The following is a 288,358-nucleotide window of genomic DNA, read 5'->3' as shown; positions in this document are numbered from 1 at the left end:
CCACCACCTGGCCCGGCTAGTTTTTTGTATTTTTTAGTAGAAACAGGGTTTCACCGTGTTAGCCAGGATGGTCTCGATCTCCTGACCTCGTGATCCGCCCGTCTCGGCCTCCCAAAGTGCTGGGATTACAGGCTTGAGTCACCGTGCCCGGCTAAACCTCTTTTCTTTATAAATTACACAGCCTAAGGTATTTCTTTAAAATTAAAAAAAATTTTTTTTAGTTTCCATAGGTTATTGGTGAAGAGGTGGTGTCTGGTTACATGAGTAAGTTCTTTAGTGGTGATTTGTGAGATTTTTGTGCACCCATCACCCAACCAGTATATACTGCATCCAATTTGTAGTCTTTTATCCCTCACCCCCTTCTCACCCTTTCCCCTAAGTCCCCAAAGTCCATTGTATCATTCTTATGCCTTTGCATCCTCATAGCTTAGCTTCCACTTATCAGTGAGAACATACGATATTTGGTTTTCCATTCCTGAGTTACTTAACTTAGAATAAAGTCAAATTGTCTATTTGCAGACGACATGATTGTATATTTAGAAAACTCAATCATCGCAGCCCCAAAACTCCTTAAGCTGATAAGCAACTTCAGCAAAATCTCAGGATACAAAATCAATGCGCAAAAATCGCAAGCATGCCTATACACCAACAATAGACAAACAAAGAGCCAAATCCTGAGTGAACTCCCATTCACAATTGCTACAAAGAGAATAAAATACCTAGGAATACAGCTTACAAGGGATGTGAAGGACCTCTTCAAGGAGAACTACAAACCACTGCTCAAGGAAATAAGAGAGGACACAAACAAATGGAAAAACATTCCATGCTCATGGATAGGAATAATCAATATCATGAACATGGCCATACTGCCCAAAGTAATTTCTAGATTCAGTGCTATTCCCATCAAGCTAACAGTGACTTTCTTTGCAGAATTAGAAAAAAACTACTTTAAATTTCATATGGAACGAAAAAAGAGCCCGTAGAGCCAAGACAATCCTAAGCAAAAAGAACAAAGCTGGAGGCATCCTACCTGACTTCAAACTATACTATAAGGCTTCAGTAACCAAAACAGCATGGTACTGGAACCAAAACAGATATATAAACCAATGGAACAGAATAGAGACCTCAGAAATAACACCACACATCTACAACCATCTGATCTTCAATAAACCTGACAAAAACAAGTAATGGAGAAAGGATTTCCTATTTAATGAACGGTGATGGGAAAACTGGCTAGCCAGATGCAGAAAACAGAAACTGGACCCCTTCCTTATACCTTATACAAAAATTAACTCAAGATGGATTAAAGACTTAAGTGTAAGACCCAAAACCACAAAACTCTGGAAGGAAACCTAGCCAATACCATTCAGAACATAGGCATGGGCAAAGACTTCATGACTAAAACACCAAAAGCAATTGCAACAAAAACCAAAATTGACAAATGGGATCTAATCAAAATAAAGAGCTTCTGTACAACAAAAGAAACTATCATCAGAATGAACAGGAAACCTAAAGAATGGCAGAAATTTTTTGCAATCTATCCATCTGACAAAGGGCTAATATCCAGAATCTACAAGGAACTTAAACAAATTTACAAGAAAAAAAAAAACAACCCAATCAAATAGTGGGCACAGGATATGAACAGACACTTCTCAAAAGAAGACATTTATGCGACCAACAAAGATGAAAAAAAGCTCATCATCACTGGTCATTAGAGAACTGCAAATCAAAACCACAATGAGATACCATCTTATGCCAGTTAAAATGGTGATTATTAACAAGTCAGGAAACAACAGATACTGGCGAGGCTGTGGAGAAATAGGAACGCTTTTACACTGTTAGTGGGAGTATAAATTAGTTCAACCATTGTGGATGACACTGAGGCGATTCCTCAAGGATCTAGAACTAGAAATACCACTTGACCCAGCAATCCCATTATTGGGTATATGCCCAAAGGATTATAAATCATTCTGCTATAAAGACACATGCACACATATGTTTATTTCAGTACTATTCACAATAGCAAAGACTTGGAATCAACCCAAATGCCCATCAACGGTAGACTGGATAAAGAAAATGTGGCACATATACACCAGGGAATACTATGCAGCCATAAAAAAGAATAAACTCGTGTCCTTTGCAGGAACATGGATGATGCTGGAAGCCATAATTCTCAGCAAACTAACACAGGAACAGAAAACCATACATCGCATGTTCTCACTCGTAAGGGGGAGTTGAACAATGAGAACACATGGATACAGGGAGGAGAACATCGCACACTGGGGCCTGTCAGGGGATGGGGAGCAAGGAGAGGGAGACCTTTTGGACGAATACCTAATGCATGCAGGACTTAAACCCTAGATGATGGGTTGATAGGTGCAGCAAACCACCATGGAACATGTGTACCTATGTAACAAACTTGCACATTCTGCACATGTATTCCAGACTTTAAAGTAAAAAAAACAATAATAATAATAATAATAGTTTTCAATCTCATCCAGGTGACTGCAAATGTCATTAGGTCATTTCTTTTTATGCTTGAGTTGTATTCCATTGTAGATATATACCACAGTTTCTTTATCCACTCATTGATTGGGTTAGTTTCACATTTGTATTTTTACAAATACAAGTAGTTTCACATTTTTGCCATTGTGAATTGTCTGCTGTAAACATGCGTGTACAAGTTTCTTTTTTGAATAATGGCTTATTTTCCTCTGGGCAGATACACAGTAGTGGGACTGCTGAATCAAATGGTAGTTCTATTTTTAGTTTTTTAAGGAATCTCCACACTGTTTTCCATAGTGGTTTTACTAGTTTACATTCCTATCAGCAGAAGTGTTCCCTGTTCACCACATCCATGCCAACATCTACTATTTTTCGATTTTTTAAATTATGGCCATTCTTGTAGGACTAAGGTGGTTTTGATTTGCATTTCCCTGATCATTAGTGATGTTGAGCATTTTTTCATATGTTTGTTGGCCATTTGTATGTCTTCTTTTGAGAATTGTCTATTCATGTCGTTAGCCTACTTTTTGATGGGATTGTTTGTTTTTTCTTACTAACTTGTTTGAGTTCATTGTAGATTCTGGATATTAGTCCTTCAGACGTATAGATTGTGAAGATTTTCTCCCACTCTGTGGGTTGTCTGTTTACTCTGCTGACTGTAACTTCTGCCATGCAAAAGCTCTTTAGTTTAATTAAGTCCCAGCTATTCATCTTTGTTTTTACTACATTTACTTTTGTGTTCTTGGTCAAGAAATCCTTGCCTAAGCCAATGTCAAGAAGGGTTTTTCCGATGTTATCTTCTAGAATTTTTATAGTTTCAAGTCTTAGATTTAAGTCCTTGATCCATATTGTGTTGATTTTTGTGTAAGGTGAAAGATGAGGATCCAGTTTCATTATCCTACATGTGGCTAGCCAATTAACCCAGCACTATTTGTTGAATAGGGTGCTCTTTCCCCACTTTATGTTTTTGTTTGCTTTGTCAAAGATCATTTGGCTGTACTTGGATTTATTTCTGGGTTCTCTATTCTGTTCCATTGGTCTATGTGCCTATTTTTATACCAGTACCATGCTGTTTTGGTGAGTATGGCCTTATAGTGTAGTTTGAAATCACCTAATGTGATGCTTCCAGATTTGTTCTTTTTGCTTAGTCTTGCTTCAGCTCTGTGGGCTCTTTTTTGGTTCCATATGAATTTTAGGATTTTTTTTCTGGTACTGTGAAGAATGATGATGATATTTTGATGGGGATTGCATTGAATTTGTAGATTGCTTTTGGCAGAATGGCCATTTTCACAATATTGATTCTACCCATCCATGAGCATGGAATGTGTTTCCATTTGTTTGTGTCATCTATGATTTCTTTCAGCAGTGTTTTGTAGTTTTCCTTGTAGAAGTCTTTCACCTCCTTGATTATCTATATTCCTAAGTATTTTTTTTTCCAGCTATTGTAAAAGGGGTTGAGTTCTTGATTTGATTCTCAGCTTGGTCACTGTTGGTGTATAAGGGAGCTACTGAATTGTGTACATTAATTTTGTATCTGGAAACTTTGCTGAATTCTTCTATCAGTTCTAGGAGCTTTTTGGAGGAGTCTTTAGGGTTTTCTAGGTATACATTCATATCATCAGCAAAGAGTAGCAGTTTGACTTCCTTTTCACTGATTTGGATGCCTTTTATTTCCCTCTCTTGTCTGACTGCTTTTCAGCCTCAGGTATTTCTTTATAGTAAGCAAGAACTAACACTGAAAATTGGTACCAGGAGTGGGGTATTATTATAAAGATACCTGAAAATGTGGAAGTGGTTTTGGAACTGGGTAACAGGCAGAAGTTGGAAGAGTCTGGAGGTCTGAGAAGAAGACAGGAAGATGAAGGAAAGTTTCCAGTTTCTTAGAAGCTAGTTAAATGGTTACGACCAGAATGTTGATAGAGATATGGACAGTGAAGTCCAAGCTGAAGAGCTCTCAGATGGAAACAAAGAAGTTATTGGGAACTGGAGTAAAGGTTACCCATTATGCTGTTGCAAAGAACTTGGCTGCATTGTGTTCATGTCCTCGGAATCTCTGGAAGTTTGAAGTTAAGAGTGATGACCTAGGGTATCTGGCAGAAGAAATTTCTAAGCAACAAAGTGTTCAAGATGTGGCCTGGCTTCTTCTAACAGCCTATCGTCAGATACAAGAGCAAATAAATGACTTAAAGTTGGAATTCATATTTAAAAGGGAAACAGAGCATAAAAGTTTGACAAATTTGCAGCCTGGCACATGGTAGAAAAGGAATACAAGCAGAGTGTGGAGCAGCCACTTGCTAAAGAGACTAGCATGACCAAAAAGGAACCAAATGTTAATATCTGAGACAATGGAAAAAGAGGCCTTGAAGGTACTTCAGAAATCTCTGAGGCAGCCCCTCCTATCACAGGCCCAGAAGCCTCGGATGAAAGAATGATTTCAGGGACCAGGCCAAGGACACCACTGCCCTGCTCAGCCTTGGGAGGCTATTCCTTGCAACCAGGCTGCTCCAGCTCCAGATGTGGCTCAAAGGCCCCAGGTACAGCTCTGGCTGCCACTTTGGAGACTGCAAGCCATAATCCTTGGTGGCTTCCATGTGGCAGTAAGCCTGTGGCTGCACAGAATGCAAGAGTGAAGGAGACTTGGCAGCTTCTCTCTAGATTTCAGATAATGTATGGGAAAGCCTAGGTGCCTGGGCAGAAGCCTGATGCAGGGGTAGAGCCCCCACAGAGAGGCTCTACTAGTAGGGCAGCACCAAGGGGATGTGTGAAGTTGGAGACCCTATACAGAGTCCCCACTAGGGCACTGCCTGGTGGAGCTGTAAGAAGGAGGCCACTGCTCTCCAGGCCAAAGAATGGTAGAGGCAGCAGCAGCTTGATCCTCAGCCTGGAGAAGCCATAGGCACTGAACTCTAACCCATCAGAGCAGCCCTGTGGGCTGCATCCAGCAAAGCTATAGGGTTCAGTTGCCTAAGGCCTTGGGAGTCCACCCCTTCCATCTTTGCACCCTGAATGCAGGACATTAAGTCAAAGGAGATTATTTTGGGCCAGGCGCAGTGGCTCACGCCCATAATCCCAGCACTTTGGGAGGCCAAGGCAGGTGAATCACGAGGTCAGAAAATCGAGATCATCCTGGCTAATGCGGTGAAACCCAGTCTCTACTAAAAATACAAAAAATTACCCAGGCGTGGTGGCACATGCCTGTAGTCCCAGGTACTCAGGAGGCTGAGGCAAGAGAATTGCTTGAACCCAGGAGGTGGAGGTTGCAGTGAACCGAGATCGCGCCACTGCAATCCTGCCTCGGTGACAGAGTGAGACTCCGTCTCAAAAAAAAAAAAAAAAAAAAGAAAAAAAATATATTATATTTTGGAGCTTTAAGATTTAATGACTGTTCTACTGGGTTTCAGACTTGTGTGGGGCCTATTGCCCCTTTTTTTGGGCTGAGTTCTCCATTTTGGAATGGCAATGTCTATCCAATAACTGTACCACCATTGTATCTTGGGAGTAAATAACTTTTTTCAGTCTTACAGGCTCATAGGAAAAAACTAATCTCCAGATGAGACTTTGGACTTGGGACTTTTTGGTTAATGCTGGAATAAGTTAAGGCTTTGCAGGACTATTGAGATGGGATGATTGTATTTTGCATGTAAAGACATGAGATTTGAGGAACCAGGGGCAGAAGGATATGGTTTGGGAAGTTTGTTCCCTCCAAATCTCAGGTTGAAATGTAATCTCCAGTGTTACAGGAGGGGCCTGGTGGGAGGTGTTCAGGTCATGAGGTCAGATCCCTAATTAATAGCTTGGTGCTGTCCTCCCCATAAGTGAGCTCCCACTCTGAGTTAATGCAAGACCTGGTTTAAAAGAGTGTGGCACCTCCTCCACCCCTTGCTTCCTCTCTCACCATAGGATGCACCTGCTCCCCTTTGCCTTTCATCATGATTGTAAGCTTTCTGAGGCCTTACCAGAAGCCAAGCAGATGCCAGCACCATGCTTCCTGTACAGCCTGAGAACTGTGAGCCAATTAAACCTCTTTTCTTTATAAATTACCCAGCTTCAGTTACTTCTTCATAGTATTGCAAGAACTAACTCCTCACCCCCCAAATTCATATGTTGAAGCCCTAACCCTCAATGTGACTGTATTTGGAGACAGCTTTTAAAAAGAAATTAAGGTTAAGTGAAGTCATAAAATCAGCTAATCCAATAGGACTGACGACCTTATATGAAGAGAAAGGGAGTAATCTCTTTCCCTACACACATTTACCAGGGAAAGGCCATATGAGGACACAGTGAGAAGACAGAGCCCTCATCAGAAACCAAATTGGCTGGCACCTTGATCTTAAGACTTCCCAGCCTCCAGAACTGTGAGAAATAAATTTCTGTTGTTTGAGTCACCCAGTCTATAGTATTTTGTAATGGCAGCCCAAGCAGACTAACACAATAACATAAATCTTTGATATCATTATTATTCTGATTTTGGTTCCTGGGTCTAGTTCTAATTCATAGTAGCCTTCTGAGGGCTAGACAGTTTCTACTTTGACATTCTGAAACATAGCACAGCATCGCAATAATACATTTCCTACTGTTGACTTAAAGAGCATTAGTAGGCTTCTGCAAATGATAACCAAAGAGTCTTAAGCAATAAATAATATTGGAGGTTAGGGTAAAGAAAAATCACTTGTAGCTCATGACTGGGATGAAAGTATCATGGAAGAGAAGTGATTTCAGCTAGAATTTATAAAACGGTTAGCCTTTTAAAAGGTAGAGAGAGAGAATATACTGATAACTGAGATAAGAGCATAGAATTATTCATATTGTGCACATGCCAACACTACACATCAGCGTGAAATTTGGATTACTCCATGTTAGGTTTTTATAGCTATAGAGAACACTATTTACCAATTTATCTAAAACATATTAAAGGTGCAAATTTCAAACTTAAATTTCTAGAAGCTTTACTAAAACCTAATATATTATTAAGTAGGTAAGGTAAAAAAAATTTTCTCTCTTATGTTCATTGAGGATGAAAATCTTATGAATTCTCTCAATTTTATTCATTGTTCTAATAACAAAGAATCAGCTTTCAAAAGTTCAAGTTTTTGAGATATTACAGCAAATGCATTAGCTCATCTAGATCTTTGTTGGACAGACAATTGACTTACTTTTCTATGCTTTCTAATGGTGAATGCTTCAAATATGATATTAAAATAGGCAAATAATTGTCTATCTATCTGTCCTTCACTACCACTTCACATAGGATTCTGAGTGAACTGTCTTGTAAAAATCAAAAGGTCATGTAAGTCTTGCTCCCTCAAGCAAACTCTTATCTTTAGGAGACCTCACAGGCAAATTTTATGACTGCTTCCTTTTAAAACTATAAACATAATGAAACCATTCTAAAAATAATTATGGTATATCACCCAAATAGCTCACAAAATCAAAGACCTGAGAGAAACACTGCCTGAAAACTTTAAAACATTGTTATTTAAATATGTATTGACATATTTTGATGCAAAGTAATTTTTTTAATTCAGAAAACATAAGCTAATAATAATTTTTTTTCATGAAAAAAAAATGACCAAAAGGAGACATGACTTTTGACCTAAGCGGGAGGCTGGAAGCCAGACAACTCATTTTCTTTTTTATAGCTTTTAACAAAGTCATGACTTCTTAAAATCTGTTATTCTATCTAAAACATTGGTCTACTCTTCAGGTATCATCTCTTTCACCAAGATATTCATGGATTCCCAGGCTGGGGAGAAAAAGGCTCCAGTCATACATTCATTCCTAAAATGTTTATTGACTATCATGTATGAGTCAGGCAATGAATCTCTGAGGGCCAGTACAGCTTAAGGAAGAATATGTTTGGAGTGACACATCTAATAAAGATATCTACTGTAGATACCTCAGGTAGCCTACAGTAGCCTTTCATTGTCCCCTGGTCAAGACATTCTCCCATGCAACAAATTGTTTGATTTTTTTGTTTGTTTGCTTATTTTCACTTAAATCTACTTCCTTGTACATTGCCTTCAGTTAGTAATAGAACAACTACAGCATTATTGTCACCAAGATGCTTCATAGAATTTAGACAACATAGTATTCAAGAATATAATATTATTCAACTCATTTTATTAGCTATTGCTTCTCCAAGCGTATCCCCAACTCTTCCATTCTCTTTTTATACAAAACTAATTTTCTAGTTCATTATTTGTTTTTGTGACTCCTCCTACATGATTCAGCTTCTGCAAATAGTTTTTCTTTTTGTTTTCAAATGATCCTGGGTTTTGCTCTGTCGCCCAGGCTGAAGTGCAGCCGTATGATCATAGCTCACTGCATCCTGGAACTCCTGGGCCCAAGCAATCCTCCTGCCTCAGCCTCCCAAGCAGGTGGGACTACAGGTGTGTGCTGCCACACCTGGCTAATTTTTTAAATTTTTACTTTTCTGTAGAGACAAGGTCTCACTATGCTGCTCAGGCTGGTCTTGAACTCCTGGCCTCAAGTGATCCTTCCACCTCGGCCTCTGAAAGCACTGGGATTATAGGTGTGAGCCACCACACCCAGCAGTTTTCACAAATAGTTTTTGAAGAAGCTCAGTCTTGGCAGACTGTGCTGGGTTGTCACGCTGCCGCTGCCACTGTGCCAACCCTTCAGGTCTCAAAGAGGCTGGGTGATGCTCCAGAATGGGAGATGAGCCAATCTGGGAGCAGATTTGATCCAGCTTCATTCAGCATTACTACCAGTTATTTCATAATGAGAAAACCCAACTAGGTGCAATTTACATTGATGTGCCATGCCTCATGTGGGAAGGATGGCAATTCCAGGGGAAAGCTGCCACTGTGGAGAAGTTGTCTAGTCATCCCTTCCAAAAAATCCAGCACAGCATCACAGCACAGGACCATCAGCCCACGCCAGCTGCATCATCAGCATGGTTGTGGGCCAGCTTACGGTGGATGAAGACTCCATCATGGGGTTCCATCAGACAGATGTTCCTGTTGAAGAACATCAACAATGCTTGGGTTTGCGCCAATGACACGTTCAGGCTTGGCCTGCACATCCCAGGCTGATCTCTTCCCAGCCAGGCAGTCATGCTGTTTCCTCCTCCCTCCTCTTTCCAGTACCATTCACACTCCAGATGCTCCACATCTCATGCCAAAGGAGCGGGTCCATGGTGGCAGTGGGCCTAGTGCAGTGCTGCCACCCAGGTGTTGTGCATGATGTTTGGATGTTAGACTAGTTGCATCTGAAGGAAGAAGTTTGGGTTATACCATTCATGCCTTGAAAGGCTTAAGTAAGGCAGAAGGGAAGGAGAAAGCAGCTGCCTCACCACCCAGACACTGATTTGTTCAGATGTTTCAATGCCTCATGATACAATAAAACCACAAACATTTTCTTAAAAGCAAAAAAAAAAAAAAAAAAAAAAAAAAAAAAAAAAAGCAGCTCAGTCTTTACGTATTGGGTCCCTTCTTTCCCAAATTTGAATAATACTGTATGATAAAAACATAGGTTTGAAGTCAAATACAGTTGAGGTTAACAGCCTTACTCCACCAGTTACTAGCTATGTAATTCTGGACAAGTTACACAACCTCTCTGAAGTTCAGTTTCCATACTTGAAAATGGAATAATAATATTCATTTAAAAGCACAGCTGTAAGGATTAAATAATAAGCTGCTTAGCATAGCATGAGTTACATACTGAGTTTCTGTGGATTTGAACCTGGTCCCTGATCAGTTTCTTTAGTTAAGTCTACAAAAACCTGTGATTAAGAACAGTCCCACTATTTAGTGGAATCACGCTTCTTCACTTATTTCTCTCATTTCTATTCTGGGTTTTCTCTCACAGTAGTCATACGGCCTTGGAGGGAAATACCATCTTTTTCTGGCCCTTGATTCTATCACATTACCTCCCTTTCCTGGTCAGAAGCAAGCTTTATGTGTCTTTTGTTACCAGCTCTCCTCACTTCTCTTGGTGCTCCTGAATAACAACTTCTTCTTCTTCTTTTTTTTTGAGTCGGAGTCTTGCTCTGTTGCCCAGGCTGGAGTGTAATGGTGCAATCTCGGCTCACTGCAACCTCTGCCTCTCAGGTTCAAGCAATTCTCCTGCCTCAGGCTCCTGAGCAGCTGGGACCACAGGTGCCCGCCTCCACGCCTGGCTAATTTTTTATATTTTTAGCAGAGACGGGGTTTTACCATAATGGCCAGGCTGGTCTCGAACTCCCATCCTCGTGATCCACTGCCTCAGCCTCCCAAAGTGCTGGGACCACAGGTATGAGCCATTACGCCCGGCCCCTGAATAACTTCTTATATGGTTCTTCCCACCCCACCAAACCCAGGGAAGAGTCCTCTAGAATCCTATCACCAATACCAAAATATGTTCAACCTAAAGTAAAAACAATGGCCACCATTTCTAGCTAGAAAGATGGTTTACTTTTTTCACTGGGCACAGATAGTACACACACACACACACACACACACACACACACACACACACACAGTCTTAAACAACTTCTGAATGCCCTGGAAAATGACTTTTGACATCCAATATATAAGATAAAAGCCATAGCAATGTAAATTGATGGTGGCGGGAAATGGTTCTCCAAAAATTACCTAGTGATTCTTCTGGCTGTCTTTATCTTTATCTTTGCTGTAGTAATTTCAGATGTTTTATTCTTTCATTAAGCATAAATTTTAAAATCCATTACTTTTAATTCAGTTCAGAGGGGCCGACAGGACAGAAGAACACTATTTCTTTTCAGGACACAGTTCTGTTCTAGTAGCAGGGAAGCTTTCCATTTCAAGCGTGATCTGATCATCTCCCACAGTCAAACTATTGACTTTTCTCTTTTGTCATCTATCCTCACTCATCAGCTGCCATGCACTTTTAGAAACTTTGAGAGCTTGATGACATCCCAATCTAATAAGTGTACAGTATTACAATATAATCTTATCACATATTTACAAATAATGTCTTTTCCATATAATATATACAAGAAGAAACCCTTCTAAATCATCCACGAGGAATAAACTTCACATGTGTGCAGGGGAAATTAAGTGCTGCTTTTTTTCCCCCTAAGGTAAAATGTGTTATTTGGCTAAATTTTTATCCTGAAATACTCCTTGGAGACATGTCTACATCATGGACTAATAGATTGCAAAAATTTTCTGGACAATAAAAATGGTGATTTAAATATTAATGAAAAGAAAAAAAGTGAGAGCACTTACTGTTTTATTTATTTACTTTATAACTTCAGAAATATTTTACAATATAAACTATACATATAATAAAAATTATTTTGTAACAGCCAATAGATCTATATTTTGGGGCAGTGGTGAGCTTGGAAAAATGAATGAAAGAAGAAATACCTCCTTTCCCTACTGACCTAGTAAAAGGACTTCAGGTGTTGCATGGCAAGTTTGAGCCAGAAACAAGTATGATGACTTTTGTATTAAAAAAAGCAAACCTATGACAGATATAAAAGGAAAATTCATGGGTGAAGTCTCTAAAATGTATGTACTTTTCTTTTTTTCTTTCTTCTTTCTTTTTTTTTTTTTAAGAGACAAGGCCTCATTCGGTCCTCCAGGCTGGAATGCAGTGGTGCAATTACAGCCCACTGCAGCCTTGAACTCCTGGGCTCAAGCAATCTTCCTGCCTCAGCCTCCCAAGTAGCTACGACTATAGGTGCACACATGCGCAGCTAATTTTTTCATTTTTTTGTAGAGATGAGGTCTTGCTATGTTACTCACGGTGGTCTCCAACTCCTGGGCTCCAGTGATCCTCCCACTTTCGTCCCCCAAACTGTGAGGACTACAGGTGTGAGCCACCATGCCTGGCTCACACCATATACATTGAGAAGCATTAGAGATATCTCCCTGGTCAGGAGAAAAAAAAAACTGCATCTAAAATAAGTATGTTTTATTCCTAGCCTTGATATCTTCCTGTTTTCCAGTACCAATAACTTTTCAAAGAACTTATATAGCCATTTGATATGTTTGGCTGTGTCCCCACCCAAATCTCACCTTGAATTGTTGCTCCCACAATTCCCACGTGTCATGGGAGGGACCTAGTGGGAGGTAATGGAATCATGGGGACTGGTCTTTCTTGTGCTGTTCCCATGATAGTGAATAAGTCTCACTAGATCTGATGGTTTTATAAAGAGGAGTTCCTTTGCACAAGCTCTCTCTCTTTGCCTGCCGCCATCCACATAAGATGTGACTTGCTCGTCCTTGCCTTCTGCCATGATTGTGGGGTCTCCCCAGCCATGTGTAACTGTAAGTAAATGACAGTTTCTTTCTTTTGTAAATTGCTCAGTCTTGGGTATGTCTTTATGAGCAGTGTGAAAATGGAATAATATACCATTTTTCTTTAAAGAAGTCCTTTTCAAATTAAAATTTTCAATGAAAATTAAGTAATTACTTAATCTATTTCTTTTACATTTAGAAACAAATAGTATCAAGCTAAGTGGAAATTTGTTTAGCTAACATTCTTGTTTACTTGAGGAAGTTACCTGTATGTCCAGAAATATCTAGACTAGATTTCTCTGACACATTCTTCCTGATGAGATTCTGGACTGACTCAATTATCATTTTGAGGTTTTTTTTTTTTTACCTGAGACTATTTGTTCACTATAAAGAACCCTAAAGAAATAACTCTGAAATGATAATAAGAGTTCATACAGGCAGCTATTGAAGCTGGAGCAAAATAGAAAAATCATTCAAATGGTATTAATAATCTGTGAGGCAATGAATTTATTAAAGACAAGCTAGTGAAAGCAGAATGGAAGACAAATATAGTTTGTTTCATGAATTCACCTGTCCTGGGTAAAAAACATCACTTTATTGTCAAATAAATATTTGAGTTTCATCACAGACTAGGTAGACTAAAATAAACAAACTAGTTACCCTTCCATTAATATGAGAATTGCCAGGTATTACAATACTGTAGCAGCAATGAATTTTCCAGACAAACACCAAGAACTGGATCTAGTCCAGATGTAATGATAGCACATTAATAAGCTAATTCCTTTAGCTACCTCTTCATTTTCTGAGACTCATTCGCAGAGTGGCAATGCCATTAACTCTGGATGAGGTGCTTTGCCCAATGAATACCTCTTGATTAAATTGTTGATCGGGCCTTCTCTACTCACTTCACTCTCCATCCCTATGGGAAAAAAACTCTTGCACAGCATCCTTCAAAGGACACAGAATAGGCACCATAAGCAGTAGGAGCATATACTGACTAGATGAACAAATGACTCAATAAATAGTTCGTAAGACATTGAGAGTTAAACTAGCATTGCTAGGTTAGTGGTCATTATCTAGAGTAAAACAATTGTAAAGTCTAAGGACAATATAAAAATTGATCTATCCAGTACATTATCTTGTTGATTGAATTTAGAAAACTTTGTCTGAAAAGGTGGAATTTAAATCCTTAGTTTATTAAAATTTTGGGGAGAGGACTGGCGAGATGTACACTTATTTGAAAAAGTTTTTATTTTTAAAATTATTTATCATAATTTTCTGCTAAGAGAACGAAGAGGTATTTTTGTTCTCCCCTGAAGATTATCTGAGAGTATTATGGCTTTGCTATTTAGGAGAAAATGCTAGAAAACTTCTAACCAAGGCAAATTATCTGTCACTGCAAGCACATTTCCTCTGAGGAAAGGAATTTCACGGGAGAAGCAACAGGTGCCTTTTTTTTTTTGACGCAGTAGTATACAGCAAAAAGAAGACAATAGAAAAAAGTTGTTAAAATGTGACCCAAGATTGAAGTCTACAGTACCAACTCTCAGTGAAATAAATATTGTACAGAATATCCACAATGCTGAAATTGGGCTGAAATGTTACAACTCAGTAAACAGGGTTTATTTTTTAAAAATCACCTTATGAGTCCAGAGATGATATATTAGAAAAATAATGTCCACAAAAAATCTAGTTTTTAACAGTTGGCACCACAAAGCACTTATTATCTCTGATTAGTAAAACTGTTTGTTTGAAAGCAGTCAGTTATGAAGATTACAGACAGGAGGGCGAGTTTAAAAACATATGAGGTTTACATAGAGGGCTATTATTTTACAAATAACAAATGATTTAAAATAGTCTGAACTAACATTATTTGGAGTCACTTTCATCCTACAGAACTCAATAAATAATGTTTTTTAAAAACTTCGCACAGTTCTTCTTGATCTACTTGTAATTGTAGGGCATTATTAGTTTCATGTGTATCATGTTTCCAGATCTGGGTGTTGAAAGATTTATTCATATTGAGCTGTGCCCTAGGGTAATTTTAGTTTTCATAAAACCTAATTCTACAATTATAACCATCTGAGAAAATGAGTATTCTTCCTACAACAGTGTAGTAAGAAGATACATTTTTATTATAAGCCTGATTTTCACAAGTGCTTATTTTTTTCATTTTCCTTAAACTCCTCACTTAAATTTTTTTTCTTATTAGACCCTCAACCCACAAATGTTCAACTGTCATAAAAGATCAGTGTTACCGAACTGCCAGCATTAATCTTTTGTTTGAAATGTATAAAGACAAATAAAGGAGACATTGCAAAATGTCTTTGTGCAGTAGAAGCAGATACTGAAATGATAAATAACATAATCTGCAAACACTAGCTATAATGTTCTTGGATAGAAGAAATTTCTAAATATTAAAGACAGTGGCATCTCTGTCAGGTACTACATAAATAAACCATGGACAATACCTGACACCGGACCTTTCATTCTTGCAATGCTATGCTAAATAAGCACGCTCCCCTTGCCTGTCTGAATTCTATATGTCCATTTCCAGAAATGCTGCTGTAGATAAGTAACAGTGTCATGTTCGTTTTGTCAACTACATACTGATTATCCTTTCCTATCTGTAGTTTGGGAACATTATCAAGGTCAGACGCAAACTCTCAGAAAGCTTCTCTAATGTAGCTGTATTTGATAATTTCTATAACGGGCTTTCATAAACAAACTTTGCAGAAACACACATGTATTTTCCAAGATTTTACCTTCAGGAAAAAGGAAAGACTTACCAGTAAGATTTTACTTTTAGGAAAGATTTTACTTTTAGAAAAAAGGAAATACTTAACAGTAAGGTTTTGGAAATTTAAAACCAAAAGGAGAGTAAGCCTAGTCATTCATTATATTTTCATTTAATCACTAACAATGTGATATTTGAGGATGACATATCTAATTTTTTTGGAGATACTTTTACAATGACCCTACTTTCTCTACCTTCCTAACCACTTTCTATTCATTTTATTCTGACAAATTACTTATGAAGCATTTGCAACTGATGCACATATCACAAAATTATTTCTGCCAAGCTTCCTCTGTGACCTGCCCGTGGGACATGACATGCTCCAAGATGCATCGTTCTATCAACCCGCATTTTTCCAGGACAATGCAAATTATGACAAATCCCATCACCCTGCATTATGTGCTTCATGCTAATCTCACTAATTCTAAAGAATCAGGAGGGCTTGTTGTTCTGCTGAAGGGCATACTGTCTGATTGAATGATAGAAAAACATTTGCCATCTCCTTCTTACAATCCCAGCTGTGGCCACCACTGTCCCACTTCTGCCAGGCAACCGCTCTTGCTGTGTAACTTCCATACCAGAATTAGCTTTATATCAGCTGAGCTTTTTAGCAGGAAACTACACACCACCAAAAAAAGACAGTTCTAAAGTCCAGAAAATAAAAAGCTTTTGGGGGTAAAATGAAAAGAGGAAATAGAATTTTTACTGACTGTTGGATACCTGCATTCATTTCTACTTATTTTACATGAAGAGTTAAAATCAAACTTATCATTCCCATGATAAAAGTCAGATGATTTCTAGACTTGGAAGTTTCTGGCTGCTGGATCACTACAAATGGCCACCTGAGAAGTCTCTTAAAACAGCTAACCTTGAGGACAATTCCTCTGGGCTTCAGAAGGTGGCAGTATTACTACATGAAACAAGCTTAAGGTTTCCGTGCTATTCCATGGCCACATTGCTGAAATAAACATGTTTAATTCCCAAAGAAACATATATTTTATCCGCTGGCATAATTTACTTATAACATTAAAACTCAAACATGGAGCAATTTGTAGCAATAACCATGATTATGCTGTTAGTGGCCCAAATGTCACTGTCTAGATTAGGCTAAATGATACCTAGCACCGAAGAGCTTCTGTGATTTATTTTTTATGATCACGGGTAGAACTTGCATGCTTAAAAGGCTCACCAGAAAACTGCCTTCAATAAATAAAAAAGGATGAAAAGATTGAAAGAATCTCGTATTATTGTTCAGAGATGTGATTGTAAAAAACTGTCATAGGAATGAGGCAAATTTTAAATCTCAGAGACATTTTCAGAAAAAGAGGTAAATATCTTGAGCGTTTCTAATGTTATATTTTAGATTCTAAAGTATTTTGCTGTAAGCAAATAACTCATCTTATAAATTAAAATGCATCTAAACTGTTTTGTCCTTTATGAATGTTTCCTGAAATGTCAGAACAAAATTAAGGTTTTAAATACATGTAATGCACTAAAATTGATTATTTTAGCTACTTTTAGAAAATGTAGTAAATATAAATCTGCTAATAGATGTTAAGACTAAAATATCCTATTCAAACCTTCAATAATTTACTTTTGGGAGTTCTGGTCTAATGTGTACGTCTACCTGGAAACTATATTGTAGGCTCTTTTGGCCATTATCATACATCAAATTGAAATTGTTATGCATAATAAAAGTAAAAGTAACCCACACTAAAGTTGAAAAAGGAATGTAAGCCATACTAACTAAAGTTGAAAAGGTTTTGCAATGAACACACATTTTGCCACTTACTAAAACAAGGGCAAATTTAAGTCAGCATCTGTGCCTTAATGGAATGTTGCATAATTGGTTTAATGTTTTAGTGAGTCCTTAGATGAGCTTCATATGTACACAGCACAAATCAACATTAAGATATTACAAAGAAGAGACAGGAAGATCTTTCGCTTTCTACTTTACTCCCAGTGAGACTCAATCCCCTCAGAGGAATATGACGATGTGAACATCATTTCTGCAAAGGCACTGGGCACACCCTGCACATGTTGTGGCTTGTTGACATGAACCAGGGCAGGCAGACACCAATAATACATGAAGTGCGGTTCAGAGGCAATTAGGATCAGTTGTCAAGGCCAGGCCATTAATGAAAGAACATGTCAGAGGAGCTGGAGACTTCAATGGTTGAGGGCAAGAAGGCGATTTAGTGTGACAGATCAAGTCCTTCCAATGTCCTCAGTGGTACATGCTAATACCAGCCTTAACAACCTTTTGTGGCAGTGTATAATGCGACTAACATGGACTTTGATTCAGCAAAATGACTGCTGCCACTGTTAGTCTGTCTCATTTCGAACAACAGTAAAAGCATTGCTACAAATAATTACCCACTTCCGTCCCTCCCTCTGCCACTTAAAGCATCCGCCCTTTGTGCATGCATGTCTTAGTTGTTTGTTGCTAGAAGGTTAGGATTTTATCACTTTTGGTTTGTGTGATACTTTTTTTTTGTCAGCACATATAATCCCAAGTAACTAATTATATTTTAGACGGCAAAAATAAATAATTAAAACTATCACATTCTCATGTAGTTAATATTAACAACTTCCAACACAAGTAAAATACGTCTAAAAGAAACAATATCCACCATGTAACTTACAGACAGTAAGGGAAGTTCGTTACCTAGGCTCCAAAACCATTAGCCAAAAATTAAACTAACACTCAAATAAGTGAATGCAGGAGCATTACAGAAAAATCACACACTGCCATTTTTTGTTAAGTTTCACAATTTGATAGTGATTTAAAATAAAAATCTACATGCCTACAAGCTGAAAATCAACAATAAGTAGGAAAAATACATTACACATTGGTTAGCAATCCAGGTAAATTACAACAAGGGATGGCTAATGGTTTTGGAGCCTAGGTAAGCAATTTCCCTTACTGTGTGTAAGTAACTTACACCGTGGATATTGTTTCTTTTAGACACATTTGACTTGTGTTGGGAATCCTTAGAAACTACGTGAGAATGGGACAGGTTAAATTATTTATGTTACCTTCTAAATATCTATTATAATAAATTACTTGGGATTATACATGCTGACAAAAAAAAAGCATCACATAAACCAAAAGTTGCAAACATCCTCACCTTCTACAGATTTTTATGTTATGACAAAACTCCATAGCATCACACTCTTGTCTTTATGGAGGCCTGTTATTTGTTACTTTTTGGCTTTTTTTTCATATTTTATGCTCATTTGGATAAGATATTCTTATGAAGACAAAAATTAAGTTAGAAGAAAAATGGCTTAAATTTTCTTATAAACTCTTAATGTTCTCACCTCCTCCCAATTTTCCAGAATTTATTTCCAGCATCTCAGCTACAAAAGATGATGTGATATTTTAGGCTTAAGGTGGTAGTTCAGCCTTGTCTGCCTATGAATGACTAAACAGATATGTAGAAGGGTATGTGGATAGAGATTAATGGAAATTATACTGTGAGGTAGTATACCTTGAGATATAGACATGTTTTTTTCTGGGTCTTATTTTTCTTCTCTTCTGAGATAGTCCTCACTTCTTTGTTTCCTATTTCATACACCACTGCTCTCTTCTTTTGCTATTTTGTTCAGTTCTCTTTGCTCACTTAGCTTTTTTCTGACCTTAGTCACTGCCACTCCACTCCTCTAACACTTAATTCATTTTCAGTCTTCTCGCTTCCTCATATAAATGCTTTTTCCTCCTTTCTCAGGAGAGCTTTCAAAACTGAGCCCGAAAAGGAGAAGTAGCGTAAAAACATTATCAATACAAATATCTAAATGCTCATGTAATCTCTAAAAGCGTTCTCATAAATAATTTTTTTGATGAAAAGAATTTAGGAAAAAAACTACCATGCTAAAAATGTACTCTTTTTAGTTGTACTCAAAGCAAACACGCTCCAGACACCTGATAGTGTTATTAAGTTATTATTACATTAACCACATACCACAAATGTAAATTGTCTACCTGGTCCTAACCAATAATAAATATATCTTCCTTCTAAAGAGAGGTTCAATAGATCAGTGATCTACTCTTGGTTAGTCTGCAAGATATCTAGCTTAACATCAGCCCTCCAAGTCTGGGTCTGCCATGAGACTGATATTTCTGTACCTTGATATGAGAATATTTGATATTATTTCCCCTGCTAAATGTTCAGGACTAATACGGTAACAGAATTTGTTCAACTGGTGACTAGAATAAGTCTTCATTATTTTTTTCAAGCTGCTGGCCTTCATGACACGGAAGTAGGTCTACAGAGCTAAAAGTCAATACTGCAAAGTTAGTGATGATTTTACCTATTGGTAGGATCAGGACTTTAGAAAGTGCCAAAATGAAAATAATTTTATATTTATTCATTTGAATAACAGAAAATGCATATTTTAAGAAAAGAAATGCTGGGAAACTTGCTACTTTTTAGAAAAATGTCCTTTTTCTTTTTAAAGTGAGCAACTTCTTTGAGATGGCTTTTGAAACTCAGTTCAGTTTCTCGCCCTTTGCCTGAAAATCTGGGATTTCTCATCTGTCGTAATATGTTTATTTTGAGTATAACATTTTAAAGGTATTATTTTGCCTTCTAAAAACTTACTCCTAGATGGTCTGTTTTCCTTTACAAGCATAATTATATCTAGTTTATTCAATCATTATCTCATATTTTAATAATATGCTGCCATTTGGGTACAGCTATAACCATAATAATGAACATAAGGTTCAAAGATCACTAGATATATAGATGGCATGAACCATTAGCAAGAAATATTCTACAGCATAGAGATCACACATTTTAAAAACTCTGAAATTCACTATAGAATTTGCTATTCTGACTAAGGCAGCTTTCTGTGTAATTAACATAAATCTCTTTATAAAACATGCTAGTTTTAATAACAAATAGGGACATTTTCCAGGAAAAATAAGGAATAGAGCACAAATAAAATTATAATATGAATAATTTAGTTATCTCTTTCTCATATCTCATAATGACATTGTGCAGCTATAATGGACCTAAACCGGAACTATTTTCTTTAAAAAATAGGCTTATCTCTTTTTCCTGTATGCCATTGAAATTCATATCATCACTTCCACACAAAAACACATAATTAATCCTAATTATTTCCAACACTCTGAGCAGAAGAAGTGGAGTCTGTGGTTTCTCCTTTTATGTGTGTTGAGTCTTTCTGGCCACAAGGGCACCATTTAGTAAATTACTTCCTCCAAAACGCTGACCAGTGCCCTCTTGGCCTGAAAGAGTTAGTGTAGTTGCAAGGGGTGAGTCACTGAATTCCTTTGTGACGGAAAGATGAAACTCAGTGATTGCTCAGGGGTGTCCTATTCTGCTACTGAATGATGATCTGGCAAGGGGGAAAAATTGCTTCTGAAACGCAGGTCTTAACAAGACAAAGGAAGAGGATGCACTGTAAACGCACAGAGGTGGTGGATGTGAAAGGAATGTAATGATGTCCCTGACTGGTGCAGAATTAAAATGGAAACAGAACAAAATCTTCCTAGTGGTGATTCTCCAACTTTGTTAGAACTTTTGTCCAAGATTAGCTAACTCTGTATCATTGTCTTACTTATCTTGGGTGACACTTGTTAGCATAAGGGGCACAGTAACCATAAAACCATTGGCATTCCAACCTCTAGGCTCTAAGTCCTACTCAGTAGGGAGAGAGCTTCACATCTCAGCCAGTCCAGTTGTTTGCTCCAACTTTGACTAACTCAGCCCTTTCTCAGTGAACTGTCTTTGGCACGCTGCACTCCTCAAAATGCCCTAGTTCCTGAATTGACTCCGTATATAGCCAGTTGTTTCCCTGCTTTGAAAATGCTGTAATGCCACTCCTATCCCCTTCTCCTCCTACTCCATACCCAACCCAAATGCACCTCTTGTCTCCTGGATCTATCCTACTCCCTCAGTCCTTGAAGTATAACAATTCTTTCCGAGCAAGATGGCCGAATAGGAGCAGCTCCAGTCTTCAACTCCCAGCGCCAGCGACACAGAAGACCGGTGATTTCGGCATTGTCAACTGAGGTACTGGGTTCATCTCACTGGGGAGTGCCGGAAGATCGGTACTGGTCAGCTGCTGCAGCCCGACCAGCGAGAGCTGAAGCAGGGCGAGGCATTGCCTCACCTGGGAAGCGCAAGGGGGAAGGGAATCCCTTTTCCTAGCCAGGGGAACTGAGACACACAACACCTGGAGAATCGGGTAACTCCCACCCCAATACTGCGCTTTGAGCAAACAGGAACACCAGGAGATCATATCCCACACCTGGCTGGGAGGGTCCCACACCCACGGAGCCTCCCTCATTGCTATCACAGCAGTCTGTGATCTACCGGCAAGGCAGCAGCGAGGCTGGGGGAGGGGCGCCCGCCATTGCTCAGGCTTAAGTAGGTAAACAAAGCTGCTGGGAAGCTCGAACTGGGTGGAGCTCACAGCAGCTCCAGGAAACCTGCCTGTCTCTGTAGACTCCACCTCTGGGGGCAGGGCACAGTAAACAATAACAAAGCAGCAGATACCTCTGCAGACCCAAACGACTCTGTCTGACAGCTTTGAAGAGAGCAGTGGATCTCCCAACACGGAGGTTGAGATCTGAGAAGGGACAGACTCCCTGCTCAAGCGGGTCCCTGACCCCTGAGTAGCCTAACTGGGAGACATCCCCCACTAGGGGCAGTCTGACACCCCACACCTCACAGGGTGGAGTACACCCCTGAGAGGAAGCTTCCAAAGCAAGAATCAGACAGGTACACTTGCTGTTCAGAAATATTCTATCTTCTGCAGTCTCTGCTGCTGATACCCAGGCAAACAGGGTCTGGAGTGGACCTCAAGCAATCTCCAACAGACCTACAGCTGGGGGTCCTGACTGTTAGAAGGAAAACTATCAAACAGGAAGGACACCTACACCAAAACCCCATCAGTACATCACCATCATCAAAGACCAGAGGCAGATAAAACCACAAAGATGGGGAAAAAGCAGGGCAGAAAAGCTGGAAATTCAAAAAATAAGAGCACATCTCCCCCGGCAAAGGAGCGCAGCTCATCGCCAGCAACGGATCAAAGCTGGACGGAGAATGACTTTGACGAGATGAGAGAAGAAGGCTTCAGTCCATCAAATTTCTCAGAGCTAAAGGAGGAATTACGTACCCAGCGCAAAGAAACTAAAAATCTTGAAAAAAAAGTGGAAGAATTGACGGCTAGACTAATTAATGCAGAGAAGGTCATAAACGAAATGAAAGAGATGAAAAGCATGACACGAGAAATACGTGACAAATGCACAAGCTTCAGTAACCGACTCGATCAACTGGAAGAAAGAGTATCAGCGATTGAGGATCAAATGAATGAAATGAAGCGAGAAGAGAAACCAAAAGAAAAAAGAAGAAAAAGAAATGAACAAAGCCTGCAAGAAGTATGGGATTATGTAAAAAGACCAAATCTACGTCTGATTGGGGTGCCTGAAAGTGAGGGGGAAAATGGAACCAAGTTGGAAAACACTCTTCAGGATATCATCCAGGAGAACTTCCCCAACCTAGTAGGGCAGGCCAACATTCAAATCCAGGAAATACAGAGAACGCCACAAAGATACTCCTCGAGAAGAGCAACTCCAAGACACATAATTGCCAGATTCACCAAAGTTGAAATGAAGGAAAAAATCTTAAGGGCAGCCAGAGAGAAAGGTCGGGTTACCCACAAAGGGAAGCCCATCAGACTCACAGCAGATCTCTCGGCAGAAACTCTCCAAGCCAGAAGAGAGTGGGGGCCAATATTCAACATTCTTAAAGAAAAGAATTTTAAACCCAGAATTTCATATCCAGCCAAACTAAGTTTCATAAGTGAAGGAGAAATAAAATCCTTTACAGATAAGCAAATGCTTAGAGATTTTGTCACCACTAGGCCTGCCTTACAAGAGACCCTGAAGGAAGCACTAAACATGGAAAGGAACAACCGGTACCAGCCATCTCAAAAACATGCCAAAATGTAAAGACCATCGAGGCTAGGAAGAAACTATATCAACTAATGAGCAAAATAACCAGTTAATATCATAATGGCAGGATCAAGTTCACACATAACAATCTTAACCTTAAATGTAAATGGACTAAATGCTCCAATTAAGAGACACAGACTGGCAAACTGGATAAAGAGTCAAGACCCATCAGTCTGCTGTATTCAGGAGACCCATCTCACACGCAGAGACATACATAGGCTCAAAATAAAGGGATGGAGGAAGATTTACCAAGCAAATGGAGAACAAAAAAAAAGCGGGGGTTGCAATACTAGTCTCTGATAAAACAGACTTTAAACCATCAAAAATCAAAAGAGACAAAGAAGGCCATTACATAATGGTAAAGGGATCAATTCAACAGGAAGAGCTAACTATCCTAAATATATATGCACCCAATACAGGAGCACCCAGATTCATAAAGCAAGTCCTTAGAGACTTACAAAGAGACTTAGACTCCCATACAATAATAATGGGAGACTTCAACACTCCACTGTCAACATTAGACAGATCAACGAGACAGAAAGTTAACAAGGATATCCAGGAATTGAACTCATCTCTGCAGCAAGCAGACCTAATAGACATCTATAGAACTCTCCACCCCAAATCAACAGAATATACATTCTTCTCAGCACCACATCGTACTTATTCCAAAATTGACCACGTAATTGGAAGTAAAGCACTCCTCAGCAAATGTACAAGAACAGAAATTATTACAAACTGTCTCTCAGACCACAGTGCAATCAAACTAGAACTCAGGACTAAGAAACTCAATCAAAACCGCTCAACTACATGGAAACTGAACAACCTGCTCCTGAATGACTACTGGGTACATAACGAAATGAAGGCAGAAATAAAGATGTTCTTTGAAACCAATGAGAACAAAGATACAACATACCAGAATCTCTGGGACACATTTAAAGCAGTGTGTAGAGGGAAATTTATAGCACTAAATGCCCACAAGAGAAAGCAGGAAAGATCTAAAATTGACACTCTAACATCGCAATTAAAAGAATTAGAGAAGCAAGAGCAAACACATTCGAAAGCTAGCAGAAGGCTAGAAATAACTAAGATCAGAGCAGAACTGAAGGAGATAGAGACACAAAAAACCCTCCAAAAAATCAATGAATCCAGGAGTTGGTTTTTTGAAAAGATCAACAAAATTGACAGACCACTAGCAAGACTAATAAAGAAGAGAGAAGAATCAAATTGACGCAATTAAAAATGATAAAGGGGATATCACCACCGACCCCACAGAAATACAAACTACCATCAGAGAATACTATAAACACCTCTACGCAAATAAACTGGAAAATCTAGAAGAAATGGATAATTTCCTGGACACTTACACTCTTCCAAGACTAAACCAGGAAGAAGTTGAATCCCTGAATAGACCAATAGCAGGCTCTGAAATTGAGGCAACAATTAATAGCCTACCAACCAAAAAAAGTCCAGGACCAGATGGATTCACAGCTGAATTCTACCAGAGGTACAAGGAGGAGTTGGTACCATTCCTTCTGAAACTATTCCAATCAATAGAAAAAGAGGGAATCCTCCCTAACTCATTTTATGAAGCCAACATCATCCTGATACCAAAGCCTGGCAGAGATACAACAAAAAAAGAGAATTTTAGACCAATATCCCTGATAAACATCGATGCAAAAATCCTCAATAAAATACTGGCAAACCGGATTCAGCAACACATCAAAAAGCTTATCCACCATGATCAAGTGGGCTTCATCCCTGGGATGCAAGGCTGGTTCAACATTCGCAAATCAATAAACATAATCCAGCATATAAACAGAACCAAAGACAAGAACCACATGGTTATCTCAATAGATGCAGAAAAGGCTTTTGACAAAATTCAACAGCCCTTCATGCTAAAAACGCTCAATAAATTCGGTATTGATGGAACGTACCTCAAAATAATAAGAGCTATTTATGACAAACCCACAGCCAATATCATACTGAATGGGCAAAAACTGGAAAAATTCCCTTTGAACACTGGCACAAGACAGGGATGCCCTCTCTCACCACTCCTATTCAACATAGTGTTGGAAGTTCTGGCTAGGGCAATTAGGCAAGAGAAAGAAATCAGGGGTATTCAGTTAGGAAAAGAAGAAGTCAAATTGTCCCTGTTTGCAGATGACATGATTGTATATTTAGAAAACCCCATTGTCTCAGCCCAAAATCTCCTTAAGCTGATAAGCAACTTCAGCAAAGTCTCAGGATACAAAATTAATGTGCAAAAATCACAAGCATTCTTATACACCAGTAACAGACAAACAGAGAGCCAAATCATGAATGAACTTCCATTCACAATTGCTTCAAAGAGAATAAAATACCTAGGAATCCAACTTACAAGGGATGTAAAGGACCTCTTCAAGGAGAACTACAAACCACTGCTCACTGAAATAAAAGAGGACACAAACAAATGGAAGAACATACCATGCTCATGGATAGGAAGAATCAATATCGTGAAAATGGCCATACTGCCCAAGGTAATCTATAGATTCAATGCCATCCCCATCAAGCTACCAATGAGTTTCTTCACAGAATTGGAAAAAACTGCTTTAAAGTTCATATGGAACCAAAAAAGAGCCCGCATCTCCAAGACAATCCTAAGTCAAAAGAACAAAGCTGGAGGCATCACGCTACCTGACTTCAAACTATACTACAAGGCTACAGTAACCAAAACAGCATGGTACTGGTACCAAAACAGAGATATAGACCAATGGAACAGAACAGAGTCCTCAGAAATAATACCACACATCTACAGCCATCTGATCTTTGACAAACCTGAGAGAAACAAGAAATGGGGAAAGGATTCCCTATTTAATAAATGGTGCTGGGAAAATTGGCTAGCCATAAGTAGAAAGCTGAAAATGGATCCTTTCCTTACTCCTTATACGAAAATTAATTCAAGATGGATTAGAGACTTAAATGTTAGACCTAATACCATAAAAATCCTAGAGGAAAACCTAGGTAGTACCATTCAGGACATAGGCATGGGCAAAGACTTCATGTCTAAAACACCAAAAGCAACGGCAGCAAAAGCCAAAATTGACAAATGGGATCTCATTAAACTAAAGAGCTTCTGCACAGCAAAAGAAACTACCATCAGAGTGAACAGGCAACCTACAGAATGGGAGAAAATTTTTGCAATCTACTCATCTGACAAAGGGCTAATATCCAGAACCTACAAAGAACTCAAACAAATTTACAAGAAAAAAAACAAACAACCCCATCAAAAAGTGGGCAAAGGATATGAACAGACATTTCTCAAAAGAAGACATTCATACAGCCAACAGACACATGAAAAAATGCTCATCATCACTGGCCATCAGAGAAATGCAAATCAAAACCACAATGAGATACCATCTCACACCAGTTAGAATGGCAATCATTAAAAAGTCAGGAAACAACAGGTGCTGGAGAGGATGTGGAGAAATAGGAACACTTTTACACTGTTGGTGGGATTGTAAACTAGTTCAACCATTATGGAAAACAGTATGGCGATTCCTCAAGGATCTAGAACTAGATGTACCATATGACCCAGCCATCCCATTACTGGGTATATACCCAAAGGATTATAAATTATGCTGCTATAAAGACACATGCACACGTATGTTTATTGCAGCACTATTCACAATAGCAAAGACTTGGAATCAACCCAAATGTCCATCAGTGACAGATTGGATTAAGAAAATGTGGCACATATACACCATGGAATACTATGCAGCCATCAAAAAGGATGAGTTTGTGTCCTTTGTAGGGACATGGATGCAGCTGGAAACCATCATTCTTAGCAAACTATCACAAGAACAGAAAACCAAACACCGCATGTTCTCACTCATAGGTGGGAACTGAACAATGAGATCACTTGGACTCGGGAAGGGGAACATCACACACCGGGGCCTATCATGGGGAGGGGGGAGGGGGAAGGGATTGCATTGGGAGTTATACCTGATGTAAATGACGAGTTGATGGGTGCAGCACACCAACAAGGCACAAGTATACATATGTAACAAACCTGCACGTTATGCACATGTACCCTACAACTTACAGTATAATAATAATAAATAAATTTAAAAAAAAAAAAAAACAAAAAAAAAAACAAAAAAAAACCAATTCTTTCCTTAGTTAGGACAAGATTCTTGAAGGAGTTGCCTTTGGAGCTGCCTTAGACTTGTTGTTCCCCTAAATTTCCATCTCATATCCCTGTGGCGATTACTGTTGCTATTAATATAGTCTTTAAATAGTTCTTTGCTTTCAGACAGTAGGTTTGTAGCATTGTCCTTTCAAGATCAGTTGGGTCATGTCCATGAGGATTGAGCTGTAGACCTTACTAGTTGCAACAAGAAATGTTCCTTGCAACTTCAACTTCAATAGTACCTCCTGTTGGTTCTCTTTAGTTTCCTTTGCCGTTTTTTTGTCTTTAATGTCTGCTAACTCTGATTTCATTAATTCATTAAATTTATCTTTGTGTGTACCTATTACACATTATATACTGTGCTTGAGATACAATAGTGAACAAAAACAGGTATAGTCCCTTTTGCACAGAGCCTAGTCTAGCAAAGGAGTCAAACTTAATAAAACAATCCCACAGATAGATATAAAACTGCAGCTGTGACATATGAGATAAAGATGAGGTGCAAAGCGCCATAAGAACTGGATCAGGGAGGCCAGTGGAGTCAGGGAAGGTTTTCCTAAAGCTATGAGACTTGTACAGAAATCAAAGAGAAGATAAACAGCTAGTTAGTTACCAGGAACAGGATGAGATATGTGCAAAGGTCCTGTTGCATGGTGAGTTCACGGGGCTCAGCGGCCTTCCCTCACAGTCCCAATCCTCTCTCCTAGTGCCATGTCGGCTACTCAGAGTTGAAGGGCAGTTGCTGCAACTACCTTGCTCCCAGGGAGGCTGCTCTTCCTTAACCCACACACCACCATCTTACCTCTACAAACTAGCTAAGAAACCAAGCCTGTGAACAAGGCTAATATGGGACACTACCCACTTTTCCTTGTGTTACCATCAAAACTGACCAGGCCCACATTTAATTTCAGTCCAAGTCTCCCAAGTCGTTTTCATTAAACCCATCTCCAATGCATCTCTGACCTCCCAAAGCCTTTCCCTGGACCCTATGGAAATCAGAATCTCTCAGTAACAAAATCTCCCCAAGTCCACAATTCTTTCTGTTGACTTTTTCTTCACCTTTTTGCTCACAGTGAAGACAGGACTCTAAGTCTGCATCTTTTCCTGAGTACTTCAAAATGAAAGTTGCTTTTTATTTCCCACCCACATTCTAGGACCTGGAGGTAATGTGTCTTCTCTAGCTCTTTAAAATCTCCAGTCTCTTAGAAGCACAGACCACTACCAGACTACACCACCACTTTCATTGTCTTCCTCCATGCCATTACTCCTGTCATCATCCCTGATGGCTTCTACATCTAGGTAGATAATCCATCTGACACTGTGGACTCTCAGGTGTCTGAATTCTATAATACCAACAATCCTTTCCTCCACCCCACACCAGTCACTCATTGCCATGATCACTAGAGCTGTTTTCAGAATGCAAAGTCTGATCCATTAGTAATAATAAAAATCAATTTAATGAGTTATAACCAGTATTTTTCATTTTAAGTAACATAGAATAGATTTTTAAATATCAGAGTTGATTGAATGAAGTCAGGTAAATATTGTTTCATAATTTCTTCAATTACATATCATGTACGTATTGTACAAGTTGACTTGTCTTCTTGAACATTATATTACTTACTACATTCATTTTAAAAAGCTTCCGAAACACTGGTTGGCCTTGTCATCACCAATAACTACATTAATTCTAAAATTCTTATTTTTAAGTGCAGATTTGCTAACTACCATCTTCTAATTTTAAAGCCTACTTATTCTAGCTCCCTTCCTCTAAAATTTTTATATCTCATTCAGACCTCCAATTTATTGACCCTACCACTTTTTACTATACCACTCTCACTCCCAATATGCTCACATCCTTCTTTATCTGGCTCAGATTCCAGGCTCTATCACTTTAATCATACCCATATTCCTTTGCTCCTTGCTACTCCGTTGTATTATCTTGTCAAAATCCCAAAAGTTACACCCAACTCTCCAGCTACTTTGTGCCACTAGAGAAAAACACATAACTGGAGACAGATTTCACATTACATTTATGATGATAAATTTCAAGCAGGCATTTAATGCTGCCCAATCTTACTATATTTTCCTAGTATTTTAACTTTCTCTTTCCCCTGACAACCATTTTTTTATCTCATATTCTCTAACCTGATGGCCTGGCTTCTTATTCCACCTTCCCAATACCAAGTCTACAGCCTGATGAGCCCATATGCTGCACCTTCCCTAGGATCACAATAGAATTATCCCTGCTCTGATCTAGGACTAATCACTCCACTTCAAGTTCCAACCCATCTTGCCAACGCAAAGATTTAGATACTGAAATTATGATTTCACTGTCCTGTGTCTTCAGTTTTATCCTTTTTCATGGTTATACCCATTAACATAAAAAATATGCTATCATGACTCCAAACTTGAAACCAATTTTTTTTTAGCCCCTTGTCCTCAATTTTCTCTGTCAACTGCCTTTTTTTCTGTTCCTCTTTATAGCAAAGTTCCTTGAGAGTGAAATCTATATCCACTCTTTTCCCTTCCTCAGTTTTTTTTTAAACCTATTAGGTTTTTATCTCTACCAATCTGTTGAATCCGGTCATGTCTAAATTCTCAACAATTTTCATTTTGACAAATCCTGAGGCCAGTTCCTGTCTTTTTCTTATTGTATTCAGAGCAGCATTTGTCCCATGACTTAATTCTTTATTTTTTCCCCCCCAGTCTCTCATTTCTTCTTCTGAGAGACCACATATTTTTGGTAAGGACATTGCCTGATCTTATTAAAAGTGCTATAGGACTTGATCTCTCTCCTCTTCACTTCTCTATCTTTTCTCTATAGGTGACTTTATTCGGTTCCTAGACTTTAATCTCTATCTATATGCTGTGATTTTTTCCATTTTATATCTACAGCCCTGACCTTGAGTTCTAGATTCACAATCTTCTACCTGCTTGATACAGCCACTTGGTGGTCTACTAGATACAGTCAATTTAACCTGCTCCAGCCACCCCGTCAAAAAAACTTGATTTCTCTCTACTAACAAACTCGCTCCTTCCCTACTTTTCTCCATCTCAGTTTATAAGACTACCATTTATTTGGTGGTCAAGGCAAAAACCTAGGTTTCATCCTTAATTTCTACCTTTCCATCACCAATCATCAGCAACCTCTGTTAGTTCTGCCTCCAGATTATGTGCCAAATCCACTACTCTTTATCTCTTAATACTGCCTCCCATCTCTCCAACCTTGTCTCTAACATTTTCTTTTTGTTTGGTTTTTAAATGGATTTTTATACTATATTAAAAAAACCACAAAATAAAAAAGGGATCAATCAACATATATCTTAGAAGTCCCTCCAAGAGTCTCAGTATGCAACAGCCATGGAAGCTGTGACCTTTTTCCTTCTTTTCTCAGCTTGTAGTTCATTTAAGGATCACTGGAGATGACTTGTATAATAGTTCTTAAAATCAAACTTGTTCTGCCAAATCCAAGACCCTGAATTTTTCCAAACTGTAGAAACATGTATTTGCCACCCATCCACCCAAATACCTCCCATTCGAGTCAATAACCGCTTGAATTGCTGATTTAAGTCTCTCAAATTCTAAAAATATCCGTACTGCTTCATCATCAAGGGCACCAGAATTTCACACAACACACTTTTCCCGACTTTGCCATATTTTTCACATTCTTCCCTGGTTTCAACTTCCTGCACCAACCATGTTCCTTAGTAGGAGCACTTTAGTAGGACACTTACATATTTCAGTCAGGGATTTGAATCTGACTTCTTGGATGCATCTTTCTCTGTGGCGTCACTCACGATGATCTTGCCACCCAGCTTGCTGGTCTTCTCTACTGACAGGGTGGTGCTCAGCCCCTGCTCGTGCTTCCCCAGACCCTGGCCCTCCTGGAAGCCGTACTTCCGTAGGCTCTTGTGCGCCACCGTGCCCCTCCAAGTTAGCGAGGAAGGAGTTGTGCTGGGCAGGGTTGGAGATCTCGGTCTGTCTTGTTCCTCGTACACTGGGGGAGGACTGGCAGTTCTGGAAGACTGTGATCGAGGTCTTGAGTCCTCTTCATAAGGAAAATCTCGGGGTAACTCTGTCTTTTTCTACCAGAGTAGTGGGTGGGGCAATGGCAGCTCCGCTCATAATTGTTTTCCTCCTCTCTCGCTCCTAATCTTCATCCTCATCACAATCTGGATCTGATCTCCTTGAAAACTCACTTGCATCATGTCTGTGTTTATGCCTTTTTTCTCTTTCTTCTATTTCCTTTGGTCTTTCCAGCTCCCGCTGTCTTTGTCATTCCTCTCTGGCGTTTCACTACTTTCTCACAATCGTTGGGAAACATGGGATCATATTCGTCAGCTAAGGGAATCAGAACTTCCCCTGCAGAAAACCCAGTGGGAACAAGATCAGTCGGCGCAGCTGGTACATGCGGTGGTGTGTCCACAATTTGCCGGTCATCTGAGGATCCACCTCGTTTTAGGTCAATGACTGGGGCAAGAACTGTACTTTGTTTCGTCCTTTGGCCTTTGAGTGAGAGCTGCCTTCTTCACCTGAAGCTGACTGCAGAAGTTTGGGTTTTTTGGACCTGCCTTCTGTTTTTGAGTCACTGGTTTCCTCTCCCCAGTCATTGCACAGGGACATCTTTTCTTCAGTTTAATGCCTGCCCGCCTGCCGACTCTGCCCATGGGCCGAGGTGGTGGCAGCGTGGAGCTGGGGAGGCAGGAGCCCAAGGCGGCGCCACCCACCGCTGAGTCCGCGGGGCGCTCGGCGGCACGGGGTCAGGGAGTGCGGGCTGCGGGGAGAGCGCGCCCCATCTCTAACATGCTCTTTCTCACTCACTATGTTTCCCCAATCCTAACTCCGTCCTGCCTCTCCCCAGCTCTTCACATAGATACACCTTGGGAAAAGACTTCCCTGACTCCCTAATCTAAAAATGGATCTCGCCTCAATTATTCTCTATCACTGAGTCTCGACTTATTTTCTTCATAGTATTTAGCAGAATCTGAAATTATTCGTTTTTGTGTGTGCTTGGCATCTGCTTCTCCAATAAAATATAAACTCTATCAGGCCAGGGCAGTATGTTCAGCTCCTAGAATATAGTTCTAGGGCTCAACACAATCAAACATGCACTTACCAAAATACCACTCTGGTTGGATAGCCGATTTAACACGCAGAGACCAGTTAGGAAGTTGTGGGTGAGTGAGGCAGGGAAGTTTGGGTGAGTGACGATGGGAGCTTGTACTAGGACTGTGAGCACAGAAGTGGTGAGAAGTGAATGGATTTCACAAATATCTGGGAAGAAAATCATTTGTCCTAGGCCACCCATGCAGGGACAACAGCAAGCAAGAACAAGCCTGGCATGCTGAATGAACAAAAATGGGAGATGGAGCACAGTGAAAAATGAAAAAATGGTAGGAGATGGGGCAGACAAGGGTATAATCATGTAGTACTCACAGGCCACAGTGAGAAGCTTGGGTTTTGTTTTAAATGTAATGGAAGCTATTGAATTGTGTAATCAGATTTACATTCTTAAAAGATCATTTTGAGTGCTACACTGAGAATAAATCATGGAGGAGGCAGCCAGGGTAGAAGCAGGGCAGAGCAGGTAACATGGCAATTGTAAAACCATAGAGAAGAATGAAGGTAGCTCGGGTTATGATTGTAAGAATGGAGATGAAAAGCAGTAGGTAGATTCCGAATGGTTTCGGGACTAAAGTAGCAGCATTTGTTTATGGATGTAATGGGCAAAAGAGAACATGAAACATGTCTAGATTTTTGGCCTGAGCAACTGGGCTTATTTTTATGCTGTTTCCTGACATGGGAAAAGACAAATGGGAGAGAAGTGGGAATTAAGCCAAGTTAATAAACTATTATGTTGGGTATTATCTTTCACCCCATACGGCAAGTCTGGATATTTCCCACATAATTTTGTTGACTGTTTCTGTAAGTTATGTGCCAAGGACTGGGAGTTTCAAATATTCTTTGCAACACTTGAGAACTAAAGAATGCCCCTTGATCATGATCTTCTGTGTCCCTGTAAGCTTACAGGCACACATGGCATCATCATTATGCTGAGTCCTGTACTTTACTCCATGACATAACCTGTTTTATAGAGTGCCACTAGGACAATTCAGCAATATATTCTATCACCATCTATCAAGGCATGAGAAAAATCATCTTCTTTTCAAGCTATTAGAATTGAATGATCACAATCCAGTTATTCGAGATTATTTCTTTATCTGAGCAACAAGAAAATGGTCTCATTTCCAAGTTTAAAAAAGGAATTATATAAATCAAGAACCAAAGACCTTTCTCAACACTAAATCACAATTATTTTAGGTAGTACTATGTAGGTTTAGAGAAATTAAAAACCGTATGTATTACTCAAACATTTCTTCTAATATTCATTTGATCACATATTTAATAGGTAAACATGACTTTGTTATCCAAGCCAGGACACTTATGAGTGACAGAAGGAGCTATTGATAATTACAGGATAACACCAGGACTGTGCAGACATACTGAGGTCTAAGGTCACTCTGTTTATAACATGATGCCTTAAGAATGAAAGCTCAGACAATATCTGGCTTCATTTAGCTAAGTCAGGTGGTAAAATATGAAGAATAAAATGAAAGAAAAATCAGAAATTCTGCAACTTGCTTAGTAACTTTTCTCCTCTTTGCTTTTCATTTAGTTGATTTAAATACATAATTACCAAATAAGTTTTGAAAAGTCAGTTTATTCAATTAAATTTGTGGTACAAATCCAAACAAAGATTCTTATTATATTAGGTCTTATATTAGGGCTTAAGAAATCTAAAGAGGATGCTATAGACATATCATCTATACATCAAAAGAAAAATTAACTTCAAAAACTAGAATACAAAAATTAGGCCAGGCATGTTGGCTAATGCCTGTAATCCCAGCACTTTGGGAGGCCAAGGTGGGTGGATCACTTGAGGTCAGGAGTTTGAGACCAGCCTGGCTAACATGGTGAAACCCTAACTCTACCAAAAATATAAAAAATTAGCTGGGTGTGGTGGTATGTGCCTGTAATCCCAGTTACTTGGGAGGTTGAGGCAGGATAACTGCTTGAACCTGGGAGGTGGAGTTTGCACTGAGCTGAGACAGTGCCACCGCACGCTAGCCTGGGGGGCAGAGCAAGACTCCATCTCAAAATAATAATAATAATAATTAAAAAGATTAAAAAAACAAATTCCCACATTTATTGTAGTCAGCACATAAAATACATATATAGGTTTGGTACAAATATATGCATACAAAGGAAATATTTATATATAGAATAAGAATATCATATCTAGAACTAAGACAAATCAAACTGAATACCAAATCTTTGGTAACAAAAGGGAAAAGGTTTCCACTAATGTAAATATATACTTGGGGACATTTATTTTCTCATTTCAGTTATCATTTTTAAACTATGCTGTATTTTCTGTATAACCCATTTTTCATCTGCCCAATTACTAGCAATCTTTTTTCTACTATCAAAAATGATCATTTGTTTCTTTATTGTAGTAGATAAAACATCCTTTCATTGTTTCAGCTCACAAGCTGTGCAGATCCTACTCACTGTTCTTGCCTCCAGCACTTCACATTATTGGTGTATTATTTCATGCATGCCCTACTCTTTTATCAATTGCTTTTGAAGTAATGTTAATAGACTAGAAAATTGAGACATTTATGAAGTATAGGCAGTGTTTATGAAAAAATCCATAAAATATGACACAGGCAAGACAAGATAAAAGCAGCATTTTAATAGATTATGGCAAAGAGATCCTGTCAGAGTTGACAACTGACTCCTTCGAGATCACTAATTTTTATGGGATTAATTCTGTGGTATAAAAAATGAAGTTAAATGTCCTAATTAATCTGTAAATAGCACACCCACAATTAAACCTTGTGGCCCCTTCTTGGATTGGGGCTGCAGTGATTTTTGAAAGTAATTATCTCAAATTCACAATGAAGATGATTTTTCTTTTTTCTTTTTTTCTCATGGCATTTCAGCTAAATATTCACCGGGATTCAGACTTGAATATAGTCTTCTGATATATAAATCAGTTTGCAGATTTGTGTGGAACCACATTGATTACACTTGTAAACTATAAACTTACAATGGTTTATATATTAAAAAATAAAATTTGGAGAAATGGTGCGGAAAGGAAGTGGTAAAGAAAAACTAGAGTTTCTCCATATTGGGGCAACTCTTCCTTGTTCTTGAAGAACCCCAAAAGGTTGAGTTTCCTTCTCTTACACAGGTGATAATGTGGCGGTGCGTTGTCTCTTACACAGCAGTTAGAAAGTACATTACACTGGAGTTAGAAAATAAAGCACTCCCTGACTTTTCCATCATGATGCTGTGGCAGGGTGCTCCAGAAGTATTAGTTCCATTCCTCTTCCTTGCTTCCATCTTTAATATTTGAACTTAATAATACTTTCTAATAATAATAATAATAATAAACCAAGATTCAAAGGTGTTAAAGAAATTACTCAAATTATATATATAGGAGGTAACAGAACAGATTCTTGAAGCTAGATCTCCTGACTCCAAATCCTATGCATTTTTCAGTATAAGTATACGGTTCAGGTTGCAGGTTTGCAATCAAAAATAATCTGATGATAAAGTAAAATATTCTACCAGTTTTGAAGAGAAAATTATTCAAATCAGTAAGCTCTGAAGTTAAAAAAAAAAAAAAAGGAGGAGAGGTTAGTGTCTATTTACTCTTCATTTGAATATTCCATATTTTGGAGGAATGGGAATATGAGTCATCTTTTTTTCCCCCTTTTTTAAAGAAGCATACTAATTTTCTTTATTGAGTCCTAGGATAAAGTAGGATTGTAAAAGTTAGTCATTTTTTTTTTTTGTTTATGCTCTAAGGCCCTGGTAATAGGTAAGCTGTGATTATATTCCTGAAAATAATATTGTGGCAAAAATGGTATAATACTGCCAGGTTTGAGAGAAAGATCTTTTAAGTTGCCATTACTTGGCAAAGTAGTACTAATGTTAAGAAAACAAAAACTGAGGTTCTCAGATATAAAAATCTAGTTTTCTGATTTATTATAGTCTTTCTTATATAAATGACAAATATTTTGGCTGAACTGATACACTGATGTGGTTAATCTGATTAAATGATATATTTATCTGATTATCTAAGAAATTGAATCATATAGGCTAGCCCAAACCTTTCACATCTCACATAAGGAAATAGAAAATTGAGAGACACTAAGTGATTTGCTTAAGATCATGTACAAATTATATTACAGATTCCAGACTAGAACTTACTACTGCTGATTCTAAGCCCAAGTTCCTTTCCAATACATTACCTTACTTGATTTTATCAGAATATTATTCGGTCAGAACCTCTGGTACACATGATCTAAAATTTTAGCACATCCTCTGATGGAACATCCTTCAACAGGTGAAACATTTAAGAACAGACAGGCCCAGTATTATAAACATGATTGCAAAGAGAAGTCCTAAGCTGACAGAAAGAGAAAATAATAAATGGCACCTTTTTCATCTCTAAACTCTCTAATTCCGAGAAAACACCCTAAAGCCTTTGCCTTGGGTAAAAAATATTTGAAATGCCAAATCCGGTTATCAATTCATCTCTATGTGTGTCGGGAAGGATTACCACAGTTAAGTATATTCTAATCCTGTTTATACCTAGCGTTACTCCTGATGTTCCAGTAAGAGCGCCTATTTTTATTTTTATTTTTGAAGTGACACTAACCTGAGAAGAAAGAAAAAACAGTATGTTTAAGCCATTCTTCAAAGCTCATCTCTATGAAGCTATTTTGATGGTAAAAAAAAAAAAAAAAAAAAACAAAACCCCAGCAAGCTACAGCTAAATTACAGTCTCACCCTCACATTCTCTGAATACAAATAACAAACGAATGTGATATACTTACAGAGTTTGATAATCAAATTTGTAATTCTGCTTATTTTATGCTGTTCTGTCCTAGAATTGAAAATAAAGACAACTAGTCACAGAGGGACACTTTTAATATTATTGTTTTCACATCTTCATATGAGAGCAAATGGGGAAATCTCCTTGTACGGTCTGGTGAATACAACATGGAATTTTTACATAACCAACTCCTGTACTCATTAACACTACTGAGACATCCATAAAGGTTTGAAGTGTTTGATAATGTCTGTGGAGTAAGTAAACTTGTTGTCTCAAGTCAGGTAGTATGCTGTTAGTTGTACTATAGATGATGCTTCATTTTAAGTATCTTTAAAGGGCACACAGTAACTCTTTTCTAGGGTGTGTTTTGCCTCCAAATAATTATTAATAACACCCCTTACACTCACGAAATGTTCAACATCATTAAATGGAAAACAATGACTAAGGTCTTAAAGAATGTTGAGCTATTTTTCATGACTTTAACCACGTACCCACAGACACTGTGTAACAATAAAATTAACATTTTCCAAATCTCGTATGCTTTTAGTTCCTGATTATTCCTGTGATTCAAACCACTTTGGTTTTCAGTTTTAGATTATTCTGTTTTACATTCAATTAACACTTTAGGAAGTTCATAATTGACTTGAGATCTACCATCTCTTGACTTGCCACAAAACCACCTGTATTAAGTTTGAGGAAGTTTGAGATAATTATACAGGAAATTATAAAGTATTGGTTATTGTGCTTAGACCATTTAAAAAGCACGAAAGATCGTTCAGATCTCACATAGACAGAATTCTATACATATTTCCAACAAAGATCAGTTACAATTTAGTTTTCAACTTTTATAAGAAATTTTGTTTTTTTTATAGCCACCAACCAGAAGACACAAAATAAAATTACATTAAAGCAGGAAAAACTTAGCATGACATAAATACTCAGACCTCAAGGGTCAACAAGCTAAATCGAGTTTTATAATTTCGTAGTGGTTATTCTGTTATTCTTGTTTTGGGTAATTGTATTGCTGGAACACTAAGGTTTTCACATCTGTGCACTCTGGATCACCTTAAGCCAGCTGGTTCCTTTCAAAACTGCTCATCTTTTGTTCTTACTATGCTCTGACCTGGGCCCCTAGCCTTAAGACAGCAGTGTGCTTTCTGCAGCCAGGATATCCTCTTCAAGACTGTCAGACAATCTCAAATGATTGATGTGCTAGTCTGGTGCTCTGGTATTTTTCCCTTTCGTAAGACTCCAGTAAATCTACAGCTCATTCTATAAGAATGCTAATTAGATCACTTTTACTAACTTCACGCACGTTTTTTTTTGTTCTCCTGTATCTTTGGAGGTGAGCTTGAAGTTTATAATACAGCGTGTTTCTAAAATATATTTTATACTATTACATAGAAATAAAATACATTTCCCACCAAGGGAAATAATTCAAGTGATGAACTCAATTGGCTCTTTTCTTTCTAGAACTGCACCATACATCCTTACTATGCTTACTCTTATTGGGAGCCTGCTCTACCCTCTCTGAGGTCATGCCCCTTATTGAGTCATGGTGTTCTATCATTCAAAGCCAAAGCAGGGCAGAGTCAGATTCTGTTAGGCTATCAGGCTTGTGTCTTTGCTGCAGAGCTGTTTTCACATACAGACAGACCTCTATCAACCTCAGGACATTAATTCTAAGCCTCTTGCCTTAACACAAATTGTACCATGTCTCTCAACCTGTTGATTTTGGCTTTGAATTTCATGATTGATTGCCCTTTTGGGGCCTTACATAACCTCCCATTCTGAGGCTAAGAACTGACTTTCTGGCTTCAAACTTTTGCTTTCATTCTTGACCATATTTGGACTTTATCTCCAAATAGGTTACCTCCCTCAGTAAAGTTCAGGTCACTCTGGTTTCCAGAACCTGTAATTACCACAGCAGAGCTCCCTGCAGTGAACACACCCAGCATGTTCAGCCTGATTCCAGAAGTCAGGCTCAGACTGAGAAAAGTCAGGAACCAAAAAGACTGGGTGGATGTTGTCACGTGGCCCTTACGAACAAAGGTGGTTTCAGAGCGAGGTGGCTGAGAGGAAAAAGAACATGTCAGGGATAAAGAAAAGCAGATAGAAAAGTCCGGGCAACTTTAGGGCTTTTATAGTATGACTGTGCACAGTATAGTCATAAAAATATGTTTAGTTCAAATCATTTAAAAAACTGTAATCTAGTATATTTACATTAAATTGTTTCCCTACAGATTTATTAGTGGCAAGAGAAAAATGGATAACCACACAGTAGAGAAACTGGGCAGTACCCTGAATGGGTCATCAAATGAACATCTCCATTGAGGGCAGGTGGATATAGCGTGCCTCCTGATGTGGCACCCTGAGAAGAGCACATCATCTCTCACTCTGCATTCAGCACAGAACATGTAACCTCAGTCTACCCACCAAGAAACATCATGTAAAACCAAAACAAAGACTTCTCTGTTATTAAAAATGGAGTTACAGTTTTAAAAAATTTGAACACTATAAAAGCAAAACAAAGCTTTATAGAAATGCTCCAGATTAAAGATGACTGAAGAGCCGGGCGCAGTGGCTCACGCCTGTAATCCCAGCACTTTGGGAGGCCGAGACGGGCGGATCATGAGGTCAGGAGATCAAGACCATCCTGGCTAACACAGTGAAACCCCGTCTCTACTAAAATACAAAAAAAAAAAAAAAAAAAAAAAAAAAAAAATTAGCCGGGCGTGGTGGCAGGCGCCTGTAGTCCCAGCTACTCAGGAGGCTGAGGCAGGAGAATGGCGTGAACCCGGGAGGCGGAACTTGCAGTGAGCTGAGATCCGGCCACTGCACCCCAGCCTGGGATACACAGTAAGACTCCGTCTCAAAAAAAAAAAAAAAAAAAAAAGGTGACTGAAGAGTCTAAATCCTAGGTTGAGTCCTAAAAACAGTCCTGACCCTGTTTTTCCTGAGGAAAAACAATGGTATAAAGGATATCATTGGATTAATTAACAAAATTGGAATACAGACGAAGGATTAGAAAAATGCATCAATTTTAACTTTACTTGTTATAAGACAATATTTTTATTTTTAGGAAACAGGTACTGAAGTATATAGGAGTAAAGGGACATGCTACTACTTTTCAAAAGGTTCAGAAAAAATATGCTGTGCATATGTATACATATACATGCATATCTTATGTCTGTGTATATATATGCATATATACAAACACACAAACACACATATATATTCAGAGAGATAAAGGAGAATGAGTAAGCACAGTTATCTGGTAATGCAGATGGAGCAAATGTCAGCAACAGGTGAATGACAGTACAAAATAGATAGATATGTGAACATTCTAGTATCATTCTTATTCATGCTACTTTTCCGCACATCTGAAATAACTACACAATGAACCTGTGAGGAAATAAAAACTTCTGGCCAGGCATGGTGGCTCACACCTGTAATCCTGGCACTTTGGGAGGCTGAGGTGGGAGGATTGCTTGAGGCCAGGAGTTCAAGACTAGCCTGGGCAACATGGTGAAACCTCATCTCTACAAAAAATATAAAAATTAGCTGGATGTGGTGGTGTGCACCTGTAATTCCTGCTACTCAGGAGGGTGAGGAGGGAAAATCACCTGAACCCAGGAGGTTGAGGCTGCAGTCAGCTATGATCCTGCCACTACATAAATAAATAAATAAACAAATAAATAAATAAAACCTCTAGAATGTCAAAAGCTTCTATGATTTACCACAAAAAAGCATGTGAGGTGATAGATATGTTAATTGGCTTCATTTAATCATTCCACAATGTAAATGTATAGCAAAATAGCACATTGTATCTCATAAATGTATACAATTTTTATTTCCAACCAAAAATAAAATAAAGTAACCCTCCCAAAACAAGCAAAACAAAACAATCGTCAGGTATGGTGAGGGGTGGGGAAGAGCTGAGGAAGGCAGGGGAATTTTTACAGTAACAGAAATCTCTTAATTTAAGTTCCTGATGGCCAAAAAGAAAAAAAAAGTACTTGGATAACCCACAATTGGAAAGACAATTGCTACTGAAATGAGATTATACCTATACCCAGAGAAGATTCTTTCTTCTTTATATGCTATAAACATTTAGGAGCTGAGACAGTTTGTATTTTAAGGAGACATATGTAAAAATGATTTTAGGTCTTAGTGCTTCTGTTATTTGTACTTCTACACACTAAATATAATAAATGTAATTTGAATGTAACAATAAGAGAATCAACGCTATGGAGAGAACAAACATATGCTTATCTGAAAGTTAGCAGATAAAGAAGTACTGCCAAAATAAACAAGCTGAGAGTGAGAACGGACATTCAAAGTACATTATTGTGTTACTGGAACATCTGGTACTAACACTGTCAAGTTTACATATGTTCTCAAATGCTTATTTATGTAACAATCAAATGCTAAGCATTCCAGCTGCACTTGTAAACTTTTTATGAACTGAAGTCATATGCACAAGCTCAGCTAAATATACTTCACAGAGGGAGGAGCGTAAGGAAACTAAGAACTCTCACAACTGAAGTCTGATTGCGGTGCAGCCTTCTGGCAGTGTTCTGGACCAGTGTCTGGTGTGAGAACTAAGCTGCTGGCTCCTATAAGATTCATTCCATTCCAGCAGCTAGAATCAGAAATGCCCAACCAATGGGTCAAACATAATTTGGCAGTTACCGTTTTTAGACATAATTTTCTCAGAAAAGAAAATGGTATCAGGAAAAGAAAATAGAGCTAAGGACATGATGAAGTAGGTCACTAAGAAAAAGAATATTTAATATTCAAGTGAAAAAATATTTTCCTCAAGCGATCCTAGAGTTAGCACAAGTGGAATGACTGATTGTGGCAATGCATAAATTAGAAAAGACAGCATAAAAAGAGGAGGCATGTTTGTATGATAATTATCTCATATCACTCCTAATGAAAATTAGTTGTGTGAAACTTGCCTTCTTAGAGACAGAATTCATAGTAACTGCCTTAAACCCATTTTAAAGAGCAAAAAGGCACAGAGGGAAACAAGCATTTCATGCTGTTTTTCTCCTCTACTAACAAAAGGAAGTGAGATGAACCAATTTTCCTCAAAGTTTGCCAATCATTTCTTTGACGAAACTTCTAGAGTATGAAATGCTGCAAAATGGAACTAATTCATTAAGTTGCTTATTTTCTGAACAGCAGATCTTAAAAGTGATTCCTCTCAGGTTGAGGTTAAAAAGACATATTTTTTGGCGAAAATAAAATACCTTCCACTTTTAACCGACTGGCACATTTCTGAAAGTTACCTTTAGAATTAATCAGATGTTTCAGAGTGATGTGTTGATCTTGAAATGTGAGTATCTATCATCAGTGGGATCCTCCTGTGTGCACTTTTTGGCTGTCACTAGCACTTTTCTTATGCCAGCTCTTGAAATCACAAATTTTGGGCCTAGAAGAAAACTTTTTTTTTCTTTTTTCTTTTTTTTCCCCCCTGTGTCACAGCAGTTTTAGAGCAGTGACTCAAACTTAGGTGAACATTTGAATCACTTGGAAACCCAGAACCCATTCCAGACCTATTAAATCAGAGTGAAACTCATGCATCGGCACCACTTAACAATGGAGCTCAGATTGAGAACACCCCGTGGAACGAGAATGGATATTCTTTAGGGACAGTGGGATTCATTTCACAAAAATGGCATTTTCACAAAATAATTGAAGCACTAGGCGTTCCCCATGCTGTCCTCTAACCAGGCTCTGGAAATTTAAGGGTTATAATCACAACAGTTTTAACTCTTCAAACTCTGCCTTTTTGCACATCGTAAAAAGGGCCAATAAGGGACTGTTCTAGGGTAGGCAGTCCCACCTTGCATGCCCTATAGCTTCTCTCATTTTAGCTGAGGAACAGTGGGGCAAGAAAAGAGGATCTTTTTTCACTTTTGACAGGTTACAAAAAAAGTAGCAATTTTTGCCTACAAAACTACATTGCAATTATGAATGTGAAGAAGGGGTTAGGATGTAGGTGGAAGCTTAAATCATAAACAGGACAGGACATAATAACCTTATGTGAATGCCTTTTAGAGCTACTCAAAACAATATGTCACGTATATGTAAATTTCTGTGTAATAGTACTAGCTGATAGAATAACCTGAAGTTCAGCTTTAAAAGGAATGACTACTACTAATATTACCTTCTGATTACTAATAGTACCTTCTTTAATGCTCACTGTCCTGTTTAGATCATAAACTGGCAGGGTGTGGCGGCTCACACCTGTAATCCCAGCACTTTGGGAGGTCGAGGCGGGTGGATCACCTGAGGTTGGGAGTTTGAGACCAGCCTGACCAATATGGAGAAACCCCGTCTCTACTAAAAAAAAAAAAAAAAAAAAAAAAATTATCCAGGCGAGGGGGCACATGCCTGTAATCCCAGCTACTCCAGAGGCTGAGGCAGGAGAATCGCTTGAACCCAGGAGGTAGAGGTTGCAGTGAGCCGAGACTGCACCACTGCACTCCAGCCTGGGCAACAAGAGTGAAACGCTGTCTCAAAAACAACAACAACAAGAACAACAACAAAAAACCAAAAAAACTGTATCATAAATTATACTAAAAGAGATTGGAGAATTATTATTGAGCAGAGAATTCAGTCTAAAAGGAGAGGTAAGACACATGAATTACACATAGTACTTAATAAACATTAGGAGCCATATGATTATGGTAATTATTAATTTAAAAACAACAGGTTTTAAAGGCAATTTACAAGCACTGAAAACAAAAATGCACACCCTCAGATTTCAATCACATCTTGGCAACTGAAGACTGCTTTTTTTCCTCTACATCCCCACAAGTGGTTATACCATGTCATCTTTGAAAATAAATGGCAGTCTTACTCTTTTTTCTTTAGAAAAATACAATTCAAGACAATTACAAAAAAATTTCTGTCTTCAAATATGTGACAAATTTGTCTACAGTAAAGCTAATTTAAAAATTATTACCAAATATATGCCCTCCTTATGACTATTAATCCAAGTTTAGAAATTTATGTTCAATGCTTTGGAGCAAGAAAGGAAAAAAAAAGACATACACACAGAGAGCGAGAGAGACGGGAATGGCATTAAGATCTGCTTTAAGTACAGTTATCTGAAATGTTCTCTTGTTTTGACTTATTCCAGAAGGAAAACTTGAAACAATGATTAAATGAGTATAAGTTACAAAGAGGCATATTTTAGCTCAACATAAGGATTTTTAAAATAGAGTTGTCCAACAGAATGGATTGTTTCAGGAAATGATGAGCTCCTTTGCTGAAGATATCCAAATTGAGACCGGATGAGCATATGCCAAGGATGCTGCGAAAACATTTCTGCACTGTGTGGGAGGTTAGCCAACAGAAGATGATGTCTTAGGTTCCTTCCAACGCTAAGTTTTATAATCTTATGACTATCCAAACACGAATAACTACTTTAATGATACAGAGTCTGAAGCCTGGTTAAAAAAATGAAAAAAGAAGAAGAAGAAAAAAAAAAAAAGAACAGGAAAAACAAACAAACTTTACTTGGGTACCAGGGAAAACAGACTATATGAAGACGTTTCATCTTTTTTTAAATGCTGAGATAAGGAAAGCTACTATATTTTAAAAGCATATATTTTATGATGCATGCAATTATTTTATAAAATCTAGTACAAACAATAAAGCATGCATTTCCAAAAGATAAATGAGCTGAGGAATAAGAAATTATTTGCTGAATGATTTGTACAATTATTGAATTACAGAAGAGTATAAGAAGGTAGGCAGAAAGCCAGTGAAGGACTGAGCAAGGTTTTTACACAGTCTCACAGTCCTATGGAGACAAAAACTAGATTTTAGAAACTTCCAAGGGAGAGGGATCCTGGTTAAAAATCCCAGGATCTCAACTGGGAATTCAGGTGTCCACGTACTGGAAAAGCAGAGATAAACAAGAGGCAGGCTGAGCATTACAAAATCTGTAACTGAGTCCCAGAATTAAGATAATCTGCCAACACTCTAATGGCCAAACAGATTCATGGAGAGAAGTAACATTATCCAGAGTCACTATAGTTTAACAAATACAATATTTAGCATTAATAAAGAAAGGAATAACAGACATGTCACAAAACAGGACAGGAGGGGAAAAAACCCAGATCCACAGGTGACTCATTTATTGAAATTAATTTGCTAAAATTAAAAAGAAGTGTATTTCCTTCTTTTGCATATAGTTATCTGGTTTTCCCAGCATCATTCATTGGAGAGATTGTCCTTTCCTCATTGTATGCTATTGGTGCCTTTGTCAAAGGCAAGTGGCCTTTAAGTGTATGGATTCATATCTGGGTTCTCTAGCTTATTCCATTGGTCTATGTGTTTGTTTTTATGCCAGTACCATGTAGATTTGGTTATTATAGCTTTGTAGTAAATTTTGAAGTCAGGCTGGGTGCAATGGCTCACACCTGTAATCCCAGCACTTTGGGAGGCTGAGGCCGGTGGATCACTTGAGGTCAGGAGTTTGAGATCAGCTTGGCCAACATGGTGAAACTCCATCTCTACTAAAAATACAAAAAAAAAAAAATTATCTGGGTGTGGTGGCAGGTGCCTGTAATCCCAGCTACTTGGAAGGCTGAGGCAGGAGAATGGCTTGAACCCAGGAGGTGGAGGCTGCAGTGAGGTGAGATTGCACCACTGCACTCCAGTATGGTCTACAGAGTGAGACTCAGTTTAAATTTTTTTTTTTTTTTTTTTAAATCAAGTAGTGTAATGTCTCCAGCTTTGTTCTTTTGGCTCAGGATTGCTTCGGCCATTTGGAGTCTTTCATGGTTTTATACACATTTCAGGATTTTTTTTTCTATTTCTGTGAAGAACGTCCTTGGTATTTGGATAGGGACTACAATGAATCTGTAAATTGCTTTGGGGAGTACTGTCATTTTAACAATATTAATTCTTCCAATCCATGAGCATGGAATATCTTTTCTTTTTGTCTTCTCTTCAATTTCTTTCATCAGTGTTTTATACTTTTTATTGTACAGATCTTTCAGTTCTTTGGTTAAATTGATTCCTAGGTATTATGTATTATTCGTAGCTATTGCAAATGAGATTGTTTCCTTGATTTACTTCTCAGATTGTTTGTTGTTGGTGTATATAAACACTACTTATTTTTGTATCCTGTAATTATTGAATTCATTTATCAGTTCTAACATTTTTTTTTGGTGGCATCTTTAGGTTTTTCTAAAAAGAAAATCATGTTGTGTGTGTACAGGGCTATTCATACAGAAAAAGTGAATCAAAATTGACTTAAGACTTAAATCTAAGACCTGAAACAATGAAACTACTAGAAGAAAACATTGGAGAATGACTCCAGGGCATTTGTCTAGGCAAATATTTATTTTGTGTAAGGCATCAAAAGCACCGGTCACCAAAGCAGAAATGGACAAATGGGATCATGTCAAGTTAAAAAGCTTCTGCACAGCAAAGAAAATGATCAACAGAGTGAAGATACAACCCACAGAATGGGAGAAAATATTGCAATCTTGCATCATACAAGGGATTAATAGCCAGAATATATAAGGAGCTCAAAACAATTCAATAGCAAAAAACAAACAAACAAAAAAATCAAATTAAAAAAATGGTCAAGAGCTCTGAATAGACATTTCTCAAAAGAAGACATACAAATGGTCAACAAATATATGAAAAAATACTCAACATCAGTAATCAGAGAAATGTAAGTTGGTGCAAAAGTAATTGTGGTTTTAGCATTGTTGAAATTTGCCATTTGATATTGGAATACATTTTTAAATAAATGTGGTTATGTCATACATCATTTTAACGCATATTTTTCTTTTTTTTGCTAATGACTTATTACTTGGTATTTATTTTATGTTTATTTTAGGCTATGGAAATTATGTTAGACAAAAAGCAAATTCGAGCGATTTTTTTATTTGACTTCAAAATGGGTGGTAAAGCAGCGTAGACAACTGGCAACATCAACAATGCATTTGGTCTGGGAACTGCTAACAAACGTCCAGTGCACTGGTGGTTCGAGAAGTTTCACAAAGGAGGTAAGAGCCTTGAAGATGAGGAGTACAGTGGCCAGCTGTCGGAAGTTGACAACAACCAACTGAGAGCAATCATTGAAGCTGATCTTTTAACAACTACACGAGAAGTTGCCAAAGAACTCAATGTCAACCATTCTATGGTCATTTGGTATTTGAATCAAATTGGAAAGGTGAAAAAGCTAGATAAGTGGGTGCCTTATGAGCTTAGCAAAAATAAAAAAAAATCATTGTATTGAAGGGTCATCTTCTCTTATTCTATGCAACAGCAATGAACCATTTCTTGATGGGATTGTGACATGTGACAAAAAGTGGATTTTTATACCACAACTGGTGATAATCAGCTCAGTGGTTGGACCAAGAAGCAGCTCCAAAACACTTTCTACAGCCAAACTTGTACCAAAAAAAGATCACGGTCATTGTTTGGTGGTCTGCTGCTGGTCTGATCCATTACAGCTTTCTGAATCCTGGCGAAATTATATCTGAGATGTATGCTCAGCAAATTGATGAGATGAACCAAAAACTGCAACACCTGCAGCCGGCATCGGTCAACAGAAAGGGCCCAGTTCTTCACGACAACGCCTGACCACATGTTGCACAACCAACACTTCAAAAGTTGAACAAATCGGGCTACAAAGTTTTGCCTCATCCGCCGTATTCACCTGACCTCTCACCAACCAACACCCACTTCAAGCATCTTGACAACCTTTTGCAGGGAAAATGCTTCCACAACCAGCAGAATGCAGAAAATGCTTTCCAAGAGTTTGTTGAATCCTAAAGCACAAATTTTTACACTATAGGAATAAACAAACATTTCTTATTGGCAAAAATGTGTTGATTGTAATGGTTCCTATTTTGATTAATAAAGATGTGTTTGAGCGTAGTTATAATGGTTTAAAATTCAGAGTCAGCAACTGCAAATACTTTGCAACAATGACATATTATCTCTCCCCAGTCCAAATGGTTTATGTCAAAAAGACAGGCAGTAGCAGATGCTGGTGAGGATGTGGAAAAGGGGAACCCTCATACACTGTTGGTGGGAATGTAAATTAGCAGAGAAACTATGGAGAAGAGTATAGAGGTTTCTCAAAAAACTAAAAATATAACTACCATATGATCCAGTAACTCCACTACTGGGTATATATCCAAAATAAAGGAAATCAATATATTAAAGAGATATCTGCACTCCCATGTTTATTGCAGCATTATTCACAATAGTCAAAATATGGAATCAACCTAAGTGTGTAGGAACAGATGAATGGATGAAGAAAATGTGGTATAGATACACAATGAAACATTATTCAGCTGCAAAAAAGGCCAAAATTCTGTCATTTGCAGCAACATGGATGGAACTGGAAGTCATTAAATTAAGTGAAATAAGCCAAGCACAGAAAGACAAGTAATGGATGTTCATACTCAATGTGGGAACTAAAAAAGTTGATCTTGAGAAGACAGAGAGTAGGTTGGTGGTTACCAGATGCCAGGAAGGGTAGGGGGAAGGGAGATATGAAGATCAATTGATTAATAGATACAAATATATGGTTTAATAGAAGAAATAAGACCTAGTATTTGATAAATCATTAGGACGGCTACAGTTTACAATAATTTATTGTACATTTCAGAATAGTTAGAAAAGAATAATTCAAATGTTTCTAGAATTTTAAAAACAGTTAAGGTGATAGATATTCCAAGTATATCGATTTGATCTTTACAAATTATATGAATGTATTAAATTATTGACATGTACCCCAAAACTATGTACATCTGTTATGCATCAAGAAAAAATTGTTTCAAAAAAGAGCTGTGATTAATATGTCAAAAATAGATGATAGGATGAATAATTTATAGATTCCAGAGAGCTGGCTGGAATGTATAAAAAAGAACCGAAAAGCAACCTGAAACTTAAAAAAATGAAATCACTGAAACTAAGGACTTATTAAGTAGGTTAAATAGAATACTGGAAGCTGAAGAGAGGTTTAGTGATTTAGAAGAAATGCCAGAAAGTATTTAAGCTGAAACTTGGTGAATAAAAAGAATGGAAGTACTGAGAAGATTATAGCTATATAGGCCTGGTAAAAAGTTGTATCTAATAAGAGTCCCAGAGGGAGCAGAAGAGAAAAAAATAGGACAGAACAATTTAAGTAATAAAGGCAAAAATTTCCAAAGTGAAAGACATGTGGGCAAAGAAAACCACACCTAGGTATAGCACAGCAAAACTGATGAAAACCAAAGACAAAGGACAAAGGAAAAAACCAGAAAACAGATAAATGGCAAAAGTATACATTAGTTTCAAAGGTATAGCAGTAAGAATTATGGTTAACTTCTTAACGGAAATAATAAAAGATACACAATGGAAATATATCTTCAAGATGCCAAAAGAGAACTGTCTTTCTAGAATTTTATACCCAGCAAAAAACTCTCCAGGGCCGGGCACAATGGCTCAACCCTGTAATCCCAGCTCTTTGTAAGGCTGATGCAGGCAGATTGCTTGCACCAAGGAGTTTGAGACAAGCCTGGGCAACATGGTGAAACCCCATCTCTACAAAAAATACAAAAAATTAGCAGGCATGGCAGTGTGTGTCTGTAGTCTCAGCTACTTGGGAGGCTGAGACAGGAGGATCGCTTGAGCCCGGAAGGCGGAGGTTGCAGTGTTCTGAGATTGTGCCACTGCACCACTCCACCCTGGGTGACAGAGACAGACTTTGAAAAAAGAAAGAAAGAAAGTAAGTAGTAAGAAAGAAAGAAAGAAAAAGAAATAAAGAGAGAAAGAAAGAAAGAAAGAAAAGAAAGAAAGGAAGGGAAGAAAGAAAGAAAGAGAGAGAAAAAGGAAGAGGAAGGAAGGAAGGAAGGAAGGAAGGAAGGAAAATACTCCCCAAACAAGAAGGCAAAATAAAGACATTTCCAGACTAACAACAGCATGTAAAATTTTCACCAGCATATTCTCACTAAAATATATACTAACATGAGTTCTGCTGGACAAAAAAAAAAGGAAAAAAAAAGATTCCAAATGGATACATAGAAACTCAGAAAGGAATGAAATATGATAGAAAGAATAAAAATGTGGGTGAATATAAATGGTTATTGATCGTAAAAAACAGTGATTATAATGTCTTCTGGGAGCTCAAACATACGTAGGACTAACATGATTAATAATACAAAGGATGGTAATACATAAAGTTAAAATACTTTACAGACCTAGCATTGTCCAAGAAGTGAAAATATCTGAAAAGTTATATTAGGTTGTAATAAGTCCAGGCAATATATTGTATTCCTCAGCATATGCAGTAAAACACAGTAAATGAATATATAATTAATAAACCGATAAAGGGGGGAATAGAATAATGAAGAATGCCTAATTAACTTAAATATTGTAAAGAAGAAAAAAAAGGAGCATATAACAGGAGAGACATACAGAAAATAGAGGATAAGTATAAACACAAATATACCAGTAAGTATATTAAAAGCAATCACTCCAATTAAAAGCCAAATATTTTCAAACTGGATTAAAAGTACAACCAGATGTTGCTTAAAAGGCATATTCCTTAAATATAAGCATAGAGAAAGGTTAGAAATAAAAATGGTAGAAAAAGATACACTATGGAAATATTAACCAAAAGAAAGTTGGTATAGTTATTTTATTATTGAAGTAGAACGTGTAGCAAAATAAAATCCACCAGGAAAAGAAAATAATTCTAAATTTGATTTCACATATCTTCAAATAACTAAAGCAAAAACTAACAGAACTTAAAGGAGAAAACAAATCCATACAACCACCTCTCTCAGTTACTTATAAAGAAAAAATTAGCAAACATATAGAAGATCTAAAGAAAACTTTTAGTAAACGTTTCTAAATTTTCATGTATATAACAGTGCACACAATGATAAGAGAATACATATTCTTTATGAGTGCATATAAATCATTTACCAAACTTGGTTGTGTGCTAGGCCATAAAGCAAGCCTCAACGAATTTAAAGAAACTAAAATCATATGAAGTACATTCTTTGACCACTATTTAATTAAGCTAGGAATCAATAACTAAAAACAACAAGTATCTTTGCTTCATAGCCTAAACTAAGACTGCAACACATAAGAACTGCTGGAAGTCTTCCACTGCAGAAACTGATCCAGGAATCATTTTCACATTTAAAACTGTACCAAAAAAGACATTTTATTTTTAGTTAATTACCAAAAAATTTGTGTATAATGTATTTGGAATAGCTTTTCCTAGATGAAATCATATATAAATATATTTTATGGGATTTTTTCATAGGATTGTAATCAAGGTCTTGCATTTTAAAGCTGTCAATATACATACTTGCGATCACTAATGCGTTTTTATTTTTAAACTTTGTTATTGAAAAAGAGCCAGCTGGTCAACTTACTTCACCTACTTGGTTGCCACAAAAACAAAAAAACCTTAAGCAAGTCTACTAACCTTCATAGACTAACTATAGTGTCCAGTGCTAGCAGGTGCCTAGTGAGAAATACTCTGAATGTGCAGGATTGTTTTAGGTGGAGAGAGACCATCACCAATCTTCATGTCACTCTGGTGGACACGGCAGTCTACTGAGAAAAGTACTTCTGGGAACATGGTGTCTACGCACATTCTGAAAAATAAACCAAATGTGAAAGAAAATTAAAAAACCCCAAGGTAATGAATGTGAAAGGCTCTTCCCTCAAATCTTATGATTATATTGTTGTGGTTCAAGGTGACCAACTGAACTTAAGTATTTATGTCTCATCCCTTTCCAAATTCTCCTGAAGTGACAGTAGAAAGGCAAATCTAAAAATAAATTCTTAGAGGTTGAGCACCATGACTCACAACTGTAATCCCAGCACCTTTGCAGGCCGAGGCAGATGGGTCACCTGAGGCCTGGAGTTTAAGACCAGGCTGTCCAATATCTCAACCCTGTCTCCACTAAAAATACAAAAATTAGCCAGGCGTATTGGTGCATGCCTATAATCCCAATTACTCAGGAGGCTGAGGCTTGAGAGTTGCTTGACCATGAGAGATGGAGGTTGTAGTGAGCCAAGATCAGCCACTGCACTCCAGCCTGGGTGACAGAGCGAGACTATGTCTCAAGAAATATATGTGTTTATTATATATATTTATTTATATAGTGTATATTTATAATAATATATAATAAAAATATATTTTTAGAAATAGTGCAAAGTTAGAGGCATGCTACCAACATACAAGAAGAGTAAGAAATTTCTGGAAAATGTAAAGCAAGATTAGGAAAGAAAGACTGAAAAAGAATTACAAGGCTGAGAATTTGCAAAACCCAAAAAGGAAAAGAAATGACGTTAAGCCTAACAAATTCTTATACTCTTTTCCTGTTTGCCATTTTACATGGAGCTATGTGAAAAGTAGTTTGTCCAACCTTTCAGTTCATTAAACTGATCTTTAGTTTGTTCTTTCTACTTTTCAGTCCAACTACCGATTTTTAAAAAATAACTAATCATTTTCATGGCTTTTTTTTTCAGACATATTATCTGCTTGAATGTCACTAAAAAAATTAAGTAATTCTGAAATTTCATTTATCTCCCAAATTAATTTTGTTTTCCCAAAGGATATATTATTTTGTTTGTTAAGGTTGATGCCGCTTTGTCTGGTTCTTATGTTGTTAGCTGGAACATATTTCAAATGAAAATGTTCACCTGGCTCCAAGGGTGTAGATATTACATGGGTTCTGGACACACCGTCAGCTGGCTTGTATGCTTGGATATCTCTTGAGTGTATATACTTCCTTCTCTTTTGGGGTCCATAAGTCAGAGGAGACTCTACCCAATCAAAGGTTCCTTTGGGAATCTCCCGCATCAGATTTAGATTTTTGTATTTGTGGCTTTATCCTGTATGTAAGAAAGCCAACCGCTTTGCAAGCAGAGTGCTTGTGCAATTGTTTTACTACCCCATAATTAAATAGCTGGCTCTCCAGACATAGCCTTTTCCTTCTAGTTCCCTGCAGTTGTTAACCTTGGGCTTATTTTCACGGTTCCTTTTGTTTTGCAGAATTTTTTCCTTCTCTGTGGAGTTGCAGGGTCATCTTTGTTGTAATTGGCCATCCACCTTATTCTATTTCTTTTATACCTTCCAAAAACTCACACTGCTAATGGCACTCTTCCCTGCTGTCTAAAGTTGCTATAGATTTATTATTATTTTACATTTCTTCTGTCATTTCAATGTAATTTTGGGAGGGAGAAAAAAATAAAAGCTCTCAAAATATTCAGTCAGTTTTCTGAACCCTGACCTCTCTGAAGGGTCTCCCTAAATTCCATGGGTATGAGTGGAGTCAGCTGGTCATCAGAAATGGAAAAGTCTGAAAAAAACCCTCAAAAGGCCAATCTTAGGTTCTTCAATTGTGATGTTATCTACAGGAACAACTAGGGAAGTCACAAATCTTGTGACCTCTGATCCCATGATGACCTCTGAGCAGTAAGGGATTATAGAAACTATGCCTACATTTTAGCAGAGTTCAGTTTCCTTCTGTAATCCTAATCTTGTGGTCTTTCAATAGTTTTACAAAGGCAATTTAACTTTGGAGAGCGCTATCATCACCCTTGCTTTAAGGTTAAACTATAAACTAAATTCCTCCCATGGTTAGCTTGGCCTATGCCAAGGACAGAGTGAAGACAGCCAGCTTATAAGGCTCGAAGCAAGATGGAGTCAACTATGTCATATTTCTCCTACTGTCATAAGTTTGTAAAGGTGGTTTCAAAAGAGGCCAGGCGCAACAGAATACACAGGAGTAAATACCAAATACTTTCATCTATAGAGTTCAAAAACAAGCAAAACTAATCATCTATGTATTAATTGTGAGAACTGTGGTTACTTTCCGGAAAGAGGGGAGCAACAGTGACTGCGAAGGGCACAAAGAAGGGAGAACTTCTGTGGTTTTGATAACGTTTTATTTCTTGACTTGGGTAATAGTTATACAGGTGTGATCACTTTGTAAACATTCATTAAGTTGTATTCTTGATTTGTGCTCTTTTCTCTGTGGGAATACTTCAATAAGAAGGTAAGAAAAAAGGCAGTTTTATGGATTTTCTAAAAAAGGTCTTCCTAATACTATTTCACTCATCTAGAGGTGACTCTGAATAGACACGCTTCTTCCCACTTCTCAATTTGTACTGCCACTGTAATTTCCTGATGGGTTCATCCTGACCACTTCACAGACAAAATCAATTCACTGAGATTCTGGCATTGCAGTAGAGAAAGAGTTTAACTGACGGGAACCCGGCCCACACAGGAGAACTGAAGTTATCACTCAAATGTCTCTCCAAAGACTCAGGGGTTAGGGTTTTTATGGAGAATTTAGTGGGCAGGGGGCCAGGAAATGGGTGTTGCTGATTGGTTGGGGATAAAATCACAAGGGTGTGGAAAACAGCCCTCATGCACTGAGTCTACCTCCGGTGGGGCTGCAGGACCAGTTGAGTCATGAGTCATGGGTCCATGTGGGGACGTGGGGTCAGTCTGAAAAAATATCTTGAGAACCAATCTTAGCTTCTACATAGTGATGTTATCTACAGGAATAATTGGAAAAGTCACAAATCTTGTGACCTCTGGCCCCATGAATCTTGAGCAGTAAGGGATTATAGACACTATGCCTACATTTTAGCCACACTGAAGCCCTTCCCATAATCCTATTCTTACAAAGGAGGTTTTTGGTCTCTAAGCAAGGAGAGGGTTAGATTAGGGAGGGACTATTGTCATACTTGCCTTAAACTATAAAGTAAATTCCTCCCAAGGTTAGCTTGGCCTTCGCCTAGGAATGACCAAGGATGGCTTGGAGGTCAGAAGCAAAATGGAGTCAACTATGTCAGATTTCTTTTACTATCATAATTCTGCAAAGGCAGTTTCACAACCATTTTCTAATAATTTTTGGTCATGTCAAACCTATATGATTTAAAATTTCCTTTCCTTGTCTTTTCTGTATCGCTACATTTCTGTTTTGCTTTGGAGTTGGAGAGTAGAACCCTGAGAGCATCTACCAGGTGCTCTCTTTGGGTGGGAGCTTTAATCTGAATAATTATACGTTTTTAAAACTAAGGACAATTTTATTCTATTTTCAAAAATTATTTTTCTACCACTACCTATTTATTCCTATTTATTTGAAAGTGTGACCTCCTCAAATTCTCCTCTATATCTCTTAATTTTTCTCCCATATTTTCCAAACTGTTCTGTATTGTGGGACATTTCCTGGATTAGTAGGAAACTACTTGATTATCAGCTTGTTCTTATACTCTGAACTCTATTATATGCCTCTGAACATCATGTTTATCTCAGGTTGTACCTACTTGATTGAAGGAATAAAAAAAATAGGAAAATTCTCTTCAGTTTTCAGAAGGAGTTTAACAACGCCTTTGAACAGAATTTTTAACATTTTCATTCAAATATTATGTTATTTAAACAACAAATAAAAGAATAAAAGAAAAAATAATGAAGACAACGTTCACGGATGACTTCGAGATGGATTTTAATCCTTTTCTTCTCAAATCTTGTATTAGTGGTGACATAAAGTAATTAAATTGGATTTTTAAAAACAAGGTCAAATTCTGAACATGGCATTAAAAAATCTATTTAAGGATGATGTTATTAAGGTATAAGAGGCTTTAGATGTGTCACTTTTCTGTGAATGTCTTCAAGTCAGCTTTCTCATAGAGAATTTTGGTTTTATGTCTGGCTTTACACATTTTTGGTTTTGTTTCAATGAACATATTTATGGGACTACAGCCAAGAGAGTGTGCCATTTGGGGAAGGAGGGAAAACATTTTGTTTCCTTTTTTTTTCTTAAGGTATTTTTATTTACAGAGTGAACACAGGATGTCATCAGACTTCAAAATCTGAACAGTAGAGGTGACTCTGTCAACATCACTTTGCTCCCAAAGTCAGTAGCTTTCCAAAACAGTGCAGTTGCCAGCTGACCTCTTTAGTTACTGCCATATTTAGACATTTTAATAAAAGGCTATTGTTCACTTTATGCTGGATCACTTCATCTTTATGTATTGTTTGCCCAAGGAGAATTCACTTAAAAGTAAGGATTAATGCTCTAAAGTTATTCTATCATCAAATTGCTTTAACAGTACAGGGGAATTATTTTCACAATTACTAATAAAACAACTAAATGTAGCAGAAGAATTCATCCAATACGTATTTGCTAAGCATCAGTACTGAGGAACCATTGCTATCAGAATTCTGTGGGAAATAGTTTTATAACATATGACAAATTTCTACACTTAAATTTCTCATTTAAAATTTCATAGCTAAATACCTTGAGAAAAGTACCAAATATTCTTATATAATCCTTCAATAACAGAGTTATAATATAGGTATTTTGCTGACCTATGGAGAAGCCATATTGCAAAGAGGTTAAAGCAGAGGCGTCAAAGCCGGTGTGCTTGAGTGTATCCCACCACTGGCTTGCTATGTAAATTTGACCTCATGAACTTCTAGATGCCTCAGCTTCATCATCTGTAAAATGAGGATAATAACAGTACATAATTCAGGTTGTTGTGAGGATAAATGAGGTAATACAGTGCCCAGCATATGGTAAACATCAAATAAAATTTAGCTAACTCCTCACCCTTTATAGTAGGGGACAATAGAGCAATAGAGAATGTCTGAAGATGCCATATTAGTAGAGAGATAATGTGTTGCATAAAGTTATAAGGCATCTTTCAAAATAGTTAGAAATTGCTAACTGGAGAAGTAGGAGGAATGGGAGGGAAAAATAAACGCTATTTTTCTTTTTTTTTTTTTTGAGACGGAGTCTCGCTCTGTCGCCCAGGCTGGAGTGCAGTGGCCGGATCTCAGCTCACTGCAAGCTCCGCCTCCCGGGTTTATGCCATTCTCCTACCTCAGCCTCCCGAGTAGCTGGGACTACAGGCGCCCGCCATCTCGCCCGGCTAGTGTTTTTGTTTTTTTTTAGTAGAGACGGGGTTTCACCGTATTAGCCAGAACGCTATTTTTCTTAAACTCAACAAAAATAAGACGAAGAATATAATACAGATAAGTGCATCAGTTACGTAGATACAAAACTGTTCCTTCCTTCTACTGTGCCTTATAATGTTGTTACTTAAGTTGTTCTCAGTTCTTTCTAGCAGTTCCTTTTACAACTTCTAACATTTCCTCTCCTCTATCTCCCAAAGACAGCTCTTATATTTGAAACCTGCACTCAGGACCAGGAGATAAAAGATTGTCACTGAAACTGAGAACATGCATTGCAGATAGCAGTAATCAGGAATCAAGATGCTTGTCCATAAATATAAACTGATAGTCAATAATTACCAAAATTGAAGCAAAACCAATACGGGCACGAAAAAGAGGCATGAGGCATTGAACTCAACAAACAAAAGAATTTTACCTTTTAGGAAACTGAATAATATGGGAAACAAAATAAAATTATTATAATTAGTATCAGATAAATTAGGAAAGATGTGTCTGTCTTAACAAAACTGGCTGCTATGAAAGTGAAACAATGATAAGTTTAAATAAAACAAAATCTTAGTACTTGGGATGAATAGCAGAAAGAACAGACAGAATCATCAGCTTATTGAGCTGGAAGATTGAGCTAAGAATTTTTACATAGCCCAGTGCAAAAAATCACAAAAAGATGGAAAAAGTACAGGAGTTTGTTACATTTGGTGCCCTTGATTTCTCCTTTTTGGATTTGAAGGTTCCTTAGCATCACATGTGATTGCGCATTTGCTGTTCAGATTTTGAAGTTTGACATTTTCCCCGAATTAGTTTATATGTTTAATACGTTCCTAATCTGAATTCCAGCTGGGTTTTTGTTGTTGTTGTTGTTCAAATTGACAAACTGAATCTAAAATGTTCATGGAAATGCAAACGGTTAAAAAATACCAAGATAATTCTAACGAACAAAGCTGGAGGACTTATGCTATTAAATATCAAGACTTACTTAAAGGCTACTATAATTCAGACATTGTGGTATTAGAACAAAAGTAGACAATTAGACCAAGAGAACAGATAAAAGAGTTTGGAAAAAGGGACACAGTTGTATGAATACTTAATTTATGAGAAAGGTAACACTGCATAGCCCTGGAGAAAGAATTATCCTTTTCATCAATGGGGCTGATTCCATTGTATGCACATGTAGAAAACATAAAATCTAATACCTAACCTCACGCTATCCACAAAAATCAGCTGGGGGTGGAGGAGGGAGGATACTGTAGATCTAAATCTGGAAGGTAAACAATAAACTTTCTAGAAGATATCATAACATTTCTTCATGGCCTTGAACTTGTAAATGTTTTCTTAAAGAGGACACTGAAAGCACTAACCATAAGGGAAAAATAATAAACTGTACTGCACTAAATTGACAAATTCTGCTCATACAAGATACCATTAAAACACTGAAAAGTCAAACAACAGAATGGGAAAAGATATCTCCAACAAAAATATTTGTCAAATATTTTTATATATATCTAGAATATATAAAGAAATAATGTAAATCAATAAAAAGGACAGATAACACAATAGAAAAATAGACAAGACACAAAATGGCTGATAAATACATGGAGAGAAGTTCAATCTCAGTAGTAATTAGGTAAATGTAAACTAAAACCAACACAAGATACCACAATATACAAATCAGAATAGAAAAAATTTTAAAAACCCTGACAGTCCTAACTGTTGACAAAGATACGGAACAAAAACAATACATTGCTGATGGAAGTGGGAATTGGCACCATGAGTTTAGAAAATTGTCAGTGTTTTCTGAACTCGAACATGTGTAAACTTACTCTGTCTCACCTTTACTTTTATTGTATTCTCTCCTCCAACATTGAATTTTTTCACGTCCACAGATAAAAATAGCATAAACCTATTATCATTTTTCTTGAAAACAGTCAAAACTGATTTCGATTTGTCAAATACAAAATATAACTACCTATTAAAGCTCAATTGTATTTGCAAATTTTGTATATGGAAATACTAAGTTACATACATAATTAATAAATCAGTTTTTACTTTTAGTTTCTTTTAAAATTAGCCAAATAATCTTTTAAAATTTAAAAATAATTTTTTTTAAGAGAGAGGGTCTTTCCGTTGCCTGGGCTGGGTGCAGTGGTGCAAACGTGATTTACTGCAGCCTCAACCTCTTAGGTTCAAGCGATCCTCCTACCTCAGCCTCCTGAGTAGCAGGGACTACAGACATGCACCACCATGCCCAGCTAATTAAAAAAAAAAATTTTTTTAGAGATGGGGTCTTGCTATATTGCCCAAGCTGGTCTCAAACTCTTGGGTTCAAGCAACCTTCTCACCTCAGCCTCCCAAAGTTCTGTGATTACAGGCATAAGCCACCATGTCTGGCATGCAAGTAGTCTTATAAGTGACAGAATAATTGTGCTTTATGTAGTATTCAATAAATATTTACTAAGTTCCTTCAGGATGTCAGAATTTTTACCTCCCCATCCCTACCTCACTAAGAACCTACATTCTAGCTGAGGATCACAGACAGTATGAAAAACTGAAGAAGTAAAATATATCCCATGTTAGACAGGGATGAGTGTTAAACAGACATTTAAGGCAAGGAACCAGCAGAGGAAATATTAGAGTGGGAGTGTGGCATTCAGAGTAGCCAGGAAAGACCTTGCTGAGAAGGTGGCATGTAAGAGGCATGAAGAAGTGAGCCATGCCAGTATTTGGGAGAAGAACTACAAGTGCAAAGCCCCTATAAAATGTACAAATTTCAATATAAGGAAATTGCCTTAATCATTCAAATCTTGTATTCTGCAATCTACACTGGTTACATTATGTGTAATGCTGCAAGCTTTTGCAGCATATAAAACATTGTAGTTCTTGCTTAGCAGTTGTAGTCTAGTTTGTAAATGCTTCCTAAAATCAACTTACTGAAATCAAATATAATTTTTCTGTTCCAAAAGTACTGACAAAAATTTCTAGAAAAGGTTCTTTAAACAGTGGTGAGTGAGCGAAGTGAAAGTCAGGAGATGTGTTCCAGTGCCATCTTTGCTGCTCACTTGTTGTGAGACTTTGGTCTCTAACTTCCCTAGGCCTTGGTTTCCTCATCTAGGAAATAAGACGGCTGGGTTGATTCAGAGGTTTTAAGCCCGTGCTTTATTAGAAAAATAGAGTATTTTGAGTAACTTTAGACTGAGCAGCCCCTCTCTAGTTTGACTCTCTACCTTACCATATCAAACCTTACCAACTTATGCCATGACCACTTGGCTACTCAGTTATTTGCTTAACTCCTGATCAAATACATTGCAAACCCTCCAGCTACAACAGCATAATGCTATGACTACTGTATCTTGTTTATTTAAAATCCTCTACAACATGAGAGCTTCTCTGTTTAGTTCACTCATCTTCACTGCAACATGAACCATCAAGACCTCAATGCACTTGGACGAAGTTAGGCAAACTTATATGTGTATGTGTGTGTGTGTGTGTGTATATATATATATATATATATATATATAAATATAAAAATTAATGAGCTCCATATTTCCTCATTGTGAAAAGGTAGAGTCCATCATAGCCTCTACCACTATTTTCAGGTCCTCTGTGTCATCATACTCTCTCTTGCTCCTAGGCTTTAAAATGCTATTAATTATCCCTGACAGGCACCATTTTTCTCCTTCTTTCTGCATCTTCACCTGGTAACCCCTTTGACACCTGGAATGCAAAAATCTGATTTAGGTGCATTTCTTTCTCTTTCCCTTTTTTGTCTCTCTCTCTCTCCTCTACTTTGTATAATTACATGTATTTTCCCCACTAGACTCTAAACGTTGTGAGTACAGAAAATGTCTATTTTATTCTCTGTAATAAATCCAGCAACTAGCATAGTACTTGACACAGACTAGGTGCTTAAAAAGTATTGCTAAGTGAACCCAGGAGGCAGAGCTTGCAGTGAGCCGAGATCCCGCCACTGCACTCCAGCCTGGGTGACAGAGCAAGACTCTGTCTCAAAAAAAAAAAAAAAAAAAAAAAAAAAGGTATTGCTAAATGAATGTTATGGAAAGACTGGATATGACTGACCAAAAGAAGAAAAGGTGATAAGAGAACAAGGTACTAAGAGGAAATAAAGACTCAAATTATTTATCAAGGAAGATAATGTGAAGTTATGTAAAACTAAAGAAGAATCTTTGTCACAATTCTTAACATTGAGAATTTTTAAATGAATTGTTCCAAATAGGTAGGAAAATAATGTCATTAGTTCAAACAGACACTTCCTTGTGGGTCGGTGTATTAGTCCATTTTCATGCTGCTGATAAATTGCCCGAGACTGGGCAATTTGCTAAAGAAAGAGGTTTAATTGGACTTACAGTTCCACATGGCTGGGGAAGCCTCAACAATCATGGTGGAAGGCAAGGAGGAGTAACTCCCATCTTACGTGGATGGCAGCAGGCAGAGAGAGAATGAGGAAGATGCAAAAGCGGAAACCCCTGATAAAGCCATCAGATCTCATAAGACTTATTCACTACTGCAAGAACAGTATGGGGGAAACTGCCCCCATGATTCAATTACCTCCCACTGGGTCCCTCCCATATGGGAATTACGGGAGTACAATTCAAGATGAGATTTGGGTGGAGACACAGAGCCAAACCATATCAGTCAGTAGAAGATATTAGAAGATACAGACTCATGGTGATTGAGGTCCACATAAGCATGATAATCTATAATACCAGATAATTACAATGTGTATTAGCCATTATTAACACTCAGAATGTATTGATTTCTAAGATTATTATACACAAATGTATCTAGTAGTAGCAGATAGCATTTGTGTATATATAGAATGCAGGGAAATAGAGTTGTGATTGAGAGAGGTGTCAGTTTTCAATAAATAAAATAAAATAAAAGACAAGGATTCTCCATAAACTATTTGCATTGAGGCAACTTATTTTAATTTTACTATTATTTAGCTTAGTTGTGAAATTCTAAATACCTGAATTTCTAAATTTAGACTTCTAAATTCCTTTGACAAAATTTATCTTCCTCGTGGTTAACTAAATCAATTAACCTTGCAAAGGGAAGGTTAAAGGGACTTCTGTATGCTACATTCTCACAGCATGAAAGAGAACAGGCAGAGAAGCCTGAGTGAACTGCTGGTAGGGTTCAAGGAAAGGCTTGTACAAGCAGATGATCAGTTCTGTTCTTGCTAAAATTTGGCAAAGAAATACATTGTGGTTTCTTCAGATGACAGCATCATAATTCACTTAGCTCTCCCCTACCTTTTTCACAAAAAGGCCAAAACCCCACAGGAAATGTGAGCACTGACATTTTTTACTCAGGATCAAAAACTGACTATTTGCCAGAAATTGAAAACAATATAGCTAAAACAGTAAATACACAGTAATGTGTTGAAAGAAATAGGCTGTTGGACTGGTCAGTGACACAATCCATCATTTCTATTTTAACTTCTGATGGATAGAAAGGTTAAAAAAAATATATGTTTGGATTGGCAGATTTCCATGCAAATATAATGACAACCAAACAAATATTAGAGAACCTTTTTGCATTAATTTACAGATTATGCTCCAAAGATTTACACTAAACATGTGTTTTAACGACAAGTTTGATTATACATTTCTACTTGATTTCCAGGCAGTTAAAAGCTAGCTTAAGGGCCATCTAGAAGGCATGATTTCTTCGCTTTCTACAAAATGCTAAAGCTTCTTTATCATTCCGTATTCAGCCATGAACTCAGCTGCACAAGCCAAATGTAAAGATTTTATGGGCCAATCTATCATGCGAATACGTGAACAAGAATACAAGCCTACTCATGCAGACACTAAGGGTGATTTCCATTTTTATGAATGAAAAAGAACCCTGCATAAACATTCTTTATTTAAAGTTTTAAATGAAGAAAGATGCAAAACAAAATGGAAGCATTTTGTTTTATATGTCAATATCTTGTAAGAGGGGCAAAGTAAGGAATCTGTCTCACGTGATTCCCAAGACAGCAATATCTCCTTTGCATTAAGTACATAAATGAGATTTATGGCCACTGACCTAATCTTAGATGCCAAAATGTACAGCAGGAACAGCTTTCTGAAAAACTTAATTTAAAATTATGGTGTTAACAAAAGCACTTTAGGAAGCAGAAAACCTACCCAGCATACATACACATATGCATCTGAGACCTGACTATAGAAAGGAGGCTTGGTTATTTGCATAAAGCTTTAGAATACATTTCTGACACACTTCAAATCCACAGGTTTTACTTTTTCTCTCTACAACCTCGATGTTTTTGAATTTCTAAATAATTACATATCACCAGACAGTCAATGTTAATCATTAAACATCATTTAATACCAGACATGTATAGATTCAGGTTTTGGGAAGGATAAAAATAAAGAAAAATAAATAAACCTGTTAATTTATTTTCTGTTTTTAAAGGTAATTTTGTTACTCACTAAATACTAACTAAATTAGCACCTTGGAGAAAAGAAAAGGCTTAAGCAGCTGCATGTAACATGCTTTCTCCACTGAATGAGAGAAACGTGGCTCAGATGTTGCTAGTCCGCTGGTACCTGGTGGGAGGTTTTCTTGAATACACTGGTTTTTGACCTTCAAGAGTAAGATAAAATAAAGAAAACAGTAAATGAAACCTATCATGACAGATGTCAAATAAACACTTTCCTAATACAGTCCCATAAAACAGAATTCTTGGAAAAAATAACATCCTACAGAATGAAATGTCAAGTTAAGGAAATATGTCCCTTCCTTTATCACTGGGTTTTAACAAGTGAACTATGCATAGTTAGAGAAGGTAAACATACAGTAACAAATGCTCTTTAAATGATCTCAAAATTCAAGAGTTTTTACTTTAAAATATAGATTTGAAGCATTTAAATGTACATTTCAGGTATATATAAATCTATCATCTCCCTGAAACAGATAAATCATGCTACTACATAACATGTACATAGGGCTAAAAAGGTTTTTAGAGTACCATTGAAAATTTGAAATGAAAATGCAGGATTCAAAAGAACACTGGGTGCTATAAGTTATTGGAAGATTTAATCTTAAATGCCTATCTTTGTTTGGGTTGTCCCAAAAGAGAGTCTAACATTCGAACTTGGATGTTGGTAATTTTTTTGGAAGATGAATCCCAGAAAGCAGAGTGAGGAGAATGAGACAGGGAAGGAAAAGTCAATAATGCTATTGAGTTGTTTAATGATCTGGGCAGCCAAGGATCAATTCTACTGGGGATTTTCTGAGGAATTCTGTAGAATGTGCCCCAAAATTGTTCATCTGAAAGATGTCAGGTTGCTGCCTTTATTCTCAATATCCTTTCTTGTCTTCATTATTGAGGGTTGCTGCAGGTGGTGGCAAGTCCCTCACCCTTCCAGTCTTCCCTGCACAAGAGCTGAGGGAGAGCCTTTGGCTTCAGAGAAAGCTCTGAGGCAGAAGAATGGAGGAATGCATGCCCGGAGCTTTTGGTAGACCATTGTCACTGTGTCCAAAACTGTTTGACACCACTGTAGCTGCGACCATAGATAGGACAACGGCACATAATGGGAGTACCAAAATCCTGTGCTCCAGATGCCAAGTCAGCTACAAAAACTCCCTACGTTACTTCGAATCAGCTCCTAGGATGGAAATTGATAAGACTCTTCATAAACATAAAGTTTTTGTATTCTATTCCTAAATTTTAAAATATCAGAAAATAATTTATAAAAATAATTCACATGTTCATATAACCAATCCAATATCATTTCCAATTAACATATTTTTGGTGCGTGAGTATATGTGGGTTTTCCGAAGAAATTAATGAAAAAATTAGGCAAGAGGATAAATTTGAAAGTTAAAAGAAAAAAGGAGCCAATGACACTAAAAGAGAGAAAGAAAAAATATTTATGACAACCAATTTTCACATTGCATCTGCACTACAAAATGAATTAAAAGGAAAGTAATATAATTTGATCAGTTGTAATCCTTTTTATCTCAATAAAGAACAATCTGGCTTGGACTAGTTTCACCTTTTTCAACTGGTTGTTTTGGCATCATGAACACATTGTCTTAATCGTACTTTTTAAAAGGCCATATATTATTGCAGTTAAAATTGCTGAGGCCTTGGGGTGAGATGCCTATGTTTGAATTCCCACTCTACAACTTACCAGGTGTGCAAAATGGTGACAAGGATAGTACTTAGTAATATTCAATAATTGGTAATTTAGAATTAAATTATATAAGACATATGGAGCCCTCGAAAGAGTGTCTATCTCAATGTAGATGCTCAGTACTATTAGTGACGATAATTATTGTTAATGTTATTGTTAAATTAGGAAGTAAGAAGTCATAACATGTTTGTAATTGTATGTGCATGCATGCACGTACAATTAACACTACAAAGCAATAAAGGAGAAAAAGAAAATATAACTGATTCAAATATACACTATTTTGTAGAAGGGGAGTCAATGATTTTCAGACGGGAGGTGAAGTTTCATTTTGGTCCTCTTCCTTTGTTAAAGAAAGGATGTTATCCTCACACAGTTCACTTCAAATGTACAGTTATCCATACACAGCTTGTGTGAGGATGTCAAATAAGAAGGAAAAAGATTAGTGAGCAGAGTAAGAAATGGGGAATCAGGAAGCTAAAAAAAAAAAAAAAGCTGAAATTGAATAAGTTAAGTGCAATTTAAATTTAGTGAAACTAAAACATTAAAAAGTGAGCAGTGGCCGGGCGCGGTGGCTCAAGCCTGTAATCCCAGCACTTTGGGAGGCTGAGGCAGGCGGATCACGAGGTCAGGAGATCGAGACCATCCTGGCTAACACGGTGAAACCCCGTCTCTACTAAAAAAATACAAAAATCTAGCCGGGCGTGGTGGCGGGCGCCTGTAGTCCCAGCTACTTGGGAGGCTGAGGCAGGAGAATGGCATAAACCCGGGAGGCGGAGCTTGCAGTGAGCTGAGATCCGGCCACTGCACTTCAGCCTGGGCGACACAGTGACACTCCATCTCAAAAAAAAAAAAAAAAAAAAAAAAAAGTGAGCAGTTTATCTATTAATGAAAAAGACCAATATCTGAGAATGGCAAACAGATCAATATTGGTGATGCAATGTGGCCAATGACCATGTAAAATAACAGAAGTCACACAGCAATGATACGAATACTTGGTATCTTGCAATCATGCAAAGGAACAAAAGTATTATACTACAAAAGGCATAGAGTTAGGCTATGAATTGCTCAAAGAAAAGGGAAAAATATCAGATAGCTATTATAGGAAGAAAAGACAAAGTAAAAAAGCATCAATTAAAATACTCCAGTAGGAAAAAGGTTGATCATGCAATGTCAAGCCATCATTAGAAAGTAATAGGCTAGCACCATTAATAAATGATTCTAATTACATAAATTAGTTAATACATAAATTAATAACCTTGTCCAAAACTGGCCAAAGTAATACACATGAAACTTAAAGCACTGAGCATACCTGTAAGAAATTAAACTTATATTCATTCTGGGTAAAATTTGTATATTGCATATTACACTGTGGGTGAGAGTGTAAATTAGGTGAACCATTGTGGAATACAGTGTGGTGATTCCTGAAAGACCTAGAGGCAGAAATAGCATTTGACCCAGCAATCCCATTACTGAGTATATACCCAAAGGAATATAAATTATTCTATTATAAAGATATATGCACCCATAGGTTCACTGCAGCACTATTCACAATAGCAAAGACATGGATTCAGCCTAAATGCCCATCAATGATAGACTAGATAAAGAAACTGTGGTACATATACCCCCATGGAATACTATGCAGCCATAAAGAACAAGATCTTGTCCTTTGCAGGGACATGGATGGAGTTGGAAGCTATTATCCAGCAAACTAACATAGGAACAGAGAACCAAACATGGATCTAAGTACTATAGGGATCTAATGGGCATCAAACAGGCCATGGATGTCCATTTTTAATTTTTCAAAGTCTTCTAAATTTGTATTTAAAAATGGAATAGGGAAGGATACTTACACAAGATTCTGTAATTTCAGGTCAAAAAGAAACATTTTTTAAAAAAGGTAAAAATGATCTAAAGATAACATAGGTAAATGTGTGCCATGGTGGTTTGCTGCACAGATCATCCCATCACCTAGGTATTAAGTGCAGCATCCATTAAGGTATTCCTCCTAATGTTTTCCCTACCCCCACCCCATGCCCCCAATAGGCCCCTGTGTGTGTTGTTCCCCATCATGTGTCCATGCGTTCTCATCATCCAGCTCCCACTAACAAGTGAGAACATGCGGTGTTTGGTTTTCTGTTCCTACATTAGTTTGCTAAGGATAATGGCTTCCAACACCATCCATGTCCCTGCAAAGGACAAGATTTTGTTCTTTGTTTTATGGCTGCACAGTATTCCACGGTGTGTATGTACCAGATTTTCTTTATCCAGTCTATCACTGATGGGCATTTAGGCTCATTCTATGTCTTTGCTATTGTGAATAGTGCTGCAATGAACCTATGTGCACATGTATCTTTATAAAAGAATAATTTATATTCCTTTGGGCATATACTCAGTAATGAGATTGTTGGGTCAAATGGTATTTCTGCCTCTAGGTCTTTGAGAAATTGCCACACCGTATTCAACAATGGTTGAACTAATTTACACTCTCACCAACAGTGTAAAAGCATTCCTTTTACTCTGCAACCTTGCCAGTATCTCTTGTTTTTCGACTTTTAAGTAATAACCATTCTGAATGGCATGAGATGGTATTTCATTGTGGTTTTGATTTGCATTTCTCTAATGATCAATGATGTTGCATTTTTTTACATATATTTGTTGGCTGCATGTATGCCTTCTTTTGAGAAGTGTCTGTTCATGTCCTTTGCCCACTTTTTAATGGGGTTATTTCCTGTAAATTTGTTTAAGTTCCTTGTAGACTCTGGATATTAGACTTTTGTCAGATGAATAGATTGCAAAAATTTTCTCCCATTCTGTAGGTTGTCTGTTTACTTTGTTGATAGTTTTTTTTTTTTTTTTTTTTTCTGTGCTCTTTAGTTTAATTAGATCCCATTTGTCAATTTTTGCTTTTGGCATCTTTGTCATAAAATCTCTGCCCATGCCTATGTCCTGAATGATACTGCCTAGATTTTCTCCAAGGGCTTTTACAGTTTTGGGTTTTGCATTTAAGTTGTTAATCCATCTTTAGTTTTTGCACATGGTATAAGGAAAGGGTCCAGTTTCAATTTTCTGCATATGGCTAGCCAGTTCTCCCAGCATCATTTATTAAATAGGGAATGCTTTCCCCATTGTTTGTTTTTGCCAAAGATCAGATGGTTGTAGATGTACAGTCTTATTTCTGAGTTCTTTGTTCAATTCCTTTGGTCCATGTGTCTGTTCCTTTTTTTTTTTTTTTTTTTTTTTTTTGAGACGGAGTCTCGCTCTGCAGTGGCCAGATCCCAGCTCACTGCAAGCTCCGCCTCCCGTGTTTACGCCATTCTCCTGCCTCAGCCACCCGAGTTATGTGTCTGTTCTTGTACCAGTCCCATGCTGTTTTGGTTACTATAGTCTTGTAGTATAGTTGGAAGTTGTATAGCACAGTGCCTCCAGCTTTGTTCTTTTTGCTTATGATTGTCTTGGCTATTTATCCTATTTTTTTGGTTCCATATTAATTTTTAAATAGTTTCTTCTAATTCTGTGAAGAATGTCAGTGGTAGTTTAATGGGAATAGCATTGAATCTATAAATTAGTTTGGGTAGTATGACCAGTTCACGATATTGATTCTTCCTATCCATGAGCATTGAATGTTTATCCATTTGTGTCCTCTCTAATTTCTTCGAGCAGTAGTTTTAGTTCTTCTTGAAGAGATTCTTCACTTCCCTTGCTAGCTGTATTCCTAGGTATTTTATTCTTTTTGAAGCAATTGTGAATGGGAGTTCATTCATAATTTAGCTCTCTGCTTGCCTGCTGTTGGTGTATAGGAATGTCAGTAATTTTTGCACACTGATTTTATATTCTAAGACTTTGCTGAAGTTGCTTATCAGCTTAAGAAGCTTTTGGGCTGAGATGATGAGGTTTTCTAGAGATAGGATTATGTCATCTGCAAACAAAGATAATTTGACTTCTTCTCTTCCTATCTGAATACTCTATTTATTTCTCTTACCTGATTTCCCTGGCCAGAACTTTCAATACTATGTTGAACAGGAGTGGGGAGAGAGGGCATCCTTGTGTTATGCTGGGTTTTGTAGAGAATGTTTCCAGCTTTTGCCATTCAACATGATATTGGTTGTGAATTTATCATCTATGGCTCTTATTATTATTTCGAGGCATGTTCCTTCTATACCTAGTTTATTGAGTTTTTAACATGAAGAGATGTTGAATTTTATTGAAGGCCCTTTTTGCACCTATTGAGATAATCATGTGGTTTTGTCTTTAGTTGTGTTTATGTGATGAATCACATTTATTGATTTGTACATGTTGAATCAAACTTGCATCCTGGGATGAAGCCAACTTGATCATGGTGGATGAACTTTCGATGTGCTGCCGGATTTGGGTTGCCAGTATTTCACTGAGGATTTTTGCATTGATGTTCATCAAGGAAATTGGCCTGAGGTTTTTGTTGTTGTTGTTGTTGTTATCTCAGCCAGGTTTTGGTATCAGGATGATGCTGACCTCACAGAATGAGTTATAAAGGAGACCTCCTTTTCAATTTTTTGGAATAGTTTCAGCAGAAATGGTACCAGCTCTTCTTTGTGCCTCTGTGAATTCATCTGGACCTGGGTTTTTTTTGGTTGGTAGGCTAATTATTACTGCCTTAATTTCAAAACTCATTATTGGTCTATTCAGAGATTCAATTTTTTTCTGGTTCAGTTTTGGAAGGGTGTATGTGTCCAGGAATTTATCCATTTCTTCTAGATTTTCTAGTTTATGTTCATAGATGTATTTATATTATTCTCTGATGGCTGTTTGTATTTCTGTGGGGTGAGTGGCAGTATCTCCCTTATCATTTCTGATGTTGTTTATTTCATTCTTCTTTCTTTTCATCTTTATTAGTATAACTAGTGATCTATTTTATTAATTAAAAAAAACACACCTTCTAGATTCACTGATTTTTTTTTTTTTGAAGGGTTTTGTGTCTCTATCTCCTTCAGTTAAGGTCTGATTTTAGTTATTTCTTGTCTTCTGCTAGCTTTGGGGTTTGTTTGCACTTGATTCTCTTGTTCTTTCTGTTGTGATGTTAGGTTGTTAACTTGAGATCTTTCTAGCTTTCTGATGTAGGCATTTAGTGCTATAATATAAATTTCCCTCTTAACACTGTTTTAGCTGCATCCCAGAGATACTGACACATTATCTATCTGTTCTCATTAGTTTCAAAGAACTTCATTTCTGCCTTAATTTCATTATTATTATTATTGTTATTATTATTATTATTTGAGATGGAGTTTCACTCTGTCACCCAGGCTGGAGTGCAGTGGGATGATCTCTACTCACTGCAACCTCTGCCTCCTGGATTCAAGCAATTCTCCTGCCTAAGCCTTCTGAGTAGCTGGGATTATAGGCACGCGCCACCATGCCTGCCTAATTTTTGTATTTTTAGTAGAGATGGGGTTTCCTCATGTGGGCCAGGCTGGTCTCGGACTCCTAACCTCTGGTGATCTCCTGCCTTGACCTCCCAAAGTGCTAGGATTACAGGTGTGAGCCACCATGCCCAGCCTAATTTCATTACTTATCCAAGAGTCATTCAGGAGCGGGTTGTTCAATTTCCATGTAGTTGTGTGGTTCTGAGTACATTTCTTAATCCTAAGTTCTAATTTGATTGTGCTGTGGTCAGAGAGATTGTTCATTATGACTTCAGTTCTTTTGAATTTGCTGAGGAGTGTTTTACTTCCGATTATGTGATTAACTTTAGAGTAAGTGTTGTGTGGTGACAAGATGTATATTCTGTTGTTTTTAGGTGAAGAGTTCTGTGGATATCTATCAAGTCCACTTAGTCCAGAGCTGAGTTCAGGTCCTGAATATCATTGTTAATTTTCTCTCTCAATGATCTGTGTAATATTGTCAGTGGGGTGTTAAAGTCTCCCACTATTATTGTGTGGGAGTCTGTCTCTTTGAAGGTCTCTAATAACTTGCTTTATGAATCTGGATGCCCCTTTGTTGGGTGCATATATATTTAGGTCAGTTAGATTTTATTGTTGGATCAAACCCTTTACTATTATGTGATGCCCTTCTTTGTCTTTTTTGATCTTTGTTGGTTTAAAGTCTGTTTTGTTAGAAACTAGGATTGCAACCCCTGAGTTTTATGGTTTTCCATTTGCTTGGTAAATTTTCCTCCATTCCTTTATTTTGAGCCTATTTGTGTTTTTGTAGGTGAGCTGGATCTCTTGAAGACAGCATATTGATGGGTCTTGGCTGTTTGTACAGCTTGTCATTCTGTGTCTTTTACTTAGGGTATTTAGCCCATTTACATTTAAAGTTAGTGTTGTTATGTGTGAATTTGATCCTGTCATCATGATGCTAATTGGTTATTTTGCAGGCTTATGTGGTTGCTTCACAGTGTCACTAGTCTGTGTACTTCAGTGTGTTTTTGTAGCAGCTAGTAACAGTTTTTTCTTTGTGTATTTAGTGCATCCTTCAGGAGCTCTTGCAAGGCAAACCTGGTAGTGACAAATTCTCTCAGCATGTGGTTGTCTGAAAAGAATCTTATTTCTCCTTTGCTTAAGAAGCTTAGTTTGGCTGGATATAAAATTCTGGGTTAGAAGTTGTTTTCTTTAAGAATGTTGAATATTTACCCCAATCTCTTCTGGCTTGTAAGGTTTCCACTGAGAGGTCTGCTGTTAATTTGATGGGCTTCCCTTTGTGGGTGACCTGGCCTTTCTCTCCAGCTACCCTTGACATTTTTTCTTTCATTTTGACCTCGGAGAATCTGATGATTATGTGTCTTGGGATTGACCACTCATGGAGTATCTTACTGTGGTTCTCTGCATTTCCCGAATTTGAATGTTGGCTTGTCTTACTAGGTTGGGGAAGTTTTCCTGGAGGATATCCTGAAGTATATTTTCCAACTTGTTTCCATTCTCCCTGTCTTTTTTGGATACCCCTGATCAGTCGTAAGTTTGGTCTCTTAACATAATTCCATAATTCTTGGAGGTTTTTTCATTCCTTTTTATTCTTTTGTCTCTATTCTTGTCTGTGTGTGTCATTTCAGAAACATCATCTTCAAACTCTGAGATTCTTTCCTCCACTCAGTCTATCCTGCTATTGATACTTGTGATTTCATGGTGTAGTTCTCACATTGGTTTTCAGCTCCAACAGGTTGGCTGTGTTCCTCTCCAGAATGGCTATTCTGGCTATCAGCTCCTGTATTGTTTTTTCATTATTCTTAGAAATGAAAGAATATTTCATGCTCTTTTAGCTCAGTTAAGTTCATTATTACCCACTTTCTGAAGCCTACTTCTATTAAGTCAGCTATCTCAGCCTCAGCCCAGTTCTGTGCCCTTGCTGGAGAGGTGTTGCAGTCATTTGGAAAAGAGGCCCTCTGGCATTTTTAGTATTCAGTGTTTTTGCATTGATTCTTTCTCATCTTTGTGGGCTTATTTTCCTTTGATCTTTGAGGTTGCTGATGTTTGAATGGGGTTTTTGTTAGGTCTTTTTTCCTGATGTTGTTTTTTCTGTTTGTTTTTCTTTCAACAGTCAGGCTACTCTTCCAGAGGACTGCTGTGGTTTGCTGGGGGTCTGCTCCAGACCCTAGTTGCCTATTTTTTTTGTGCCTGGAGGCATCACCAGTAAAGGCTGAGAAACAGGAAAGATGACAGCCTGTTCCTTCCTCTGAAAGCTCCGTCCCAGGGGGTTACTGACATGTTGCTGTTCCAAACACGCCTGTAGGAGGTGGAGATCCCTGTTGGGAGGTCTCACCCAGTCAGTAGGAACAGGATCAGGGACCTGCTTAAAGAAGCAGTCTGGCTGCTTTTTGGTAGAGCAGGTGTGCTGCATTGTGGGGGACCCTTCCTCATCTGGACCATTTGTATTCTCTAAAGCCAGCAGGCTGGAATGGTTGAGTGGACCAAACTGCAGAGATGATAGTTGCCCCTCCCCCCGGGAACTCAGTCCCATCTCAGGCAGACTGCAGCCTGTTGCTGTTGACTGGATGGAATTCCAAGCAGTGAGTCTTAACTTGTGAGGTGCTGTGGAAGTGGGGCCCTCAGAATGATGCTGCTTGGCTCCCTGGATTCGCCCTCTTCCTAGGGATATGTATGGATGGATCTCTTGCCTTGCTGGAGATCCTGGGACCAGAATATGTATAACCCCTGGTTCTCTGTATGTGCCTGAGTGGCTGCTGTGCCAAGACTTCACACAGCTCTGTGTATCAGATCCAAGTCTCTTGTAGTGTGGGCTTGCAAGGGGATCTCCTGATCCATGAGTTGCAAAGATCCATGGGAGAAGTGTGGTTTCCTGGGCAGGGCCACACACTCACTCACCACTTCCCTTGGCTAGGGGTGGGGGTTTCTTTGGCTCCGTACTGCTCCTGGGTGGGCTCTTGTCCTACCTTGCTTTTTCTTCCTTCTCCATGGGTTGAGTTGTTTGCTTAGTCAGTCCCAGTGCAAGAACCTGGATATTTCAGTTGAAGGTGCTAAATTCACTCGAAGCTTTCATTCCTCTCTGATAGTGCCGTGGACCGGAGCTGCTTCTAACTGGCCATGTTGGCCCCTCCAAAGTGGTTTCTAAGTGGGGTTTTAAACTGGATTTTCATATCAAAACATAGTGTTGTTATTATATGAGTTTTCATAATATGAAGATTAGAAAAAATGTTCAGTATTTTCCTGTAAAACTAGCCAATAATTTAGAGAATTTAGAAAACTATGGTAATTAATTCATCTTCATCAGGTCTGTTTTTCTTTAGAATTTTAAGAGGAGGTTCATTAGTTCATGGGTTATCTAATTTTATTCTTTCAGATATAGTCAAATGAGAACTCAGCTCTCTGTAGTAGTCCTGACACCTAGCTTTAGCAATGATCAGTTCAAAGTTATTCTTTCTCGGCCGGGCGCAGTGGCTCAAGCCTGTAATCCCAGCCCTTTGGGAGGCCGAGACGGGCAGATCACGAGGTCAGGAGATAGAGACCATCCTGGCTAACACGGTGAAACCCTGTCTCTACTAAAAAATACAAAAAGTCAGCCGGGCGTGGTGGCGGGCGCCTGCAGTCCCAGTCACTTAGGAGGCTGAGGCAGGAGAATGGCGTAAACCCGGGAGGCAGAGGTTGCAGTGAGCTGAGATCCGGCCACAGCACTCCAGCCCGGGCGACAGAGCAAGACTCCGTCTCAAAAAAAAAAAAAAAAAAAAAAAAAGAAAAAAGCTATTCTTTCTCGTCTATACTTTCACCCACTTCTTCTTACCCTCACTGTGATTGTACTGAAGCAAATTCCAGATTTAATAGCATTTCATCCATATACATTTCAGTAAGTAAAGGTAGGGAACTCTTTTTCTTTTTGAATATACCTAGAATACCACTGTCACACTTAAAAATAATAATTCCTTAATATTATCAACTATCGAGTCTATGTTCACATCAGTATTAGATGAAATACAACAAAATATACCTTAACAAATAATACAATGTCAAGGCAAAACTCATATCTAATCTGTACTTGTGCCTTAATTCTTAAAATACATTTTGTAATGAAATGAATATTGTTTTCATTTAAATTAGTACCAGGTAAAGTTCTTAAATACCAATATTATTTAATTTAAAATCCTACTAAGCAATTCAGAATGGTTTTGACTTTATGATTCCATATTCACCAATGAGTTATCTCTAGTATGTTCATTTTATTTTTGAATAATCACCCTAATGTGTAGTTAGGGTGCATATTTACATATACACACAAAATAAAAAGATGCTGCTGCTTCTATGAATACCACACAAAAGTCCATGATGTCTTTCTAGGTATATCATTGTCTTATTTCCTATTATATATTGCCTCACGGTTCTGTAACTACTTTATCAATGTGGCAATGAATAGGTAAGACTCTAGACTACTTTAAAAGATGGTTCTTAGATAAATAATGTATTCTTTAACGAGTTTAAAGGCTAACTTTAATAAATATTTATTGAGTGCCTACTAAATGTTGGATTCTGTGACATTGTATATACTGTACTGTTAGCAGTCAGTAAGAGAAAAATAATTTCTCATCAACTTTATGCTGTAGTCTTATAGAAAGACAGTAAAAATATGCCAAACAAGGCCCAAGTAAATCTAATTAAAAAATCAGGAAATATAATATTTAAAGCACTATCTAACATTTGTTTCACATGTGAAAATATGATTTCACTAGGAAAATAATGAGGAAGGCAGGTAGCTTTGCACATAGAAGGCCACTCAACTAACATCAGTGGGACTAAGTGATTGACATAGGTTTTCTCTGGATAAGCATTCATTACTCTTCATGTTTAATAACAGTTATCTGTGTTTAAGGCAGGTTAAACAACTTGTAATTAAACCTGAAGTAGTCAATTAAGATAAGTTTGAAACATCCAGTCTATGTTTTATTATAAAATGTCTTTCTTTTCCAGAAGTTTATGATTACCACTGATGATAAAGAGAAGCCAGACTGGAAAGAAAAAGGATTGGCAGAACATACATTAAGTTCAAAGAGGAAATGTGAATTGCTGATCCTAAATCCATTTAAAAATGTTCTCTGTCTTTAGAAAAATATTTGTTCCATGCTGAAAGCCCCATTATACACAATAGAACTGACCCTTAGCTTATAATTAGGCTTGGGTCAAAAGTCTTAACCAAAAATTCAAAATATACATAAATATATGACCCGAATAAGGAAAGTCTCCAGTTAAGTGCAAGCTGTGTTTAAAAAGCTCTCAGGAAAGACTCAATTACCATCCCCCGTTCTTTTAGGAAACCATTCAGGAGAGGCTTAAAAGGATGTTACAAAAAATGCTAGATTCCAAAAGGATTTTATATTCTCTCATTAGATCTTCAGTTAAATGACCAAATGACAGATATAAAATTGAATAAAAAAATAAAGTAGCATATGATATAATACATTGTATTTCCATATTTGTGGACCACAGTCTAAATTATAAGTAAAATAAAAAGTAGGTAACTGGACTCCATACTCTGTCCAACTGAATAACTTTATTCAGTTACAATGAAGGTAGAATATTCTTCATTTATATATTAGGCCACAGTTAAAGAATGTGCAAAACTATAAGCAAATACTAGTTCCTATCTGAAACTGAAAGTGAACTACCTTTGGATCTAACCCTGGGGAATTACTTTTAAAACAGTGGGGAATCATATTTCTAAAATGACTTTAATCCTCTTTGCCTTTGGGAAACTATTAGAGAAGACAGCCATTTTGGGGAGGAAAATGATTTTTATGGTTGGCTGGGAAAAAATATGGCATATATGTTAAAATAAGGAATACAATTAATCAAAGATGTTAAAATATGGAAAAAATAAAATCAGTAGAATATAGTATTATCATCCATATTTTATAGATAAGTGAACGAAGACAACAGAAGTTAGAAGGTATGTCCAAAGTCACTTGACATGAAAGTGGAAGGCAGCCTCATTCACTTTCTATTTCTTGGTATACACAGATAAAATTAATTTGTAAATTAACCTTGTATCCAGAAACCTTATCAATCTCAGTATTAATTCTAAGAACATCTATGCAGATTTGTTTTGCACTATTTATAGAGTCATAACTGCAAATAATGATAGTTTTATTTCTTCCTTTCCCTAATTTATACATTTATTTATTTTTCTTGCCCATTCCACTGGTTGAATACAAGTGGTCATTTCCATCATCTTTATCTTGTCTCTAAACTCAAATGAAAAGCTTTAATCGTTTTCCACGAGAGCATGTTTGTTATCTATTGTCCACGATTACGTGTGGTTGTATTATTCTGTTAATATGGTAAGTTAAATTGACTAATTTTCATGTGTTAAGTTAATCTTGCATCCCTAGAATAACCTAATTTGGATTTGATGTATTATTCATGTTATATATCACCAGATACTGCTCGATAATTTTTTAAGGTTTTAAAATCTATGTTCATGAATGAGGCTAATTTATAATGTTCCCATTTTTCCTGGCATGATCAGGTTTTATTATTTCCAAGTATATTTTTAAAGCTAGAAACATGACTCTAATGCAAATACAGATTGAACATATATTCGATATCAGTAAAGATTGATCTCACCCACTGAGTAGAGCTGGTCCAAGACAATGTGAGAGAAGATATATATGTAATGAAATAACTCTAGAATAAGATTGATGAATTAATGGCCTACGGGTCAATAAAATTATAACTTTTGGGGTTACCTTTTTTACTTGACAGAAAATATTTACATCCCTACTTGACAAAATCTATATATTCATAAGTAACTTCACAGAGTGTAGGCTATAATCAGTAAATAGTAAGTGAAATGAAAGTGCATCTCCTAGAGAATTAAATATTCTTTGAGTGGCCCTGTTTGACAGTACTTTAGAATAACATTGAAAGGACAGGCAGTCATCTTGTTGGTTATACTTAACAGAATCTAGATTATATAGGGACCTCATGAAATGAGTCTCCCTTCTGTTTTCTGGGAAAATGTCCATAAAACCAGCAATTTGCCCCTTAAATGCTTGGTAAAATGCGTAAGTGAAGCCATCTACTCTTGGAAGTGTGTGAAGGTATTTAGTAATAGATTTAATTTCTTTAATAAATATAGGACTATTCAGATTTATCAGATTTTTTGATATTACTGTATTTTAGAAATTTTTCCATTTCACCTAAGTTTTCAAGTTTATTGGCAGACAGTAGTTGGCAGTATTACTATCAGATGGAATTACTTGATGTCTTTAGTATTTCTGGTGCTGATTATTTTTGCCTTCTCTCTTTATATCTCAATCAGTATTGCCAGAGATTGATGAAGTTTAGGTATTTTCAGGTACTGAATGTGGACTTCGATGACTTCTCTGTTGTGTGTTTATATTCGACTTAATTTCTTACTTTAACCTTTTAATTTCCTTATCAGTTTCTTATTGTTAAATTGTTATTGTTTATCTAGCTTCTTAAGAGGAATGCTCAGGTCATTGATATTCAGCCTTTCCCTTTATTCAATACATACATTTGAGGCTATAAATATCTAGTGTTTTAACATTACTTCACAATTTTGATACGTGAACTTTTTCATTAGCTTATGGTTCAAAAATTATTAATTTCTCTTTATATTTATTCCTTGTTCCATAGATTTAGACATTTATTGCTTTTAATTCCCACATATTTTAAGATTTTCTAGCTAGCTTTCTTATTGTGGTAAAAAACGCATAATAAAATTTACCCTTAAAAAATTTTTTTTTGTTACTTTCCCCTCTCAGGTATCTTGTTATAGCGTAAAATTGACAATCTTGACTATTTTTAAGTGTACAGTACAGTACTATTACTTACAGGCATCTCGTTGTGCAACAAATCTCTAAAACTTCCTTTTGCAAAAATGAAACTCTAAATCCATTAAACTCTCCTTTTCCCCTTCCACACAGCCCTGACAAACACTATTCTACTATATAGTTCTAAGATTTTGACTACTATAGATACCACATATAATTGGAATAATTCCATATTTGTCTTTTTGTAACTGGCTTTTCACTTAGCATAATGTCCTCAAGGTTTATTCATGTTGTCATACATGACAGAATTGCTTGTTTGTTTGTTTGTAGAGATGGGGTCTCACTTTGTTGCTCAGGCTGGCTCAAACTCCCAGGCTTAAGTGGTCCTCCTGTCTAGGCCTCCCAAAGTGCTGGAATTAGAAGTGTTAGCCAACACACCCAGCCTCCTCCTCCTCCTCCTCCTCCTCCTCCTTCTTCTTCTTCTTTTTTTTTTTTTTTTAGTAAAGACTGAATAACATTCCACTGTATAGATATATTATACTTTCTTTAACCATTCATCTGTTGATACACTTTTAGGTTGCTTCCACATCTTGGCTATTGTGAATAATACTGCAATAAACTTGGAGTCCAAAAGTCTTCAGTATCTGATTTCAATTCTTTTGGATACATACCCAGAAGTGGGATTGTGGTATAATGTGGTAGCTGTAATTTGTTGAGAAAGCTCCATACTATTTTTCATATTGGCTATACTATTTTACATTCTCACCAAAGTGCATGAGGGTTCCAATTTCTCCTCATCTTCAAGAACACTGTTATTTTTCTGTGTTTTTGTTCGTTACCATCCCAGTAGGTATGAGGTAATATCTCATTGTTGTTTTGATTTGCATTTCCCTGATGATTAGTGATGTTGAGCATCTTTTTATATATTTGTAAGCCATTGTATTTCATCTTTGGAAAAATGTCTGTTCAAGTCCTTTGACCATTTTAAAATTAATTATTATTTTCTTTGGTATTGAGTTATAGAAATTCTTGATATATTCTGGATATTAATCCCTTTACCAACACATAGTTTGCAAATACTTTCTGTATTTGGTTTCTCAAGCTTTTCATTCTGTTGATTATTGCATTTGCTGCACTAAAGTTTTAAAGTTGGATTTAGTCCCATTCATCTATGTTTGCTTTTGTTGTCTGTGCCTTTGTTGTCATGTCCAATAAATCACAGCCAAATCCAATGTAATGAACATTTCCTTCTATGTTTTCTACTAGGAGTTTTGTAGTTTAAGGTCTTACATTTAGGTATTTAATCCATTTTTAATTACTTTTTGTATATGGTATAAGAGTGGGTCCAACTTCATTCTTTTGCATATGGATATCCAGCTTTCCCAACATCTTTTGTTGAAGAGACTATTTCCAATTGTGTAGTTTTGACATCTTTGTTGAAAATCATTTGACCATATACATAACAATTTCTCTGAGCTCTAGTTCTGTTACATGAGTCTATAGGTCTGTTTTTATGTCAGTATCATACTGTTTTGACTATTGTATATTTGTAATATGTTTTGAAATCAGCAAGTGTGACATCTACAGCTTTGTTTTCTTTCTTGAAATAGAAAGTTGAGGTTTTTTGGCTATTCATGGTCTTTTGAAATACCATACGAACTTTAGGATAGTCTTTTTTATTTCTGAAAAAAATACTTTGGAATTTTAATAGAGATTTCAAGGAATCTGTAGATTATAGTACCAATATTTTAACACTATTAAGTCTTTCAATCCATGATCACGGGATGTCTTTCCCTTTATTGGTGTCTTGTTTAATTTTTTTTCAGCAATGTTTCAGAGTTCTCAGTGTATAAGTTTTTGCCTCCTGGGGTAACTTTATCTATAAGTACACTATTCTTTTTGATACCATAGTAAATTATATTTGTTTTCTTAATAATTTCCTTTTTGGGTATTTTGCTGTTAATGCACAGAAATGCAACTAATTTTTGTGTGTCAATTTTATATCCTGAAACTTTACTGAATTCATTTATTAGTTTTAACAGCTTTTGGGTTTTGTGTATTAAATCTCTAGGGTTTTTTATACATAAGATGATGTCAATTGTGAACAGAGATAATTTTACGTCTTCCTTTCTGATTTAGATCCCTTTTATTTCTTTTTCTTGCCTAATTAATGTGGAATTCCAATACTACGTTGAATAGAAGTGGTGAGAGAAGGCATCCTTCCCTTGTTACCAAACTTAGAGGAAAAGCTTACAGTTTTTCACTTGTTACTGAGAAAAATAATAGCTGTAAGCTTTTCATGTATGGCCTTTACCATATTGAGGTAATTTCCTACTATTTCTAGTTTGCTTAGTAGTTTCATCATGAAAAGGTATTAAATTTTGTCAAATGTCTTCCTTGGCATCAATTGACATGACTGTGTGTATTTTTTTGTCTGTTTGTTTTGTTTTTTTGAGAAAGGGTCTCCCTCTGTCACCCAGGCTGGAGTGCAGTAGAGTGATTTCGGCTTACTGCAACTTCTGCCTTCTGGGTTCAAGCAATTCTTGTGCCTCAGCCACTGGAGTAGCTGAGATTACTGGAGTGTGCCACCACACCTGGCTAATTTTTGTTATTTTCAAAATAACAAAATAACAGGATTTCAACAAGTTGGCCAAGCTGGTCTTGAATTCCTGACCTCAAGTGATCCACCCACCTCTGGCTCCCAAAGTACCGGGATTAAAGGTGTGAGCCACTGCCCCGATCTATGTGGCTTTTGTCCATCATTTTGTTAATACGATGTCTTAATTTGATTTTCATATATTGAACCATCTTCTTGCATTCTAAAAGTAATTTGTGTAACTCTTAATGTGTTGCTGAATTAAGTGTGCTAGTGTTTTGCTGAAGATTTTTGCATCGGCATTCATCGGGGATATTGGTTTGCAGTTTTTGTTTCTTAAAGTATCTGCCTGATTTTGGTATCAGGGTAATGTTGGACTTCTGAAATGAATTTGGAGGTTTGTTCTAAATTTTTTTCAAGAGTTTGAGAAGGATATTTGTTAGTTCTTCTTTAAATGGTTGGAAGAATTCTTCAGTGAAGCCATTGGTCCTAAGCTTTTCTTTGTTGGGAGCTTTTTGATTGCAGATTACGTTTCCTTACTAGTTATTGGTCTGCAAAGAATTTTTATTTTTTCACGAGTCAGGCTTGGTAAATTTCTAGGAATTTATCCATTGCTTTGAGGTTGTCAAATTTTATTACTACATAGTTGTTTCTAGAAATCTCTTGTGATCATTTGTATTTCTGTGTCATCAGTTGCAATGTCTTCTTTCATTTCTGATTTTTATTATTGGAGTCTGGTTTCTTTTTTTTCTTAGTCTAGCTAAGGGTTTGTTGCTTTTATTGATCTTTTCCAAAAACCAACTTAGTTTTGTTGATTTTTAAAATTGTTTTTATTCTCTGTTTCATTAATTTCTGCTCTAATATTTGTTATTTTCTTCCTTCTATTAACTTTGAGTTTAGTTTGTTCTTACTTTTGTAGTTCTTTGAGATGTAATGTCAGAATTTTTATTTGACATCTTTTCTCTTTCTAAAGGTAGGCATTTATTACTCCAAATTTCCCTCTTAGAACTGCTTTTGTTGCATCCAGTAAGTTTGTCTATGTTCTGTTTTCATTTTCACTCGACCTAAGATACTTTCTTACTTCTCTTGTGATTTCTTCTTTGACTCATTCATCATTCAAGAGTGTATTAATTTCCATATATTTAGAAATTTTCAAGTGTTCCTTTTGCTGTTGATTTACAGTTTCATTCCACCATGGTTAGAGAAGATAGATGGTATGATTTCAATTTTCTTAAATTTGCTAAGGCCTAACATGTAATCTTTAGAAACATTCTGTGGGCATTTTAGAAGAATGTGTATTCTGCTGTTGTTGGGTGGAATGCTCTGCATTTATCTATAAAGACCAATTTGTCCAGAGTGTTGTTCAAGTCTTCTGTTTCTTTACTTATCTTTTCTCTGGTTGTTCTATTTATTATTGAAATTGGAATATTAAAATCTCTATCATTATTGTGTTACTATATGCTTCTCCCTGCAATTCTTTCAATTCTTTATTCTTGCTGCATATATTCACCTAATATATATAAAATTACATCTTTCTGGGAACTGACTTTTTAAATCCTTATATGTCCTTCTTTGCCTCTTCTAACAGTTTTTGACTTAAAGTTTATTTTGACTGGTATAGCAACCCCTGCTCTTATTTGGTTACCATTAGTGTGACTTTTATTTCCTATCCTTTCACTTTCAGTCTATGTGTGTTGTTAAATTTAAAGTGAGTCTCTCATGGATAGCATATAGTTGGATATTGTTGTTTTTTTCATTTTTCCATTTAGCCGCTGTATATATTTGACTTGGGAAATTAGTCCAGTTATATTTAAAGTAATTACTGATAGGTTACTTATTCTTGCCATTTGGTTAATTTTTTCTTTCTGTTTTGTTCTCTTGCTCCTCTCTTCTTCTCATGTTGACTTTGTGATTTGATGATTTTTCGTGGTGATGTGCTTTTATCATTTCTATCTTTTGTGTATCTACTGTACATTATTTTTGTGGTTACCATGGAGATCACATAAAATATTTTATGGTTATATCAGTCTATTTTAAGCTAATAACCACTTATCTTAGATTACACAAGTTACTCTATACGTTACTCCTCCCCAACACACATTTTATGTAATTGATGTCAGATTTTACTTTTTTTGTTTTTTTTTTTGAGAGACAGGGTGTCACTCTGTCACCCAGGTTGGAGTGCAGTGGTGCAATTATGGCTCACTGCAGCCCTGAACTCCTGGGATCAAGGGATCCTCTCAACTTAGCCTCCTGAATAGCTAGGACCACTGGTGCTCACCACCACACTTGGCTAATTAAAAAAAAATTAATAGAGATGAACTTTCCCTATGTTGCCCATACTGGTCTCAAACTCCTGGGCTCAAGCAATCCTCCCATCTCAGCCTCCCAAAGTGCTGGTATTATAGCTGTGAGTCACCTCACCCAGCCAGATACAGCTTCTTTCTATATTATGTTTAAATTGACGAATATTTGTGGATACAGTTATTCTGACTACTTCTGTTCTCTAATTTATATATAAGTATTAAATATTAAGGCGCACCATTACAGTATTACAATTTTCTGAGTTTGTCTTTACATTTAGCTTTCATACTACAATTTATACTTTCATATGCATTTGTGTTATTGCTTAGCTTTTCTTTTGTTTCAACTTTAAAACTCTTGTAAAGCAGTCCTAGTGGTAATGAACTCCTTCAAGTTTTGTCTGAGCAAGTTTTATCTTTCCTTCATTCTTAAAGAATAGTTTTGCTGGGTAAAGTATTCTTGGTTGACAGTTTTCTTTTAGTATTTAGTTTACTTTTTTCTTTTCAACCTTTATTTTAGGTTCAAGGAGTACATGCGAAGGTTTGTTACATGTGTAAAGTGTATGTGGTGAGGGTTTGGTATACAGATAATTTTGTTACTCAGGTAATCAGCATAATAGCTGACAGTTTTTCAATCCTCACCTTCCTCCCACCTTCCACCCTCAAGCAGGTCTTGGTATCTATTGTTTCCTTTTTTATGTACATGTGTACTCAATGGTTAGCTGCCATTTATACAGGAGAAAATGTGGTTTTTTGTTTTCCTGCATTAATTTCTGCTTAGGATTTCCTGCTTAGGATTATGGCCTCCAGCTTCATCCATGTTGCGGTGAAGGACATGATTTCATTCTTTCATTTGGCGGCACAGTATTCCATGGTGTATATGTACCACATTTTCTTAATACAGTCCCCCATCCAGGTTGATTCTGTATCTTTGCCATTATGAATAGTACTGTATTGAAGATACACATGCATGTGTATTTATGGTAGAATGATTTATATTCCTTTGGGTATATACCCAGTAAGGGGATCGTTAGGTTGAATGGTAGTTATATTTTAAGGTCTTTGAGAAATCTTCAGATTGCTTTTCACAGTGGTTGGATTATTTTACATTCTCATCAATAGTGTAGAACCATTCCCTTTTCTCTATCATCTCACCAGCATCTGTTATTTTTATTTCCTTGTAATAATACTCATTCTGATTGGTGTGAGATAATATCTCATTGTGGTTTTGATATGCATTTCCCTAATGATTAGTGATATTGACCATTTTTTCATATGCTTGTTGGCAGCATGTATGTCTTCTTTTGAAAAATGTCTGTTCATGTATTTATCCCATTTTTTTAATGAGGTTTTTTGTTTTTTGCTTGTAAATTTGTTGTAATTCCTTATAGATTCTGGATATTAAAGTTTTCTCCCATTCTGTAGGTTGTCTATTTACTCTGTTGATAGTTTCTTTTTCTGTGCAGAAGCTCTTTAGTTTAATTAGGTCCTACTTATCAATTTTTGTTTTTGTTGCTTTTGGAGCCTTTTTCATGAAGTCTTTGCCAGGGCCAATGTCTAGAAGGGTATTTCTTAGGTTTTCTTAAGGGACTTTTGTAGTTTTAAGTTTGAATGCTCTGAATTTCTGAATGCTGAATTGCCTGAATGCTCTGGCTATAATTTTTAGTAATATGTTGAATAGGAGTGGTGAAAGTGGGCATCTTTGTCTTGTTTTGGTTTTCAAAGGGAATACTTGCAGCTTTTGCCCATTCAGGATGATGTTGTGTGTGTGTTTGTCATAGATGGCTCTTATTATTTTCAGCTATGTACATTCAATAGCTGGTTTCTTGATGGTTTTTAATATGAAAGGATACTAAATATTGTGGAAAGATTTTTCTGTCTCTTGAGATGATCATGTGGTTTTTGTTTTTAGTTCTGCTTATATGATAAATCACATTTGTTGATTTGTGTATGTTGAACCAACCTTGCGTCTCAGAAATAAAGCCTACTTGATCATGGTGGATTAGCTTCCTGATAAACTGCTGGATTTGGTTTGCTAGTATTTTGTTGAATATTTTTGCATCTATGTTCATCTGGGATATTGGCCTCAAGTTTGCTTTGTTTGTTGTGTCTCTGGCAGGATTTGGTATCAGAATGATGATGGCCTCATGGAATTAGTTAGGGAGGAGTCCTTCCTCCTTGATTTTTTGGAATAGTTCCAGGAGGATTGGTATCAGCTCTTCCTTATACATCTGGTAGAATGTAGCTATGAATCCATTTGGCCCAGGGTTTTTTCCAGTTGGTAGATTTTAAAATCACTGCTTCAATTTCAGAACTTATTATTGGTCTGTCAGGGGTTACATTCCTTTGAGTTCAATCTTGGGAGGTTTTGTTTCCAGGAATATATCCATTTTATCTAGGTTTTCTAGTTTGTGTGCATAGATGTGTTTGTAAGTCTCTGAGGGTTTTTTGTATTTCTGTAGGGTCAGTGGTAATGTCCCCCTTTTGTCATTTCTGATTGTGTTTATTTGGATTGTCTCTCTTTTTTCCTTTATTAGTTTAGCTAGCAGTATATCAATCACATTTAAACAAATTGTTGGTTTTATTGTTCTTTTGTACAGTTTTTCTCATCTCTATTTTATTCAGTTCAGCTCTGATTTCTTATCTTCTGCTAGCTTTGGGGTTGGTTTACGTTTGTTTTTCTAGTTCCTCTATGTATGAAGTTAGGTTGCTAAATTGAGATCTAACTTTTTAATGAGGGCGTTTAGCTCTATAAACTTTCCTCTTAACATTATTGTAGCAGTGTCCCAGAGAATCTGGTATGTTGCATCTGTGTTTTTATTAGTTTCACAGAATTCCTTGATTTCTGCCTTAATTTGATTGTTTACCCAAAAGTCATTCAGGAGTAGGTTGTACAATTTCCACGTAATTGTAGTTTTGAGTGATTTTCTTAGTACTGATTTCTATTTTTATTGCACTGTGGTCCAACAGTGTGGTGGCATGAATTCAGTATTTTGGAATTTATTGAGAATGGCTTTATGGCTGAGTGTGTGGTTGGCACTTTGGCCTCTTCTTTGTAGGGTGGCTTCTGTGTGCTGGAGATGCAAGTAAAGCCCTCAGGCTCTTTATTCCTTCTCCAGCATGGTGTCAGCAAGGGCAGGTGAAACTTCACAGCAGTGGCAGTACGGTTCTCAGGTGCCTCTGGGAGCTCCACCCCAAAGAAACACAGATCCATTGCCAATAAGAAAGCTCAGCTGGGGGTGGGGAAACTATGTTGTTGGCCCAAACCTGGGGCTGCCTGGTGAACAGAAGGAGATGGGGCTCACAGGAAAGAGACTAGGCTCCTGTCTGTATGGTGGCTGTGGTATGCTGGAGGGGAGTAAAGCACTCAGGTTCTTTTATTCCTTCCTCAGCCCAAGGGCAGCAAGAGCTGTACAGCTGCAGCAGCAGTGGAAAGTGGCTGTCAGTTGCCTCTGAGAACTCCACCCCAGAGAGACACAGATCTGCTGCCAGTGGGAAAGTTCTGCTGGGGGTGGGGTGGCTGAACTGTGGGCCCAAGACAGGGACACTGCCTGGTGAAGAGCAGGGAGTTGAGGGCTTACAGAAAAGAGAGACTGAATTCTTCTCTATATGGTAGTTATGGCATGCTGGAAGTACCAGCAATACAATCAGGGTCTTTATTCTTTTTCCAGCTTGAGAGCAGCAAGGGTGGTACTACTGCAGTGGCAATGGATTGTGTCTGGAATTTCCTCCCCAGAGAAATGCAGAGCTGTCACCAATTGAAGTAATCAGGCAAGGGCAAAGCAGTTGTGCTGGGGGCCCAGGTTGGACCCTGCCCAGTGAAAAGTAGCAGGAGTAGGGACTTGTGTGGAAAAATAGTCTGGCTGCTTTCCCGTAAGTTGGCTGCAGTGTACTGAATACCTACAGTAGTTCTTGGGCTCTGCTCCCTCCCCAGCATGAGGGCAGTAGGCGCAGAGGCTGAAGTAGTGGCAAAAGGGGCAGGCCTTTCAGCTAACTCTGAGAGCTCTCTCCCAGAGAAATGCAGATCTGCTACTGGCCTGAGTGCTCAGGCAGGGGTGGGCTGGCTGCACTGCAGCCCCAGGCCAGTGGACTTTGCCATGGAAGGTGTAGTGGAAGGGAGGCCTACAGTCCATCTGTTCCTCAGCACTGCTGATGTGGCCCCTATCTTGGGGCTGTGCAAGATAGCCTGATCTCTCTTGGTGGAATTACAGCAACTGGCACCATGGTGCTCAGGGATTCAAGACCCTTGGGGCTCCATGTGTGACTGGGCAGTAGCTCTGCCCAGACGCTATGCAACTCTCCATGTTAGTCTGGAGGCTCCCGAGGGAGGTGGTTGGAAGAATCTCCTGTGCTTAGGATTGCAAAGGTCTGTGACAAAAGTGTGAGTCCCTGGGGGCTCTGGTTCACTCACAATTTCCCTGCAGTGGGGACTCTCCCTTGGCACTCTGCAACAATCCTAGGTGGGTCATTGTCCTGCCTTGCTCCTCTCTGCTCTCTATGGGAGGTGTTGCTTCCTTGATGAATTCCAACATATCCTCCTAGATGATCCAGTCAACAGTTAGTGTTTATTGGTCACTTTATCTCAGTAGCTGCTTCTAATCAGTCATCTTGACATCTAGTCTATTTTAGTACTTTGAATATTGTCTTCCCCTTGCTTGCAAGGTTTCTGCTGAGAAATCCACTGGGATTCTTATAGAGATACCCTTATATGTGGCAATTTGCTTTTATCTTGCTGCTTTAAAAATTCACTTTGACTTTTAACAATTTAATTATAATTTGTCTCAGGGTAGACTCTTTGGATTCAATCTATTTGGGAACCATTGGGCTTTATGAACGATGTCATTTCTGATACGGTTTGGTTGTGTAGCCACCCAAATCTCGTCTTTAATTGTAGTTCCCATAATCCCCATGTCGTGGGAGGGACCTGGTTGGGAGGTAAGTGAATTGCAGGGGCAGTGACCCCCACAAAGATTTTCTCATGATAGTGAGTTCTCATGAGATCAGAATATTTTATAAGGGGGTTTCCCCCCTTTGGCTCGGCACTTCTCTTTCCTGACATCATGTGAAGAAGGACATATTTGTTTCCTCTTCCACCATGATTGTATGTTTCCTGAGGCCTCCCCAGCCATGTAGAACTGTGAGTCAGTTAAACCTCTTTCCTTTATAAATTACCTACTCTCAGGCAGTCCTTTATAACAGCATGAGAATAGACTAATACAGTACATTGGTACTGGGTAGTAGGGTCCTACTGTAAAGATATGTGAAAATGTGGAAGTGACTTTGGAACTGGGTAACAAGCAGAGGGAGGAACAGTTTGGAGGGCTCAGAAGACAGGAAAAGTACTTACAATGTGGGAAAGTTTGGAACTTCCTAGAGACTTGTTGAATGGCTTTGGCCAAAATGCTGACAGTGATATTAACAATGAAGTCCAGTCTGAAGTGGTGTCAGATGGAGATGAGGAACTTGTTGGGAACTGGAAGAAAAGTGACTCTTGCCATGTTTTAGCAAAGAGAATGGCAGCATTTTGCCCCTGCCCTAGAGATCTACGGAATTTTGAACTTGAGAGTGATAACTTAGGCTTTCTGATGGAAGAAATGTCTAAGCAGCAAAGTATTCAAGAGGAGACTTGGGCGCTGTTAGACACATTCAGTTTTATGTATTCACAAAGATGTGGTTTGGAATTGGAATATGTTGAAAAGGGAAGCAGAGCATAAAAGTTTGAAAAACTTGCAGGCTGACAATGTGACAGAAAAGAAAAAAACCCATTTTCTGAGGAGAAATTCAAGCCTGCTGCAGAAGTTTGCATAAGTAATGAGGAGCTAAATTTTAATCAGCAAGATGATAGGGAAAATGTCTCCAGGGGATGTCAGAAACCTTCATGGCAGCCCTCCCATCATAAGCCTAGAGGCATAGGAGGGAAAAAATGGTTTCATGGGCCAAGTCCAGGGCCCCCCTGCTGTTTGCAGCCTAGGGTCTTGGTGCCCTGTGTCCCAGCTGCTCCAGCTGTGGCTAAAACAGGACATGGTACAGCTGGGGCTGTGGCTTCAGAGGTTGCAAGCCCCGAGCTTTGGCAGCTTCCACATGGTGTTGAGCCTACGCGTGTGCAGTAGTCAAGAACTGAGGTTTGGAAACCTCTACCTAGATTTCAGAGGACAGATGGAAATGCCTGGATGTCCAGGCAGAAGTTTTCTGCAGGGGAAGGTCCTCATGGAGAACCTCTGCTAGGGCAGTGTGGAAGGGGAATGTGGGCTTAGGGCCCCCACACAGAGTTCCCACTTGGGAACTGCCTAGTGAAGCTGTGAAAAGAGGGCCACTTTCCTCCAGACCCCAGAATGGTAGGTCCACCCACAGCTTGCACAGTGCACCTGGAAAAGTCACAGATACTCAACATTTGCCTGTGAAGCCAGTCTGCAGGGGGGTGTACATTGCAAAGTCACAGAGGCATAACTCCCCAGTGGCCTGGGAGCCCACCTCTTGCATCAGTGTGGTCTGAATGTGAGACATGGAGTCAGAGGAGATCATTTTGGACCTTTAAGATTTGACTGCCCCACTGGATTTTGGACTTGTATGGGGCCTGTATCCCCTTTGTATTGGTCAATTTCTTCCACTGGGAATGGGTGTATTTACCCAATGCCTGTACCTCCATTGTATCTAGGAAGTAACTAATTTGCTTTTGGTTTTACTCGCTTGTAGGCAGAAGGGAATTGCCTTGCCTCAGATGAGACTTTGGACTTGGACTTTTGGGTTGATGCTGGAATGAGTTAAGGCTTTGGGGGACTGTTGGTAAGGCATGATTGTGTTTTGAAATGTGAGTTCATGAAAGGGGCCAGGGGTGGTTTGGCTGTATCCTCACCCAAATCTAATTTTGAATTGTGGTTCCTATAATCCTCACGTGTCATGGGCGGGACTCAGTGGGAGGTAAGTAAATTGTGGGGGCAGTACCCTGATGATGCTGTTCTAGTGATAGTGAGTGAGTTCTCATGAGATCTGATGATTTTATAAGAGGGCTTTCCCCCTGCTTGGCACTTCTTCCTGCTATCATGTGAAGAATCATGTGTTTGCTTCCCCTTCTGCCATGATTGTAAGTTTCTTGAGGCCTCATCGGCCATGCAGAACTGAGTTAATTGAACTTCTTTCCTTTATAAATGACCCAATCTTGGGTAGTCCTTTATAGCAACATGAGAACAGACTAATACAAATTCCCTACCTAGATTTGGCAAGCTTACAGCCATTATGTCTTTTTTTTTGACATAGGGTCTCACTCTTGTCACCCAGGCTGGAGTGCAGTGGTGTGATCTCAACTCACTGGAACTTCCGCCTCCTGGGTTACAGTGATCTTCATGCCTCAGCCTCCCGAGTAGCTGGGATTACAGGTGCCCACCACCATGCCCAGCTAATTTTTGTATCTTTAGTATGGATAGTTTTTCGCCATGTTGGTCAGGCTGATCTCAAACTCCTGACCTCAAGTGATCCGTCGACCCTGGTCTCCCAAAGTGCTGGGATTACAGGAGTTAGCCACTACTATGTCTTATTATAAATAAGATTTCTGACATTTCTCTCTTCTCCTTCTGTTACTCCATAGGTTGTACAGATTTATAAGTTGTACATGCTGTTTTAACCCTTTTCATTCTTTCATTTGTTCATCTAACTGGCTAAATTCAAAGGAGTTTAAAAAAATTTTTACTGATTGTTTGATCTGCATAATTGTGTCTTTTTTTTTCCAATAAGTTATTCGGGTACAGGTGGTATTTGGTTACATGAGTAAATTCTTTTATTTTATTTTTTTTGAGATGGAGTTTCACTCTTGTTGCCCAGGCTGTAGTACAATGGCGTGATCTGGGCTCACCGCAACCTCCCGTCTTCCGGGTTCAAGTGATTCTCCTGCCTCAGTCTCTTGAGTAGCTGGGATTACAGGCATGTGCCACTACACCCAGTTAATTTTAGTATTTTTAGCAGAGACAGGATTTCTCCACGTTGGTCAGGCTGGTCTCGAACTCCCAACCTCAGGTGATCCACCTGCCATGACCTCCCAAAGTGCTGGGGTTACAGGCGTGAGCCACATGAGTATGTTCTTTAGTGGTGATTTGTGAGGTTTTGGTGCAACCATCACCCAAGCAGTATACATGCACCCAATTTGTATTCTTCTATCTCTTGCCTCCTTCCCACTCTTCCCCTGAAGTCCCCAAAGTCCACTGCATCATTCTTATTGCTTTGCATGCTCATAGCTTAACTCTCACTTATCAGTGAAAACATACAATGTTTGATATTTATCAGTTTCTTTATCCACTCATTGATTGATGGGCATTTGGGTTGGTTCCACGATTTTGCAATTGTGAATTGTGCTGCTATTACCATGCATGTGCACGTATCTTTTTCGAATAACGATTTCTTTTCCTCTGGGTAGATACCCAGTAGTGGGATTGCTGTATCAAATGGTAGCTCTACTTTTAGTTTGTTAAGGAATCTCCACAGTTTTCCACAGTAGCTGTCCTAGTTTACAATGCCACCAGCAGTGTAGAAGTGTTTCCTGTTCACTAAATCCATGCCAGCATCTACTGTTTTTCGATTTTTTAAATTATGGCCATTCTTGCAGGAGTGAGGTGGTATTGCATTGTGGTTTTGATTTGCATTTCCTTGATCATTAGTGATGTTGAGCATTTTTTCATGTTTGTTGGCCATTTGTATATCTTCTTTTGAGAATTATCTATTCATGTCCTTAGCCCACTTTTTCATGAGATTTTTTTTTTTTTTTTTTAACTGACTTGTTTGAGTTCGTTGTAAATTCTGGATATTAATCCTTGTCAGATGTATAGATTGTGAAGATTTTCTCCCACTCTGTGGATTGTCTGTTTATTCTGCTGACTGTTCCTTTTGCTGTGCAAAAGTTCTTTAATTAGGTCCCAGCCATTTATGTCTGACTTTATTGCATTTGCTTTCTTGGTCAAGAAATCCTTGCCTAAGTCAACGTCTAGAAGGGTTTTTCCAAGGTTATCTTCTAGAATTTTTATAGTTTCAGTTCTTAGGTTTAAGTCCATAATCCATCTGGAGTTGATTTTTGCATAAGGTGAAAGATGAGGATCCAGTTTCATTCTCCTACATGTGCCTCGCCAATTATCCCAGCACCATTTGCTGAATAGGATGTCCTTTCCCCACTTTGTTTTTGTTTGCTCTGTCAAAGATCAATTGGCTGTTAAGTATTTGGGTTTATTTCTGGGTGCTCTTTTCTGTTCTATTGGTCTATGTGTCTATTTTTATACCAGTACCATGCTATTTTGGTGACTATGGCCTTATAGTATAGTTTGAAATCAGGTAGAGTGATTCCTCCAGATTTGTTCTTTTTGCTTAGCCTCGCTTTGATGATGTGGGCTCTTTTTTGGTTTCATACGAATTTTAGAATTGTTTTTCTAATTCTGTGAAGAATGATGGTGGTATTTTGATGGGGATTGCATTGAATTTGTAGATTGCTTTTGGCAGTATGGTCATCTTCACAATATTGATTCTACCATCCACGAGCACGGGACTTGTTTCCATGTGTTCATGTTATCTATGATTTATTTCAGTAGCGTTTGGTAGTTTTCCTTGTAGAGGTCTTTCGACTCTTCGGTTAGGTGTACTCTACCTTTTTTTTTTTTTTTTTTTTTTTTTTTTTTTTGCAGCTATTGTAAAAGAGGTTGAGTTCTTGATTTGATTCTCCACTTGGTTGCTGTTGGTGTATACAATTGCACTGGTTTGTGTACATAAATCTTGTATTCAGAAACTTCACTGAATTCTTTTATCAGTTCTAGGAGTTTTATGGAGGAGTCCTTAAAATTTTCAAGGTAAACAATCATATCATCAGGAAACAGTGACAGTTTGACTTCCTCTTTACTGATTTGGATGCCCTTTATTTCTTTCTCTTGTCTGATTGCTCTGGCTAGGACTTCCAATACTATGTTGAAGAAGAATAGTGATAGTGGGCATCCTTGTCATGTTCCAGTTCTCAGAGGGAATGCTTTCAATTTTTCCCCATTCAATATTATGTCTGCTGTGTGTTTGTCATAGATGGCTTTTATTACATTAAGATATGCCCCTTGTATGCTGATTTTGCTGAAAATTTTAATCATAAAGTGATGCTGGATTTTGTTGAATGCTTTTTCTACATCTATTGAAATGATCATGTGATTTTTGTTTTTAATTCTGTTTATGTGGCCTATCACACTTACTGACTTGCATATGTTAAACCATCCCAGCATTGCTGGTGTGAAACCCACTTGATAATGATGGATTAACTTTTTGACATGTTGTTGGATTCAGTTAGCAAGTACTTTGTTAAGGATTTTAGCATCTATGTTCATCAAGGATATCGGTCTGTAGTTTTCTTTTTTGGTTATGTCTTTCCCTGGTTTTGGTATTAGGGTGATGCTGGCTTCACAGAATGAATTAAGGAGGGCTTCTTCTTTCTCCATCTTGTGGGATAGTGTGAAAAGGATTGGTACCAATTCTTCTTTGAACATCTGGTAGAATTCTGCTGTGAATCCATCTGGTCCTGGACATTTTTTTGTTGGTAATTTAAAAATAATCATTTCCGTCTCACAGCTTGTTACTGGTCTGTCAGGGTATCAAATTCTTCTTGATTTAAGCTACGAGGGTGGTATTTTCCCATGAATTTTCCATCTCTTCTAGGTTTTCTAATTTATGTGCATAAAGGTGTTCATAGCTGCCTTGAATGATCTTTTGTATTTTAGTGGTGTCAGTTGTAATATCTCCTGTTTCATTTCTTAGTGAGGTTATCTGGATTTTCTCTCTTCTTTTCTTGGTTGACCTTGTCAATGGTCTATCAATTTTATTTATCTTTTTCAAATAACTATCTTTTTGTTTCACTTATCTTTTTTTGTTGTTTGTTTAAATTTCATTTAGTTCTGCTCTGATCTTGTTTTCCTTTCTTCTGCTGGGTTTGGGTTTGTTCTTGTTTCTCTAGTTCCTTGAGGTGTGACCTTAGAATGTCAGTTTGTGCTCTTTCAGTCTTAGGGCTATGACCTTTCCTCTGAGCATCACCTTTTGCTGTATCCCAGAGGTTTTGATAGGTTGTGTCATTATTGTTGTTCAGTTCAAAGAATTTTTAAATTTCCATCTTGATTTCATGTTTGACCTAATGCTCATTCAGGAGCAGGTTTTTAAATTTCCATGTATTTGCATGATTTTGAAGGTTCTTTTTGGAGTTGATTTCTAGTTTTATTCCACTGTGGTCTGAGAGACTGCTTGATATAATTTCAGTTTTCTTAAATTTACTGAGGCTCGTTTTATGGCCTATCATATGGTCTATCCTGGGGAAGTTCCATGCACTATTGAATAGAATGTGTATTCTGTAGTTTCTGGATGAAATGTTCTGTATATATCTGTTAAGTCCATTTGTTGCAAGGTATAGTTTAAATCCATTGTTTCTTTGTTGACTTTCTGTCTTGATGACCTGTCTAGTGCTGTCAGTGGAGTATTGAAGTCCCTCACAATTATTGTGTTGCTGTCTGTCTCATTCCTTAGGTCTATTAGTAATTGTTTTATAAATTTGGGAGCTCCAGTGTTAGGTGCATACATGTTTAGGATTGTGATCTTTTCCTGTTGGACAAGGAATTTGACCATTATATAATGTCCCTCTTTGTCTCTTTTAACTGCTGTTGCTTTAACATTTATTTTGTCTGATATAGGAATAGCTACCCCTGCTTGCTTTGGTGACTATTTGCATAAAATGCCCTTTTCCACCACTGTACTTTAAGTTTATGTGAGTATGTGCTAGGTGAGTCTCCTGAAGAGAGCAGATAGTTGGTTGTTGAGTTCTTATCCACTCTGTGGTTCTGTATTTTTAAGTGGAGCATTTAGGCCATTTACATTCAATGTTAGTATAGAAATGTGAGGTACCATTGCATTCATTGTGCTCTCTGTTGCTTGTGTATTTTATTTTGTTTGTTTTTGTTTTTGCTTTTTAACATGTATTTTTTTTGTGCATTTATGCATTAAAGAGATTCTGTCTTGATGTATTTTCAGGATTTATTTCAAGATTGAAAGCACCTTTTGGTTCTTGTAGTGGTGGCTTGGTAATGGTGAATTCTCTCAGCATTTGTTTGTCTGAAAACGACTGTATCTTTCCTTGATATATGATGCTTAGTTTTGCTGGATACAAAATTCTTGGCTGATAATTGTTTTGTTTGAGGAGACTAAAGATAGGGCCCCAATCCCTTCTAGCTTGTAGAGTTTCTGCTGAGATATCTGCTGTTAATCTGATAGGTTTATAGATTTATACGTTACCTGGTGCTTCTGTCTCACAGTTCTTAAGATTCTTTCCTTTGTCTTAACTTTGGATGACCTGATGACAATGTGCATAGGTGAAGATCTCTTTGTGATGGATGTCCTAGGTGTTCTTTGTGCTTCTTGTATTTGGATGTCTGGGTCTCTAGCAAGGTTGGGGAAGCTTTCCTTGATTGTTCCCCCAAATGTTTTCCAAGCTTTTAGAATTCTCTTCTGCCTCAGGAACACGAATTATTCTTAGGTTTGGTTGTTTAACAGAATCCCAGGCTTCCTGGAGGCTTTGTTCATATTTTCTTATTCTTTTTGCTTTGTCTTTGTTGGATTGGTTTAATTTGAAGACCTTGTCTTTGAGCTCTGAATTTCTTTCTTCTACTTGTTCAATTCTATTGCTGAGACTTTCCAGAGTATTTCACATTTCTAACAGTGTGTCCAATGTTTTCAGAAGTTTTGATTTTTTTTTAAGCTATCTATTTCCTTGAATATTTCTCCTTTCACTTCTTGTATCATATTTTGGATTTCCTTGCATTGGGCTTTGCCTTTCTCTGGTCCCTCTCTGATTAGCTTAGTAGCTAACCTCCTGAATTCTTTTTCAGGTAAATCAGGGATTTCTTCTTCGTTTGGAGCCATTACTGGTGACCTAGTATGATTTTTTTGGAGGCACTGAAGAGCCTTGTTTTGTCATATTACCAGGGTTGGTTTTCTGGTTGCTTCTCATTTGGGTAAGCTCTGTCAGAGGGAAAGTCTAGGGCTGAAGGCTGTTGTTCAGATTCTTTTGTCCCATGGAATGTTCCTTTGATGTAGTACTCTTCCCCTTTTCTTATGGATGTGGATTCCTGTGAGCCAAACTGCAATGATTGTTATCTGTCTTCTGGGTCTAGCCACACAGCAAGTCTACCTGGCTCTGGGCTGGTATTGGGAGTTGTCTGCACAGAGTCCTGTGATGTGAACCATCTATGGGTCTCTCAGCCAGGGATACCAACACCTATTCTGGTGGAGGTGGTGGGGGGTGCAATGGACTCCATGAGATTCTTAGCTTTGGTGGTTTAACGTTCTATTTTTGTGTTGGTTGGCCTCCTGCCAGTAGGTGGCACTTTCCAGAGAGCATCAGCTGTGTTATTATGAGGAGGAAGTGATGGTGGGCGGGGCCCTAGAACTCCCAAGATTATATACCCTTTGTCTTCTGCTACCAGGTTGGGTAGGGAAGGACCATCAGGTGGGGGTGGGGCTAGGCATGTATGAGCTCAGACTCTCCTTGGGCGGGTCTTGCTGTGGCTGCTGTGGTGGATGGGGGTGAGATTCTCAGGTCATTGGAGTTGTGTGCCTAGGAGGATTATGGCTGCCTCTGCTGAGTCATGCAGGTCATTAGACAGTTGGGGGAAAGCTGGCAGTCACAGGCCTCACCCAGCTCCTAGCAAACCCAAGGGCAGGTCTCACTCCCACCGTGCCCCCCTGAACACCCCCCAAAGCGTTTCCAGGCAGAGAGCAATACAGGCTTGAAAATCTACTTCAGGCTGTCTGCCTCCCAGCTGTGAAAGAAAAGGGCTTGGTTCTTCTCCTGCTTGTGGAGTCTGCACACCAGATTGGGGCCATTCCCCATGTTCTGTCCAGAAGGTTTCTCACCCTGTTCAAATTGTTACAAAGTTCAGCTAGAAATTTGCTTCTCCCTGTGTAGTTTTACTCCTTGCTCCTCTCCCATTGGATCCCTGTGGTGCCAGGCAGGAATGGCCTGCTAGGGGACCCATTGAGCTCCCAGGGGCTTTCTGCTGCTTCCTCCACCCCTGTATTTCACTTGGCTCTCCAAATTGACTCAGCTCCAGCTAAAGTCAGAAACTTCTCCCATAAACAGACCTTCAGTTTATCCAGTGGAGGTGCATGTTTGGGAGAGGAAGCTCTCCCTTTGTTACTTCTGCAGTTGGGGCACTCACAGTTGTTTTTTTTTTCTTCGGCGGGGAGGGGGGACTCCTGGGTCCTGCAGGAGCAGTCCGCTTCCTTCAGAGAGTCTCATTGTGTCTGTTTTTGAAGTCATCTTCTAAGTTTTTCAGTTCAGTCATTGTATTCTTCAGTTCCAGGATTTCCATCTGGTTCTTTTTTTAAAGTTTCTATATTTTTTTCAAAATTAAACTTCCCATTTTATTCATGTATTGTTTTCCTGGCTTCATTTAGTTGTCTATCTTTGTTCTCTTATAGCTTATTAAACTTCTTTAAAATGGTTATTCTGAATCCTTTGTCAAGCAGTTCATGCATTTCCATGTCTTTAGGGCTGGTTATTGGAGCTTTATTCATTTCCTTTGGTTATGTTTGCTTGATTTTTTGCAATCCATGTAGCTTTGCATTGTTGTCTATGCGTCCGAAAGAGCAAACACCTTTACCAGTCTTTACAGACTGGTTTTTGCAGGTAAAAAACTCCTCCTGCTGGGTCCCCAGATTGATAGGGTTGCCTCCAAGATCATGATTAACTGGGGCTAGAGCTGGGTCACATGGATGCTGCTGGGTCAGCAGTCAGGTACACAGTTGGAGGGCCTGTTACTGCAGGCACAGGTGGGCACAATTCCTGCCTGGTACGCATCAGATGGGACTACTTCTGGAACCATGGTCAAGCAAGGTTGGAGCTGGGTCACAAGAAGACTTCTGGGTCTGCAGATGGCAGGTCCATTAGCAGGGTCTTAATAGGCTTGGCTCCTACTAGACTGCCTATTAACCACAATAGATGGCAGATAGAGTCAAGTCACAGGGCTGCTTCAGCATTGCAGTAGGGTACGAGTTCAGCAGGCCTGTTACCAGGGTTCTAAATAGACGTCTTTTAAAGGTAACATATGTGGGTAGCACTGCCCCCAGGCCATAGCAGAGTGGAAATGGAAATAAGTCACAGGACCAGTTTAAGGTCTATAGCCAGATACCTCAATAGTGTGCCTGTTACTGGGGGCATATATGGGTGTGTCTCCCAGAGGGTCCCTGGGTTGGCAGGACTGTCTCTGGGCTATGGTAGATTGGGGCTAGAGCCCAGTTAAGGGCCACTTTATTGTACACAATTGGGTGTGAGGTCAGCAGGCCTGCCACTGGAGGAATGAACAGGCATATCTCCTACCAGGTCCTTGGGTAGGCAGGACTTCTCCCTACAGCAAAGCAGGGATGCAGCTGAGTCACAAGTCTCAGGATCCACAGCCAGGACTAAGTTTGTGGGCCTTCTAATGAAGGTATAAGCCAACCTGATTCCTCCCATGTCCCCTGGCAAATGGGATCATGGGCAGGACAGAGACCAAGTGCATCTGGAACTGAGACTACGGGAGAATAGGGCTGTTACTGACATGCAGCTGAGGCCACTGTCAGCTAGCCTGTCACTGGGGCATAGGCTAGTCTTCTCAAAGTGGCCCTCCAAAGACTTGGGCATCACTGGGGTTCTGCATCATCCTACCTGGATCCCAATGCTCCCACAAGGGCATTTTTGTCTGTGAATGTTTGCCACCTTATTGTTAGTATTGAGGGATATGAGCTGGGAAACCTCATTTTCCACCCTCTTGCCTATGTCAATCTCTAACTTTCAACAGTTTGATTGTAATGTATCTCAGCGCAGGCCTTTTTAGGTTTGTCTTTTTTTTTTTTTTTTTGAGACGGAGTCTTGCTGTGTCACCCAGGCTGGAGTGCAGTGGCCGGATCTCAGCTCACTGCAAGCTCTGCCTCCCGGGTTCACACCATTCTCCTGCCTCAGTCTCCCATGTAGCTGGGACCACAGGCGCCCGCCACCACGCCCGGCTAATTTTTTTTTTTTGTATTTTTAGTAGAGACGGGGTTTCACCGTGTTAGCCAGGATGGTCTTGATCTCCCGACCTCGTGATCTGCCTGTCTCGGCCTCCCAAAGTGCTGGGATTACAGGTGTGAGCCACCGCGCCTGGCCAGTTTGTCTTATATTGAGTCCTTTGATCTTGAATTTGGATATCTACATCATTTCTCAGATTTGGGAAATTTTCAGCCATTCTTTAAATAACATCTCTTTTTTTTCCCTCTCTTATCCTTCTTGTACTCTCATACTGTATAGCTTGGTCTGCTTGATCATGTCCCATAAGTTCTTTAGGCGTTCTTCACTGTTCTTTCTTTTTTACTCCCTTTTTTATACTCTGACTCAAAAAATTCAAATGACCTGACTTCAAATTTCCTGATTCCTTCTTCTGCTTGATCAAGTCTGCTGTTGAACCTCTCCAGTAAATTTTTTGGTTCAGTTATTAAATTCTTTGGTTCCAGATTTTCTATTTTTTTCAGTTTCTATTCCTTTGTTGATTTTCTCATTTTGTTAATGCATCATTTTCCTGATTTCATTTAGTTGTTTATCTATGCTTTCTTATAGCACATTGAGCTTTGAAATGATTACTTTGAATCTTTGTCAAGTAATTCATATTAATAGGTTTTCATTTTAGGGCCAGTTTCTGAAGATCTATTTTGGGCCTCTGATTGGGTCATGTTTCCCTGTTTCTTTATGAGTCTTATTGTTACATTTTTTGCATTTGAAAAAGCAAATGTCTCCTCCAGTCTTTATTAAGTGGCTTAACACAGGGGAAGACCTTCACCAGTCAACCCAGTTAGAAATTTTGGGTCCTCTTGAATCTTTTCTGGGGATATTTCTTCCCTGGGTTTGTGCATGTAATTTCACAAGGAGAGAGGTTTGCCAGTTTCCTTTTCAGAAGCTTGTAATCTCTTACTCTGCAGAGTGTCTGTCTGCAGTGCTACAGACTCTCTGGAACCATTCAAAGCCACTGAGCTCTCTTTGCAGCTTTCTCTTCTGTTCTCTGTGGCCCTCAGGAATCCAAAACATGTCAGTTCTGTCAGCACTCCAAGTCAGGAGAGACAGTAACCACACATTTGGGAAGCTCTCTGAAAATCTGGAATACTGGACACACGTTCTGCCCTTCTCCTTCCCTCCTGTGGGAGAAACCATGAGTTGGTCACTTTCCTCTAAATCGGCAAGCTCTGCTGGCCTCCATCTTTATTATTGCCAGTTTTCTGGCATTGTAATATGCTTCTAAACTCTCTTTTTTGCTTTGTAAATTGTAGGTATCCAAAGTATGCCAGGACCCTGTCTGCACTCCAAATCTGATGAGACAGAAACCAGTCGCTTTAGTCATTGCCCCAAAGAGTTGGAATGTACCTTTAACATTCCACGGGTCTCCCAAGGGAGAATCCATGATCTTTCTGATCACACCGAGTTGTGCTGTTTTTGGGGAGGGGGCATCACAGTTGACACAGGATGGCTTTTCTTACCCAATGTGGTTGTTTTTCACTCTGAGCTTGTCTGGGGTAGTGTGACTTAACTAGCTTCTAGAGTTCTCATAAAGGCTCTTTGAAGGATATACTGTTGTCCCCATGGGGAAATACAGTCGGTGACTTCCCACTCTGCTATCTTACTAGTGTATTTCTTTCTAGCCATTTTTTTATTACTGATTTTTAGCATAATCTTATTGTAAGATAACATTCCCTGTATAATTTCATTCCTATGACATTTGTAGACTTGCATTATGGCCCTGGGTATAACTTTTGTATAATTTCTAGTTTCCTTGAAAATAATATGTGTACTGCAGTTGTTGGGTATTGTGTTTCTATGTTTGTAGGGTCAAGTTTGCTAATTGCGCTATTTTAATTTTCTATATCCTTGATGATTTTGTCTGTTTTTAAAATCAATACTTGAAAGAAGCATGCAAAAATCTCGAATTATGACTACAAATTTGTCATAAGGAGATCCCCTACTGTCAATTTCTGTTACACATTTTGAGGTGGTAATTATATATATACAAATTAAGAATTGTTATATCTTCCTGAAGACTTGAGCCTTTTAACATATTGCAGTGTACTTTACAATAATGCTTTTCATTCATTTTGTCTTCTGTTAAAAGACATCTATATAAACTCTCTTTTGCCTAGCTTCCGCATGGCACATGTTTTCGCACTCTTACTTTCATTCTTTCTGTGCCATTATTTTTAGTAGTGTCTCTTTCAAAGAGCATAGATTTGGGGTTTGCCTTCTAGGCAATCTATTATTTTTTGTCTTTAAGTGAAACAGTGGTGCATTTATATTTATTGTAATTATTGATATATTTGCACTTAAATATATAATCTTACCCTTGATTTGCTTCTGCTAGTTGCTCTATGCTTATTTTACTTTATTGTTTTGCCTTTTAAAAATTATTTTTCATTATTCTATTTTTTCCTTCTTCATTAGATTACATTATATTCATTTATATTATTTTAGTGGTTATCCTAGTTTATGACATGTTATCTACATCTATGAGGTTTATTATTAATCTCAACATTTGCCTTTTTTTATATACAATGCAAAAACTTTAACCATTTAACTCCACTTCCCTAACACCCTCAGTTATGTGCACTGCTTTTTATTTAATTCTATGTAGATTTTAAACTCAGACATCATGTTATTGTTACATATAGTTAATATCTGCTTATATTTTCTCATGTTTACTCTTTTCATTTCTCATTGATCTTTCCTGCATCTCTGATATTCTATCTGGAATAATTTCCTTCTTCCTTAACAGCCTTTACTGTCCTTTGGTGTGGATATTTTCTGGAAACAAATTTTCTTAGTTTTTGTTCAAAAAATTTTTAGCTTCATGTTTTTTCCCAACATTTTTTGAGGATAAAATGTATATATATGGAAAAGCCTAAAGGATTTTACAAGACCACGTATATATCCACTACCTACACTCTACAATTAGCACTTTGTTGTATTTATCACATACCTATCATTTGCCATCAATCCATCTTATATTTTTAATGCATTTCCCAGTAAGCTGCAGACATTACTCTTTATTTAGACTGTGTCATGCGTGTTACTAACTAGAGTTAAGTATTTATATCTTGAGAGAAAAATTACATACAGCAAAATGGATAAACCACAAGTGAACTATGAAATAAAGTTTTACAAACAGATTACCGTCATCCTGGAAATTCCTCCACTCTTATTCTTGAAGGATATTATTGCTGGGTACAGAATTCTAGGATGGCAATTATTTTCATTTAGCACTATCAAAATTTGATTTCATTGACTACTGTCTTCACTATTTCTATTCTAATTGTTGCTTCTTTGAAAGTAGCCTGTTTTTAACCCACTTTGGCTGTTTTCAATTTTTTTTCTTCTTTTGTTTCCAGCAGTTTTACCATTATGTGTCTAAATATCTATTTTTATTTTGTTTGAGGTTCATAAGGCTTCTTGAATCTATACTTTTGTGTGTTTTGTTAATTTTGGAAGGCTCTTAGCTACTATGTTTTTGAACATTGCACCTTCCCCATTCTCCCTCTAGTCTTTCTGACACTTTAATTACATATATTTTTGACCTTCTATTTCCATGCCTCTTCTTTTATGTGTATTTTCTATCTTTGTTTCTCTTCATGTTTCATTCTGAATATTTTCTTCTGATCTCTTTTCCAGTTCACTGAATTGCTCTTTGGCTATATCTACAGGCGACTGGAAAGACCTTAACCCCTTTTCTCAAACACAACTCAAACACAACTCACAACTAACATCTGCCAATGTGACCAAAAAGACTAGTAATATGACCCTCAACCTGGGCTTAAATCTGTCATTATAAATACTTCAGGATTCCTAGATTATGCTTATTCCCTAAAACCCAATCACCAAATCTATGGGCAGTGAGGCAACTTTCTCACCAACACCTCTAATGTATTTTATTTACTTTTCTATCTGTCTCACTCCAAAGAATACAAGCTCCATGAAAGCAGTATTTTTTAGCTGTTCAGTTCACTACTGTACACCAAATGTCTAAACAGTGCCATGCATATAAGAATAAGCACTCAATAAATATGTTCTGAATGAATAAATCATATGAGGATTATATTTTATAAGAAATCACCAAACTGGAACTTTATGAAAACAGCAATCAGAAATTTTATTTCTTAACAACAGCAACAGTAAAAAGCTGAATTGGTTAGCATAACAACTAAGTAAATATAAAAGCTAAAAAAGAGACTCAATTGGAGTTTGGAAGCATTGATTGTTACTTTTATTATTATCCTCTCCCAAACTGATAAGTCTTCCATAGATTTAGGCTTCAAAAACCGAAACCATACTTGCGTCGCCCAGTTTGATTCCCGACACAAATGATATCATCACGGTATGGTGTTGCTACTACCAAAGTCCATTTACTAGAGACAGAAATGAGTCAAGTAGTCCTCTATGGGTGAAACTGATTAATAAACCTTGATTTATTAATCTGCTCCAGTGACCATTTATAACAACAGTGACCCAGTAGTACCTACAGCCCAGCACCCATTCAAGCCCCAAGTTGTATCATTTAGTTTTATAGCATTAGGTTTCAGACTGGTAAATACCTTGCTCCATCTTGCCAAATCACTTTTCTGCTCCTCAGCCTAAGGGCAAGGGTGGGGAGAGACAGGGTAGGAAAGTTGTGCTGAACCAAATGTTGGCAAATAAAAGTCATCCTTTATCTTCTTACTTTCTTTGTCCTATCTGTAAGGAAATATTTTGTAGGTTGTAGAGAGGCAGTTGCAGCATACCTCCACGGATGGGATCCTTGAGTTTATACACGTTGCTATGAGTGATGAAAGCAAATTTCCATGCACAACATACTCAAGAGGTCTACCATACCAACACTTTTAATCATCTTGCGTGCATGTGTGTGTGTGTGTGTGTGTATAATTTTCTGAAGGGGTCTTTTTTTACACTTTAGATTTCAATCCTCCATTGTGAGTAATGTTCTTACCTGAGTTCAACGGAAAGTTTTAAAGGGCCCTACTGTCTTTCTACCAAGACCAGTGAAATGTTGAAGAATAACATTTAAGTGTTTATTTAACACTGGAACTCACTATACTGCTCTCTCTTAATTTTCTTAATCAGATATTAAAAAAATTAAAAACATATGCTCTTTGTAAGAAGTCACAGATTACAGATATATAAAGAATTAAGCTTCTCTGTTTACTCCCTTCCTGCTCACTTCCTCAACGAATCCAATACTATCAGTCTGGTGATTATATGCCCATCTCTTACTATGCTCATTCATACATAAATAAACATATAAGCTCCTGGCCTCCACCAACATTTTTAGAAAAACAGGATCATAACTCACACATCACTGTTTACCATGAATCAACATATTATGGCCACAATGTCAGTTTAGATTAGCAAAACTAGTGTTATCTGTCACTGTAATCATAACATTGGGAATAATGATTACCGTGGTAACTTCATTTTAATGTTAAGACTAGAATTACTATGTAATTTACCTACATTTATAGTAGATTCCATGTAGACCTAGTAGTTTTTTTAAACAGAGTAGGTATTCAAGATATATGCTGGATTGAAGAGAAGAATAAAAATACAGAGATGGCTAAACATTATAAAGTTTTTCAAGACCTTTGATGATATATCTCAAATAAAGCAAAATAAAATGAAAGAGCCAAGAATGGGCTGTAAGACTGATGATGTTTTTAAAAGTTACAACTTTTAAAAGTGTGTGCTTTTATTATTATATAAAATACGTAATTGTCCCATGAAATTATTTCAACAAAAAACGAACTTAAGTGCTGATTATAGGATACATTAGTACTTAGGAAATTATTTCAACAAAAGCACAATTAAATACTAAGTGAAAGTAGGGAACATTAATAAAATTGAGGTTAAATTCCTGTGAACTTTGTCTTTCTATATACACAATTGCTTTGCCAATAATTAATTTAAAATACTATTTTCCACAAAGCTGTCTGAAAATCTAAAACAACCTCATAAGGAAGAAAAAGCCTTCTGGGTAGTTGCAAGTAAAAGTCTGATTTTTCTGTTAAAGGTTATACGTTTTAATATGATATTCTGATTGATTTATGTAAAGCTTTGGATTTTTCATTTTCTCAAGCCTGTCACTGCAGTGATGTACGGTACATTTTACTACCAAGTTTGCCATAAGCAATAAAGTCGGGGCCCCAAAGAAATTTTAATATATTTCTCCATTTTTATCCCACAGCTTTCTATTATTCAGTTATTTTGTTTAGAATCCCAGTTTAGTTGATATCATTTTTACATTCATATAAATAATTTAAGATTTTAACTTAAAGGTAAAATTTAAGTAGATTAATTATTTAATAGAAAAGTTGAAGGGTCATCATATGTAAAGTGAAAGTCTAAATGATAAATCAAAATTTACACTAACAATATTTTAAATGTTTTATTTTACATTCTAGTTTGCTTAAAGCATTTTTCTCTAACAAGATAAATGAAAAAAAAGGAACTAATTAAATGTCATATAATGTGAAATGGAGACACACCTGTAAGATTCTTTATGAATAAAAAAATAAAGTATGAAAATAACAACCAAATAAATTAAAAAGTTCTTATTGTAGAACTAATAGCTGTTACAGAGGTTATGAAGATGAAAATGGAACAGTAGTCAAGACATCTGTATGTGACCTAGTAGAAAGAATAAGTCCTTAAACAACTATAACTAACATAAAGCAGAATAAATAAGGTTATTTGCAACAAGAAAGGAAGAGAAACAAATTGACAGGGCAGTTCATCTCTTGTGACTAAAGGTATAAGAGTATTTGAGTTCAATCTTGCATAGTCTGTAGGATTAAGTAGTTAAGGAGAGAAGAAGAAAGGAAAGCTGGTAGGACAGAATAAAGCAAGGAAGGAGAAAGGAAAGCTGGTAGGACAGAATAAAGCAAGGAAGGAGAGAAGCAAAGGCATAATCAGGGAGTGGCCATTGGTTCAGTATTACTAGAGCAAAGTGGACATGTAGGGGAAATCTGGGAGCAGGACTGAAAAAGGATGCTATGGCCATATGTCAGATAGCCTTCCATTCATGGCTAATCATCTTATTCACTTAGAAAATAATGAAGCACTATTGTGGAATTTTGCGCAGGGAGTCATACACTAAAAAGAAAACCTGTATGGCAGTGAAACTGAATATAGAGACTATGAAAGCAAGGATTTGAATTAGTTGTATCTTGTCCAAGAGTTGGGCAACACACAAATTTAATGAGCGATAAGCATGGGGATAGAAATATGTAAGATACATATTAGGACTAGAATATAAAAGATTAGATAATCTGTTGAATATTCACAGTAAATGAGAGGATAGCTTAAGAGATGATTCCAACATTCTGTGCTTGAGTTACTGTGAGGAGAAGAGTTGTGTTAAATAACAAAAATAGGGAATAAAGACACTTAGAGGGGAAAATGAGTTCAAGTTTTGTATATAATGAGAATGACATGTATTGGTAGCCATGTGCAGCAGCCAGTCAGAAATAAGAACCTTGAGTTAAGGAGAAAGTAGATATTAGTAGAAAGACTAGAAAGAGAGTGACTTGAGAATCATCTGGAAAAAGAGGTGAAAATTAAACTTGTAAAAAATACATAATTCCAGAAAAAGAAAATATTGAAAAAGAAAAGAATGGACCTATAAAAAGAACTTGCAGCATATGTGCATGCTGGTGGTAAAAAGAAGAGAAGCTACTGAAGAAGACAGGAGAAATCTCAAGACAGGCAGAAAAAAAGTCAGACTAGTACAGAGGCATATGACCATTATAGGGGAAATTTTCAAAGAGATGGTGGCCCATATTATCAAGCAAAGGCATTAAGGATTATGAAGAATGAAAAAAGGCCAATAGCAGTTCATCAAAGTAATTAAGGTCAAGCTAGATTGCAAATGTGTTACAAAGCGAATGAAAACTGATGCAATTTAGAAAACAGACTGATTTTCAGAGTGGTATTCAGGGTACTGCATTTTAGATATTACTAATATTTAGGGTGGAATGTTAAATTTAAGATGTGTCTGAAATACAATGTGATTTTGATAAAACATGTAGAAGAGTACCTGACACTTTTGTTCTCCAGCATTTATTCATCTTTCTTTCGGTAATCATACTTCATTTTCTGTCTAAAGAATTCCTTCTCTACCACGTGGGTTAGTTTAGGAGTAAAGCTGGTGACTTGTGAAAGTTTAGCCCTGGACCCTGTGACTGAGAGATAGGCATATCAACTAACTCTGAATTCACACCAAGAATACCACCTTCAAGCCTGTTATATGAAAAAAAAAATTAGAAAAATTCCAAATAGTCCTAATTGAGCCAACCTGTAACATATTAAGCTGTAACAATGAAGAGAAAAAAGGTGCAGAAACAAAATTCCAATGAATGAAATCAAAGAACTAAACAAAGTGATATTCCATGTTCATGGATAAAGACTCAATATTGTTGTGAGGTCAATTCTTCCCAAATTGATCTTCAATTTCAGTCAAAATCCAAGCAAGTTTTTTTTTGCGGATATGGAAAAACTGACTGTAAAGTTTTTATGAAGAGACAAAAAATCCAGAATGGTCAATACAATATGGAAGAAGAAAAAAGTTGGAAGATTAACACTATCTGACTTGAATATTTACTGCAAAGCTACAGTTATCAAGACTGTGGTATTTGCAAAAGAGACAAATCCATCAGTGGAACAGACTAGAGAGCTCAGAAATAGACCACACAAATATACAAAAGAACAAGGCAAAAAGGAGAAAAGATAGTCTTTTCTAGAAATGGTGCTGGAACAATTGAATAACTATGTTTTAAAAAATGAATCTATACATAGACGTTATGTCCTTTACAAAAATGAATTCAGAATGTATCGCAAACATAAACGTAAAGCACAAAGCTATCAAACTTCAACAAGGAAATTTAGGAGAAAATCCAGATGACTTTGGATTTTGCAATGATTTTTTAGATATAATATTAAAAGTGTAATACTAGAAAAAAAGAATTGATAAGCTGGAGTTCCTTAAAATTAAAAACTTGTGCTTTGTAAAAGACACTGCTAAGAGAATGAAAAGACACACAACATAGAATGGCAGAACATATTTGCAAATACATATTTGATAAAGAACTGTTATCCAAAATATACAAAGAACTCTTAAAACTCAATAATAAGAAAAAAACCCCAATTAAAAATAGTAAAAAGATTTGAAGAGACACTTCACCAAAGGAGATACACAGATGGCAAATAAACATGACAAGATGCTCAACATTATATATCTTTAGGGAGTTGCAAACTAAAACAACAACGACAGAACACTTCAGACCTACCAGAATGGCAAAAGTCCAAAATACCTACAATGCTCAATGCTGGTTGGGAGGTGGAACAGCAGAATCTCTTATTCATTGTTGGTGGGAATACAAAATAGTACAACTACTTTGGAAAACAGTGTGGCAGTTTTTTACAAAGCTAAACATAATCTTACCATATGATCCAGTAATTGTGCTCCTTGGTATTTACACACCTGAAAACTTAAAAACCTATCTTCACACAAAAACCTGTTCATGGATGTTTATAGTCGCTTTATTCATAATCGCCAAAACATGGAAGCGACTCAGATGTTCTTCAGTAGGTGCATGGACAAATGAAATGTGGTAGAACCAGACAATAAAATTTTATTCTACACTAAAAAAAAAAAAAAAAAAGAGCTACATATACATGACAAGATATAGAGAAACCTAAATGCATCTTAATACATGAAAGAAGCCAATCTAAAAAGCTATATACTGTATGATTTCAACTACATAACATTCTGGTAAAAGCAAAACTATGTACACAGTAAAAAGATCAGTTGCTAAGGGTTAAAGGAGAGGGAGGGATGAATAAGTAAAACACAGAGGACTTTTTAAGGCAGTGAAATTATTCTGTATAATACTACACTGGTTGACAAATGTCATCACACATTTGTCAAAACCCATATTATGTACAACACCAAGAATGAACCCTCATGTAAACTATGGACTTTGGGTGATAATAACGTGTCAATGTAGGTTCATCAGCTGTAACAAATGTACCACTCTATTATAGGACATTGACAGTAGGGGAGGCTGTGAATGTGTGGAGGTAGAGGGTATATAGGAAATCTCCACATCTTCTGCTCTGTTTTCGCTGTGAACTTAAAACTGTTCTAAAACATAAATTTTATTTTTTAGTAAAAGTTTCCTAAGGTCAACATAGGCAATACAGAAAAACAGCATTTTAAAAATCAGTTATAAAATAACTTGTAAGAGTTAAGGACACGCCTCATAATTGTCCAATAATGTTGAAACCCTTCAATCATGAATACATTTAAAACAAAAATGATAAATCACTTTGGCGACACCCAGTAGAATAAGCTTGACTGGCTAAATAAAGTGACCATCTTTTCATCATTTTCAAATGCCTCTCCATCATGACATTATTGGTAGGGAATGCAGCAAGAAAGAGAGGAGGGAAAGAAACTAGTGTGATAAAAAAAGAAATGCTACAGAAATGGGGTTTATAGATGAAATAAAAGAAAAAAAAGGTCATAGGGAAGATGTGTTAACAAGAGAGAGTGAACCCCAAAAAAGTTGGCACTATTAATGAACACGCCATTGACATTTTCCCAATTAATAAATGGTTCCATTAACTTCTTCTAATGAAAGTATGTTTTTCTAAAAAAAAGGAGTCGTAAGAAAAAAAAAAAAAAACTGTCATAGTAACTGAGAAAACACTGTGCAATTTTTTTGTACAGAAATGGTGGTTTAATGAACAATGTTCTGAAACACTTTTCAAAAATTATATATATAATTAGATGTTCTGTAGTTGTCAGGCACTGAGGACACCTGAAAAAAAAAAGAAGGAAAATGCACCATATTTATTCAGTGTCAGTGAATATGACACTTCAATGATGTAATACTGTTATCTAAAATACTGTTATCTTCGCAGCCTATTTCAGATAACAGTATTACTTCTTTGAGGTATCATACCGAAGACTAATGAAATATCAAAACAACAAGGTGAACAGTGAGCTATTCGGGTAGAGTGGAACATAGAATGGCTGGAGTGTCTACACATGAATTCAGTGCTTTTGACTTTGTGTATGTGTACATGGTAGCAAAAGTAGCAGAAAACTACAAGTTAGGGGTTCAAGTAAACCTGAAAAACATTTGGATAGTGTAACTTTATTCTTGTGGGGGTTACCAGCTTTTTGATAAAAGGTCACCAATAGTCATCATCTAGCCCAATTCCACAACCTATTTTCAATCCTGCCCATTGTCATTCTTCTGAAGAACTGGCACCAACAATTATCCTCTCCTGTAGAAACCCTCTCATCTTGAGATTTTTGGCATTACCATTCTTTTCCTACTTTTGCCGAATTCTTGTTAATCCTCTTACTCCTTCAGATTTCCTATGATGTAAAATATGTAACTGTGGGTGTGCCTCAAGACTTGGGGGAAAGAACACTAATTATACATAAGACATTTTCTAATCCTTTTCTGTCACTACACTCATTTCTTCACATAATTTCAGCTATCATTTTTATGGTAATTAATATAAAGCAACATCTGAAGGATCAGACCTCTCAATCAAGAAATATAATCCAGAACTTTATTCCACAAGATATCTTTAAATTAAAATTTTACTGTTATCTTGATCGCATATTTAAAATAAAACTCTTTATTGTAATTGTGCTTCACTTTCATCTTCCATTTGTACTTCTCTTTTCCTGGATATTTTTGTAAAGGTTTCATTTCTCCTTTTCCTCTCTTAATCTTTGAATAATGATGATCCAATTTAGCCTCAAACCCTTACCCTAATGCTTATGTACGGTAACTTAAATGTGATCCTGCTAGATGATTTAATATTTGGTTTTATATTGTCCTCTCATTGTTTAATGTATATACTATTCCCTTTTTAACTGACCTGCAAACTTTTCATAAGTGTAATATCTTTTGTATCATATATAACTCTCAAAACTATAAGCATTTGTAAAATTCTTAGTTATTGACTGAGGAGCTGAAAAAAAAAACACTAATGATAAAAATCAATTTTCTTTTTCCTGTCATCTGTTGTTACAGAATTATATGCAAAGCCAATGCGTATATCTCAATTTTCTATCGAAATCACTGTGAGTCTTAGATTTACTTGCCTTGTCCTCCAAGTGCAATTCTAAGAAGCGTAGATAGGCCACAGGTGCAAATGCATCAGCTGAATGCATGACTACTTCTGACGAATCCCTGAAATACAAGAATTTTATAATACATTTATCTGCTACAAAAATTGTGACAAATCACTCCTACTGACTAGAAGAGACTGAACATTCTTGTTATATATTTATTTCCATTGGTATACAACATGTAGTCATTAATAAATATTTTTAATAATCCAATATTTCACTGGGAAAAGGTTCAAGTACACTAAGCTTTTAAGAAAAAACAATGAGGCTTTCTATCTTCATAAGAACATAAGAGTTCAACTTTCAGGTTCACTCAAAGCTCTCTGAACAATTTTAAGACTTAAATTCCTGTTCAATTTCATTTTCACATATTTGCTTGGCATAGGCTAAGCATTAAACATTAGTGCTTTATCTTCATTATTCTTTTCATTTTCAAGAGGTAATTCATTCAGTGTTTCACACAAAGTCTCAATTATCCTTCACAAAAGCAGTACTGGTGATGGTTTTAAGCTCTAGATGAACTCTTCACACTGCAGTATCATTGCTATTAAAATTGATTGTCTGACATAGTAATTACCACATTCAGGTAAAATGGTATGAACTGCATGCTGGCACCATATGGATACATGCAAATTAACTTGATTTTTATCAAAGATACCCTGTAAAGCACATATGAATAACTAAGATTACGTGTAAAGTTCTAATAACTAATTATTTTTTATTATTTATTGAGAGTAATAATGTTTTGAACTTCAACTGAAAATTTAAAAATAGAAATTCCTCATATCACTTTAATGCCTTGGGAAGTACTTCTGTTGTTTATTTTAATAGTTAGCCTTTTGATCATTATAGTACAGCAAAATAAATCCTGACATTGACTTTTTGTCGCTAATGTAAAAATATTTTTGAATCGACTTGTGTCATGTAAAGTTACTCGGTGGCAATAGAAGAAATCTCAAAATATTTGGATCCAAATTATTAAACTTTCATAAGCAAAATGTTTACTTTCCACTTGAAAGATCAAGAAAAAAGTACATTTGATGATAAGAAACCCCAATTATCAGTCATGAACCTTTAGTATCAAAATACGTATCTTTCTACTGCTTAGAAAAAATAACATTAAAAAGGTTTCCATGACATTAAAAGGAAAGCAACTTATAACAGACATAGAATCATTAAAGATTCAGCATCCTGATGGAAACATATAATTTGCCTTCACAGTCTAAATCAACCAAAGATGCCTCCAGGTATGATGAGGAGGAGCAGCACAAAGAGGAAGTACAGACAAGGCCCTCCTGCTTGCTACCACCTGCCCCTCTGGCTTGACCCCAGCTTGGTTTGTTAGCCCTAGTCTTACCATTTTTCCATTTCCTCCACAGTTGCCTGCTCTGGTCCTATCTTGGCTCTTGAATCAAACCTCAATTCCTATTATACAATCTTACTCTTAAATTAAATGCCAATATATCTGTTCCAGACCTTAGCCTTGGACATTGACCCTGAGCCTTAAATCCATGTCTAATTCAGGCAGCTTGGTTCTGATATTCTTGACAATGGGGTGTGCCAAACCTATAATTAATCTGAACTAATACTATCTCAGTAGAAAGGGTTTTAGGTCCTCCCTTCTCACGTCAGTTATCCCCACTAGAAACAGAGGGATGACAGCAAATAGCTTAAATGATCTGAAGCAGGATTATTATCCAGAGAGAATATATGACATTCTGAGCACTAAATGAAGACGACTGTGGTTTTTATAAATTCTATTAAATTCATAATCTCTAATTGACTAACATCATTTCATTCACTTATACAAAGCAAGAGTCAACCAGGAGAGACTAGATTTCAAATGAACAGCTTTTAGTTTCAAGCAGAATAATACCACTCACAATTGCTCTCAATGATACTCAAACTTCAAGGAACTCTGGTCTTTGCTTCATGGATTTCTCTGAATCCTGAAAGCAGAATCTGTCAGAATATCCTCAGATTAATCCAGAAAACTAAGACAATTGTGCCACAGCAAAAATGCTTCCCAGCTGGCTGTCCTCCTTTCCTTTCTCCATTAGTCAGTGCAGCAGTTACCACCTGTCATATAGGTAGGTCTTTTCCACAGCCAAGAGCAGGCCCATGTTCTCTTTCATCACTACACTAGGCTCACCCATACTTAACAACATTAAATGGGCAGCTGGGTTTGACTTGGGCCTCTCTTCCTTGATACCAGCCTCCTGAGGTGTGGGGTCGGGCCCTGCCTCTGACCTCAAAAACAAAAAAAATGGTATTCCCTCTTGAGACTCAGCCATGGTCTTTGTCCCCACCTCTCCTCTCAAAGGACAACTATGCTAGGCTGGGACTGAACCACTGTTTACCTCTCTTGCTCAAACATATGGTTTCTGTATTCACTAAAAGGTATACAGATATATCCGACGGACTCACACTTATCCTCAGACATCTCAAATGTTATTTCCATGAAGCCTTCCCTGACATCCTCAGACACTGCTAGTTTTCTCCTTTATGTGCTTAGTATCCCATTTATAGCCCTTTCATAACACATCCACTACATTATAATTACGTGTGTGTGTGCCTTTCTTCTGAGAGAGGAACCAGTTTTGTTCATCTTTGTCTGCCTGATCCTGTTCTACCCCACCCGGAGCTCTGTATAAAGTACACTGTCTAATATTCATTAGATATTTGTTGAACAAATGAACGTACAGTTAAACTTTGTTAACTATCCTCACAATTGCACACTAATTAGTGAAACTATCAGAAACTCACGATGATTTTTCAATTATCTATCTTCATGTGAATATAGTCATGCACCACATAATGCTATTTTTGGTTAAAGGCCGACTGGGTGTTACGGTGGTGCCATAAGATTATAATGGAGTGGAAAAATTCCTATCACCTAGTGACATCATAGCTGTCATAATGTTGTAGTACAATTTTATTTTTAAAAAGAATTTAGTGTAGCCTAAGTGTACAGTGCTTTTCAAGTCTACAGTAGTGTACAGTAATGTCCTAGGTCTTCACAGTCACTCACCACTCACTCACTGACTTACCCAGAGCAACTTCCAGTCCTGTAAGCTCCATTCATGTTAACTGCCCTATACAGCTGTACCATTTAAAAATGTTTTCATATGATATTTTTACTATACCTTTTCTATGCTTAGATACATTTAAATATACAAATATTTACCACTGTGTTACAGTTATTCAGTCTCCAGTACAGTAATATGGTGTCCAGGTTTGTAGTCTAGGAGCATATAGCCTAGGTGTCTAGTAGGCTATACCATCTATATTTGTGTAAGTACACTCTGGTGCTTGTGAAATGACAAAATTGCCTAACAATGCATTTATCAGAATGTTTCCACATTGTTAAGTGTCTCATGACTGTACACACTTTCTCATACATGCATACTGCATATATAAACATATTCATGTATGCACATATATACATATATATACCAATAACACTATATGATATCTCTACCATAATAAAAATAAAGATTAGTAGGACTGAAAATTTAAATATAAGGAAAATAGCTCATAAATGTAAATAAATTCTCAGATGATACAGAATCAGTGTAAGAAAGCAAATAAGATAAAGTACTTGCTTTATTCTCATTTTGAAACACTGCATTACTGTGTTCTGTACTGAGTTACGCCTTGAGGGGCAGAAAATACGAGTAGATGGAGATGAAAATGAGGATAAAGTGTTTTAACCATAGGATTTGTTTCTTCCTTTCTTCTTTTTTCATTCTTATTCTTCCATCCATCCATCCATCCATCCATCCATCCATCCATCCATCCATCCATCATCTATCCATCCCATTTATGTGGCAACTTTGCAGCAGTAATACAGTGATATTGATGAATAAAATAGAACTATAGAATTGTCTCAAATACTGACATAAAAACATATACACAAACCAAGAGAAGAAAATGATTACTTTCATTAACAGAACCTTAAGACTTTAGTTATTAATATACATATATATGTAAACTAAGTAATAAGAGAGCAGGTTTCTAATTTGAGGACCTACAATTATCCTTTTCTCTTAAAAGTTAGGCTATAATTCTTCTCAGGAGGGCTTCCCAGGGAAAAAGCTCATTTTCTCATCTCATAATTTGTATCTAGAGGTGAATGACTTCATATATTAATGGACACAAAAAGTGACTTGTAAATTGTTCTAGGTAAAAATATAAAAAATTATTTCCAGACAAAGGCTGTTATACTAGTCTTTCCTAAAAACATTTTAAAATGTTAATTGGAATTTGGGCAAAAAGCATCTCATAATAAACTTCAATTTATTTATTATTTTTATTATTGTTATTCACATTGTATTTTTTTTTTTTAGAGACAGGGTCTTGCAATGTTGCCCAGGTTGGAGTTCTGTGGTGCAATTATAGACGACTGCAGCCTCAAACTCCTGGCCTCAAGTGATCTTCTTGCCCTGCCTAAAGGGTTGTGATTACAAGCGTGAGCCACTGAACCTGGCATAATAAACTTATAGAACCAAATTGATGTCTCTAAATTACTTTATTATAGAAAACAGTTTCAATCGTGGAATCTACAAAGAACTTAAACAAATTCACAAGAAAAAAACAACTCCTTCAAAAAGTGGGCAAAGGATATAAACAGACACTTCTCAAAAGAAGACATCTATGCAGTCAACAGACATATGAAAAAATGCTCATCATCACTGGTGAGAAATGCCAATCAAAACCACAATGAGATACCATCTCACGCCAGTTAAGACTGGCAATCACTGAAAAGTCGGGAAACAACAGATGTTGGAGAGGATGTGGAGAAACAGGAACACTTTTACACTGTTGGTGGGAGTATAAATTAGTCCAACCATTGTGGAAGACAGTGTGGCCATTCCTCAAGGATCTAGAACTAGAAATACGATTTGACCCAGCAATCTCATTACTAGGTATATACCCAAATGATTATAAATCATTCTACTATAAAGACACATGCACACGTATGTTTACTGCGGCACTATTCACAATAGCAAAGACTTGGAACCAACCCAAATGTCCATGAACAACAGACTGGATAAAGAAAATGTGGCACATATACACCATGGAATACCATGCAGCCAGAAAGAAGGATGAGTTCATGTCCTTTCAGGGACGTGGATGAAGCTGGAAGCCATCATTCTCAGCAAACTATCACAAAAACAGAAAACCAAACACTGCATGTTCTCACTCATAAGTGGGAGTTGAACAATGAGAACACATGGACACAGGGAGGGGAACATCACACACCGGCGCCTGTCGGGGGTGGGAGGCTAGGGGAAGGATAACATTAGGAGAAATACCTAATGTAGGTGATGGGTTGATGGGTGCAGCAAACCACCACGGCATGTGTATACCTATGGTAACAAACCTGCACGTTCTGCACATGTACTCCAGAACTTAAAAGTATAATTTAAAAACAAACAAACAAAACCCTGAGGTGTTGGTACAACTGCATACTCTCTTGGGACTTTAAAGGAGAATCTGTTCCTTGCTTTTTCTAGCTTTTACAAGCTTCCCACATTTCTTGGCTCATGGCTCCATGTCTCTCTATTCTACTTTTGTTGTTACATCCCCTTCTCTGACTTGGACCCTCCTGCCTCTGTCTTCTAAGGATCCTCATGATCGCATTGGCCCACCTGGCCCCTCCCCACCAAAAAAAGATATCTAATAATAATCAAAGAAATCTGCACGCAAAAATTTATTTTTTCTCACCTTAGAGGTAGTCTTTTTTTATAAAAAATAAAATGTCATTTGAATCAGATGTTTGAAATGGGATTCCTAATAAATGATTAGTTGCATGCTAATTGTGGCAGACCACTATTACATCAAATGTAACAAAAGTTATTAAATTTGTCCCCAAAATGAATTCTAAATGATTGGATCCAAAATTATTAATACTCAATTGTTAAAACACAGTTATAGGAACCAAGCTCATCTTTTAATTGTATTATATGGAAGATGGTATCTAAATAATATAACTTTCATTCACATACAGTTTTAGAATGCACAAAACATGTTCACTCACATCTTTGCATTTATTGTATATCAGGCAGGTATGCTTAGGACATTTCAATTTTAAAGAGGAGGGGAGATTTTGTTTACATTAAGTGATATTGTTTTTCTGCCAATTGAGGATATTTCCCAACCTATAACTTCAAGTTATAACCTAAGAAAGGAATATATATAAGTATGTAAAACAGCATATATAAACAAAAATAAACAACAACAAATTACAAATTAGTCCAACAATATTTAGCACATAGCCTAACGTATGCTCTGACAAGTATGGGAACAAGCACTGGAGGCAATGGCAGCCAAAGCATATAAAAATGAAAGGATTTAGCAAAGTGATAAGAAATGAGAAGGCAATCTAGAGAAAAGGTATCACAAAAGAAAAGTATGAAGCTGAAGTGAGGCATAGCTTATGAAGAAAAAAATAAGCAAAGAATATGCGTAAGTATCAGAATGAGATTGGTGATTAACTCACAAATGAGTAAGAATGAAAAGACAGGGTCTCCTTTGTGTTTACAAGGTACACACCTGCATGGTAGCACCTATCACTTATTGTCGATTTGCCTGTCCATCTCCTCGGTTACAGGAAGAACTCCTACAGAGCAGGGCAGCAACTTGCGGAGTTCTACTCACGCTTTGCAGTGAACAGCTCATTTTAGCACTAGAGGGTTCTAACCACCTTCCCTGACAACTTCTCTTTAACAGCATGAGTAATTCCCTTCATGCCACTGTCTCTATCAGGCTTAGGTTTCCTTGTCTACAAAATGAGGAGGTTGAAAAGGATTCATATTCTAGGTCTAAAGTACTATGATAAACAGATCTTCTGGTTATGTAGAGTAAAGCAGTACATGTCTTGTAATTCCACGTTGCCCATAAAGACTTCCAGGTGCTCTGGGGCCTCAATTTGCCTGGCAAATGGAGAAAGTATTATTCTTTGGCATGTTTTCCTCTTATTGCTGTGCTTTTTTTTTTTCTAATTTGGTTAGTCCCATATTAATAAGTAAATATATCCCAAATTTTCTACTACAATTTCACCCTAGCATGCAAATGTTTTTCTTGAATAATATAACAGTATTATTTCACAGAAGTAATAACTTATCAATAGTTGATTCATTAATTGTTTTGTGATCATCATGGGCAAAAAAAATATGTGCTCTCCCATGAATAAACTTATGACTTATTTTTTACCACCTTGTATTATAATTACACACAGATGTCTTTTTCCACCGCTTTGAAGGCAGAAACTATTTCAACATCAGTGGTGCCCAGGAAAACACTTTGGAGGTAATAGGTACTTGATGAGTATTTGTCAAATAAATAATGATTATGGTGATTATTAATGGAAAAGAAATTAGAATAATATGAAAGAAGCAAGAGTGCATGAATACTGCATATGGTAATGAAAATGTCTTGTCATATTATACAAAATAAATGCATTTTTTAAGAAAATCCACCTAGAGTTGTTGTCTTTTCTTAGATCACGCCTTCCGTCATTATTAATATGTACAAAGAGGTTAAGTCTTAGTGTTAGAAATATTGAAGCCTTCCATTCAATCAAGCCTAACTCTGACAATCTTTTCCACGATGCATACAGGCTTAAGAAAAGCAGATAAAGTGTTCTCTTAGCATATAAAAAGAGCAGCATAAATTAGAGCATGGATAATAAGGTAACAAACTGAAGAAAGTTTCTGTTTTTCACTACACTAACTTTAACAATTTATGGCAAACAAATCATACTACTCACCATCAACTAAATTCATTTAAAAACAAAGTTTATTTGTAAAAATAACCCCAAATAACTGATGAGAAACGTTTAGCATTACCATTCTAAGTTGTTAAAGCCAGGAAAAAGAAAAAAGAGGATGGAGTTAATGGAACCCACAGGCTACTGATGTGGCAGTTTATCAAATGTAGCTGTAATGAAAGATAAATAATACAGGCAATTCACACTTCATGAAAGGATAAAAGTGTCAGTGTGTAGGTACCAGTTTTACTGCAGGCCATAATCAGCAAGTAAACGAAAGTGCAATGTCTAAAAAGTTTATAGTCTTCTATGAAGGCCTCGTCTTGTCAGGTATTGATTTAGGTTTTCAGACGACTTCACTGGTATTAAACAAATTGAGTGTTTGTGAACTTAGAGGACATGTTCTATTTTTCCCAACAAAAGTTGCCTCAAGCTTAATGTTAAGTTGCTTCCATCACTTAAATTTATGGGAAAAAAAAGAAAATGCTGAAATGATATCTTACACAATTATTTTCTTCTTAAATAAAGGGCAATCCAAAGTGAAAGTTTCATACTCTCCACCTTCTCCACAAACATGTACTCCATACTTCTTAGAAAGCTGAAAAAGGAAAACACAAAAAACAAGAAAGAAGTTTGAAATTAGACAGCATAAATGCTATCTTATTTGGTCTTAAAAAATCCATACAAAAAACTTTAATTCCAAAATAGTTTGCAAGGTAAGGAAAACTAATTACATTTCTGCTTAAAACATGTTTAAAGTCATTTGAAAAATGTTATCATAAGGCATAGGATCTCTAAGAATGCCAAAACTCTTACAAAAAAATAACATTAAGATTATTGTAAATTTGGGGAATGACACTAGCTTTAGATTCAAAGCTAGATTCAGTCATAAAGTAGTAAACAAAAATGTATGCAGCCAAATTGGCCTCCCCCAACTCTTTGCCTTTAAGTGGAAGGAATAAAAACGCTGTGTTTAGAGAATTTCTCAAGAATACAGAAAAAGCAATATAAGGCTTTTCCTTAGGCCCATGAACAAAAAGAAGTCACATATAGGTTTATTATGCTTGCAGTTATTATTAGGAAAGTTCCAAGGGCACTGAGAACTAGTAAAATTCCAAAGCTGCAGACAAGCCTTAAGAAGGTCCAACTCCAAGAAAGGTCGAGTAACTTACAAATTTGTCTAATCAAACCTGAAATTAAAACAAACAAACAAACAAAAGAAACCAAGCAGCAAAACAAAAAAACCTATGATTTGCATTAAATACAAGCCATACTATTTAAATAGTCTTGATATTGAGAGTAAAAAAATCTCCTATCTGTTTGGCATACGTCTGGCATCAGTGCTGGGGAGCACTCTCCTTTCTACTCTGTGCTAATGACCCTTTCTAACAACTTTCCACCAAACGAACCTTCTAGTCGCATCTTAATGACTTATGACCACTCTCTTTATGTGGGGAGTATACCTTATCATTTATTAGCATTCTTTCATTAGAAAATGTTTTACTGAAGTTCTACATAATTTCTGTAATCCACCACCAAGGAATAACTAGAGTTTTTAAACTAAATTTAGTATAGTTATTATCCCATAGAAGTGGTTCTCTTAGTCCCTAGTAAAATAATGTAAGCTGCTATGTTAAACCAAAATATTACCATTATAAAATACTCATATATCCAAGAGGTGACTTATTAAAATCTGGATGTACCCAGTGATATTTTCAATTCACATAAAATATTTCTATCACATTCATTTGTTCAGTCAGTTCTTCAACAAACACTTTTTGAACAATAATTATTAGCCAGGCCTTGCTAGATGATGAAGCCGCAAAAGTAAACAAGATAATGAGACAATCTCCTTAGTCTCTTGAAGCTTACCAAATATACTGTACTCTATATTTTAACATAACACACTAATGATGCAACAGCGACGTTGCCTCTAAAAATGAAAATGCACAATCTCTTCTCCCTTTCTATTACTGATTCACTAGTATTGACACATAGGTTCCAAGTCAAGAAATTGGGATAAAGAACCCAGTGGTTTCTATGGCTGAAGAACCAAGAAATAGTATGATGAAATCCTTACAATATCTTTTGTGGCCTCTCTAAACTCCACTAGCTTCAAGCTCTAACAGACATAAGTACTCAGATAAAAATTCATCTTTGTTGGATTACTTTTAGCCAGCTCGAAGGCCCTTTGATGTCTTGAGAGAACCTCCTCAAGAAGTAAAGCCTATGCCAGCCACTTTCTTTAATGAATCTGCTAAGACACAGCACCTTATGAAAAAGCAGAATCTTTGTAGCACAGAAGCATGATGTATGCATGTGACAGAAAGGTCAGTTTAGGTACATGAAGCATCCAGATGTGCACATTCCAGAGACTTATTTATGGTGTACAACCTTTCTATTTACCTTTCTAAAAGTTAGTGTTACTAATATTTACACTGTTCATAGAAAACAGCAACTTTATTCCTAATCTATCTCAGGTCTGTCTCTGCCTTCGACTGAAAATTTGGATTATTGTATCCTAGCACTTAATCATTCCAAATGCAATTTTTGCCATTCTCTTTGATAAGTTTCTCTATCAGTATCATTGTAATGAAAAATACTAAGTCACTAACAGATTTTTGAAAAGTTTAATTTCTCAATGAATTTTCATGATTCATTTCATAATTTAAGTACATAAAATAACAAACTACATTGAAAAATACATGTTTTCATGCCATCTATTCTTTAAGTTATTGTTATATGGATGTATTTAAAGCTATGACATTTGATAAGTTCATTAAGAAAAGTACAGAGAGAACTTTAAGGCCGAGGCCAGGAATTAGATGCTAATAGCCTTCAAAGTCATGACAATCAAAGATGTCTGCAGACATTGCCAGGTGTCATTGGTGGAAAAAAAAAATCCCAGCTACTCAGGAGGCTGAGGCTGGAGAATCACTTGAACTTAGGAGGCGGAGGTTGCAGTGAGCCGAGATCACACCATTGCACTCCAGACTGAGGGTCAAGAGTGAAACTCCGTCTCAAAAAAATAAAAATAAAAATAAAAAATCACCCCTCATTGAGAACCACCGGCATAGCTGTTACCACCCCTATACCTGCAGGGATGAACAGAAGGAACATCTACAAATGGGATCTAATTAAACTAGAGCGCTTCCACATAGCAAAAGAAACTATCATCAGAGTGAACAGGCAACCTACAGAATGGGAGAAAATTTTTGCAATCTACCCATCTGACAAAGGGCAATATCCAGAATCTACAAGGAACTTAAACAAATTTACAAGAAAAAAACAACCCCACCAAAAAGGTGAAGAATATGAACAGACACTTCTCAAAAGAAGACATTTATGTGGCCAAGAAACAGATGAAAAAAAGCTCATCATTGGTCATTAGAGAAATGCCAATCAAAACCACAATGAGATACCATCTCACATCTGTTAGATTGGTGATCATGAAAAAGTCAGGAAACAACAGATGCTGGAGAGGATGTGGAGAATTAGGAATGCTTTTACACTGTTGGTGGGAGTATAAATTAGTTCAACCATTGTGGAAGACAGTGTGGCGATTCCTTAAGGATCTAGAACTAGAAATACCACTTGACCCGGCAATCCCATTACTGGGTATATACCCAAAGGATTATAAATCATTCTACTATAAAGACACATGCATACGTATGTTTACTGCAGCACGTTCACAATAGCAAAGACTTGGAACCAACCCAAATGCCCATCAATAATAGACTGGATAAAGAAAATGTGGCACATATATACCATGGAGTACTATGCAGCCATAAAAAAAGGATGAGTTCATGGCCTTTGCAGGGACGTGGATGAAGTTGGAAACCATCATTCTCAGTAAACTAACACAGGAACAGAAAACCAAACACTGCATCTTCTCACTCATAAGTGAGATGAGAACACATGGATACAGGGAGGGCAACATCACACACCAGGGCCTGTCGGGGGGTCGGGGTCTAGGGGAGGGATAGCATTAGGAGAAATACCTAATGTAGATAACAGGTTGATGGTTGCAGCAAACCACCATGGCACGTGTATACCTATGTAACAAACCTGCACATTCTGCACATGTATCCCAGAACTTAAAGTATAATAATAATAAAAAAAATAAGGCAATACGATTTCTTTAAAAACTTATTTAATAATTTTCATTTGTATAAAAGTGTGTTTATTGTTTCACACATATCTAAATTGTGCTGTGTTCTCTTTTAGAGAAGGTGAAAATTGGGTTGCCATCTAATGTTAGGGTAAGCTTTGAAAACATTTGAACAGATGTGGCTAACTTGGGTGATTTCATGGTTTGTAAGAATGCCTTGAAGTCTCAGCATTTTAAAAATGAATTCCAAGTAAATTAAAAAGAAATTACTTACATGAATCTATTTTTTTTCTGGCACACTTATTTATATAGATAAATATTCGTATTCATAATACTTTCAATGGAATACTGCTGATTATTAACTGAATGGCTAAGAGTATCATGATTTCCCCAACATTGTAATAATCACAACTGTTGAATTTCTTATTAAATCAAACTTTTTCTTCTTTTAAATCAGTCTCATTTATCTGTTAGTCATTTTAAAATGGAAAAAAAGAAGCCAAACTCATACTCCTTACCTCCACCCTCACCGAGAGGAAACAATGAGGTTTACAAAAATCACAATTTCATTTTATAAATGGTATTCTCAATACAGAAGATAATTCATTCATAACACTTATTAAGGATGTATTTCTTGAATATCTACTACAGCTTTAGTAGTGTTTTAGGTACTAGGGATAAAAATGGGAGCAGCCATGTATCTTGCATAAAATAGCTTATTGTCTTGTACAGACAGAAAGTTAAATGAGCAATTACAATATAGGGTAGTGATTATTTTGGCAGGTGCATGAAATGCTGTGGCAGTATAAAGCAGGGTACCTAACTAAAAGGAACTTAAAAGGCTTCTCAAAGTAAACAAAACTTAAGCTGCGTTCTAAAGGATTAAGTTAACCCTGAAAGATGGAAGGGGGAATAGAGAAGGCAAGAGAGAAGGAACGAATATTCCAGAAGAAACTGTACATGTTAAATCCCAGAGCACATGGTAGGTACTAGAAATTTAAATGAGTTTGGCATAGCTGAGCATAACTGGATGAGTAATGGCAGTGAGACAAGGCTGAAAGGCTAGACAGAGGACAGGTCTTACACGGCTTCATAAGCCATGCTAAGTCATTATCCTAAGGTCAGAGATAACCCTTGGAGAGGTTTTAAGCAAAAAACTGACCTTACTGCATCTGTATTTTAGAAACATCATTTTGGATGAATGATGGAGAATGGGCCCAGATGTAAGTCTAGAAGCAAAAAGAACTGAGCAGTTGCTGGAGGAACCTAAGCAGGAGGTGAAGGTTTCCCAAACTGGCAAGTAGCAGTGGGGATGGAGAGGAGAGAGTAGATATTTTGAGAGATTTTCTTCGGAGGCTGAAACTGTAGGAGAGTAAATGTAATATCTCTTCCTCTTCCATCACAACGTTCATGGTTGAGGACTTTATGACAAAAGATGAATCAGAAGAGAAAAGCAGAAAAGCATACAAATTTATCTAATAAGTTTTATGTGACATGGGAAGACTTCATAATGGAATGAAGATCCAAAGAAACAGGAAATGATCTCATGGTAATAAACTGGGGTGGAACTCAGCAAGGTCAATTTGTTCCGATTTTTTTCTGTATCCCTGTGTGACATTCCTTTCCTCTGGGCATAGAGAGGATGGCTCCGGAATGAAGGTCTTAAGACTTTAAGGAAAAGTCAAAGGATTCTTTTATGGCCCACTTCAGGGCCATAAAATGAATGGAAGGAGGTCAGAAAGTGACCTTCCTGCTTCTGCTGTTTTCTCGAATGTCAAGGTGGCATATTTTGGGGTAGTGTGTCCTGAACTCCATTAAAATTAACGATTAATTGAAGGGAGGATTGAGGAAAGTTAAAAAAGAAATTTAGGAAAATTCCCAGCTTTCTGCATTTGGAAAGTGGATAGATGGTAGTTCTGTTTACTGATATAGAGAACTCAGTATGAGTAGTAGTTTTCTGGGAGAGTCCAATGGCCTTATCCTTTTCCAATTTATGTGGCATATAATACCACTTATGTCTCAAATCTTTTCGATTATCTTCCTCAGGCTTCCACATGACTATATTTTCTAAGTTATTGTTATGCCTCTCTGACTCATTTCCCTCCTGCTGTTCCTAAGTTATAAATATCCATCACTGTTTGCTCTAGAATATGTTCTTCTCTCTTAATGCGTTCCCTATAACAGCACCATGCACTCCATGGCTTCAACCATCACCTTTATGCTATTCTGCTGCTGCTAATACTATCACTACTAATTAAAGACTATTTGGTTTATGCCTTAAAGTTAAGATAATGATATTATCATCTTATTTAATACTCAAAATGACTTTAAAAAATAAAAAAAGAGCACAGGCTTGAAATCAGATAAACTTAACCATAAATTCCAGTTTTGCTACTTCCCAGCTGGGCAATGGAAATACTCACCCCATTAGTGATTCGTCGTCGTAAATAATAGTACCGATCTCATAGATGATTAAACAAATTAATGCATAAAAAGCACTTAGCACAATGTACAGCACTTAGTAAGCACTTAATAAAAACACAACTTAATTCTAAGAGTGGGCAAAGTGCATGTTGTAGTGAGGCACAGTGAAAGCAGCATTGCATAATCGGTTAAAAGCACTGGCTTTGGAGACAGACAGTTCTTCATTTATTCACTTTCTAGCTACATGATCTTAGGTTACGTAAGTGCTTTCTCTGAGGCTTGAACTTGTGATCTGTAAAATGGAGATGACAATAGTACCTACCTCATTGTTTTCAGGAATAAAATCCCATGAATGGAATAATGAAAGTGCCATCCAGCACATAACATACACTCAATAAAGGGGCTGCTAATTTCATTTTTTACTCTTTTCCAGAGGTAAAAACTAGTTTGATTTGCAAAAGTTATCAGCTTAGAACCAAACAAAACCAGAATTTAAAGTCATGTTTGACTCTTCATAATATCCTGATAGATAACAAACCTTAGTCTTTAGCCTGAACATGTCAATTGTGCTGCAATCTCATAGGTTAAAAAACATATGCCTTTGGTTTATATAATCTAAAATTAAATATGTGTAAGATCAAGCTTATCATGTTCTTTCTCAACCCTGTTCTCCTCTGCATATAAACTGGAAGCAAATAAATGCTTCCAGTTTTCCCAATCATTATCTGTGGACTAATCTTCAATTCTTTCTTTTCTAGCTCCAGGGAATTTGATGCTAATTTCTTTTTCAATCTTCCATAAAAATCTTTCTTTCAGCTTTGTTCCATCTCTCCATTCCTACTGTCAGTGGTTACATACTACGAGCCCTCACACCTGTTTCCCATAACAGCATCTTACACTCCTTTTCATTTCCATCTTCTACTCCTAATCCATGAATACTGCTGCCAGATTAAATCTCCTGAGATTTCCTTCAATAATATAAATCTCAGTTGGAGAGACTTCTAAAATTTATTTCTTACCCCAAATCACTTGGCCCATCTCTCAAGGCTTTTCACAAATGGGCCTTACATTCCCACCTAACCTATTCTTACTGATCTACCAACACCAGCTCTTAGTTTCATTTTGACCAAATTTCTTTGCTGTTCTTGAATGCCTTCTTGCCAAAGAGTCTTCATTCATATTGATTTACTTTGTTGCCACCACCCATGTAGATTTCACTCATCTTTCAAACCAGTCCTAACCCTTTCATCAGTTATTCGAGGTCATGTGGGCGTCTTCCATCTTTTAACTCCCAAGTGACTCTACCTAGTTAAATTTATTAGGGATTTCCCTCCCTCACTTTCTATACTCTACATTCCATGGAAAATGCCAAGTCTTTGATTTATTTTGTAGTTCTTATAGCAGTTAGCATAGAACTAGACACAGAAGTCCTTACATGTAGCAGCTAGCATAAAATTCGGTATAGAAGTTCTTACACATTTATTCAATTCTATCAGTACCACATGACATTATCAACTAACAGCTCATCTACAACATGCATTCAGATAAATGTGAGGCTCATATTGGAATAGCCACTAACTGCCGAGGACATGCACCTCTTTTTGTTAAATACTACAATCAATAGACACCACTGTCAGTTACACTACCCAAAATACACCTTTGAGAATCCCTCTGTTTTCCTTTAAAACCTTCAGTTACTCCTCATTGTTTACATCCTCCTCCAGTATTCAAAATCTCTCACGATATGGGTTCAAATTCCTTTGTCAGCTTTATCAATTTATATATACTTATCACAACGCAAGAATTCCTCTGGCTGTTCCTACCATCATGACCTCTAGCCAAAATACGATTTATCTCCAATCTAGCAGAAACTAACCGAGCCCCATTCAACCTAACAGAAGGGGAATCAGAGTTAGTTAGTCTTGGGCTTTAATGTCAAATAAGTCGTAGGCCCATTTGCCCTTCAATACTCAAAGTGTATTCCAAATAAATGAGACTAACTTCTGAAAACACATTGTGTTTCTCCTTCCTCATGTGTTGGTACAAACTGTTCTCTAACCTAAAACAACCCAACCAGTCAAAAATCCTACCTATCCTTCAAGCTCATCAGGGCTATCAATTTATCTCTGAAGTTACTCTGAATTCACTCACAACATGTAACATTTTTCCTTGAAATTCTGTGATACATGATTTTTACTCTCTTAAAGTACATTTTAATACCCCTTATAATTTTTATTTATAATAGCCATTGGATGTCTCAATCATAAAGTTCTATATATCCTTCCAACTTGGTTATGTTCAAAATTCAAAATCTTCTTTCAAAGATGTTCTAAACCCTTTAGACTTCCAAGGTCAGTTAAAGGCATTTTTTTCCCATAAAGTCACCACTGCAGGGAACAAGTCTTAAAATTCTGTCTTTCTCATCCACAACATCAAGTCAATTTTTGTGAACTTTGCTTTCCCTTTTGTTTTTAAGTAATAGGTGGCTGGGGATTGCAAACTGTGCTTTTGTCCAGCCTATAAGGAAGACCGGTTAACTTCTACAGAAGAGTGAGAAGAAAATGTGTGAATTAACAATAACTGGATCTAATCTTTTATGAGGTGGGGAATCATTTACGAAAGGAAGTCTGTATTTTAAAATATGTGCCTTTCTTGAGTTAAAAATGAATACATGCCCTAACAAGCTTTAAGCTTGAAATCTAAGTTGCATTTATCCAGGTTTAGCTCTTGCAGCACCCAGCAGAGTGGTATGCTTCTTAAGTATAGTCAATACATTTCTGTTTATCTTTGACACAAGGCTGGAGGCCAGATTTCCCGATTTTTTGAGAGTTGGCTTAGAAAAAGCAACTAAACCTACATATTCACAATTTTTAAAAATATAAATATAATTTTGCTCTTCCATCTAGCACATGACTTAGATGATCATAAGAAATCTCAAAGAATAACTGCTATTGGTAAAGATGGTAGATTGAATCTATGCATCTACTCTCACTCCCTTTTAAAATGTTACTGGAAAATATTTCATAAAATGGCATAAACCCACAGAGATGGAGAACACAGGAGAGGAGGTGACAGCATTAACCAGTTTATCAGAACCAAGAACACTGAGCCTGTGGCCAACAATGGGGAATGCTGAGGACCAATCTGATTTACACACTAGAATAATCAAAAGGGTAAGGAGCTAGTGACACCAGGTACCTCTGGAAGTGAGAAGGAAAGAAAAAGGGCACTAATTAACAAGCAGTCAGATTCTTAGGTCCCTCTCTAGGCTACTGCTTCTCTTCTACCGTGGCAGAATGCTGGAGGTTTATTCCCTGCAGCAGATAAACAGAGGAACTGGCCTGGGAGAAATGAGACATAGTTAAGGACAGAGGTATAAAATAAAAATAGATGGAATCAAATTATATATATATATAATATATATATTATATATATTATATATTATATATATATTATATTATACATATTACACACACACGCACACACACACACACACACACACACGATTCTGAGACCTCTAGCTATTTTTCCCAATCAACTCCTAGAAAAAAGCAAATTAGAGCACGCTATCACCTTCAAGACAGGGGAATGGAGAATCCTTTGCTTTGGAATATGAACAACTCAGATTAAGTAGTCTTGCTATACTTTCTGTGATACTGTGAAATAGTAAGAAATGAATATCTGTTCTCTGCCCCTGGTTCCCAAGATGGAGCTCCTAATACTCTTGTAGATAGAGTGCCAGGAGAATCTTTTGTTCTAACATTTGGTCTTTGACCCCAGTTCCGGAGACAGAGCTCCTAAGACCTTTGTAATTTCCTGAGTGATAGAAACATCTTTTGTTCTAATGAGGTGACCCTTGGTGGGCTCCTGGATAGCCTCGGGATGGGCAATGGTTGCCAGGGAAACCAACCTTATGATTAGATGGTTGGAACTTACAGCCCTATCCCCTAGCTACCTGGAAATGGAAAAGTGCTCAAAGTTTAGTTGCTCACCAATGGCCAATGACGTAATCAATCACACCTACATAATGAAGCCTCCATGAAAATCCGAAAGGACAGGGTTCAGAGAGCTTCCAGATTGCTGCTCACATGCAGTTGCCTGGAGGATGGTACACTGAGAGATAGCCTGGAAGCTCCGTGCCGCCTTCCTACATACGTTGATCTCTGCAGCTGGCAGTTCCTCTGTATCCTAAACTATATCCTTTATGAACAAACCAGTAAATGTAAGTAAAGTTTTTCCCAGAGTCTGTGAGCTGTTCAAACAAATTAATGGAACTCAAGGAAAAGGTCATTGGAATGCCTGATTTATGGCCAGTTAGTCAGAAGTATAGGTAACAACCTACTCCTTGTGGTTGGCATCTGAAGTGGTGGCAGTCTTGTGGGACTGAGCCTTTAACCTGTGGTATCAGAATTGAATTGAATAGTAAGACAGACAGTTGGTGTCTGCTGGAGAATTGCTTGGTGAGCGGGAAAAACCTCACACATCTGGTGTCACAAGTGTTGTGCTGAGTGGTGTGCAAGCATAGAGAAAAAAAAAAAATTTATTTTTTCTTCAGATTCTCCTATAGTAAAACTCAGGATCAAAAAGCTCCATCTACATACCTAGGGCTTACAATCAAATTCTTAGGTTCCCTGCTCTTAAATATTAGCATATTAACACAGATTACAAGAAATCTGAGGAACATTTCTAAAATGAAAGTTAGAGACCAAAACAAACAGTGAGGAAAATAGACTATGCATGGGAGAAGAAAATGAAAACAAACAAAAGCTATCAATATTCTTAGGGAGATTAGAGAATATATTACACTAACGATGGGGTATTATAGATTTAAATAAAACGAACATTTAAAGAACAAAAAATTAGCTTTTAAAAATTAAAAATGACATAAAACAAGATTGGAAGCAACATTTAGAAATTCTAGAAAGAACAAAATGAATTAGATCAAAATTAGGAGACCAAAGTTAAAAGTTAAGGAACATTTAAATAACAGAAATAAAGAAGAATTTACAGAATAATAGAAATTCTAAAAGCAAAGCCAGAGGGGAGGTACACCAATGAAATAATTCAAGTAAACTTCCCACAGCTCAAATTTCAAAACTGAGTATTATTCTTGTTCCAGCATAGTGGATAAAAACATACACACCCAAGATATACCTAAGAGTCACAATTCTAGGGGCAAAAGGAACATCCTATACACTTCCAAAGAAGAAATGGAAAGAGATGGAGAAAGTCATCACATACGCTTAGCCAGGAATCAGAATGGCTTTGGGCTTTTCAACAGTACACCAAGCTACAAGGCAATGAAGCAATACTATCAACATCCAGAAGGAAAATCAATCCCAATTCAGAATTCTACGACCAGTTACAGAATCAATCAAATGTGAGGAAAGACTGGAGACATTTTCAGGTATGCACAGTCTTCAAAAATTTACTCCCATGGGTTCTTTCTTAGAAATCTCTTGGAGAATGTGCTTCACAAAAATAAGAGTAAACAAAGGAAAACACTGGATCTAGGCAACAAGGACTCTCAACACAGAAATAAGGTAAAGGAAACCCCAGTATTATGAGGACATGTTCGAATGTTAGCCTTACAATAGGCATAGCGAGAACCTGGTTCAGATTAGATCAAGTCAGAAGGCTCTGGAAAAGACTTCTCCAGGAATAAACTGACAAAACACTTCATAGGTCTGAACATCTGGTTAAGAGATTAGAAAACTGGCAATGAGTGTAGTGCTGAATTTGTGGTAAGTACAGAGACTACTAAATAAATGAAACAAGAAAATTATTTACTCGAGAAAAAATAAAAGTTGTACAGGAAAAGAAAGGTTTATTACCAGAGTTTATGATCTGACTCAGCTGTGTATTGGGTTTTTACAGTTATTATAATATAAACACTGGATATTGATCCAATCGGAATTGCAATATAACCACATAGGAAGATGGAAGGAGGGAAAGAGAACACATATGTAATGGAGGGAAAGGGAGTAAACACAGTGAAATCTGCATATTTCAGACTGGAAAGTCAATAAATAATGCTAATATTAGTGGTGGTGGCAGTGAATCATGAAGTAGTAATGCAAACATACAATTCAGAGACATAGAGGTAAATATCGAAAACAACACAGAAGGTTGTTTCTGTATCAAAGACTGAAGAACCATTTGAGAATATAAACCTTGACTAACATTTAAAAATATTACAAAATCAGCCTTTCTGCCAGTGGATGCCACTGAGGAAGCATCATTAAAGTCTCTCTTCCCCCTGCCATCATGTCTAAGTCAGAGTCTCCAAAAGGGCCTGAACAGCTGAGGAAGCTCTTACTGGAGGGTTGAGCTTTGAAACAACCGATGAGAGCCCAAGGAGCCATTTTGAGCAATGGGGAAGGCTCACAGACTGTGTGGTAATGAGAGATCCAAACACCAAGAATGTCGGGGCTTTGGGTTTGTCTCAGATGCCACTGTGGAGGAGGTGGATGCAGCCATGAATGCAAGGCCACACAAGGTGGATGGAAGAGTTGTGGAACCAAAGAGAGCTGTCTCAAGACAAAATGCTCAAAGACCAGATGCCCACTTAACTGTGAAAAAGATATTTGTTGGTGGCATTAAAGAAGACACGGAAGAACATCACCTAAGAGATTATTTTCAACATGATGGAAAAATTGAAGAAAAGGGGCTTTGCCTTTGTAACCTTTGATGACCATGACTTCGTGGATAAGACTGTCATTCAGAAACACCATACGTGAATGGCTACAACTGTGAAGTTAGGAAGGCCCTGTCAAAGCAAGAGATGGCTAGTGCTTCGTCCAGCCAAAGAGGACAAAGTGGTTCTGGAAACTTTGGTGGTGGTCGTGGAGATAAGTTTTAGTGGGAATGACAACTTTGGTAGTGGAGGAAACTTCAGTGGTCATGGTGGCTTTGGTGGCAGCTGTGGTGCTGGTGGGTATGGTGGCAGTGGGAATGGCTCTAATGGATTTGGTAATGATGGTGGTTATGGAGGAGGTGGCCCTGGTTACTCTGGAGGAAGCAGGGGCTATGAAAGTGGTGGACAGCATTATGGAAACCAGGGCAGTGGTTATGGCAGGAATAGCAGCTATAACAGCTATAACAATGGAGGAGGAGGTGGCTTTGGTGGTGGTAGTGGAAGCAATTTTGGAGGTGGTGAAAGCTACAATGATTTTGGCAATTACAACAATCAATCTTCAAATTTTGGAACCATGAAGGTAGGAAACTTTGGAGGCAGAAACTCTGGCTCCTATGGTGGTGGAGGCCAATACTTTGCTAAACCACGACACCAAGGTGACTATGGTGGTTCCAGTAGTGGCAGTAGCTACAACAGTGGCAGAAGATTTTAATTACTGCCAGGAAACAAAACTTAACAGGAGAGGAGAGCCAGAGAAGTTGACAGGGAAACTACAGGTTACAACAGATATGTGAACTCAGTCAAGCACAGTGGTGGCAGGGCCTAGCTGCTACAAAGAAGACATGCTTTAGACAAATACTCACGTGTATGGGCAAAAAACTCAAGGACTGTATTTGTGACGAGTTTTATAACAGGTCACTTTAGTGTTTCTTCTGTGGAAAGTGTAAAGCATTCCAACAAAGGGTATTATTGTAGATTTTTTTTGTGTGCCCATGCTGTTGATTGCTAAATGTAATAGTCTGATCGTGATGCTAAATAAATATGCCTTTTTAAAAAATGTGCTGTGTAGTTAGTCTACTCTGAAGCCATCTTGGTAAATTTCCCCAACAGTGTGACGTTAGAATTCCTTCAGGGTGATGCTAGGTTCTATTTGGAATTTATATACAACCTGCTTAGATGGAGAAGCCATTGTCTTCAGAAACCTTTGTGTAGCTGAACCGATAGTTACTGCTGTGACCTGAAGTTCACCATAAAAAGGGATTACCCAAGCAAAATCATGGAATTATTGATTATAAAAATGAGTGTTGACACATCCTATGTAATATATCTAAATTGAATAATGGTACCAGATAAAATTATTGATGGGATTGAAGCTTGTATATCATCCATTATCATGTGTAATCAATAAACTAATTCTCTTGAAAAAAATTACAAAATTAGAATACTATTAATAAACAAGGAAGCTGTTCAAAGAATAGTTCTAAATATTTAATAGTGCAATTTGTATTAAAATTCACCTTCTTTATGGAAAATGAGAAAATGATCTTAGGATACAAAGCCCCACAAAACATAAAACTATTACATAATCCATTATTCACTTATAAGATGATAATTTAAAAATTCTACAGAGGTTTAAGAAACAATGGCTAAAATTATTTCATGGAGTAGTTAGTATATAAGCCTTAAAGCTTTTGTATTCTTTAATCCAGAAATTACATTCCTAGGAACTTAAGAAAACAATAACCAGAAATGTGCATGAAGATTTATTAGAAAATATGAAAATCATAATGTTATTTTTAATGATTTAGAAAAACCAATCTTTCTAACAACAGATTACTTATATCTTATATAATTACTTCATTATGCAGATGTCATAAGTAAATAAGTAATTATATATTCATATGTAAAACACAAATATCATTAAAATCTACCCAGCCATTAATTAATGTCTTTTCAAAGTAGGGGAGTGGCGCCCAAGATGGCCGAATAGGAACAGCTCCAGCCTCCAGCTCCCAGCATGAGCGACACAGAAGACGGGTGATTTCTGCATTTTCAACTGAGGTGCAGACTGACACATCACACCTCACATGGCTGGGTACACCCTGAGATGAAGCTTCCAGAGCAAGAATCAGACAGCAATACTCGCTGTTCAGCAATATTCTATCTTCTGCAGCCTCCGCTGCTGATACCCAGGCAAACAGGGTCTGGAGTGGACCTCAAGCAAACTCCAACAGACTTGCAGCCAAGGGTGCTGACTGTTGGAAGGAAAACTAACAAACAGAAAGGACACCCACACCAAAACCCCAGCAGTATGTCACCATCATCGAAGACCAAAGGCAGATAAAACCACAAAGATGGGGAAAAAGCAGTGCAGAAAAGCTGGAAATTCAATAAATCAGAGTGCATCTCCCCCTCCAAAGGAATGCAGCTCATCACCAGCAACGGAACAAAGCTGGACGGAGAATGACTTTGATGAGCTGAGAAGGCTTCAGTCGATCAAAACTTCTCAGAGCTAAAGGAGGAACTATGTAACCAGCGCAAAGAAACTAAAAACCTTGAAAAAACAATGGATGAATGGATAACTAGAATAATCAATGCAGAGAAGACCTTAAAAGAACTGATAGAGATGAAAACCATGACATGAGAACCACGTGACAAATGCACAAACTTCAGTAACCGACTCGATCAACTGGAAGAAAGATTATCAGTGATTGAAGATCAAATGAATGAAATGAAGTGAGAAGAGAAATGTAGAGAAAAAAGAGTAAAAAGAAATGAACAAAGCCTTCAAGAAATATGGGATTATGTGAAAAGACCAAATCTACATCTGATTGGTGTGCCTGAAAGTGACGGGGAAAATGGAACCAAGTTGGAAAACACTCTGCAGGATAGTATCCAGGAGAACTTCCCCAACCTACTAACACAGGCCAACATTCAAATTCAGGTAATACAGAGAACGCCACAAAGATACTCCTTGAGAAGAGCAACTCCAAGACACATAATTGTTAGATTCACCAAAGTTGAAATGAAGGAAAAAATGTTAAGGGCAGCCAGAGAGAAAGGTCGGGATACCCACAAAGGGAAGCCAATCATTCTAACAGCAGACCTCTCGGCAGAAACTCTACAAGCCAGAAGAGAGTGGGGGCCAATATTCAACATCCTTAAAGAAAAGAATTTTCAACCCAGAATTTCATATCCAGCCAAACTAAGTTTCATAAGTGAAGGAGAAATAATATCCTTTACAAACAAGCAAATGCTTAGAGATTTTGTCACTACCAGGCCTGCCCTACAAGAGATCCTGAAGGAAGCACTAAACATGGAAAGGAACAATCAGTACCAGCCATTGCAAAAACATGCCAAAATGTAAAGTTCATCGATGCTAGGAAGAAACTGCATCAACTAATGAGCAAAATAACCAGCTAATATCATAATGACAGGATCAAGTTCACACATAACAATATTAACCTTAAATGTAAATGGACTAAATGGTCCAATTAAAAGACACAGACGGACAAATTGGATAAAGAGTCAAGACCCATCAGTTTGCTGTATTCAGGAGACCCATCTCACATGCAGAGACACACATAGGCTCAAAATAAAGGGATGGAGGAAGATCTACCAAGCAAATGGAAAACAAAAAAAAAGTAGGGGTTGCAATCCTAGTCTCTGATAAAACAGACTTTAAACCATCAAAGATCAAAAGAGACAAAGAAGGCCATTACATAATGGTAAAGAGATCAATTCATCAGGAAGAGCTAACTATCCTAAATATATATGCACCCAATACAAGAGCACCCAGATTCATAAAGCAAGTCCTTAGAGACTTACAAAGAGACTTAGACTCGCATACAATAATAACAGGAGACTTTAACATCCCACTGTCAACATTAGACAGAAATGAGACAGAAAGTTAATAAGGATATCCAGGAATTGAACTCAACTCTGCACCAAGTGGACCTAATAGACATATATACAGAACTCTCCACCCCAAATCAACAGCACATACATTCTTCTCAGCACCACATTGCACTTATTCCAAAATTGACCACATAGTTGGAAGTAAAGCACTCCTCAGCAAATGGAAAAGAACAGAAATTATAACAAACTGTCTCTCAGACCACAGTGCAATCAAACTAGAACTCAGGACTAAGAAACTCAATCAAAACCGCTCAACTACATGGAAACTGAACAATCCGCTCCTGAACGACTACTGGGTACATAACGAAATGAAGGCAGAAATAAAGATGTTCCTTGAAACCAACGAGAACAAAGATACAACATACCAGAATCTCTGGGACACATTTAAAGCAGTGTGTAGAGGAAAATTTTTAGCACTAAATGCCCACAAGAGAAAGCAGAAGAGATCTAAAATGGACACTCTAACATCACAATTAAAAGAACTAGAGAAGCAAGAGCAAACACATTCAAAAGCTAGCAGAAGGCAAGAAATAACTCAGATCAGAGCAGAACTGAAGGAGATAGAGACACAAAAAACCCTCCAAAAAAAATCAATGAATCCAGGAGCTGGTTTTTTGAAAAGATCAACAAAATTGATAGACTGCTAGCAAGACTAATAAAGAAGAAAAGAGAGAAGAATCAAATAGATGCAATAAAAAATGATAAAGGGGATATCACCACCAACCCCACAGAAATACAAACTACCATCAAAGAATACTATAAACACCTCTAGGCAAATAAACTAGAAAACCTAGAAGAAATGGATAATTTCGTGGACATTTACACTCTCCCAAGACTAAACCAGAAAGAAGTTGAATCCCTGAATAGACCAATAGCAGGCTCTGAAATTGAGGCAATAATTAATAGCCTACCAACCAAAAAAAGTCCAGGACCAGATGGATTCACAGCCGAATTCTACCAGAGGTACAAGGAGGAGTTGGTACCATTCCTTCTGAAACTATCCCAATCAACAGAAAAAGAGGGAATCCTCCCTAATTCATTTTATGAGGCCAACATCTTCCTGATACCAAAGCCTGGCAGAGACAAAACAAAAAAAGAGAATTTTAGACCAATATCCCTGATGAACATCGATATAAAAATCCTCAATAAAATACTGGCAAACCAAATCCAGCAGCACATCAAAAAGCTTATCCACCATGATCAAGTGGGCTTCATCCCTGGGATGCAAGGCTGGTTCAACATACACAAATCGATAAACATAATCCAGCATATAAACAGAACCAAAGACAAAAACCACATGATTATCTCAATAGATGCAGAAAAGGCCTTTGACAAAATTCAACAGCCCTTCATGCTAAAAACTCTCAATAAATTCGGTATTGATGGAACGTATCTCAAAATAATAAGAGCTATTTATGACAAACCCACAGCCAATATCATACTGAATGGGCAAAAACTGGAAGCATTCCCTTTGAAAACTGGCACAAGACAGGGATGCTCTCTCTCACCACTCCTATTCAACATAGTGTTGGAAGTTCTGGCCAGGGCAATCAGGCAAGAGAAAGAAATAAAGGTATTCAGTTAGGAAAAGAAGAAGTCAAATTGTCCGTGTTTGCAGATGACATGATTGTATATTTAGAAAACCCCATCGTCTCAGCCCAAAATCTCCTTAAGCTGATAAGCAACTTCAGCAAAGTCTCAGGATACAAAATTAATGTTCAAAAATCACAAGCATTCTTATACACCAGTAACAGACAAACAGCCAAATCATGAATGAACTCCCATTCACAATAGCTTCAAAGAGAATAAAATACCTAGGAATCCAACTTACAAGGGATGTAAAGCACCTCTTCTAGGAGAACTACAAATCACTGCTCAGTGAAATAAAAGAGGACACAAACAAATGGAAGAACATATCATGTTCTTGGATAGGAAGAATCAATATTGTGAAAATGGCCATACTGCCCAAAGTAACTTATAGATTCAATGCCATCCCCATGAAGCTACCAATGACTTTCTTCACAGAATTGGAAAAAACTGCTTTAAAGTTCACATGGAACCAAAACAGACCCCGCATTGCCAAGACAATCCTAAGCCAAAAGAAAAAGGTGAAGGCATCACACTACCTGACTTCAAACTATACTACAAGGCTATAGTAACCAAAACAGCATGGCACTGGTACCAAAACAGAGATATAGACCAATGGAACAGAACAGAGCCCTCAGAAATAATACCACACATCTACAGCCATCTGATCTTTGACAAACCCGACAAAAACAAGAAATGGGGAAAGGATTCCCTATTTAATAAATGGTGCTGGGAAAATTGGCTAGCCACAAGTTGAAAGCTGAAACTGGATCCTTTCCTTACTCCTTATACGAAAATTATGGATTAGAGACTTAAATGTTAGACCTAAAACCATAAAAACCCTAGAAGAAAACCTTTGCAATACCATTCAGGACATAGGCATGGGCAAGGACTTCATGTCTAAAACACCAAAAGCAACGGCAACAAAAGCGAAAATTGACAAATGGGATCTCATTAAACTAAAGAGCTTCTGCACAGCAAAAGAAACTACCATCAGAGTGAACAGGCAACCTACAGAATGGGAGAAAATTTTTGCAATCTACTCATCTGACAAAGGGCTAATATCCAGAACCTACAGAGAACTCAAACAAATTTACAAGAAAAAAGGAAACAACCCCATCAAAAAGTGGGCAAAGGATATGAACAGACACTTCTCAAAAGAAGACATTCATACAGCCAACAGATACATGAAAAAATGCTCATCATCACTTGCCATCAGAGAAATGCAAATCAAAACCACAATGAGATACCATCTCACACCAGTTAGAATGGCAATCATTAAAAAATCAGGACACAACAGGTGCTGGAGAGGATGTGGAGAAATAGGAACACTTTTACACTGTTGGTGGCACTGTAAATTAGTTCAACCATTGTGGAAAACAGTGTGGCAATTCCTCAAGGATCTGTAACTAGAAATACCACTTGACCCAGCCATCCCATTACTGGGTATATACCCAAAGGATTATAAATCATGCTGCTATAAAGACACATGCACATGTATGTTTATTGCAGCACTATTCACAATAGCAAAGACTTGGAATCAACTCAAATGTCCATCAGTGACAGACTGGATTAAGAAAATGTGGCACATATACACCATGGAATACTATGCAGCCACAAAAAAGGATGAATTTGTGTCCTTTGTAGGGACATGGATGCAGCTGGAAACCATCATTCTCAGCAAACTATTGCAAGAACAGAAAACCAAACACCACATGTTCTCACTCATAGGTGGGAACTGAACAATTAGATCACTTGGACACAGGAAGGGGAACATCACACACTGGGGCCTATTTTGGGGAGGGGACGGGGGGGGGGAGGGATAGCATTAGGAGATACACCTAATGTAAATGATGAGTTAATGGGTACAGCACACCAACATGGCACATGTATATATATGTAACAAACCTGCACGTTGTGCACATGTACCCTAGAACTTAAAGTACAAAAAAAAAAAAAAAGGCCGGGTGCAGTGGCTCACGCCTGTAATCCCAGCACTTTGGGAGGCCAAGGCAGGCGGATCACGAGGTCAGGAGATCGAGACCATCCTGGCTAACAAGGTGAAACCTCGTCTCTACTAAAAATACAAAAAAATAGCTGGGCATGGTGGTGGGTGCCTGTAGTCTCAGCTACTCGGGAGGCTGAGGCAGGAGAATGGCATGAATTCAGGAGGCAGAGCTTGCAGTGAGCCACGATTGTGCCACTGCACTCCAACCTGGGCCAGAGAGCGAGACACTGTCTCAGGAAAAAAAAAAAAAAAGTAAGTATAAGTGAAAAAAAATAAATAAATCAGAGAGAGGGAGAGTTCAATTTCAGGCTATTGGAAAGAAAAAAAAAAGCATATTTAGTTATGCGGGAAAATGAACATGGCATGTTAGAAGAAAAAGGAGGCAAAATTGTATGTATAGTTGAATCCCATTATGTAAATAAAATATATACAAGTGTGTAACTATATAACCTTGTATATAAAACAAATTCTCAGGAAATAAATCATGAGAGAATACACCAATATGTGCATTATGTACACCATGGGGCAAGAAAGGTATGATTTTTGCTTTCCTACACTGTATTATATTTTGAATTTTCAGCAATAGCTATTTTTATTTTTCTGCTGTTTTGCTTTTAAATTTTCTGTTAAAAATTGTTTAATTTTATGGGTACATAGTAGGTATATATATATTTATGGAGTATGGGTATCCATCTGCTCAAGTATTTATCCTTTATGTTAGAATCAATACAATTACACTTTTTTAGTTATTTAAAAATGTAAAATTAAATTATTATTGACTATAGGCCCCCTGTTGTGCTATCAAACACTAGGTCTTATTCATCCTTTATCTTTATTTTTATTTTTATGTTTTTGAGACAGAGTCTTACTCTGTCACCCAGGGTGGAGTATGGTGACACAATCATGGCTCATGGCAGCCTTGACTTCCTGGACTCAGGTGATCCTCCCACCTCAGTCTCCTAAGTAGCTGGCATAGGCATGCGCCACCATGCGTGGCTAGTTTTTTCATATTTTTTGTAGAGTCAATAGTTTGTCACATTGCCCAGGCTGGTCCTGAACTCCTGGACTGAAGTGATTCACTCACCTTGGCCTCTCAAAAGTGCTGAGATTAAAGGCATAAGCCATCATGCTCAGCTTATTCATTTTTTTTTTTTTTTTTTGTTCCCATTAACCATCTCCACCTCCCTGGTGGTCCCCCACTCCCATTTCCGGCCTCTGGTAACCATCCTTTTAGTTTCCATCTCCATGAATTCAATTGTTTTGATTTTTAGATCCCACTAATAAGTGAGAACATGTGATGTTTGTATTTCTGTGCCTGGCTTATTTCACTTAACATAATGACCTCCAGGTCCATCCATGTTGTTGCAAATGACAGAATCTCATTCTTTTTAATGGCTGAACAGTACTCCATTGTGTATAAGTAGCACATTTTCTTTATCCATTCATATGCTGATGGACACTGGTTGCTTCCAAATCTTGGCTACTGTGAACAGTGTTGCAACAAACATGGGAGTGCAGATATACCTTTGATACACTGATTTCCTTTCTTTTGGGTATATATCTAGCAGTGGGATTGCTGGATCATATAGTATCTCTATTTTTTAGTTTTTTGAGGAGCCTCCAAGCACTTCTCCAGAGTGGTTTTACTAATTTACATTCCCACAGACAGCATATGAGGGTTCACTTTTCTCCACATCCTCACCAATATTTATTGCCTATCTTTTGGATAAAAGCCATTTAACTGGTGTGAGATGATAACTCATTGTAGTTTTGAGTTGGATTTCTCTGGTGATCAATGATGTTGAACACCTTTTCCTATGTCTGTTTGACATTTGTATGTCTTCTTTTGAGAAATCTCCATTCAATTCTTTCACCCATTTTTGAATTGGATGATTAGATTTTTTTTCCTATAGAGTATAAGCTCCTTCTATATTCTAGCTATAAATCTTTTGTCAGATGTGTAGTCTGCAAATATTTTGTCCCATTCTGTGGGTCGTCTCTGCACTTTGTTGACTGTTTCCTTCACTGTGCAGCTTTTTAACTTGATGCAATCCCATCTATCCACTTTTGCTTTGGTTGCCTGGTTGGGGGGTGGTATTACTCAATAAGTCTTTGCCCAGACCTGTGTCCTGGAAAAGTTCCCCAATGTTTTCTTGTAGTAGTTTCATAATTTGAGGTGTTAGATTTAAGTCTTTAATCCATTTTGATTTGACTGTTGTATAAGGTGAGAGAGAGGGATCAAGTTTTGTTTTTCTGCATATAAATGTCTAGTTTTCCCTACATAATTTATTGAAGAGATTGTTTTCTCCCAATGTATGTTCCCGGCATCTTTGTCAAAAATGAATTTGCTACAGGTGTGTGGACTTGTTTCTGGGTTCTCTATCCTGTTCCATTGGTCTGTGTGTCTGTTTTTATGCCAGTACCATGCTATTTTGGTTACTATAGCTCTGCAGCAGAGTTTGAAGTCAGGTAATGTGATTCCTCCAGTTTTGTTCTTTTTGCTATTCTGGGTCTTCTGGGATTCCAGATAAATTTTAGGATTTTTTTTTTTTACTACTTTTGTGAAAAATGTCATTGGTATTTTGCAGTGAATCTGCAGATTGCTTTAGGTAGTATGGACATTTTAATAAAATTGATTCTTCCAATCCATGAACATGGTATGTCTTCATTTTTTAATGTCCGCTTCAAGTTTTTCATCAGTGTTTTATAGTTTTCATTGTAGATATCTTTCATTTCTTTGGTCAATACCTAGGTATTTAATTTTATTTGTGACTATTGTAAATAGGATTACTTTTGTGGTTTCTTTTTCAGATTGTTCACTGTTGGCATATAGAAATGTTATTGATTTTTGTATGTTGGTTTCTGTCCCACAACTTTTCTGAACTTGTTTATCAGTTCTAATATTTTTTTGTTGGACTCTTTAAGTTTTTTGAAATATAAAGTCATATCCTATGCAAGCAAGGATAATTTGACTTTTTCCAATTTGGATGCTCTATATCTTTCTCTTGTCTGATTGCTCTAGCTAAAACTTCCAGTACTATGTTGAATAACAGTGGTGAAAGTGGGCATCTTTGTCATGTTCCAGATCTAACAGGAAAAGTTTTCAGTTTTTCCCCATTCAGTATGATACTTGCTGTGGATCTGTCATATAAGGTTTTTATTATGTTGGGGTATGTTCTTTCTATACCCAGTTTTTTGAGGGTTTTTATCATGAAGGGATGTTAAATTTTGTCAAATGCTTTTTCAGCATCAATTGAAATGATAGTAAGTTTTTGTCTTTCATTCTGCTGATACGATGTATTACACTGATTGATCTGTGTATACTGAACCATCCTTGCATTGCTGGGATAAATTCCACTTGCTCAGATGAATAATCTTTTAAGTGTATTGTTGAACTCAGTTTGCTGGTATTTTGTTGAGGATTCTTGCACCAATATTTATCAGAAATATTAGCCTGTAGTGCTCCTTTTTTTTTTTTTGGACGTTTCTTTGTCTGGTTTTGGTATAGGGGTAATAATTACCTAATAGGATTAGTTTGAAAATATTTGCTCTTCCTCTATTTTTGGGATACTTTGATTAGGACTGGTATTAGCTCTTCTTTAAATGTCTGGTAGAATTTAGCAGTGAAGCCCTTGGGTCTTGGGCTTTTCTTTACTGGTAGACTTTTTGTTACAGCTTTGATCTCATTTCTTGTTATTGGTCTGCTCAGGTTTTGGATTTCTTCATGGGTCAATCTTGGTAAATTGTCTGCATTAGGAACTTATCCATTTCCTCTAGATTTTCCAATTTACCGGCTTATAGCTACTCATAGTAGTCACTAATGGTCCTTTGAATTTCTGTAGTATCAGTTGTAATATTTCATGTTTTTCATATCTGAGTTTATTTATTTGGGTTTTATCTTTCTTTGTTTTCAAAGTCTGGCCAAAGGTTTGTCATTTTAAAAAATCTTCAAATAGCCAACTTTTTGTTTCATTGATCTCGTATTGTTTTCTTCATTTCAAATTCATTTATTTCTGCACTGATCTTTATTATTTCTTTTCTTCTACTAAATTTTGGTTCAGTTTGCTCTTGCTTTTCTAGTTCTTTAAGATACACAGGTTGTCATTTAAAGTTTTTCTTCTTTTTTAGATGTAGGCATTTATAGCTATAAATTTCTCTCTTCATATTGCTTTTTTTTATCCCATAAGTTTTGGTGGGTTGTGTTTCCTTTAGCATGTGTTTCAAGGAAATTTTCAATTTCCTTCTTAATTTCCTCATTGACCCACTAGTCACTCAGGATCACATTGTTTAATTTTCGTGTGTGTATGGTTTCCAAAATTCCTCTTGTTGTCGATTTGTAGTTTTATTCCATTTAGTCAGATAAGGTATGTGGTATTACTCCAATTATTTTTGAATGTTTTCAGACTGATTTTGTGACCTAACATATGGTATATCCTTGAGAATGATCCATGTGCTGAGGAAAAGAATGTGGATTCTGCAACCATTAGATAAAATGTTCTGTAAATATCTACTAGATCCGTTTTATCTATAGCGCAGATGAAGTGTGATGTTTCTTCATTTCTCATGCTGAAAATGGGGTGTTGACATCTCCAGTTATTATTGTATTGGGGCCTATCTCTCTCTTCAGCTCTAATAACATTTACTTTATATATCTGGGTGCTCCAGGGTTGGGTGCGTATATATTTACAATTGTTATATCCTCTTGCTGAATTGACCCCTTTGTCATTATATAATAACCTTCTTTGTCTCTTCTTACAGTTTTCATCTTGAAATCTACGTTGTCTGGTATGAGTATAGCTATTCCTGCTCTGTTTTGGTTTCCATTGGCATGGAAAGTCTTTTTCTATCCCTTTATTTTCAGTGTATGTGTATATTTATAGACGTACCTAAAAGTATGTCTTTAAATATAGAGAAGTGTGTTTCTTGTAGGCAACATATCATTGGGTCTTCTTTTTTCATCCATTCAGCCACTCTATGTCTTTTGATTGGACAGTATAGTCTATTTACATTCAATGTTATTATTGATAAGTTGGGGCAGACTTCTGCCATATTGTTATTTGTTTTCTGGGTGCTTTGTGGTCTTCTCTTCTTTCTTGTCCTCCTTTTAGTGAAACTGACTTTTGCTGGTGGTATGCTTTAATTTCTTGCTTTCTATTTTTTTGTGTATTCATTGTAAGTTTTTCAATTTGAGGTTACCATGAGGCTTGAAAATATCTTACAATAGTAAATGTTACTAACATTTGTTGAGCACCTAGAATGTACCAGATACTGAGCTAAGTACCTTATAGGCTATTTCACTGTTATTACTTCCATTTTACATATGGGAAGCTAACTAGATTAACATTTCAGGTAAGCAAGAGAACTGAAATTCATACCTGGGCACCTGGGTAGAGTGGTGTCTTGCTGATCAGTGTCCCATACTGCCTCTTGCTCCATGTGATCTGAATGAACTATGAAAAGGACTCTTGCCCCAAAGTGTCATCTTGTCTCTATCAAACCTGTCTGCACTTCTCACAATTAAAGAGCAATTTGTGTCAGGGAAACCATTATAACATGTAAAACTTCCCTTAATTAAGAAATAGTAATTCTTGGATATAGTAATATATTAAAACATTGATATAGCCAACAAGTCATGTCCACCCATATTACACAAGGGGTACACAAGAGGTGTCTCAGATGCATTGATGTATTGAGGCAGGTGAATAAAATGGGTTCTCCTCTACCAACTCCTTTCTCTCTAAACCCTCCAAGTTTAAAGGTTGTTTTCTATCCTTCTTTTGGATTCCTTAACTATTCATGAGAATTGTTTCAACCAGTTGAAAAATAAGTATGCAGTTTATTATTCATTTCACTTAATGAGATTAATCACATTACTCATAAAGAAAAGGAGATACAGGCATTCTTTACTATATGATTTGTCTTAGATAGTGATGCAAAAGATGGAGTCAGAGGTAGTAAGCTAAACAAATAATACTCCCTAATGCAGAAGGGAGATAAAGTTTTACAGATGAATTATTCTGCTTTCATATTAGAATCATTGTGCTCCAGGTATATCAGAAAATTGACTGAGGCTCCTTTATGTGCATATGCAAAAATGAAACAAAAAAAAGAAGTGAAAAGCCTAGGGAGTTTGAATTAAAACCTAGGCTGTGTGAGATAGGTGTTATGAATGAGATGAAAAACAAAATTGATACATGTGTAAACATTTATTAAGCACTCATGTTATGGAGACCTCATGTACACACAAATTTTATGCAGAATTTGTCTATGCAGAAGTCACATAGAAGTTAGAAAAGAAAGACTCATATTGCTTTGCATAATTTTCTGTAACTATCAAGAAAAAATTCCTGTTCAAAATATATAATTATCTATTAATATCCTTCCCTCTCATTTAGGGCAATTTTTATCATCCTGAGAAGACTACTTGTCAAAATCAGCAATGATACTCACAAGTAGATTCTGTAGTAATATCTGTTCAGACACTGCTTCTGTTCTATCCTCTCTCTCCTCCATTCTGTACAATAAACACCTCTCCTTTACATCTCTTATATTCCTGTTGTCTCTGTGCTTCAGTCTGGATATTTTATATCATCCTATCTTAACTGTTCATTAACTGTCTAAACAGCTGTATCTAATCTACTAGTAAATCCACGTATTATATTCTAAATTTCAGGTATTGTATTTTTAAGTTCTAGAATTCCATTGGATTATGTCATATAGGTTCTAATTCTGCCCTAAAATACTTCATCTTCTCATCCGATTTATTCCCTGGGACTATTTTTATTATCTGCCTTTCTCTCAGTTTTCAGTTATTTCATTGGTCTCCTGATATGCCTGGCAACTAGTGATTGCTGGGGTAAATTGTAAGCAAACTATTTTAGACATAATTTGAGGCTCTGAATCATGCTATCCTTCTCCAGAGAAAAACAGATGTAAGAGTAGAATCAGATCACTTTAATTCAGTCTAGCATTAATACAACTCAAAACTGGATATAAGTATTTGCAAGATCTGGACTATTTCTAGTTTACCTTTACTCCTAAGGAGGTATTGTCCATTCAGGGGTCCCAGCTAAAAACTTGGAGGGTTAACCAGGTCCACTCCAGTTTGGTTTTCCCTGAATGACAGCTGTTGTCTCCCTAGCCCTGTGAAACTACTGAAAGCCCTAATCAGCTTCTCAGCTACAGTGTTCTCTTCAGCTTTTGGCATCTCTGCATCATTTTTTGAATCAGAAAATACCTTAAAGAGGCAATGCTTAGGGCTTTTATTCTCTCTGGAATTCTGGTCCCTCAACTTATTGCAATTTTTATAATTTTCTAATGCTTTCAATTAGTTTTGTTCCAATTTCATATGCCTTTTCTGGTTGTTTGTATTTAGAGAGTTCATTTGATATAAGTTATTCCTCCAGTGGAAATGAATATCTTCAAATATCTATTAATTTTTAAAACATAAAACCTGCTCTGATCCAGCATTTTGACTTTTAGTATTTTATCCTACAGATTAATTAATACATGGGCCCAAAATATATGTACAACAATGTTCATTCCAGTATTATCTATAAGAGAAAAAGACATGAAAAAAATCAACAAAGTACATCAATAAAGAATAGGTTCAATACATGATAGCATAGCTATGTAATGAAACACAATATATTGTGAAATCAAATGGCCTAGGTTTGTATGTGGTAAAATGTAAATGATATCTATATGGAACAAACAAAATCATATGTATGTGAAAAGTAATATGTATAGCACATACCAATTTAGATAAAAATGAATAAACACATGCATATATATTTTTATATGCAAAAGAATGTTTCTAAAGAGATATATTAGAACAGAAGAGAGTGATTGTTCTGGGAAAGAACAGAAAAACTAGGGGCTTGGTGTCACTGGAAGACTTTTCATTATTTTATTGTGTTGAATTTATTTTTCACATATTACGTTTTAATTTTATATTTAATACACACTATTTAAAAGAAAAAATAGTGTGATAAATATTACATGCCATGAGACAAGAGAAAAATAGCAGCTCAAAGAAAGCTTATTTAAGCAAGAAAACCTCACAGTAGTGAGCTTTGAATTGAGATTTTAAAGAGAGATTTAGCAGAGTGGTGGAGGGATAACACATGCAGACAGGGAAGGATAACATGGAGGTAGGAAGAGATATTCACTGTAGGGAAACCACAGATAGTTCAAAATTGATGAAGCATAGGGAGTTATTCCATTGACTACCTATCTTACAAGCCTCATTTTCCACCAAGGACAGATTGTGTCAGGGTAAGGAGTTGAAATTTTATTTTGAAGCATAGGGAGCAACTCCAAAGTCTATAAGGAAAGTGTAATATATGATTAGCTTTGCATTTCATATATATCATGATGGTACTGTGGACTACTGACTGACAAGGTGCAAGACAGGGAGGAGATACTTGTGCTAGACGACTGCTGCAATAATCTACAGGAGATGCCAATGTGTGATTGTGAGGATAAAAGGGAGGAAATAGTAAGATATTAAGAAGGGTAGAATTAAAAGAACTTAGGTTCTTAGGAACAAAGGAGTATATGAAGTTACTTATTACAATTTTCTTTGACAATGGGGCCAGCCCTTCAGTGTCAGGAAACATAAAAATGGCATAGATAAGAAAGAAATGTTTAGTTCTGCTGTTGAGGTTGAGGGGCTTGGGGACGTTTAATAGATGACAGTGTGGGGGTACAGCTGAATACATATACATGTCTGGAACACAGGACAATGTTGAAGAAACAGACTTAGTTATTACAAGAATAAAACTCGTAGTTGGGACTATTTCAGATCACCACAGGAGGAAGGCTATGAAGGGAACCACAATATATAAAAGGTGGAGTATACAAAGAAAGCCCCAAAGGAAAGCTAAGGAAGTACTCAGGAAGATTTCAGGAGTGAGTAGCCTCACAGAAGCCAATGGATGACAGTTTCAAGAAGGAACATACTCTTTCAGAGAAATCTAGAAACACAGGAGCTGAAATGTGTCAGTGGTATTGAGAAACTAGATTACATACTGTATTAATGTGACAGAATTACCTAGTGCTTGTTTGAAGGTCAGATTTCTGGTCCCTGGTCCCTCTGAGCAGAAATTTGTGGGGATGGAAAAAGAATTTATGCATTTTTAAGAAGGTTTCCAGTGAATTACACCCTCAGGTCTGAAAACAACTATAGCAAATTGTAAACTCTTCAAGAAGAAGATTCTTGTTTGTTTAACTCCTCATGTATACTTAGTGTTCACCATAGCATCTGTCATATATAGATCCTCAACAAATATTCAGTAATTTAAAAATGAGATGAATGAATGAATAGACGGAGAGATGAAAAGCTACTGAATGAAAGAACTAAAGAACTAATGTCTGCCAAAATCTTGGCAAGATTATTGGAGCTTACATTCTAATGGTACAGGGCAGATAATATACATGTGAACAGATGAACACATAAAATAATTTGCAGAGATCTGCTTTAGCTAGAGTAGTCAGGGAAAGCTGCTTTGAGGAGGTGGCATTTAAATTATCATTTAAATAATGAGAAGGTATTAACCAGTGATAGTCTGTGGACAAAACATTTCAGGTAGGGGAAGGTCCTAATGAGAAAAAGGGTGAATAAAGTGTGTTTAAGTAATAAAGAGACCTATGCGGCTACAGCTAAGGGAATGAGACAGAGAACGGGAGAACCGTGGAAGATGAGCCTGAAAAGATGGATAGGATGCTGATCATATAGGCTCTCACAAGTTGTGATCTATCGCTGTTTGGATGTTATTCTAATTCCAATAAGAACCCACTTACATTTTAAACAAAGTAGGGATATGATTTGATTTACACTTGAAAAATATCATTCTGATATCTATATAAATAACGGATCACGGCAGGGCAATGGTGGAAGTAAGCAGACCAGTTAGAGGTTGAGGTAGTATTCCAGACAAAAGGTGATTATGGTATGGTGGTAGTAGTAGAGACAGTGAGAAGAGTTTGGAGTTATAATAGAATATATTCTGGAAATAGAGCAGACAAGATCATGTTAATGAGTCAGATATAGCAGGTGAGGGAAAAAGGAGTCTAAACAATTTGGATTTTTGCCTGTAGGCAATGAGGACTCATTTAAAGTTTTGATTGAGTGACACAAATACAGTAGAATATATTAGAACGATTATCTTGGGGCAAGAAGCAAACAGAATTCTTTGGAAAATAAAATAGAAGGTAGAGGCAAATTTGGAGGTGTTAGTATTATTCTAGGCCTGAAGTAACAGGCATCTGAATTAAGGTGATGACAAAAGGAATGGCAAAAAAACGATGGATATCAAGGCTACCATCGAGTATGTAGAGATTGAATTTGTGGTATCTGTGGGCACTGAAGTTTCGCTGATAAATATGGACCACAAAGACTTGGGAGTCATCAGAATATAGCTAATAAAGTCAAGAGAGCGATTGAGATTACCTAGAAAAAGTTTCTAAAGGGAAAATGGAGCCTAAACTAGGAATCAGTAAAAGAACAGGACTATCCAGAATGAAAGTAGAAAAACGAGGAAAGTGTGGTTCCATCAATGTAACTAGAAGCATTTCAAGATGCGTCTGTAACTGGGAAATACGGACTAAGAAGTATCTATTGTGTTTGGCAAAATGGGTATCGTGAGTGATTTCGGTCACAGCTGTATCCGTTTAGAGGCAGAATGAGAAGACAGATTCCAGGTACTTGAGGCATCTCAGACATGAAGAAGTACTGACAATGAATACAGATAACACTTCTATATATTTTGGTTTTGAAGCAAAGAAGAAAGAGAGGTAGTCAGAGAAAAACTAGGGTGGAGAAAGGGGGTCTTTAGGATTGGACAGTCTGTATTATGTTCCAATATTGATGTGAAGGAGACAAAGAGACTGAGAATGAAGACAGTCTAGGGGGTGGGTTGACTGCAATGTCTCTGAGAAGGCAGGTGTGAATGGGATCCAAGCACAGGTAGGGCCTTAGCCATATAAGGAAGAAAGAACACTTCTCCCAGTTACAGTAAGCAAGGATAGGTGTAGGTACAGGGAAATTAGTAGGGGTGGTGCTGGAGTTGGGAGGGAGGCAGTGCGATTTCTTATATCATGGCTCCTATTTCCTCTGTGAAGGAAGATGTGTCATCCACTTAAAGTAAGGGGTAAGGTGAAGGGATTTTAAATTTTAGGACAGTGGAGAAGGAATAAAATAGCCATTATGGAGAATGGGTAGAAAATAATTCTAGGGAAATTTAAGATTGTCAGAGCAAGTTGAGGAACTTGCTAAAGAATCATTGAATAAAATGAATTTTGCATTTTGTGTTTAAACATCCTATGGTAATACGAAGGTTAACTCATAATCAACATCATGGTGCTTCTCAAAACCTTGTTTCCCTTTTCTACAAAGAATATCAACACACTTAAAATCTAAACTTACGACTTCAAATTTTGGAAATAGCTCTTTTGGCCAATACTTTGGCTAATGCCAGTCTCTCACTTCTGAATTTTTCTTTCATTTCCATAAATCTGTACAATGTTTTGGTAGAAGCTAAATTTAGTCTGATGGCAGTGAACAGATGTAAACATGATACAATGGAGCTACAGAACAAATTGCTGTGAGAAACGTCCTATCAGATAAGCATAGAAAGCAACCATGTTCCATAAATTGACTTAAATAAATGACACCAAACTATCTAGAAACCAAATACAATTTGTCACAATTATATAATCATTTCATTTTTCTTTTAATCTTTACTATCTGCCTGGAATATACTAGATGCTTAATAATAATTATTAAGGAATTAACACTATAAAAAATAACATTGCAGAGATTTCTAGGCATTTGGTACATATTGATTGATAAACCATAAAATAATCAATTACAAATAACTCCCCCAAAAAGGTAAAACCCATGAAGGTATTGAAAAGTGTAACTGCTAACAGTTCATATCACAGCAATGGTATTAAAACAGCCCAGAGACAATATTGATGAATTAAGAGCATGGGACAAGAAAATGATAACTTGTTAAAAGAGATAGGTTCTTTCACAGGAGAGAGATTTTCTTTTTTCCATCATCATGATAGAATATAAATACCCCACATAGTGTAATAATTAAACATTCTAGTTAATGATGCATTGCCATACTAAACATAACATTTGCTCTAAAACTCTAATAAAATATAGTACATTGAATAGAAAGAGTAAATGAAAACAACTGAATATTTAATGTTTAAAACATGTTTAGGGTTTCACAATAAGAAGTTAAGTAGAGTAATTTGAAATCTTGGGATAATTTTTTTTTTTACTATGCTGCAAGTCAATTTCTTAATTGGTAAAAGAGAAGGGGTTACATTAATCTCTAAAGAAAGTTTCTACTCCTGTTTCTGATGACAAAGCATGTGATCACACAAACTATCAGATACTTTAATAGTATAGCACATTTTATATAGAATACAGTGTTCATTTTAATAAAAATAGACTTTCTGACAGAGCAATTTCTTTTTAGGTATAACTGTGTCTTATATTTGGGTTAACAAGTTGGTAATTAATTTTTATAATTTAAACATTTTCATTTCCATTTGAAGTTTATTTTTTTCATAAATATACTATAAATGTATTTGATTTTTTCTAAAATAAAATACATTTTGTAATCATTATATCATGGCATTATTTTGTTTTCTCCTTTAGATGACTGTATTTTGAGATCTAGTATAAATTCTTACCTCTATGAGATATGGCTCCATTTGATCCAGGGTTTTCCCAAGATGTTTATCAGGATCTAAGCCTGCCAAGAAAGGTTAAATTTTTTAAAGATAACTCTCAGATAGGAACTTTAAAGACCCATTCCCTTTCCCTTGGCCCCTCCTTGCCTAGGAAAGCAGTGTGTATATATTTTAATTGCTTTGATCATAAAGTAAAATGTACTTTGCTAGTATTTACTATTCTATTCCCCTTGGGTAACTGGTTTTATTGCTTCTGAAAAGTAAGTTTCCATTTATTTCAATTGCACTGTGTCAACTACCAGATGCATTGTTTCAATTCCTTTATTCATTTTGAGGATAGAAAAATGTCTGGAATTTTAGGATAGAAAAAAAGAGTATCATTTCAAATACCTAAACTTTTAATTCTTTATATTTTAATGGTTATGGTTTATTTTATTGATGGACAACAGCATTAACTTTCTGATTTATCCCTATTTTATTTAAACTTCAAACTTCTTACTTAGACAATAAGAGTAGAAAATAGCAGTAGACTGTTATGCTTAAGTATTAATTCACTTAATAGTAGCATATGGGCACAAATAATTGCATTATTAAATTAAATGAGATTTCATTTCAATGACTCCTTTGCAACAATGTATTTTTCAAGTAAAGATACAGACAACTCTGAAAAATCATCACTGTGCCAACAGCATGTGCATAACCTTTAATAAAGATATTAAACTGACATAACAGTAGCGTTTACATAGGTGATGGAGTGCGGGAGACAAGTGTGAGCTACATGAATGCTTTCTATACACCAAGACTAATCAGCCAGGAAAAAAATCACACGTCACAAGTCGGCCATGAAATAAATGAATTCATTTTGGATATTTACATTCATATTTACATATATTGGCCTAGCTTCATTTACAAAAGTTAATGTAATGAAAGGCAATACTATAGTGCAAAGACAGTTTTGTCAACAAATGGTGTGAAATAACTGGATATCCACAGGCAAAAAAAAAATGGATCTAGACACAGACTTTACACTCTTCACAAAATTAACTTAAAATAGATTGTAGGGCCGGGCGCGGTGGCTCAAGCCTGTAATCCCAGCACTTTGGGAGGCCGAGACGGGCGGATCACGAGGTCAGGAGATCGAGACCATCCTGGCTAACATGGTGAAACCCCGTCTCTACTAAAAAAAAATACAAAAAACTAGCCCGGCGAGGTGGCGGGCGCCTGTAGTCCCAGCTACTCTCAAAAAAAAAAAAAAAAAAAAAAAAAAATTGATTGTAGACATAAAGGTAAAATGCAAAATTATAACATTCCTATCACAGGAAAAAAATCTAGACGGCCTTGGTTATGGGGTATTTTAATACACCCCACCAGAAGCATTATCCATTAAGGAAACAATAAGCTGACTTCATTAAAATTAAAAACCTCTGCTCTGTGAAAGACAATGTAAGAAGAATAAGAAGAAAAGCCATAGACTGAGAGAAAAGAACATCTGATAAAGGACTAGTATCTAATATACACAAAGAACTCTTAAAACTCAACAATAAGCAAACAACAATCCAATTTAAAAACAGGCAAAAAGACCTTAACAGACACCTCACTAAAGATATATCGATGGTAAATAAGCATATGAAAAGATCCTCCACATCATATGTCACCAGAGAAATGCAAATAAAACAAGAAGATACCACTACACACCTATTATAGAGGCCAAAATCTGGAAAACTTATAACACCAAAGGCTGGCAAGGATGTAAAGCAATACTATTGCTGATTGGAATGCAAAACGGTACAGTCACTTTGTAATGGGAATACATGTAAGACAGTTGGGCAGTTTCTTACAAAACTGAACATATTCTTACTAGATGATCCAACTATGGTGTTCCTTGGTGTTTACCCAAAGGTATCAAAACTTTTGTCTTCACAAAAACCTGCCCATGGATGTTTATAGCAGGTTTATTCACAATCGTGAAAATCTGGAGCAACCAAAATGTCTTTCAGTAGGTGAATGACTAAGTAAATTGTGTACATCCAGACAATGAAATAAATATTACTCAGTGCTAAAAAAAAAAAAAAAAAAAGCAGCTATCAAGCCATGAAAATACATGGAGGAAATGTAAATGTGTATTACTAAGTGAAAAAAACCAATCTGAAAAAGCTACATACTGTATAATTCCAACTATATGACATTCCGGAAAAGAAAAAACTATGAAGATAGTAGAAAGGTCAGTGATTGCCAGGGGTTTTGGGCAGGGGGCAGTCAAGGTTAAACAGGCAGAGCACAGAGGATTTGTAGGGTAGAAAAATACTCTGTATGATACTGTAATGATGAATACGTTATTATACATTTGTCAAAACCCATAGAACGTACATCCCAGCAGTGAACCTTAATGTAAACTATGAACTTTGGGTGATTATGATGTGTCATTGTAAGTTCAACAATTTTAACAAATGTACCACTCTAGCAGGGGAGGTTGATAATGGGGGAGCTCATGCGGTATGGGGTCAGGGTATGTGGAAAATCTCTGTACATTTCTCTTAATTTGCTGTGAACCCACAACTGCTTTAACAAAATAAAATTAAAAAATTTGGTAAAGTTTCCTTGTGGTCTAGAACATGATCAGATTTTATAAATGCTCCATCTGTGCTTGAATGAAAGTGTGTTTTCTATCTGTTGAAAGCAAGATTCTGTACCCAAACACATAAAATCATGACCATACCTGTTAATTTTGCTCTTCAAATCTTTTATGGCCTTAAAAATTTTTGATATCCATGAACCATCAGTTTCTACTAATAAGGTAAAAAAAAACTCCCATTATGATTTTGGTTTTAAAAAATAATGTCTTCTTATAATTCTGTCATTTTTCCTTAATATATTTGAGAGCTATGTTGTTATATGTGCACAAACTCATAATTTCTAAAACTTTTTGAAAGAATTACTCTGCTTATTAAGAACTAGTGACTTTTTCATCTCCATCAGATTTTTATCTTGTAATCTATATGTCTTCTATGAACATTGCGACACCAGCTTTCTTTTGTTAATCTTCCATATATATTTTTTCCATTATTTGTTCTCAAATTTTTTGTATTGTTGTAGACGCCCACATATAATTGGGTTTCTTTTGTTTCACCCAATCTTATAAATATGACCCTAAAGAACCAAGTTTAATAATTTTATGTTATATGGCTGGACCTGCTTCTAGCATCTTAGTATAAATTTTCTGTTACATTAAGCTTTATATCTTTTTCTTTTTTTTCTGCCTCATACTGAGTTGAAAATTATTTTAATGTTTTACTCTGCTAATTAGAATGCTATAGAGTGAATTTCTACTTTTCAGATAATCATCTGTGAATTTTTGCATACATTCAAAACCATAGTTTTAAAGTCTTAATATATTAACTCTCTTCAGCATCCTTTAGACCAGAACTTAGTATGTTTTAACTAGACACTACACAGGCTTCACCATTTCAGTTATTATTGTGTTGAATTTTTTTCCATTATTTTTAGCAAGAAAAATTAAGGTTATCAACATAGTTTACAATGTTTATGCTCACTATTGTTTGTCATTCATTTCTCCTTGAATCAATCTATTTCTAACTGAAGTTTGTTCTTTATTCTTTCACTGAAGATCTGTGAGTGGTATATTCTCCTAGTTTTTACAGGTCTCATAATGTCTCTATGTTTCTCTCACAATAGTTTAGTTGCAATATGTGACTTTTGGCATTTGCGGTTCCTAATGAAAATTACGATGTCAGTCTGATAGCGGCTCCCATATAAGGAATCTTTATTTTCTATATGCTAGATTGTGCAATTTTCAACATACCTATGACACAATTTTCAACATACCTACTACAGTTTGCAATCTTAATTCAAGGTGTCCAGGCATATGTTTATTTTAATTAGTACTGGACAGCACCTAATGTGTACTTTCAATTCAAAAACTCATGTCTTTCTTCAAATCTGGAGTATTTTCAGTTATATCTGCTTTTCTGCCTTCTATTTTTTCCTTGAAACACATATTATACAAATACTACAATTTCCCAATCTAGCTTCCATATTTTTTAATTGCATTTTCTATTTTTTTCCTCTCTCTGTGGCTTTTTCTATTTTTTTGCTCTCTCTATGCCTTCTTGGTGAATTACTTTTTCTCTTTTTTTCCGCTGCACTCATTCTCTCTTTGACGTGACTAGCATTTATTCCACCCACTGAGGGTTTTTTTCATGACTATGTTTATGTTTCATTTCTAAAATTTCTAATTGGTTTTCATATCACTCTGTTACTGCTTCATTCTTCATTCTGGGCGATTTATTTTTCTAATAACTACTTTTTTAAACAAATGGATTTTATATTTTTCTTGATCTCTCTGAGGTTCTCCCTCATGTAGGGCACTTCCCATTTCTGTTTCCCCATAGGACATGACCGCCCAACTGCTTCTGCCTGCTTCCTGGATCCCTACGTTACAGCGCACAACTTCAGTCCTGTTCACTACTTTCTGTCTTTTCATTTCTAGCTAACAGAGATGTTTACAATGTTTTCCAGCATAATTATGTTTTTCACATTTTTCCTTCTTATATTTATCTATGACTGCCATGGGTTTGGGAAATTTGTTAAAATCCAAAGCATGAATATACAAGGTCAGCATGGCTGGAAGTCACTTTTTAGCTTTCCCTCCAACTCTGTGTGTGTGGTGTGTGTGTGTGTGTAACAACACATACATATATCACAGTGAGCATTAGGGCATCATTTAAAAAGTCTCCCATGATTGAATCTGAGAATTTGTGTTTTGCATTCTATGCATGAGCCTGGAAGTAAATATATGCAAATATATGCCTGTAAGGCATAAAAGGGAATTTAAGAGCATACAGTTTTACACAGGTAGGCACCATAAGATCTCATTTTTCTTGCAGTCTTTTAATTCATCGTAGAGTATCAAGCCCCAGTTCAGAACTGTTAAAGTATAGAAACAGCAGTTATATCTCATTTCAGAGATGGCTGTATTCCACAGTGGATAAAGTCATTTGGCTTGCCTTTAAATATGAGTCAGTAAATAATGTAAAACACCCTGAACACACTTTCCACATGAACCTGTGGTCTTCACACAGTTACAGCTTGGTAAAAATTAGTTGGTCATTTAAACACTTTTCTGTATTCATGAAAATATTTTCAATACATTAGCTTGGGCTAAGCACTAAAAATTCCAGGAAGCTAAAATCATTGAAATAAATAACATTTAAAACATTAGAGAAAAATTTTCAAATATTTTCCTGAGACATATTAGAGATAATTTCACTACAAAAGGAGATTATTGTACAACTAGAAACTATCTAAAATATTTAAGAGCCAGATTTCTTTTCTCTCAGAGCTAATAATAAAATAAGCTTCATGCGTATCTACAGGTTTGGTAATCGGGACTGGGTAAAGTTTAGTGAGGGTGTATATGCTGCTATGATTCATGGGCCTGAGGTTTTAGACCACGGGTATCCAATCTTTTGGCTCCCCTGGGCCACAGTGGAAGAAGAATTGTCTTGGTCCACATATGAAATATACTCACACTAATGATAGCTGATTAGCTGGAAAAAAAAAAAATCTCATAGTGTTAAAGAATTTACAAATTTGCGTTGGGCTGCACTCAAAGCCGTCCTGGGCCATGGGTTGAATAAGCTTGTTTTAGATATTTTACACAGGGCAGAAGCATTTCACACACATGAAAGATGGTTTCAAAGGACATCTAAAACCAAGGAATTAGCAGGATGTAAGAAACAAACAATTTTAAAATATATTTTTCAGAGGTTATGCCAAGTGATTTAGGTAGGCTTTTTTGGCACGAACAATGATTTAGGTGTTCCTATATCATGATGTGATACTATTTAAACAGACTATAATTCTTTTCCATAAAATGTCTAGGTTTTAGTAATGAAACTACTTGTTTAAATTGAATATAATAGCCTGCATACTCTTCTGAATGGATTTTTATACTTTAATTCAACACAGCTTATAATATTTACTTCTATCAGGCTAACATGTTCCACTGTACTTGATTATAATAACTACAAAGGTCTTTTTCTCCTGATGCCTTGCTGGTTACTTTATCTGAATATCTGAATACTTTACCTGAGCACAGTCTGCCTTTGCTTCAATTTTTCTGTTCATTAGAAAGTGACAAGTCATTGGGGACCTCATGATCACTGTCCATATGCCATGTACTGCAGATTGTTTACAGAACATATTTTCTTGGATAAAATCCAGAGATTCCTAGCAATTCCAGTTACTGTCCTTGCAAAAGCAATGGCCTGAAGCCACCCTGATCTTTGAGATCTTTTCTAAATCATCTGAAACTACTAAGCATCAGATGATATTAGGGATGTTAGGGATGTTGTAGGAAGATTATTCATCCTACCCCAGAATATATTTGGATACAGAAGTTTCCTCAAGAAATTGTTTAATGCTTAGCACACCAATGATTCCATAAATATCAAACTATTAATACATGAAAACAAAAACTCATAGTAATTGTTTTTATAAGTATAATTAAAGATGAATACTTAATTTTCTTACACTTCCCCATATTCCACAAGTTTCCTCATCTATCAACATCTAAGCATTGTATGCACAGTGTTTATAATATTTACTTTCATTTCCCTAAATATAAGATGATTATTAAAATAATTTTAAAACAAAGATCTGAAAAAACAGATCTCTTTAGTGTGAAAAATTGTTAGCTTATCTATAATTATGAAGCTCTAAGATTTTAGTTTTACATTTTATGTATTTTGGTTTTGGTATTTTCTAATTAGATGATATACACAAAGATTTCTGAACGATCCTTCTTAATTGAGAAAGGAAGGTCAGGGTCATATTAGCATTAATAAAATATATTTCTCAATAGACTTATTTTTAAATTTTTGTTTTAAATGGCTCAGAGAGAAACATTTTAAAAAAGTCAATGTCTGAGTTAAATTTTAACACAAAAGATAGACATCACAGCATCTCTACTTTACCAACAAGAAGAACCCACTTATGTTTCTAAGCACAACTAAAGAATGATGCTAATATACCAATATATTTGCACTCAAATAATTCTATCCTATAAAATCATTTTAAAGTATATGAATATATAACAATATCTCAGTAAATTTAAAATCCATCTTACACATCCATTCCATTTTCAATTTCTAATTAGTAGCCACTCAACTGGTAAATGCAGCTGGTCCAAAAGGCACAATTTTCTTTTTCTTTAAATAAACCCTAGTATCTAGATCCTACACAATTTTAGTATACTTTAAAAATCTCTCTGTTAATCTTTGTAACATCATCATTCTTATTTTATTTTACATAAAACTGCATTACATTAAAACCTTTGAAGGAGCTATTAAAAGCCTCTGAAAAAGCCACAACAGTTCATTGGCTTTTTCAATGCGATTCAACTTTATCTAAAAGCTTCAATTTACCTCAGTCCTTGAAAAGATTTTTCTTTTTAAAATTTATTCAATTTAGGTGTCTCTTTTCTAGTAAAGCTTGGGTTGTGAACAGACACAAATTGTGCTTCATCAAAATCCTAGCAGTCAGTACAATTTACTTCTTGAGCCAGTTAATTATGGAATGTGAGTCTTTATGTATATATCTCCCTATAAAAACCTTTATAATCACTGAGACAATTACATTAGTTAATGTTAACATAAATATCAATATCAAGAAATATCAATATTAATGCAGATTATGATCCATAGGATCCAGGACGATGTTAAAGTACATTTTAACTCTAATACACGAATATGTTACTTTGAGTTACCAACAATATTTTTGCCAAAGTACAGAAAAAATTTACTGTAAACCCTGACACCTAGCCATTTCATCATGTCATACAGACATTCCTTGATGGAAGCTGGGTGGATGAATAAACCCACAACAAGACCTAGGCACTGATAACTCCATGCAGAATTAAGAAATTAATTAGGAGGAAGAACCATAATTTGCAGAGCTGACATCTATTTTACTTTACTTGCATGTATCAATGGGAAGCAATTACAATTCAATTAAAATATTCAATTTTATTACTTTACTTACTGACCTTGAAGTTAATGCCTGTTTTATTTAATTGCATCATCTATGAATAAATGTTAACCCTACAATGTTATGCCCCATTATTTTCAATTCATTTTTCAACTTCTCAGCTGAATTGTATCAATTTATTATCTACTGTCATGAAAGCAAGTGGAGGTTTATCTTTTCAGTACAGCCCAATATATGAAGAGAGAGACATCACAAAATGGTTGACAATGCTATTTTTAAGAGTCAAGTAAAGTGAATTGTCTTCTCATCTCAACCTTTGTAGCCTAGAGTTTTACTGTAAAATCAGTAGGTGATATTAGAAAAGGTATAATCATTCTGAGAAGCAATTTCTAGTCTGTCTATAATTCTTGATAAATCCACTGAATACAAGAACTGAATACCTCACGTATCTTTCAAACTAAAACACACACACACACACACACACACACACTCCTGAAATCTCTTCCTATCTCTACCAGGCTTACTGGCTAACTGAACAAGTAGATACCATTTTTAAAACTCGAACTGTTTTGTGGGTAAATATAATTTTTATTTGTTTCCAGACTCCTGATGAACACACCATTATTCTATAATTATTTTTAGAAATAAAATAACAGAATTTTTATTTAAAAGAACAGATAAGAAGACTGGTCATATAATCTCTAAAAAAATGAGCTTACATATATGAAAGTGACTATCTCAGGAAGGATCTTATTTCAATTTTTCAGATTTTCCATTTCTACAGTTAGACTTAAATGCTTACAGCTCTTAGAGGTTGTGCTACGAGTTGTCTCAACATGTGACTTCTTTGCTTTGAATGTAAATGTTTTAAATTCTCCAGTCAAACATACAGAGAGGCAGAATGGATGAAAAAGTGAGCACCAACTATATGCTGCCTACAAGAGACTCAGTTTTCACCTTAAAACACCCTCATAGACTAAAGGAATGGAAAAAAAGATCTTCCATGCAAATAGAAACAAAAAGAGCAAAGATAGCTATACTAATCTTAGACCGAAAAGGTTTTAGGTCGAAAACTGTAAAAAAGACAATAAAGGTCATCATATAGTGATTAAAGAGCCAATTCATCAAGAGGATGTAACAATGGCAAACATATATGCACCCAAATTGGAGCACATAAATATATAAAGTAAACAAGTCTGAAGAGGCATAGACTACAACACAATAATAGCAGGAGATTCAGTACTCCACTATCAACATCGGATAAAACTTCCAGACAGAAAATCAATAAGGAAACATTGGGCTTGAACTACTTTAGGCCAAAGGAACCTAATAGATATTTACAGAACATTCCTTTCAACAGCAAAAGCATAGAAATTCTTCTCAAGTGCACATGAAACATTCTCCAGGATAGATCATATGTTTGGCCACAAAAAAGTCTTAACACATTTAAGGTTAAAATCATGTCAAGTATCTTTTTCAACCACAATGCTATGAAACTAGAAATCAATAAAAGAAAGAATCACGGAAAATTAAGAAGTGCGTGAAAATTAAACAATATGTTCCTGAAGGAGCATATGGCCCTATCTTCCTGGGTCAAAGAATAAATTAAAGGAGAAATTAAAAAACATCTTGAGACAAAAAACAAAGTGGAAACACAATATCCCAAAATTTATGGGATGCAGCAAAAGCAGTTCTAGGAGGAAAGTTTGTAGCAATAAATGCCTACATCCAAAAGGAAGAAGGATCTCAAATGAACAACCTAACATTATAGCTCAAAGGATTAGAAAAAGAAGACAAGCCCAAAGATAGCAGAACAAAGAACATAACAAAGATTAGGGTATAAATAAATGAAAATCGAGCCTGGAAAAACAATGCAAAAACCAATAAAACAGAATTTTATTTTATTATATTTTAATTATTTTATTTTATTATTAGACAGAGTCTTGCTCTGTTGCCCAGGCTGGAGTGCAGTGGCACGATCTCAGCCCACTGCAACCTCCGCCTCCTGGGATCAAGTGATTCTCCTGCCTCAGCATCCTGAGTACCCGCGACTACAGGCATGTGTCACCACGCCTGGCTAATTTTTGTATTTTTTTAGTAGAGACAGGGTTTTACCATATTGGCCAGGCTGGTCTCAAACTCCCGACCTTGTGATCTTCCAGCATCGGCCTCCCAAAGTGCTGGGATTACAGGCGTGAGCCACTGTACCTGGCCTAAAACTGAGTTGTCTTGAAAAGCTAAACAAAACTGACAAACCCTTAGCCAGACTAAGAAAAACAGGGACAGGACTCAAATAAAATCAGAAATAGAAGGGGAGACATTACAACAGGTAACATGGAAATACAAAGGATCATAAGACACTACTCTAAACAACTACGTACCAACAAATTGGGCAATCTAGACAAAATGGATACATTAACAGAAACCTATAACCTACCAAGACTGAATCACAAAGAAGTTGGAAATCTGAACAGACCAATAATAACTATGGAGATTGAATCAGTCATTAAAAGTCTCCCATCAAACAAATGCCCAGGACCAGATAGCTTCATGGCTGAATTCTACCAAAAATTTAAAGAGCTAATAGCAATCTTTCTTAAACTCTTTCAAGAAAACTAATATTGAAGAAGAGGGAATACTTCTAAACTAATTTTACAAGGCCAGAAATATTCTAAAATCTATGAACTGATAATTTTACTTCTGTGTAACATAAAGTAGACTTAGATATTTTATAGACTCACTTTTAGAATCAATGGCATATATGAAATAAATGACCAATAAATAATATTAAGTATAGTTATGCAGTTAATGATAATCAATAACTGCTGGTGATAGCTCAAATACCCCTTTTTGTACATTAAAAATTACTATAAAGCTTTTGGGGTGTACAGAACAAATAATAAGTGAAAGATGTGTGGAACACAGAGAATTTTTTTTTTAAAGAAGGGATCTGAAATATTTATTCTTGAAACATTTTCCTAATCGTTCTTATCAGTTTTCAAGATGATGAGTACTGGAAACTGAAAGAAGCTTGAGTAGAGAGTGTCTGAAGGTGGAAGAGTTGAAGCTAAAAATGTAGACAAAAGCCAGGTCCTATATGGCCTTCTGTTTCATTTTAAGGAGTTTATGCTTGAAAGTAAGGTCATAATGAATACTGAGAAATTCAAACAAAACAATGATACGATCCAATTTGACTTTTGAAAGATCATTCCAGCTTCAGTCAAGTTCCTTGGTAGAAAATAAGACTGGAGGTAAGAAGGCAAATAAACAAGGTGCTGCAACAGACCAGATGAGAGAGGATGTAATAGACAAAGCATTAGAATAGAGGAGAACAGAATTGAGAGCAGCATATGGTAGGTAAGATATATAATACCAGTGAATTGGATGTGGGGAATACAGGAGACAGAAAAGGGAAGAATGAGTCTCAGGTTTTTGACTTTGAGCAAATTAAAAGATGGTGGCACCAGGTGTTATTCCTTCAAATATATATATAAATCAAATAGATGAAGGTTTGGGAAGGACAATAAAGGGTGAATTCAATATTAATTGTGTTAAAATTGACATGTATTTAAGTTTCCCACGAATCATCAGAGAAGAGTTACCTAACTAGATTTTGGTCTATAGAAACAGAAGCCATGAAGTGAAATCTCAAGGAGAATATTTGAGTGAGAAGAGAAGATACAGAAAAAAGCCTTGAGGAATACCAAATTCTAATGAACTTACAGTAGTAATGAAATGTTCAAAATGCAAATCTGGTCTAGTCATTTTCTTTCCCCTATCAGCTTTATTGAGATATAGTTGACAATTTAAAATTATATATATTTAAGTTGTACAACTTGATGACTTTATATATGTAAACACTGTAAAATATTCACCACAATCAAGTGAATTAACATACTCATCTCCTCACACAGTTATCATTTGTGTGTGTTTTGAGAACACTTAACACTTATATCCTCTTTGCAAATTTCAAGTATGCAACACAATATTGTTAACTATAGACACACTGTTGTACATTAGATCTCCAGAACTTGTTTATCTTGCATTACTAACTCTGTACCCTTTAATCACCATCTTCCCAAATCCTTCTCCTCTCTATTCTCTGGTAACTACCATTCTATTCTTTATTTCTTTAAGTTTGACATTTTTAGATCACATATATAAGTAATACGATGCAGTATTTGTCTTTTTGTATCTGGCTTATTTTACATAGTATAAGGTCCTCTAGGTTCATCCATGTTGTTGCAAATGGTTAGATTTTCTTTTTAAAGGTTGACTAATACTCCATTGTATAAATATAGCACATTTTCTTTAGCCATTCATCTACTGACATACATTTAGGCTGTTTTCGTATCTTAGTAATTGTGAATAATGCTAAAATAAACATGGGAGTGCAGATATCTCTTGGAGATATTGATTTTATTTCCTTTGGATATATACTCAGAAGTGTGATTGCCAGATCATACAGTAGTTACATTTTTAAAATTTTGAGGAATCTCCATACTGTTTTCCATAATGGCTGTACCAATTTACATTCCCACCAACGGTATACAAGGGCTCCCTTTTCTCCCACACTTATCTTTCACTTTTCTGATACTCATTCTAACAGGTGTGACGTGATACCTCATTGTGGTTTTGATTGGCATTTCCCTGATGATCAGTGAAATTTAGTACTTTTTCTTATATCCGTTTGTCATTTGTATGTCTCATTTGGAGAAATGTCCATTGAAATCCTTTGCTCTTTTTTAAACAAAATTATTTGTCTTTTTAATTCCTTAACAGATACAGGATTTGCAAATATTGTTTTGCACTCCCCAGGTTGCCTTTTCACTCTGCTCTTTCCTTTGCTGTGCAGAAGCTTTTTAGTTTGATGCAATTCTATATGTCTATTTTTGCTTTTCTTGCCTATGTTTTCGGTGTCATCTAAAAAAAAAATCATTGTCCAGTAAAACGACAAGATTTTTTCCTTTGTTTTCTTCAAGTAGTTTTACATTTTTGGGTCTTGTATTGAAGTTTTAAATCCATTTTGAGTTGATTATGGTGTGAGATAAGGGTTTTAAAACTATTTTGAGTTGTATATGGTGTGAGATAAGGGTCCACTTCTTTCACATGTAGATATGGATAGTTTTCCTGGAACCATTTATTAAGACTATCCATTTGTATGTTTTGGCACCCCGTGGAAGATCAGTTAATCATAGATGTGTAAATTTCTTTCTAGGCTCTCTATTCTATTCCATTGGTCTCTATACTTGTTTTTATGCCAGTACCATTCTGTTTTCATTACTGTAGCTTTATAATATGTTTAGAAATCAGAAACTGTGATTCCTTTGTTCTTCTTCCTGAAGATTAATTTGGCTATTTGTGGTTCCATATGAATTTTGGAATTTTTTTTCTCTTTCTATAAAGAATGCCATTGAAAATTTGATAAGGATTATGTTGAATCTGTAGATCACTTGGGATAATATGAACTTAATTCTTTCAATCCAAGAACATGGCTGTATTTCCATTAATCTTTGACTTTTAAAATTTTCTTTGGCAATATTTACAATTTTCAGTGTGCAAGACTTTCACTTCTTGGTTAAGATTATTCCTAATTATTTTATTCTTCTTGTTGCTATTGTGAATGTGATTTTCTTGATTTCCTTTTCAGATAGTTTGTTATTTACATATAGAAATGCTACTGATTTTTGTATGCCGATTTTATATCCTGCAACTTTACTTAATTTATGTATTAGTTCTAACAGAATTTTCTTTTTTTTGCCAAGTCTTTAGGATTTTCAATATGTATGATATTATCTGTAAGTAGAAACAATTTTGCTTTCTTCTTTCTAATGTGAACGTCTTTTATTTCTTTTTCTTTCTTAATTTCTCTAGTTAGGATTTCTACTACAATGTGTAATATAAGTGGCAAGAGTTGACATCCTTGCCTTGTAATTTGATAATTTTCTATTTCAAAATCCTTCAATAATACTTCTGGGCAAGACGGTTATATAAGCACTGGCATCTAATTCTTTCCTTTTCTTCTCTTCCCCATTGAAAACACCACTGAAAAGATGACTGAAAAAAGGAGAATATATCAGGACTGAAAAACTGGGAAAGAATACTATTCATATATCTAGGACTTGAACTTAATTCTGCTTGAATGAAGACGGAATCAAATTAATAGAAAAAGTTGTCCTATAACTTCTCCAGTACAAGAATAACTTGCTAGAAAAGAAAGTACAGGAAACTTTGGAGAAACCTGATTACAACCTCCTTCAGGCCTTGCGTTGGTGAGATAGAATTCCTTAACTGGTTCTCATGAAAGATTAAACCGAATGTCACCTATGTACATTTCTGCAAATTTACTCAGATGCAGTTGAGATAGCAATCAATACAAGTAGTACTTTCTATAAGAAAATTCACTGGAGGACAAGCCCTGCAAATGTTATAACATACACTTACTCCAAGAAATTTTGGGTTACTGAGTTCTACTTCTACACATACTCACCTGTGGTAATTACTGTGTGTTACATTAATAATTGTGTTGGGCTCTCAGCTAACATAGTATGTCTCACTTTCCAATTATACCAAATAAGAAATGGTATTTGTATTAAGGCACAAATAGCCTCCTGGACAGTACAGTCATTAAATAATCTGACTACTACACAGAGAAACAGAAAAACACTTGCTGGCTTACCTTTTCAGAAGGAGTTTTTAATTAATTGTTACATAGCATCATGAAAGCTATTATAGTGTAAGCTGCCTGACAGAGCCATATGTTTTACTACAGAGAGTTAACTTTCATACTAGCATTCATTAAAATAGGATCTTCTCCTATTTATTTGTAAATATTACAATTAACATCTTTTTTATTTTTAAAGATTAGAAGAAATTGGAGGCATTGGTTGAGATATAGGTGGAAAGACAAGTTTTAGAACTACAATATAGCACATATTTCTTGGCAGGCAATATACATGCATAAAACATACCTATATACATATCTAATGTGTGTATATATCCATATATAGGATATATATGGAAGTGTGTGTATGTGTGTGTGTGTTTATGGGTGTATGTGTGTGTGTGTACAAAGTAGCTTTGGGATGGATAGACTCAATCTATTCCAAAATTCAAGAAACATATCCAAACCAGCACCAAAAAGTTATATGCCTAAGTTATTTTTAGAACAGCCTGCCTTACCTAGTGAAGAAAATGATATGCTAGCGATAAAATAAGCAAAATCAGCATTTCCTTCCTCTGCTGTTATAATATGTTACTCCCCTTTATAAGCTGAGCAAATAGAGACTCTCTTCAAGTGGCTGTGTGACTGGTGGTATTTGTATTTGAAACTTAAGGAAAGACTGTATCACACATACAGTACTCGAAATTTGGTATTTAACTTTTTTTCTTAAATTGAAAATGGTAGATAATTTACAACACATTTTGGAAGTTTTGAAAGTTTCAACTTTTGATGTTTTAATACTTCAGTTATAAAATTCAAAAATTCTGTGCTAAAGTAGTTTGCATAAAGGTAGAAATATATTCAAATCACAATTAAGTCTACTTGAAAGCACACTGAGTAACCTTTTTTAAACAAAATAATTATTTGAACAAAGTTCAGGTGTAAAAATGTTATGTTAACTATAGAATATAAAAGAATAATACAAATTGCTTTTAACCTTTACTGCTCAGCATTCTTTTCTAAGAAGGTTATTGCAATGAATGATTTTAATTTTGTCCATTATTAGCCAAATAAATGACAGAAGAACACGATGTGTAGAAGCATTAATTAATATACTTTATCTTGGTTATTTGGGCAGGTATGAAAGAGGAATAAGATTAATGTAACATATAGAAATTACCACAGGTGAGTATGTGTAGGAGTAGAACTCAGAAATTGGGAAGACTGCACAATTAAAGCTCATGTTCTAATTAGTATGGGCATCTCTTAATGTTAACCCAAAAGGTGAGTCTTCAAAAAGTATATGTTAAAAATCTGAAGAAAAAATCTGGTTAGTAGCTCTCTGAGAGGTTTTAAAAAGTTTAAAAACCATCCAGGTTTCTAGGAAGACATATAAGGACACCGGCCATGAGAGATATATGTACTGTGACATTATCTCAAAGGTCAAAAGATGAATTTGTGGATAGTTTAAAAAAACAAACAAACCTGGAAACAATCCCATAGAGACATTTATGAACACATTGAAAATATCTAAAACATCTTATAACATGACATTTTTCCCCCTGAAATAAATACCAAAAATGTACTGTCAGGGGAAGAAAGAATCTAAAAAGACAAAAGGTAACACAAGGACTAAATAGCCACCGTGAGTGGTAGGACTAACGGTTGAGTTTCTCTCTGGTAATGAGGACAGCAAGTAAAGAGGACGTGAAGTCTAGAGGATATAAGAAGCAGAGAAGTTTAGTTTAGTTTTATTTTGCATTGACCTCTGCTGTACAGGAGAGTGAGGAAACGACTATTCCAAGGGCACTTTTTCAGAAAAACAGTGGGGTAGTAGTAGGGAGCAATCTCCTAGGAGAAAATAATAGAGCAACTTGAGAAATTCCACAGCAATAAATCACCATGGCCAGATGGTATTCAACTGAGAGTTTCTGAAGGAAATAAAGTGTGAAATGGCTGAGCTACAGATGAGGATATGCAATGTATTTGGAAAACAAACAACTATTTCCAAATATTGCGATTTTGCTAATATGAAGCTTTTCTTTCAGAAAGAAAAATAATTGAATTAAGATTTATGGAATTACAGAACAGAGGCTTTCTTGGTGATAATGGAGAAACTGATAGAGTCTAATTAAGAATAGCTTCCTTCAACATCAGGATAAGGTTAACCTGCTAAGGTCAAATCGCCCACTGAGTCTATAAAGAGAACACTGTTTCTCTCCATCCTATTAAACTTATCTGGAAATGTCAATAAAATACTAGATAGAAGTAAACCAGTTAATGTAATTTATTTGGGAATTACATGAAGCTTTTAACAAGGTCACATGAGGCTACTGGGGAAAATAAATAAGCACAGCCTTTGGAAGGAAAGGCCACAAGAGAAACTTCTGTCATTAATTGTAAAACTTGCTAAGTAATGAAAACAAAGTTTCAGGGACAATTTCTCTTTCTTTTCTTCCCTAAAATGGGGTTACCTCTTCCAGAAGTACAGATCACCTTCAAATTACAAAAAAGAAGAAACACACAAAAAAGGAATTTCATTACAGACAACAGGCAGCCTAAGAATATGGAAGGGAAGATGAGCTCCCAAACCAAGAAGGAAAACAGACCAGGAAGCAATGGCATAATAAGCATGCAGCAAGATTTTTATGTATCAAATAGAATCTCAAAGCCACACATGAGTTTAAGTTTCTCATCACTGTGTCTGTGTAAGCATCAAATTTTAATGAAAACTAGTAAGTGACAAAGTAGTAAGACAGATTTTTTAATATATTCAAATGAGGGCTGTCTCCTTCGAAGTTGTTACCTTTGAATACTATACGCTTATCCAATAGGATATAGCTTATCCAATAGTTTGATGCTCTGGATCAAACTACTTCTAAAAATTTTTCTATAAAACTGTCTTCAGAGCCAGTTGCAATTATCTAATGGAGGCAAATCTTCATCCTTTAAGGGAAGAGCCAGAAGCCATCAAGGAAGAATGGAATTTCTCTCCAAAAAGCAAACTTAGTCTGCAGCTAAAACAGTTCTACACACTCCAATTATCTCTTCTGACAAAGAAGCAGTATTAAACAGGAAACAGCAAGGGACATGAAGTAGAATCTTGAAGAAATCTACCCATGGGCCTGGAGCAATATCCTGGGCCACTATTTGGGAGCTCCAAATGTTAGAATGTTCCTATGCCACACACACTAAGACCTGTTTCATTGCATAACTTCCACTTGCTCTTTGAATTGTCCTCTGAAGCCAAAGAAAGTACCAGTGGACTTTCAAACACTGCGAATTGCTATAAAAATCCTTACTCTCCTTGGCCCAGTAACCTGCTGCCTTTACTTCAGGCTAAATATATAGCTCCTTTAAATAGTCCTCATATGGCACCACTGTTTGTCCTTTCATTGTTCTGGTCACTCTCTATTCACTGAATTACATTTGTTTCTGTGTCCCACTTTTATGCAATCTTTCCCTTTTACAAAAAGCAATTTCTGTTTATTGTACGAAATATAGAAAGACATAAAAAAGAAAATTTCAGTTTTTCATATTAAAAAGTTTCTGAAGATATGTTGTTAATACATTGTCATTTTAGTTGTCAGGGTTTTTTCTATGAATGCCTTTTGCATAGAATTGAGATCCAATTGTTTATAGAATACTGCCTTTTCCTTATATTACTACAGCCACAACCTTCTTAAATGAAGGTGCCTATAACAAAACACAATGTTCCACATTAACTCCCTTAATAGAACCCCTTAGATCTCCTTAGTTGCTTTGGCAGCCACAATGTACCACTGACACATACTAAGCACACTGTCATAAAACCTAAGACTTTTCTCTTCAGTGCTATTGTTTAGTAATATCTCTCCCATCTGATTTTACGATGTTGGTTTTAGGGACTGAAATTCAGAAGTTTATATTTACCCCTATTTTGTTTTACCTGGTCATTTTTAGTCCCTAATTCCAATCATTTAATATGAATCTGAATTCTGATTCTATTATTCAAAGTATTAGCTATTTCAATAACAATGGTGTCACCTGCAAATTTTATCAGCATGCCCTTCAAGTGCTCATTCAAACAGCTGTTTAAAAGAGTGAAAGTGTTGAAAAAAGAAATAATGATATCATACATCAATAGGGTCCTTCTTCCATATTGATACTGACCTATTACCAACTTCATATTAGGTCCATTTGTTTAAGTAATTATGGGTTAATTATTAAGTCATTTGTTTTATCTTACCGCCCTTACACACACACATTTTTATAGATACACAGAATATGGTATCTTTCCTCAAGAGATGTGTCTCTGAAAAACTATATCAGTAAATTAAATCACATTTTAAATATCAAACAGAATTAAATAGTGAAAGGATATCTGTAATGAAAAAAATCTGTTCCTAATATGAATAATATTTTGCTAACACGGTTTAACTTCACTGTTACTTTGGTGTGTAATATTTATGAGTTAGAGTTGCAAAATCAAAACACTGATTGAACAGAAGCTGGATCCTAGGAGATTGTGGATACAAGACCGAAATCCAGTCTGTGGGGGGATAAAAAACAAGAAAAAAATTCATTTGTTAAGGTAGATCTGGATCTTGGAGTAAGTTAACCTTGCTGATTTATCTGTAAAGGCTGGATTTAAAAAGAAATAATCAAAAATGATATTGACCTGTTCAAATATATGTTAAGTGAACCTTAAAGTTTTCCAGTGAAAGCAAATTGAATGAAGGGGAAAAAGGACAGAAGCAGTTTGAAGTCATGTGAATGCTAATGAAGGAGGGACACAGAAATAATAATTGCACACCATCAGCAGCATTTTCCTCTCCTGCCTGGAGTTTATTATTTGTTAATACATTCACTGCTACTCGGTTTATAAAGCACCTATGGTTATTTACCTAAAAGATAAATAGGCAACTTGTACTTTAACTTTTTTGTTTTGCCACTTGATACGTTAAACAACCTTCATACTGACAAAAAAAAAAAAAAAAAAAGCAATTATTGAAGCACAGCTGAATGGCCCCAGAGCACACAGGCTCCATTAAATTTGCTTACATCTAATGACTCCTGCCCAAGGCAGGTGAGAAATTTATTCTGATAAGATCTTTTCTTTATCTTGTAGCCAAAAAAATAAAATGAAATAAAATCAGTGATTTTCAATCTAATCACTATCTAAAACTATTTGTGGTATTTGTACTTTAAGACCCAATAAGGCTGGGCTTTGTGCAATAACCATTATAATTATGTTTTCAACTGCTTAATACAAACATTTCCTTCCAGAAAAATTAGTGTAAGTCATCATCAATGTCAACTGTAAATGCATTTCCTGTAACTTTCAAATTAAATGTTTTAAGGTCAGTTAAAAAAATTATTATTTAGAAATTGTGATACTGCTCCAGTTTCCTAAAATCCATAGCTATATCTGATCTGAAATATCTTTAACAAAGCAAATAAAAATGTGAGATTATAAGTACAGTATAGGAAGCCAAAAGCCCCAACATTTACCCAGTTTAGACAGTGATTTTTATGAGCCTGTCAAAAAATAAAAACAAAAACAAAACCTCCTAGTTCCAGTTCCATTGAAAACCATAGACTTTACTTTTCTTGCCTATATTCCATTTGTTGTGTGAAAAACTCTCAATAATTTTTAAAGGTGGAGAAAAGAAAGAGAGGTAAACGAATTTATATTGCAGCACAGTTATATAACACCCAAGATTCTTCTTTGCCAAACAGAAAAACAAAGCAGCAAACGAAGGATATGAAAAAAGCTTAACCAATGAGTTCACTTGTTCACATATGTCAAAAGTCACTCATAATTACCCCATACCTATCTAGCAGTAATAATGTGTGTTAATATGTTAAACTGTTCAAGAAACTTTTGTACATATGGCCCCATTTTAGTAGTAAACGTTTAGGATAAGTGGTAAAACAATTGTTTTACTGATAAAAGGGAGATTATGAAAATGGAGGCTCTGGGATGAAGTGAATTATCCAGGTTGCAAGGTTAAGGAGTGATTAAATCAGGAAAAAAATGTACAGATTTTGACTTTGAGTCCAGTACTCTTTCCTGAAAATTAAGTAAAGCCATAATGAAATAAAGAAGGGCTCCTTAAGCTAAGGCACATAAACAGCAGGGTGCCAGAGGCTATAAACGCCCAAATTAACTAGGTATACTTTCCTGGAACAACAATTTTGTTAAAAGAATTAGGGAAAAAAATCCATAAGAAAGGAATCCATAAGAAAGAAATATAATGAGGACAAGCATGTGGATGTTAGACATAAATTGAAAAGTGTAAGGAGGAACCACAGTTAATTATAAAAAGCAGAGAGTAGTCCTAAATCTTGGCTGCCCCTTAGAACCAATCACTTGGCAAACTTTTAACAAATATCAATCAATACTTACTATGACTCATCCCAGAATAACCAAATCCAACTACGTGGGATTGGGGGCTGCATATAATAAATATGTATTCAAAGGCTCCTCAGGAGATTCTAAGGTGCGGCCACGGTAGAGAACCACTGATGTAATGCTATAAAGGTGGATGAGGAAAATATGGGTAAGAGTCTTCCAGATAAACATAAAGCAGAGAGGTATATGAAAGTTAGAGGACTATAAAAGAAGAAAAAAATTATATGATGTTTGCAATGGGTAAAAATGTGAACTATTTCATGGAAGACTACATTACAGCTTTTCACTCCTGAGAGAGGCAGCTGCAGTGGGGTTTTCTGTCATCATTCACTATCCTCCTGGATAAGTTTTTTAGACTCACATCTGTAATAGAGTTCTTAGCCATGCACAGTTCCTACCAGAAATTAACCCAATGAGCACAACCGGAACAAGAAAAAAGAGCCTTATTATGGCAGTTGGGATGGCAGAAATTGTTGTATCAAAAGTATTTTCTACATCCCAGGGAGGGCAGAACCAGGTATATTCACAGAAAACAGAATTATCAATAACAAAAAAATACACACACAAGACAAAGAAGTTTTCAGGCAAATTACTTATAAAAGGAGAAAACTCAAATTATCCATCAGTGTGTTAGCTTTCTTATGTTAACACAAAAGGAAGATAATTGGGGCTGAAGGGAAGAAATGAAAATATATACAATTCTTGAGAAAGGTACTGAAGACATATTCTACCTGAATGAATTAAGAAGAAAATAAAGGGTTCAAGAATAGGGAAGACATATTGAGTACACATGGACACAAAGAGAGGAACAATAGAAACTGAGGCCTACTTGAGGCTGGAGGTTAGGAGGAGGGTGAGGGTCAAAAAACTGTCAGATATTGAGCTCACTATTTGGGCATAATTGACTAATGACTAAATCATTTAAACACCAAACCCAAGTGACATAAAATTTACCCATGTAACAAACCTGCACATGTACTCATTAAACCTAAAATAAAAGTTGAAAAAGAAAAAAAAAAGAATAGGGAAGTTGTGACATAGTGGCAAATGCCAAAACTCAGTCACATATATAATTGTGTCAAAGCAGTTTTGCAAATTGGACTATTCAATACAAATGCCAGATTCATTGTTTAAAGACAAACAATATATATAACTAATAATAATTAACTGTAAAGTCAGTAACAATATGGGTTCAAATTTGACAAACCAGTAAAGGTAGAAAAATAGACTGGAAAAATTAAAGGATGATAGCAATTGACATACACACCAACAAGTATAGGCAAGGATACAAACTTGCTTTTGTTTGTTAGAATAAACACAAACTTAACCTTATGAAGATAGTTTTTCAAAGCAGGAGAAGTAGTGGCATTCTCTCAGCAGAAAGGCAAGACTGCAGGCCTTAAGATTCCCTTGAAGACATCTGGCTAATAATAAAACTGCAGGGTTATAGTAAAAATCCCGTTGAGTCCCTCTACACTGGGGTTGGCAAGTAGGTTCCCTAAAAGGTAAATATTTTAGGTTTTGTGGGCAAAACTGGTCCTTTCACAATTACTAAATCTTCCACTGTAGCATGAAAACAGCCATAGACAATAAGTAACACATGCTGTGTTCCTATAAAACTCTATTTCCATATATAGGCAGTGAATCAGATTTAACCCTAGTTTGATGACTTTTGCACTAGATCAGTAGTTCTCTTCCTTGGATTCATATTAAAATCAATTAATACTGAAGCTCTAAAAAATTACATGTACCTGGGTCCCATCACCAGATATTCTGATTTAACTGGTCTGGAGTGCAGTTTGGTCACTGGGATGTTTAAAAGCTCAACAGGCGACAACGAGGTGCAGCCACGGTTGAAAACCATTGTTCTAACATTGTTCTAAGAACTTGATTTGGGCCCTTAATAGGTGTGTCTGTAGAAGAGAAAACAGAAGGGAGGTAAAGATGTCTTTCTGTGGTTGTGACATTCCCAAATGTACTGTGCAAGGCTGCCCTGTGCGATACACAAATCAACTGCCAGGGTACCAAAGCATCTTGCCATGAAAATGTTTATATCCATCTCTATTATCAGCTTATAAACTAGGACAAATCAGACCCAAAACAGCAGATGTATTTCTGAAAAAAATACAGCAGGCCAGTTTGAGTCAAAGGTCCGTTGTTTCTATCTGTGGGAGGTAACGATACCTAATAGGACTAGGTCTCTGGTCTACTTATAGGCCTAGTCTCTTCAATTCCTTATATTGATTAGGAAGTGATAAAAAGGGACTATTGTAACTTTGATGTTGATATTTTAAAAATTATAATTTAAAGAATACCTTTGAAAAGATTAAAGCTAATTATTAATAGAATGCATTACTGCCAAAACAACAGAGGGCACTAAAATATTCCATACAGCAAAAGGTAGAAAATAAAAGGAAAAGCAGTAAAACAAAAAACTGATGACATAAAATGAATAAAATAAGTAGAAAAATTAAGAAATAATTAATTGATTATATCAGTAAAAACAGTAGATTAAACTTTTTAAGACAAAGATTGGGTCAGTAATAACATCCAACATTATGCCAATTATAAAACTCATCTAAAAGCATATGCACACACACACACACACACACACACAGAGAAAGGCTAAAATGAAAGAACAGGCAACAACGTATCAGGCAATGTAAAGAAAGGTTGCAGGGGTCCTATCATTAATATCAAAACAAAATTCAAAGCAATAAAGATGAAAAAAGATATAATTAAGAAACATAAATTACTACTAAGGTTTTTTTTGTTTTCTTTCTTTCTTTTTGAGACAGGGTCTCACTCTGTTGCCCAGGCTGGAGTGCAGTGGTGTGATCTCGGCTCACTGCAACCTCTGGCTCCCAGGCTCAAGTGATCCTCTAACTGCAGTCTCCCAAACAGCTGGGACTACAGGTATATGTCACCATGCCCAGCTAATTTTTTTTTTTTTTTTTGTACAGACAGGGTTTTACCATGTTGCCCAAGCTGGTCTTGAACTCCTAAGCTCAAGCCATTTGCCCACCTGAGCCTCCCAAAGAGCTAGAATTACAGGTGTGAACCACTGTGCCTAGTCACTAATGAGCTGTGGTGAGTTAAGTAATACTGTATTGTTAGAAATCAAGTAAAAAAAGTCCTTTCCGAGTAGAATGGTTGATTATCTACATGACCCTTCCACAAAAATACACCTGAGTGGTGCATAACATTAAATCAAGTTTAGCCTAAAGCTGCCTCCTTACATATTTTAAGTTTGACCTAAAGGTTTCTCTGTACATCGTGAAATACAACAAGTAGAGGTGTAACACCCCAGGCTGGAGTGCAGTGACGATTATTGAGTTTTGGACAATCAAATGTAGACAACTGTTTGAACTGGGTTCAAAAAAGGCAAACGTTGAGCTGTAACTGACAGATGCAGGAGGCAGAAAAGGGAACCTGCACAGGGTCTTGTCTAGGCATGCCTGCAACAGACTGGGGGTCTGCATGAGCACTCCCACTTCCCTGGTGCCTTATGCAGCGGGAGGAGCCAGGCCTCTTCAGCTTATGTGTGGTGGCCTGGTGTTCAATCTGTGATGTGGATGCATGTTGGCAGGACTCCTTCTTTCTTTCCTGAGAGCATTCTTTTTGCCTAATAAATCTGCCCTCTTCACCCTTCCATGTGTCTGTGTGCCTAATTTTTCTTGGTTGTGAGACAAGAACCCAGATTTTAGCTGAACTACAGAGCAAAAAATCCTGCATCATTTTGGTGATCCATATGGGGACATGAGGAGGGGTGAGTAAAATGTGGACCAAAAAATCTCTTTTCCTTTTGTTTCTGAGCCTTCTTGTCCTTGCACTTCTTCTGAGGGCAGAGGAAACTGTGGTCCCTTTCGTTGCTCTCGGGGTTTGGGAATGTCAGCCTTGGTCCAAACCAGTCCTTTCTATGGCATTTTCCTTCCTTTTTCTGGGACTGTAATGGCACCTATCTTTTCTTTTACTGTAACAGTGGTGTTCCACCCCTACCCCAATGGTTGCAGGTGCATGTATGGCCACGGCTGCTGCCCTGGCCCCAGGGCAGACTCACGGCCCAGAGGCGTGCATGTCCAGCTGGGCAGCATTGCTTGCGACACCTCCATGGAGTCTCCCCATTCCCTGGCCGAGGGGTCTAGCTCAGTCCGACAGCAATTGAAAGCTTCTCTGTGGCCGGGCATAGTGGCTCACGTCGGTAATCCCAGCACTTTGGGAAGCCGAGACAGGTGGATCACGAGGTCAGGAGATTGAGACCATCCTGGCTAACACAGTGAAACCCCATCTCTACTAAAAATTAAAAAAAATTAGCCGGGCGTAGTGGTGGGTGCCTGTAGTCCCAGCTACTCGGAGGCTGAGGCAGGAGAATGGCGTGAACCCAGGAGGTGGAGCTTGCAGTAAGCTGAGATCGTGCCACTGCACTCTAGCCTGGGCACCAGAGCGAGATTCCGTCTCAAAAAAAAAAAAACAAAAAAAGGTTCTCTCTCTGTTCGTCACTGCACTCCAGCCTGGGTAACAGAGAGAGACTCCATCTCATAAAAGATGCATTTACGTAAGAATAAGAGGTTTCTTGCCCAGGCATCTTTTTCTTTCCTCTATCCTGTCAGCAGTGAATACAGCTTTGCATTTAAGTTTTTTTCTTTTCTCCATCCTGTCAGCAGTTAACACAGCCCTGTATTTAAGTTTTTTTTTTTTCCTTTTCTCCACCAGGTCAGGAGTTAACTTTTATGCAAGAGGCTTTCTCCCCTCCTTTTGGAGGACGTTTTACTAGGCCAGGACACCCTTTTCTCTCCCTTGTTGGAGGAGAACTCAATTCCACAGCTTCTCCTTAGCATTTGGCTTACGATATGGAGTCCATGCAACCCCCGAGACACATTTTTGTCCCAAACTCAATTCCAAGTTTCAGAACTCAAAAGCTACTAACAGCAGGGGAGACAGGGTGTACATGGGTAAGAGTGGACAATCCTATCCCCTAGGATCCCATGTTTACATGGGTAAGAGCCACTTGGACGCCCACGGGCGGCACCCTGTTGCAGTTGCTGGGCCTCAGGGATATTTGGACGAAAGAAAGAAAGAGGGACGCCTCAATTTCTCTCCCTCACATATCCATAGTATTCACTAGGAAGAAAAGGGAACCAGGAACACCTCGCTCCCCTCTTTCTAGATGAGTAGCCATTCATCTTCATTGTGAACCTCTTGAATGCATCCTGAGTCCTGGGGCTCCTTTGAAAAAAAAAGTCTTCTTTTTTCCTTTTCCTCCTCTGTCCTCTCTTCACAGATGAGTATTGTGTTCCCCTACGGGACAGTCCTCTTGGATGTATGCTCCAAACTGGGAAAAGTTAATTTCCCAAACCTTAAACTGGTTGGCTTGGGACTGAGCTTGGAGGAAGGGAACCCGGAAGCCTGACATGCAGGCAAAAGAGTAAACTTTTTTTTACCAGTTGGGCTTTTGGCCTCCCTCTCCTGGTGCAAACTGGTAAAGGGAATGGTAAGGATCACTGTTTATATTCTCTGTAAAGTCTGAATTATAAAAAAGGATTTGTGAGGCTGGTCTTAAGCTATAGCCAAACTGGTGTGCTTTGCATGTCACTCTGCATGGTTCTGTCAGAAAGAGGGGTACCTTAGGATGGGATACAGGCCCAGGACTCCACAGGCCTGTTGTTCAACCCAGGCCAGCAAACCAGTCAGTGGCAAACTTTGCTGCAGGCCTCTATCTTGTTTTACGTCCTTGAAAGCATGACCTGTAACCACGTGGCAGTGCTTTGTTCTAGCCTCTGTCGTTTTACAATGGCAGCCTAGGTTCATACCTGGCTTAGGGAATGAGTCCTTTCTGGTTTGATATTTGCATGACCTTTACCATTTGTTGATTCTCTTCCCCTCCACAAATCACCTTGAATTTTCCTTTCTCTGAGTCCCTGGGAGGTTACCATTGGTAAAGTTTGAAAGCCAAAATACTGGTCACTTGGCATGGTTAAAGTTGGATAATAAGGGATTTAAATGGATTTTCATAGAGCACTGAGCTAAATTAAAAAAGGATACCCAAGTTATAGGTATATTTAAAGGTGTTTATATTTTTCTCTTCTTGTATCTTGTTTTTCTGGAAAAAGTTTTTTTCTCAGTTGACTGAATTATTTTTCTCCATTTTGTCTTGCCACCCTTAATGCACACATCAGAGGCCCTAAGATAATTTCCTTTTTTTTTTTTTTTGAGACAAGTCTCTCTCTTTCGTCCAGGCTGGAGTGCACTGGTGCAATCTTGACTTACTGCAACCTCCGCATCCTGGGTTCAAGCGATGGCCTGTGATTCCTTGAGAAAAACAGAAAAGGTCATTGGATTCCATTTTGGGAGGAGTCTCTGTTTTCCTCATGGAGCCCCAGGAATTAGAGGCGGATGGATCTTTCTCAAAATTTGTTTTTGTCTTCCAGCTATACCTGTTTATTAGGCCCTAGAAACTGCATGCTTTCCTAGCCCTACACTTAAAGGGCCTCATTCAGAGGTCAATAGCCCAATTAGGAGACTGGTAAACAGAAAATCCTATAACTACTGGATCTGCTTCTACTTGTCTGTGTGGTTATATACGTGTTGTGTGTGATATCTACAAAAAAGAGAGCTCTTATTAATTGATCTAAAGGAAAATAAGCATCTAGATCAAATATCTTTTAAAGGGAAGATAAAAGCTGTGGTACCTTTTGGTTCATGTGACTTCAGTCTTTGAGAAATGGAAACAGCCTTGGAGATTACTGGTAAAATGCAAATGCCATCAAAATGTAATTTTTTACCTAGGTTTATAGGATCATTTTAAATTAGGTAAGATAAAGCCAAAGGTTTAAACAAGTTGTGGAAGGTTTCTAAAAATTAATCTTGCAAAAGAAATTCTGTGTGTGAACACTGACTAGATTCAAAAGGGTATTATATGGTTTTTCTGTAAATTGAGCATTGAAATAAAAGCAAAACAAGGTTTTCCTAAGGCACTTTATAATTTTGCTTTTTAGCAAAATTTATAAAGAGTTATAAAAGGTTCATAACGGTCTCACCTCGTGGTCAAACTGGTTAAGATTGGATAGAATTGTCTATAAGATTTCATTAGAAACTTGGGGTTGATATTAATAGCTGAAATGTTGATAAATATCAAACAGAACAAGAGTTAAATGAATGGACTGAACTAATGAAAAACTGAGTAAGCTTTTTAAACTTTTGTTTAAAACATTGCTGATACTTATTTTGTTTTTCAGAGTCAAGGAAACTTATTTGGAGCTATTTATGGCCTTTAACAGAGTGAGGCATACTCCTGTGAACAAAATTTGGAGCATATTTGTTTCTCTCTGCCTGGCTTCTCCAGTATTGGGAAACTGTCAGCATTCTTAGCTTATGGCAATATGGTTATTTGCATCAGTGCAATAATAATCCATTTTCTCTTGCAACAGGATGTAATTGGAGAAACTGGTTGTTTTATCAAGGCTTTGACTGGAAGGGTATGCTTCCTTTTAAGGAATCAAGCTCAACTTGCAGATTCAATAAAAACCCCTTGGGAAAACTGTCTATAGTAGATACCTTGTCTATATAGTCCCTGTACAAAGTTCCTAACCTGTGGCGAGTAAAGAATGTCACTTTCTAACAGGTCCAGGAGCCCCATGTTCTTGGGAACTCAAGAAGAGAGGAGTTCACCCAACTCACAGTCATTAGAGTACACAAACCCATGGCAGAGCTTGGCTCTAAAAAAGGAAAATAAAAGTCCTATCTCAGATTCCTTGTGGAATAGAATTCCATCAAATCCAATTTAAAAAGCCCATGTAGAAATAATTATTCTTGCTCCACCTTACGCAAATAATTGGGCCAGGTATGAGACTAAAGTTATTTTGCAAACAACTCAGTCCTGTTATGCTTTGTTTTTAATAAAAATGAGGACTGGAGAGAAAGTATGTTTCAAAACTTACACATTTGTCATTAAATTCCAGACTTGTTTGTTGTTTTTTAAGTTCTTGCCTACATTTTAGGCTTACACTGCTTATTCCTGTGAGCCAACCAGCAATCTCTGGCTGCAGCTCAGAAGGAACAAAAGGGATGGGTCCTGTAAAAATCTGGTTCAATATTTTAATTCTGAGCAATTATCCTGAAAATCCTGCCAGGTGATGGGAGTAAATAGGGTGCCTATAACCTGGAGGTTTCCTTTTTGGGAAAATAAGACAAAGAGGTCTAACCAAAGCCAAGCCCCATGCACCCAAATCTTAGCAACGCTAACTACAGCCACCAGTTATCCAGGCATGTCAACAGCCTTGGAATTTAAAAACTGTCCTTACCCACCCCTTTTTGTTTCATTTTGACACGCTTTCTAATAACCAGGTTTGTCTCCTCTCGCCTTCAGGTCATCAACTCCAAACATTCATGCAACTGGAGCCTCAAACAATGGCCCCTTTAACTGCGGAACCTTAGATAGGCCTCTGAGGGAGATCTGACTCCGTCTTCCCAAAACAGTGCTCCTGTCAGCAGTACGAAGTGGTCAGTTTTTTTATCCTTATCCCTATCTTTATCCTAATGGAAGTTATATGTCCTTCTTTAGGGAGGGAATGATAGAGGCAGGAGGCAGATAAGGGAACCCGCACAAGGTCCTGCCTGGGCATGCCTGCAACAGACAGGGGGTCTGCATGTGCACTGGGAGAACGGGGAGGAGCCGCCAGGAATATGTGCCTTATGCACCAAAAGCAACGGCAACAAAATACAACATTGACAGATGGGATCTAATTAAACTAAAGAGCTTCTGCACAGGAAAAGAAACTATCATCAGAGTGAACAGGCAACCTACAGAATGGGAGAAAATTTTTGCAATCTATCCATCTGACAAAGGGCAAATATCCAGAATCTACAAGGAACTTAAACAAATTTACAAGAAAAAAACAAACAACCCAATCAAAAAGTGGATGAAAGATATGAACAGACACTTCTCAAAAGAAGACATTTATGTGGCCCACAAATGTATGAAAAAAAGCTCATCATCACTGGTCATTACAGAAATGCAAATCAAAACCACAATGAGATACCATCTCATGCCAGTTAGAATGGCGATCATTAAAAAGTCAGGAATCAACAGATGCTGGAGAGGATGTGGAGAAATAGGAACGCTTTTACACTGTTGGTGGGAATGTAAATTAGTTCAACCATTGTGGAAGACAATGTGGCAATTCCTCAAGGATCTAGAACCAGAAATACCATTTGACCCAGCAATCCCATTACTGGGTATATACCCAAAGGATTATAAATCATGCTGCTATAAAGACACATGCACATGTATGTTTATTACAGCACTATTCACGATAACAAAGACTTGGAACCAACCCAAATTCCTACCAATGATAGACTAGATAAAGAAAATGTGGCATATATACAGCATGGAGTACTATGCAGCCATAAAAAAGGATGGGTTCATGGCCTTTGCAGGGACATGGATGAAGCTGGAAGCCATAATTCTGAGCAAACTAACACAGGAACAGAAAACCATACATCGCATGTTCTCACTCATAAGTGGGAGTTGAACAATGAGAACACTTGGATACAGGGAGGGGAACATCACACACCAGGCCCTGTTGTGGGGGGTGGAGGGCTAGGGGAGGGATAGCATTAGGAGAAATATCTAATATAGATGACGGGTTGATGGGTGCAGCAAACCACCATGGCACATATATACCTATTTAACAAACCTGCATGTTCTGCATGTGAATCCCAGAACTTGAAAGTATAATAATAATAATAAAAAAAAATGAACTCATACATACATACACACATACATACATACAGTGGGAGAAGGACAGAACCAGGAAATCATATACCTAATGTAAGAGCTAAAAGTATAAAACTCTTAGAAGAAAACATAGGAGTAAATCTCATGACATCAAGTTAGCAATGATTTCTTAGAAGTAACATCAAAAGAACATGTAATCAAAACAAAAAATGATAAATTGGACTACGTCAAAACTAAAAATGTTTATGCTTCAAAGGACACCACCCAGAAGTAAAGAGAAAACCCACCAAATGGGAGAAAATATTTAAAATCACACATTTGATAAGAGACTTATACTCAGAATATATATTAAAGAAAACCTACAACTCACTAAAGACAAATAACTCAATTAAAATATAGGGAAAAGATTTTAACCGGCATTTCTCTAAAGAAGATAGACAAATGGCCAATAAATACATAAGAAGATGGTCAACATCATTAGCCATTAGAGAAATGCAAAATAAAACCACAATGAGATACAACTTTATACTCACCAGGATAGCTATAAGAAAGATGGAAAATAATTAAGTGTTGGCTAGGATGTGAAAAACTGGAACCCTTGTTCATTGCTAGTGGGAATCTAAAGTGGTATAGCCACTTTAGAAATCAGTTTGGTGGTTGCTCAAAATGTTAAACATAGAATCATCATATGACACAGAAATTCCACTCCTAGGTATATACCCAAAAGAAATGAATACATACGTCCAAAGAAAAAATTGTACACAGATGTTCATAGAAGCATTATTCATAATAAACAAAAAATGGAAATGACTCAAATGTCCATGGACTGATAAACGGCTAAATAAAATGTGGTATATCTTTGTAACAGAATATTACATGGCAATAAAAAGAACTCAATTGTATATGCTACAATTTGGATGTTTCTTGAAAACATTCTAAGTGAAAGAAGCCAGTCACAGAGACCACATATTGTAGGATTCCATTTATATGAAATATCCACAATAGGTAAATCTATAAAGATATGAAGATACAAAGTCCTCATGGTGCTTAAAACTGGGAGCAGGGGAGCAGGGGTTGGGGGTAACTTGAGAATGATTACTAATCAGCATGGGATTCCTTTTTGGGAAACACAAATTCTAAAACTAGACTGTGATAATGATTGCACAACCTGTGAATACACTAAAAAAATTGAATTGTACATTTTAAGTGGGTGATGTGCATAGTGTGTTAATTATATTTCTGTAAAACTTAAAAAATAATGTATAATCATAGTAGCTATATGCTCAGACAATACAAATAAAAAGATGTCTTAAAAATGAGAGGGGAAATTCAGAAAAGCACATACAAAAAAATCTTTTCAACTGTTCTCTGAAATTACATAATCAGTAGTGGCATTAGCATTGTTATTCTGAAATTGTCTCATATACTGTTAACATTTTAATATAATATCTATATCTACTGGTATGCTGAGTCCCAACAAGAGGTCCCTGCAGAACTCTTGTTGGAGCAGAACACATTATTTTTATTACTTACAAAGAATAAGTAAATAATACTGTTCTGACTTTTCTCTGCCCCAGCTCTTACTCCAGGAGCAAGGTGATGAGAAAGAGATATAATCTTGCAAGTAATTCCATCTACCATAGGTAAGGGGTCTGGAAAAATAAATCCGAGTATTGATTTAGGAAAAAAGAGGCAGCTGTTCCCCGTTCCCTTCTGAGAGAGTTTCCTTGGAAAAGTCAAGAGAAGGATATGTGCTTTCACACTTTGGAATGTAAATAAATCTTCCTGGGGGGAAAAACTAGTGTCTCCAGCTTTACAATCCAAGAGGTGTCTCCAAGGTCCTGGTCTCAACCCTTCCTTTGAAATGTAAACAGATACCTCAAGAAAGGTAAGTCTCTCTGGAGTTTTCACTATCTGTTCAGCCATAAACTAATTTCTAAAAGTTGTCTTTTAGCCTAGGTCTCTAGTTTCTGTAAAATTTGTTCAAAGTCCTAACTGTGCAGAAACATAAGAATATGTTCTCTACAGTCCCATATACAATGTGATATTTATTTTATAGTGTAATACAAAATAAATACGAAACTGAGTTAAACCAAAATATTAGCTTGTTAAATCAGACTCAAACAAACTGGACACCTTACCCAGTTTCAACCTTTTCTGATAATTTCAAGAAGAGAAGTAATCAGGCAGCCTAACAAGGTAGAGTTCCAAGACCATCAGAATAGCTCTCCAGGTCCTTCACTGCTATACGCTGGCCCAGATTAGCACGTGAGGTCAATTAGAATTACAGTACCATTCTCTGTCTCTTCCCAACAAAAACAACTTTTCTCATGCACGTTCACAGTCACAGTGACTAGGTTAGTCACTAGAGATTATTGTTCAATAAATTCGGGATTCCATTTGGCTTGAGGATATAATTATATATAGCACAGTATAGGTTTTAAAAGTCATTGGCTTCCAGATATCATTATGCAACAAGCTCCCTTCAGGACAACATAATGTCGTTCCTTTATCCTTCCAATTCTAGTCAGTGTAGCATGAGAAAGACAAATTCCCTTTTTATCTGTGATACTTGGGCCACTGGAGAACAAATATAAAGGCCACACTGTTCAGCAATGTCCCATAATTTAGGCTAATCATAGTGTTCCCATAAGTGGGCATCCTTAGCTTGGCTACTAGAACTGCTGGCCATTGATCTTTAAAAACAACAACTTCCATAGCAATTGGAATATTCAAGAGTCTTTCCTGCTAAGAGTAGAAGCCCTCTTCTTGCACTGCTGACCAATATGATGTTCCATTAAATACTCTATTAGTCCAGTCATTTAAAGCTTTCTTGTCCCTCTAGGGCCATTTCCAGATGCAGCCAGTCTCCTGGAAGAGAGCTCCCTCTAGTGTCTCTATTGGGACTAGCAACCCCTTTTCATCACGAGTTTTCAGGAACATTATTTTGGTCTGATTTGGTCTGATATTAGCAATGGTCCTTAAGACCACTACTAAAAATGCCTTTAGAACATCAAGACAGCAGAGACAATATTTATCAAGCAACAACATGGGTTATTACCATGGTACATTAGTAAAATTTGTACAATTTAGAAAAATAGTTTGCACACACACACAAAAGTCCCATGAGATTGTCATTTGGTATATTATGTACCAAACACAGCTCTCTTTGGGTATGTCATAGGCTTTTCACAAACATACTCTGCATAATTCCAGACAGGAGTTGTTAGTAATATTTATTCATTACATTACATCCAAATCCATCTCCCTCAAAGTGGTCTTCCAATTCCCTTCAATGAATTCCATTCGCGTTCACATATTCTGTATTAGAAGGAAATCAAGCTGTAACAGGCAGTAGAAATCTGCTCTCCATTATACCTAGGTAGATGTCTTAGCAACATATTGTCTTGATTTATGTCCACAAGGAATGCAAAAGCCCTATTGCTCCAAATCCTCCATCTATGTACTTTAATTAGTAATGGTGAAATCATCAAAACAAAACAAAACAAAACAAAAGCAAAAGAGATCTGAATGGTAAATATAGTTGACCCTTGAACATCATGAATATGAACTGCCTGGATTCACTTATATATGGATTTTTTTCAGTAAGTATATTTGGAGAGATTTGTGACAATTTGAAAAAACTCAACATATGAACCATGTAGCCTAGAAATACTGAAAAAATTAAGAGAAAGGTATGTCATAAATGCATGAAATACATGTAGATGTTCATGTATTTTATCATTCACTACCACAAAATATATAGAAATCTATTATAAAAGGTTAAAATTTACCAAAACACACACATATTCACAGGTGAGAGAAAGGTAAACAAACATAAAGATGCAGCATTAAATCATAACTGCATAAAATTAACTATTATTATCTATTGTTACTACTGTATTAATTTTGTAGCCATCTCCTGTTGCCATTGCGGTGAGCTCAAGTGTTGCTAGTGTCTGCTTAAAATACTATGTGATGCTAATCATCTCATGAGCAGAGCATTTTCTGTCTCCAGTAAATTGTGTATTACAGTAAAAAGTGATCTCTTGTGGTTCTTGCATATATTTCATTGGGTTTAGTGTAAATACTGTAAACCTCGAGTGACACCATGGGACCCATACGAACTGCCACTAGTGATGCTCGACGCGTTCCCAAGATGCAGAGAAAAGTCATGACATTGTAAGAAAAAGTTGACGTTCTGTAGATTGAGATCTGCAGCTGTAGTTGCCTGCAATTTTGGACAGATGATTCATTTTGTAAACAGATGACATAAATTTGCAGTACTGATAAATACAGGACAGTACTATAAGTGTATTTTCTCTTCCTTACTTTTTTTTTCTTTTTTTTGAGACAGGGTCTTGCTCTTCACCCAGGTTGGAGTGCAAAAGTGCAAAGACAGCTCACTGAGGCCCTGACTTCCCAGGCTGAAGCGATTTTCCCGCCTCAGCCTCCTGAGTAGCTGGGATTACAGGCACACACCACCATGCCCAGCTAATTTTTAAACTTTTTATAGGGATAGGTCTCCTTATGTTGCCCAGGCTGGTCTCACACTCCTGACTCAAGCGATCCTTTCATTTTGGGCTCCCAAAGTCCTGGGAATATAAGCATGAGCCACTGTGTCTGGCCTCTCTTCCTTATAATTGTCTTAGTAAAATTTTCTTTTCTCCAGCTTATTTTATTGTAAGAGTATGTAATACATACAACATGCAAAATGTGTTACTTGCCTGTTATGTTTTTGGTAAGGCTTCTGGTCTACAGCAGTAGTTAAGTTTTTGGAATGTCAAAAGTTATAAGTGGCTTTTCAACTGTGCCGGGGGTTGGTGCTCCTAACCACCTTGTTGTCCAAGGGACAACTGGATAGCCTACAAACCAAGACATGAGTGGGAACTGTAGTGAACTGCTCCTACATTGAGTAATCAAGGGGCACTCTGCCACTTTATTCCTCTAGATTACATAGGTGGAATCTTTCTTTTCTTTTTTGAAACGGAGTCTTGCTCTGTCACCCAGGCTGGAGTGCAGTGGCGTGATCTTGGCTCACTGCAAGCTCCGTCTCCCAGGTTCACGCCATTTTCCTGCCTCAGCCTCCTGAGTAGCTGGGACTACAGGCGCCCGCCACCATGCCCGGCTAATTTTTTTGTATTTTTAGTAGAGACGGGGTTTCACCGTATTAGCCAGGATGGTCTCGATCTCCTGACCTTCATGATATGCCTGCCTCGGCCTCCCAAACTGCTGGGATTACAGGCCATAGGTGGAATCTTTAAGTAGAGCTGTACATCACCAATTTCCCTTCTCTCCAGAAAACACATCCAAAGTGTTCTCTCAACATCAGTTAGGTTAGCATCAAATTTGAGAGAGATATCCAAGACAACAACTCAACTTCAGCAAGAATAGAGTAGCTCGGCATTTACCAACGAGAGATACCAAATACCTTATTATTTTCTAGCTCTGAGGCTCTGCCATGTTAGGTCACATGGTTACATCTCTCCACAGAACTTGAATTCACGTATAAGTGCCTTTCTATCTCTTACACGTCCTCCCATTTCCATCTATTACCTGTTTTGACCCATACCCTTTTCCCCACGATTGGGCTAACTGGTTCAACGGTTGTATTATAAACCCACAGGGACAGTAAAACAGCAGCCTTGTTAGCACTTCTCCTTGGCAGATATTACAGGATTTGACACATAAGAATCACAAGACACTTGGCTTGTGTTTATGGATAGGCCTTAATTTGCCTACACAGAGTGAAGTTATTCACACCCCTAAAGGCCTTTAAGAATATGCACTGTCAAATGTAATGCTATTGATATTGTGTTTTGTGCACTGACAACACTTTCCTTTGGTATGTGCAACTTTAAACTCGGGCCTAGGACCATTAGATCAGGGAAAGCTAATAAAAAAATCTATGAAATGGGAAAGATATATAGTTGGGAACTTGCATCCTCCCCCATCACCTCATTCCTATCTCCCAATCCTAGAAACCTTACAAGTAGAGTCCTAGCATTATTCCCTTTCACAGTCAATGCTACTACACCATCATTTAACTGAATAAACTAACCCTTAAACCTGTACAGTTTTTCCTAGTGATCAATTTAGTTACTTTGGAAACAAATATATCTTTCAAGAAACAGGAGGTTTTTCCAGTGATAGGTAAAAGTGGTTTCATATTTTCCCTTTATCATTTATCTCTTTTTTAGCAACTAGATAACATCCTGCTAAATGCAGTCCAAAGATACTCTTCCCCTCTAGTAAATACCCTTAGTGATTTTTTTGTTTCTTTGTATGTTTTTTTGCCATGAGGTCTGTAATTATATTTGCAGGAAGATTATAGAAGTTCTTCCTTCTTTCTTCCAGGAAGCCTACCCCAGTTACTGGAAAGAACGGATAATAGATCTGCTATTTGGTCTTTTTGTTCCCCCAAATTATGGGATTTTCTAATAAATAATATCTCTTGTGACCTTGATAATCAAGATTTACTGTGGAAGAAAGAAGGCAGAGATAGAATACAGAATTATTATAATCCTTATGTTGTCTTGAATTTGATTTTGAAATATCATGAACTCATGAGTCATTAGATACACACATACAGACATATATCATTTCACGTTCAAAGAAACCAGGGCTTCCTGAAAAAAAGGATGTTCTAGCTCTGGGACAGAAAATGTGTAAGATGACCACTTTGTGGCAGCATTGTTTATCACAGTGCCAAACTGGATACCACCTATATGCCATCAATAATAGAATGGACAATTAAATTGTGGTGTGATAAGTTAATTAGAGTCTCCCACAAGGGAACACTATACTACAATATAAATGAACACACTATTGCTTCATTCAATAATATGGATGAGTCCCTTAAAACATTATAATGAAACAAAGAAGCCAGAAATTTTATGAGTTCATTGATGCCTATAAGACATAAAGGTTATGTAACATAATTATAAAAAATATATTTGTATGCATTCGTGTAGAACTGACCCTTTTCTATTATAAGACCATTTCATAGAAAAATGGTCCACAAAATTTTACTGATCCCCCTCCCCCATAGAAAGGTCTTATTGTCCCTTTTTTTTTTTTTTGGCTTAAATCCTGTACTGACAATTTTAAACGGGAGGAAAAACGCTTAGCAACCTATATTGCATCATTTATATGTTTCTATGTCTTCAGAAGTACTGTCTTTCTTAATATTATTCTAAAGAATAACTTTCATCTTTGCACACCTATAGGCAGTCAGTAGAAACCATGTGCTGTAAATGTTAAAATCAGATCTATATTTTCGTTACTGAGATGCCAAAGACAAATCTGCTTGGTTTTTACATTTTACCCAAAGGCTTGATAAAGCTAATTCCCCATCTCTAATCCCTACAGAGATGTACACATAGAAATGAAAGAACACACAATATCGGTCATATACTATTAAAAGATGGCAATAAGGTCAAATTCTTTGACTACCTTTTCAATAAGGGAGGTCTCTCTGGGTTCTAATCCAGTCTTTTATCTATCTGGCAGTAAAAGGAATAGTATGTGTACCTTTCAGTGAGATGTCATGTGAACTTCATTACAGAACTATGTAATCTTAGAAAATTCAAAGAGAGAGCGAGAGACAAAGAAAAAGCAAGAGGGAATACTCTGTACAGAATCACCCAGAAATTCATATGACAAATATATTTATAATGAGATCGTTAATCATGAGAGCTGCTCGGCAACCTTTTCTCAGAAATAATAATATAACACCACTCAATCTTTCTCGTTTTAACAGCTAAGGAGATCAACTACAGATTCACTAAATAAAGCTTTCAACTGAAGACAACACTTCAACTTCAGCAAGAATAGAGCAGCTTGGTATTTACCATGGAGAAACATTATGGGGTCTGTACTCTTTCTCTTAATTTTATTTAAAAAGTGAATGTATCTGTAAAATCTTCTACAGCTCGAGATCTCGTTATTTCAGAGACCAGCAAGGTAAACACTCTCAAATGAGGTACATGATTTAGGCTTTGGGAACTCTCAGGCTTCAGGGCATTTTCTATAACAGGTTCACGAAATGAACGGACTGGGCTCAAACCCTATGGTTTCTCAAAAATTAATATAATTACAGCAATTCCAAATAAATTAAATGTGTTCATATGTAATGTCCATACTTGAATCAGATTACCACCTGCCTGCTGCGTCTATGCTAACTAATCAGATAACATTTTCTCAAACGTGATTTTCTCACCACCTCCAACAAAAACCAGTATCCTATCTATTTTTTATAACAAAAACAAAACCATCATTCTATTTTAGAATTATTCAAAATATGTTAAAAAATACAAGGAATATATCATGTTTTGTGTCAAATACATATTGCAAGAAGCTTCCAAAAAACTCCAAAACAAAACAAAAATAACCCTTGTATTTCCTGTCTCCAACAAGCCTAAATTCCAAACCCTAAAAAAAAAAAAAAACTTAAATTGAAGGACTATAATACAATATCAGTTTTAGAACCAGTTATATATTTAAAAAAAAAAAAAAAAAAGCCTTACTAGTAATCACTTTCGCAAATGGTCAAAAGCCCATTTTAAAACTTCCCTTTCTTCATGCAAGGAAGGTGCTTACTCAATTTCTTCAGCTGTGACTCCACATTTTTATATTCTAAATCAGTTTTCTTTGTTCATTGTAACTACTTATTAGTGAATTGAGATTATCTATGTGGCAACAAACAGCTCCCTTGATAGTTTGGCTGCATACCCAAAGCTGCTACTTTGATGATCATTGCTTGAATGTTAGATGATATCATCTCTCTGAGCAAATCTTCCTGGTTTCTCTGCCAAAGGTAAGCTAAAGGCTGGAGATTAAGCCTTTTACACCTACAAAAGAAAAAGAAAAAGAAAGTCAGATGATATCTTAATATTTTATACTTGGATCCACAGCAATTACTTTGATTTGAAACATAATGCTTCGTTCAAGGATTTTAGCATTGAAAATGCTTTTAAAAACATATTTTGCATAATGAAGTTTATATATACAACATAAACATATTTAATTTCCATGGGCTATGCATAAACTGATAAAAATGAAATTTCTAGGCATACTAGAAATATTAATTTTAGTAAGACTCTTAATTTAGTAATTTATTAAGAGTTTACAAATGCCAGTATTCTCTCTGTTTTAAAACTTCCATGGGTATCAAAATTTTGAAGCATATGTAAAGTGGGCAAATAATTTATCCTAATAAAACAGCCGCATATTGATTAAATTAACAATAACTACAGTTATGTGAATTATTCTAAACTACTAACTTTGATTTTTTTTTTTAAGAATTTGATTGTGAATAAAAAGAAAATACTAAGAACAAAAAGTACAATGCTGCAGGCACTGTACAAGATATTTTCCATTATTGGTAAAGTAGAAAAAAGATAGGTTTTGGAGTGAAGACACATCTGAATTTAAAACCTCATTTTGTACTCTAGCTGCACGGCTTTTGAAGTCAAGTAAAATCTAAGTCCTTGTGCTTAGTTTCCTAGTTCATAAATAGGGGCAAAAATAGTTCCTTTCAAAGTTCTTAAGAGGATTAAAAAATGTGAAATGAAATCATCCTTCCCTTTCCTTCACATTCCACATCCAATCTACCACAACGCAGAATGTGATTATTCCTCACCAATACCACTGCTAACAACTTGGTTTGGGCCACCATTCTCTCTCATGTCAACATCCTAATTTCCTTCCCTGCTCCACCCTCACCCTTTTAAAATCCATACAGCAGCCAATGTGATCCTTTTAAGACATTAAATAGATCATAGTATTCCTCTGCTCAAAACCCTCCAGTGGCTCCCCATCACTCCATGGATCTCACCCTGTTTAGTTCATGCACTTTATTTCCTACTACTTACTCTCTTCTCACTCCATCCTACCACTGCTGCCTGCCTGCTCAGTCTTGCCTTTACACTAGTTGTGTTCTCACTTGCTTCATGCCTTTGCTTAAATGTCACTTTCTCAGAAAGGACTATAATTGTTTAATCAATTAAAGGTAATATAGATAATGTAGTACAATGCCTGGATAAAATAGGTATTCAATAAATGATAGTCAAAGCCAAGTGACTTGCCCGAGTCATACACTAACTGGCTGAGATCAGATTCCAAACCAAGAATATAGCTCTAAAACCCAGTGTCTATAAGGTTTATAAGTAAAATCCACCGTCCCTAGCATCTGTAAGGTTGCTTGGCTGACTACTCTGGCCTATACTCATCTCTCTCTCTCTCTTCTCTCAGAGATCCCAATACTTATTAAATGTACCATGTTTGGTCATTTACTCATACATGGCCTTAAAAATATCACTATTGCTTTTCATTACGTACACCCTGACTTTCAAAAAGCCAAAACCTTCCTCATTGCAGAGACTGTTGCATGTAATTTTCCCTTTTAAAATGTCTCAGAGCATTTAAGCAATGTTGAAGCAGTTAATAAATACAAAAATAATAAAATGTGAACTACCCATGTAATACAAACACTAGTTCTTGCTGTCCTCTCACCCAATGTTTAAGGTCGACTAATCAAAACAGCCTCTCTACCTTTTTAAACTAAGACTTACTTTTTTATTAAAAAAAAGTTTTTTTCCTGTCCTTATTGTAAAATTTGTGGTTGTTGCTTTGAAATTCCTCAAAACCTCTTGACTATAGACGTAAGTAAAATTTTTTTCCTATTTAAGTTCTTTAACAGTTCAAAATATCATGGCTCAAATAAAAGTACTCTGTAAATCACTGCTGAATTTGAACTTGTGACATCTATTAAACGCTTTACATTCTGAAATTATGATAATACAACACAAACTAAAATTTGGTCATAGGCTAATTCAAAATTGAGTTTGTGGACCAACAGACTGCCAGTAACATTACTTTTGAAATTTCAAGGATAAAATAATTGCAGATATGCTTTATAACATAAAATCTACTCATCTGTTCAACCATGTGTTCAAGTGTACCAGAGACTGTGTTCTGAGAAAGTCTCTACCCGTGGGCATGATGCGTGCCCTTCTTCCATATATATACATATATGTAATGGGCAGCCTCCTAATCAGGAGCACATTTTTATTTGGCTTTTTAACTTTCATAAATAGATGTCATCCCTATCTCCAGTTTGGCTGCCCATTAAGGCATGTGGGTTTGAACTTATTAAAAAACACTAATTTTTAACAGTTCTCAGAACATAATCTAAAACTTGATGACAATACTATTATTTCTAAAGTATGGCTTAAGGGATATGCAATTCATCTCCATCTGTAGATCGGTTGTTCTCAACGGTAGATCTACATCTAGGTAGAATGCAAGGAAAACTTTCTCAAAATACACATGACCTTCTTCCCCACTCCACCATCATCATCCATCGTCCAGAGACTCTGATACACTTCTAAAATGTAAGATCATATTTCTCTTCACTTAACTATGCTTTACCCTGTTTTCCCTTCATTCACTCTTAAAATTCTGTATTTTTTTAAACTGCCCTAAATCCACCATGGAATTAGAGAGAAAATAAATAAAATAAAAATGAAACTTAAATTTTCAAATCTATTAATATGTAGGTTTTAAATGAGATAGTAAATAGGAATGTTTCTTTATCAAGAATATAAAAATATTATATAAATACAGCCATTATTTTATTCTATTTATCCTTTTGACTAGCAAAATAACTTATTTGTAGGTCAAATAGTGCTTAAGAAAAATAATGGAGTCCAATTTTTTTTTGTTAATATAACTATGCCCAGAATCTCTATACAATATTATATTTATCTAGATAAATTAAAAATGAAAAGTAAATTCATTCAGGTCGTGTCTTGCCAGGCCAACATTAAATAACCAATATTATCATTTCACCTCATGATTTTTGAATAGATCAATAGAATTGACCGTTTTGGTATGTGCAGCTACAGACTAAATGCTTCACTAGTGCTCCCTCCCTTAGGGGAGCAGAGAGGGGCTAGGAGGAGGGGAGGAACATCCTAAAAATTCCTTGAAAGTTGAATGGCTTTATATGTAAGTACTTCAATCATATAAATATTTTTGGACAAGAACTGAATTATATGAACCAAAGAAGAGATGACTCCTTAGCAAGCATTTTTTTCTTTAAAATATTACTGTATTGATTCTATTATCTCTTGATTTTTATTACAAATGATGAGTTAAAAGAGATTAACAGGATATACTAAATCAAATAAGAAAAAAATGAAGACAATACTTCTCACTAAAAAATCTATCTCAGTTTTTATGATAGATTATTTTTCCTTATACTAATTAAGTTAAATTTCCTCATGTGTGATATAAGGATAGAAAAAAGTAAAAGCATGACTTTTGTTACTTAGGTAAATACATACATTTAGTTCCATGGAGCACGTAGACTACCACACCTATTTATAATTTGAATACAATTATTGATTTTTCACTTATTCACATTCTTAAAATACATACACTTTTAAAATTAACAAATTAATGTTTTCTTACACATTTTCCACTCGAATACGCTGATAGTCAGAAAGTATAGCACCTACTGATATCCCCTCTACTTCTTCTTTTTCCTGAAAATAAAGGAAAAAACCATAACTTTAAAAATAAAGTAACAAATGGCTCCACATCATGCTCTGAAAATTATAAATGAACTGCGTCTCATCTAGAAAACTACCTCAAAGCAGAGTAATTTACTGAAAATATAATCGACATTCAGAAAAAATTTACATATATTTAAATCATTCTCTCAGCTGTGAGAAAAATAATTATGGTTTTTCTTAAAATTTAAATAACTAGAGATCCCTTTCCATGGAGAAAGCAAAGACTTAGGCAGCACTTCCAAAATGTTTCACACTTAACGTATTTTTAAAGACTCACTGATGTTCAATGGAAACTTTTGAGAAATTTCTATTTAAGGACACTATTTTCCCAGATTGAGTAACTTCTTTTAAAAATTAAGCAATGGCCTACATAGATAAGGGAGCACAATAATTTTTACGTCAATCTTAGGAAAAAATGATTGAAATAGGAGTATCCAGAAAGCAGAGATGGTAGAGGCATTGCCTGGATAACAGTATAGCACTGTAGATAAAGAATTCTGTCATGGGAAGGAAGCAATGAATTATTATCAACGTAGTTGCAAGTGAGAGCATCCAGCAGTATATCCGGCATGGTCCCACGGGAATGACAACTATCCTGTCTAGCACACTCATTAATGAGCTGGAGGAGAATGTACATTCAAGTATGATCAAGTTTGCAGATGATACAAAGCCAGACTGGATTAAAAAGAAAAGAAAACAAGATCAATCAAGTACATGGATGGATTATGGACAACTTGGGGATTTGAAAGGACAGGTCCAAGATGAGATTTAATGTAAAGAAGTATAAGATAATACACTTAGGGAAGAATAATACACAATATGGGTGTAAACTAGGGAACTGTTATCTAGAAAACAGACCTGAAGAAAGTGACTAGGGGGTGATTACTAATAACAAACTGAATAGAAATTCTCTGAATAGGTGTAAAAGAAAATCCATCCTAGCCTACGGACATACAAAAGAAACTACTTCAGAGAGATCGCTTCATTATGAATACTCTGGTCTTACCAAACTTGGACATCTAGAAAGAAAAACAAAAGTGTTTCACATAAAACAAAAGTTAATATTTCAAGTCATACTGAAATAACCCTGTGTACCTAAAAGGATGTCATAATAAATAAACAAAAATGTGCAAAAGGAATTTTTCATGTCTTTAAAGTCAAATGAAAATTTGCCCTCCGAAATGACAGAGAAATACCTGTCCAAATCACCGCAAAATAAAACAATTCTTTTTATCAGATAAGGTTTCAGGAAAAGAGCTATTTCCTTTACTTTCCTATTTCAGCAACTTTGTGAGAACATTTGCTTATAACCTTTCCCTAACCTTCCTAGCCATATTTGTTTTCATAAAAGTCATTGTATTCATTAGAAAAAGTCATAGCATAGAGTTCCTTATTAAATGTAAATACAGTAGAGATTGGAGTTGTTGAATAATATTATCAAAATTTTAGTTATATCCCTATATCATATACATGTCTATCTGAAGTTCTGCTATAAAAATAATGAAGTACTAAATATAGACATACAGGAGTGTGTGTATTTCTCCAGAGATCATGGAAACAAAGACAAGAGCCACTGGTGTTTTCTTCCTTCCCTAAGTCAAATTACTATTTTCTTTTTTTTAGACAAAGTCTCACTCTGCCGCCCAAGCTGTAGTAGAGTGGCACGATCTCGGCTCACTGCAACCTCCACCTCCCAGGTTCAAGAAATTCTTCTGCCTCAGCCTCCCAAGTAGCTGGGACTACAGGCACATGCCACCATGCCCAGCTAATTTTTGTATTTTTAGTAGAGACAGAGTTTCACTATATTGGCTAGGCTGGTCTCAAACTCCTGACCTGGTGATCCACCCACCTCAGCCTCCCAAAGTGCTGGGATTACAGGTATGAGCCACTGTGCCTGGCCATCAAATTATTATTAAAATAATAATTGGAATTTATTATCCATTTGCCATTCACTAGTGTGCTATGATTTTTATTTAATGCTCACCACAACCCTAAAACAATTTCTTCTTTGTATACATGCATTCTTTGGAATACTCTTCTACTCCCATCTATTTTATTTCATGTATTTTAAAATTTTTATTTATTTATTTATTTAGAGACAGTGTCTCACTCTCTCTGCTGCCCAAGCTGGAGTGCAGTGGGGCGATCTCAGCTCCAGGGTTCAAGCAATTCTTTTGCCTCAGCTTCCAGTGTAACTGGGACTACAGACGTGTACCACCATGCCAAGCTATCTTTTTCTATTTTTAGTAGAGATGGGGTTTCACTGTGTTGCCCAGGCTGGTCTTGAACTCCTGGACTCAACTGATCCACCCGTCTTGGCCTCCCAAAGTGCTGGGATGATAAGCTTGAGTCACTGCACCTGGCCCCATCTATTTTATTTTTTATTTGATAACACTTAACTAATCAGCACTAAGTAAATTCTGACTATTCTTCAACACTGAGCCTATATATAGATCATTAGTTTTATTTGTTCAATAATTTTTTTGAGGCCTCCTGGGTTCAAGTGATTCTTGTGCCTCAGCCTCTTGAGGAGCTGGGATTACAGGCATGCGTTGTGTCAGCAAGCCCAGCTAATTTTTGTATTTTAGTAGAGACAGAGTTTTGCCATGTTGCCCAGGCTGGTCTTGAACTCCTGACCTTAAGGGATCTGCCTGCCTTGGCCTCCTCCCAAAGTGCTGGGATTACAGGTGTGAGGTATCACACTTGGCCCAATAATTGTAATTACTACTGCCTGGTAGAAATCCGGCCCTATTACTTACTAGCTCTGTGATTTTGAATGTTACTCAATTTCTCTGTGTCTGTTTCTTCATCTATAAAGTAAGGAAAAAAATATCAATTCTTATTTTCCAAGGTTATTGTGGAGATTGAATAAAATAATTCATGTAAATAACACAGTATCCAGCACCTAGTAAGCATTCAGCAAATATTTTCTTCTTTCATTATTATGATCTTTACTATTCCTATTACTTCTATAACTACCTGTGCTATTACTTCTACTATTACTACTACTGACTACTACTACAGTCATCTCTCATTATCAATGGGGGGGTTGTTTCCAGGAATCCCCCTAAAATCAAAATCCACACTCTCAAATCCATTATATAAAATAGTGTAGTATTTGCATATAACTAATGCATATCTTTGCATAAACTTTAGTCTCCAGATTATTTATAATACCCCAATACAAGGTAAATGCTATGTAAACAGTTGCCATACTGTTTTTAAAATTTGTGTTTTTATTGTTGTATTCTTATTTTTTATTGGTTTTTCCTCATAATATTTTTTATCTACAGTTGATTGAATCCATGGATGTGAATCCGTGGATACAGCGGGCTGACTGTACTGCTACTACTGTATTAAAAACCTAACTCTTCCATTTTGACAGACAAAGCCCTTCTCGAATGGGCTTTAACACTCTTTCTCATTATGACTCTCAAGACGAGCCTACTAACCCTTGACACTCAACTCTAGATAGAGTTGCAACACAGTTTTCCAGCACAGTGAGACCTGAATAATCCAGGGATAAGAAAGACTTCTGCTGATTCCTTAATCATTCTGAACACAACTACAAACTTCAAACAAAGGGCAAAATAGATATTTAAAAGATAAAGATCTACCACAGAGTCAATCTACGCCTTAGAAAAGACATAGCTAGGTTCAGGCCCTGATCCCTGATCCATATCATTTGGGAGAAAAAGTCAGTAAATAAACAATAGCAATGGAAGTGTCAGCAGAGAAAAAAAGAGAATGGCTACTAACATAAAGGATATACTGAGACAGCATAAAGACAGCCAAATGAATCACCTTGTGTCATAGTTGAAATAAAACCAAGTATGCTATAGGAAATTAGTAATATAGACTCTGGGACCCTATCCCTACAAATTTTTTAAACCAACTCAACTGAGTTATAATCATGTACAATCAACTGCATACAGTTAAAATGCATAATTCAATCATTTTGGATGGAAACCAGTGAAACTGGTACCATAATCAAGACAGACATCATTTCAGTTATTCCCAAACAGCTCGTTGTGCCCTTTGCAGCCCAATTCTCCCTTCAAACCTGGAGAGAGACAAGGAGAGAACCTAAAGAATGGGACCAACGTTTCTACCTTAAATTACTATTAACTGAGAAAGAAAATATATACATGTTTTAAAAGAAAATACTCCATTTATTCAGTTTTGCATATGTTGTATTCAATCTGTTTGCTAGGTATCTTTGTGTGGCTCATACTGTCATAACAAAATACCATGTAGACTGGGTTGCTTAAACAACAGAAATTTACTTTCTCACAGTTTTGGAGGCTGGAAGTCTAAGCTCAAGATGCCAGCATGAATTCTCTGGGACTCTCTTAAGGCCTCTCTTCCTGCCTTGTAGATGGTCGACATCTTGCTGTGTCTTCACATGGTTCCAGGGGTGGCAGGAAGAAAGTGCAAACTCCTTTCTGGTGTCTTTTCTTACAAGGATACTAATTCTATCATGAGGGCCTCACTTTCATAACCTCATCTAAACCTAATTATCTCCCAAAGGAGATCCAAATACCTTCCAAATACAATCACATGTGAGGTTAGGGCTTCAATATATGAATTTGGGGTGGAGGGCATAATGAGTTTATAGCACTATCCAAATAGATAAGACTATTAGGTACACTGAAGAAAACTCTGGTGCTCAAGAGAGCATAGGAATATATGTGGGTGTTGTCAGCATATACCTGAAGCCACGGGAGCAAACAAGAACCTCAACGATAGGATACAGGGTGAGAAGAAGGCTGAGTGGAAGACCCTGGGGGTACACCAACATGTAAGGAAAGGCAGGAGAAGGAAAACCCAGTGAAGACGTTGGAAAAGAGTGGTCATAATGACAGAAGATACAATCAGGATAAAGTAATGGTGTGTGCACAAATATACAGAAAATGTTGATGAAAAGGCAAGGACAAAGTAACAATATTACCGAGTACCCAGTATGGACTAAGATTTATGTTAGGTACTTTGTATATCTTATTTCAGTTATTCCTCATAAGAATCCAAAATACTATGAAACTGATTTTATATGTGAAAAAACCAAGGTGATTAACCCATTCAAGTTAACAAAGCTGAAAATAAACAAATAAAACACCAAGCCTTTAAATTAAGGACTGTCTACCAACCACAGCTGTGCTCTTTCTTACTGACATAGTACCATATGCCATAGAAACTTCAACAAAACCATTGTATTTTACCATTAGGGGGTTGATTATGACCATTTAGGAGAAAGCTGCAGTCATGATTAACAGAAAAAAGAGTAAACATTTGAAGGAAAGACACATACACTGCCAGTTCTTCAAAGAATGAATTTCAGATCCTCAGAGAAAAAAAGTATAATCAGTGAATGAATATCTATTACTAAATTTAATAGAATTTGGAGATTTTAATTCATATTAAATTACATTCTTTATCATCAAGATAACCAAAAGCTAATCAAGTAGTAGAGACCAAAGGGGAAGAAAATAGAAATTAAAGATAATAACGTTAGTAACTGAGATGTCAGAAACAAAGACTGGACCCTAAATAGGCTGGCACATTGCTAAACCACAGGGGCTCTCTGACACAAGTGAAACTATTCAGCTTAAGCCATTATCACTATAAGTGATGATATATAAGTTCAACTCAGGAAATAAAGTCAGCAATAGCATCACTGAGTATTAGAAACAGCAGCGCATAATGTCATTAAACATTTATATTAGTTACTGCTCTCAACAATGTTCTGAGGTAGATTATCATTATCTTCCTCACTTTGTAAATATGGGACATCGACAGATTCTTACAAAGTCAACTATGACCACATTAGAAAAGCAGGCATCACAGGCCCATTTGTTGCTTAGAATACTTTTCCTCCCCCATCTTTGTCAATGTGAATCACACCTGCAAGATTGCTGGGAAGCTAGTCCAGCAGCTGTCTGACCTATGTCGACAATTTTAACAATAGAGAGGGCACTTCCTAAAGCAAACAGATACTCACAAACTGGTTAAAAAAAAAATAGGTTAATTACTAGAACTATTTCCACACCTATCTGTAGGCAAAAGAACAGTTATTCCAAGAATTTATTCAGAAAAAGCCAATAAATGTATCAATACAATGTTTAAGAATCCAAGAGCTGAATCTAGATGATCAACCATGGTTCTCAGAATACATTTATTTTTATTGATTGATTGATTGATTGAGACGGAGTCTCGCTCTGTCGCCCAGGCTGGAATGCAGTGGCACGATCTTGGCTCACTGAAAGCTCCGCCTCCCGGGTTTAAGCAATTCTCCTGCCTCAGCCTTCGAATAGCTGGGACTACAGGCACATGTAACCATGCCTGACTAATTTTTTTGTATTTTTAGTAGAGACGGGGTTTCACCATGCTGGCCTCAAACTCCAGACCTCGTGATCTGCCTGCCTCAAACTCCCAAAGTGCTGGGATTACAGGCGTGAGCTACTGCGCCCAGCCAGAATACATTTTTGTTAATGTACAAAGAAAAGCCACAGCAATCTTCAAGTTCCTGCACTGAGACTGGGAAGCACTATGTAGTAAACAGTTGATTTTTGCAACTGGGAGTGCACGGGAGTGTGCGTGCACGTGCACAGACATGCTGTACATGTATATAAGTCAAGTGGTCTTGGATCTTTTAAATAAAATGAAAGAAATTCTTAGTTGTGACCTTTTTTTTTTCTTTTTTTTAAGGAAAGGAAGACCAAGTCTTTTGGAAGTATACATGGCACACTACTAATAGTGATGATACCCTGGAGAGTGGGAATGGGTGGAGAACGAGGGAAAGGGGTCTGGACTTCCACTTTTTACTTTATATACTCTTGTATTTCTTAAACATTTTTTTAAACCAAGAATATGTAAAAGGAAGCTTTAAAAAATTTACGTTGAAAAAAGAAAAACAGGGTAATATTCTTCAAAGAACCACTTATTCTCTTCTATAGAGAAGGAAAGCTATATTTTCCCCCTAACATTTCAGTATTTGGATATCCTAGGTAAAACACTTTTGAATTCTGACTTAGGCTGCAGATTCAACAAAGCTCTTGATCCGGCACATATATCCATCCCACACAGACATCCTTCTATACTGGTCCTCATTTTAGGAAATGGCACAACATATATATTGTTATTCAGACCAAAAACTTTAGATTCACTCATGATTTCTCTTTTCTTTATGACATGCACCCTATCAATCAGTAGTTCTGTTAGCTTCACCTTCCAAAAATATCCAGATTCCAACCACTTTTCATCACCTCTACTACTACCACTCTAGTCCTAATGACCACCACCCCTTAATTTGACTATTACCATAGCTTCCTAACCGGCCTCCCTAAGTCCGCTCTTCCTCCCTACAGTCTATCTCCACAAACAGAGATCTTTCTAAACACAAGCCACGGCATGAAGCTTCCCCAATTCAAAATCCTTCAGTGACTTCCCATTCTACTTAAGAGTAAAATCCAAGCTCCTTGCAGATAGCCTTAAAGGTATTATATGCCTGGACCCTGCCAACCCCTCTGACATCACCACCAACTACTGCACTCCCAAGTATACTCCACTGATCCACACTGCAGTCCTTACTGCTCCTCAAACACCTATGTTTGTTTCCATCTCAGGGTCTCTGGGCTTACCTTTCCCGGTGCCTATAAAACACCTTCCCTAGAATTTATGTGGCTTGTTCCCTCACTTCTTTCAGGTCTCTGTGAAAGTATCTCAGAGAGGACTTCTCTTTCTAAAATATCCCTCCTATCCTTTCACCATCACTTTCTATGTCCTTGCCCTGGCTTTATTTTCTTCACGGTACTACCTAAAATTATATCATATTTTAAAAAATTAAATATTTATGTTTAAAATGTCTGTCTCAGCTCCATGATGGTACTTGGTCCTGTTTCCACTGTAATCTCAGCTCTAGAAAAGTACCTGGTACAATATTAAATAAATATTTATAACTGAATGATGTTGACTACATAAAACTACAGTATTTCTGTACTTAAACAATCACCTAAAACAAAGGCAATAAATAGAAATAAAATTACCATTTGGTAATACACAAAACAAAGGGTATCTTTGTCTTTCAAATCAATATGGGATGAATTAACATACCAGTAGTAAAAATGAGGAAAGTATATATATATATATATAGATATATATATACATATTTTTCTTTTTAAAAATTTTTATTATACTTTAAGTTCTAGGGTACATGTGCACAATGGGCAGGTTTGTTACATATGTATACATGTGCCATGTTGGTTTGCTGCACCCATTAACTCATCATTTACATTAGGTATTTCTCCTAATGCTATCCCTCCCACTTCCCTCCACCCCACCGCAGGCCCAGGTATGTGATGTTCCCCTTCCTGTGCCCAAGTGATCTCATTGTTCAATTCCCACCTATGAGTGAGAACATGCGGTGTTTGGTTTTCTGTTCTTGCAATAGTTTGCTAAGAATGATGGTTTCCAGCTGCACCCATGTCCCTACAAAGGACATGAACCCATCCTTTTTTATGGCTGCATAGTGTTCCATGGTGTATATGTGCCACATTTTCTTAATCCAGTCTGTCACTGATGGACATTTGGGTTGGTTCCAAGTCCTTGCTATTGTGAATAGTGCCACAATAAACATATGTGTGCATGTGTCTTTATAGCAGCATGATTTATAATCCTTTGGGTATATACCCAGTAATGGGATGGCTGGGTCAAATGGTATTTCTAGTTCTAGATCCTTGAGGAATTGCCACACTGTCTTCCACAATGGTCGAACTACAGTCCCACCAACAGTATAAAAGTATTCCTATTTCTGCACATCCTCTTCAGCACCTGTTGTTTCTTGACTTTTTAATGATCGCCATTCTAACTGGTGTGAGATGGTATCTCATCGTAATTCTAATAGGCAATTTTTAAGAGAATAAATACAAATAACTAATTTCAACCTTTTAAAAAAACAAACAAAAAAAATAAGCTAAAAGTAGATACTTTTTGTCAAACAGATATATACGAGTGTGTGTGTGTGTGTGTGTGTGTGTAAAATCTGATGAACACTCAGATTAAAAGTTGATGAGTATATGGGGAATTGCGTGATCTCATATGCCACCAATGGGGCTGTTATTAGTGCATCTTTTCTTGAAAACAATTTTGTAGTATGTATCATGAACCTTCATGATGTTTATTCTCATAGTCCGAGAAATTTCAAATTTATATCCAGAAATGCAGTCTATAAAAATAATTGAAAATGTGCACAAGTTTATATATAAAAATATTTATCATATTTGTATTCTACATGTAAGTGAAACAAAAATTAGAAAATCCTAAAATCCTAAACACAACAAACTGTGGTACATTTGGAAGAGGGAAAACAAAGCAGTCATTAAAAGACATATTTTCAAAGGACATGTAATACAAGGAACTATTAATGATATAAGGCTAAGTGAAGCAAATGTACATAAAATACATACTAAAATATGTATTTTTTGAAATAGCCCTAAGTGTAGAAAGCGGATCAGAAATAGACCAAAGTGTAATAATTCTTATTTTTGAGTAGTATTTCATTTTTGCTATTTTATTTCCAACTTCGTATTTTAAGTATTTTTACAACCCATGTATTACTTTCTTAATTAGAGTGAAATTATATTAAAAACATACCTATGGATATATATACACATTCATCTCTTATCCCATGTGCTGGTAAGCTGTCAGACACAATCATTCATATATTTATCAAAAAGTAATTTTAAAAGTCCCACTTTGTGACAGGTCCTATACTAGGAAAGTTAAAACACATTAGAAAACAGCACAGTTGACGTTCTTAAAAAATCAAAATCTAGTGATAAGAAATGAAGAGGAATGGACACATAAAGAAATAAGTCAAATGTCCGGGCGCGGTGGCTCACGCCTATAATCCCAGCACTTTGGGAGGCCAAGGCAGGCCGATCACGAGGTCAGGAGTTCGAGACCATCCTGGCCAACATAGTGAAACCCTGTCTCTACTAAAAATGCAAAAATTAGCTGGGCGTGGTGGCACATGCCTGTAATCCCAGCTACTTGGGAGGCTGAGGCAGAAGACTCGCTTGAACCAGGGAGTCAGAGGTTGCAGTGAGCCGAGATCACGTTACAGTACTCCAGCCTGGCAACAGAGCAATACTCTGTCTCAAAAAAAAAAAAAAAAAAAAAAAAAAAGAAAGAAATAAGTCAAATATGTGACGTAAGTCTATATAACTATAACAGACCACAAGGGAGACAATTCTCACCTATAGGATAACATTAGGAAATACTTCTTTTAAAAAAGTTATATTCCAGATACTAAACAGTCAGAAATGTTGATTCTTTGTCCTTCTAGATTATAAGAAAATAGATTCATAACAGATAACAGCTCCTACTGATGTCTTCTGACATCTTCCCTAACACAGCATTTATGTACAACATCTGACAAATATTTTTTTCAAAGAAACAAATCTGGTTCTAAAAAGAACTATAAACAATTTATCTGCCAACAAATCCTCACAATCCTAACTGTTGGTCTCCATTTGGTGGCTGATTGTGTGTTTGAATCTTCTATTAAACAACCAATCAATAAGGGCCTAATATGTCATTAGTTCTATTCTAATCACCAAAATGTAGACCTGTCTATAAGAGTTTATAACCTAGTCCTAAAGATTTGTTAATGACTACTCTCAAAACCAGTGCACTAAAGTGTCAAGAACATACACACATGAGGATGTAAATGGATTTCTACTATAAAATGTACTCAATGTTGTGTTATTCATATGCAAATTTCAGCCATATTACATACAGCTAAAAGGCAACCAATACAGAGTTTGAGATGAGGAAGACATTCAGCCATATGGTCATAGTGACGATTACAAGTTTAGCAGAAGGGATTAAAGGTAGAAATCTAGACACAAATTAGACTGTTGACTCAATATCCACTTGTCTCAATACTGAAATGTTGGCTCACAGAGCCAACGAGGTAAATTGAAAACAAGCTGTCCTTTCTTATAAATGAAAACTAGGCCTACTTATTACAAAGATAAGAAGATAAGCAGCTTGCATTTATCAGGGATATAATTTTCTTTGAAAAATGCCTCAGTTACCGGTTTTATTCTGTTAATGAGTTCCTGCCTGTGGAGGAAAAAAATGATCTTCTGAATTCAAAGTGTTTTTCATCTGAAGGGCATTCTAACATTTTTTAATATGAACCATTCATAAAAGAAGCACACTTGCATTATAGCTCTGAGTGGCAATATTTGGACTTCTGGTAACACGACATTATTAAATAAACATTTGTGAATGCCAACGATGTTCTAGGGCCTGGATAACTAAGTGAGAAATTTATAGGGCAAGTATAGCATTAGATGCTTTTTCCTTAAACTTCAAATTTTTCACTTTGGTAGAATTACACAAGTCTAGGCTAATAAAAATAACAGAAATGAATATTATCTTAAATAAAATAATTCTGAAAGTGACACTTAGAATTCCAAGTAATATATTCAGGAATCTAAAATATTGCTGGACTAGTTAAAGAAGCTTTTGTTTTTTCTTAAAATCATCAATATGAAAAAATTTCTAAGATGGAAAATGATCACCATCTGGAGCTCCCCCATTAAACAGTGAGCTCATGACAGAGTATTGGGTCACTAATTTGTAGTATTATTACCTCCCATTGTGGGCTTTCATTAAATAGGGGAAAAAGTTGTTAAGGCTGAAAATAAAATGACAAAGAAATTGCAGAAGGGCACAATAATTTGCCAGTTATATCTATTTAAAACAATGTGTTATTTTACTTCTAAGTCTCCATCTTAGTTGCAACAGTATGAAGTCATCCCAGATTAAATATAACCTACATGTGAAACTAAATGGAAGTGTAGCACTACAGTTGTTTATTTTCCTTGAGTTTCTAAAGCAGTCTTTTTGCTAAAAAGATAAAGTAGGGCCAGGCACAGTGGCTCACATCTTTACACCCAGCTACTCTGGAGGCTGTGGTGGTAGGATCACCTGAGCCTGGGAGATTGAGGCTGTACAGTGACCCCGCCACTGGACCTCCAACCTGGGTAACAGAACAAGGTTCTGTCTCAAAAAAAAAAAAAAAAATTAATTAAAAATAGATAAATAAAAGATAAGGTGATATTTTGAGGACTTCTGTGAAATGCCTAAACAACAGCAAGCAACAAAAATAAATAAGGAAAAAATTATATGGTTCAATCCTTTATTCTCCTAACTGCTTATTGGGAGAATACAACAACACATTCAAGAAGTATTCATTTCTAAGCACTTCAGTTTGGTAGTGTTTAATCTGTTCAGAAGCTGCTTTCTGAACTCATATTCTAAGCTGCTAAGGAAATGTCCTTTGATTTGTTTGAGATAACTTTAAAATGAAACCTATATAAACAGGAGTAAAATATTCTAAAATCTACACAAATCACTACTTCCAAGAAAAAAGTTGTTTATGTAAAATTTCATTTGCAATAATAGGACCATATTGAAATGTATACAGTTATAAGATATTTAACAATGGGCATACATTCTAAGGAATGAGTCATCATGCTGTTTCATCATGTGAACATCATAGAGTGTATTTATATACATGTCGATGGTGTAGCCTACTACACACCTCAGCTATATGGTACAGCCTATCGCTCCTAGGCTACAAACCTGTACAGCATATTACTATGCTGAATACTGTAGGGAATTGTAACAATGGTAAATATTTGGGTATCTAAACATATCTAACCATAGAAAGAGTACAGTAAAAATACAATTAAAAAGATAAAAATGATACACCTTGAAAGGGCACTTAGCATGGTTGGAGCTTACAGGACTGGAAGCTGTTTTGGGTGAATCAGTGAGTCAATGTTGAGTGAATACGAAGGCCTAGGACATTACTGTACACTACTATAGACTTTATAAATATGGTATGCTTTAGCTGTACTAAATTTATAAAAAAATTTTCTTCCTTAAATAATAAATTAACTTTAGCTTACTGTAACTTTTTTACTTTATTGCTAATTAACTTTTTAATCTGTTTAACTTTTTTACTCTTTGTAATAACACTTGGATTAAAACATAAATAAATTGTACAAAATATTTTCTTTATGTCCTTATTCCGTAAACTTTTTTCTATTTTTAAAACATTGTATTTTTCACTTTTTAAGCTTTTTTGTTAAAAATTAAGACACAAGGCCAGATGTGGTGGCTCACGCCTGTAATCCTAGCACTTTGGGAGGCCAAGGCAGGCAGATCACTTGAGGTCAGGAGTTTGAGACCAGCCTGCCAACATGGTGAAACCCCCATCTCTACTGAAAATACAAAAATTAGCTGGGTGTGGTGGCACGTGCCTGTAATCCCAGCTACACAGGAGGCTGAGGCAGGAGAATCGCTTGAACCCAGGAGGGGGAGGTTGCAGTGAGCTGAGATTGCACCCCTGCACTCCAGCCTGGGCGACGGAGTGAGACTCCATCTCAAACAAAGAAACAAAAACAAACAAAAAAACTAAGAAACAAGCACATGCATTAGCCTAACAGAGTCAAGGTTATCAGTAACACTGTCTTCCTCCTTCATATAATGTCCCACCAGAAGGTCTTCAGGAGTAATGACTGGCATGGAGCTGTCATTCCTATAACAAGGCCTTCTTGCGGAATACCTCGGAAGGACCAGCCTGAGGCTGTTTTACACTTAATCTTTTTTTATAAGTAGGACTACACTCAAAAATAACAATAAACAGTCAATGCAGCAGATTTGTTTATACCAGTATCACCACAAACACATGAGTAAAATGTTGTGCTGTGTATGACATTAAGATGGCTGTGATGTCAATAGAAGATAGGAATTTTTTAGTTCCATTATAATCTTATGGAAACAACACCGTATATGTGGTCCTTTGTTAACCAAAACATTGTTAAGTGGCACAGGCTGTCTAAAATAAATATCAAATAAATTCCATAGTTTATAAAACTCAATTTTTTGAAGAATACTTCATCGGATACAAGTAAGGCTATTTCTCAAATTTCAATCTGCTTCAACATTCACTCAGCCAAACTGAATTTATCAAGAAACTATCTGCAAAGCATTGTGCTTATCATTTTACGCTATGCATTGTCTCATTTTATAATCGTAACAATCCTTCAAGAGAGCTTTTATTAACTTCATTTTACAGAAGAGAAAGAGGTCAAGAATAGCTGCATAACTTGCCCCAGATTTCTCAATAATAAATGAGATGTAGAATTAAACACCAGGTGAATATCTGCAGGGAACAATCACTGAGCTGCCTATCCACCCCAAGTGAGTCACAGACCATCCCAGTCTCTGCCTCATAGTTCCTCTTCCATGCTCTTAAGCTAACTGTCTTGCCTGCTCAAAACCTTGGCTCCAATAGTCACATCTCACTCAAAATAAGACAGATCCCCCAGTATCTCTCTATCCTCATCTACCATTCTCCCTTTCATGGTAGGAGCAAGGGAAATCTCTGGGGTGGGGTTCAAGACTAAGGAGCTAAAGCTTGAACACAGTCACGAACAAAGAGACTTAAGGGACCAAATCTGTAACCCCAATGGACAGGATTATCAGAGGTTATGGGGCAGGTAACAGAAAAAGCAAAAGAGGGGGTAAAATACCTGGTAAGGATGGTGGAAACGTTAAGGCTGGTGAAAAGGGGACAATTAGCAAAAGATGAGACTGAAAGTCCAGGTAGAGGCTGGGCGCAGTGGCTCACGCCAGTAATCCCAACACTTTGAGAGGCTGAGGCAGGTGGTCAACAGGTGTTAGGAGTTAAAGACCGGCCTGACCAACATAGTGAAACCCTGTCTTTACTAAAAGTACAAAAATTAGCTGGGCTTGATGGCAGGTGTCTGTAATCCCAGCTACTTGGGAGGCGGAGTCAGGAGAATGGCTTTAACCCAGGAGGTGGAGGTTGCAGTGAGCCAAGAACGCACCATTGCACTCCGGCTTGGGCAACAAGAGCGAAACTCCGCTTAAAAAACAAACAAACAAGCAAGCAAAAACAATAAAAGGCCAGGCACAAACCACAGCATGAACAGCATTATGTACCATACATTGTAGGCCACGGTAAAGAATTTAGATTACATTCTGACAAGGAAGGAAAGGAGGAGTTACTGAGACAAGCATGATAACATAAATATTAGATTTACTTTTCTTATTTATTTTCCTTATTGGTAAAATATATGTAACATAATATTTACAATTGTAACCATTTTTAAGTGTAAAGTTCAGTGGCATTAAGTATATTGACATTGTTGTGTAGCTGAATTTACATTTTTAAAAGGTTGTACAGGAGTATTGATCAGAAAAGTCTAAAGTTAAAAGCAATACAGGAGTATTGATCAGAAAAGTCTAAAGTTAAAAGCAAGGAATCCTAAAGAGATCTAAGTAAGAAATGATAACAGTCTAAACTAAGGCAGTAGTTATGACAAGAAGAGGGCAGATTCATGATAAGTTTATAAGGAATGATCAATAGATTCTGGTGGTATATGACTGAGAAGGAAACCCAGAATGCTCCCAAGTGTTTGGCTTGGTCACTTGATAGAGAGCAATCACACTGATAGGAAATACACAGATCTGGGGAAGATGCTGAGTGTCAATTGGACACTGAATCTTATGTGCCCTTAGGTCATTCAATGAGAGGTATCTAGGAGACAACTGGTTATGGAGTTCAAAAAACAGGTATAATCAAGTAATATAAATGTATATACCAGTGGTAGCTGAAGCCATGTGAAGAGATATGATAAAACAGTGAAAACATACAGACTGAAAGAGGAGGGTGAAGAATGAAGCCCTGAGAAGCTACATTTACAATGTGGGCAGGGAAAGAAGAGTCTTAAAAGAAAACTAGGCCAGGCATAAAACTAGGCTCATGCCTGTAATCCCAGCACTTTGGGAGGCTGAGGAGGGTGCATCACCTGAGGTCAGGAGTTTGAGACCAGCCTGGCCAACATGGCAAAACCCTGTCTCTGCTAAAAACACAAAAACTAGCCAGGCATGGTGGTGTGCACCTGTAATCCCAGCTTCAGGAGGTTGAGGCAGGAGAATTGCTTGAACCTAGGAGGCTGAGGTTGCAGTGAGCCAAGATCTCACCACTGCACTCCAATCTGGGTGACACAGCAAGACTGTGTCTCAAAAAAATTAAATAAATAAATAACGAATAAATAAAAAACTAAGAACAGGGGGATAGATGAAAAACTAAAAGAAAGGGCTATCACAGACACCAAAGTCAAAGAGGTTTTAAAGGGCAGAGTCTATAGTGCCAAGTATAACAAAGAGGTGAAGGAATGAAAAAAATGGGGATTAAAAACAAGAATAAAAAATGTTCACTGGATTTGGTTATTACTGACCTTGACAAGACAAGTTTTAATAAATTGATGTTGATGGGAACTGAACTGAAACAGCATAAGAAAAGGGGAGATGAGAAAGAAAATAAATATTTTAAAAAGACTAGTGAAGAGATGGTGAAATTGCTAGAAGAGAATGTGGGATCAAGAAGAAAGGTAACATGTTTGATACTAAGTCAAAAGTAAGTAGCATGACTTATACAGGTTCACAAAACATGTTGGCGCACACCACTATGGAAAGAATTTGATAGGCCATTTCCCAATCCAGTGTTACTTCTGCTAACAAACAGAAACATTATCCAGTTCAAGAATAACAAAGCCATGAGAAAATGCATCTAGCTTCATAGTCTTTAAAAGTATGTAGTGAACTTAGAACAAAACAAAAACTATCTTTAATTATACATACTATTTTTTTTAACTTTTCCCTGAAGGTAACTTTATTATTATTATTATTATACTTTAAGTTCTAGGGTACATGTGCACAAGGTTTGTTACATATGTATACATGTGCCATGTTGGCGTACTCACCCATTAACTAGTCATTTACATTAGGTATATCTCCTAATGCTATCCCTCCCCCCTCCCCCCAGCCACAACAGGCCCCGGTGTGTGATGTTCCCCATCCTGTGTCCAAGAAAAACTTCTAAAAAACTGTATAACTTTTCTTCAAAAATATCTCCAAAATTAAATTTATCTTAATTACTATAGGAAATGTAATTTGTGGTCACAAGAATACATAAATTAAAGTGAATTATTAAAAAAAAAATAGAGAAATAGAAGACCTGAGTTAAAAAGCTCAGCTTTATAACATACACATTAACAAAATCTTGTGCACGTTTCTTAACTCTTATCAACTCAGTTCCATCATAAAATACAGATAATATCTAATTCATAGGGTTGTGTGAGGCAACTAATGTAACATGTGAAGGTGCTCAATCATAAAGAGTGATAAAAATATTACTTATTTCTCCCTTACCCTTCTGTGCTTCTGCATTTCTCTATTTCTGTCACCAGCATCGCCCAGGCTTAAGATGTACAGGCTTAAGATGTAACATAAGACTCTCTCCACTCTCTCTGGGGGCTTATCTGATGCCAGACAGATGTTGGAACTACAGATTCCCCACATCCAGTCACAAAGTACTAAAAATCAAGCATTTTCACTGCAGTGCTCCTAAATCAGATCCCCTCAGCTCTCCCTAGAATAATGTCAACAAAGCTATTACTGCTCTCCCCACTTCTAATTATTTCTCCCTCCAATTTGATACGACTATTAGATTGATCTTCTTAAAATCAATCCCTCCACACCTTCCTACCTACCAAATAAATTTTTCTCTCTAATTTACCTTTATTTTCATTAAATCCTTTTCATTACCATCTACTATTTGGCTGAATACACTAATTTCTTTCTTTGTTCCTACTCTTTGTTCATCCCTTTGTTCTTAACTCTTCTCCTCATTTGGAATTTTCTTTCCATCCTCTACAACCAATTTCCACCTACTGTAATCCTACTCCTTCTTCACAACCCATGAAACCACATTTGATCTTACTGATCAGAAGTAAGCTCTCTCTCATTTAAATCCTTTATATCTCTTACTCTGTACGTTTCTTGATGTACTTTACATATGTTATTTTCTATACGTGTTCTAAGTTCTATTAGATTCTGTTAGCATTCACATAGCATGCAGTGTAATGCCTTATATTCAATTAAAAAAAAAGTGCATGAGAAGAATTCAGTCATTTGTGTGGGAACCACAATAATAAATGTAACGAATGACCATTTATTTTAATTTATCATTTTGTGAAAATAATGTTGTGCTTTAGCTGCATTGTGCTACAATCACGCCCGTGAATAGCCACTGCACTCCAGCCTGGGCAACATAGTGAGTCCTCATCTCTAAAAAATAGACAAATAAAAACAAATAAAGTTGAACTTTGTAAGATCAGGACTTCAACGACTGTATCAGTTAGGGTCCAACAGAAAAATAAAATACTCTAAATATTTTCTTAAAGGACAGGGAATTGATTACACAGGTGACAGAACTGAGAAACCAAACAGAGACAGTGAAGGAACACATGGATTAACAATAGCAGAAACAGTTACTATCCTTTGCCTGCTGGGACAAAGAGTTTACCAGAACCCAGGAACCAGGTACCCTTGTAGAAGGAAGCTCAGTGGACCTGTCCAATAGAAGCTGGAGAAAGTAGCAAGTCAGCAACAGCAGTAACTCTACCCAGACAGAGAGAGAGGGAAGAACCAGTTTTCCCCCCTTGTGCCCTCCAATCTCCCCAGTACCTCCAACTGGCCAAATCCTTAGCCAGCTAATGGCAGTATGGACATTTAGTTGACTAAGCCCTCCTAGACACCAAACAGTACCCGCACGGGGCTAACAATGAGTATGAAAGCAAAAAGGTGGCAAAAAGGCCCAAGATGAGCATAATAACTTTAACAGTATATAATCATTTAAGGAAAATTGAAAGATATAATAAAACAGACAAAATTAGCCAAGGTAAAATGTCTAAAAATCAGCAAGAGACAAGTCCCAACAGACTATTTTCTTTTCACTCAGCAAATAATTCAACAAATATTTGAGTTCCTATATGCTCTGCATTGCAGATAGAGCAAAACATAGAAGACATCACCCCTACCTTCATGGAGCTTAACATCTAGCAACGACGTTCCAGAATACATAACCCTTAACAACCAAGATGTAGTAAACACATCACAAAATTCAGTGGTATCCAGTATCACCACATGAAGGGTTAGGAATTGAGGGCTACCACCTCTACTTAAAAGTTTCTTTTGATTCTCTTAGGAATAAATCTGGAAAGTAATAGAAGCAACTTCAGTGACTATACTCAATACGAAAACTTAGTGGGAGCAATCTCCAAGATGCTCGGTTTCAAACTATGAAACGTTTTGCTAGGAGCCAGGGGTAACAACAGAATCCAAGTTTATATAAACCTAATTAACAACTGCTATGGATATTATTCAATAAATAGGAATTGTCACATTTTTATATAAAGCCCATAACAATCCCGGGAAATAAAAAAAGTCCTGGTACCAGCTTTAAAGATGAAGCAAATACTGTGATTTGCATTCATTTACCAAATAAATCAGAGGCATCATTACTAGGAAAAGGACTCCAATCCACATCATTCAATTATGTGTTCCTCTCATTAAGGGAAAGAAAGTAAAAGCTACATCAGAGGTAACATAACTATGTTAAAACCTATCAAGCTTCATTCTCCTTATAAACATATCTCTTCAAAAAAATTGCCCGATTATCTCAATAATTTTAAAAAAATTCATTAATTTCATGAAAACTCAGACTGTCTTTTTCACAGAACACTAAAGAGGGTAGAAAAACAGGTATATATATTGGTACACATATACCAATGTGTACCCGGACTAGGGTTATGGCAATATTTATTAAAATTGCAAATGCTACTCTTTTAGGCCCAGAAATTCACACACATGAAACAAAATATGTACCAGGATATTCATGGTAATCGCAAAAGACTGGGTACAACCTAAATGCTCCTCAGTAGGGCAATGGTTAAATAAATAATATATACATATAATGGAATATTACACAACAATTAAAAATGAGAAAACTCTTTACTAAAAATGAAATGACCTTCCGGATACATTATACAAAAAAGGCAAGGGATAGAACACTGTGCACTGTGTGTGTGTGTGTGTGTGTGCGCGCTTTTGTAGATATAAAATATTTCTAGAAGGATACATAAGAAATTAACAATATTGGTTGGGTTGAAGGGGGAAGGAAACTGAGTAGGGAGGAAGAGAATATACCTATGAACATTGTGAATTTTGAACCAAGTGACTGTGTTGCCCATTCAATAAACAAAAATTAACATCAACATCAACAATGGCAAAATCCTCTAAATCTTTGCCCTTAGCAAGTTTGGCAGGAAACTGCTTTCTAAACCAAATTTTTCCCCTCTTAAACAGAGGAAAAATACAACAGAAAAATTCTAATTAGCCCTGATCTACATACTACTGCCTGAAGTGCTGCTATAACTAGAGTCACGAGGTTTCAAAACTCTAGCAAAATACTGCCACATAAACATATGGAATTACACAAAGGAGAAACAAATACTGAGGACCAGTTATATTCTTCACTCTTTTTTGCCCTTGACAAACTCAAATAAAAAAACCACCAACAGCCAAAACAGCAAAGTTTAAAGGCAGACTCTAGTTTCCTGAATTATTTTAAGGGTAACCTGCACACGGTTAGGTTAATTAAGTTAAAAAAACAGATCTATCTGCCAATTTTTCTTTGTAGATCATCTTTTGGCTATTCATTTTAGGAACCATGAGAAAAAGAAATTGCTGACCAACAGCATGTCTCTCATGGCATATTTAAACACTATGTAAATGTAAACAATTAAAATGAAGAATTTTTAAAATGTTTATTATTAGTCATCAATAAGTCAGCATTACTTAATAAGCATCAGCCCCACAACTGCTCTGAAAAGTAGTTAATACATTAAATGTGTACATTCAGAAGATCTTTAATATTAAGAGTTGGGATATAAAAGCCAGTCCTAAGAAGGAAATAGTTAGAATACCGTACCTTGTGCTACCTGCAAAGTATCACACCTGTGAGATAATTTTAAAAGTCATTAATTTAAGAAATCAATAATAAAAAACTTGGATACAATCACGTTTGGGTTTAAGGAAAAAAAAAAAAAAGAAAAAAGAGTTTGAAAAAAAAGCTTAAACAACTACCACTATTCTTGATTTGATCCCTCCTCAGGCTTCACCCCTGCATCTGAATAATGAAGCACTGAACTACCGCAGACATAGTAAAGTATATTTAATTGAAATACACAGCTTTCCTGGTTCCAGTTGATAAACATTAAATATTTTATTAAATAGAGGAAGCAGGATAAGAGTTAAACAATACATGGAGATGGTCTTTTATAGGTCTTACTTATTTGCATATATTAAACTGCATCCAAGAAATTGCTGATGTGGTTTTCTAGTTTAATGGTCACATATCAACTGTAAGGCAGATCTACAAATAAATGCAAACATCAGAAGTGGTTTCGAAATCTGTAGACATCAATGTTTATTTAGCTTCTCTGAACTATCTCTACAATCAAAATCTGAAATCATAAAATTGGAGAACCTAATCAGAGCCAGGATTCCAAGTTTGCCAAAGTCTTTTCAGACAAAGCATGGAATAAGATGACCGACCAACTATCTGGTGACAATTAAAGAAACTGCTATGCTATTGTGGAAACATTGGTTAAGATGAATTATATTATTTCTTTGGTCATGGATTTAATATTTTATGGTCAATTACAGAAAAGCAGACTTTCCTGATGTAGTTGCTAAAGAAATGGAAAATTACGATGTTACTCTGAAATATTTCCTATTCTGATAGTCGTATTACATTAATAATTTACTATCCTTAATTTCCAGACATAAAGCACCAGAGAGACCTGAAATTAATGTTAAAAAGAATGAATTAAAAAAAAGCAGTCAAGCAAACAGGTAAGAGTGGCCAAGCAAAAATAATAATAATAGTAAATATAAACAAAAAATTAAACTGAGAAGAATATTAAAAAGTGATATAAGCCACAGTCTCCGCCCTCAAGAAGCTTATATGTAGCTGGAGAAAAGATACATGAATACAGAATTAATAATACAAAACAGTAAATGAAAAGAACAAAAACTATTTTTACAGAAAAAAGCATTAAGACATCACTCTGAGTAGCTCTACAAACAGTAAAAATGAAAAGAAAAGATTTTGGAAAGAGAAGGCTTGCTAATTTATAAAAAATTTAAAACATATATGGTCATTTCAAATTATAAAAACCATTTGTTGATCTATACAAGTAAGAAATATTCATAGCTCATCGAGATCTCATCATAAAAAATGCATCTTACTAAGCATGTATTTCTAACAATGACCAGCTGTGGTATTTTAAACAAGATTCCTAATTTCTCTGGATCTCAGTTCCCTCATTAGTAAATAAGAGACTGAGACATCTTTGCATGCCTATTTTTCCAAAACTGAGCTGTTGGGATAAGTAAATGTGGTTGTGCCTAAAGTTAGGATAATGGAAAAACAGAATAACTGAGAAGGTTCAGTTTGACTCCATCCTGCTGTGTAAACCAAATGAAACATGGTCTCACTTTTTATAAAGTAGGTTATTAAAGAAATTACTATAAATAAAAGCTAGAAATCACTTTTAATTCTGAAATATCAGAAAATTAGAAAACTATCATTTAAACATAATCTAAAGATTTTATTTTTTTAAAAAAATCCACACAAAAGCACAAAGATTCTATTTTTTTCTTCCCATTTTAGTTTGTTGTTATTACATTATGGTCAATGTACAGAAGAAAAAATAAATTACACTGAAACTTCATGATTACAAAGTCATCAACATGTATTCTGACATTAGAGGTGAAACTTCCTTAAAACAAGGTCCTATGATTAATTAGGTGCAAGACAAAGTGACTTTAGATTGAATTCCACTTGCCAGTAACAAAGTGTATTATAAATAACAATGCATTTATTCAGTTGTCAAACATCCGTCAAATACAAAGTTATAGAATAGTAAATGTTAAGAAAAATAATCTATGAAAAATAGGCAGTAAAACACTGACTTTTCTTTTCATTTTTATAATATTTTCTTTCCATGGAAACCACTAACATTTTCTGCTCTAAAAATGAACACAACATGAGACTTTCAAAAACAAAACAAAAACAAATACATGTGCAAATTATGACAATAGATATTTAGCAGTAGCATACTTTATTATACCTACAAAGACAAGACATCTTATTTATGGGTTTTATTTTTCATACAAGCTGAAATGATTATTTTAGTTTTTACTATACCCTATGCATATCATTAATAAAAGTGGAGGGAAAAAACCCTAGAGGTTTACTGCTAGATTAAAATGTACCATTAATACAATAACTATATATCAAAGTATAATATTTATTATCTGACTTACATAAAATTTCAAATAAATCATTTTTTAGATTTTTTTGCTGTTTTTTTCTCGATGAACATTTGAGGGGAGTGGATTTTCTCTTAAATATTAACTTGGAGTTGCTGCACCTTGTTATATAACATGGAATATCTTTTGAAGTGAAAAAATGAATTATAATGCAAAGTGTTAAGAGCTATACTACAAACATAGGTACTGCAAAGCCTGCATGGTATCAGTGTACTCCATCAACCCAGCATATTCATTCATTAGAGTGGTGCCATCATATACATGGATAGCATGATGCATTGGTTACTGGTAGATGTATTACTTTCATAGGTCAGACCAGTGTAATATTTTAAAAACCTACAGTACACAGTGATTTCATTCATTTAGAGATTTCATTTCCTTGTCACAGCCTAAAATTAGTTCTTCTAAACATTCATAGTGATTCACTTTCTATCTCTAAAATGTTTTCACTGGCCAACTAACCAATTGTTTAAATTGGTGTGACTACATGGATTTTCTTCAATTTCACATTCTCACTTCTTATCCAGCCATCTTAGGGTTCAGCAAAAAGAAAATTAGTGATAATGCTTTCAATTTAATTAGTATATTACATGCACTGTAATTATTAGCGGGAAATGTTATATTAATGAATGTAAAAGTTAGCAGTAAATTACCTTGTAGCTATTATCAATTTCCCAAGCTACTGCTCCTTAAGATAACCCTCTCCCTATGGTCCTTCCGGTAATTTTTCTTTGCCTGATAAACACGATGATTAAATAGCACACAGAGCAAACCTCTGATACTTTTAAAATTAAATCCATGCCCAGCCTAAGGGCTGTGTCTGATTTCAACTAAATGTGTCAGTTAATCAGATAAAAAATTATCAGTAACTCAAAGAAACAGCAGCCTTAGGCTTCATCAGTGCCACAGAAAGCTGAACAAAATAAGACATTCAGACAATATCACATTATGTGTAAAGGTTACTGATAAGCCTATAACTAAACAGAACTGCTTACCACTGTAACAATGTCTAGAAAGAAATACTATGTTCAACATTCAAATTATCTTTAAAATTTTAAAGAAAAAAATGTAAAGAAAACTAGGAATACTTTACCCATACACACATACACATACACACCCACCCCCACATAAAGATGGTAAAAATATGCAGTGGATTTGGGAAATGGAATTCTTAAAGCTATATTCTCAGTGAGGTTTTATTGAAAAGAACTTAATACTACCAACACGATTTCTAATAGAATACTTCAACAATTATACAAAGTAAACCATATATTTAATGGTTTGTTAAGAGAAAGCATATGTGAATTCAGTTTCATTAATCTGCACAGTTCTACCTAGGGCCTCAGACTCAATGCAATTTCATCAATTAAAACAAAATCTGGGGTAGTCTAAAACTATAACAAGATCCTAAATTAATTAAGAAAGGAGATCATTTTTAACCTGCAACAATGAGCACCAATAGTCATTTGCAATATTACCAGTTAAAATAATACATATTATCAAGGGCCTGATTATTTTAATAAGAGGATTTAAAAGCCCCTACAATTATTAGATAGGCTGGCAACCCCTTAAACTTTCAGAGCATATTATGATTTTCAAAGCATTCTCAGATTACTAATTAAGATTGCTTTAACTATAGAAGAAGGCTATCTTATAAACTTGATATATTAGTAACAACTGCAAGAAAGAAACTAAATCTGAAAAGAACAGAAAATTATCTTTGAAAGACATAATGGGCAGTAGCTATGAAAAATCCATTTACAAAGCAGAACAGGAGTCTCAAACCTTCTGACAAAGAAAATTTCAAATTAACACCCATCATCTTTATTCTTCTCTTCTACTGTGACCAGATAATGTATTCAACTGTAACAAGATTCTCATTCGTTTTCACCGAGTGCAACTTTTCAATAAGTAGACCTTTGTAGCAGGAGGAGAACTGGGCCAATTCTATACAAATATAAGCTAAATATCACAGACCCATATAAATTAAAGGAGTCCAACAATTTAAAATTTACTGTCTACCTATGAGCACAGGATCATCCCACTGAATCTTAAAGTTTTGATTCTTGACACATTGAAAAGTGTATTGCAGACCCGCTGAAATAACTATTTTTAGTCAATAATTAATCTGAAGTGCAGAGAAGTGGTTTTGCTTTTCCAGCTTGCTACAAGCAGCAACATGTACCTTTTAGATAAGAATCCATCAAGCACTAACCCTGGTTAAAGTTAGGTTAAGACTCCCCCTCCAAGACTTCTACAAATTTCAGAGTTCACCAAAGAGCAACTAAAAAATTATCACAGGGTTACAGGATGAAATTCAAACTGGTCACCAAGAGGTGACTTAATCTAGCTGCCTCTTGCAATCCCCAGGGCTTTCTGGTCTCCTCTCATATCACAGGGTTTAATTGTTAATGGCTGCTCCCTTTGACCCCTACATGGCTCATGTTAATGATCACAATACTCTCTCTCTTAACTCTTCACAACTTCAAATCTATGCAAGAGTGTTAACAGATTATTTAAATAAAAAGCACAATGATTTATACATATTAAAAATTGTAATTGAAAATAACATTATCAAAAGCATTTCGATTAAACTATATAATTACAATACTAGGACCCATTCTCTAGGTTAACTAAAAAGAAAACAAGAATGTAAGTCATTTATTTAAAAATATATTTATTATTGAACTACAGTTACAATTTACTATATTTTCAAGTGTATCTTTCTGAATAGTGAAAACATTATGCTTTGTTTAAAAAAGTACTGTAATAATAAAATTTATTTTGGCATGCATTTACTGAAGTAAATCAATATTAAACTTTGAAAAAAAAACAAAATAAAAGTTTATACTGAAAAACTTTCTGATTTTATAGTACTAATCGAATTTTTCCACTGGGATGGGTTCAAGGCACAGGAAAACTTTATAACCACAACAGTTAAATAAAAATACTAACGTTAGGTAGATGATTATTTGTAGCCAAATATATAAGCATTTTGTGGTTTCTCACTTTACAAGCTCAAATATTTATAAAACAGTTGCCTACAGACAATTCTTTAAGAAAATCCTATAGAAGGATGACCTTCATCAGGTATCTGATGATGACTTTTAAAACTGAATTTGACCTAAACAAGCTTTCCAATATTTAATAAACTAATGTTAGCTCTCATGCAGTGATGAAGTATAAACACCCACAATTAAATCTTAAGGTTATATAGGTTTCTATCCCATACCAACTATATAAATAGGGAATAGATTTGTGGACTTTTACACAGGATGGCCTTTAAACATAGTAGTTTAATATTTTTATCCATGAATAAAATGTTTGCTGTTTAAAACAAGCTCAATAATATTTTACATAAAGCATAGTAATATTTAATAATTCCACTAACAAAATTTAGTAACAGAAATTAAACCATCTTACAATTAAGGTTGGGCATATAGTCTTTAAAAATATAATTTTTAAGTAAGAAAAGAATTAAGAATTTATCCTGTCATTCTTATATAAACTTATTTTGAGTAACCACTGAGTAACCAAATAATAGGAAGAGCATCTCTCTTTATGGAATATTTCAGCTAATAAATGAAGCAGGAATGACAGACTCATAATAACACCATTAAAGAAAAAGATAATTCGAAATATAAATAGTATATGTTTCCTGACGGAAGAACATACAACCATATGTGGGGTATTCTTTAAAAAAAAAAAAAAAATCAAACCTGAATTTGATCAAACTTCCAGATCTGTGCTGTCCAACAGAACTTTTCGTAATGATAGAAATGCTCTATCTGAGCTATGTAACAAGATAACTACTACCCACATGTGACTATTGAACATTTGAAATGTGGCTAGTGAGACTGAGGAACTAATTTTTAAATGTTATTTAATTTTAATAAATTACAATTTAAATTTATGTAACAGTATGTGGCTAATGGCTACCACATTACACAGCAGAGCTTTAGATCCAAATACCAAGTTACAGGAAATCATAAAGAACAAAGCAACACATTGCCCTGCACTATGGGGATTTCAACAGTCTGTCAAAAACTCTACTGGACAAGTAACCTATTTTATTCAAAAAGGATGTCAGAAGAAGGAAAGAGAAAGAGAAAAGATTACAGAAGATATAGATTACAAAAGACCTGAAAGACATACTAGCCAACTGCAATACATGAAACTTCTTTGGATCTTGATTTAAACAAAAAAACTGTAAAAGCAAAAACAAACAAAACAATGTAAGATATCTATAAAACAATTTAAAATTTGAATATTGACTGGATATGTAATGAAGAGATTACTGTGAACTGTTTTAATGCGTGATTATGGCATAATTATTACGTTAAAAAAGGAAATCTGATCACTTAAGATGCTGAAATATTTGCAAATGAAGTATAAGTCCTGGGATTTGCTTCGAAAGAATAATAGAAGGAGGAAAGTAAGTGGATACATAAATGAAATAAGATGGGTTATAACTTAATTGTAGCTGGGTAATAAGTACATGGGGGCTATTTTATTATTTACCCTCTTTTAAAAATGTTTATAACTTTTTAAAATAGAAAAATCAAATAATAAAAAGGTAAAAAAGAAAATAAGACAGGATTTCAATATGGTAGATTTATTATTTGGCAAATCCTAAATTCCCCAAAGCAATGATAAACCTGGATAAACAACTATCTCAAGGATCTGGAAACTGACCAAAGGTATAAACCAAATTAAGAAGTTATAAATGAAAAATGACTGAGCTTTGAGAGTCTGTGGCATCCTTGCCTGGAGCCACTCCCATAACAAGGTGGGGCAAGCTGTGAAAAAACAGCAGTTTCACTGCCAGAGAGGGTTGACTAGATTTGAAGTGGGACCAGAAAAATCCCCACACCCAGCAGCATTGTCTGTAACAACTGTGATCTCCTGGCAAATGCACTGAAAAAACCAGTGACTCAGCTAGCCTGAGGCTGCAGTACTAGCTGGGTGAAGCAATATGTCTTCAGACTATACAAGAATTTAACAGGTAGGCTGAAAAATGAGATAGCATAAAATAATTATGTAACTCCATACACATTATGTTGGTCACCAGAAAGGTCAAGCTAGCTTCAAATCCTCGCTGACCTGAGGCTGTGCAGAGAAGACACAAGAGAGAGTAAAGTGGGAAAACTTGTACTACTTGATTAATAAACATTCTAAATTTACTATAAAACCACAATAATAAAAATAGTAGGACTGGAGTAAGGCTAGGCATATAAGTCAATAAAACAGAATTTAAAGTCTAGAAATAAATCTAGAAATAAAGTATTTATATTCATGGCTAATTGATTTTGACAAAGGTTCCAAGGCAATTCAATGGGGGAAAGGATAGTTTTTCAACAAATAGTATAGACACAACTGAATATTCAGATGCAAAATGGTAAGTATAAACCCTTACCTCACACCACATACAAAAAATAACTAAAAAATTGTAGACTTAAAGGTAAGAACTAAAACTATAAAATATTTAGAAGAACACACTGTAGTAGCCCCAGCTTAGAAACACCAAAAGCACAAACCATAAAAGAAAAAAACTGACAAATTAGACTTCACCAAAATTTAAAAATTTTGCAGTTCAAAAAACATCATCAAGAAAATGAAGACAAGCCATGAACTGAAGCAGTTTGCAAATCATACATCTGATAAAATGCTTTGTTACACAGAATATATTAAAAATTAAATATTAAGTATTTAAAATTTTAAAATTATAAAATTACCTATTAAACTGTATATTAAAAATTCTAACAACTGAATACCAAGAATATAAATCACTAAAAATGAGCAAAAGATTTCACTAGACACTCCACCAAAAAATACAGATGAATGGCCAGTAAGTATATAAAAAGATGCTCAGCATCTTTCGTAATCAGGAAATGGAAATTAAAACCACAATGAGGCTGGATGCGGTGGTTCATGCCTGTAATCCCAGCACTTTGGGAGGCTGAGGTGGATGGAACATGAGGTCATGAGTTCGAGACTAGCCTGGCCAACAGGGTGAAACCCCGTCTCTACTAAAAATACAAAAATTAGCCAAGTGTGGTGGTGTGCACCTGTAATCCCAGCTACTCAGGAGGCTGAGGCAGGAGAATTGCTTGAACCCAGGAGGCGCAGGTTGCAGTGAGCTGAGATTGCACCATTGCATTCCAGCCTGGGCAACAGAGCGAGACTCTGTCTCAAAAAAAAAAAAACCAAAAAAACGAAACCAAAAAAACCATAATGAGATACCAATACAAACTCACTAGAATGTGCATAATCAAAAAGGTAGACAATAACAAATAGTGAAGAGAATGGGAGGAAACACTGATCCATTGCAGGTGGAAATTTAATATGGTACAGTCATGTTTGAAAACAGCTTGGTAGTTTCTTAAAAAGTGCAAATTTAACATACAACCCAGCAACTTCATTTCTGATCTCTACTCATGAGAAATGAAAACACATGTCCACATAACTTATATGTGAACATTCACAGCAGCATTACATATACTAGCCAAAAATGGAAACAATTCAATTTTCCATTAATTTGTGAATAAGCAAAATGTAATATATTGGTATAATAGAATACTATTCAGCAATAAAAAGAAATGAAATACTGATGTGTACAACGTGAATGAACCTCAAAAACATTATGTTAAATGAATGCAGCCAGTTAAGCAGACTACATATTGGATGATTTCATTTACATGAAATGTTCAAAAGAGGCAAAACTACAGACTATAGAAAGCAGATTAGTGGCTGCCTGGCATTGAGATATGTGAGCAAGAGTGACTGCAAATTGGCAAAGTGAGAGGGGGATTGTGGAGACAATGGCACAACTCTTAAAACTAAATTAATGAATTGTACACTTATAATAGGTGAATTTTAGAGCATGCTTCAAATTATGCCTCAGTCAATCTATAAAAAATAAATAACCATGAATAAGAGGTAGGGAAATAGTGATGGAACAAGTTTAGCAATATATTGATAATTTTTACATCTGAGTATATTAGCAACCTATTGCTGCCTAAGAAACTACCCTAAAACGTATTAGCTTAAAACAAACACTTATTAATTCACAGATTCTGTGCTTTAGGAATCCAAGTGCAGTGTAGCTGGATATCTCTGGTGCAAGACTCTCATGAAGTTGCAGTCATGCTGTCAGCCAGGGCAATGATCTCATCTGAAGATTCAACTGGGATAAGATGCACTTCTAATCTCATTTACATGGCTGTTGGCAGAATTCAGTTCCTTGTGGTCTGTTGGAATGGGATGCTCAGTGCAGTTAGCCAGAAGCCTCCCTCAGTTTCTTGCCATGTGGACCCCTCCATCAGGAAGCTTACAATATGGCAGCTACTTCCCTCAAAGTCAGTAGGCAAGACAGCGGGAGAGAATGCAGGCAAGACAAAGAAATACTGTTTTGTAACCTAATGTCAGAGTGGCATTTCATCATATCTGCTGTAAGTCTCAGGTCTAGCCCAGATGCAAAGGGAAATTACAAAAGGGCATTAATACCAGGAAGCAGAGATCACTGGGGACCATCTTAGAAGCCACCTATCATAATTGGATTATATTATTCCTTCTACTTTTGTGTCTGTCTGAAACCTTTCATAATAAAACATTTAAATAGAAAGAGAAAATACTATTCTATTTGCAGAAACTAAACACAAGAAAGCATTTCTCATGTTTAACAAAATTTAGGGAGCTTTTTTAGAAAGTAGCAAAATAATAAAAATGTCGTTAAATGAAAAAAAACCAATTAACATTTATTGACTACTTACCACATCCCAGATACTGTTCTAAACATTTAACATGTTTTAATTAATGTAATTTAATTCTTCCAACAATTCTTTGTGGTAGGTACCACTATTATCCTAATTTTAAAAATGAGAAAACTGAGGCACAGATAGGTAAAATTGTCCAGGATCACACAGCTAGTAAATAGTAGAGCCAAAAAGTTCTATGGGTGGTAGAGACAGAAGTGGGAATTAGAAGGCACATGGGGTATACATCAGAAATTTAGAATGATAAAATCTTGGTGAAGGTGATTGAGATTTTGTGTTGCCATGTGTTTTTATTAATGTCCAGTAATGATTAATGTTTCAATCATTACTACACGAATTGTATGTGAGGATATGTTATCATGTCAAAATAACTAAATGGACTCACTTTCCTTTGCCAAGATACGGTCATTAGAAAGTCAAGCTTATTCAATGGTTCACCCCTTGCTCAAAACATCAGCATGGATTATCTTCTGATATGAGCAATCTGTCACAGCTAATCTAATTTTCTCATTTATATGTATCATAAATGTAGCCAGCGGTTTGTTTCAATTATCTATTGTTCTTCCACCAAATCACATGCCTTCATTAGTCGCTGATCAGTTGGCAAGGTAAAACTTCCTTGCCCATGCTTCATTTTCCCTGTGTCAAAGTCAAATGCTGAAAAATAACTTGTTCGGATATAATACTTTGAGTTTATATTCTCCCATACATTACCTCATTTGCTCCTTCTCACAATGAGCCTGTGACAAGCCTTGACAGTTTACCATTGTATGCGATATTTGGATTATGGTGATATGATGAGTATGTGGTAAACTCAAAGCTCACACCCAAACTTCTGCTTCTTAATCCAGGACTCTTCCTTCCTTGTACCCACTACCTTCCTCCAAATGGGTTCTGGACTTTAGAATGCCAGACATTGCTAACTAGCTTAAGTAGTTGTATTAATCCATTTTCACACTGCTATAAAAAACTACCTGAGATTGGGTGTATTAGTCCGTTCTCATGCTGCTATGAAGAAATACCTGAGACTGGGTAATTTACAAAGGAAAGAGGTTTATTTGACTAACAGTTCCAATTGTTGGGAAAGCCTCAGGAAACTTACAATCATGGCAGAAGGCAAAGGAGAAGTGGGCAGGATGGAACGAGTGCAAGCAGGGGAAATGCCAGACGCTTATAAAACCATCAGATCTCATGAGACTCACTCACTATCACAAGAACAGCATGGGGGAAACCTCCCCCATGATCCAATTATCTCCACCTGCTCCCACCCTTGACACATGGGGATTATGGAGATTACAAATCAAGGTGAGATTTTGGGTGGGGACACAGCCAACCCATATCACTTGGTGATTTATGAAGAAAAAAGGTTTAACTGATTCACAGTTCTGCAAGGCTGGGTAGGCCTCAGAAAACTTACAATCATGGCAGAAGGCAAAGGGGAAGCAAGGCGTGTCTTACAAGGTGGCAGGAGAGAGAGAGTGAGCAAGAAGGGAAGTGCCACACTTTCAAACCATCAGATCTCATGATAACTCATGTACTATCATGAGAACAGCATGGGAGAAATTGCCCCCATGATACAATTATCTCCCACCAAGTCCCTCTCCTGACACATGGGGATTATAATTCAAGATGAGACTTGGGTGGGGACACAGAGCCAAACAATATCATTCTGCCCCCGACCCTCCCGAATCTCATGTCCTTCTCACATTTCAAAACCAATTATGCCTTCCCAACAGTTCCCCAAAGTCTTAACTCATTCCAGAATTAACCCAAAAGTCCAAGTCCAAAGTCTCATCTGAGACAAAGCAAGTCCCTTCTGCCTATGTGCCTATAAAATAAAGAACAAATTAGTTTTGTACAAGATACAATGGGGGTACAGGCATTGGGTAAATGCTCCCCTTCTGAATGGGAGAAATTGGCCCAAACTAAGGGCCCACAGGATCCATGCGAGTCCAAAACCCGGCAGGGCAGCCATTAAATCTTGAAACTCCCAAATCTCCTTTGCCTCCATGTCTCACATCCAGGGCATGCTGATGCAAGACATGGGCTCCCAAGGCCTTGGGCAGCTCTATCCCTGTGGATCTGCAAGGTTAAAGCTCCTGCAGCTGCTTTCATGGGCTGGTGTTGAGTGCCTGTGGCTTTTCCAGACACACGGTGCAAGCTCTCAGGGGATCTACCATTCTGTGGTTTCAATGATGGTGGCCCTCTTTGACAGCTTCACTAGGCAGTGCCCCAGTGGGGACTCTGGGTGGGGGTTTCAACCCCACATTTCCCCTCTGCATTGCCCTAGCAGAGGTTCTTCATGAGGGCTCTGCCCATGCAGCAGACTTCTGCCTGGACATCCAGGCATTTCCTTACAGCCTTTGAAATCTAGGCAGAGGTTCCCAAAGCTCAACTCTTGTCTTCTTTGCACCCACAGGCCCAATACCATGTGGAAGCCACCAAGGCTTGGGGCTCATACCCTCTGAAGCAACGGCCTGAGTTGTACCTTGGCCCCTTTTAGCCATGGCTGGAGCTGAAGCAACAGGGATGCGGGATGCCATGTCGCGAGGCTGCACAGAGCAGTGGGGCAGCGGGCCTGGTCCACAAAACCATTTTTCCCTCCTCGGCCTCCAGGCCTGTGATGGGAGGGGCTGCTGTGAAGATCTCTGACATGCCCTGGAGACATTTTCCCCATTGTCTCGGCTATTAACATTTAGCTTCTCCTTACTTATGTAAATTTCTGCAGCTGGCAGCTTGAATTTCTCCCCAGAAAGTGGGTTTTTATTTTCTAGCACACGGTGAGGCTGCAAATTTTCCCAAACTTTACACTGCACTTCGCTTTTAAACATAAGTTCCAATTTCAGACTATCTCTGTGAACACATACGAGCATACAATTTTAGAAACAGCCAGGTCACACATCTTGAATGCTTTGTTGTTTAGAAATTTCTTCTGCCAGATGCTTTAATTCATCTCTCTCAAGTTCAATGTTCCACAGATTTCTAGGGCAGGGGCAAAATGCTGCTAGTCTCTTTGTAAAGCATAGAAAGAATGACCTTTGTTCCAGTTCCCAGTAAGGTCCTCATCTCCATCTGAGACTACCTCAGCCTGGACTTCATTGTCCATATCACTATTTTGATCATATCAGCATTTTGATCAAAACCATTCAACATGTCTCTAGAAAGTTCCAAACTTTCCCACATTTTCCTGTCTTCTGAGCCCTCCAAATTGTTCCAACCTCTGCCCATCACCCAGTTCCAAGCCACTTCCACATTTTCAGGTATCTTTCTAGCAGTGCCCCAAACTCCTGGTACCAATTTTCACTATTTGTCTGTTTTCACACTGCTGTGAAGAACAACCTAAGACATGGTAAATTATGAAGAAAAAAGGTTTAACTGACTCATATTTCCACAAGGCTGGGAGGTCTCAAAACTTACAATCACGGTGGTATGCAAAGGAAAAGCAAGGCATGTCTTACATGGCAGCAGGAGAGCAAGTGAGCAAGAAGTGCCACACTTTTAAACCATCAGATCTCATGAGAACTCACTCAGTATTACAAGAACAGCATGGGGGAAATCGCCCCCATGATCCAATCACCTCCTACCAGGTCCCTCCTCTGACATATGGGGATTACAATTGGAGATGAGATTTGGATGGGGACACAGAGACAAACCATATCAGTAAATATCATTTTGAAAAAGAAAACAGGAATTGTACATTATGTAAAATAAAGTTCTGTGAGGCTATAAAAGAGATGAAAATGATGGGTAAAGGAAATTATAATCAATAAAAAAGAATTATGGAACATGACTGAGAGATATAGACACTGTAATTCAGAGATAAAGAGACTTACATTTTATTAAGTTCCCCCAAAATACACAATTAATACTGCAAGTTTGTGCACAGCAAACCATAAAGTCACCTAGAAGCTTTCACTTTCAGTCAATGAATGTAGTAAATACATTTTTTTCCAGGAAAAAAAAAATGCTGAACAGGTAACTCCTTATATATTTGCCACTCACCATCTATGTGGCACCCACAGACTTTTTTTATAAGATGATGTCCCTCTGTCAATAACTAATTGGTTCAACACTAGGTGCCCCAAGCTGGTTCAATAGTGGGTATTCTGTTTCTCTGAAATTTGAAATTGGAACTAAAGGATTTCAATTTTGGGCTAAAATGGACACTTCAACAGAGACATATAATCTTGGAAACCACAGAGCAGCCATATTTTTTTTTTACCATGTGATCTGGGGATCTGAGAAAACCAGTCTATTCAAAGAAAATGGAAAGGATAAGCAAAGAGAAGCAGTGATGAGAAATAAGAATTTTTTGAAAGTGTTCCAATCCTCGGTCCCAGTTTCATTAAATTTTTTTCTGTCCTTGAAACTTTTGGAATCTTAAACTAGCTTAACTTTGTTTCTGTCATTTGTAGCCCAAGACTCATATATTACTCAAAAAAAATTAGGCATATAATAAATATGAACTAGAATTATAGCCAGAACTTATTTTCACAATCTTTTGCAGGGATGAGTCTACATCTTTCTCATGTTTAAATTTTTCTGAATAATCATAAAAAATACCTGCCCAAGAGCAAATATTTGGAAAGTTCTCTGCAACATAATGTTAAGTAAAAAAAATACCCTAAGGCATACAACAGTGTATATAGAATAAGATCTCTTTTGTCTAATAAAAGATTAGATATTAAACCATTTTTTTTCTGGAACAGTATACAAAAACTATAAAGTATTTTGCTTTAGGAGGATGGAGAACAAAATTCTCTACCTTCATGTGCCGTTTTATTTGTAATAATGCACTTTTAAAAGGAGTGTTAACAAGAGTTACCTGGATTATACATTTTTAAATGTTTTACACATTTTTCTGTACTAAAAATTGATAATGATTACTTTTTAAAAGTATCAAAAAGAAATACACTATTTTTAACAAACAGCTAAACAAAACTAATATGCATAAGCCCAGAAGAAAACCCTTTATGTAGAAGAGGTACCCAAATTTAAAGAAAACACCCCAAGGCTACAAGACTATTTGAGCAATTATCTTCTTACTTGGCCTAAATCTCTTCCAGGCTCACTAGCTCTTTTTCAACTGCACTTCAATCATTGGGTTAATCTGTACTTCACTTATACAGTAAAGTCTGAGATTCCTGTGGCTCTTTCTTACTCTTCCTAAAGGAAGAAAGGAAGGAAGAAAAGAAAAGAAAGAAAAACAAATAAGACAGGCTGAATTTTCAGTCATAAAGAGAGGTTTGTAGTAGACCAAATGAATGTGAGTAACTAATACATGAACTATACTCCATCACTATAAAACATAATACCTTCAGTCTACTTGACCAAAAAATGAACAGTTATGAATTGCTGTGTTTTTAAGCCATATGTGTGTGACCACATAAAGCCATGTAATGACAGCAATCTGCTGTGCCAAATTTCTTTAGGTCCATGATTATACAAAAGAATATTTTCTTGCAGTAAATTCATGTGTGCGATTCATTCATGCTATTTTACTTAGAATTTCTCTTTTCTGAGATAGCCTCCTGGGACATGCATCTCATTTTCATGAGGGTCCCTGAGAGACTTGAGCATACAGTATTTACTTCAGTACAATATCAACAACATATTGCAGAACATTTCATCTAAAATAATAATAGAAAATGTTGAGCCATCTTTCCGTTTGGAAAATTATATCTGGAAGAATGTGATGTCTGACGAAAGCCACATTGCTTAAACACATTGTGCCATCTCAGCTTGCTTTGGGAATTGTCTTAGTCCGTTTTCTGCTGCTATAAGAGAATATCACAGACTGGGTAATTTATAAAGAACAGAAGTTTATTCAGCTCAAGGTTCTGGAGGCTGAGAAGTCCAAGAGCATGGTGCCGGAATCTGGTGAGGGTCATCTCACAGCAGAAGACACCATGTGGCAAGGAAGTACATGAGAAACAGAGAGAAAATGGGGACTAAACTTACCCTTTTATCACAAGTCTATTCCCATGATAATAGCATTAATCCATTCTTGAGGGCAGAGCCCTCATGATATAATCGCCTCTTAAAGGCCTCACCTCCCAATATTATTACATTGGCAATCAAACTTCAACATGAGTTTTGGAGGGGACATTGAAACGCTAGCAGAAATTTAAAGAGAAATACACACACACACACACATATAACATAAATAATGTTAAATAACAGATGGAAGGATAAAGACAAGTAAAAGACTATACAATAGGGACGAGAAAGTTAATGAATGCCTACATACAGTGCCTGGCACAGAGTAAACACAAGCACCATCAGGTTAGCTGGCAGCCTGGCTTGGTCAACAGTAAAATGACTGGATTTGTATAGAAGGAAAATTTTTCTACAATGGAGACTGTTAGTGAAATTACTGTCCTAAATCAAATTCTGTGAAGCTCTTCTCATAACTACTTCCTAAGTGGTACTGTCGGTTAATCATCTTACCTGCCATGGTCAACACAAATATAAGGTTATATTATTCAGGTTCTCCAGAGAATCAGAACCAATAGGTGTATATATATATACACACACACACACACACTCTCTCTCTCTCTCTCTCTCTCCATATATATATCGATATATAGATTTATGTCTACAGATACAGATCTCATACATAGATCTACAGATCTAAAAAGAGATTTATGTATATACACACATATAAATATCTTTATATAGCTATATATAAATATGTATCTAGATATATTTAAATGTTAATATATATTAAATATATACTTAATATAAATATATATATGTTAATATGTATATAGATATCCATTTATATGTATGCATATACATATAAATATCTTTATATATAGACATATTTTTATATATATTTTTATGTGTATATATAAAGATATATATCTATATATCTTATATATTACTATAGATCTATTTATATGTACATATATACACGTGTATATATATGCACACACATATATATCTTTTATATGTATCTATAGATTTATAGCTCTAAAAAGAGAGAGAGGAAGAGATTTATTATAAGGTATTGGCTCATGTAATTACGAAAGCTGAGAAGTCCCATAATCTGCTGTGCGCAAGCTGGAGATCCAAGAAAGCAAGTGGATTAGTTTGAAGGCTTGAGAGCCAGAGAGCCAGTGGTGTAGATTCCAGTCCAAGTCTCAATGCCTGAGGATTAGGAGTGCCGAGGGCAGGAGAAGATTTATGTTCCAGCTCAAGCAGACAGGCAGGAATTGTGCTTTCACCTTTTTGTTCTATGAAGGCCTCCAACACATTGTGGGGAGGGCAATGTGCTTTATTATGTTTACAAATTCAAATGCTAATCTCTTCTGGAAACACTCTCACAGACACACCCAGAAATAATGCTTAACCAGATATACGGGCATGAAATTCACTATCACAGAGGACAATGAAGGAGGATTATTCATTTACCTGTTATGTGATTCATGTTTTTCATTCAGCCATGAGAATATCTACCAGCTAACAAATGAAAACTATATATCATATAAGCGCTAGAAGGTAATCCATAAAACTTTACTGGTAATTGGAAATAATAATCCATGGGAATAAGAGTGTCTAAAATTCAGCAACATTTTCCTTTTCCAAAGGATTATTCTCACTGGCCACCACGGACTGAGCTTTTCAAGTTTGAAAGCATTATAACCATGATTGTGCTGTTAAATAAATGCATGCTCTCTGCCAGGCATTTAACATGCTTATCTCATTTAATCTTCACTATTACTTCATAAGGTATGCTTTTCTATTTTTTATTTCTATTTTGATTTTTGATTTACAAACAAGAAATCTTGAGTACTGAGAGATTAAATAATTTGTTCAAGAACACAGAACTACTAAGTGCCATATGGTACCAGGGCTGGAACTCTGGCAGGTTAGCTCCAGAGTCTGGGCTTTTAACTGCTACACGAAAACATCAGAGCAAAGGTATAGAGAAAAATGAAAAATAAGTTCCACTATTTTAGTTTACTAGACACAAGACAGAATGTTACCAATATATAGCCAAATGTACAAATTACTTTAATTTGATTTTTATTGCTATCTCTTACATTTTAAAAAGATAGTGCCATTTCCTACCATAAAAAGGCCACTACCTTTTAACTATTTGTCCAAGGGTAGTACATTCATGCTGATCCACCAACATTCTCTCATTTGCAATCAAAATAAAGCACATTTGAGATTATTCTACTTGGTCAGAAATTGAATTTATAGTCACAAAAAAAGCTGATTGGATCATTTACTGTTTCTAAATAACTAAGTTAAACTGCCACAAATATTAAATGAGTGTATTGTATGAAGTGTGTAAGCAAATGTCCACCCACAAAAGAATTATACTTCACAAATCTATTATAATTGATGGTTAGATTCCCTAGGCTAACTACTGAGCTAGTGAGATACCTTTACATATGCTTGTAATGCAAAAGAGTAGAAAGCAGTAGTTAAAATCTTAGTAATGAAACAACTATAACAAAAATAATTATATTTAAAATGAGCAGTAAAAGCTTTTATCTCAAATACACAATACTTGAAGAAAAAGAGGTTTAACAGGAGAAAGATGAGGAAGTAGAATGGGATATTCAGAGATACTGGAATGGTCATTTCAGGCATTGTTAAGAATCTTGAAGATTAGGTTCAACCATTCTATAATTTTAGAGATTAAAGAATTCAACTCTGTTTATTAATATGGAAACTGAGGGCCATGATTCTTCATTGTATCTAATCTCACTTCCAAACAATGTGTTGCTATCAAGAGCATATGAAGAGGTTTGGTGTAGGAAGAGGATTATTGGGATGGGGGTTAGAATAATGGTTTAGGAATGACAGCGGGGAGAGCGACTGTGCACCTAGCATATGAACAGGGCCAAATAACAGTCATATTGTGGAAAACTAATTTTTTGTTGCTCCTGCTGTATTTTTTTAGTCTGGGATTAAAACATACTATTCTTCATTTAAGATTCTATTTTAAAATTAAAGACTTATATCCCTGCGTAATACAATATATAGCCTTCCAGAGTAGACTCTGGAACCAACTGCCCGGATTCAAATCATGAGTCCACCATTTATTAGCTGTGTGGCCTTTATCTTCCTAGTTCTCTTTCTGTATCTTACTTAGTCTCCTTATCTGTAAGAGGGGGATAAAATAGTATTATGAGAATTATTTTAAGGACTGTGTTAACACATGTAAATCACTTAGAATAGCACCTAGAATATTTTAATTGCTTAAAAATTATCTTTAGTTATTACTATTTAATATTACTGCCATTAATACCACCACATGACTAGTCCTAACCATCTATCATCTGAGACATACTTTTTAATGATTCTGAATAGCTCCAAATAACACTTTGTATAATCCACAGTTTAACTTTTTGTGCATACTCACTGTTTTCAAGTATCAAACTTCAAAATATTGAAGCAAAGTATCCAAAGGAGTTTTCTATTATTAACTGAAAACAAATTGGATAACAATAATCTGCCTACTTGGCAAAAATTAAAGAAATAAAAATTACATTAAAATTACAGAAGTGCTGATGATTATAAACACCTGGATCCTTAGGCTATTAGGTGGCTGAATTTTTTACGTTTTCAATGAAATTCACCCTTCAAAGTAATTTCACCAGTTTTCTCTAAATCATTCCTTTCAAATTTCATAGAAACTAAGAAACATCACAAAACTTCGGTTTCCTATGAACAAGAGTTTTATTTTCCACTATTTACGATATCAAAAGTATCAATCAATACATCCTATCAACTTTTCCCCACGGTTAACATTTAAACTGCGTATGAATTTCAAAGTCTATTCATGATTTAAAAAAAAAAAACCTTGCTTAACAAATGAACAACAAATTTGTTTTTGGAAATCTGGAATTTGGAAAAAGGGTTTATAAAAAGCCTACAGCAAGTATCATACTTATTGGTAAAATATTAGAGGCTTTCACCCCAAAATCAGGAAAAAAGAATGTCATTATTCACTGATGATGTGATCCTTGTGTGTAGAAAATCCAAAACAATTAATAGATAAACTTTGTTTTTTTTTTTTTGAGACAGAGTCTTGCTCTGTTGCCCAGGTTGGAGTGCAATGGCGCAATCTTGGCTCACTGCAAGTTCTGCCTCCTGGGTTCACACCATTCTCCTGCCTCAGCCTCCCGACTAGCTGGGACTACAGGCGTCCGCCACCACGCTCAGCTAATTTTTTGTATTTTTAGTAGAGACGGGGTTTCACCGTGTTAGCCAGGATGGTCTCGATCTCCTGACCTCGTGATCCACCTGCCTGGGCCTCCTAAAGTGCTGGGATTACAGGCGTGAGGCACCGCACCTGGCGAGTAGATACACTTCTAAAAATAATAAGTGAAGTAGCAAGGCCACTGTATACAAGGTCAAGATTCAGAATTAAAATTGTATTCCTATATGTCAGCAATATAATTTGATAGTATTATGGGTTCTACTGTGCCCCCTCAAAATCCATATGTTGAAGTTCTAAACTCCAGTACCTCAGATGGTGACTGTATTTGGAGATAAGACCTTTAAAGTGGTATTTATGTAAAATTAAGTCATATGTGTGGGCTCTTATCCAATATGTCCGGTATCCTTATAATTATGAAGAGGAGATTATAATACAGACATGTTCACAGATACAAAGGAACGCTGTTTAAAGACTTAGGGAGAAGAGGGTTATCTACAAGTTAAGAAGAGAGGCCTCAGAATGAAACCAATCCTACAGAAACCTTGATCTTGGACCCTCCAGAAGTGTGAGGAAATAAATTTGTTATCTGAGCCACTCAGCTTGTGGTACTTGTATGGTAGCCCTAGCAAACTAATACATACCGGCACTAGCATCAGAAAACACTCAGACATAATTTTAAAGAAACATGTGCATGACTTCTACACAGGAAATGCCAAAATATTATAGAAAGGAAATAAAGAAGGCCCAAATAAATGGAGGAATGTACTAGATTCACAGAAGATTCAATATTCTGATGCTGTCAATTCTCAAATGAATCTACAGATTCAGTATAATCTCCCTCAAAATCCCAGCATGTTATTTTTGTAGAAACTGGCAACTTGATCCTAATAGTTATGGCACTCTTAAAAAGGAATTAAACTGGAGAAATTACATTAGCAGACAGCAAGATTTATTATAAAGCTGCACTAATTCAAAAAGTTTTCTAATGGCACAAGAAGAAACACATTAACTTATGGAAGAGAATAAAGAGTTCAGAAATGATCCACACATACATAGTCACTTGATTTATGACAAAGATGAGAACATGGTATAGTGGAATCTTTTCAATATACGGTACTGAGACAAATGGATATCCCTAGGGGGGAAAAAAATGAATCCTTACCCTTAGCTCACACCACACACAAATCAATTTCAAGTATATATCAAATGTGTAAGTAAACAATAGCTTCTAAAAGATAGTACAGGAGAATATCTTCATGACTTTGTGATACAAAGATTCCTTAAACAAGGCATAAAATGCCTTATCTAATTACTTAGAAAAAATTGGTAACTTGAATTTATTTTTCTAACCAAAATAAAAGATATTTGCAATCATGTGTCTGACAAAGGACTTGTATTAAAAATATGAAAATCTGGCCAGGCACAGTGGCTCACACCTATAATCCCAGCACTTCGGGAGGCCGAGGCAGGTGAATTACCTGAGGTCAGGAGTTTGAGGCCAGTTGACCAACATGGTGAAACCTGTTTCTACTAAAAATACAAAAAATTAGCCATGCAAGGAGGCGGACACCTGTAATCCCAGCTACTTGGGAGGTTAAGGCAGGAGAATCACTAGAATCCAGGAGGCGGAGGTTGCAGTGAGCCAAAATTGGGCTACTGCACTTCAGCCTAGGCAACAAGAGCAAAGCTCCATATATATATGTAAATATATATCCTCTACAAATGAATATGAGAGACAGAAAGAGAACCAAATAGAAAAATAAGCAACAGACTTGGCCAGGGAGGACTCAAAAAAAAATAGCAAAATGGTCAGTAAACATATGAAAAAAATTTTCAATCTCATCAGAGAAATGCAAATTAAAACCATAAGGCATAACAGTACATAACACCAGAAGGACTTACTTCCTACTTCTCCAGCCGTTCACATAATCACTCTCAACTTTTACTCTGGGCACTGCAGCAACACTGGCTTTCTCTCAGCCTAACACTACCCACCAAGCTGCTCTCCTACCTGCCAGAGGTCTTTGCTTATGACTATCTCTCAGACTGAAACTTTCTGGAACTTATTCAGATGGTGGCTGTTTGGAGAAACCTTGTACACTGAAGCCTGTCTTCAAGAAAGTCTTTCCTAATCTTTAATCAGTTTAAATTCATTGTCACGACCTCCTGTACTTTTCCTTTACAGCATATTTCATAGCTGCAATTTTATGTTTTAGATAGTTTATTTGATTAATGTCTGTACATACTAATAGCTAATTATATAATTAATTTGAAATTAACATAGACTAATTACTACACTCCAAGCAGATGCTCACAAACAGTGCATCTCTTTTTGCTCCCTATTACATTCTTAGAAATGGTCACTGGGCCTGTCAAACAGTAAGTAGTCAACAAATATTTGTTAAATAAATTAATAAGGGGAAATATAAGAAAATCAAACTAAAATGAAACTGAGAAATGGATATTAGTGAACTTAGTTTTAAAGTGAAATTTTTATTTGTCATATTGCTCAAGAATAAATTTCCAACTAGTTACCCATTATGGAAACCAGCTTTAACACCAAGATATAAAGTTATATAGCAGAGTTAGAATTGGCTCTATTCTCTAAACTGTGTTCCTTTTTCATACGAGTTTCCATGCCTTAAAAGGGTTACCCGTAAGTTTTTAAAAATAGCCATATTCATAGTCAGAAGTTGAGAAAGCAGAGTTCTATAAGATGCTTGATTCACGACAAGTAAAAATATACCCTCTTTTAATCAGTCTCTGTATTATTGGGGAAGAAAAGGAAAAGAAAAAGATCACTAACTCGGTGAATCAATAAAAATTTCAAACAACCTTCAGGAAAATGGAGAGAAAAGAGGATGGTACAAAATCATAGTTAAAAGTAATAAAACCAAGACACAAAACTAATCTAATTCAAATTTGTTTAGTTATTATCCAGTGTCATTCCAAAACTATCTCCTAAAAGTAACAGAAACTTAAAAGACAATATTCTACTAACATTACCCAATAGTATAAAAATAACGTAAGTACAAAAGTTTAGAAACACCAAATACATGAATTGATGATAACAAACCAGAAGATTCCATCTGTTAAAATAGTCTGTTTTTGTTGACTGTTATTGAGCTACACTCTTCTGTTTTCAATACTAGAAGGAAGATTATGTAGTATTAGTTAATCTGCAAGCCATCCTCTTTACTTTCAATAGGTTGAGCAGATTAGCACACACTATGCAAGTTCATATTTTAATAGTTAGCACCTTCTCTCCATTGAGTATAGAGACTTCCCTCAGTCCTGAAATTAAAAAACCCACAACCTTAATACTATCTCAAATGTTTCTCACCATGTCCCTGAGTGTCAGCCCTCAGAAAGGCTTGCCGTGAAACAGATCTAGAATGATAAAATCCTTAAAAACAACAACAGTATAATATTCCAGGTCTCTTGTTTTTAACAAGTCATCAGCTTATACTGGTGCTAGTTCTCACTTCCCTATCTCTCCTTCACTGTTTCCTCCTTACTTTCAGTTTTAAAAATTAAATCACTTCTTGGGACAGAAAAATAAAGAATTCTCTTTTTCCTTTATCACCATAAAAAAACCAGATTTTTGCACAGATCATCATGTGGTTATCAAAGCATAATGTTAAGGATATCCAGGATTCTTCTATTTCTTCCCCTCACCCCATCCCACACACCTCCCACACCTCCCAGGAAGTAAAAGTTAAGAAATGGCCGCCAGTGGGAAGTGTACATGCTTCCTTGTTGATGGGAATGGGAATAGACATATGATCCTTACTGATTCAAATATAATTCTAAACAACAGTCACGATCTTATATATTGTAACATCTTCACAATGCCAAGTCTAATTACATTTTACCAATCCAAATAATGCAGCCCAAGTTATAAGTATTTCCTTTTAGTCTCTATTTATATAGTTGTTTTTACGTAGATGTTGTCAAAGTGTATATATAATTTTGTATCTTAAACCGGGTGCAGCGGCTCAAGTTTGTAATCCCAGCTACTGGGAGGCTGAGGTAGGAGAATTACTTGATGCCAGGACTTTGAGAACAGCCTGAGCAATATAGCAAGGCCCCATCTATTTAAAAAAAAAAAAAAAAAAAAGTATCTTATTATATATGTTAATATATAGGCTTTAGAATGTACTTGAAGACTCCACAAGATTCCTTTTAATGGGATAATTAGCCATTCCCACCATACTGCAACCTCCTATAGTGAGTTCCAGTAGTTGTTACTCCTTGAGAAAGCCAGTCTATACTTTTCAATTTTTCTAAATTTGTCTCTTGACAGGTCTGGAATACCAGATATTGAATAAATCTGTCCCTACTACTTATATTTCTTTCCAATTCCCTTTGCTCTTGACAAAGTTTCACTTGAGAAGTTATGCCTAGAACCAAATACATTACTCTAAGGTCAGGACTTTCGGAGCTTCAGAAAGGAAGGATGCTTCCTTCCTTCTTTCCCCGCAAGTTCTTTTTCTGATGATTATGAGACTTAATTAATCTTTTTGGTTACAAAAGCGTTATTGGGCTGGTATTTATACCTCCTCTGTCCCAGTCTACCAAATTAGGGCCAAGAACAAATTTTATTAATCACACAGAATACAGAAATATCTCCATTCCCCATCCCACCCCTATGGAAATCTGGGGAAATAGGCATGAAATAGGAATTTTTCCACTGTGTTTTGGGGAAAGGAGGAAGATAATGAGGGAGGAATTAAAAAAGATGGTTCCCTAGCTATTGCTATAGAGGGTCCAAGCCCCTAATGTCAACAGCATGCTTCTTATAAACAAAATCATTAGCATATCAATAAATAAACTTAAGTATTACGGGAAACACTAGTTCCAGCAGCAAAGAGAAATAAGATACATGGATCTATCAGATACTTACTTTATTGCTTTCTGGCCACTGTGTTTGGCAGGTCTGCCAGTTGGGAATAGGTAGAGGTATCATGCTGGCAAACTTCCCATTTAACTCAGGAAGTAACTTGCTAATAGCGCAGCCAGGCCAATAGAAGCAAGAATGAGGTTCCTGGCAGCACCATGCCCGTAACAACCAGTTTGCTAAAGAAACCAATCAGTCTTTGAGGTGTCGACACAGACTGTATTGATGTGGTTTTCCACAGTGCAAAAAGGTTAAGAAGTTGATGAGATAAGAGGTGCAGCTTATCATCTTAAAGGTGGTGTCATATTTTTCTAAGTTTACTCCTATCATGAGTGAGGAATATTTTGGTCCAAACCTTTGAGTGAGCCCTCCGTTCTTCCAAGATAATAAATATATCAGTCCATGCCACAATATAACCAGTATCATAATCACTCTATATAATATTGATAGCATCTCACTTCAGGGAAATAGTGATGGCCTCTCCTTTGATCAGAAGCTTCCTGTTGTAAGTCTTGAACCTTATACTTTTCACAAGCGGAATCATGCTGATACAGTCAATGAATGTGTTGTTGATGATTATACTCTCGCCTTGCAAATGTTTTCAGCAGACTAACAAGGAGCTCAATATGATCCAAGCCAATTTAATTTGACATTCACTACCTTTTCTCAGAACTGCATCTGCCCGGTGATCAAGGAGAATGAGAGCACTAGGGTTATTTTTAAAAACAACCATACATTGACTCAAGAATCCTTTTTTGTGATTTAAATAATAATTCAATCTATTTTTCTATAAGCAGTATGGGTTACTTTACCACATACTTGTTCACATGAAAGCTAAACTACTTTTTTGTTCATTGGCATTTATTTATTCATTTAACAAATAACAGGGCTACCCAAATATGGGCAAGACAAGATGCCCACTCATGTGGTATCTTCCATAATTTTGGTTCTATTAGAAATAAACTACAAGCCAGCAGATTTTAGTATGTGCTCTCTTTTTGTGATAATTAATCTGGTTTTTTGTTGTTGCTGTTGTTGTTTGAGACAGAGTCTCACTCTGTCACCCAGGCTGGAGTGCAGTGGCATGATCTCAGCTCACTGTAACCTCTGCCTCCTGGGTTCTCCCTCCTGAGTAGCTGGGATTACAGGCGTCTGCCACCATGCCCAGCTAATTTTTGTATTTTTAGTAAAGATGGGGTTTCACCATGTTGGCTAGGCTGGTCTTGAACTCCTGACCCCAGATGATCCACCCGCCTCAGCCTCCCAAAGTGCTGGGACTACAGGCATGAGCCACTGCGCCCGGCCAATAATTAATTTTTAACATTAAATAGAATGGAACTGTTTGATTATACATTTTATGAATTTCTCATTTCAGAAGATTGTTCATTTATTTCTTCCCTTTTTCCCATCTCATTGCCCTTTCTCTTTTCACAATATATTTCCACTAATATCATAATGACAATCAGTAATAATAAGATACAGAAAAACATTAGAGGCTTCCTTTCACATTTATAACACTTTCTATTAAAAATAATCTCTCTTATTAATATCTTGTTTCTTTCCTCTTTAGCAAAGTGATGCTCATGAATACCAGAGCAGTCTTCTTGTTAGATTAGTTTAGCTTAGTCAGACATTAAATTAGTTCCCCAGACTGCTGACATGGGGTCAATTTCTGACAAGTGTAACTTTTTCTAGGAATCTTCATTATGTTTCACATAAAAGATGAAAATCACAGAAAAACTCATTGTATATTACAACTTTTCTTCAACTTCCTGGTAAAAAATAAAGGCTTGGTCTCTGTTATACAAAGACTTAGAGAAACATGTTAGGAGCTACTGAGTTTGAGTATTGGAAAGTCAGTACAGTTACCTGTTTCTTTGTTTTTTTATAAGTAGGGCAAATATGTTACTAAAAACCATAAAACAAAAATCTGGTCATATTTTTGTTCATTAAATAATTTCAGAAACTTAAAATATGATATTTAATAATTACTACCTTTCTAGAGAAAATGTAGAAGGTCATTCTGATTTTCATTTTGTTCATGTACTTTTAAGTGTGGCTATATTTTAAAATGGTTCCCACAGTTTTTCTAAGCAGGATAAAAAGGACTGCTTAATGGATCAGAGCTGTTCTCAACTCTGATCTTAACTCACCCAATTTAAGTTTAGCACATACCATTCCCAAGGGAAGTTCAATTTTTATCATCTAGGCAGCAGATGTTAGCAACTTGACAAATCTCTGTGATAAATGACCCAGAATTATGATGCTTTAATTTTTCTAACTGGAAAACAATAAAATCAATGGCTTAAAAATGCTCAGAATATGGGGAAAAATAAAACTTATTTCTTCAACATCTGTTTATACAAGTTGATCCTTAATTTCAAATGCTACTCTGGACTTCTCTATATTTATAATTAAGATGTGGCCATTATTACATCGGCACCAAGACGTCACAGGAATTTGTACATTGTAAATGAAGTACTCTGAGTTGAAAACGTTTGAAGTTGGGAGATGGCTACACGAGGATTCACAATGCTATTCTCCTTTTATAAGTATTAAAATTTTTACAACGGCTAAAAAAAGAAAAAAGAAAGAAAGAAAATTAAATGAGACTCTGGGTACTTACGCAAAGTGAGACAAAACAAAACAAAATACCACAAGAATCACTATATTACTACTGCCAACCACTGTTGCCCCACTGTCAAATAATCTCCCATTCAGAGTTCGGTTTGTTTTATATCAATGAATCTAAACTGTAAGCATTCTACTTCTCATCAATTAAAGAATAGTAAGTAGTTAACAATGGAGCATTTACTAATCCTTTGTAATATATATTAACATGAATCAAGTGGTAGCATTTTAAAGATTATTCTTAATTATTACAACAGAAAATTGCTTTTTAAATTACATATAGAAAAACATTTAAAAAGGAATATTTGAAAAATCTAACAAAAAGCTAACTGGAATAATTCTTGAAGCAACTTACGTGCAATAAAGAAAAATTGCAACAATATGTTACACATTTATTTAACTTACTTGTTAAGATCTCACTTTGTTTTCAATTCATTTAAGTAGGAATCTAGATGCTTATTTCTACTCAGCACAATTATTAATACTAGACTGGGAGGACTACTGGATTCTATGTATTGTTTTCTAGCATGATATTTTTCATCACTGATTATATATATTTATATGTAATATAAAAATTATATGTGTGCATATGTGTGTATATACATATATATACACACACACAGACACATATATATACACACATACACACACACCAGTATGCCTGGCCTCACTGATATATTTAAGTGACCATCATAAAGTGACTGCATCAGTGTCCAGAAAATATAGTCCTTGAACAGCTGTATTTAAATTCATATTAATTTTTTATCCTCCCCTCTGAAATAAGGAAGGTTAGTTCTTACAGAAATTTAATTTAGCAACTGTTGCCTGCTACGATTTCTAGAATGCTTTATTTATATATTCCATAATAAAATATATTGTTACATACCTTTGTTATAAGTAAATAAGCAATCTGCTTTCTAAAAAGCGATCTCACCTACCAAATATCATTACTTTACGTTTCAATTTAACTGAAGTTAAATTTTAAAGACCATCCCCTTTTCACACTTCTGATTTCTAACCACACCTGGACTCTGGGGAGTTTGACTATCCTCACTCCCCTTTTCCTTTCTCTTAAAAGATCAGTCCAAATATTTAAGATTCCCCTAAAAGTACTTCATTACTTCCCTCACCTTCAAACACATGAGGCAAAAGACCACAGAGAAAAATAGCAGCTGTAAGATGAACAGTCCTTTATCATTTCATTTCTCATTTTTAAACATACCCATATTCTTCTATCCAGAGCTGGCCCACTGTGCTCTTCATCCCATCACTTGCAAATCTTCCTGGATCTTGTTCAATCGATTGTTCCTTTTCTAACCTGTATCTTCAATAACTTTTTCTAGTTCTTAATTTATAACTAAATGTCTCTCATCTTGAAACGCTATATGACAAGAACACTAAATTGACTCATTCAATCCTCACAGCTATTCCACGAGGCAGGCTATTTTTATCTTCATTTTATAGAAAAGGAAACAAAGGCACAGAGTGGTAAAGTAACTTGTCCAAAGTTACAAAGCTAGTAAGTAGCAGCTGGGGAAGCAGGTACCAGAACGCAAGTTATTTTCCACTATGAAATACTTAATCCACAGGAAAGCTTACTTTTCACATGACTTTGATTATTAATTATATGCTGATGATCTCTACCATCAATTTATCCAGTTTTGATTTATCCCTTTTTAGTGTCACTATCTTCTATTTTGAGATAACTTAATCTCAAGATCTCAAAAGACCTAGTCCCTATCTCTCCTCCCCTGTACCTCCTATACAGTACTACAAAATACAAATCTATCCATTTTGCTTCTTTACTTACAAACCTTCAAAAACTCCCCATTACTTATGGAATGGGGTCTCCAAACTCCTCAACAAGGCACACAAGGCTCTTCACAATCTGCCCCCAAATTACCTTCTCACTCCTACCTCATGCCATTACTTATATGTATCATCTAGTCACACCAAATTGAGAGGTATGTGCCATGTTTTGTCCCATCAATATATTCCATACAGAATGTTCTCTCAGTTTGGAAAGTCATCTTCTCACTCCTGATGAATCATCATTCATCTGTTTCTACAACTGCCCATCCTGCTCCATCCCCAGGTAAAACTGATCTCTTTCTCTTCTATATTTTCACAACATTTGTTTTTTTTTTTTTTAAAAAAACCTCTACATAACAATATAAGATTGTACTGTTACTCATAATCTAGACTATGAGCTCTAATATATCTGGGTTATTCTTTTATTGATAGTTATATCCCCTACCCAGAACAGGGCAGTCACTCGGAACACATTTGATGAATGAATGGATGCAGCTTTTCTTTAATATTCAAAATCAATATGCCCTGGAAATGGAAAGATAAATTAATGCATCACAGGAGACATCATAATCTTAATTAATCACTGTTTGCCTATGAAATGCCACAACACTTAGCAATATACAAAGATATTTCTGTTTAAATATTAGTACAAGTATAGACCCTTCTTCTTGAAGTGCCAGTGAACAAAGAACTCTATCCTACACAAGCAATCTTTGAGGAAATAATAAAACATATCAAAGTAAAAAAGGGTCAGAAATATTAGGCCTGTAACCAAGCCACAAGACTTAAGCATGAATAGCCATCAAATTATAAATATTACCAGGTATCCACATGAAACAAACAGTGAAGTGTTCATCTGAATAGTTTCCCCAGCTACATTAATTCCTACATGTATAAAATATTTGGCACTGATATGACATAGCCATTTACCAAATGGTTTATCAAATTACATTTCCAAATCACAAAGGCATCAGCTTGCATGTTCAACGGTGTGTAAGTATGAGGTGGATTGAAGCTGTCTCAGCCTCAAGTATGGGAAGTGCATTGCTCAGTTTTGCTTGTAAGTGTAAAGATAAACTGGATTAACTAGATCTGTAAAGAAAAATGCAACCAGAAAGCAGTGTGATTTCTACTGTGCTTTAAATGGTTGTTTCCTTTGCAGACACTTCCTCTTAATTCTATTGAGAAAAAAAAATACACACTTTACAAAATAAGGTGATGAGAGGAATGCAAAGCAGCACAGAAGACGGTAATGATGAAATACCCCAGCAGTTTGGTTACTTAAGCTACAATAAGGTCAATTAAATTTGTCTTATTTCTTTAAAAACTGCTAAATGTCTCATTGAAAGTTTTTTTTCTAATTTATATTAAACTCCTAATATCAACATTCTCTGGTTGCATTTAATAATGTGAGTGGCCTTGAGTGATTCTGATCCTCAAGTTATTGCCTTGCTTATACACTAAGTTCGCACATGGGCTGGTCTAAAGTTCAGAGTTGAAAATAATTCAACTTTTAATACATGCAATGAAAAATTACACCTAAGTCAGTCACCAGAACACAAAAGCAACATTAATATTGCTGTTGTAGACTAAACAAAAGCAGGAGTCATCAGTCTTTAAAACTTGTACTGTTTTTCTAGCCTCAAACAGGAAAAGCATTTTGGAAATATAGGGCTCATTAAAGAAGCCCTTTAAACTACTGTTGAAACTCAAGATTTTTGCCTTATAGGTGGAACTCTAAGCAGAGAGATTTAATGACCATTTTTATTTACACTTGTCAGTATTTTAAAATTTTATACTCTAAAGAGAACAGCTGACATCTGACATTGCAAAGTTTGACACTGCAAAGTTCACACACAGTATGTCAAATCACTGGCAAGTCCAAGACACAAAAAGAGAAACAAAACTTTGATTTGTTAAGGGAAAAACTTATCATGTAAAGTTTACTTTTCTTCCTGCATCATCATGTTTATATCTTTATCTTATTTAGGAACCATGGCCTAAAAATAAAATGAATTAAAACTAATTAATTTAAAAAATCACAAACATTAAATCACCAAATAGCTGAACAAAAGCAAATCTCTAGGAATGTTTTTTAAAAATACTCTGGAGCTTGAAAAAGAGCTATTTACATGCTTTCCTGCATTAACAAGAGGGCAGGTAATAATGATGGCTTGTATGACAATATTGTCTTTGTTAGTTTTGCCCCAACAGAACTAAAGATTTCCTGATTACAACTTTGTAATTTAAGTCAACTGTAAAGATTTCTGGGGAAGGGAAACAAAGAAGAGTCTGAGTGCCAGCATTTAAGTGGACTATATTACCTGAGTTTACTCTTCAGCATGGGACACTGTAAATAAGAGGGGCTCCTACTTCTACAGCCCACGCTAGGTCACGACCTGAACTCACTGTACTGGTATAAAAGAGAAAGTTGTGCTGGAGTCTCCAATTTACATGCTTCTCTGCTTCACCTTCAGGATCCTATAATCACATAGGGCCTTACAATGAAGTGTTCACTCTGTACTGTAGCTCATTGTCATGATTTTTAAACAGTTGCTTTTTTATTATAATGAACCAATTATGAGCCAGTCTCTCAAGCAGTCATTAACAATAGATTTTTTAATTGCATTTTTAATGAATTTTATTTTGGATAAAAGCCCTTAAAAGTACCTATGGCAAAGGGTAATCATACATTGAATTAACAGCAAAATCTGTTTAATAATGACTTGTCTTTTATTTACTACAACAAAATAAATTCTAGTGAGAGTGTTAAAAAATATGACAGTGTCAGAGAAAAAAAAAGGTTGGGGGTGGAAGAAACTTGTATCCTACACTGCTAAAATAATTTAAATGAAAACATACCTTTTTTGCATTGAGTCATCTTGTTTTTCTTAATTTTAAAGTACATACAAAATTCTTACGAACATAAACTTTGATCTATATTTAGAAAATAATCAGACACTAATATTTGATCTATAAGCTATTAGCGATGTTAAATATAATTATAAAACAAGCAAAGCTGAAAAGAGAAACCACACAAATTTAATGCATTAATTCTAAAGATGAATACACAAGACATGTTAAAAGTATTTTTTAAGCAAAATACTACAATATAAAAATTTCATTTCTCTCACAATAACTTCTATGTATGAATAGAAATGTTCTTGCTGAAAATAAACAGTAATTTTAATGAAAATCTGAATGAGCACAGTTGTGATTAGTCAGATACATACATGTATCTTTTTTAGTTGACTGTTGAAACCTCATATATTTATAAGTGCAGGTTTGAATTCTAACAGAGTATGCGAATATTTCCAATAACAGTGAAATAAAAATTAACATTAAAATTTACCCCATAAACAATTTTTGGCAAAATTTCAAAGTAAAAAGAACAAACTAAATTAAAACATGTATCTGTTAATACAGTACAATTCTGAATTGCCTAAATTAATTTGCTACTATTAAATCATAATTAAGAGCTCGCTACCCAGTGTGATTTAATAAATCATTACTTAGAAATAATAAAGAATGCACACTGACACTAGAAAAATTCTCTCTAGAGGTTAGACTGTCATACTCTGGTTGGGTTTTCAATTCTTTAATCTGTTAAAATTGCTCATTCATGCAAAGATAAAATTTATATATGTATATATTCATACAAATATATATATAACTCATATATATACACCTATATATACATATACATGTATATGTATGTGTGTGAGCAAGACTATTTCTAGAAAATTGTCAGTATACACTCTGATTTTGTTAAGAGAAAAAACTTTTTTGAATGTTCCAGGCTTTTAAACCCTCGTATTTTCTGCCTCAAGAATGGGCTGACTGAAAGTAAGAGCCTCGGCAGGAGGACTGTGCAGCCCCTGATTAATTAATCTGCCGGCTGAATGACAGCGTGCCTAGGGGCATGGTGCTGGCATCCCACACCAGGTCCCAATGTGCTTTAAGCCTTGGATAGCTACATTCTGCACGCCAAGACTTTGCCCAACAAATAGCAGAAAGGCCTTCAGAGCCTTCCTTCTTCTGCCTGAGACATTCCATTTAATTAATGTAATCCCTTTTTATCTTAAAGTTTTAATAAATTTTGATGCAGAGGCATAATAAACACACCTATGCCCCTGAAAGGAGTAACCAATTGCTCTAATGATTTTCTTATATACCCAAAAGGCTTCTTTATGAGGCATAAAGAAAATGAATGTAAAACATGTTACATGTTCAGAAATTCTCAAACATGCTACTTGATCTATTCGAAACACCATATTTGTACAACCTGATATTTAATGAATCTGGCAATTTCCATTTCACTGGGCTTAAAGTTTTTTACATCATAAAAATACAAATCATATGCCTATCCCAAAACACTTTAAAAATTACTAATACCTAATCTTGAGCAAGGTAAGGCTATTTTTTAGCAATAGGATACACATGACATTCTCCTAATCCCTTTTACTGCCAGAACAAAACATCTTTCAAATCAAGATGAAATCGCTAAATCCTGAATGTTAATATCATTCTGAGAAAAATAATACCTTATGACTAGAAAAGACCATCCCTTTAGGGAGAAATATTGTGTTAAAGTAGATTATTCTTTTAGTAGTGTAATAGAATGGCTTCTACCTAGTCCCAGATGGAAAATCAAAATCTGCATTTAAATGGAAATATTTTTAAACATATAGGACAATAGGCTAAAAACCATAAGGAGTATCTACTTCCTTTCATGTTAAAAATTCAAAACCCCATGTGAGAACTTTTAGGGAAGGCTTTGGCTTTCAGATTTTGTTTGTATGTTTGTTTCATTTTTATGAAGAGCTTACAACACAATATAATTTCACAGTTTTGTGATTAACACATAGTATTTGTGCCTATTATACCAAATTCACAAGTCAGACAAAAAAGCTGGGCTGTACAATTTTTACTACGACAAGAAACAGATTTATGATTTAGGCTTAGGTAGAGTTAAGAATGAGTCCTCTATTTTCTTCCTATTTTTAACCATCCTGTTTTATATGTAATTCTTACAAGGCAATAGCAGTTTGTCGAAATAAAATAAAATCTGAGTTTCTTCAGCATTGACTCAAATTACCACTACGGTTAGAGAAAAAAGAAAGCAAAATGCTCGGCAATATTATAACTACAGCTCTTTGCGACCTGAAAGATTATTTTCAGTTCTTCAATAGTTGGAGCAATTTTCTTAAATCCTGAAGGAGCCTGACAGCACTGCACATTTCTTAATGCTTGCATTTACTTTTACATTATAAAACAATAAAACAGCAGGATAATGTTCATGCAGTTTAGAGACTTGTAACATTATCACAAATAATTCTACTGTATTATGGCAAAACATAAGCTTTTTAAATGTAGGCTGACTAAAGAAAGGGCAATCTATATTTATTGAAAGTACATAGACAAATAAGATTGGAAATATAACTTAAATGTTGTACCTAGATTTAAAATAATGTTTGAAAAAACAAAATCTATGCTGAATTTTTTTTTGTCCTAAATTAAAATACAATTAATTTTCAAGCATAGTGCTTACAAGCAAGGGAAAAGCCTTCTCACTTATCTTTCTTTGGAGTATGTGACTTCTTTTGCTACCTCAGGAACCAGCCACATTAGTTAATTTAATCATTTTTCCTTAACAGTGTTGTAAACCAAGAAACTTTGTAACTATCAGCTTTAAAGATTCAGGTAGCTGGGCATGGAGGCTCATCCCTATGGTCCCAGCACTTTGGGATGCCAAGGCAGGAGGACTGCTTGAGGCCACAAGTTTGAGACCAGCCTGAGCAACATAGCATGACCCTCTCTCTACAAAAAATAAAAAAAATTAGCTAGGAGTAGCTGTGTGTGCCTGTAGTACCAGCTACTCAGGACGCTGTGTTGGGAGGATCTGAGCTCAGGAGGCTGAGGCTGCAGTGAACCATGGTGGTCCCACTGCACTCCAGCCTAGGTAACAGAAGGAAATCCTGACTCTACAAAAAAACAAAACAAAAACAAAAAACAGGTGTTTTGATGATTGTCACATTTGACTATTGTATTACAAATAATGGGCCAGCCTGCAGAACTTGGTCGCATCATCTCCTTTCTCAAACCAGCCCACCTTCCAATCACTATGCAGGTTCTGACATACATCTTTATTGCTGGAAGCTCTGTCCATTTTTGTACAGGAAATTGTGGGTCTCTTTATTTTAAAGACATCTTGTTTAAAAGCATAACTGGAACAACTGCCCATATGTATCAGGTAATTTTCCTACATTCAATAAGTAATTCATTTCAACTCAGTTGTCCGTGATTCTTCTAGTGGTAACCATAGGGATGAGAAAGGATAAAAGCATTGCAGTTCTGTAACTGTTTCTCAGATTTATCCTAGGTGTTCCATCCCTGCTCCCAATTCCCCATTCTTCACCTTCAACTCCAAAATTCCCAGCAGAAAATTTTTTCAACCATCAGTTGGAGATAATATACCATAAAATTAAATCACCAAAAACCCTGACACATGTCATCATTAGTATACACTAAGTAGCAAACTAAATTAGGGAAGCTGTATGTGAGACCATCACAGAAGATCCCAAGCTCACAAATCTTTTAAACTCTTATGGCTTAAAATTGCCTAAATCAAAGAAAAGTGAAGAAACATGGCAAATTAGATTTTGAAAGAAAATATGCATCCCATCCTTGTAGATACTGGACTCAGAGGTAATGTATGAAGAATCCCAAATATTCCTGTTCTAAATAAATGATACTCTTTTTTGCAGGAAACCAGAGTCTAAAACCTGACTACTCAAAGTGCAGCCTCAGACCAGCAGCCTCAGCATCACCTGGGTACTTGTTAGAAAAATCTCAGGCTCCATCCAGACCAACTATATCAGAACCCGAATTTTTAATAAGATCCCCAAATGATCTGTCTGCATATTCAAGTTTAAGACTTTCTAATCTAAGAGTTTATCTGGTTTCACAGCTTATTTTTCACAAAGAGACACAAAACAGTGAAGGGACAGAACAACCAGTGCTCATAAAAAGACATAAATATTACAGATGACCATAACCTAATGAAAGAGGGGAAAAAAGAGAAAATTTAACTTAAGCGTTTAAATTGGATCTAGATCTCTGTCTGCAATCTTTGTTTTTAACACCTGAAAATTCATTTATGTGTGTATGTACATGCACACACATGTGAGAGATGAAAGAGAAAAAGGAGAGGAAAAAAGTAGAATGTGAATGAGAGGAAAAAGAATAGGGGGAGAATTGAACCATGAAAACTGTACAGTGTGAATATGTGTATGTGTTTATAGCTGAAAAGTAGAAAAAACAATGTAGCTTGGAAAAGAGCAGCAATACCCCTCTCAACAACACTCACACACACTCCTACTTATCCCCATACTCAAGTCAGTGTAATAGCAGCGTTTTCATATCACCGACGAGAAACTACCAAGAGATTGCCATTAAAAAAAAAAAAAGTGCCACAGAAGGAAATATTCCCTAACTGCATCAAAAGTACGAACAAAAATAGAGAGAATTAGGTCTAAGAAACTAAAATGACCAAAAGAGAAAGGTATTACAATTCCAAGATGGTGATATATTATTTTGCAAAGTCTAAATAATGATTTAGTACTAATTACCACAAAATAAACATTATTTTATTCTCACAAATGAGCTATTATAATGTTTAATTCAGTAACTAGGTTTAAAATAGTAGCACTATAGTTTTGTTTTGTTTTTAATGCCATAATAGAAATTGTCAACATTAATAATAAAAGTTCATAAAAAAGGGAAGCATAAAGTATTTTCTATGGGATATTTAGTGAACATAAAGTATTTTCTATGGGATATTAATGGGATAAAGTAGTGGTTTAAACCTGCAGTAATAATTTGTACAAAGTGAAATATACCTAAAATCTTACATGTTTGATATAAAAAATATGCCCAAAATGATTAAACTACTTTCACTAAGCCAATATTCTACCACCATTGATTTACTCAGAGAAAATCAGAAATCATTTTTAAATGCTGTCAAACTCAATGATGCCAATAGAAAATAAGTCAGTTGATATCCAGGAGCAGAAGAGTGTGGCTAGCTGGAAAACAGAATGTAGTAGAAAAAATAAGTTAAAATTAGCATCACATCTGTAACTGTTTAAAAAATAACATCTATGCATGTCTCTACCTATATCTGTGTTCATCCACATAGCACATTTTTAGTATAAAGTATACTAAAATCTAGCATACGAGGCCACTGGTCATCGATCTACTTTAGCTCCCTTAAATCCCTGGAAACTGACTTCTCACAAAAAGGGAAAAAGTCACCTTATGCCTTGTATTACATGACTGAATTGCCCTAACACATATCTCTTTGGTTTTGTTCCAAGAATAAAATGTAGTCAAAAGACGGGCAGAATGCTACTCCCACCTTGAGTTCACCAAATGCCAAGAATTGTAAAAACAATTTCAAGTTAAGGTTTCAGATACATGAAACAAAGAATTTGAATTTTAAAATATAAATAATGAATTCACAAGCAGGTGTAACATTTATAGAAATCAACTAGGCAATATGTTTCAATGGCCTTAAAAATAATCATATACTTTGATCCATTAATTCTGCATCTGAAAATGCATCCCAAGGAATTAATTTTTAAAAATGTAGACCATAATTTATGGATCACATCAAAGTGCTATTATTTATAGTTAAAATTAGGTTCTACCTAATTTACAAAATTAGAGAATCATTAAAAAAATTGTTATACAGACACATGACAGAATATTAAGTAGCCATTAAATTATCTTACTGAAGAGATTTTAATGGCATAGAAAAATGTTTCTGGCATTTTTAAGTTTAAAAAAAGGAATGTACAAGTACAGAAATGTCACACACAGGTGTGTGCATCTATGTATGTGTTAAATATATGTGCATGCATAAAAATATGTCAAAATGTTAACTTGAAATGGTTGAATTTTGAGCATCGTCATATTTTTACACTTTTGTGTATTTTTTTAATTTAAAACATAATTTTTCTAAGTATCGAAGAAAATTAACAGAGAATTTAGACAAAAACAAGGCGGGAAGAACATGGGTGAGTACCCTGCAAGGTTACAAAGACACAATTCCACTGAATAAAGAAAGTATATGCACCTATAAGAGGAGTACAAAAAACCCAGTTCCAGAAGAAAGATGCTCTTTCTTCCATCTAAGAGGTAGAAGACAGATGAACATCAAAAATTAAAATAACGTAGAGAAGTCAGATCTATTATAGTAATTAGAAAGCAAAAAGTATATCATCTAATGCCAATGTTATTTTTACTACGCAAAAGTATCAAATAATTGCAGTAAATAAGAAAATAAATTACAACACCACTTAGTCTTGGGAGGCTTATTCCAAATCTTGAGTTAACTATAAGGAAAGAAAACTGGTTACTTTATCAAATCATAAAAAAAAAACTTTATAGATCCTAACTTTGTTTTCTACAAAGTTGACAGGTACAGAGACTACTTTTTTCTCTTCCTAAACATAATTAAACATATCTTTAACATGTCCAGATAATGAACATAACACTCAAATATGTATACGATTGACAAGCTAAAAACCGTTTTACAAAACAATATTTTAGCTATTATGTTAATAAGTAATTTATAACTTACATTTTTCCCTTAAATTTTCAAAGAAGTCTTTTTCTTGGTTGCTAACGCTTCATCATCATTTCCATTTCAGACTGCTTGACTGATCAATTGATTCTAAGTCAATAACAACATGGAGTAAAGGGTTGGAAACTTTATAGTCATACTAAATTTGTTACATAAAACCAGGAATTCACCTAATAGCTGTGATTTGCTTACACAGTAGGGACTCAGTAATTCTCAATCACAAAGAAGAAAGCATTAATATAAGTGTGGCATCTTATAACTATGTAAATAAAATCTTATAACTATGTAGAATCCTCACAAACTAAGTTAGTTTTACCTATTATATAACATTGTTGTATTTAAAATATTTGCAAGTAACAGTTTGAGAAGATGCATTATGCAAAATAGCATAAAGGAGCCATTTAAAGCTGAAGACAAAATTTCTACACAAGTATAAATGTTCCAGAACATCTGAAAACAAGTCCCTTGATACTAGCCTAAAATTAAACTTTACGGAATGTTACCTAGTCTTTGATAGAACCTAGTCAATGACAGCCCTAAAGAATGTCTGATAAATAAGATGCTTCCTTAAATGAGGAGAGATGTCTCACTTTCCAAAGCAATTAATTTAAAAGAGGAAAGTAAACAGTTTCTAATCCATGACCTCAGGATACATTGAATTGGAAGTTTGATTTAATTTTAGTTCTGAATCATACGACTTCACTGTGGCAAATACCATATAGTGTTACTTTGGTGGAAGCACTAAAATACTATGTTCATATGTAATTATCTGCTCTCTATTGGGGAAGACCGGGGAGAGAAACTTATCTCTGAAAAAATCCTATAAACTCTAACCCTGAAGTGATAAACTGACAAATTATTTCAAGATATTAAATAATCTTGAAATAATTTAAATATAAGCTAAATGAAGAATTATATATAAGTTCCCAACAGGCCCAGATAGAGCAATACTGAGCCTTCAAGAAGACAGCATTCTTTGGAGGAACTTAGTAACACTGGCCAGACAAAGAAGGACAGAGGCCAAGTCATGAACAAATAAGAAAAATATAGGGAATGCGGAATATTTTTAGAAAAGCAAAGAATTCATCACAAATAATTATGACTAATACATAGCAGTAATTTCCTGCCTTAAAACTCAGTGCTAAGTCTTTAAGACAGGCACTGTGCTTTAATCACCTACATCTGCTGCCTTAATCAGCCACATCTTTAGCACTTAGAAAAATGCCTGAAACACACCAAGGTAAAAAAAAAAAAAAAAAAAGCTAATGTATCTTAACATTCTACAACTTATACAGCACATGTAAACATTATAAATAATAGTTATGTATTATAGTATGTGACTTCTTTTCTTCTCTTTCATTCATCATTTTATTGACACTCAAAGGAAAAAGCATATAGAACAAAATCATCTGAAAAAGTTCATAGGGACTGGGTATGGTGGGTCACACCTGTAATCCCAGAACTTTGGGAGGCTGTGGTGGGAGGACTGCTTGAGGCCAGGGGTTCGTGACCAGCCTGGGTAACATAGCAAGACGCCCATCTTTTCAAAAACAAAAAAAAAAAATAAAATAAATTAGCCAGGTGTGGTGGCACTCACCTGTAGTTCCAGCTACTCAAGAAGCTGAAGGTGGAAGATCCTTTGAGCTCAGCGTTTTGAGGCTGCAGAGAATTATGACTGTAGCACTGCACTCCAGCCTGGACAACAAAGTGAGACCTTGTTTTCTCATACAAACTTTTCAAATTCTTGGTGATACATCTATTTTGTGCCCACAAAACTTTCCTAGTTAAGAAGTTTTTAATAGGTGGTCACTCAAAAGACCCTTTAGAAAAATTAAGCCCTGGAAAATATTCAATTAATTCTTACCTAGCATCAAGCTAAAGCAAAGCCCAAAGCAGACATACTGAAATGCACAAGCTCATACTCATCAATGCCAAAGGAGCTGATATATTAAGTACTAAAAAGAAAGACAATTAAAGACAAAACAAGGAGTAGCAGAATTTCCACCACACAATACTCCTAAAGAGACAGAAGAGCACAGCTAAGTTCACTAAGAACCAGATCAACAAATAAATCATGACAGATAACAATTATCGTATTAAGTTAGTTAAATATCAGCAATGCTCTATGGCCCTAATGAAAGAGAAAGTGTTTTTCTAGTGACAAATAAGTATGTAATAGTTAATATTTATTGATGCTTCCTGTATGATCTATTCTACATGGATTATCCCATTAAACGCTCATAATGACCCTATGATGTAGGTACTACTATTAATTTACTTTACAAATATGAAAGCCAAGGTATAGAGAAGTTAACTAAACTAAGATCATAACATGCAGTGGAACCTAGAACAAAGCTGAGTCCAACCCTAGAGTCCCCACTTATCCCTCAGAAGCAAAAAACTCATCGACATTTCTTGGTAAACACAATATTGGTTTTCTAAACTCTATTTAATTATGAATGTATCATTGGTCATCATTAAAGGATAAAAACATACAGTGTAACAGGTTTTCAACCACTCTGTTGGTCTCCAGGCAATCACTTTTTTGGTCTCACTCACATGCCACACAGTAACCCTAATCACAACTCAGTGAGGGAGCTGAAGAGGAAATAGCAAGGAGCTGTTCCTAATATACTCCTAGGAGGTTCTGCCTCACCTTGAGAATTCCAGAGCATACGTACCTACACCTTTATTTGTAAGCAGTACTACTTCTGACTCCACCCAAATTTTGCTTGTGGTTCCAACAGATTTTTTAAAACGTGTATTATTCAAGGATTTTGCCACACATTTCTTTCATACAAGACTCACATGAAAAAACATGCAGACATCATCACATACTTCATATCAACTCATAATAAAGAAAACTGAATTAATAAAATATAATAGCATGCTATTTTTTTCAGGTTTAATCTGTTTCATTCAGGAGCAGTAATGATCTCATCTCATATTCTAGCACCTTGGAAAAATTTAAAGAAGGATTTTTTTTGGAGGACTGCTAATAAAATTATCATTGACATTTTAATTAAAAAAAGAAATGTATGTAGAATAAACAGGACGCTTCCTGGAACAGTCTGCAGTGGCTGCTCCATTGCTTCTTTGTACAGTCTTGGTAAATTATGCAGGCTCTCAGTAGATAGAGCAGCTGTATTTCACTGTCTTCGGTAATGTAATCTACATTTATCACTATTTTAATTAAGTGGATTCTTAATTTGGTACTCTCATTGCAAAGAAAAAATACCTTAATCAATTTTTTTCTCTGGTGGACAGCATCTTGCCAGTCTTGTAAGCCAGAATGTAATTTTAAACATATTTCTTACAGTAACTGGTCATTATTTTCAGAGGAACTACCATATTTGGTTACTAAGAATTTGTCCCTTTTCATTCTATCAGCTTAAAACATTGGTTCCTTCTTTATAGTGATAAAAAGATACTTTCACAATTCTCAGTTTTAACCCAAGTGGTATACAAAAAACAATAGGTGGTTTATTATAATATTACATTCAAGATTACTCCAAAGCAAGACAAAACATAAACAAGAACTTTACAAGAAAAACAACAATTTACTGAATATTGAGAACATTCAATTCCAAAGTTCTTTGTGTAAGATTATTTTTATCATCAGGTCATCTGAAGTGTCTAAATCTAAACCAATCATTGTGGAATATAACAGCTTTTAATCATACTGAAGACACGTTCCAAATATTTCTTATTCATTTCCCATAATTATTTGCAATTAAAACAATGTTTTACTTTAAAAAAATTAAATTGATGAATTATGCCAGAAGTATGTTTGTTTTAATTGGTTCACAGAGAAACAATTACTTTACTGTTAGATGGCTTCATAAAGCTGCATTTTTATGCATGAGGTGTCTGAAATCAATAAGGGAAGGCCTGGTATTCAAAAAATTCTGTATTCAGCACACATTAATTGAACATCTTTTATGTGCCAGGTACAGAATTAGGCACTATGAATTCAAACCAAAGTAAGACAAAGCCCTTACACAAAACAAAAGGAGTGTATGTACACACATGTACATAAACTGTACAGGACCAAGTGGCTTTTAAACTCTGTTGCTTTGAAAGAGAGGGTCTCTAGGTCCCCATCTCCATTTCAACCAGAAAAGCTCCATTTTCATCTATTTTACAGACCAGTCTTCTTCGTAGCTGGTGGAGAAAACAAAAGCTGTATAGCTAGAAAACACAAATAAGGGCTTTAGACTATTATTACTAAGAACCCAGATAACTGAAAAAGTATCCTAAGTGTCCTAAGTAGTTTCAGATACACTAAAGGGGAAAAATTTTAAATTCCTGGTTTTTTTTTGGTTTGTTTTTGTTTTTTTAGTTTTATCATCAGTTTTCACAAGTTGCTAAATATTGGTTTGTGGGTAAATTTCTACTAAAATAAAGATTCCAAACATAGTTTATTTTAAAAGTTTGGGAATGAGGTATGTAGGGAGTTGAAACTGAATGCACATCTCATTATGTGAGTTCACATTACCAAGAAATGCTAACCCAACTTTCAGATTCACATAAATCCAGAAATTGCCAGATAGGACTTTTAAAATCCAAAGTGCATTAAGTGTGTTCTAGATTCTATATTAAAACTTCCTCATATAAAACAAAGCCATTTATTTTCCTACTGTGGTTTTGGAAATAAAGTTACCATTTGAACATCTCTACTAACCTGGCCAATTTAAATATCTTATCTCTAATACCTCACAAAAACATCAATGGATAAGGTGTTTTTAACTCCCGTTTTATAGAAGAGAAAGGAGCCACCGGGGTTAAGACGTGTTCAACACTACATAGCGAATACACGAAGAAACTAGGACTTGGGCCCATGATCTTTTTATGAAAACACTTTCAGAAGCAAAATAAACTTAATCCATAAAATTTTTCTCTTCTAATCTTATCTAAATATGATGCCTGCTTTTATTATCCATAACTTCACATCTAGTTGTATTTTACAATGAAAAACTTAGCTATCAATATATACAATCAAAAAGGTAACCAAAAAAGAGAGAAAAGGAAATCTAAAATTTAAATCAATGCTAATGAATGACAAACACTTTAGTCATTGTGTAACTCCCTTGGTTTGAATTTAAATAATGTCATGTATAACGCCTGGGTTACACAATTCAGGAATAAATAGAAGTCAAATTTTAGGCAGCCCACTCAGATTCTAATTAAACAGAAAAAACAAGTACAAAGGAACTAAATTATTTTTTAAAGATACTCCTATCAGAGTTCAACTTCAAAAAGATATTTCATGAACAGACAGTACAGCCTGTAAGATTCCATCTTTCTCAAATTACTCTGATGAACGTCTGATAAAACTTGAGATTTACCAAGGGATAAAAAGAAGAAGCAGCCAATAATTCTAAATGAAAAGTCAGAATGGTCTTTTGTTCTCTTTGTTTAAAGTAAAGCCACTAGTGAAAAACAAGAATGTCTACTTAGGAAAAAGGGGTCTCTTGTTTGAACAAAAATTAAATTTAAATGTCCTGCTTCTTACCTGAACATTTGAAATCATCTACATCTGTCTAATGTTCACTAAAAGACTATAGAGGGCACTGTTGCATCAGCTTTGAAGCTTTACAATAGAGGCTGAGAAAAAGAAAACTGTCTATAATGTGCAATTTCTCTAAAGGGTCAAATGCATGGAAATCTACTAAGCCTGATATAAAGGGGAAAAAACTAAAATGTATGTTTTTCTAAAATAGGCCGGACTTCAATGGGGGGAAAAACTTAACAAAAACAACTGTCAAATAGAGAAGACTGCACTGCACACACATTTTGCATTTCCCTTTGTAGTGCTTTCATGAGAAAGGTAACTAATCATAGCACCTCCTTATCCATTGGAAACAGCACCCCATTGCAGAATCCTCTTTACAATCAATAGGAAACTGAATGCGGCACCTCATGCAATCCTTCCATAATTCTATCAACAGAAAGAATGCAGCCTGTTTGCATACTTTTGTCTAAAAGGCCAATTCCATTTGTCCCCTCTTGGATAAAATGACAGCTACAGATCAATCACTCTTCACATGAAAGTAAACATGCTACAAAAAAAAAAAAAAACAAGAAGAATCAAAACTGAAATCCTTGCCTATTCTAAGCATAATTTTATTACACATAGAAACTCAAAACAAAAGAGAAAAACCAAGTTTTCCCTCATAGACATGCATTTTCTGCTATTATACAACAGTAACAGGATGTAAAATAAATAAGTTACATCAAATAATAGTCATGAATCTTACCTTTACATATGGACAGCACTTAATTAAGTTCCATATATTTTCTATTCTCTCACATCATTCCTGTTACAATTTTTTGAAATTAAATCCAATTAAGTACAGTGTCAAAGGTTCTTTTCATAAATATATACAATAAGACTAGTATACACAGCATAAAGCTTATTATACTACCACTTAATTTTTTTCCACTAAAAATAATGCAAAAGTAAAAGGGAGTTAAATTATCTCATTTCGGTAATTTGAAAATAATGTCCTGAATTGCTGAACCTCTGTAGAAACATGGACATTAGCTGTGAGAATTATAATATCATGATCAAACCAAGCAGAATATGTACAATGAAAAAAAAAAGATCCTCTATTAATGCGTATCTAATCACACCACCATATCACGTATTAGATAAATCCGCATTAATACAGGTACCATAATAAAACTACGGCCTCTAATAAAGAAACCCAAATTCCCTGGAAAAACAGTATACAACTCATTTTGTCACTCTCAAAATTCCAGAGAGATTAGCACCTTCTCTGAAATCAAAGTGCAGAACTGTGAAAGTGTTAAAAATTCTCCAGTAATATGTCAACCTACTCATAAATCAAAAGGAGGGGAAGGGGCTTTAGATGGTATGTAGATTTCATTTTATTACAAAAGCTCCAGTTTAACAGTTATTTTCAGCCAATAAAAGTCAAAAGGTAAAGCATTGTTAAAGTGGCTGGTACTGACTCTGAGGCTTTACTTCTTAACTGAAATGCTACTTGAGTATTGCTCCCTTAAATTATTAATTTATGAGTTTTGTTTAGTCTCCTCCTAAGGCAAGGCAGTTCTAGCCCCAGGTATGTTGAATGCATGTAAATAAACAGAAAGCTTTTATAATGGTCCTATAATTCACTAAACATAATCAACAACCCTTTTTAATGAATGTTGAATGTACAACCCTATGAATCAACTTTATATAAACAGACTATATCATTTAAAGAATCTGTAAGATCCTATAGGTAGTAAATGAACAAATTCAGAAAAATTAAACATAGGCTGATTACTCTTCACTGATCTAACAAAATTAATGCTTAAAACAGAATCAAAGTGCTGATGGGACTATGAAGAGTTGTGTTCACTTTTGAAGAAATCTAAGAGAAAGTGTCACAAACTGTGAGAAAATGTATTTGTAATATTGCTTTTCATCTACCACAGGATGGCTACAAAAAAAAAAATCAGGTAATGTATTTTTAATATGCAGGATATTTAACTAGATATTTTAGTTTACTACTGAAAGAGAGCAGCATATTAAAATCAATTTTAGTCAACTTTAATTTATGCAAAGCTTGATTGTGAGCAATAGCTGCTAAAAGGATGCAACATTGTTGATTCATATACAAGCATTTTACTTGACTACATTGGATAATAGCAGTGCTCCTAAAGGAGTATAAAAAGCAAAGTGATTAGCAGTCATTACTGTTAATTAGTGTTCACATTACATTCCTTGGGATGAATCTCCTTTAAGTTGAATACACGGAAAGTTTATTTTTGAAGGTTTGCCAAATCTTGCCTAGGTAAGTACTGAACTAAGCCGTCAACTACCAGCAAGCAGAATGAAAAACAGGGACGGATCAGCATCCAATTAGTATGTCTAAGTTTTTAAACAGGAAAAGGGTTGAGGGGAATGAGTAAAACTGGAAACTCATACTTCACATTTTGCAATCTCACTGATAAAAGGAGGAAATGTGTGTTTATCAAACTTGCTGTGAGTGCACAGTTCATTTGGAGTCCTGTAAACAATCGCCTGGCTGCCCCACTTCCAAATGCATGTGAAAATCTTGGAGATTCAGAGCATCATATTCAGCAAGCAAGGTCACTCTAGTGATGCCCTGGAAATGGGAAATTAGGAAAACGTGGCAATCAGAGGTTTAGGATTGACCAGAAAAAGCCCTGAGGCTGGATTACCATCTTTCACCACCAGTCAGACTGTCTCTGCTTATTCAGTATTAATACAACAGGACTGCAAGTGAATGAAAATAACTCTATGTACCTAACTGTGACACTGGCTTTCTTGTTTAGAAAATGATAGATATTTGTCACAGCAATAAAATAAAGTAATCTCTCACATACAAGCTCTCAAGAATCAACTCTGAAAGAAAAACAGGCTCCTCATGAACCTTCAAAAAGGACCTGGGGAACGGCTGACATCCTGTTGATTTGATAATCAATAGGAAAGATTTCCTTTCCCCCAATACCATTCAGTGCATTTTTAAGTAGATGCCAAATCTTCAACAAGGAAGCTTCAAAAGCAATATATCCTCATTAGAGAAAAACACCAATGAGCTAAATGAGCAAAAATTATACTCTTAATTCTGCCCACAGACTTAAAATATATCCTACAGATATTTTTCTATGCATGTACTTACACAAATGCATTGCAGAAAAATGTTATTATAGCAGACACAGTATTCCCTAATCTGTTTCCTTCCCTTAAGAATATATACAGACATATTTCTGCAAGTTCATTTTTAATGCCATACAGCATCCCACTGTATAGACACGTCATAATTTACATTGCCAATGATTTCTAAATTTTCAAGTATATTTTAAATTATTTCCTTAGTTATAAATTCCCCAAAGCAGAAATGCTTATTACAGGAGTGTATTTTTTTGTGTCTGATGAGTTTTGCCAAATTACCATCCAGAAATATTGAACCAATTTACAGGGCTGCTAGCAGTACATAAGGGTATCTGTTTCTTCAAAACCATTATTATTTCTTATTTCTGTCAAAGTGATATTCGCGTTTTCGAGTTAGTAAAGTTAAACATTCTTTTTTTTTGGTCATCTGAATGTATTTCTCTGTGAAATGCCTGTTCATACCCTTAGCCCATATCTCTATTTGGAGACATGCTTTTTATAATAATATCCAAAAATTAGTGAGGAATTCCCCCATTGAATATTAATCCCACCAATAAGAGATTATTTTAAAGAAGAGATATTAATTGTAAGGACATTAAAATATCCTATTAAGGTTGGTAACTTTACATGAACCTATATTATATCATTAGATTATAGAACAAGACTTCCCAACTTATCCAAAAAGAAAAAGAAAAATTAAAAACTGAACTGGGATTGTAAATATATCTCTGAAGCTATGTTTGCTTTCTATAAATGGAAAAACTTATGATACTAAGTTGGCATCATCAGCAATGTTTTGTTGTTCTTTTTACTGTTCTGCTATTAAAAGGAACAATTATGAGCATATTAAAATTGGAATTGTTTTATTAGCTATTATAAGTCAAGAAAGGAGACTGTAACTATGGATGATAGACAAGTTCCTCATGCTATTATCTTGAATCAAGAATTTAATTAAAATGTGTCACTTTTGAGAAAAGCACTAAGTGTAAGACAAAAATGAAAAATGTCCCCCTCCACCCATCCAAATCAATTCAATTTGGGGCCTCTTCTCACAGAACCATGAAAGTGGCCAATACCCAAATTACTAATTCCTAATATATTTTCAGAAGCAAGTTTAGATTAAAATGCAATTTCAAACCACAGATGTTTTTTTTTCTTTTGCAAACAAATCAGTTTAAAAACTTGCAAAGCTATTACCTAGAACAATGTTTCTCAAACTGTGTTATAAACCACTTTTTTTTTTTACATTTCCAACCCTTCAAAGATAGAAACTTGTAAAACACAACAAAATGAATTAAAAGAATAAAATTGTTAAAAGATACAAAACACAAGGTCAAATTTTTATTATTAGATTCAAAGGAAATAAAATTACTCTTTCATATTACTCTAAAAGTTTCTAAATGCTTATTTTCAATTTCTCTCTATATCCTAGCTTGAACAAAACACTTCACGGACTAGCACCAGGCTAATCCCTAGACCACACTTTGAGTAGTAATTATTTAAAATTATTCTGAGAGCTCTGAAACAAGATCAGACACAGATAGATCACTTTGATCCCTGACTTAATAATCCTAACCCCTTATTAAACTATATGCCTTCCCCTCCGCCTCACTGTCAATTTACACATACCTTATTGGTTTATGTATGCAATATATATGTACTGTAATATAGTAATATCTGCATGAATTAACAGAAATGCAATTCTGGGAGGCAGCAGAACATAGTGATTAAAAGTACATGTTCTACCACTTTTTAGCTGTGTAACCTTGGATGTTACTTAACCCCTCTGTATCTCAGTTTACTTATCTGCAAAGGGTTGATGTAAGGATAAAATTAGAATATATGTATATAGAGCTTATAGCAGCACCTAGAAGATAGTGCTACATAAATTGCAATTATAATTACAATAAGACACAGATAATTGAAAGAAAATCACATGGTTCTGGGTTTTCCAGCAATCAATATAAAGAGGAAACTTTAAGTTGCATGATTTACAGTGTTCATGCAATAAAAACTGTCAAATAGTTATGGTAGGGCTAAACTATTACAAATACTAAGTCCTGAGAGAAATTTCACCCTTGTATTGCCATAAAGTTGACAATGTGATATAAAAATTCTTCACACCATCCCTGCAGCAAATACTCAACAAAAAAATGTGAATATTTCTTATGGACAGGACACCATGATGAACACTGAAGAGTATCCAAATTCGAAAACATTCAGTCCTTGCCCTCATGAGGTTATAAACTAACAGGGAGGATATATTACAAATGCAAATAATTATAGAAAACAAGGCATAATAACTATCTACAGAAGTAAATAATGCAATAGAAATTGTTAAAAACAAAAGCTACACTTGAGGAAATCAAGAGCAATGCCTTGATTACATCCCTATTCTTCTCTCCTTCAACATAAAATATAAAGGCTATTTAGAACAGGCCATGTCCCCAAGCCTATTGTCCCTTCCCTGGCCCCCAACACTTCTTACCTGAAATTTAAGATGCTTTATACTCCCTTTTCTTTTAGATCTTAATGTCTTTCTTGAGAAGTGCACAGCATACTCATCTGCTCTCAGCATCTACCTCAGGTGACTCTTCACTCTTTGGAAGCCCCAGAAGACCCATCTGATCTCATAGCACATAGCATAGCATATGTTACAAACTCAGGGGACAACTAATTATTGAGTATTCATGAATACTCCCAGGCTACAAGGCTTTCTGAAAGTGATGGTTAAAATAGTAGCTGTTAAATTTTTGAAAAGAACAGACCACTGTAAGATTATGACAAAAATTTGGCCACCCCGGGCAACATGGTGAAACTTTGCCTCTATAAAAAAATTCAAAAATTAGCTGGCCATGGTTGCATGCACCTGTAGTCCCAGCTATGCAGGATGCTGAGGCAGGAAGATGAACTGAGCCTGGGAGTTTGAGTGTGCAGTGAGCCATGGTCACAGCACCACACCCCAGCCTGGGTGATAGAAAAAGACCCTATCTCAAAAAAAAAAAAAAGGAAAGAAAGAAAGAAAGAAAAAAAATTTGTCCTCTCCCAGAAAAATTTACACCTACAAAAAATTTGCATAAAATTTCAGAGTTCAAGAATACCTCTCCCTTCCAGATTAATAAATCCTATCTTAAAGTAGTGCATTATCCTAGATGAAATCTACTAGTCTGATCCTTATTAGCTTTCTGTGATCAAGCCAAGGATATATGACCACTGAAAATCAGAAGAACTTGGATAGGGGTTAAAGAAGTCACAAAAAATGGCTTTAACTTACAGGTCTAAAGTCAGGTTCAATGTTTATGATTCCCAAAAGGCTATAGAATCCATTATGACTTTATATTTTGCTTCATTTACCAGCATATGTGTAATTGCTTATCAAACAATAATGCAATAATTTGAATTTCATCTATATAAATTATTTGAAAAGATACTAATATCATACTTTTGCTTATTTCTGTGAATCCACACTAGGTGCTTTTAAGGAATGAGGATAAACTATTTCATTTGATATGCATTTCACATAACTCTATAAAGAAAATTTTAAATGATAAAAGAACAATCAAGACCAAAATTTATTAAGAATTGATTCTGATTAAATGAACCCATATTGATATGAAGCATCTTCTATACCATCCTTTACCAGATTAAAGAGATGACAATGACGGGATGCTATAAAATTTAGGATCATAATATCTGTAATATATAGCTATCATAATTCATTTTGATTACCAATATTGCTCAGTAAAAACTATATAAATTAGCTGTGGAATTGTCAGTTTACAAGGTACTTTATATAGACTCTTTGTCACTATTTATTTAAATACCATCATCAAGTCCAATCAATATCTGTAGAATGTCCCCTTTTCACCTTTCCCCTTGGCATTCCCCAAGTTCAGGTTCTCAAAATCTTTCAGATACCTAGTATCTTCGTTTTTAATTTGAACTCATCTACAGAGTTGCCTATCGCTAATCCATTTCTTGTATTATATTAGTGGTTCACCCTCATGACCATAAGAATTTGTTGAGCAGCAAAAAATACACAATGTAACGGCATAGCATACACATATGTGCCTGTACATATCTATTACATTACACAAAATGATAATTAACCTATGTACAATGCACATTGATATTTTCTATTATATTCTAGGCTCTTGCATTTTTTATAAATAGTTGTCACTCATTAAATTGAGTTTAGAAAATACCACCTCAGGGGCTTTCCACCATCTGAACAATCCTTGACCTAAAATTTAAGACACTCTTTTTTTTTGGTATTAATCAACCATTACAGGCTTATTTTCCACTACTACTCAAACTTTAAACCCTAAATCAAATTGAACACTCTATTTCCCTAATACATTTCATAATTTCCAGGTTACATGACTTTGGCTAAGAACTTCCTTTAATTTTTAACACTCTCTTAGCCATCCTCCAATGCCTGTCATCTGTCAAAATCCAAATAATCTTCAAGGATATTCTATTAGTCTGCTCTCGCACTGCTATAAAGAACTACCTGAGGCTGGGTAGTTTTGAAAGAAAAGAGGTTTAATCAGCTCAGTTTTGCAGGCTGTACAGGCTTCTGCTTCTAGGGAGGCCTCAGGAAACTTACAATCATGGCAGAAGTCAAAAGAAAAGCAAGCACATCTTCACGTGGCCAGCAGGAGAGAGTGAAGAGTGAGGTGCTAAACACTTTCAAACAACCAGATCTCAGGAGAACTCTATCATGAGAACAGCAAGGGGGAAGCCCACCCCCATGATTCAGTCACTTCTCACCAGGCCCCTACTCCAACATGAGGAATCATAACTTGACATGAGATATGGGTGGGGACACAGAGCCAAACCGTATCAGATATCAAATGTAACTTGCCCATAAGGCCCTTCTGATCCCTCAAACGGGATTTTTTCACCCTCTGAACTTCCATAACCCTTTAATTGCATGCTCTAATGGCAATTGTACCTTGTATTAATTTCTCCGTGTATGTGTCTTATCCTTTCAGGGTCTGTGAGGGCAAAGACTATGTCTCATACATGTTTTTACTTTCCAATACTGGTACATTATAAGCATTGAATTAATGTTTGACAAATGAAAGAATAAGAGGACTAAGAAAAACAGTAGTAGTATAGGTTAAAATTAACAGGAATGTCAAGGTCAACTAAGACATTTATTCAACTCCTCTTTATTCACTCAGTATTGTCCCACATCAGCACATCACAGAACAAGCTCCTATTAAACCATTTCTAATCAAAAAAACAAAACAAAACAAACAAACAAACAAAACCTCATCACTAAGTATTTATTGATATCTTTTTTTGATTATTTAATGATTTAGGCACTACAAATCTGCTGACTGAAGATGTTCCCAATTTAAAAGGCAAAGTTGTTTTAAAAATATCAGTTCAGGATCTATTACTGTGAGACCACCAATAAAGTCACATGCTTCAAAACCATACAACAATAAAGAAATAAAGAATTTATGCTTATCGATCTGGATAATGTATTCTCAGTCATTTAATAAGAATATGGCAAGACAAGATAAACTACAGGCCTAGAAATGAAGTAGAAGACTATAGGATAGAGACCTACACCTAGCATCCCAGACAACACAACTCCAGAAGGAGACAGCTACAAAAGATTTCTTTGAAAATAAACAGTAGCATAGGAAAAGAAACCAAAAAAACAAAAACAAACAAACTAAAAAAACCAACCAGTCAAAAGGACACAGACACTAGAGATTGAAAATAAAAAGAAAGAAATTTGAAAGAAAAGTCAAAAATACACAACACAATGTAAGATATATAGAGTAGATGATAAGATAGGAAGAAATCCATAGTTTGTAGAAGAGAGGAATATAGGATATAAAAATAAGCCAATTAATAAATTTATAGAGAGGCACTGACTCCGGGAAAAGATAAACACGAAGGGTATATATGTGCATGTGCAATATATACACACAATCACTGATACCAAGTGGAGAAAAGTTCAAGGTTGAAGAGACAGAATGATCATTTTGCCAAAATGAGGGAGTCACATTTTCTAGGCTTTAGGGGGAATTTATAGATGAAGGCTTTATACCTGTGAAGTTTAGGAACTATAGTAATTGACAAATACGGTACAACATTTTATTTCCAGACAGATCTTCCATCATGTACTTCCTCATGCATGCTTGACTTTATCATCTGAAAGGGCCAGATATGGCACAGCCTCAATAAAGCTGCACCTGGGAGTGAAAATGACACTGGTATGTTCCAATGCCAATTCTTCCTGTTTAGAGTCCAGAATCAATACTAGAAAAGCATTTCTTATGCCAAGGGACCAGGTTTAATGTCCAAAATCTTGGGAACTGAAAGGGCTGGAGGCGAGCTGTGCAATTCTGAGGAGCCAGGAGCAATTTGTACAGGGCTGTGTGCCTGTTTAATTAATGCTATGCCTGGGTCCTCCCTGAAAATCTTAAGTCCATCTTACATGTTTCACCCACTCCAAACCCTTCAGATCTGCCATCTCAGGTTTTTCCCTCATGAAGTGAAGTGAAAAGAGATCCACAAAGTAATTTTCCACCATCATCAGGTTTTCTAAAATGCATACACTAAAAATAATTTGAAAGAGTTTCTGCTCAGCATTTTCATAAAGCAGTGTGCAGAAGGAAACTATTCTTGGTACAGTTAGTGGTTACACTGATAGGATGCCTTATTTTGAAAACTTCCACTATGATGTCCATTCCATTTATTATGATATTAAGCTTCTATGTAGAAAACAAAAGACAAAATGAATTTGCCAATGGTTTTATATCACATATCATAGTAACATGGCTCTCCTGTATTAGATAATTACAGTAAATTTTTTTTTTTCTTTTTTCTTTTTGAGGCAGAGTCTCGCTCTGTCACCCAGGCTGTGGAGCATAGTGGTGTGATCTCAGCTCACTGCAACCTCTGCCTCCCAAGTTCAAACAATTCTCTCACCTCAGCCTCCTGAATAGCTGGGATTACAAGCACGCACCACCACGCCCAGCTAATTTTTGTATTTTAATACAGGCGGGGTTTCCCCATGTTGGCCACACTGGTCTTGAACTCCTAAAAGTGGTCTGCCCGCCTTGGGCTCCTGAAGTATTGCCATTACAAGGCATAAGCCACTGTGCCCGGTCTAGGTTGGAATAATTTGATACATTTTTTTTTTTTACTAAACTTATTCTTTTAATATTCAATATTCTTTTAAGAGCCTCCATATGTCAGGAACTCTGCTAGGACAGATACAAAAATGAACAGCGCTATCATGTTTTTCAGGTCTCACAATCTAGCAAAAGCGACAGCCACAAAAACAATCCTAATAATGCAATGAGACCCACAGTAGAGTTATAGACAAGCTGCCATGGAACAGAAAGGAGGAAGGTAAATTAGGATAGGTTTCACAAAAGAATATGAGGTGAGAAGGGGTTCTCCAGGAGGACAAAGAGATAAGCATAAAGAAAAGCACAGCCAAAGACTCAGACATGAAAAGCAATCTCCTAGAAACCTAATTAGTTCATTATAACTTGATCCCAGAGGTGCTTGTGTGGGAATAGCAGGATCAGACTAGTAGGATTGCCAGAGCCTCTTCTTAAAGAGCCTTCTGTGTTAGCCTAATGTGTTTGGACTCTATCTTAATCATGGGTCATTTAAGCATTTATACACATCAGCTACCAACAACTTAGTAGAAGAGGTGGATGGAGCATAGGGCAATACTGAAGGCAAGTTGATTAGGCGGCTCTCACATAGTACAGATGAAAAACCAGTAGTGGTGAGAATGAAGTCAAGGGGTCAGATTTTAGAAGCCATACCAGCATTATCTATAATAGCTGGAGCTATAATGGTGATGGTTGAGGGGGATGGAGTGGAGAAAGAGACTGAGAAAAAATGGAAGTCTCATAATAAGGCCTAGGTTTTGACTTAGATGATGAGGTAAATCATGATACTTTTAATTAAGGAAATACAGAATATGGAACAAGTTTGTGTAGGAAGATAACAAACAAGTTTTGAATTTGTTTAGTTTACCATACCTGTGGAATATTAAGGTGGAAAAATCATGAGCAACTGAATATACAGGTCCTTAACTACAAGCTCACTGCTTCGGCCTCAATGTCCAACTGTTTTTGAAAAAAAAAAAGAGGATGAGGAAGGAAAAAAGGGAGGAAGGGAGGGAGAGAGGGAAGAGAGAAGAGATTGAAAAAGAAGAATCGGCTGGGTATGGTGGCTAACACCTGTAGTCCCAGCACTTTAGGAGGCCGAGGCAGGCAGATCACCTCAAGTCAGGAGTTCGAGAACAGCCTGGACAACATGGCGAAACCCCGTTTCTACTAAAAATACAAAAAAAAATAAAAATAAATAGCCAAGTGTGGTTGTGGGTGACTGTAATCCCAGCTACTCAGGAGGCTGAAGCAGGAGAACTGCTTGAACCTGGGAAGCGGAGGTTGCAGTGAGCTGAGATTGTGCCATTGCGCTCCAGCCTGGGTGACAAGAGCCACACTCAGTCTCAAAAAAAAAAAAAAAAAAAAAAAAGAATCATCTAGGATGGTTTCCAAGTTGAAACCTACACATTTTTAGGAAACACGTTACTCTTTGCCCCCCTACCAGAGTTCACCCTTCTACAGGCAACAGCCTGATCTATATTTGGAGATTAACCTTCCTTTACTCCTAGGAAACATATTCCCAGTAATCATGATTCAATTTCTTAGTTTAGGAATGACACACAATCTAGGCCTACCCAATCAAAGTCATCTTCTCCCAACCACAACTGACTCGTGAATGTGTTACATGTCAGATCAGTTAGATTCCCCTTTAAGCTGTTTAAAATGAAAACTGGGCCGGGTACGGTGACTCAAGCCTGTAATCCTAGCACTTTGGGAGGCCGAGACGGGTGGATCACGAGGTCAGGAGATCAAGACCATCCTGGCTACTAACACAGTGAAACCCCGTCTCTACTAAAAAAAAAAAAATACAAAAAATTAGCCGGGTGAGGTGGCGGGCACCTGCAGTCCCAGCTACTTGGGAGGCTGAGGCAGGAGAATGGCGTAAACCCGGGAGGCGGAGGTTGCAGCGAGCTGAGATCCGGCCACTGCACTCGAGCCCGGGCGACAGAGCGAGACTCCGTCTCCAAAAAAAAATAAAAAAATAAAAAATAAATAAAATAAAATATAATAAAATGAAAACTGGAGCTTTTCCTACTATATTTTAGCCAAGAAGCATACAACTGGGAGCCATCCTCTAATTACAAGGTCCTGACTGAGAAGAGAGTCTACAGAAAGTAGAGGTAGGAGAGAAACAGAAAACAAAACAGAACAAAACAAAAAAATCTTGACTTTGATTATAAAATTTGTGTCCTATATCTAGTTATTTTGAAGTTAAACTTACCTTTAGATTGCTGTCAATAAAAAAAAAATTTTTATTTTTATTATTAAATTTATTTATGTATTTAATATTAAAATTTTGATCCCTCAATTATTACTGTCAATAATAAACAGAAGGAAAGAACCAATGAAAAAGGATTTCAATTAATTTATTAAGTTAGAAAGCAGATAAAGAAGGAACGATGACTGATCAGTCAGCAGAGACAGCCATAATCTACTGTTTGCATGGAAGAGAACAGAGCCAAGAAAGGAACCAAACTAGGCCACACTATCCTGAACTCCAGGAATAACAAATATGAGATGTGGGGTTGTGAAAATTCTAGAGTCAAAAGCATTCACAGTCAGCTTTCCTCTTGTATTATTCTTGGATATGAAAGGCAACCAAAACATTAAAGAAAAGTCTATGACATGAAAGAGAAGAAAACTAAGAAAAAACAATCTCAAAGAAAACACCAGTATCAGCCGGGAGCGGTGGCTCACGCCTGTAATCCCAACACTTTGGGAGGCCAAGGCGGATGGACCACCTGAGGTTGGGAGTTTGAGACCAGCCTGACCAACATGGATAAACCCCATCTCTACTAAAAATACAAAATTAGCCAGGTGTGGTGGCACATGTCTGTAATCCCAGCTACTCGGGATGCTGAGGCAGGAGAATTGCTTGAACCCGGGAGGCGGAGGTTGTGGTGAGCCAAGACTGTGCCATTGCACTCTAGCCTGGGCGACAAGAGCGAAACTCTGTCTCAAATTAAAAAAAAAAGAAAGAAAACACCAATATTTCAGGAAACGAAAGATAATATTTAAAATCTCTGTTTGTATTTTAAGAGGATATAGGGATGTTACATCTATAGATAGAAAAATAAGTTGTTATTAAAAAACAATGGACAAACAAGAAAAGTTCTTGACTACTGAAAATATGGCAAAAATTTAAAAAATTTAGCAAGAAAGTAGGGAAATTTAAAAAGGAAATCTCACAGAATATACGACAAAAAGACACTGAGATAGAAAATACATTTAAAAAAAGACAGACATGAAGATTCCTCTAGAAGGTTTCATGTCTGACTAGTGAGAGTGTCAGCAAAAGGGAACAGAGAAAATCAAAAGGAACAAATTATCAAACAACTAGTGGAAGAACCATCCTTACACTGCAATTCTATTGGCTTTGCAATATGTTGTGTATCAGATTTGACATCAAGTTTTCTCCCATCAAAAAAATAAAAATGGCTATGGCAGTTTTAGGTCTCACATCCACACATCTCTCCGCACAGAAGGAGAAGAGCTTATCTTCTGCCAACTACCCAACATTCTAGGCTTCATTCCATTAGGACAAACATAGGTTAACAAAACCACCTCTGATTCAATCACAGTGGCCAGAAGAATGCCATGTTCTGACTGGCTATCACCTGGATTACATGCCTATGCCCAAACCATCAATCAGAGACAGAGGACAAGGGATGTGTCACTACTCAATAGGGATTTAGGGAAGGGATGCAGGAGAAACAACACTCAATACAGCATTACTGTGATATTTCAGTACACCAAGCATGAAGACACATCATAAAAGTTAACAGAGAAGAAAAACAGACCACCTAAAAGGGAACAACAATCACACCAGTATCTGCAAAAGGCTAGAGAACCATGGGGCAATGCTGTCTATGATTTGAGGGAAAAATGACTTTCAACTTAAAGTCCTAAATTCAACCAAATCAATAAAATATGAGGGCAGAACAGGAACATTTTCAAAATGGAAAGATTCCAAAGTCCCCTAAGGCAGTATCTTAAATATAGATTATACTGAAACTAACGAATAAATCAAGAAAAAGAAAGACATCAGATCCAGAAAGTAGCTCCAACCCAATAGAACAGAAAGAACATAATCCCTACATATAGTTCCTATAGAGATATAGTGCTTATGTGTATCTTTCTGTAACTATTACACTGCTCGTGTGACTTAAAACAGACAGAATTGGAAATTACTATATTTTCAGGAAAAATACAGTTATCTATTAAACTAAACTAGATAAGAACTGAAGTTACATTTTAACAGTAAAGAAATTCTAAAGAATAAAAGATTAGCCACATGAAAAATATTTTGCAAACCTTGAGATACATACCTCTAGCTGTCAGAGTCACCTGATAATTTATGAGACAAAGGCTTATTACATTTCTCTTAGGTGTCATAATTTCTACAAATAGTTATGAAACTTGTAACTCTCTAAGTTCTTCCAAGTCTTTCCTACTTCTTTTCAGCAATTAGTAAATTAAACTCTTTGCAAAAAGGAACATCTATTCAAAAATTAGTTTTAATATATTTGTGGGGAAAATGTTACAAAAACAAGACTTACATGTGAAAGCTGCAAAGCTGTAACTGGTTATAAATAAATGTATACAATGAAAATAAATCTAAATGCTTTCCATACTCCATTAATATTCAAAGGATTAAAAAATGCAGTTCTTTCTTTTTCTTAGAACAAGTACAGACTAACTTGAAAAATTATAGCTTTTCTAGATTCGTTTTTTCCATAATTACTCAGTTATTCATCAGAATATGTAAGACCTCTATTGGAATCTTTGCAACAGTGTTTCATAAATGAATTTAACTATAAAAGCCTAGTTATACAATCACTTCCATAAAAGCAATATATTTCTGATATTTATGTCCTTAAAATATCCTATAGTAAAATTAATATTTCTACACAGGAAAAGAAGGAACTATTTAGTCCCAGACAACTTGATAACATATCTTTCAACTATAATTATCATGTACAAACTTCCAAAGCATAAGTTGTCAAGATTTTAACATTAGCATTAATTTATGTCATAACTGATGGTTACCATAAAGATAATAATGGCAAAGCATCCATTTCTCCAAAGACAGCATGGATGGAAAGGAAAATTTCTTCTTAATTATTGCTAATCTGTCCATTTTTAATTAAATTTATTATTAATAGTAACTTATTATCTCTCTCTTTCTTGCAGGGCTGTTATCACAGAGTTTCTCCAAAGTGATCAAGCTTGTGATTTTTAAGCAACCCAATTACTTCAGTGTGAGTCTCATCATTTTATAATATTGGTTTATATAAAAACGTAATGCCCAAATTCTTTGTACTATGAGAAAGAAATTTTGAAAATGCAGGATTCGCACTCAGTATTTCACACTTCATCGTGAACACTGTCAAGATCATAATTGCACCCTTTTGGAGATATGACCACTAAAAGTAGGATTCTTTTAAGCCTTCTACCTTGTTTGATAATGAAAATGTTTATCAGCATGTATCTTCCCAAAGGGAAGAAAGCAGATCTCTGTGATTGCCTTTCAAAAGTATCTACTTCTTATGCCATCCATAACTAAACAGAAAATTTTGGTACTCCTCTAAGAGTTTTTCCTATCAGTTTCTTTTTAGAATAAAAATAAAAATGTTCTGACATACAAAATAAGAACTATTGTAGTCAAATTTTAAAAGAATTTCAGTGCTTCATATATTTTTCAAATCAAGAGCCTTAATTAACTTTTGATTTGTATGAAAGTCAAAGTATGTCGTTTAAGTAGTTACTTGAAACTAGAAAATTTTCATGACAGAGGTTCATGAGATAACTTCTGAAAAAACTGAACTTCTCTCAAGAGTGAGAAAGTGAAATGCAATGTCCCTTTGTAAAGGAAGGGACAGAAATCTTTCCTTCCCCTTGTGAAAAATAGTAAGACATCAAGAAATACTGGCTTGAATATCCTACTTCATCAAATCTGCCTTATAGGAATCGATTGTAACTGAATAAAAATTCATACTTAGAAGAATACTGAACTGTATTCAAATAGTTGGCTATCAATAAAAATGAAAAGATAATTGCTTAATATAAAATCATCCTTATTAATTACCATTTACTGAGTATAGTAACTATTAGATATATGAGCCCAAATATACCCTCCTAGAAATTAATGAGTGCAAAATGGCTGCCAAACTCTTACATACTGTGACTTATACATTAAATTCATACCTGTTCCAACAGATTTAAGCAAGGTTCAATCTCTCATTTTTTTTATGTCTACTTGTTAGCTTATCAGAAATGTCTTGCTTGACCACCATATGTAACACTACCTCCACAGCTATGTCCTGCCATCATGTGCTATCTGATTCTGCTTCATTTTTCTTCATAGTACTGTTCACTATCAAGCATGTTATTTGTTTATTGCCTGTCCTCTTCCACTAGAAAGTGAGCTCCATTAGCATAGGCCTTTAACTTATATGTTCACTGTTCTATCCCCAGTGTCTAGCACTATATGCCAGGCATATAGTAGACATTCAAAAAATATTTGTTAATAAAGAAATTAAATGGCCATCAGCTCTAATCTTTCTTTTCCTTAGGAATAGAAAACTTAGTTTAATATCATTTGATAATCCTGAATGCCAAACTATACAAAAAGTCTTATTTTTAAATATCATTTAATATAAAGGCATACTCACCATTTGGAGCTTTTTTATAACCAAAAAAAGACAAAATATCCTTTTAAAGAATAGTTGGGCTACTAACAATTGCAAATTATGAATTTCTAAATAATTTGGCAAATGTAATTTCTTAAATTACACACTAAATTCACGATACTTAATTGGTTACTCTGCATACCTTAACAAGTTTCAAAAGCTCATAGAGATCTTCAACCTCATCACCTTCACATTTGGTGTATACTTGTCTTGTATCCAAGCTCCTTCCTCTTATGGTTCGGCGATAGAGGGGAAGAGCCATTGCTTCTGCATACAAGTCAATGGCATGGTGTCCCACTGTCTGATACATGTAGCTATCCAGTTCATCAGACCCCACTGCAACAATTAAAATGGAAATAATTAGCAAAAGAGAGTGAAAAAGAAAGTGGATTTGAAAGCCCATCCAGGTTTTACTGCTTGAAGAGTAGTCGACACAGAACTTAAAAGCTTGCTATATTTCTCTGCATTTATGTAGTGAAATAAAAACGTAAGAATTGTACATTTGTCTGTAGTTGCATCTAGTTCATATCACCCCTAATAATCTCTACTACTAATTACAAATACAAATGTATTAATACATAAATCTGTTATACCATATATGGCAAACATTTAAAGACTAATGTATCCAATAAATTTTGATTAGTTTATTCAGTTAAAGATTTTTATTACATAAATGTTTTTACAAATCATTCAAGGTTATTCACAAAGTCATCTAGACTTGTAGAAAAAACCTTTCTTAATTAAATATCTACTTAGTAAGTGACAAATATTGGTAAGAAAAATTTCAGATTATTTTGGTATATTTTATATACAGATATTCAGTACCTTATAATAAAATATGTAAATAGACATAAATTCAATATTGTTAGAGCATTAGAGCAGTTTCAAATGTGCAGAGAAGCATGATATCTTAAGCTAATCAATAATATAATCAGTGGTTGTCACAAGATTCCACAAATATCAATATGAGTAAAATATTCAAAACATGAGTCACATCAGAGCTTTGGGTGATATAAATGAACTTAGAAATATACTGGAATAGACCTTTTGATCTCGTAACCTTACTTTTCAGAAAAAGAATCATGAATATATACAAAGATTATTTGCAAAGATATTTGTCACATTATTTAAAATAGACTAGAAATTATAGTATATTCATATAATAAAGTACTATGTAGCCACTAATATAATGTTGAAGAACATTTTCTAAAGTATGTTCTGTGGCATACAAATCCCGTAAGATATTAATAGGTATGGGATGATAAAAAGATTTAAGGTTAAAGAAGTTTAGGAAACATGGGGATAAAAAGCGTTAAATGGATGTCTGTGGCGTAAATCTTCCTAGGCTAATATACTTTCAGGTACTCCAATAAGAGAATATGAACTATCTCTCAAATTTATCTACCCACAGAACACTTAAATTTAAAGGGGGTATCTGTGTTCTAAAGACATACAGGAAATGCTATTGTAGAATAATATTTAATGACATGGAAAATGTTCAAAAAATGCTATTAAGTAAAAAAAAAAAAAAAAGAAAAATTACAAAATAATTATTTTGACATATACCTATGTGTGTATGTATGAATATAAGCCAAACCGGTCCAGGCTTTCCATTAAATGTGAAAATTTCCTAGGAATGAAAAATGATAGTGCAAGGACCCCTTCAACAATCAAAATCATCAAAATGTGCTACCCTATTTTGGCTCACAGGTTTCTGAACTCACACATGATTAGACTGGCTTCCTTCAGAATATTACTCACATTGTTGTTATAAAGGTTTCTACTCCTGGTCCCAGTAGGAAGTAGAGAACATAGCCAAAGACCTAAAAACCTTTCGGCCTTCTCTTGTCTCAAAGTTAGACTGGATCTTTAAAAATATTCATTTTAAAGGATATTGATACAATAAAATCAATTTATTCAAAGAAATTTGGGCTTCTTGGCAAGAAACATTCTGATGTTAGCATAATAAGTAAAACATTTCACTGGCTTCAAAAACCTAGAAGATAATTTTCTTTAAGGCTCCATTTAGTCCTAACCACATTGTAACTTTGATTAATGGAAGCTACACAGCAACAATAGTGTGAGATCAAATAAAACCAAACGCTCCCCTGTTGCCTGAAGCAACTCAATTAACATGCCACAAAAGTTCCTACTACAAATCTAAAGAGATGGTTTTGTGAATTTTATGACAAGTTCACATTATCCCCATCGATGGGTATAAATTCCTTTTCAGACCACCCATTGAAAACCCGTAACTTTGCTGGACATTGCAGTCATCTCTACCAGTCATTCCTCACTAAGGTTTCTTTTACAACACTTGTAAGGGGAAAATAAGTCATTCAGTGAATTGTTCAATAATTCCCAATGTCCTGCTGATTCTCATCAAGATTAACTAAACTATCTCCATCTACCAACCCACAGCCATCTGCTTTCTTCCACAACAATTACTATTGTTTCAACTGCCTTTTTCCAGGCTTTTTACTTCAGAATATTCTAATTCCATTTACTATTAAATTTTTTCTCATTAACAATATTCTAAATAAGTGTCTCTATTGTGAGAGGTATAATTTTTATTTTTATTGTATTTATGTATTTATATATATATTTTTTGAGACGGAGTCTCACTCTGTCGCCCAGGCTGGAGTGCAGTGGTGCAATCTCAGCTCACTGCAAGCTCCACCTCCCGGGTTCACGCCATTCTCCTGCCTCAGCCTCCCCAACAGCTGGGACTAGAGGCGCCCGCCACTATGCCCGGCTAATTTTAATATTTTCAGTAGAGACGGGGTTTCACCATGTTAGCCAGGATGGTCTCGATCTCCTGACCTTGTGATCCGCCCACCTCAGCCTCCCAAAGTGCTGGGATTACAGGTGTGAGCCACCGCGCCCAGCCTTGGAGAGGTATAATTTAAAGATACACTTTGCTTGTCATTTTGCCACCCTGCCAGTGAACCGTGGACACAAGGAAGATTATACATTAATGATTCTGTACCAGGTAAGTAAAATAATTCATGTGAAAGCTGAAGACAAGATAGAAACTCCAGTGATGGAAATGACAGTATACTATGTAGGTATTATATACTATATAAACATCTGCTTTTTAACTTCACAAGATAGCTTAAAAGTCCCAGTTGCCTCCCTGGCCACAAGGGATAAGGGAGTTTCTTTCCTTTGGTAAACCTGACAGGAGATTCTGCTTCCTCTTTTATAATACAGAAGTTAGAGTGCAGTTCCTACTCATTCTCAAAGAATTTTCTCTTTCTTAAAGTTGGAACTTCTTTAAAAAACTTCACTTCTAAAAAACCATCTGCTACTCATCAATTGCAGCACAAAATCCAAGCATGTGCATTTACCTATGACTCTCTGTGGGACCTTTCCATTTCTTCCTATAAAATATTTCTAACCTCTGTCTTTCCACACAACTTCCAGCATTACTTACGTCTTAATCACAGAAGAAAAGAAAATTCAAATATCTGAGTGAAATAACTGCTTACTATTCCAGGGCTAATTCAAATTAGTTCATTATGCACCTGTCCACCAATCAACTTTGCATGAACTCCTACCAGAGGCATAGAGCTGTTCTAAGCAATGAGGAGCAATAAAAGGAAGATAGAAGATATGATCTCTCCTCTCAAAAAGCTTATAATCAATCTATTTAGAGATATAAAACAAGTATTTAGCTAGATTCCAATTCAGCTAAATTTACAGAATGCCTACTTCATGACAGGAACTATAACCAATGTTCTCACATATACTACTCATTTAATTAATCTTAAAATAACAGTAGTGCAAAAAGATGGAGCCTGGAAAGAAGTAAAAGAGATAATAAAAAGATCTTAGTAGAAGAGTCCTGTGAGAAGCAGTAATACAAAAGTCACACAAGTGCTAATCTTTGCTCCCTCTTACATTTTAGCAGTTAATATCTTTTAGTTTCATAGGTATAACACAAGAGCATTAAAAAGCAAATTGGAGAATATATTTCTTTTGTCAAAAGCTATAACTGGGAATATTTCATTGGGGAAAAAAATGAAAAAAGTAGCCAATATGAGGTCTGTGAATTTTATGTAGATGCCCTTGTTACTACAGACAAATGAAAAGTGGAAATGCATTGCTTTTTGCTTCTCTCAAGTCTCACATCTCTGGCTTCCATCTAAAATAGGTAAACTGTATCTTTTTTTTTTTTTTTTTTTTGAGACAGAGTCTCGCTGTGTCTCCCAAGCTGGAGTGCAGTGGCGCCATCTCGGCTCACTGCAAGCTCCACCTCCTGAGTTCACGCCATTCTCCTGCCTCAGCCTCCCGAGGAGCTGGGACTACAGGTGCCTAATAACATTAATATATCATTTATCAATATATGTCTTACTTCTCAAGCCCCTTGAGGCATGAGACTATATCTTATCTACCTCTATGCTGCCTACAGTACTTGGAAATGTGGTGGGGTAAAATGGCAGTGTACTTTGAAGTAAGAAGGTTCAAGTCTTAGCTCTACAAGTTTGTGCTAGTTTACTTCAGACAAACTCTAAGCTTCAGGATCCCTGTCTGTTAAGATTAATAATGCATCTCTATAGAAGTTGGTTATGAGAATTAAAAAATAAGTGAAGATAATGCTAAGTTCTACGTGGAACCTAGCATCTAAAGGGTGCTTAATATATATTGGTTCTTTTTTTTTCGTCTTTGTATGGTATACCTGTACAATGTAATTATGAAGTTGGAGTTTCATTCATTTAGGCAACTTCCCAATAAAGGCATGTACTTACCTTGGTTTTCAGCTGGTCTCAGATTTGCTAAAGCAACGATCTGATGCCCAGCAGCAATGCACTGCATCATATTATAGCAGCTGTCCTTCCCACCACTAAAAAATAAATCAACAGAGAGACAAATATCAAGCTACTGACCATTATTCAACATAAAATCACTAGATATCAAAACAGAACATATTATTTACTCGACTTTTCAGAATATATTACAATGCAAAAAAAACATTAATTTCTAAATCATAAACAAACTGAGCAACCTGAATGTCCAGGGCTGCTATACACAGGAGCTTAAGAAACTATATGCCTTTATAAAAAGAATATTCTAAATAAAATATGGTAACTTTTTGCTTTGTGATAGCAAATATATATATTGAAGTGCTTTGCAAATAGAAAATTTCAATTTACATCCCAGCTAAACATTTATTATATAATTATATATTTCATATATATATTCCATCTAAGGAATATACATAATATATATTATTCCACTTAAGGTATATATAAAATAATTTCATAGAAATTATTGAAAAAGCAAAAAAAAAAAAGATTCTTTATGAGAAAGTAAAAAAAATAAATTCTGCTCCACCATAAGAAATCTAAGAAATAGCTATCATCAGCAATTAAAGGACCAAATTAAAGATTTGAGTACCTATCTAATGACAAAGTTTGACACACTTGGTGGGTTCAAATTCTGCAGAGATAAAAAACAAGATGCTGACTTACACTGATGACGTGAAACATCAGCACTATCAGCACTTCAGCCATCACCACACTTACATACATACATATGTTATACACACACACATTTTATATATATATATGATGGCAGCAGAACATGGCTTGAGCTATAAATCTAGTAACACATTGAAAGGAACTTCTAAATTCTGGTTCTAAATCTACCTAAGGCAGAGGCATATCACTTAGTAAAGACAAGTAGTAGCTCATCTGTAATATGGCTGAATGGCAATCTATATGCCATTGTGGTTTAATATTCTCCTAATTCCCACTATCATTTCTCATTGCCTCTCTCCCTTTTATATTTCTTTTCCTCCTGTTTCCCTTCTTTCCAATATTTGCTTAAGGTCTGCAAATGTGCCCCCAGGCAATGTTTAGACCTCTTCATAGCTCAAGAAACTGAGGACCCCAGAAACTGGCCCTGTTGCCTTTTATCTTAGTTTTCAACATTTTCTGCCTCTTCCACCCTCCCATCAATAACAACTCTCATTCCAAAACTTCTCAAGTGGAAGGAGAGTGCAAGGGCCAAAGTAAAGTTTTAAAAAGTCCATTCTTCCTCTCTTCAGATTCCGTATCCCCGTAAGTAGGTCTTCCACAGCTTCCCGTATCGAACCTTACTGCTCTGTTTCCCCAGGCTAAAAAGATATGACTAATTGTTTCAGATATTAAAGACTGAAGGGTGTGCATCCAGAATCAGAATTGAGTCTTACAATTCATTTTGAAATACGCTAACATTTCAAACATGGTTTTCAGTAGTATTTACCAAACTGTGTTCTATGGAACACTGGTGTCCAACAAAATACTAACCAATTACTCTAAAAAAAGGTTTTGAATATTAGACAAGCTTGGGAAATGCAGAGTACCTTACTGTCCTCTTAGAACTCCATTAAGTACACATGTATGTTATGGGAGAGGTCTTATAGATCTATTTTAGTTTCCAATTCTGGGATACTAAGCTAAGTTATTAAATGTGCTTAGGTTTGCATACTTCATACAAAAATTAGTGAATGGTCCGCCTGGACAATCCTCAAAACAACATTCAACTATAAAATTCAAAGACCCATTTATTTATTAGAAAAATAATGTTCCATGAGAGCACATGGACACAGGGAGGGGAACATCACACACCGGGCCCTGTGGGGGGTTGGGGCTAGGGGAGGGCTAATGTTAGGAGAAATACCTAATGTAGGTGATGGGTTGATGGATGCAGCAAACCACCACGACACGTGTATACCTATGTAAAAAAATGCACGTTCTGCACATGTAACCCAGAACTTAAAGTATAATAAAAAAATTAATTAAAAAAGGAAAATAATGTTCTTATAAAGATATGTAAGAATCCCAGTTTCACTTATTCACTTACAATACATAATTACATATAATGCGTATATATGGAATACATAGCATCTATATCATAAGCATATAGGTAAGTGCTTATGTATTCATACTTACAGCATATGTCCTTACAGCTCTTACACTTAAGCAAGAATTTTCCAACATTGCTTTTTTAGCAAATTTTTTTTTTTTATTATAAAGCAATATATGTACATTACAGGTTATTTAGTATAACTGACTCTACCAATCTTCTCTCCTCCCCTCTAATACTTCTAAGTCTTTGGTTGTTGTGCTTTACTTTAATCACTAAACTTTTGAAAAACGATGTAAATTTGAATTATTCACTTCCTGGGGTACTTTTAATTCTAAAATGAGACACAATGGTTAAAGCCTAATCATTTATTTTACAGAGGACATTTACTGAAAAACAATAATTATTGTGACATTATGGTCTAGTCTCCTAAAAATCACACTGAAGGAAAGGGAACTGGAATATTTCAGACACTGTAGTAGGTTTGAAATGTCATATCAAGTCCTTAATAGGACAATGCTTAACCAGCCAGTATTAGTTACCTAAGGGACTTAACGAAAACGTTTATGAAATCTTCAATTGGATTACAAAAGCAAACGCATCGTTGTACTGTATCCAAGACACTCTACAGGGCAAAATCTCATGAAACAAATATTTAAAGTAGTCTAAACTAACTTTTTAATGTTGTTAGTGTGTTCCCTTCCGCCTCAGTTTATAGATTGAGTATGGAAATACTTAAGCAGGTTTGGTTTTGGTTTGTCAGTCATAGGACTTATTTAGACACTTAAATTTATGATTTGGTTACTACAGACATCAAACTCCTTTTGGAATACGGAGTATACGGTAAGGTCACTCTAAAGCAATGATGAGAGTCCGAAGCAACAGCAACTGCATCTAGCATAAGGCTAGTACAATTCGGTCTCTACCACGAAGAGAGATCTCTGTACTTGAGTGCCCAAAGGCAGACACACACACATGCCATAAGCAATCCACATCTGTGAAGATGAGGGAAGGGTGGACTTCTTGGGAGGGGCGGAACCAGTTACAACTCGGGAGGAGGCCCAGGCTACGGCGGACCCAGCTGACCAAAGGGAACTACAGAAGAGGATGAAGAAAGCGAGGGGGAAAGGGCGAGGGTTATTAACTTAGTTGGCGGAACAAGGTAGTGGCTCCAAACTTCACGGCTCATTAGAGCTTGGAAAAAAATCAGACGCCAGGCCGCACAGAAGTAATTAAACCAATCCCTCTGGCGGCGGGGCCCAGGCGTCAGTTTTTTTTTGGTTTTTTTGTTTTTTTTTTTTAATTTCCCAGTTGAATCCAATGGAAATCCAAGTTTGAGGGCTGGAAGACCAGATAGGCAGCGACGGACGGGGAGGAGGCGCGCAAGCCCAGGACCGAGGCACAAGCGGGCCGGCAATACCGAAGGCTCCGCCTCTTCCTGTGGCTCGGAGGAGCCGCGGAACCCCCAACACGCGGCTCAGGCAGAGACACCCACTCTTTCGGCGCTAGGGACGGCTGGAAGGGACGAGAGGTTGGCCTGGGAAGAGGGAGGCGGCTCCACGGCCGCATTACCTGATCAGAGCCGCGACCCTCATGCTGGGCGCAGTGCGCGTGCGTGCGGCGGGCGCGTGCGGGGGCGGGAGCCAGGAGGTCTCCGCCGCAGCTCCCGTGACGCACCGCGGGGCCTCGCCCGGGTGTTCGCTCCGCCGCCTGTCAGCGGATCGGTGCTGCGAGCCCCGCGGCTGCCTGCAGGACACCTGAGCGCGGAGGGTGCGGCACGTTGGCACCTTGACCCTGTGACAGGAACACCTCGGCCCAGGAAAGAATGATGTTTAGGCACGGCCTAACCACCTAAGTGAGGGCACTGAAGCTGCCGGGGGAAGGGCAAGCTCCGTGTTGCAGAGCCCAAGCCCGGGGGCGCTGGATTTGTTTTGGTAAGAGGGGCTTTAGCGTCCCAAATGCTGCAAATTGACACACTTATGGACGTGCAAGCGCAGAAGAAATTTGCCCTTCTTCCCCCCATCTCCCGCAGAAACAACTGTACACTTT

General features: G+C 36.2%; 1 protein-coding gene, 2 long non-coding RNA genes and 3 pseudogenes across 3 annotated transcripts; 2 read left to right on the top strand and 4 right to left on the bottom strand.

The window, feature by feature from the left end:
- Positions 1 to 9,176: 9,176 nt before the first annotated feature.
- On the top strand, positions 9,177 to 9,560 carry LOC108586684 (annotated as a pseudogene).
- An 18,107-nt stretch (positions 9,561 to 27,667) lies between these two features.
- Positions 27,668 to 34,615, bottom strand: LOC110743623 (annotated as a pseudogene).
- An 808-nt stretch (positions 34,616 to 35,423) lies between these two features.
- On the bottom strand, positions 35,424 to 57,437 carry LOC110743670. The gene is made up of 3 exons (XR_002523015.2): positions 56,984 to 57,437; positions 52,076 to 52,247; positions 35,424 to 37,650 (listed from the first exon to the last, which is right to left on the bottom strand). It is a non-coding gene; the product is annotated as an uncharacterized LOC110743670 (long non-coding RNA).
- A 52,020-nt stretch (positions 57,438 to 109,457) lies between these two features.
- DPH6 (diphthamine biosynthesis 6) lies at positions 109,458 to 288,034 on the bottom strand. The gene is made up of 9 exons (XM_003900739.5): positions 287,882 to 288,034; positions 284,209 to 284,303; positions 279,600 to 279,793; positions 196,553 to 196,626; positions 192,809 to 192,927; positions 153,272 to 153,333; positions 120,376 to 120,470; positions 112,072 to 112,159; positions 109,458 to 110,764 (listed from the first exon to the last, which is right to left on the bottom strand). Exons 1-9 carry the CDS (start codon positions 287,902 to 287,904, stop codon positions 110,711 to 110,713), a joined length of 804 nt encoding a protein of 267 aa, XP_003900788.2. The 5' UTR covers positions 287,905 to 288,034; the 3' UTR covers positions 109,458 to 110,710.
- LOC116275877 lies at positions 132,675 to 133,901 on the top strand (annotated as a pseudogene).
- Positions 253,242 to 258,602, bottom strand: LOC116275878. Its single transcript, XR_004185209.1, has 3 exons — positions 258,553 to 258,602; positions 256,953 to 257,045; positions 253,242 to 256,704 (listed from the first exon to the last, which is right to left on the bottom strand). It is a non-coding gene; the product is annotated as an uncharacterized LOC116275878 (long non-coding RNA).
- Positions 288,035 to 288,358: the final 324 nt, after the last annotated feature.

Source organism: Papio anubis, chromosome 7 (genome assembly GCF_008728515.1).
Source record: "Papio anubis isolate 15944 chromosome 7, Panubis1.0, whole genome shotgun sequence".
NCBI lineage: Eukaryota > Metazoa > Chordata > Mammalia > Primates > Cercopithecidae > Papio > Papio anubis.
The sequence above is the reverse complement of the archived record's forward strand: the minus strand, read 5'-3'. Positions and strand labels throughout refer to the sequence as shown.

Bases quoted from the DNA above. Each gene is read 5' to 3' on its own strand.
- DPH6 (XM_003900739.5), bottom strand. From the start codon at position 287,904: ATGAGGGTCGCGGCTCTGATCAG. The intron at 279,794-284,208 runs GTAAGTACATGC...TAATTGTTGCAG, and splicing joins GAGACCAGCTGAAAACCAAG to TGGGGTCTGATGAACTGGAT. The intron at 112,160-120,375 runs GTAAGATATCAT...CTTGTATTTCAG, and splicing joins TTTAAGAAGAAAATAATTGT to GGATTCGTCAGAAGTAGTCA.